Source organism: Accipiter gentilis, chromosome 17 (genome assembly GCF_929443795.1).
Source record: "Accipiter gentilis chromosome 17, bAccGen1.1, whole genome shotgun sequence".
Classification (NCBI taxonomy): Eukaryota; Metazoa; Chordata; class Aves; order Accipitriformes; family Accipitridae; genus Astur; species Astur gentilis.
Genome location: NC_064896.1, coordinates 23951827 through 24240184, shown reverse-complemented (window position 1 = coordinate 24240184; position 288358 = coordinate 23951827). Strand labels below are relative to the sequence as shown.

At 39.0% G+C, this 288358-nt stretch overlaps 3 protein-coding genes across 3 annotated transcripts; 1 reads left to right on the top strand and 2 right to left on the bottom strand.

The window, feature by feature from the left end:
* The first annotated feature begins 48262 nt into the window (after positions 1-48262).
* On the top strand, positions 48263-195740 carry ANO3 (anoctamin 3). The gene is made up of 27 exons (XM_049820662.1): positions 48263-48337; positions 99411-99623; positions 100622-100693; positions 113211-113347; positions 128469-128621; positions 130406-130506; positions 134951-134995; positions 140424-140555; positions 141941-142047; positions 143527-143582; positions 145920-146041; positions 147261-147395; positions 153269-153365; positions 158566-158626; positions 174622-174704; positions 175643-175783; positions 176139-176303; positions 177644-177680; positions 179769-179880; positions 181131-181188; positions 182666-182763; positions 184201-184346; positions 184453-184605; positions 185291-185438; positions 187322-187402; positions 188285-188390; positions 189172-195740. The coding sequence occupies exons 1-27, from the start codon at positions 48292-48294 to the stop codon at positions 189352-189354; spliced, it is 2988 nt and encodes a 995-aa protein (XP_049676619.1). The 5' UTR covers positions 48263-48291; the 3' UTR covers positions 189355-195740.
* MUC15 (mucin 15, cell surface associated) lies at positions 161356-164538 on the bottom strand. The gene is made up of 3 exons (XM_049820665.1): positions 163848-164538; positions 162430-162585; positions 161356-161516 (listed from the first exon to the last, which is right to left on the bottom strand). Exons 1-3 carry the CDS (start codon positions 164536-164538, stop codon positions 161356-161358), a joined length of 1008 nt encoding a protein of 335 aa, XP_049676622.1.
* Positions 195741-198382: 2642 nt separating the features above from the next.
* SLC5A12 (solute carrier family 5 member 12) lies at positions 198383-214188 on the bottom strand. Its single transcript, XM_049820663.1, has 15 exons — positions 213832-214188; positions 211665-211730; positions 210347-210398; positions 208977-209044; positions 207765-207919; positions 205926-206066; positions 204934-205063; positions 204503-204591; positions 203127-203239; positions 201844-201911; positions 201427-201513; positions 200569-200753; positions 200237-200340; positions 199884-200005; positions 198383-198541 (listed from the first exon to the last, which is right to left on the bottom strand). The coding sequence occupies exons 1-15, from the start codon at positions 214186-214188 to the stop codon at positions 198383-198385; spliced, it is 1896 nt and encodes a 631-aa protein (XP_049676620.1).
* Between the last annotated feature and the right edge of the window lie 74170 nt (positions 214189-288358).

Sequence of the window (288358 nt, the reverse complement as noted above, 5' to 3'; positions counted from 1 at the left end):
TCTCTTACTACTTGTATACCCAACTGAAACGAATGAGTCTGAACAAATACAACCACTATGACAGCACTTCATTTTACAATTTTTATCATACATTAGTCCTGTTCCCAGGCTAACGTTTATTTGAAGCATGTACGTCTGTTCTTGACTGCACCGTTGCCTCCAGATATATATGACTACAGGCTGTGAGGGGCTAACGAGAGTCCCTGTATTGAGGAAAATGTGTTTTGTAACGTGTTTTGTCTAGTTCGCTATCAGTGGATCTTGATCATTTGTCCCTGGAGGCCCTTATGGTGGACCGTAAAAACTTTACTGGCAAAGACAAATAAAGTGGTGCCAAGAATTAAGATGCTGGAGGGGCACTGGTCCAAGAAGTGTGGGTTTAAATTTGAATATATTTTATCATATATGCTTGATCATATCATTAATGTAATTTTTTCGTTGACTTCTATTTGGTCTGCAGTTCCTTAAGTCACAGAGACATCTTTCCCACAGAGAATTTTTCTGGCTCCCTTTTGACACCAGAAAGTAATACTTGGCACTGAAGGATCTCCGTCAGCCTTGACTGTGTTGTATTAGTCAATGCTTAATATCTAACACTCTAAATTAAATTGATTAAAATTGATTTTAGTCAAGTTTCAAAAGTTTTTTTTCTAATGGTGCTAAATAATGGCTTCTAGCGTTTTGATATGCACAAATGAGAACTGAAGAAGGGAGCAGTCTTTCATTCTGTGGTGATAAACCCACACTAGTTTTGAAAACCTGAATATTCTTCCTATGGCAACTTGGAATAAAATGTGCAAGCCATTTATCTGAGGGGGGCTGGCGAAGGAACAAAACGAAAGCCCCCAAAACTCCCCAGCTCTTTCTCAGATGAGATTTTTGTTGTTATCTTCTGTTTTGAAGGTGAAGCAGAACAAAAATAGAATTATGATAGTTTTTGGCAGAAAAGGTTGTCCGATTTAGTAACATGTTTCACATTGTTAGTTTTTCTTTTCTGATAAGACATTCTGGGAGAATGTCAGAATACGGTTATATGTTTAAGTCTACTCTAAATGGACCTTTTCTTCACATCACAATAGGATTTTTTTTCTTTTTCCATATGGCTACAAGATTATGCAGTTCTAGACTTTTACCCAAGTGATTGGCTTTCTTCGGTATAGCCCACCCTTGTGTGCTACGGTTCTGGTGTTCCTTGACTAAACAGCAATTTAAGGCAGTGTTAAACTCAACTGTGGTTGATTAACACATGGCAATTTTGCAGAAGATCGGATCACATCTGTAGTGCTCTGCTTGGCTCGCGTTTGTCTGAGATCAAGTGGTTAGGTGTCTAAAGAAGACAAAGGAATGCTTTATCATATCATTTCTGTATTGCGGTGTTTGGTTTCGTGGTTCACATAAACTGATTTTAAAATGCTATCTTTTGTCTTTTACTCTATCTATCATCTTTCAAATGCTATTTTAGTGACAAGAATGGCATTTTAGGATGCCTAGGCATCAAGGCGACTCAGTTTTATTGTTCAGAACAAGTTTTAATTCTAAAACCTGGCCTTTGTTAAAATTTTTAAAGCATTTTCACGTGATTTTTCTGCAGTGTACAGTTCTGTAACTTGTAATATTCTATTTGCTATAAGGAAGTAAATTTCATTAATTGTTTCCGTAACAGCAACCTTCCTCCACAAAAGGGATTTCAAAGCTATAATTTCACTAATATCTTTGTAACTAAATTACGTGTTAGACAAATAGGTCTCACGAAGTAATAAAAAGTGTATTTTCAAAAATTTAAAAGGAATTTGAAAAAGTTTTGTGGTGCAGGACTGATTTTCTGGACTGAAAGCTAGATTTTCTTTGGAAATATTTGGGTTGTCAGAAAAGCAGTTTTCAATATTTTTATTATCACGGATTTCAATTTGGTTACATGGCAGTTAATGAGTATTCTTTTGAACCTATGCCTTTAAATTCTGTATTTCCTGCACATAGTATGAATTATCATTATTTATTGCTGGTTGCTTTTTTTAGTAGCATTCTCTTTTTGAAAGAGGAGTTCATGACTAAGGGACTTAGGCTTGAAGACCGATACTTTAACCGACTACCCTGAGATTGTTCATGTGGCTTTCTCTCTCGTGTTGCTTTGGAAACATGAAAGCAGCATTAAAAAAGATGGAAAGGGTTCAGAAGGCTGGCTGGATGTCACCTCAGCTATTGCAGGACTGACCTGAAGTTTCGTTACTGTCCCTGCTCTTAGTCCTTACCCCAGGAGAGACCTTGACCAGACATCACCGGCCTTTGGCTATTTTCAGGCCCCCGGAGTCAATGTGACAGTAGCCTGAAGGAACAAATGGTGGAACTCGTTAAAAAAACCTGTCGTCCTCAAGTTCTTCCTGACCCAGATGCCAGAATGAAATGACTAAGAATTTCTTGCTAGGGTGTAACTGAACTTGGCTTGATAGATGTCATATTTCAAAAGCCCGAGCCTGTCAACGGTTGATAAAGTGCTGTCTCTGCCTTTAAAATAAACAAACTCTTCTGTGTTTAGTTCTTGAAGGGAAGAATTGAATACAGTTAACAGTTTATGCATTATGTAAACCACACGTTAACCTTTTAAACCTAAGGTTTGCCGACTTTAAACAGTCCAGAAAATTTCTCAATAAAATTATCTGCTTTCTTTCACAGTACGTAGAATGCAGAGAGATAATTTTCTCAAGGGCACTGTTCTTCTTCCCTTGCACGCTTGGAGCCTGAGCTTGCCAAACCGAGCTTTTCTGTGGCTGCAACCACGCAGGACCTCCTTGTCGAAGCCGCCGCCCTGGTACAGCTTGGTGCTCCAGCAGCACCGTGTCCCAGGGACAGAGTCCTCAACTGGGCTGGAGCTCACGCTCCGGGCAAGCGTGTTACCTCTTGGTAGCATCAGGAGGCTTGGGGTTAAAGTATGGTCTGCTACAAACAATGCCCCAGTGAATTCAAAGCCATCAATGGATTTTGGATGAGACCCAACGTACATAAAAGGCAGCCAGCAATGATTGATGATGGGATGGAAAAATTCAAGAAATCCCCTGCCGTCTGGTACTGTTGATAGTTTGCTGGCATGATGTCTTGCAGATTCCTGTACAGGCTGCCTTTGAGAACGGGTGTAAATATTGGTCTTTGCCATTATCGATACAAGATGTAAATACGTTTGGGAGGAAGGGTGTAACAACAAACGGGCCAAGATCAGTAATGTGCAGAGAAAAAGAAAGCAAGCTCTGCTTCAAAGTAACCTGTAGCTATTATCTATTAACAATTACAGCTTCGACAGTTAACTGTTGACAATACTTGGTATGTAGCGCTGGTTACTGCCATTTTCCTAATGGGATTACATGACCTTCAATTTATATCACCACACTTTCAGCAAGTGCTATTCTGAGTTAACGAAAACATTCTGTAATCTCTCTAGCTAATCCGAGCATAACTGTGTATAGCATGGAGCAAGCAAGGGTAAGAGATTGAGTTTTATAGGCCACGGTGCAGCTCTTCTGGCTTTGATTGTGTGAGCCTTTATTATGATTTTACTAAGTGATCAAAAAATAAAATAAACCAAAAGATCTCTGAATCGGATGGAAAACTCCTTTCCAAACTCCGATTATATGAAGATTGATTGCTGCTTCGTGCCTAGCTTTTTGCCTCGGTGTTTGCAGCGAAAGACTCACGCACACAGAAGAATTTCAAATCCAGAATAACACGACAGTTTCTGAAGTCAGAATTACTTCATAAATTGAGTGGTTTCATTACTGCCGACAGCAGGCTTAAAATGCTCATTATTGTAGTACAGATGTATGGTGTGGAACAGTTAATGTGACTAATACAATTTGTACCAAACCTACCTGACAAATACCAAGTGCCAAGTTCAGTAGCAAACAACTTTTAATCATTTCACCATGCTACATGCTTTGAAAGTACATATAATTTATGCTGCGGATGTGTCTTCCTCTATGAAGCACTTCTGAGGAGAGGTAAAACGTGTGGTACAGATAGGCCAAGGCAGATGTTTTAACTATACTTTTACCAAAACCACCTGATGAATGATGTGTGTCTGTCATCCATGAATGGTAGTTCTTGCGTTCAGTTTACTCTGCATGTGTAGATGGCAGTGAAATACTTTTAAGGACGCCAATTAAGTTTTGTGAAAACAGATCTATCCAGTGTACCAAAACAGATTGAACATGCTGTCTAGTGCTTCAAGTTCATGAAAGAAAGTTTCCCAGGAAAAAAAAAAAAAAAACACTAGTGTATGCAAAATGAAACAATTGCAACAAAGTAGGCAATGAAATGTTGGAGGTCTGTTTATTTTGCGTTTATTTTGAACTTGGCATTTTTCATTATTCTGTAGGAATGGAAGTTTGCCTTGGTGCTCATATGCATGTATTCACGTACCTGTTTACAGCTTGTTATGCTGTCAGTTATGAATTGGGGGAAAAAATTTAGTCCCCTTCATGGATCTGTACCACAGCTTTAACTTCAACACAGCCACTGGTATTGTCAAGCTGGGTAGAATATAGATTTTCTTTCAGGGGAAAAAAAAATTTCAAAGGACACAGGGTTGCCTTATAATGTTTAGAGCAATAAAAATTGTGTGGGTTTTTTCCTAATTGCAGAAACTTGTAGTTAATATTTTCATAACAGTCATAGTTCATTTTCACTTTGCAAAATTAATTGTGCGCAATTTTTTTACAGAATTGAGTAATTCATTCTAGACGGTATTTCTTTCAGTAACTGATGAACTATAGCATCTCCTAGTATCTGTGTACTTGAATTTTATGGGCAGTAGTAGTAGTGGTGATTTGTGCTCTGAAACATTTTGTGAAGCCTCGGGGTTAATCTGTGTTCAATTATGTCTGTCACCGTGTAAGAAGACTGGAATGCAACTGTACAGGAATATTTGCCTTAATTTTTAGAGTTTGCATGGTCAAAATTTCTGTTCACTTCTCTGAACTGACTTTATGGAACACAGATAAGGGTTCACTTAAACCAAAAACAAAACAACAAACAAAAAAAACCCAAATTCCTTAACAACAAGCTCTTGGTACGTTCAGCTCTTATGACCACTGTGTTCACACAGCTGTACTATCTCCTTATTAGTATGTTTAGGTGAACTCTTGTAGTCTTGGATAGAAAGTCGAGTACTTTGAAACATCAGCTCCAATGATCTAGAGATATGTAGGGAAAATGGTATGATAGCTTCTCCCATAATAATTCACTGGTATTTGTGATTCAACGGATTTATTGGAAACAAAATGAATTTTATGGGAGCTTAAAGTTGGCTATTGCATATAGTACTGTAAAAAAATCTTTCATGATTTTAATTGTGCTTGGAAGCAGCGAAGCCTCTAAACTTGGTATTTCCTCTAAGAATATTATGATCTCAGGATAATGTCACTAGAACTATGCCCATTTCTTTTCAATCCCGTATAAGGGAAACAAAAGAAAACTAAGACCAGTAGTATTATGTAAGCTATCCAGACTAAAATTCATTCCAAATGCTTTTCAATACAGCAAAGCATTCCTTTCATCTACTCAATGACAATTAGAAGTGAAAGCTGTGTAGTTTATTTGAAAGCCATCTAAGCAATGTCCAAAAATGTTATAAGCAGTGATAGAAATGAGATTTTTTATCCCCCCCGCCCCGCTACCAGCTACCCTAGTATTCTGCCTGCTTCATGTTACTCTCTAATTTAGCAACTCAGATATTTCAGGTACATTTACTGTGAAAAGGAGTAGCAACAACACTGTTAAATCCTGCATGTTAGGTTTTATTTTATTATTACTTTTTAGGTGATGTGTGAAAATAAGATACCTCTTTAAGCTATTGCTTTGGAATGAAGACACTGATAAAACAGAAAGATTTCCTCAGATAAGGGGTAATAACACTCTGCATCCTTCATTCAAGCAAAAAGTGCCTGAAGCATCTCAAAAAACATTAGAAATGTTAGCCAAATTGAGTCTTAGACTGTGCCTGGATAATAGTGGTTAACTGAATACAGAGCCTAGGATTTTGTATAACATCACGGAATAAGATGATGATGATAATGACAACTCTACCCTTTTGATTGCCCACTTCATTCAGGTTTAACAGTAGCAGTATTAACAAACATAAAATTAATGAAAGCTCAGTATTCGTTCGTCTGGCAAAATGCCAATGCCTTCATAGAGAAGAGCGACCGCCCTCTATCTCGTTAAACGTTCGGGGCCTGATTTTCCAACATGAAGAATTTAGATTGCCTTTTTATCATTTTAAAATAACATCACTAGAATAATATAGGTAGCACAGTTATGTTTCCCTCTCTTTATAACTTCATTTAGTGCTTTGCAGCGTCCTATCCTTTGGGACTTTCTAGATTGCTGAGTCAAACCGCAGCGCTGTTACGTTTCCGATGCCTGGATGAAGATACTGGGAAACGATGTAGCTTGAGTCAAAGAATATCTCCCAAAACCTAGGAAACGTTTAATGCACTCAGAAATACTGCAGAAAGTATCTGGAATACTTCTAAGACACATAGCAAAGCTACCAGGTAGAAAACTCTTCAACTGAAGCATGTATTTCAAACTTTCCCATTAACTCACACAAAATTTTAATATTAAGAAACATCCTCTTAGCAGAAACGGAATTGACGCAGACTAGGTATTTCCATGGCAAACGGTCTGTGTTCTGTGGTGGGCTGTATGCTGTCTAATGGCTTTTTAAAAATGAAGGTGTATTTAAAACAAACCAAACCAAACCACAAATGGTACCCAGAAGGTACGTTATCTTGAAAATATCTACCACCTTTTTGGTATTTGGAGGGAGTTCAAACCTTCAAGACTGTTACTCTCCTGATATCCGTAAAGACTCATCTCTGCCTTTGAACACAGGAGGGCATGCGCTTACTTTAGCATTCTTTTTCTGTAGCTTCAGAAACAGCTGGCAGGGGAGCTGCCAGGTCCCTCTGCTAGGCTGAGACTTTTTGTACTGATCTGTCACATACTGCTCCCTGAAAATGGGAGATATAGGACTGTGGCGAGGGGGCAACGCCCAGGTCTTTTCATTTGTGCTTATTAAATTCCGACTTCGGATGTATGACACTTTGGCTTTGGGTTTTTTTTTATATTTTTAGCATTTTGGATTTCCTGTCATATTCACGTCTTAATCTGTCACCGTAAGGTACTGTTTCAGGTCACTTGATTTTCTTTTTGCTTAACAAATTCCAATTCTCTTGTCTGAGGTGACACAGGCTCGCTGTCACGGAAGGTCAGCACTGTTCCCAACGCAACTGTTTGCAAGCTGAACGGAAATGGGTAGGTGAGAGATGGCTGCCAGCCTCATTTCCGTGATGAATGTTCAGGCTTTCCTAGGCTACATTAAGTTTTCCAATATTTTTTAAAGAGAACCATGCCTTTTCCTGGGGCTCAATGCTGGTGTGTACGTGAATGTTAGTATCCTTTCTCCGATCTGCTGAGCTACATCGGGTTTATGCACTACACTAACTTAAGACATTAAAGAAAGTAGAGGGTTTGAAATAGGAATTAATGACTCGATTTTTCAGTGTTTTTTGAGCCTTTTCCCCAGCCATGCTTTTGCTTGTTTGAGTAACTCATGTGGTTTCTGCTGTAGCCGAGTTTTCAGAAGCAAACGTAGTGAGAGTTTGTAGCTCCAGCAGTATTTTGGGAAAACACTGATGCGAGAAGTTTGCGCGAGCTTGCTGAACTATAGCTGTGTCGATGGCTTTGAATTTAATGGCACGTTATGAAAGGAAGGCACGTGGCCTAGTGATTAGACCAGGGCATTGGGGTTTCTCAAGTCTCTTTTCAACAGTTCTACAGTCTTGCTCGGGTGGCTTTCAGTAAATCAGTTGAGCTTTCTGAAGCTCAGTTTACTCATTCATAAAACTGCTTTAATACCTGGGATCTAAGGTTGCTGTGGGCCTTCCGCTATTAAAATTAAAAACTTAATTGCTGCATATTTGTGTATTGCTATTATTGTTAATTATCATTGCATTCAAAAACTGAGAGAGGGAATCAAGTTATAAAAATGGACTACTGGCATCAGAAAATAACACAAAATGTAATTACAATTACAGATAATTTTGACGGTGAATGAAGTACAGTACAAACTGCCAGTGCTACATAACTGAAGGTCCAAATCAAGAGAAATTATAGGGCTATCTAGAATAAAAATAGTTAATAGCTATTTATTATAATTTTCTTTGCACCAGTAAAACTGGTGTTGACCTTATAATTTTTTGGATGTTTATTGTCATTCTATGTAAGTATAGGTCAGTCCATTTGAAGGGGTATGGGAGGATTCACTGTCTTGAAATACGTTTGACTTTTATTATTAAAATGAAACGCTATTGACCTTGGAGCTACTCAGCAAAAGTTAAACTGCATCTGAAAAGCCGAGCAAGCCATATACAAAATAATTTTGCTTTTGCAAATATATTTTCTTCCTATATTTTTCTGGCATTACGTGGTATTTTTCTGTTCTCCGATTTAATACATCGGGAACGTGGATTTTACAATGACGTTAAGGTTATAAGGTGACATCCCCATAGGACTTGTGACTTTGTGATTCTGGTGGGTATCACTGAAGTGAGCAGCAGCCCAGTCAGAGCAGAGAGGTTATTCTCGCTCCCCTTCCCTCCTGTTCCCAGCGTTTGCTCCCACATCTCCCATCTGCGTTGAGCCCCTTAGTGAGCTGCTTCACCATGCAAACCCTGCAGATGACCCTTTTTTTTTTTCTTTTCTTTTTTTTTTTTTTTTTTTTTCCCCCCCCCCTGCTGATTTAATATTCTGTTACGTTAGCTAACTGAAATGGCCCAGGGAGGAATCTGATGGATGCCAGAGCAAGAGCAAAGGAACAGGCAGGAGCGTGGAGCTGGAAGAGGGGGGAGCAAGTTTGGTGGGGTGCAGAAGCAAAATGCTTTTGTGACCAGCTGGAATGACTTACTGCTGCCAGAACTGTATATAGCTCGTTCTCTTCCAATCGGCAGTTTCTCATTTTGTGGCAGATGTCAGTGTTGACAGATTTTGGAGTCTCTCTCCTTAAGTTTGCAAAGAACGTTTTTCTTCTTCTTTCTTTCAGTTTGTCTTCCTTATTTTCTTTTTTGTGTCTTTTTATTGTGACCATTAAGTAAAATGATGATGCAGGTATAACAGAGCTTATTTAATAATCCCTTATCTATACACAAAGGCGCTCCTCTACTCCCACTTTCTTCATACCACCCATAATCTCCAGAGAGAACCCTGTGGTACATCATTTCAAGTGGGTGGTCAGCCTGTGCATATTTGAGCCCTCCCAGATTTGCCTGTGGAAGCTGGAATGTCTGCAGTGTGGGCTCTATTGTTCTCCACTTTCTAGAGACTTGTGGATGACTGCATGACACAATATTAAAAATATTCCCGACCATTAAACATTTCTTGTCTTTTTCTACTCTATTGGCTTTTGAGCTATTTCCACTTCTTAAGAATTTTCTACATAAATGGCAGGCTAGATAATCACTTGAGCGCTGGGCTCTGCTTGGCCCCTTTTTGCTGTCTCTTTCCATAAACATGGGTTAATCAGGTGTGACTTGCAAGGATTTGCAGAATCTGAAAGACACAACAGCAGGGATGGAAGTTTCCCCATAGAAATGCTTGAGCTCATGTGACAAAGTAACTGTTTTTATTAGAACTGCACTTAAAAAGAATAATTATTACAAGACACGGATTTATGGGGCAAAATGTAACAGAGCGGTTGGCCACATTTTTCTGTTACGCTTTTATCTTTTTAGATTTTAATGACACTTCAAAACATGTTTTCTTATTACCCTTGTACAAGCCAAGGGTGAATCCAGTACCACGTAAATCCAGTTTGTTGTAAACTGAAGCCGGTACTACGTAAAAGTTTCTTACTCCGTGTTTCTTTGTGTCTCAGCTCATGTTAAAAGTATTTTCTCCCTGAAAGAAGCAGAAAGAGCTGTTACCCCCTGATGCTTTGACCGTTAACAAAACACTCACCATGACTGAGAACTTTTATTGTCAATACATCCAGGCACAGAGACGAAGAATTTCATTAACTTATACGGTACTGTTGACTCTGCGCTGTTTGCAGCTCAATCTAGCGTGTAGGAAAAGTCCTGGTGAAATCTATTTGCTTTGTGCCTCTCTTCCTCACAAACTACCACACTTGCTCTGTATTTTATTGTATTCCTGCTGAATTAGAAAACGTTGAACAATTCAATCTAGGGGAACATCCACTGTCCTTGCAGAATCTTGGATCAGGCAATACGTAAGGATACTCAGTTCTTCAACCTTCAGGTTTTTCAGACTTCTCGAATCTTTCAAAGTGAGTAAAATTGCCAGTTCAGTCACCACTAGAAAGGTATTCTACTTCCAGTTTGCAGTTTTAAAACATGTAAGGATTAGATACGCACCTTTTTATGAAAAAATATTGCTAATATTTTTCTGTCCTTCATTCTGCAGGAGATACGTGCTTTTTGTATGAATATTTGTTCAAATGCTAAACTACCCATTTGTAGAACATTGATATTTTCCTTCAAAGCAAGTTCTCCTCACCAAGCAATGGCAACGTCCATAAAACCTCTTGAGAACTTAGTCCAATTTACGCTGGCAAACTCAGCGTTACGCATCTGCTTCCTGAGAAGACATGGTGCCAGCGACCATTTCTTTTAAATGTGTGCTGACATTAGTCTTAAATCCTTGCCTTTAGGTTGTTTTTCATTGGACTGTCATACATCAATTTTGAATATCTTAATTAAGGACATTATTACGCACATCTGGAGTTTGAGTAATGTGGGCTGGCCGGGCCCTGGGGAGGTCTCCGGCCCAAGACGATGCCGTCAGTGGGGCTGCCTGCCGGGACAGACCTGGCATGTCCTGAAATCCCCCAAGGATGAAAGCCCCCTTTGGGCAACCTGAGCCACCACCCCACTGTCCTCACGGGGAAAACATTTCTCCTTCTACCTAGCCTAAAACTCTGTCGCTTGAAAGTTGTCTTTTGTCCTGCTTCCACGCACCTCCACAAAAAGCCTGGCTCCATCTTCTCCATCTTCTCCCCATAGGTGGCCAGGGCTCTGTGAGGTGCCTCCAAAGCCATCTCTTCTCCAGGCTGAGCAAGCCCAGCTCTCCTGAAGCCCAGCTCCCGGGGCATGTGCTCCAGCCATCTGACATGCTGGTCCAATAAAGTTGCCTCAGTCGGTGTTTTGTTTAGTAAAAGTTTCCTGATTTTTGGTATGTACTTGCCGTGCCCCTACTTCGTAGCTCTTAATTTCTAATAGCGTTTATGAAATGTTGTTGCTGTTCAGTGCAACAGCTGAATGCCAAAAACTATTGGACTACCTAATGGATTACCTCGAACTACTTCAGTTTCTATGGTGATAAATGGTGCCTACCCATACTATGCAATTCCTGTGGAGAAAAGTGCCATCTGTACGATGCTATATTCTCTGTGTGCTTTTGGGGCACACAATTGGCTAAATACTGAAAATACAGAAAGCTCTGTGTGGTACCTTGAAAACATAGTATCCCACGTATTCCTTATGGTATTTTGTAATGATAATTTTTTTAAAGCTTTCATTACTCAATTTCATATCTTAAATTTTTTCAAATTATACTCTGAGATGTGAAGTTTTTGAATTTTTACACTGTAAAGTCTGCATGAATATTTTCCAGGGTATTTTTTTCTTCATTTTACATGAAATCTGAAAGGTAACAGTAATGATTTTGTATTCTACTCTGCCACATGAACAGATTATGGACAACATTTAGGTCTTTGTTAAAAGTATATTAAAGAAAGTGAGAGTCAGCCTGACCGCATTCACCCTAACACAACTGTCGGTTGAACCAAAAAGTTATTGTGTACAAATCAGATTATTCGGTTACTTAAACTTAGTCTTAAAACTATTGTACAACTCCTGCTTGACCAGCTCCATGTGTGGATAATGTTCAAACACGGATAGTTTGGATTTTGTACTGGAGGGACTCCAACCATTGGCATCATTTGACGTGTATTTGTACACGCATTCGTGTTGACCAAGGTATTGTTTTCAGTCTCTTTTATTTGAAATTTATTGACAAAAAATCCCAAGAAAACTGAAGTAATAATCATGTATATATTGAAGTGAAAGAAAATGTAAAACAGCTAAATTTGACCAGTGTTTCAAATTCATGCTCTTTGAAAAATTGAAGGTCAACATAAATATATTATCAGATGCACATTTGTAATGAAAAAAAATGCTTTTATCCCTATCAAAAAAGTAGCTAGCAGTTTGAAGATACATGAGGTTTTATTGTATACATCTAAATCCTTTAAGAGAGCTAATCTATATGCCTTAGATGGTGAGATCTAAAAATATGTTTATTCAACAGCTAGAATATGCTTCTACTGGAAAGAAAAAGGAGTAAGAATTTTGGTTGTTGAAATGCCCTTTTTTTTCTTTAATTCACATAGCTTACCAGACCCTTTCATGTCCTTTTAAAGCCAATGAATGTTCTGGGGAATAATACCTCTTGCTTTGAACTGTCCAGATGAAATATCGGACTTCAGATAAAAAAGCTAAAGTCTGCCAGAAAAGAAATCAATAAAATCCTGCAGCTTTATGGTACAATACATGCATGAGTTGAGGTGGGTTGGAAATAAAGGAAGGCGAGGTGGACTTGAGTATTTCCAGAAATATCACACAATTGATGGTACAAGCTTTACTGTTTTCCTCTATCTCCTATATCTAGCTGTGCGTGCGCCAAACGGTGTTTTTTTCATCGTGTTGTTCCAAGTAAGATGAAGTCGGTTGCACTTTCTGAAGTGACTAATTTACCTGGTGAATAAAGGGCTTTCTGCTGACCAGTACTTCAGTTTACCATGTAAGGAAACCTTTCATCTGGTTTAATGGTGTTTAGTGCAGCTTGGTTATCTTGTGCCTATGACATCATCCACTACACCATATAAGGCTTCCTTGGGTAGAATTACTCATCGACATCGGTGGTTCTGTTACCGCTTTGCAGCGATACTGACTATTTGAAGATTTTAGCTAATTACTTGTCTTCGACTTGAACTGTAAGAAAAATTGTAGTCATTGGGATAAAGAAAAGTTAAGTGTCTTATGACGATGCCGAATTGCTTATCTGACATAGTGAAGACTAAAAATAAGAATTCGGTAATCTAATTATAAAGGATGGTTGAGTTTGCTTTACTATGGATAACTTCAGCTATCATTGTTCTGTCTTGCTTGATAGTTTTCATAAGGAAAGGGGAAGCCCCATTTGTCTGCCAAATTAGCTGTATTTTTTTTGTTCACACCTATCTTTATTTTCTATTCTTCAAAAATTATTTTGGTAACTCCTGCACTCTTTAGGTCCTGTCAGGAGCACAGCAATCGCCTCACATCACAAGTCTTACAGGCTTTAATCCATGCATTAGAAGAGCTCCAAAATCGGTATCTAGTGAACTCCTTCCCAAAACCTCACTTGAGCAAAATACATGAGAGAAGTTCACTTTGTAAGGATAGCACAGTTCTGGCAACCAGTTTTACAGTTTACTTAGGCTTTTTATGAAAATAGTTTTGTTTGGTTTAAACCTATTTTTGAGAACTAGGTAGAGGGAGAAAAATGTTTTCCGTATCGTAATGCATTGTTCGTACCAAATCGGAAATTCAGTGCTGAATTTCACCTCGCATTTTTTTTACCCAGTGACTCAGCACCATGAGATCATTCTGCAGTTCTTCCTTCTTTGCCCTTATAATTCCGTGAATAATTTATTATCAGCAACAAATGCTATTACCTCACTGTTCAGTCTTCTTTTCCTCCTCATGTACAAATATCTTGAGCGGCTTAGGTCCCAGTACGTTATCCACCAATAATTTTTATGCCGTTATGAAATCTATCCATTTCTCATCTTTTGTTCCTATCTTTTAATTAGGTATTAATCTATAAAGAAAAGCTTTGTGTGTTATAGCACCTTAGCTGTTGGGGGGTTTTAAGAAACTTTGGCGAGAGAAAGTGTTGAAAGGTTTTTTGGAAACAAACTTACGCTATACCGGGTGCTTCGTTCTTGGTCATGTGCTTGTCTGCTTCTAGTAGCTTTATGAGACGCGATTTTTATGCTTGAGAGCTATGGGGTTTTCTGTATTTAATTATCTACACATCTACAAAGTCTAGGTTTTGTCTCATTATTGGCAATATATCAGGCTAGGAATTCAAACCTATTGCTTCCAGGGTGTACCAGGCAGATGTGTGTAAATAGCAGTCACCTTTGGTCTCCACACGTGTCGTATGTTGGCCATTTCAAGTGATGGAGTAAATCACTACAAACAATCCTACAGTTTATTTACCTTTCTAGAAAACCAAACTACAGAATACGCTATTCTACTGGTGATATTTTTACAAAACAAATTATCAGCAAGGTATATATTTGGGGGTTTTAAGGTTGCAATTATTTTGATGCTTCAAATGGCTCTCTTCCTGAACACTACTCTTAGCTCTGCTTTGCTGGATGTAGCAAAGGCTTAGAAATATGGGCTTACTTTTGACTATTTTATTTTGTGTTATTAGTCCAATAAAAAATAAGACTGTAAGGCACTATCTCATTTGAAGCATGCAAATAATTCAGATTCAGTGAAATGATGAGCGCCCTTAGAGATACGTTTGTGCGCTTTTTGCATACGAATTTTGACAGATAAGATTGGTACCCTCTCCATCCTTCCAGCGGTCTTATGGCATAAACTGTGCATCGTGAGTTGTCTACCTCCCCAAAATATGAACTACAGATCTGTACAGGACTTAAAGCACTTTGAGACCAAAATCTGCTTAGCATCCCAACTTAGCTGGGGACTTCGGTTTGGTATTTTGTTAAAGGGTACCCTTATGTTGCTCTGAAATTTTTCCTGTGTAGGCTCCTACTACCAATTGGAAAAGAATCTGGTCAAATGAATATTGTTCAAAAAAATCAGACAACTTTCAGAGAATCAAATTTCTAAACAATTCTGGCATGCAGGAGAGAGTTCTGCTTTTTTGCTCAATTGTATTTACACAGAACGGTCACGTACCCCATAAAAACCAGATTGTGTCTTTCTCTTTAGGAGAGAGTGATTTCTCCCTTTTCAAACACATAAATCTTTGAATCTTCCCAATTCCACAAAAACCCCTGTGTACCGCAGTACAATTAGAGCCGTAGGGGAGTTAATTTTGTAAGCAGCAGGCGGACAGCGCGAGCGAATGGCTGTGTGCTCTGTATTCTGCTGTTGTCCTGGCACAATGTTCCTTGCAAACGGCGGATCAAATGTCACTTCAGTTCAGCGAGGACAGTGGAAAGCCATGTTAAAAGAGATTTCAGTCTCGGCTAACCTGATGTTTTACTTGTGGGTCAAAAAAATGTTCATTCAGGTTTGAATCACTGTAAGATAGGAAAGGATGGTCATAAAAAAAAATGCTATTACATTTAAAAAACCCCTTGGGAGGATCATAGAGTGAAGAACCCCCATGAACAAGCCAGGTATGATATTGTAGTCCCATGTGTCTGCTTTGTCCTTTTGTGAGCTCACACGAAGTTAATGGAAGTTTATATGCATATCTCTGGGTTCTCACATTATGTTAAGTTAATAATCAACATGCTCAGATAAACGAAAAATCTCCCCAAACCTTTGGCCGAATACCATAAGCAACAGATTTACAGATTCGGGAAAGAATATGACTTCATTATGGCATGCTGTCTTGGGATTTTTTACAAGTACTTTCCTTACTGTGTTGTGAACTGTATCTGTAGCATTACAAAAACTAAGCTAAATGCGAATACAAATAAGCAGCTCATGGGATCAGGACTTCAAGTATTTATCACTCATTATCTCAAATTATGGAAACATACAGACCACCCAGAACATGTGTTGTCCATATGGGCAATTTCATGCTAAAATTAAAAAGCAATGTCCTCTACCCAGTAACTTTGTAAATTAGATACTAAATTTTGGGTAGGAACAACTAAAATCCTAATTACAAGGCTTAAAAGATGGGGATATTTTGGAAAATCCCCGCAAAAATCAAAAGGTTGGGGTTTTTTTCATAATATGTAATACGTATGTGAACACCTCTGGCACATCTGGAGCAACATACAGATCTGGTGGGTTGTATTTCTATATGGTTAGACCTACCAAGTCAGTTATTTACTAGCAGCTAGCTGGCAGAATCTTGCTTTTATAGTAGATAAATTTGTGAATGACATGAAAATGATAGGACCAATCTTATGCTGTTGTTATTGTGCCAGTGGAACTGTGCCAATTTTTAAATCAGCTGAGGATTATCCTGGTCGTTTTCTGTTGTTCCAGGTTTCTTTCTGATGTAGTTTAGAATTTGCAGGCTCTGAAGAACAAAAGGCTAAATTTTTAAACACGATTCAACAGGAGCAAAAGGATTTGTTGTATCCTTCAGATTAGTCAGATAAATCTCTGAAGCTGTAACTTTGGCTTTATGTCCTAAAATGCCATTATTCATTGTCTTCCCGTATTTACCAAGTGCAGTGAAATCTGGAGGGCTACTTAGGGTGTGGGACATCTCTTACCACTGCTAGGAAAGGTGATCAAAGAAACACGATGACTGAAATGAAAAGAGATTATTACGGTAATGTTTGGTGATATACAAAAGTTTATGTACATGGAAGGTGAAAACACCTAAAGCTAATAAGCTAAAAAATAAGCTAAACTTATTTAAGATATGGAAAAAGAAGTAGCAAAGACTAGACTAAAAGAAATATTCTATTTTAACTAGCTATCTTTTCCGATGTTGATCTCGTCAGCGAGAGTTAAGACTAAAAACTGAGCTGACATATGACTATTACAAAAACAATTTGTGTTTACTAGGTGCTGCACGTTTGAATTAATTTGTAGCTACTGATTTTATTGGTACTATGATTTGAAATTTAACTGTAATTGAGCATCTTTTAAAATGTTGATGGGTACCATGGGACAAAAATGATATCACAGTCTTTCTGGAGCAACCTACAGATGAGTTTGTGCAGTGTGGTGCTAGCAGTCTGAGCGCCTAATGTCTCAAACCAAAGTCATGCCCGGAAAACAGATTGAGAATTTTTGCAGAGAAAAACAATTGAGAACCAAACAGAAAGCATAACAAAGCCATGACGTAAAGCACATTGTGCAGCCTCCTCAGTGTGCTGTGTGGGCCTGGATACCTCGCCCGAAATACAGCACAGCAGAGCTAGGAGTACCTGGGAAAGGGCCGGAATCAGAGAACGGCCTCTGTCCCAGGGAGAAAGCAAATGGCTAGAAGTGGTCGGACTGGGAAAGTGTCCATCAAACTAGGACTAGAAAGAAGATTGCAAGCAGGGGTCCATTATTTACTCTCTTGCATAACCCAGGGATTGGAAGATACTCCGTGACAGGATCAGATGAGCAGAAATAAGGCAAAATGAAACACAAAAGGACACGCTTTGCCTTGCTACTATGTTTTGTGTACAGTTCAAGATTTGAAAGGGGGTTAAAGAACCGTGAAGGGATGTGTCAGGGGCAACAGAAAACCTGGCTCTCATGTTGGAGCTCTCCGGGCCACGCACCTCGGGAAGCCGGCAGGCCTTGCTAGCGGGATAATCAGTCTCCATCCCACCTTTTTCCAGTAACCCCATAATGATATCCTTCAGAAATATGGTATTAGGCTAGACAGGCCTTTCCAAGAGCCAGTATGTCCTGGCTAGCCAGGTGAGGATTGATGCTACGTTAGGTCAGCTTGGCGATGGCTGTTTCTTGAAGTCTCACGTTCCCCAGGATTTTCCTGCCTGCCCCAAACCCTTCGGTGTCACCAGCGGTCATTGGAAGACCTTTGCCTGCCCCATTGCTTCTGTGTGACTGTTTCCCCATACGTTGATCTAGACAAAATGGGGGTCCATGCTATTATCTTCTACGTACGACGGGAGACAGATGATGACAGCACTTATTCAGGTGTCCTGGGTGCTTCGTTTGGAGACATACTATGCTTAAACAAGGAATACTTTTTATCTTAAATCACACTTAGGGCAGGTTAAGGTAAAATGTTAGCAAAGGCAGTCCCTCACGGTGAGGTCAGCTATGCTTGTGGGAGTTTTGCTGTTCAGGTGCAGCACAGCCAGGATCCCACCTTGCTCTGCTGCAGAGGACAGGAAAGCTCGGTCAGCTGTTCCTCACTATGCGGTATTTCTGACAAAAATGGTGCGATGGAGCTCTACGCTTGCATCTCGGGGAATTCACAGCGAGCGAGCAAACATGCCTCGGAAGAGGGGGAGCTCGTACGTGTTAAGCCGCATGCCCTTGTCGACAACATCTTCACCAGGACGGTGTTCTTCAGGGCTGATCCCGAGCAGTTCCACCAGCAGTTTCTGGGTTTTCCTCTCGCTAGCGGGATGAAGGAAAGCGTAGATTCACAATAACAGAGCATGGGTTTTTTCCTTACAAGTGTGACAGATGACTGGACTTAAAGGTCTTGCCCAAAGCTTTCTTGAAATCAATGTAAGAAATGACATGAATTTAAATAAGCTTTAGCTAGAGTCAACGCCTCTGCATCCTAAATTCGCGTGTCATACAGGAGACAGACACCAGCAACTGAGAGTCAAGACAACCCCCCAGACATCTCCCATAAATAAGGAAGGATTCTTTTTCAAAGGCATATTGATATAACTAATAATGCATATAAAAATTAATCGGTCGTATTTCAGAGTTTTTTATACCAGCTTTTTACGCTTTTATTTGATATTACTCTTTTTAGAAGAAATGAGCTTATACAATGCAACTTAAAATCATCTGAGAGTACAACTCTAATAAATCCCCCAGTTCTGGCTTTGACTGTAGAAATGAGATGGAGGCATCTCTGGAGCCGTAAGTTAATTTCAACTGACATCACTGACATTTGCAATTCGAAGGACTGAGAATCTGAATTTCCCATGGGAAAAAATCTTCCTTTGGAGAAGCTAAGCGGGCTTGGCCCGAGTGAGCTTTCTGACTTCTGCTGCTTACCTAATCTTCTGATGTTTATACTTGTCTTACAGAACCACAGGAAGTCCTCCTACACCATGTCTCTTTGTTTTCTGTCTTTTACACATGAGAAGAAGTAAAAAGAGGCTACCCACTTAAATAGTAGTGTATGGTTCTTATCAGGCTAGACTTTATCATAAGGTATGTGTTCATATGAAATCAAGGTAAACACTAAGCACAGATCTTTAACCAGATATGGCAAATCTTGATCCATAATCAAAATAATCAATTGGTAATCAACTGATTTAGTTTGGCTCTATCAATACTTAAGACACTTTGCGTAAATGTTTGTTATATGTCTGTTCCTTTTCTTATGAGTCATGATTCATATTCACTGACAATGGGACTGGAAGAGGTTAAATAATTCGCTTTATTGTGCAGCATGTTCCTTGCAGAACCGGGACAGGACCTCAGACCCCCATCTTCCAGAGTCACTGTAGAATTAGTCTCTGTGTTATCATTCAAATAAAGATTATAAAATTTTTTGTATGAGAAAATAAAATGTAATGTCAAGCACATCTATCAGTTTAATCGTCTACTACATGAGTTTTCACTGTTAGAATGAAGAAACTTCTCTGTGTTTACTGTAAATCATATTTATGCATTCCTTTCTAGCCCCACAAATGCCATAATTGACCTTTAGAGGAACTGAAAGGCTCCTTATTTGTTAAAGCACCAGCTTGCATATCTGGTTTTTGCTGCATCAGCTGACAGTGGTTGTAACGTTAAATGTGTTCACAGCCCTTCATTCTTCACGCTGGTGATGCTGTTTTAAGATACCATTACCACGTTAAACTTCATTTTGTGTTTGTTGAATAAATGAGAGTAGAACTCATCTTTATGAATAAATTTCACTCTGCGTTCATTTTGTTAATTATCTGAGAATTTAAGTAGTTAATATCACTACAGTTCACTGTGTTGGGATAAATTTTCAGTCTTTCCTCCGGGCTGAATAAATTTTGTTTGACCTATAAATCAATATTAAAAAAACCCCAAACAAACCAAACCAAAACAAAGCATAGCAGACATCAGAGTTTTACAACTAATGAAGACAAGTCATACAGCGATCTTGTATTTTCTCATTGCTTGGAGAGGAAAACAGAAGGAAGTCCCCAGTAAAGTTTCTTTGTTTTCATATGAAATTAGCTAACATATTACTATAAATATGATTTCAGATTTGTGACGGGGAGTTTAAAGATGTTCTTCTCCGAGTGCTCAGATATTGGCTTTTTTTCATGCCGAAAAGTTTGATCTTTTCTAGTCTCTCTTTCATTCTGACCACTCTAGTGTTGTAGTACTTAGGCATATTTTATGTCTAGAAATTGCCATCTAGTCTGGATTTAGGTTGATCATTAAAATAACTATTCTTCATGGCAACAGCAAAGCTAGTGTCTCATTGGTTACTGTTGAGGTTTTATTAAAATCAGAATAGCTGTTAGGTTTATTTTTTATATTTAATGCTATTACCTCTAAAATGCTATGAGAACAGCTTAATGTCAAACCCGTATAACAAAAATGTAATGCAGAAATAAAAGTATATTGATTAAAAAATTTTTTTGAATGTAATTATAGAATTAGATGTGTTAAACTTGTTTCCGAAAGACAACAGTGCTGGAAAGGCTGCATCTGGTCTGCTTTGGAACTGTAGGGTCAAAATAATTTCATGATCCATTCCTAGTAATTATCCCATGATAAAAGATTTTACTCTGAAGAATTTCTATTATGATTTGTTGGGGACGAAAATATACATTCCGCTTATCCTAAAGGTAGTGAAGACAAACTTAACTTCAATGAAGACGGCTTTTGTTGTCAAACAAGTGGCTTTGGCACTGCGATGACCAAGGCAGAGCGTCAGTATGTTTTTACATGATTTTATTAAAAATAAAAATTTAAAAGCTTATGTTACAATAATTTTGTAAAATCAAAATGTCCAAAACTTAAAAAATTGTGCTTCTGAAGTTGACGATGAAAAAAAATGTTCTTCTCTGTGAGATGAGCCTTAATTGCATAGAAGGCAATGGGTTTGCCCTACATGAGTGAAAAAGGACATGCTATGTAATTGCAGACTGTATCGTAACAGATGCAGAAGATGCTAATTCAGATTCTACAAGTAGCTCTAAAGTTGCCATTCCCAAGTGTTCAGGTACTTGATTTTCCAATTACCACAAAGTTGTTCAATAAAGGTTTGTGATTTTTTTTTATTTTTTTTTTTTTTAAATTGAAGGTATGTGTCAAATGCAGTACTAATCCTAATTTTTATCAGCTACCTGAAAAGTATTTCAGGATCTCAGCAGTACTGTGAGAAATGCAGGCTGTATAATAAGGACATGCTCTTCTAAATTTTGTGAGACTTTAAATGAAAGCAAACTGCACAGACTGTAAAATTATTCAAGCCGACTAATGCAGGTATATTCCTAAATGCATCAAGGGTTCAGAAGTACCGGAGTATCTGCTGCTTCTTGTGGTACTTCATTTTCAACACTTTTATTCATTCGGGCTGAGAAAATAACTCAGGAACTGATGTACTTTTTATCTTTTTAATCTGAAGTATGGTCAAGGACTACTCTAGAGCTGAATTGGGGTTGTTCTGTCTGTATTTATCTATGCATCTGTCACAGTTGAAATTATTTTTCTTTATTTTTCTGTTTCAGAAATTCCTAGAAGGACTGTAAGCCTTTAGCACTACTGTGTTGAAAGATTCTCTCTTTTCAGTTTTTGAGTTGATGTGACAAATATAAGGGGAACTGTTGGAGCTATGCGGCGAAGTAGGATCATGCTGTCAGAGCCTACCGCTAAGAAACAGAAGGGAAGGAAATGATGAGAAAATGAGCTGTGGGGAAATTTAGCATTTATGGCTTTCACTTTTTTCCTATGTTTTTATCTTTGGCATTCCAGAGGGCCATTGAGTTTCCTGTTAATTTGCTCCACTTTTAGGTGGTCAGATGGTATTGTCGCTAGAGGACATAAAAATAACTGTAGGTCTTATCAGAAGCAAAACCTAAGCTGAAACACAGGTTGAAGTTCGATTTTTAGCTTAATTTACAGGTCTGCTTGAGTACAGCACTGAAAAATTGAAAGTTAGCAGAGCTCATGGCTAGAAAAAAAGAAGAAAGTTGTAACAAATGCACCTGCTGGGTCACTTTGATGTTCTCCAATCCTCAGTTTACAAGTGCTGAAGGACTTAAAACCTTTGTGCTACAGGGGAAAGCAGAACTAGAATTTTTTTAAGGTGGATTTAGTTAGTCAATAGGAAAATGGTTTTCTATAATTACACTTAAAGATATGCAGTTTGAGACATTGAAAACTAATTCTATGAGACAGTATGATACTGTCTACGATGAAATTTGTACGTGAGGTCAAAGGAAAACTGGTCATCTTAACGTTATTTCAGTTTGATCTGGTTGGGGTTTTTTCCCCTGAAGTATCCTAGGGTGTGGATTTTGCAGTTCGGCCACAATCCTGTAGCTATTTGTTAATACATGAGAATAAGAGATTGAGATGCTTGGGGGGGGGGGGGGGGGAGGGGGGGGAAGAAAAAAAAAAAAAAGACCCTTTAATAGGTAAAATGCCTTGTTTCTGAGTCTTCAAAGAGTGGTGCTTAGATGGTATCGCTGGGAAACAGCCACTGTGCCTCACCGTTTCCTCGCTCCCATTCAGCGAGGGCTTCTCCCTGGTTAGCGTGTATGTCTTGTGTGTATGTTTTGTTTTCTGGTTTCAGTCTTTCTTGTGTATATGCATAATGAAAAAAACCCCACAACATAGAAATGAAAGTATGAAAGCCCTAATCACAAATTTCTCTGGTCACATAGGTGGCTGCGTGGGTTCACCTCCTGAAAACGACACACTTAAATTTCTCTTGAAGCCAAGTAACCTGCCCAAGGGTCTAGATTTCAGAAAGGTATTCGGTCAATGCCAACAAGGCTTTCCTAATAGATTGCAAGAATTAGAAATTTCGATTAATTCAGTATCACGTGATGGGGAGCGTGAGCTCTGATTAAATGATAAGTGATCGTTGTACATTCAGTAGCTATTAGGCCATATGATCATTTCTTTTGGGCTCCGTTTCTCAGAGGATACAGTGAAAATCTGCTTTTTGCAGAAATTAGGATGAAGAAGGATAGCGATGGGCAGTTTTTTGACTGATGGACAATTCTTCTACAAATGTGTTCATCATCAATCCTTAATACAAAATTTTGAAGCCTAAACATCTCAAACGTCATTCAGATTAATGAGGTTTATAAAAAAATACATTGATTTCCATAGTTAGAATTACATTACTTCCTTACACCTGAATCTTTCAGCATAGACTCCTGTTGTACCTGCTCTGGGTGATATAAGAAGCAGCAATTTTGTTTTGTTTGGGTTTTTTTTAAATTATTTTTTTTATTTTAAACCTTGGGATTTGTTCAGAGATGCTCCAGCCTTTCACGCTTAGCATCCTCTGCTCAAATGTTCTGCAGGAATCCCCTCTAACCTGTCAGCAGTGCAGCCTGCTCAGGAACTCGAGCAAACCTTGTACTATAACCTGAAGAAGACAAGGTGCAGATTTTTTTCTCTTGGTGTGTTATTCTGGAAAGATGATCCTCAGGCTAGGACCTGCTGTTCAGGCAGCTCTGCCTCATGTTCTCTTTAATTAGCTGTCTGCTCTTATTGCAAACCGCTGCTGCAGTGAGCCTGCAGATGGAAATTTTCTCTAAGACAGCGTTGCGTTGCTCCAGCGATGTTTTCTGGCTAGAGCAGAGCTGCTCTGCCAAAGCCCTGCTTGGGAACTCGGGACCGTACACGGGGATGACGGGACAAGCCGTGCTAAAGCAGCTCAGCTATAGAGTCAGTGTACCACTGAATGACTTTTTTTTTTTTTTTTTTCTCTTTTCTTTCTTGTCTCTCTGCAAATTGAAGACGTATCTCTGACAGAAAGATGGCATTTGGAAAGAAGCAGCAGCTTCCTTAGTTTAGGGAATTTTAGGGTGTCTGAATATCTGTCCCCAGGGAAGCCCTGGAGCTGCTCTGAACACATCAAGGATGAGCTTAAAGCTACATCGGTCGCTCCTTTCTCCTAAATCATGTCTGCTGTAATACTTGTTAGCCAGGGTGTAAGAGAAAAAAGCGTTGTGTAAAAATCATGACAAAGATGTGTTTGGTAGGACTGGGGAACAAGTACTGGTCTTGCACAACTTCCTATTCCATTTTGCAGATGATGCTAGAAAATCTGTGTAGTAGTTGAAATATGAATTCATTGGAATTCAGATTATTTGATTACTTAGCTTTCTGCGTGTATTTAAACTTAAGGGATGTGGTATTAAAAAAAAACCAAAAAACCAAACACAAAAAAACCCCAACCATTAGGAATGATTAAATGAGTAATCCCATCACATACTGTATTTCTGTGAGTCCCTATTAGATTTCTTTGGCAAATCTGGGATACTCTCCCACAGCAACGTTCTGTGTTATGGTGGCTATAAAAGTCATGTCTTCTGGCTGAGGCAGTGTAAAAATGAAATGAGAGGCCTTGTCTCTGAATTATGGGGGAATAAAAAAAAAAAATAAATTACCCAGAGAGGTAGCAAGATTCTTGTAATCTTTCACGACATCCCATGAATACTGGAGTGAATCTGTGGGTTGGTTTGGGTTGGTTTTTTTTTTCATTTGATTTGCTTAGTAAAGTAATGGGATGAAGAGGAAAATATTTAAGCTGTTAAAACTACCAAAACAAATGATGAGATCCCATTACGTGCATTCTTTCCTAGTTATAAATAAACTCGGAGCTCCCTCTAGTGAGAGTTCAAAAGACAATGCTATGGTTTTTTCCTCTGAGGTAGCAAGTTTTTAAAGTAAAATCGAACATTCCATTAGTGCATCAAGCACAAATAATTAAACAAATATGGATAATGAATGTAAATAATTTAGCAGGTGCAAGATTGTGGGAACGTTTCCTCTGCAGTTCCCCGTTTCTCACCCCCCAAAATGTTGTAACTGATTTCCAGTCAGTGTGTCTCACTGTTCCTTTCCTCTTTGACTGCCTTCATGGGCTATTTATAAATGAGTTCCATAGTTCAGGTTCAGCTTGGGAATCATCAGCCATTTTTTTTAATTCTTCTGAAGTACAGTATCTCCATGATTTGAGCCTGTACACTTGCCAGATGTGTTTTCTCATGAGTTTTCCATTATTTCCTGCTCCCAGTCATTAGCGTGTGAAATGCCTTTCCTGTGATATTTTGGTGCTTCAAGGCCTGATTGCAGTAGGAATATGAAGAAGCATTGACAACTGTGAAGATGAAGAATTGTCAAGGAGTCCTTCAATTAGGTTAATTTTGGCTTTGTTTTGAGAAATGGGGGGGAAGAGAAGGCTCAGATTGTCAGTTGATATAAATAAACTCTATTTTAGGCCCAAATCAGATCTGTCCCAAGTCACTTAGGGGGGAGCGGTATCCGGTCTGCCTATATCTAGTCATCTTTTTTCCCTCTGTCAATGCCCAGAGAGCCCAAACAAAATCAGACGCTCGCTATAATAGGAAAGGCTCGTACACATTGTATGAGAAATCACCAGTGCTCCAAAGTCCTCGTGAGCTAAATATAACATAGATAAGACCTAGGAGAAAGGAAAGCGGTATTATCCCATTTGATAGGGGGGAAAAAAGTTGGTACCATTTCCATAAAGGAATCAAGGATTTGTCCTCGTTGTTGGGTAGAGGTACATATGGGCTCGCCCTACCTAGCCCTGAGCTTCCTTGCCTGAAATAATAAAACCTGCTGGGAGGAAAGGTATCTCCATCGGCGTACAGTCCTCTGTCAGTGTGTTGAAATCTGCTGGTCCACAGCAGGCTCTTGTTTTGCTGCCTCAGAAACAGATGAATCAAGGTGTTTGTTGGCTGCATCTGCCTTGGACGCCCCTCTCTGTTAATAGGCGTTCTTCGGGTTTTATGCTGCCAACAATTTGTAGCCTTAGCTTAAGGCTGAATCCAGACAAGCTTATTTCTAGCTGTCTTGACTGTAGGCTTTGATCGTGCTGGCATTCTTTAAGCATGCTTCTCCTACTCAAAAACCTCAGTTCAGACTTTCCTAGGAAAGTTCAGAATTTAATTGCAACTAGTAAATGCTATTCATCCCTGAAACTGCATAAGCAAACACCTTCTAGAGTTCACTTTTAAAATGAAATACTGAAAAAGTTTGGATTGACTGAGGGCCTGTGCTGAATTAACTGTTTAAGGGGGACAGGAGTAATCAAGAAGAGGTTCTGGGGTTTTTCTATCTATTTTTTTTTTTAAAAGGAGTACCTTAATTTCTTCTCTACAGGATGTTCTCTCTTAAGTTACCTACCCTTAGTTAGCTTCACGAAGCTAGTCTGCATTCACTGTGTTATGAACTGACGCTTTCAGCGTCATTTCTGCTTGAACTGATTTATACGAATCCCTAATCATATCAGATCTCTGCGGGATAAGCAGAGCAGTGCAGCTCGGCCATGCTGATCTTTGACCCCAGTGTATCTTTATGTCAGAGAAATGGAAATACCATTGCCAGCAGCTGTTTCTGGGAGATATTCCAGAGATTCTGGGAGATATACCAGATTCATTCTTTTAGGGATTTTTTTGTTTGGATATCTGCAGGAAGACTTTGGCACTTCTTTATTTCCTATGTGATCAGGACATACATCTGACTGAATCAACATTATTTAGGCTTCAGCATGTGATTTTTTTTATAGGCGCGCTTTTTTTTTTTTCTTTCATAGTCTGCACATACATTTGGAAGAACATCTGTGAAGTTGATGGGTTTATGATATGTTTTCCTTAGGAAGCATATAGCACTTATAATGAAACTGGCCTTTGACTTACATTCTTTGCCTTAAGTTCATTTTTAAGGTCGTTTCTTGTATGAGAGTTTGAGATGAAATTTTTTTTAGTGGGCATTTCCCAAATGAACTCTATGAAGAACTGGTGCAGACTGCGGAAATAAACAGTTGTATTGGGGACAGCTGTCAGGACCTTGTCCTACTGACTTCTTTCCAAAGGTGCCTTTGAGGACCCTTTCTATAAGGTCATGGCATTTAAACGTTCACAGTTCTGACTACTATTTTGGTGTCCTATCCAAAGAATTTGTAGGAATCATGCTACTGCACACTATCTCTCTAACTTACTCAATAAGGAATAAATAAGCCTGTGTTGTTTAAATAGAAAAATTTAGAGAAATTTTGGAAAGAAGATTTTCAGCAGTTTTCTTTCATGCTATAATGCTATCTCTTGGATAAAGGAACAATAGTGTGTTATTTAAGTAAAAAGATGACAGGTTTGAATGTGGTTTTTTGCAAGCTATTTTAATATATCTAAAATAAAATATCTTTCAATAAACTTCTGCACAAAACCAACTTTCTGGCAGACTTCCCAGGAGAATGGCCTTTGGACTATTTTAGGTGAAATAAGTCAGCTTATGTAACGTTGAAATAATAATTAGAAAATGCACAAAGGTCATGTTTGTTGCTTACATCTGGAGTGATGCTTTCGTACATTTTACAATGACGGTGTTCATCTTTTGACTCCTGAGGATCCAAATTGTAATGGTTGAAATTAAGACTTTTTTCTGTCTACATCTGGTATCACGAGCTAAAATATTGTTGTTACTGAGCCAAATATCCTGCTAACCAGAGGCAGCAATTTTTCCCATGGTAACAAAAAACCGTGAAGAGGAGTTGATGTTTTCCATTAACACCAGTGAGGGTAGAACTGTTAATTTTGTTTGATGTTTTGATCTGCTGCTGTAAATTTTGTGACAGAAAGTTGCTCTAAAATTTCCCTTATGCGCTTATTGGCTAAATGAATCAGAGGCTAGTAAAATTATGATCAGATAATCATGCAATCGAAAAAGAAGACGTACAGAGAACAGAAGATCAACATTTGTCTCGAAGCACAATTGAACTTGTACGTAAAGTAAAATAAAAATATGCTTCTATTTCTGATTAATAAAGTAAGGAGATCATTTAAGTTGATGCTGTTGAAGTGACAGTAAACATGAGAAAAAACACGAGAGCATGCTGAAGAGCCGTTCGTTCCCCCTGAAGCTGGACTCTCACAATTTTCCATCCAGCTGACTGGAGAGCAGTAGAAATCACTTGGTCCTGAGGCAAGATAACTCTCAAATAGTAATAGTTCAGGTGTTCAAGCCAGTTTTGTTCGTTTCTAACGATTACTGGCATGAGTGAGCCAGTTTTAAAACTTGCACTGTTCCCTGGAAATTCATTCTAAAATAACCATTATATTCCCATTTTACTTAAATAATTTTTCTTTTAACAGAATAGTGTTTCATACTTCTTCATTTTCCTACCATTAGTCTACACATTGAGAATAGATTCAATTATCCTTTTGGGTGTCTACATTTAGATTTAAGTTGTAATTGTGGTAATGGATATTATCAATCTTTCCATTAGTTTCAATGCTTCTAAAAAATATCCAAATGAATATATGGGAAGATTTACTGAAAGCTGGAGTGTAATCTGTCCAGATCAAGAATGGTACATATGACAGTAAACAATATCCTTTGCTTTTCTGTTCTTTGACATTATCACTTTTGACCGTATCACCTGGGCACATCCTCAAAACTGCAGATTCACACATAGAAGTTAAACTCGTATGGCTGAAAAGAATCTCATGGAATTCAGCGTATCATAGTTTCTCATTCCACTTTGTGTCACAGGCTTTCCGGTTTGCCAGGTTGTCAGCAGCTCCATTACTACTGCCCTCCCCCAGATAGAATTATTTAAATCTTATGATCTTTATACGAACACTGCAGAAATTATTTTCTTGTTTATATTAATTACAGAACTATCCAAAGGAAACATGCCATTGCCAAAGGAACCACAATTTCTTCCATTGGAGATTTATTATTTGCTCTAATAAAGTATGCTAAGGTAGTATCTTTGACTTTAGCTTTTATCATCCTATAATGATAATGTATGTCATAAATCTCAAACCACGTGAAGGAGTGTGCTTTTAATAAGCCTGACTGCTTCCGCTGGAAGTCTACCTGAGCTTCTACAGTGTTTTCCAAAGTCCTATGTTTGCTGATGTTCTGACCTATGATTTTGATTTACTTATTTAATAGAAGTGAAGTTCTTTGAGAATCCAGATTTTATTCCGATATGTGGGTTTTCAAATTATGAATGCTCTCTGCTAAAAGTGAACAATTAATAATTACAAATGCTGGACACACTTCCGAGATGGTCCTTTTCTAAAATGCTTATCTAAACAGACATTTCTGTTTTGGAGGGGGGAAAGCTGAAGCAAAGAGAGAAGGAAGTGTCATATAAACAGGAGGAATATGAGTTTGAAGGCTGCTGGTAAGCTGCTGTGCGAGGAGGTATCGCTGGCTACGTTCAGAGACCACTTACTGGTACCTGGGGTGGGCTGCCAAGGCGACCGAGACCTCAGGACCGAGCTGTCGAGAGTCTCTGACGCCACGCAGTCAACCTGCATCATTTTCTCCTGTTGGTGCTGCAAAGAAATACGAAGCCTTTAGCTCTGCCACGGGTATTAAAAGGAATCCTAATAACCGGCCTCTGTGTTAGCAGGGGGAAACTCGTTTTTTTCATTTTGTTTTGGGTTTTTTCCCACTAGTGCTGTGATAGCATTATTTCTCATTTCACACTCCGGTGCAAAGTGTGCTTGGTGTATCTACGTGGACCGTGTCGTCCTGCCAGACTAACTCAATGGACACAGATGAATTCTGTAGTTGCCCACGCTAAGGGGCCTGAAAAGAAATTCCGGACTTTAACTCGTCTGCCAAAAATGAGCTTTCAGTTAGGACTGTAGAAGACAGGAAGGTCAAAGCTAGACTGGACTTAGGAATTACGCTTTTGTTATTCATGGGGAAGCTTTGTACGTCACACACAAATTAATTGCTTGGCATTTCTCTCACTGATACAAGGAGAACTTAACGCTGGAGGCCAAGTGGAACAGCTCCAAAGCACATGCCGATCAACACTAGTCAACAGCCTGCCGGTTAGGCTGCCCTTGGGGGGCAGCTGAGGTTGGTGGTCCTTGCTCCACATCACGGTGTGAGGTTTTCCAAATGCCTCCCACTGCTGCACAAACCTGATCTGAGTGCGTAGGGCAAGATGCTTTCCCCCCCCCCAACACACTCAAGATACGCCCTGGTGATCTAGGAATACAGGTGGTCCGTAGTGGTTAAACATAGATGTTGTTGAACAGAAGATCTGCATGGATTCAAGTGAGCTGTTCGACACGCTTCCAGTACTTCCCAAGTCCCAGGGCTAATCATAGAATGATAGGGTGGTTTGGGTTGGAAGGGACCTCTAAAGGTCTAGTCCAACCTATCTGTAGTGAGCAGGGCCGTCTTCAACCAGAGCATGTTGCTCAGAGCCCCGTCCGGCCTGACCTGGAATGTGTCCAGGGATGGGGCATCCACCAACTCTCTGGGCAACCTGCTCCAGCGTTTCACCACCTTCATCGTAAAAAATCTCTTCCTTGCATCTAGTCTGAATCTACTCTCTTTTAGTTTAAAACCATTACTCCTTGTCCTATCGCTACAGGCCCCATTAAGAAGTACCAAATAAAAGACGAGGAAAGCATTACTGCTATACTTTTGATCTATCGTTTGGGGTTTTTTAAAAATGTTTATTGCCCAACCTTGAAAAGAGCTCCTAATGAAGCAACTAGAAGGGACCTTCATGGTGACTTACCCAACATTTTCCAATGTTAGATGTGCAAAAACATGTGCTGTGTGTATAGGTGTACATACATAGACAGTCCTAAAAAGCATCCATTGGTGATATATGGGGATTACTCAGTCTTCTTTCTGACTGTTCCCACTGGCGGTATAAACCATGATATTAGTTTGTCTTGGAGTAAATTATTTCAAAATATCTCTAAAAGACTGTTATTTGAAACACCTTTTCATATAATTTTGTATAAGTGAAATCTTTGGAAAAGGTCAAAAAAAATCTTAAATGCTCTCCAAGTGTCTGTATTTATTACAGATAGCCATCTGCTTTTCCTTTCTCCTTTGAGCTGACTTTTTTGTGGGATCGATCCATGCAGTAAGTCAATCTGTACCCCATGATTACAGGACTGGGAATTTTGTTTCTCCTTTTTAAACAGTTTCGTGTACTCAAGAGTAGGGGAACAAGGAAAAAAAAAATCTCTGTGGAGAATATTTTGTAATTTGATACACTTTTAGAATTTTCTCAAAAAGTAAATACTTCTGAGGTGCTTAATTTGGGGGAGTTCCTGGTAGACACTGAGCTGTTTTTGTATTTCCCAACACTGTCTTCATCCAACTAATGACAGTCTGAAAGAGCCAGTGTTTGGGAGCAGCTGTAGAAATACCCATTTTAGAATGTGTAAAAAATAGGATGGGCAGAAACCAAAAGGGACAATTTAAATGTTCCCTCTTTCTATCATTTTTAGGAACTGGTTCTCTAAATTTCATGACGTTTTAAGGATTTAGAGATGGTACAGTTGCATACCAGAACATATCAGGAAAAGAAATTTCTGGAATTGCTACCTATTAAAAGAATTGTCTGTTATTTCTGGATGAGGGAACCTGGAGCGTAGGAAAGCTACTGTACTGGAAAGTATTTATGCTGTGATAAAAATGAAATATTTAATTTTAGAAACTGGAAAATAGAGTTAGATCTTATATTACTGTTAGGAACTGCATAGAAGGTTGATTTAAACGACTGACTTAGCATCACAGAAGAGTTGTAAGGGAAAAGAGCGGTATTCTCCAGTACCATATGTATTTACACAATTAGGTTTTAGACCCCTACTATCCTTTTTCTTTCTCCCAGCTTCATTACCATTCTTCAGTTTCTGCAATTAAATAAAGGGAAGACAAATCTTTGTTACTGTACAATCCCAGTTCACCTCTAGAGAAGATCAGGCCTAAGAACATGATTCCCATTCTCTGCTACCAGTGACTTTCACTAATTAAATAGTATATAATCCCTTTTCAGTTTAGGTCTGACTTTTTTTTTTTTTTTTTTTTCTCTAGATACTGGCATTGTAGATGCTTGAGTAGTTACATATAACCTCAGTATAAATATCTGCCCCCTACTCCAATTTTTCCTTAGTGTTCTCCTTATAAGTTAGGTTCGAGTTTATGAAACCACAATTTATGAAAACTCCTTTTTCTTTTTTTATTGCTCTAGTCTTTCAGAAGAGTTTAAACTTGATGCGCTCTTCGCAAAGGAAGAGGCTGTTTGCCAATGGCTTTGTTTCAAGAGTCACATTACACCATGTTTTCCAATTATTCAAAATATTAAGAATCATATAGAGGGCAATAAAGTCTATAAAACCTCTTACTTGCCTTTCATTTATATATATATGAATTCTGTTTTCAAATCTATTTTCCCAAGTATTTAGTTTCTTCTTCACACTTTTTCATATTTAATGTCATAGAGTTTCCCCATCTTACCTTTTTTCTTTCCCCTTTTTCAAATTACCACCTGTGTATTTGGAATCTGCCTCAGTTCTACAGACTTACAGGATACCAGGGCTGTGCATGCATTTGCATGTCAGTGAGTGTGTAATCAAGTTTTGCTAGTAATTACAGATGATATTCCTTTTTTTTGCTCTCTAAACGCGTCTTTCTTTTGGTAGATGCTTACAGGAGACATGGTGTTGGAGAGATTTTTGCAAAGATATTGCAGACAACTCAATTGAAAATGGAAGTTAACCGCCTTCCAGACTTTGCTGATCTTCTCAGCACCACCTGTGGCCTGAATCCAGCTGAGTTGCTGCCCCAGTTTCCATTTCTGTGAGCAGACGTACCCCAGTCAATCCCAGTCCTGCCAGTGGGCAGCCCCACGCTTATTTTATTGCTGGAGCCTGGTGCTGTCGGCATGTTTACACAGCCCCTCAGCCAAATGTAACTCACACCCAGCGCAGCTACTCGGGGAACTTTTTTTGATGCTTTTAGCCTGTACGCACCAGCATTCCTGCTTCAGCAAAGCAGCTGGGTAGGTCGTGGGCCGGGAAAAGAAAAATGTAGAAGCTGTCATAGCTGTCTGTGATAGCAGGGGGACAACACCGTGTTCTTAAAAGATTCATTGAGTGCTATGTCTCGGAGCATGTAGTGGAGTGTAAACCTCCCAAATTCCAGGTGCCTTCTATCTACCAGATGTTTCCTTTTGCTCTTACCAAAGCTGTTCTAGGAGGCACTGGTTTGTATAAATTATTAAGTATTTATCATAGCAGCAATTTTCACCCAGCTGAAATCACATGCCATCAAATATCTTCTCCTGTGGCGAGATAAATATTTAATTGGTGTGAAATGGGCTTGGGGAGAGCAGAGATTTGAATTATTTCTTACACTTTGTAGGAGAATATTTATCATGATGCTCGTAGCTGGCTGGTGCTGGTAGATGCAGCTCCATTAATAACCAGGGGAAAGGGGAGGAAAAACTAGGATTGAATGCCCAGCTGTGGGTAGGGCGCAGGCAGATGGGTCCAAGGCAAGGAAGGCATAGAAAAGAAAGATTTTACTTTCTTTGAAAATTACAATATCCTTAATATCTTGTTTGTCCCTCATTCTACTGCTTCTTTAAATAGCGATAACAGCACTGTTGTTCCCTAGAGGACGAAACTCATGGATCATAACAGTATGTGGTTTTTAAGTTGTTCCTTGCAATTATTTGTAACTGGATTATTTTTATCACATCTTGGTTGTGACTTCTGTTTTCAGCAGCTTCTGTTTCAAAAAAAAAAAAAAAAAAAAGCTGAGATTTTCACCTACTGGTATCTCTTTCAAAATACAGAGCTGTGGTTGAAAAACAAGAACCAATAACAGTGGATGGTTCAGTATTTTTTAAACAAGACCAGATAAGGAAACAGAAGCAGGGCTCCTTCATGGAGGGTGGAATAGTTCCTACCAGCCCCTGCCTTCTGCAAGTGATCATCTACTTCCAGCCCACCTAGCAATAGGAAAATCTGCATCCATGCTATTGTCATGCTACCTCTGTGGCATCCGTGTAGTCCTCTCGTTTCAGGCTTGTAAGGGAAGCTACGTCAGTGTACTTCATGTCCTGTGTCTTACCTGGTTTTGAGAATAAATCCATCTGTGTGCATAAAACGCTTTAGGTGCTCGGGGGATAAAGCTGCACCAGGACAGAAGCAGCGTGAGCTATCCCCTGGAAAGGGAGAAGAGCAGTAGCTGTCAGCTGTTCTCCGAGCGGGCTAATTTTTTTATTTTTATCGCTCATGGTTGAGTTGGTTTTCACCAAAGGGAGGACCTCATGGCACAAATAACTCAGACAAATCAGTAATTGATTTATCTGAAATAAATCTAAGGCTCTCCGGGAAGTTACAGCGTGCCTTCTCCTCCTGAGGCCTCTCCCCAAATCTGCATCTCAGACAAAAGCAGTGGCATAAAAATGACAAGTGCCTCATATTGAGACAGCTGTTGCAGGGAGATATCAGCGAGCATTTTCCTCCCACCATACCTGAGCATTGTTTTGCACATTTTATTTCTCCAGTTCTGAAAGGACAGACATGAAAGTCAGAAAAAAAGTTCAACCATCCAAGCCCACATTCCTCGTTTACCTCCCATTCTCGTCTGCTGCTCTTTTCTCTCAACACAGGCTCCTTTTCACAGTGTAAACAGTTTCCCCGTTGCTACTCCTTTCCTGCAGAACAATTCAACAACATCAAAATTAACTGATTTATGTTATTACCATTTTTCCTGCCACACGTCACCAGGGTGGTCCTCCCTTTTAAATCCAGGAAGAGGTCCAGATACACAATGTTTGTAGCAATAGAGATTGTCTTTAAATGTGTACATTCCTAACAGGACAGTTTGCAGAGAGTACGCTGTGATTTCTCTTTGGGGGTAAGGGGGGGGGGGGGGGGGGGGGAAGGATGCCAGAGCCATAATTTTTAAAGGAACAGTGAAAAACTTTAACTCCACTTAACTATTCTTGACAACGTTAGTTGTGAAGCTAGATTAGTTCTCTCAGGCTTATTCAGGTTTTGCAACATTTTACTCGGAACGTGAATACGTCTATATATTGTTTTTATGCTCATTTCCCTTTTTTGCTCCTTTTCCATTGAATTCTTCTATGAGCCATCAGCAAACAGGAAATGGATTTACAATCTTTCTTTTCTCTAAATTTTACTTTTACCTGGTTTCTCACACAGTTTACTTCTGACTTTCTTGCACTGTGGTTATCTTGCAACCTCCTAAGCTTAAGCCATCAGCTGATCTTTAACAGGATGTATTTCCACTGCTCCTCACCCTCCCTACCACAGATACATGATTTGTTCTTGCTGTGGTTTATCGTGTTAGTATTATTATGCTGTTATGATACTGTCATCATCACTGGCTTAAATTTGCCTTCATAAAAAGGGAATCACTTTTTTGCAATATCCAGAGTTTAGTTCAATTCTAAAATGCCAAGAAATTCTACTTTATTATTTTCTTGGTGACTGAATGACAGAAAAGCAGATGTCTTCAGAATAAATAAATATCTGCTCACTGTTACTGATTTTTTTTAATGAAAATTTCTCTTCAGACTAGTTTTGCTTTGCTGCTATGTTCGATTTAGGGTTTTATCATTATTATTATTACTATTATTATTATTATTTTTGTTTTACTTCCTTACGCGAGGAGACCAGGTCTAAATGTAAAATGTGTGGTACTACAGTACCGTATTATCTAATATAGTCCATGTTTCACTGGACATTGAATAGTCAGATTTATTTACTTTAACCCTAAATAAATCTTTTTCGGTATTTAAAGTCCCTATCAGTTTGATAACCAAGTCCTATTCAGCGGAAAATAACCTGGCGCTATTTACATTGGCCAGTGGATGTCACTGTTTCAATGCAAATATAACTAAAAAGTGCCACGGATAACTTTGACTAGTGATACCAATGAACTGGAAAAAAAAAAAAAAAAAAGCTATGTTTCTTAATACGCCGTTATTGCTGTGAATCATTAAAGTTGGGGATAAGAAAAAAATATAGGCTATTAACCTATTGCACCTCTTGGGTGGGATTACTTACTCTGGTGTGCGCATCCTGCTGCTCAGGGCCGTTAGGGATAAGGTGGAAACGGGCTGTGGCTGAGGGAGCACCTCTGGCAATCTTCTCCTTATAGCTCCATCATCCTGATGTGACTTGGAAGGATCTTTGTCATGTGCATCTAGTCACGCGATGGGAACCATCTTTTATTCAGAAGCTACATTTACATTTGAAAAACATGGCATTGGATGCTATTATAAACTCTATTCCATAAATAATGGGCAATAAATTTGTTTGTTAGGGTACAGAATCAACGTGGGGTTCTAGGCTCGCCTATTTTCTTGACATCTTTTTTGCTGCCTTTTGTCAGTCAGCTACCAATCACATAATTTATGGCCTTCAATGTTCATTGCTGTTACAACACCCGTTAGTATAAACAGAATGATCGCTTGGAGTGATGGCAAACCTCTCATACGCACATACACACATTTTTTTAATATATATATATATACACACAGATATGTATATATCAAAAGTATGTTTTTGTCCCAACTACCACTACATGACTCAAAAAGTGGAATGCTTGGAGATGGAGAACTGGCAAAGAGTGATCAGAGAAAAATCTGTGACTTTCAGGGGGCTCTGAGGATTATTTTTCTCCCTTCTCCTTTCCGCACCCCCACCTGCCTTTCCCAGAAGAACCTTGACTTCCCTACACAATGCCCCGCCGCGCTCTATAGCACAGTCTGCCAAAAACTGCTATGTTACTGTCATGCTTTTCCTGGAAGAAGTAGTGAGAAACATGCATATGTACATTTGTACATATATATTTGTGTAAACGGGTGTATACGTGTAGATACAGATACACAGAGCTTGACTTGCTAAAAATTTGCAGAGGCAGCCTGACCTATCCTATCCAAGCCTAGCTGTCGGTTTTCAGAACCCCATGGATTCCTCTAGGTTGTTCTTGGCTATGGGTTTTGCAGCCATAAAGTTTCCCAGGTAAAATTCTCACCTGATGTCAAATTGAGCTTTGTTTGACTTGTAAGACTGTTAACAGCAGAAACGTGGGAAAACATGGGGCTTCTCATTTGGGATAATATTTGTTTAAAGCGAAAACTGCTAAGAATGTGCCCTACTTCTCTTAAAATATTCAATTTGTAGTGATCGTGCTTCCTCTCCATAAGCACCTCTCCATTTGTCATCTGAGGTTCTAGCATGTCTCGCTTCAGTCACACCAGCTACCTGAGGTAGAAACTTAGGTTTTGCCAGTGATCTGGCAAAAAAATTTCCTGAAGTAGTTAAAAATGTGATGCTGCTCCTCTGAAGCTTAAAATAGGTGGCAGAATGGCTGAAACCTACCTACCTACTGGCTTTTCCTATGTGCATGCAGGCTGGGAAAAGTGGTATACTTGCCAGGTTATCCTCTTTTTCTCTACACACGCTGTATTGGGGACCTACCCTTGAGCATTCTGCTATACCCTTTTGGGGAACCGAAGGATCTGGTTCAAGTGACGCAGTGTAGGCTTGCAACTGTGCAACTTACGCAATCTTACCGGAATGTGATTTCTTTACACTTCTAAAGGAAAAAAGGGAAGGAGAATGCTTCAATAATAATTTTACATAAAAGATTTGCCACTGTTCTTAAACCTCTGAGTGCACAGCATAAAGCCATCAAGCTGTTCTGCAGCGCTGACGGTACGTGCTTTTGAGATAAATGGAGGAACAAGGAGTATGTGACAGACTGAGGTGAACTGGCATTTTCATTCTGAGAAACTGCAGTCCTCGCATTTGGAGAACACCACAGAAAAGTACTATATACCTCTTGTTTTCAGTTAGTAGAGGGAAATGATAGCTATTGATTTCAAGTGCAAAGCTTTTGTATGTATTCTAAAAACAAGAAGTTCAAACGAGTACGCGAAAACAATTTGCAGATTTTGCCTTGGGTGCATTGAGACTGACAAATATTTTTCTGCTCTTGACAGCTTACTTAATCTGTATAGGTCTAAATGATGCTGAAATAAGATACAGTGCAGTCAGTCAGTTCACGTTACTTCTGCAGTGGTAATAGTCAGGAACAACAGTCACTTAAAGAGCAGTATAAACCCCTGAACACCACTGAGCAGGCTGTTGAGATGTAGCATTTCAGAGCATGTGAAAACAAAACGCTGTACACAAGCAAGAAGTAGGTACGGGCTGAACTTTTTTTTTTTTCCTATTTTCTTTTTGTGATGATTATGGAAATAGAACCGATTACCCATGTGTCTTCATGCACTACCAAATATATGTTTTTCAATAAATAAAATGCATGCAAATAAATTGAGAGATCAACACTGCTAGTGTCTTACAGATGAGCATTTTTTAAAAGTTTTTCATTTACAAGAATATATTTTCAGAGTAAGTAGCACGGATAACTTACTAAGAACAACGAAGCATTGTGTCATTAATCGGTAAAATTCCATATTAACGTAACAATCGTGAATATTTACAGAACAAAAACATTGCCATTTCTAAAGATTTTGAATGGCTAGAATCCTACCTAATTCAAACAGAACAAGTAGCGTTGGAAAGCTGTGTCTGTGCGTACACTATTATTACCTTAATTTACGACCATCTTATTAGTTAAAATAAGTGCAATTCCATAGCGTGCAATTCCACTTTGAAAATAATCAGCCTTTTTGGGGGTTGTTTAGAATCAGGTATTGAATAGCTATTAAATTTATTTCACATGAAAGCCTTTTAAAAATGGATTTGGAAATAGAGTCCTAAATTGTCCTACCAACTTAAAGGTAAATAACCTGTTATACTTAAATTGAAGATATTTATTATATACAGTGCTTCCAGCTTTCTGTTAATTCAGGCCTGCAAGGTAGCACACATGAGTGTAACCAGTAGGATGAAGCAAGATGGAAAACTTGGCCTGAATTAAAATAGATTATAGATTCAGTTATTCAGTAGCTTTATTTACGTATATAACTCTGTCATTTGTGTTAAATGAAATTAAGATAGTTAACCATTCCTAATGAAGATAAAAGCCTTATGAACTTTTATCCTAATCTTGAACTGCAAACATCTTAGACGTTCTTACGCTTCTCCATCAACGCAATCCCACCTCAAAAGCTAGTAACTATAAAACAATATAGTTAACAAATTTCTCAATAGGTTTAGCAACCCAAACTGTCGCAAGTGGGTTTGGGAAGAAGCATCCATTATCCCTGTTTCTCTCTTGAAGTCAGATGGAATTTGAAAGTCTCTCTTCCCCAGTGTGGGCCCTGGCAGCAAGCTGGTCCGCTTACCGAACCCAGGAGCCTGTGTGGGAATGCCTTTCCTACTTTATGTCCTATGTCCTATATCAAGTCCATAGGCTATACATAGAGAGAGATACACAGATTGTACCTGTACGTATTCCTTCACGTTCTAAATGAAAGTACATCATATTTCTTGCATAGATGCCTTATAGGGAAAAAATGAGAGGAAGGGAGGCAGAACAAATTCTTTGGTTACTATTTGCTTTGTCTAAAGAACATGCTGTTAAAAATGTTTTTTGCCCTTCCATCTGCTGTAAAAGCTAAAAGAAAAAATGCCATTCTTCTCTCAGGAATAAAAAAAAAATATTTTATCCTTTGCACTGATATTTGCACACTTTCACAACTTCTCCGATCTCAGTTGAAAAGGAGAGGCAAAAAGAGAAAGCTAAGCTAGAAATAGCCTCTTCAGAGAAGAAAACCGTTATTTCACTGTAATAGCTTAGAAAATTGCACCTAAATGTATATGAAGCCAACTGCATTTTTGTATTTATTCTGTGGCCACACACAACTCATTTTTTCAATGTATGACGTCTTTTAAATGCAAAAGAGTCAGGATAAGAAAACTAAAGGAATACAACACTGCCTGAAACTGAAAAGAATAATTTAAGTTGGAAAAGGAGGAGGAGGAGAGAAATTAAGAAGAAATCTGTTTGTTCGTTAACCCTGATTTACATTCTGGTTTTGCAGGTGTGTCTGGTGAATAGTCCACAAGTCCCAGCATTTATATTCTTCTTTATTATTCTTTAACAGTATATGCTACATGTCCCAAGATATTTTTTTTTTTTACAGTATTTGGCATGTAATTACTATTTTTTCCAGGATACAAGTAATGTACAAATATCCTGTCTGCAGTGAGTTCATTTGGCTCATGTAAGAGTCATAGAAATAAATATATCTTCTGAGGGTAAGCCATGTTTTTACAGACTAATAGACTATCTGTGTGTGCATAGGAATAAAGTGTAATCTAGAGATTTTTAAAAATAAATCCTTGAGAACATTGACAGCTGATTAGACTGGAGTCCTTTTAGCTCATATGGAGCCTATGGCATTGCCATTAAATGAGTCTGGTGTTTGTAGAGAAGGAAAGTGATCCTCTCCCATCATCCACTTCCTGATGTCTATTTTTTCCTCAGCTATCGTGCACTCCTGCATTACTTTGACTTTCTGGGTTGCAAATCCAACAAGACAGTATTCAAATTCTGAAACATTTGTTCTTCATGACTCTTTAAAACAGAAATATATAAGCTTTTTTTATTATTTGAAATTTCCAGAGACATTGATAAATCATGACCAAATTAATCACAAAGCTTGAAATTCTTCCCCAGCTTTTCCATCAGACTTAGGTATTTTGAAAATCTGCATAAAATACTCAGTTATGGAACAAAGCACTGTACTTTTGTCCTATAATAGAAAGAAAAAAAAAAAGGAAAAAAAGCTGCTTTTTTTTTTTTTTTTTTTAAAGCCCACATCATTGCATTTGGATGTGATGTTAAGCACACTCATAGAGATCAATTTTATAAAAAAGCATCTGCGATATTACTATTGCTTACCTTCTTTTTGTGTAATAGCATAGCTCTTCCCAGGTCAGAATATAGGCTCGCTAGGCCAGATGGCACCATGCTAATTTCTCTGCAAAACATTGTCTACAGCATTAATGCTAGGAGACGTGTGTCTTGTGGGAGTTCACCTGGTGTAGCCAAGCAGGCATGTTCTGTGGCGGTGGAATGCAGAATTCTGTGGGATGGGATAACCCACCTCAGTATGTTTCTTCCCAAACGATGGGGAGGTGATTGATGCATGGTAAATATGCGTGTGGGCTTGCAGCTCACATGTTTAGCATCAATCCGCTCTCAGATGCCGCTGTCAGAGAAAATACATGCCGTACTTCTAGTGGAGAGCTGGAATGAGGACATAGTAGCCGGCATGGGGTTTTGCAGCCATGAAGGAGTCTAGTAATGCAACAGGAAACGAGGCCAAAGCTGCATGTAAGCGTGATGCCGACGAGAGACATTTCTGCGAAGATGCTAATTGAAACACCCTGTTATAATTTCACTGATGCTGCTGTGATGAAGAAATAGTCATCTTTGAAGAAATTCCCAGTAGTTCCTTTGCTTTGGAAGATGGCAGGTTGGCCGACAAGGAATGCAGGCACGCTGTGAGATAAATTTAAAATTACCATATCTGAACTTCAGTGTTTTACATAAGCTGGAAAGAAAAAGTCTGATGTTGCTATGCAGTGACATTACATCACTGTGCTAGCCACTGCCAAGAGGATCTCCTAATTTTTTTGTTGAACTATTTTGTTTGTTTTACTGTAATCCTAGGACCTTCAGCTGTGGACTTGGACTGAGTGCTGTAAAGAAATGTATAGCAGGAAAGACTGTCCCTCCTGAATGACCTGTATCAATTAATTTCACTTCTCCCTCATGTGCAGGTAACACGTCAAGCTCACGTACTGTTGCCATACCGTTTCCATTTTGATGTGCATGGAAACAGCCAAATGACACGCAGGTAGAAGTTTTACATAGTACGTGGCTGGTCATGTTCATAAACAGTGCTTATTCCTCCCATTTCGCCTTTTCTTGCTGCTCTTTTTAATCATTTGTAAGGTCCCTTTTTTGTCTTTTTTTTTTTTTTTTTTTTTTTTTTTTTTTTTTTTTGGTGGGAAAGAGGGGGTAAAAAAAATGTAGTTGGGAAAAAGACCAGGTACATGGCCAAAGAAATCCAACTAGTAAGAACTAAGAGGCTCTAAACAGAACTAGCTTGGAGGTGATGAAAGACTTGGTCGTCAGAAATGCACTGAGCAGTAACAGAGGGTTAATTTCTAAACCAAGGAGTTGATGACCCAGGAAACAATAATAAATCTAGGAACAAATACCTAAATTATAACTTTTATTTTTTTACTGTAAATTTAGACTATACAGCTAAGGACTATGTTAACATCTTGTTTCTAATAGTTCTTACTACTGTCACTCTTGAGGCTCCTGTGCTGAGAACACGGTACTAAAGAAAAGATGCACAGATTTGCAGAATAGGTCTTTACAGTGGAAATATAAATGAGAAGATAGATAATTTCATCATTGAAAGTGATTTTTTTTTTTAGTCTATCTGATTATTTTCTTCTTTACTTGACAAATTAGACTGCTAATCTGTAATAGAATTCTATTGCAGCAGTTTGGTAGCTGGTACTGAAGAGTTGGGTAACAATAATCTTTCTTGCTGTTTTCTTCAGATAAAATGTGATATAAGAAAACTGAGATGTGCAATAGAAAAGAAAAATATGAGCATGTAGAAGGATGCCTACCTGGAAAATTGGGATAGGTGTGTATATTAGATGCTGCTGTTACAATTCTGTTTTTTCCTCTTCACCTGTTTCTTGACATTAGTGCTTTCTTTATAATCTGTTCGCATTATTACAGAAGGATTTTTTAGCACACCGACATTTCACCACCTTTTCACTTCTGTATAGGTCTGTTTCAAGTATTCCAGTGTATACCAGGCACAAGATTGCTGAACTCCGTAGAATTCTAGTTTGGCATTTTGACCTAAGTATTTTAGAACAAAGTTGAGCTGCTTTGCTGAGGGGAATTCAATTTCCCTAAACATATGAACTGTAAGTTTCTTTCTGTTTCTCGTGTGAGCTGGATAAGGCCAAAACTGGAAAAGTAACTCTGTGCAGGGAAATGATTAGGACGTAAACATGAATTTATAAAACACAAGCTTAAAAATAAGCATGCAATTACAGTGAGCTATGGAATCCAGGCCCAAACACTTTATATCAATCAGAAAACACAGGCAATTCCATGAATATAAGGAAAGTCCATCTAGCCAGAAAGAAAAGGTCTTTAAATTACCATAGAAATGAAATATTAAAATATGGAAATCAGTGAGATTTCAAGGGTTAGTGTTTTAGCCACACAAAGTAAAATCTTTATAAAAATGTTCAATTTTTTAATTCACCTACTATACACTTTAGCATGCTCCGTGATCTGCTTTCTAGACCTTCTCCATAGTGACTGACAGCTTTATCCTCGTGCTGATGTCTGTGGCAAAATTCCTATTGTTTTCAGTAACATCAGAACATTTGCAAATAATTTTACTGCAAATATTGAACAAGAAAAATTTTTGTATTGCAGAGCATTAAATAGCACAGAACTGCTCTCCTTGAAAGAGATGGACTCAACAATGCTGTAAACATTAATTTTTCATGCTACTTAAATGTATTACATAAAAATTGATAGAAAATCAATAATTTGGGTTGCTGCTGTAAATGTTTAGTGTCCTCACTCAGACAACATTTTAAACTAAGGAATCACCCTGATCTCAAAAATCTTCTTGCATATTGTTTAGAAATTGTACTTTGGAAGAATTTTAGAAATTGGTATGTTTGAGAAAGGATCTCTCATTCTGAATTTATATTAATGGTCATTTAGTGTCATCTTGCTATTTTGTGCTTTGATGAGTTCTGTAAGCATATATTCAATGAAATCCTTGGTTACAGATACGAAAAAATAACATAACATTATAGTTTGTTTTAATAACAGTTCAAAATATTGCAACTCTACCTCCTAGTTTGAATTAGTCTGGCTCCAACTCCCTTTCATTTGCTTTATATTACATCCTCTATTATAACCATTGATGGTCAGCTAATCCAACCTCCTGTTCTGAAGCTTTACCGTCGCCATCACCAAACTAGGTCAGACATAGCTTGGTCAAGGCAAATTTTGAAAATCTTCAAGGATAGATATTTCACTACTTTGTGGGTAACCTGTCCTGACAGTGCATTACCAATGCTGTAAAAACCTACTCTTAGTGTTCAGTCTGAACCTTGCATACCATCATGTGTGGCTGTTGTCATGAATCAGATCATTTAGCACTAAAAAGAGTTTGGTACCGTCAGCTTTGTAAGTGACTTTCAGGTAGTTGTAGGCTGCTGGAACTCCTTAGTTTATTTTTCCGATTAAATAAACCCAACTTCTTCATCTTCTCACAGTTTATATATTGTAGACCCCTGACCATCTTGGGTAGCCCTTTTATGGACCATCTCCAGTTTTCCAACCCCCTTCCTGAATTGACAGGATGTGAAGCAGGAAAGCTAGACACAAAATTGCAGGTGCAGCTACAGTCATGCCAAGTAAAGGGGATTAATAACCCTTTGATCTGCTGGCTACATTTCTCCTAAGGTTTGCCTTATTTGTGAGGCAAGTGCACAGTTGGCTGGTATTCAAGCTGGTGTTTCCCATAACCTTCAGGTCCTTCCCATCAGAGCTGCTGCTCAGCCTGAATTGATGGATGGGGTTTCTTCAGGTGCGGAATTTTGCACTCGCTGAACCTCACGAGTTTCTTCTGGAGTAAGTTTAGTTTTCTTTCTGGGCAATAGTTAACAGCTGGCTATAATTAACTTTTGAGATGGCTATAATTTTTAAGGAAATAATTGGCATATGTCACTTATCACAGGGTAATTAGGTTTTAATTTAAGGTTCTATTTCATGTGACTTTCTGAAAAGCACTATGGAGGTACAAAATTTAGTTTAAAACATATCTCTCTTATAGCCTATTTTAGTAGCAAAACAGCTTCCTGATAGAATGTAAATCTGGAGACTCCGTCCTCCTGTTCTTACCAGGCAAAATTTTTACAGATCCCAAGTAATACGGATGTGCATAGAGCTACACATATTAGGATGAAGTGAGACCAAAATAGCACATCTTATTTTCTAATCTCTCCTGGCAAAGACTCTATCTCATGAAAAAGGCATGTCTATCTATCAAACAGACTTAATGTCAAAACTGAACACCTCAAACCCGAGCAAAACCTCAGTAAGCAGGTACATCAACTTTAAGCTTTTGAGTCATGATTTTGGTTCTGTTGACTTGTAGAGATACAAGGGTTAAGTCTCTTTCTGTTTGATGCTGATCTCTTCACTAAGTCCAGAGTTTTGATATATTTAGAAAAGGTTTATAAAATGTTACAGAGAGATAATGTGAAACTTAGCTTAATATAACTCATGATTTTCATAAGATAGAGTATTCATTAGACAGTGAGCGTGAGGGTAGATTTTTATTTTAATAAGATTCAGAGCCAATATAGCTTGTGCATATGAAGCTTAAGAATGTATCCATTTTCTGAATATCTTATCTATCAATTTGTAATTGTTCTGTTATCTGCACTCTAAAAATACTGTTAAGCTGGACCAATCTCTCCTTACTTACTGAAGAATTATCTTTCCAGATTCTCATATTATCATATTCTACAATTATCAAGCTTAGTCAGTTGACAGTGTGAAGAATTTAATTTAAAACACCTTTGTAGAGATATTTTTTCCTTCTCTTTGCAGACCTTACCTCCAGCTGTCATATCTGTGGTTTCATGTGTATGTGCTATCTACTGCTAAAAATACAGCTTTATTATTAAGAAACAAGTAGAAAAATAACTCATTTCTGCTCTCAGAATTTAATTCTTCTGCTGGGTTTCCGAGCACTACCTTAGCCTGGCTTTCTCTCCACATCATTCTGTGCACTAATAGGGTCAGATAAATGTTTGAATTCAGGAGTTCTGTAACTCTCTATGGAGGACTGTGCACCAGAAACCAGAGGGCTGTTATTGACGGATGGCCCCGAGCACCAGGCAGCTGACAGCCTCTTTTCCAAGAGTGTGGGAAACAACCTCTTCAGGCTATAATCTGACTTATCAGCACCTTTTCTTCCCCTCTCTATTTTGTAGATCATTATCGTAAGAGAGCAGATAATGGTGCTCTTTTGTTTTCCTCTGGTAAGAAAGGGAGCATCATGTATGCTGCTCTTGTACTTCACCTGCAAGTCAAAGGTGTCAGCCAACGTCTCTCGGAGAAATAGTTCTGGCCTAGAATCTTAGTGGGAGAAAGAACTATACTTGCTGTTTGCAGAGTACATATCGTTATTAACTACTAAGTTTATAGTTTGTATTATACTTATGTTTTTTTCCCTGGTGACTCTCAGCTGCTGGGTATAGATTGGGTTTTAATCCCTACTTATTCATTCTAGTATCTACATCAAAGCTTGAAAGTAAACAACAAGGACTGGATTCTACCTCTTCTTTTGGCTTGCTCCTGCTCTTCAAGCATTTGTTGATCAACAAGAGCCAGTCTGGCTGGTCTCCACTTGCCTTATTCTGCCATGCAACATCTATAGTGCTGTCTCTCAGCAGGAAAGAGCTGTTCCCAGCAGTTTTCCTGAAATTGCAGGAGTGCAGAGGAATGCCTCATCTATTACCTTCAGTGTGCAGAAAGCCACCGGAGACTGACAAATGAGTAGGATAATGTCTTCACAGCACCATAGCTTCTGCATCTTTTCCTAAGCTAACTAACAACAACACTTCTGCAAACGTTCCAAACAAAACTAAAATTCGGTCAGCTATCCTGAGGAGGTAAGGTTATTTTTTTCTCTTACGGTAACAGTTGGATGTGTCAGCTGCGCGTTACATAAGAGCGATGGCTGGTATACTCCTGAAAAAAGTGCTGGAGAATACCTCCCCAGTTAGGGTGCGATGTTTATTTTATCTATCTACCTATAAGAGCCTTTGTATGGATGTATTGGTATATATGACTGTTTAGTAGGTTTTCATAGTGGAAAAACATCCTTATACTTAAAAAAAAAAAAAAAAAAAAAAGGTGTGTATTCATCGTGGTTGTTTAACTAAACTGATATAGACAAAGTAGTACAACTTTATAGTACAGACTGGCCTGTAGTAAGGGGTGGCAATCATGTAATTTTTTAAGCAGATGGTATGCTACAAACCCTCAGTCAACTACAGGAAAGTTCTATCTTTACTGTCGGAGGAAATCTCTGGGGCATCTTCTAGCACACAAATGGAGCCACAGACTTTGAAGGAACGCTACAGATTTTGCCACTAGCTGCACAGGTTATGACAGGTGATTTAATTAACTTCCGTGGAGTAACTACTGTGTGTATCCCTAAATGGAGGAGATAGATACTGCTAGAGGCAGGCTGGAATGTTGGAATGACTGAATTTAGGAGGACCAGAAAAAAAAAAGACTATTATGGTAGAAAAATTAAAACATTCTGTAGAACGCTGAAGGATACTATCGTGGAACTTACTCGGAATCCAGAGAGAATAACACGAGTGGAGGGAGACAGGGAAAGAAATTACAGACTTAAAAAATGTAATCTTTTTTTTTTTCATCTGGAATGAACCTCTTGACATACACTGTGGAGAGAAGGGAAATTATAAGACAAATAGCAAAGAAATGGGCGACATCAGGCCTTGAATGTGGGATTTAGTGCCTTTTTTTGTAAAAAGCTATCTCCAGTAAGATTAAGACTGTGAGTTTTATAACATATATGGGAAAAAGAGTTGGTGACGCAAGGCGGGTTTATGGTGCGACGACAGGGCTGGAGGGGCTGAAATACAAGCTGCACCCACAACGCCTAGATGCAAACGCGCCTATTGCTATGGAAGGGAGGTGCGATTTGTGCCCGGCTTCCCTTCAGCTCCCCGGTCACACACCTGCTGTCTGTCAGGGACAGACAAGGGTGACGGGGGAGGCAATAGCAACAATAAAACCCGCCCGATGACGGATTTTCGGGGCTCGGGCCGGCACTCCCCTCACAGCGGCGGGGGGTGAGGGGGGGCCCCCCACAGACTTTCCCGCCCAAAGGGCGGGCGCCGTCCCCGCTGCTCCCCTCTCCGGGACGGCCGGCGCTCACTCCCTTCCCCTACCCCGGAGGGTGAGGGGAGCCGCCGGCTCCGAGCCCGCCCCTCGCCACGCCGGGCCCCGCGTTACCGCCTCTCCCCGCCAGGCTGCTCGCCGGCGCCATTCCCTCGGCCTCCGCGGCGCGGCGGGCCGGGCCGCTCCGCTCCGCCCGTTGCCTGAGCAACGACGGCGCCGGGGGGCTGCGGGCCGGGCCGGGGCGGGCCGCGCTGGGCCGGGGCGGGCCAGGCCGCGCCGCTGCGTTCCCGCCCCGCCGCCGCCGCTCCGCGGGCTGGCAGCTGGCGGGCTGCCGTCCGCCAAGATGGTTCACCATTCGGGCTCCATCCAGTCCTTTAGGCAGCAGAAAGGTCAGTAGAAACCCCTCCGGCGGTCATCGGGGCGGCCCCCGCGCCGCTGCCCGGGGAGGGAAGGGGACACACACGCCGCCTCCAGCGTCCCCGCTGCGGTTTCGGTGCAAGTGACGCCCCCGGGGGAGGGGGGTGCCAGGTGCATCGTATGTGGATGCCGACACACACGGCCGCGTGTGTGTGTGTGTCCGCATGCGGGCTGACAGCCTGGGTTGTGCTCCGGAGGCGCGTTGATGCTTTCGGCTATTTTACCGGTTTTCAGGTAATAAGGCTGCAGCGCACGGGGAGGATGCCCGGCGGGGCGAGACGACCGACCTCCGGCGCCCCGGCGGGGCCGAGGGGACCCGGCCCCGGTCCCCGGTCCCGGTCCCCGTCCCCGGTCCCCGCCAGCCGCTCCCTCGGCGGGAAAGTTTTTCTCCCTGAGAAACGGTACCGCTTGGTTGTTTTTAGTTGTTGTACAGGTGACTTCGGTGACGTCCTCGCGGGTGATGTGGACAGGTCGTTCACCCTCTGGAGTTTGCTGCTGCTGTTTCTGGTTTTAGTCTTCGTATCGTGCTGTTATCCAAGTATAAATCTGGAGAAGGAAGAATCGCGGTAATGGGGGGGGGGGCGGGAAGGCGGCTCTGGCATTACAAGTGTACTTCGGTTCAATCCTGGTATCTGTTTGTTTGTTTGGGGTTTTTAATTGCAAAGCAAAAGCTTTTGCTGGTCAACAAATACAAAGGTAAATTTTCAGTTGTGATTACCATCGCTATAAAACCTTTATTGTGTTTTTGGTAGAAAAAAGGTAATTCCCACAATGAACTTTATTTTTTTTCTTGATCCTGGAACTGATGCTTTTACTACATTTTTTTCCCCTCTCTCTCTAATGCTACTTTGACAGAAGATGAAATCAAGATTTCTTTCGTTATGAGCATCCCCTTGCACTCTTACTGCTGTTGTAGTTGTTAACAAACTCTTTTTTTTTCTTAGAGTACAGTATGCTATAAATTATGATTTAATATGGCATGCTTCGTACATAAATCATGGGGTCGCTTATTGGATTTTGCCTCATTCAAGTTCTTCTCTTTGAATGGTTAGTGGGAAATAAATAATTCAGAGCACTTATTCCATTCTGGTAATTCCATAATAAATTTAGCTCCTTGCTGTAGAGGTTTTGCATGTAATGCCTGTCTTGTGTGCAGTAATGAGCAGTGCTGTTTCAAATTGTAAAATGTCTAGTTTAGTTTCAAAGTTAATTAAGTAGTATAAAAAAAATCTTTTTTTTCAACTGTCATAGATACATTTATAAAAGCATCAGGTGTCTAGGAGCAACACTGTTAATGCTTAATTTTTCATAAGAAAATATTTCTTACATTACAGTAGTGATTAGCAAGTTCCAGAGTCCTTGTCAAAGCCCTTCAGGAGCTATTCAGCTGTTCTGTAATAATCTTTTTAAGAAAAAAAACCAACACCCAAAAACCTAACTTCATTATATTCAAGTTCAGGGTTGAAATTTAGTTGCTTGAAACCAAGCTACACCATGTGATTTATGAAATTGAATGTTTGTGGTAGTCGTAGAACTTCATAATAATCTAGTAGTTTTTGCCAGTTATCAAGAAGCAGATTGTTGTTCTCTTCTCCTTCTTCCTGAAGAAATCCTGATTAAGGTATCTTGCCAGTCATAAGGCTTTGCAAGAGAGAGGATGCACTTATGGAGCTACGGAGCCTGTACAACAGTGACTAGTATGTGTATCGCTTTCCCTAACGTCTCATGTGCAGTGTGATGTGTGCTAAATCCACCTGAATGAGTTCGGTTTCTGTTTTTCTCAGCCTACAGCTTTTAGGGATGAGGGAGGACAGCATGAAATCTTGGGGAAAAAGCTATAGAGAAGCTAAGCAAGTATAAATAATAAACAAGAAATCATCATCTAATCATGAGGTATTTAAAAGAAGCTGAGAGTCTGGTACACTGAAGTTCATAGGCACTGATCTCTCGGCAGCAGAGAGCATCACATCATTTTGTGTAGTTTTTTCAAATTTGGTGTTTTATATCACTCTCCTACTTTAAGATTTCAGTTACTGTCATTTCTAACTTCCTGTAGCTGAGATTTTGACTAAAACAGTAACCTAAATTCCCTTTTTTACAGAATCAGTGTTAATCCTCATGAAATGGCCAACTGCCCATCACAGCTGTTCCTTGTATGCTTCACTTGCATTGAGACCAAGCTTCATTTCTTTGGGGGGATGGAAAGGGCATTATTTTTATGTGGCTTCTCAATTATACAGGATATAAATCACTAAGGATAATAGTTCATGAAAACAAACAGAAATTAATTTTAACCTTCTTAGAAACAGAGCCAGGTAATTTATTATTGTACTTATTGCCACGTAACATAATATTCGAACTCGCTTGCTGAAGAGAGGTAACTTTTAAGATGGGAGATAGAATGGCCTAGAGAGCATTTTGTTTCCTTACCTACTCTGAGCACTTTGTTCTAGCTGAGGAGACAAGTAGTGGATTTGGTACCAAAGCTGTCTTCACGAGGCTTGAAGGAACAGGACCAAGTTCTCCAGTCTCTTGGGTGTCTAGGAATCTTCAACAGGGAGGAGAAAAGAGGAAAAACCGCATTTATATCCCAAGGATTTGCCTCTGGTTAGAGTTTTGGGGGGGTGTTGGTTTTTTTGTTTTGGGTTTTTTTTTCTTTCTTTCTTTTTTTCCTTCTTGACAGAGTGAGGAGGCGTTCACAGTAGGAGGCTGCCGTTATAATGTGCCACCATGGTTTTGTCTTGCTCTTTGTTCAGATTATGTATGCAGAGTGAAACCCTCAGTTTTCAAAAGCTGCAACAGAGTCAAAAGACAGCGAGAGTTTTGAAAAAACGAATCTCATTCTTCTTCACACCCACAATTTTTGTTGTTCTACTTGTATTTGAAAGTATGCCTATCAAAAAGAGCAGTGTCCTAGAGGTAGACTAATCTGTGTCTTTGCACAGTAGTGTGTTAGATCTGTTGAGCCATCTGTATAGCATTTTGTGGCTATTTTTAACCTCTGCTGTGGCAGAAACTGCTTTTTCTGAAATTAGTTTCCTCAGGAATATTCTCAAAGATAAAAATTTTATTATTAAATATATACCTTTATACTTTTTACCTCTTCAAAAGGTGATGCAACCTATGGCTTCTGAAGAATTATGTCAGAGGAAAAGGGAAGAAAGGTTTCTTTTTTAGCAGTTTTCTTCCAACCATCCTATAGAAAAGAAAAATCTCCATCCTCAGACATTAATACACAGTTTTGCTTAAAACTGCTAAGTAAATAGTACTCAGCAAGGAGAAATAAGAATAAGATAATGCCAAAGAGAACAAAGATCATCTCCGTGCAAAATTTGTAGTTTAATGATTCCAGGGAAAGACAGCTCATTAGGATTTGGTATTTGATCTCAGTCACAATTGTCAGTCTTTTAAATGCAGGACATAAGTATATGGTAGGTAGCCTTACGGTAGACTTTGTGTTTTCTGTAATGGGTACGGGACTGGTGCTAAGCAATTGCTTGTTTTATTAGGGAGCTCTATTGAAAAATTACATCCTTCAGAAGGAAAGGCAACCTAATTTGCAAGAGGTTCTTCTTTTAACAGATACTTGATGGTGAGTGGGTTTGAATGTTTCTGGCCTGACGGAAAGTAAAACCCGCGTTTAGGGTCTAGGTCAAGGCAATTACGATGCTTAAAATTTTGAATATCTAGGATTTTAGTCCTGATACACAGACTGCAATTTCCTGCATACTCTGCTGGGTGCTTTTTGACTATTGTTGTTCTTTTTAATACCCCATCAAAGCTTTTTAATGAAAGAGTTCAAGGCTGGGAAAAAGAAAATATGTTTACGCCTTAAAAGTGAGTTGCTTTTAGCATGGTGTATGAGTTTTAGGAACATGGACTGCAGATTAAAAAACAGTGGCTAACTTGGGATGCTTCTCATGCTTCCTGTTAAAGGTGCGTAATGGGACAGGAAGGAGTTCAGCAACTTCAATATGCATTATGTCTTTGATGAGAGTGCTGATTTAGCTTCTCAAGGGATTTATCTCAAAATTGCGTGACTTCTGAACAAATTAAGTATCTCTACAAAAAGCATATTCCTAGATCTGAACTTCTGATCAGTGCCAAGTATTTTGTTTCATTTTATATATTGGCCATCTGAAGTTGTAAAATGGTGTAGATGGATTGAGGGTTGGGTTTAGAATCTTTAAAAAGCCACAGTCATTCTCCCTTCGTAGGGGCACGCGTTACTTCATTAACTGGTCTTGTTAAGCCGCTTTGAGTTACTTAGAGGACCACTGCTGTTGTAGAGTAGAGCTTTTTTTGTTATTGTTATTTTGCTTTAATTTTAAGATCTTAATGACCTGCATTCTTTATAAAAAAATTTGTGAATTTAATCTGCGTTTAACTTTTGAGTTTAAACAAGGATTTGTAAAGATCACGTTTTTTGTACCGCTCCAGAGTTTTCAGTATTCAGAAACTTGGACTTGTAATTAAGATTCTCGTGGAGAATTCTCCAAGGGTGTTTGATACTTTAGTGGCACCAGAGGACCTAGGAAGCTTAATAACCCAAAGAGACTGCTGAAGTTAGTAGAAGATGCAATTCTGTCATGCAAAAATTTATGAGAGATTGTGACTCTTCGCTGCTGTTCTCCAGATCAGAAAGACCAGGTTTCCCTGTCAGCATGGGTAAAGGAATTTTGAGGGCTCAGCTCTTTCATTTGTATTCCAAAAAGCACTAACATGTACAGAAAATTTCAAAGCTATCCTCATCTTGACGCCGAATGCTGACAGCAATGGAGCTATTAATAAGTACACTCCCTTAAAATGATACTGTATTCAAATAGTGCCATTTCCAATGCTCTTTCAGGGAACTGAAAAGCAAGGCTCAATTTTTAATGAGGTTTATCTGGCTATATTTGCTCTTATTTCTGTTGTGTGGTACAGCTGCACAACTTAAGATACACTTCACCTTTTTCAGTCAGACACCTTAGAAGGGTCCATGATGTCTTTTTATTCTGGATTATACTCTTGTTGTTTGTAACTTCAATAAAATATAGAGCTTCATTGAAAATAATCATTAAATATGACATATTAAACCTTATATTATGCAGGTGCATGAGTGCCGTAGAAATAAGTTAAATGTTGTTTCTTTTTTTTTTTTTTTTTTTTTTTTTTCCCACTGAATGACTATTTTAATTGAGAAAGCTGAGGAAATCAGAAATTTTTGATTTGTCGCATAACTCTGCTATCTGAGTACAGCTGACAATGCTTTGGTAAGATGTCTGGGCATTAGCTTCCTACGTTCTGATTTAAGTATAGCTTGATATAGTAGTATCTGTGGAAAAACCTTGTACCTATTCCAAAGCTTTTCAAAACTTCCTCAGTAAGGACCCGTTAAAATAGGCAACCCCTGCCAACGCTGATTTTCTTTAGAACTCTTATTTTACCATTTATATTTCATTGAGTATCACCACAAAATTGCAAGTTTCAGTTCTGCCTTCATATTTTGGTAGGCTTATTCTGCTTTTTGTCATTTTTGAAATCTGCTAAATGAGGATGATAAATGAAACAACTCTGCCAGTGTAAATTCTGTTGAATATTTGTAATAGTAGCTTCGATATACCAGATTCTGTTAAAAAGTTTTGCAATAAAATTAGCAGTAGTCAACATATTTTGTGATTAAGGTATTTTACAGCTCCAACAACCATGAGAAACTGAAACATTGTCTTAACTAACAGTACCAAGAGCCTTGCATACCAAGCAATGCAGCCAGCTAGGTAGCAACTGGAAAAGTAATGACGTCTTTTTATTTTCCCCCACTGAAAAGTAAGGAAAAAAATAGCCATTCATATTTTAGACCTACTGTGATAGCAGAAATTAACTATTCTAAATTCACAAGCTTGCTGAGCAACATGAAGATCCCTTGTTTTCTGCTTGGGCCTGTCTAAGCTGAAGAGAGGATCTGTGTTGTCTTGAGTCAGACATGCAATGAGGTTTTCAGAAGGCATCATACATGGGATTACGCATGTTACAAATCTTAAGTTCCCTTTACCAAGCTTGTTCGAGAATTAGTTCAGGTCTGTATATCCTAAAGCATATGCTACAGTCGATTATTTATCGGAGACAAGTGTAACTCAAAACTAAGCTACAGTGTACAGCAATATGTTTTAACAACTCTGAGCCTCAATGAATGCAAATTCATCACTGTTTTCTCAGAATGAGATTCTGAGTCTGCCTCAATTTGGGTTATCATCTGGCTTGTGAGGGCTTGAAGCCAGTGCGATTACTTAAGTGAGGGATTGTTCATTTGTCTGACTGGTGAGGTCACAGTTTAATTCACAATCCATTTGACTATTTTCAGTGGGGCTTTGAAGAAGCTGATATCTTAGCTATACTTTTGGGTCATCTCAAATATACGATCATCAGGCAAATAGTAACATTATGATGTAACTGATCTGCTTAAAGGTAGGGTCTCTTGAGGAAAAAAGGAAACCGTGAAAGCATGCTGAATTAGATTCCATCTCTGCAGCTCAGGAAAAGGAAGTGTAGTTTGAAGAGCATCCCCTGTGAAAAGTATCTGCAGAAACCCCTTTTGGACAACAGATTGCGACTGTTGGTATGGTTTTTGTTTGTTCCTTTAGTAACAACCTAGGACAAGAAGACGCATGGGTTTTCTTGCTTCTTGGCTGTGATTCTTACTGGATTTCTGTGTAGTGCTGGTAGCTCAAGAAGGATACACAAACAAAGGAAGCTAGAAAAAATCTGCGTTGAAAAATTCATAAGCACATCACAGTTACTGAAGAGCTGTAGCTAGTCACGTATGCTCCAGATAAATACTGTGATGATGGCAAGCTCTGGAGTTAGAAAATGTTTGAAATGTCATATTCTATTCACTGCTTGTCTGATTCAGTAGAATTACTCTTGCTTAAAAAATTCCTTACTCCTTACTGTTTGTTTGTTTGTTTAGTAACTTCAATAGTATGCCTTTCTAAGCCAGAAGGTCTGCTGTATATAATATTTGCATTCTGTTATCTTTCTGCTTCAGTAAACCAGTGGAGGTAGTACTTTTAATGAATTAATTTTCCTGAACCATTAATCACATATTGGGGGGGGGAGGGGGAAGGGGAGGAAGTCCCTTTTTATATTTGGGCTATTTTGCAGCAGTCCATTAGGTTCCTTTTTTGTGTGGTTATTCTAAAAGTAGCTTAATAGTATGAGAAAATAGTGACAAAAGAGCAAAGGGGATTAAAACAGTGAAAATGCTAGGAGAAGCAGGCAATCCTAAGAATTTTGAAGATTTATGAATGAGTTGAGAGACTACAGGGGAGAATTTTTAGAGCACAAAAAAACCCAAACCCACCAAACATAGAAAAGTGAGTATTGATGCAGAGACACAGAAATGGTAGGTGGGTGGGTAGATGGATAGATAAAACAATACCAGGTAGCAAAAGCAGACTGAGCATATTGGAACAGTCTTCTATGTGTTAGCAGTGCTCCTTAGCTGGTTATGCTGAAGTAGGACTGTACACTGGGGATTTGCAGATAGCTCAACAGAACCCTCTTCACATAAAGCCATGTCAGCAGCACCAGCTTCAGCACTGAGTATTGATTTCAAAGTGACTTGCTAAAAGAAAAGGGGACAAAGTAACTTACGGAGACAGATGATATTCACATTTCAAAGAAGGTGATACCGTGAGTGTGTGGAAAACAATGAATGTAAGCACGTATAGAGCCAAACACTTCAGAGAGAGAAATTCAGGTACCACCTGAATGCAAAATCCGTATGTCTGAATACTCTGCGGAGGCTGGATCTTTCAGCTGAAAGAAAAATGCAAGACCTATGCGTTACCATTTACTCTCACATAAAATGTTTCTGGTTTTGTGTTGGCATCATACCTAAAATTGAAACATGGTAATGCATATTGCTGGATTTTGAACAGACTCAGTGGAGAGGCCTGGGGACCTGAATTCCTCTCAGAAAACTTCCATTTTGCTGATACAGTTAAAGATAGAAGAGAGATGCATATTTATATTTTTATATATTTTTAAAATTTACTTTTTATATGAATTAAGCGTTCAATAAACACTTGTACATCTCTGAAGGCTGATCCTTTGCAGAGGAAGGTTGTCATTTTGAAGCTATTTAGGTGCAATTCCACTGAACACTGTCACAGTTGGGGGGCTCTGAATCACTTGCAATCAGATTTTTTAAAAGATTTTGCACAGACGCAGGCAAGTACTCTGTTCAATTGTGCTTAGATGCATAACAACACAGTAATTGTTAGGAGTTAAGCACCTAACGCTGTTTGCAAGGTATTGGAATTTAATGCATTCCAATACTTTAAAAAGCTTACCCTAAATATCTAAAACTTTTTTTTTTTTTTTTTAAAACAAGTCTGTGTTCACCAGAAAATTTAATTCTTTCTTAAAAATATGAATTTAGACCTGAATAGCGATTGCTGGTTACCTCTTTTATAGATGCGTTCGTTATGGTGCAGTTCAGGCTACACCCAGACTTAGCCCACGATTCTGGCTTAGGCAAGCTGCAAGCATCATCGTAAGTCATCTAAGCCTCCTGAGTACAACTGATAGATAGTGTGTCTAGATCACTGAAGCAACTGCAAACTAAAGAAGGTATAAAAGCCAGGGATCGCTGGCAGAAACTCTCTGCAGCGCATCGCAGGCTGAGTTGTCCCTGCCTGGGGACACGGGAGACATTATGGGATGCAGGGGGAGAGCATTTGAGGACTGTACGAGACTTGTTAGGGGAGGAACCAAATCGGGGAAAAGGGAATCAACATGCTTTAGGATCGACGTTTTACAATCACTACAAAACTTTTTTCTAATCTGCAAAAGAAAGGATTTTTCAGATAAAATGTTTTGCACTGCAGTTTGCTTATATTACAATATTGTAAGCAGGTGCTGCTGTCTATTCAGCAACTACCAATGCATTGCTCTCGCTATTGTGAAGTGCCTTGCCATATATAGGGTTCAGTAAAAAAGAAGGAGAAGGATTTTCAGAAGCACAAATAGTTGGTAGGAATAAATGAATAATGCACAGGAGCTTAACCATGTTGCTATTAATAATTCACACTTTTAAGAAGCGCAGGACTTTGAAGTTGCTCTTTTAGAAATCCAGCATCTAAATAAAATGGAAAAATGGAGTGGAAAAACAGCCTGTCATGAGAAAGCACTTATCATTACTGCAGTCCTTCCTGAAACGTGGTTGGACTCAAAGGTATTTCATGATGATTGATTTGGTAATTATCTTGAGTATACTTGAACATAAATAAAACTTTGTCATAAAGATTTTTATGGATGTAGTCTGCACAGAAGCCCCACGTACTCTCACTGATAACAATGGGATTTCAATGGATGTACCCGAGATTGTGATTGGATTTGATTTTATGGGGTTCAGCTATGAATAAGAAATGATGTGTCCTGTATCTCATTATCAAATGTGAGTAGTGGGTGAAGAGGAATTAAAAAGATTGTATTAGTCATGCTCCAAAATGATAAGGAGAACAGGCTAATGAGGTGAGAACAATACTTCAAATTTTGGCCCCACGTAAATTTCCTCATCTTTATCTTCTGGACTGTCAGAGGTTTTTCCAAGGCTGAGGCATGAAGTAACTACGTTTTAGGATGTTACTCTGAATTAAATATAGTGTGTCGTTAGGGAGCAATCCTAACTTTCTGTTATTTTGTACTGTAGGAAAGGAGCATCTCCAACTTTCTATTATTTTATATTAGAGGAAATCTAGAAATAAACATGAGATTGACTTGTATTCAATCTAAGGAATAAACAAAGTGTTCTGAAATTTGCATTCATAAGTGCTGGTACTTTACTGAAAAGATTTTCTTCAGAAAGAAAAATGATGCTTCGTATCCTAATAACAAGGGTTTAGATCTGTTTGTCAGTCTGGACTGTTTTCCATCTTGGTTCCCACTTGTAGCTTTATGTCCAGTTCTGGCACATTGGTTCTGGAGTAGGTTATCTGAGGGGCCACAGATTTGGTTTCGGAGGTGTTTGCGATTTGATTGTACGGAAGATAAGTCTAGTGCCTAGTATCCAAGAGTAGTAGTACTGTAGTCATTGCGATTATTTAGTGATACGAATAATCTTATACTGTTTTGCCTTTTATTAGACTTAGTGATCAGTTTGGTGAGATTTGGAAAGTAAAACTTCGCTTTAGATCACATGGGACTTCCCTAGAGCTTCCTGATGCTGTTGTGTTTCTCAGAAGTGTTATTAGTTGGTCAGGTAAAAAGCCTCCTTCATGTCTTGCATCGCTTCTGTATTTTTACTAGGAGTGAACTGCAAAGAAGCAAGCTGTGCTTGTTACCTAAGAGTGCCATCATCTAGTTCATATATGATCTCTTAGAAATTATTAATTTCATACCTATGGCCATCCATAGGTATTTGCTGTCAGACTTTTTTGCCTGGGCAGAAGGAATCCAAGTTTCTTGACAGGCTGGAATGAAAACAAGGCAAGGCAAGGAATCAAGAAATTGATTAAACTGGCTATTCAGCAATTTTTTTCCCTTTAACAAGCTAAAAAGCGAAAGCGACAAATGCCTTCAAAAGAAATATTCCTTTAAATTAGAAAAGCTTTTTTACCAGTGCTAAATTCTGTCTGAGGTTAACAATCATCACTCCAATCCTGCAACTGTTTTAAATTTTTTTGAGAGTAACCTTGGGCTGCTCTGAAAGCCTTGTAATATAAGGAAAAAAAGAATAAATGTCTTTGGTAAGGATGGTTAATGAAAACTGCAATTAATAAAAGTATTGGGCATGACTTCTTGACAAAATACTGTGTAAAATTCCAGGAAAAAGTGAGAGATCTGGGAAAAGAGAGAGAAACACTTGGAAACTCGATGTTTTTTAAGGTGAATATTAAAACTGGTTTGTGCTCTTTGCTTACCAGATCTAATATTGTGAATAGATGACAACTGTGTCTCATTAAAATGGGCAGTCGTCTTTATAATACACTGAGCAGTATAGACAATGGTTTTTTTTCAAAACAGTGAATATTTTTTTTATGTGGCTGTTATTTTTTGTTCAGTTCTTTATTATCTTCTAGGCAGGCGTTCCTGTATGCCATATAAGTTTCAAAATTCAACCATAAAAAAAGAGCACTGGGGATGTTTTTCAGAGTCTTTCTTTTTTTAGAATGTAGAACAATTAGTTCAAAAATACCAAAATCATTATGTAAAAAAGATAATAGAAGAAGTAGTAATGTGATGCTTGTCCATGAATTAAAGGAAGGGAAAAAAAAAAAAAAAAAAAAAGATGGATTTCATAGTTTAGAGTACATCAATGGGACATATTCCCCCCTGCCTCCTGAAACTCTGAAGCTGTGGCTTTTTTAAAGCTGCTGTGGAAAAAATTAAGAAGTAATAACACTTTTTTTATTTTCCAACTTTAACCGTGAACACTTTTCTTGTTCACACAGAAGCTCCCAGGAGAAACGAATTTTAAGATGTCAATTTGAAATGCTATGCAGAGGTGGAATAATTAGGGTATCATGATTTTAATTTTCTTTCTGGTTTTTGATAATTATTCACTTGTTTCTACTGCCAGTCACTTTCTTTTTACTGGAATTTTAATAGGCTGTTTTGAAAGCTGTGTTAGTGTGACTAGTTGTAAGAGTTGATCAAATTTCAAGAAAATTCTGGTCCCATGAAAATTTGGACTTGCTGCTGTAGTGTCTCCTTTTTGAGCATTTCTGTCCGGCTCTGTTGGTAGTGTTACCACTTCATGACTAGGCAGCTAAAAAGAGGAAAGTTACAGAAGGGTTGCAAAGCTACCTCACTTGGTGTCTGGTCACCTGGGAAATACTGTGAAAGAAGTACCTTATAAATCGAAGGTTTAAGGTAGATCCTCTCTCTTTTGTTCTCTGAATGCTTAGACAATCTAATCTGGTAATGCTGGAGGTGTTCAGAAAAATACCAGATAGGATATATAGAGAAGAACCAAGAGAAAATTAGTGGTTTTATTCTGTTACCTCTACTGAGGCCTGAAATGGTAGATGTTTGAAGTGATGAAGTGACAGAACACGCTCCACCACTCCACCAGGGACAAGACTTTATTGCTACGTTTCCCTACCATGCAAATATCTGTTTGTGGGGTTTTTGTAATTAGGTCATTCTTTGTGACCACGGTATTTATATAATTTATTCTTTTGTTAGAGATCAAGCTACCACCTTCCTCCCTTCACATCCCAGCTTTCAGGTTTTCCAGTTGACCTTTCAACTTTCCAGTACTTTGTGTAGAAGACTATGCCGTTAGGAAGAGCATATCAGAGGTACCTGTTCCTTTGTGCTTATCAGAGCCCTCTCATAACTTACAGAGAGGTAGGGAGAGAATAAGCAGCTGGAAGGAAGGTTGAAGCTCTGGTAGCTGCCCCTCACTGTTGAATATGTGAAGTTTTTTCTTACTCTGCGCTCATCTGGGGATCCTTGAGTGACACTGGGGCCTTGAAATAGCCCATTTCTACATGGTTATGAGATTTTAGTTCATCTCCAACGTGCTTGTTAAGCTGCCAGATGTACATTTATATTTTATATGTCCGGTATATGTGTCCATACCTCAGAGAAAGGAAGCAGCTATCAGTGAAGAGATGCTAGACTCTTAAACCATCACTCTTACATTAATTATGTGAGCATTAATGCACCATGAGGAAGCAAACGATGGCAGCTGAATTCAAACCGGCAGCAGCTTTGTCCAGAACATTTCATGGCTTTCATCAAGAATATCCTCAAAATGTATACTCTTATGAAAAATACATTTTAGCTTAGAGATTTTAGCCTTTTAGTTTACATTAGCCTATTTTAGCTTCATTAAGGTATTTTCCATTTCTTTTTTTCCTCTCTTCATTTGAAATTCACTGTTTTCAGGAGGTGAAGGGCTGGAGGGGAGAGGGGCAGCACTCCATTTTGTTGTTGCTACTGCTTTCATTCATGTTTTCCTCTTTGTGTTTATTAGATGGTTATTTAATACAGTTTCCACTAGAAGGTGTGTATTAATGTGGTATTGGTTAAGTGCTTTCTTTCCCATGCTGTTTTGCTTTTCATTTCACGTGCTCATTTTTCTTGTAATGATCTATCTTTTGTAAACACAAGGTTTACCTCACTGATTCTGTTGAATTAATTATAAAATTTCGTTTTATACTTGCTAATCATTTGAGTGCTGAAGTCACAGTAAAATACTCTAGCCTAAAAATTGACTATAACTATTGGATGAAGATGTAATTTATGCTACACAGTAATTGTTGAGTTACCAATTTTTTGATTTTTTTTTTTTTTTTTTTCCGCTTAATAATATCTTGGGTAGCAGATACAAATCTGCATTACTATTTTAAGCTTTCTCACAAGTAATTCTAGATGTTGCTGGACACCTGAGCTTCTAAATGTGAGCAGTTCATTATATGTTGCTAATAAGACTTCACTTTTTTTTTTTTTTTTTTTGCCTAAGAACTGGCATCATGGATGGTAATAAGATTATAACTGCATATGAGGTCCTTGCATGCTAACAAGTGAACCAAACTAATACATTTGATGAGAACTACTTCAGCATCTATCAACAGCACAGTAGAGCTCTAGGGTGCTGAGAGCAGACTGCCTGTTGTTTTGCCTGCAAATTGTCTGAGTTTTAAAATACCACAGCACTGATGGTCCAATTCTCTTCAGCTTTGTAAAATATGCTTTTACTTGTCATTTTTCACAAGAAAACGTAGCTAAGAACCTGACCAAAAATTACATATTATTCATTAATAGTGGTCAAAAAAATCTGAAGATCCTGATTAATCTCTCTCTTCCCCCCCTCACCCCCCCCCCTTTTTTTTTTTTTTTTTTTTAAATAATCCAGTAATCTGGGCATCCAGTAGGTAAATAATCTATCACACTGCTTTAAGGAAGCAGACAGAGACTGAAATACTGATGCTTCTCATCCAAGAGGCTGCACTGAGAAAGAGTAAAGGTATGGCGGGAAGAGAGACTTGAGAGACTGGGAAAGGGAGAGAGTCCTAACCCTGCTATGTATATCTGTGGTAATAATTTTTCCCAATGCAGGAAAATACACTAGTCAGAATAGGACGTGAGACTTTTTAATAAATGCCTTATGAGAAGTTATTCTTATAAAGAGATTATCGATTCATTATCATCTTCTCTTCCTATTTTTCTCTCATTAATTTCTCTCAGTTTAATGCAAATCTGCATTGTAAACCTTCTATAAAATCATGCCAGGGGTTAGGTTTTGCATTAATTTTAATTCATGAAGAAGGGGGGCTTGAGGACGGTACCAGGAAATGTGTGACAACTACTTAAGGAATAGTGCTGTTTCACAGTCTCACAATTGTAGGTGCTGAATGAATATATGATGCGAAGTCCATTTTCCACAAATAGTATTTTTTCCAGTGCAGGAAGTCATGCGAAAACTCACTCCGTAATAGTGGGGAAACTGACTGTCCTAAATACAGCATAGTTTCTCTTTCTTGGTAAGCAGATGGTATTTGCACAGAGTTGTCACCTTGCTGTATTTGGAAGTTGTTGTTTCATTGAGAATAGTTGCAGCTGGAGTATTGCATGCTCCTATAACTGCAGAATATAAGCAACTTTGTCCATGGCCAAGTTCTCCAAAACAGACATACATATTTTTAATAAAAAAGTGTAGGAAAAATAGCACTTCTCAATACATCACTTAGGTAAACATAAGATTACAGAGAAAGGACTCAGAATTTCCATTTCTTTGGTTTTACAAAACCTTTACATTTTCAGCAGTACTCTAAAATAAGAAAGTAAACTAAACTACGACGCGGTAAAAACTGCTTACTTACCTTTTGTAGTACTTATGCAAATTTATTTTAAAATCAAGAATGAGATACTTGAGCAGTAAAATATCCCTTACAAACGTTATGAATATAAAAAGAGATGTAGTTCAGTGAGACCATCTGCCATATCAACTCGCAGCTTTATCTTACAGCTACAGAAAGAAAAGCTTTGTATTTTGATAGGTGTACCTTTCAATAACAGCCACCTTGAATTTGCTGAACATCTGACTAGCAAAGGTAGGTTCCTTTCAGGAACTCTTTAAAAGCGGATATGATTGTGTCAAAAGACATCTCTACTGCTTTGCATCTTTTTATTTCCTTTCTCTGTTAGTTTGCAGAACTCGGGAGATTTTTCTTAATCGACTGTTTTTGACTTCTCATTGCCACTTCTGTTACCATATTTTGAACCTTCATCAGTTCCACTTTTTATATATATATATTTTTTTTTAATTATTATTATTATTTTTAAAGAAATCTTTTGTCTTTGTTACTGCTGTAGTTGCTTTACTAGCTTAACTCTTTCTGCAGGCTTCCCCCCCCTGCCCCCACCTTGCTCTGAGGAAAAGCTTCCAGAACTGTATAAGAAATTAGGTCAGAAGGTGTCTCTGGAGGCATCTAGTCTAAAACTCTGCTCTAAGCAGCCTGACTTCAAAGCTAGGTCAAGTTGCTCAGAGCCTTATCCAGTCAGGTTGGAAGATCTCCAGTCCACAGCCCTCTCTGGCCCCGTGCTTCACCACTCTCCCTGGGATGAATTATTTCCTTATGACCATTTGAAATTTTCCACATTGCATCTTGTGACCGTTCTCTCTTGTCTTTTTGCTGGACACCTATGTCTGTCTCGCTTTTCCCTGTAACTCCCTTTTTTAGGTAGTGGAGTTATCTGCAAATAGTGGCTTGGATGTGCACTTAAGTTGTCCCTTAGACTTCTCCAGTGAAGTGTTTCACCAGCTGCTCTTCATGTGCCATGTGCTCCAGCTTTTTAACTGTCTTAATAACCCTCCCTTGGACTGTCTGCAGCATGTTAAGGTCTCCTGTGCAGGGAGGCCCAGAAACTGGGCACTGTTCAAGATGTGGCTGCAGGAGGGTCAACTAGAGAGGAATAATCTCTTCCCTTGATCTCCTGGCTTCACGCTTGTCAAAGCAGCTCAACAAGGTACCAGCCTTCGTTTCTGCAAGAGCTTACTGCTGACTCCACTGGGAGTCAGTGTTTTGAGAGGTGCACTGTCCGTTGTTATAGCCAAATAGCCATCACCATGAATTTCTAAATTAAATTGTGTTGTTGGTTTCAGCTAGTATGAAGGCTTTCACCAACAAAGTGAGCAGGGAACTATTCAAAAGAGGTACGCGTGGCTCTATCATTTCATATGAATGATTTGGCTGCTGGAGTAGCTAATGTTTGCCTTGAGAAGCAGAAGTTTGTGAAGTATTTGAATAGGTAACAGGTCATATATGAAACTTTGATTTCAAGGCTCCAAATACTGAACACCTTCTAATTTGAAGTCCTGGCTGCAGTTGGAAGTTTGCACAGGCATAGATGACTCATGGAACGGCAGGTCACCAACTATAGATGAGCTCTGCTATATTTATTTTTAACCCAATACAGTGAATTAATTGGGCCTCAAAAGCTGCCATCAAAAAAATAACTATAATCAAGTCATGTAGCCTACCAGTAGCAAAACAAAAAGAGCAAAAACCCCTCACCCTCCTCAAACCAACCCTTTGGGGCTTTTTTGTGAGGGGTGAAAAAACCCCCACTAATGGGGGACTTCTTATCAGTTTGTCAGTTTGTCAGAAATAGGACTCTAGCAGTGATTTGAGTACTTAAGAAAACTGGGTTCTTGGGGAAAGTGGTCCACCCTCCTGGAGTGAAATAGAGAAGTGCACAGAGTTTACAGATAGAGCTTTGGAAGAAGTCGAAGGCAATTGAATGCACTAAAGAGAACTAGTCACATCTAACAAAAAAAGGCTGATGAACCTCAAGAGATGCAAGATACGTATCTGTAACCATTGTCATTTACCTTGGTGTGCAAACCAGGATGATTTGGGTGTTTTTGGATGCAAGGCAGAATTATTTGCCACAACTTTCCAGGAAGAAATCTGTTTGGGGTTTGTTTTTGGGGTTTTGTTTTGTTTTGTTTTGTTTTGTTTTTTTCCCCCATTGGGAAAAAAATCTTTTTACTTGCCATGTTTGGCTTTTTAAATTTTATTTTTTAATAATTAATTAAAAGCTTTAAAGCACTAGTAAACCATTCCATTAGTGTCCACTAATCACACCTAGGATTCAAATCACTTATGAAAATATTTACTGGCTAAACCTGAAGTTATAATTTTATCCTTTTATTAACTGTGTTTGGAAGAAAAGGAAAACTTTGCAGTCAGTCTGGTTTTGTTGATTAATGTTAGCACTGACTCTATTGAATAGAGATAGCTTTACTGGAGTTTTACAAGAATTTTAATTTCTTACTTATTTTTCAGTCAGATCAGGATTTCACTTTCACTTGACACAATTTTAATAGATCCAACATTTAATTTATGGAATGACGTTTCAAATCGCCTAAGTAACATCCATTGTTATAACAGTGATTCAGTGAAGGCAGGGAATATTTTACATCTGGTTTGAGGTTCCATTTAATAAGCATTCAAAAGTTGATTTGCTAATCTGAGTTCAGTGACCATTCTGTCCTCCACACCTGATTGAAGATCTCCAAGAAAATTTCGGTTCTTTAACTGTGAGCTTTCTTGGCACTGCTTCTTCCAATCTTGTTTGATAGTTTTAAAAGATAGGGAAGCGCAAGCAATTTTTCATTCTACCGTTTTTTTCTAGGAAAAAAAAAGAAGCTTTGAAGAAATTTAAATTTTAGAGTAGCAGAAGAGTGAAGACTTTTTTCCTGTTTTCATTTTAGAAGTTCTTTAACTTAAAAATATAAACAAAGGGATTTTTTTCTATTTAAATAAAATGTTTTTGAGGCAGAAATGAATGATTTTATCTTTCAAGTGTATCAGAAAAAGAAGACATTAAAATTAATTGAAAGAATTGTATACATTTGGGTTTTTTTCAGGCTAGTTGCTTGTATAACTCCTATGTAACTTCTTTACCATTATGCAGAAGCTAGTTCTGTATGGCATTGTCAGAGCTTTAGAACAGAAAGCTGATCTTTTGCATTTGCCTCACTAAAATGTTGCATGAATATTATAGGAAAGCATGGTGCTTTTAGTTTGTTTTAAGAAGATACTCTTTTAAGTTTTATTTTTCAGATAAAATATGTAATATTTATTTCCATTGTCATCAATATCTCTTTGTGCTTTAGTAACTAGTCCAGCAAGAACATAATCAAAATGAACAGCTACAGTGATGAAGTGTTTCTAATGATAATGTGCAAAGGTTTTCTATCAGCAAAATTTATTTCCCTTAGTATCTGGAAACAACTTTGGAAATCAAAGGCTGAAAGATTGTGGAGGTAGACAGCTGGAATCACTGCAGCAGAAAACATTTAATCTTTTGGCTTCCCTGCAAATACTGAGTAAGATTATTTTTTATTTTATCTGAAATTGAATCTAAGCAGTTGGCTGGATGTGGTATTATGGTATTAATTCAGTAGCACGGCTAAAGATCCATTTGGTAAATTTGGTTCAATTGGGAAACTTCTCATTGGAAGCCAGTTTTAATTTTACAAGTGCTGTCCAAATTTCATATAATAAAGCAAAATAATTGCTCTTATGTAAAAGCAAAAAAATGAGAGGAAGAGTAGAGTTGAGATTCCCCTTTTTCTTTTCTAGAATGTATTCTTATTTCTTTTGCTATTTTACCTGAGGGAATATAAAACATATAATAGTGGGTGCAGCTGCAGAGCTTTCAGCTGAAGCCAAGAAAGAATACAGAAGTTTTACTGGATCAAGGGAATGTTTCTTCTACTGAATTGCTTTACAACAAACATGTTGTAAGTTGATTTTCCCCTTGTTTATGGCAGTTGAACTCCAAAACACTTTTAAAAACAGTGAATACATAGAAGGTATTCCCCAAACTCCTGTCTTCCTTTTCTCTCTCCCTCATATAATAGCATCTCCCCTCCGCCCCTGCTTTTCCCTGTTGTCTTTTAGGCAAGAAAAACTTACCCAAATGTCTTAGGCATGAAAAATAATCATTCTTAAAACCAATTGATGATTGAAATTTACTGGGTTGCCATTTGATTTTGGCTTACTGGTATATAGCTCTCCTTATCCCTTATGATAAGGATTTCCCTTGCATCCTTTGCATCCTTTGCATAAAGTTTTCAGGTCAAAAGAGAAGGATGACAAATTTCTTTACCGAGAGGGTGGTCAAACACTAGAACAAGCTTACTAGAGAGGTGGTTGATGCCCCAAGCATCTTAATATGCCCTTAATAACGTGCTTTAACTTTTGGTCAGCCCTGAAATGGTCAGGCAGGAGGACTAGATGATCATTGCAGGTTCCTTCCAACTTAAGTTATTCTATTGTTCTATTTTATTCTAAAATTTTTTTTTTTCCTGGTGAGACTAGGAAGCTCTTTCCTGCCAGCTTCTCTCTGGTAGTGTCAGCCGTCTGGGTGTTGAAGCTTATAACACGAACCAAGAAGTTTTACGCTCTTTCATAATACCCAAGGCATTTCACTTTCTCCTAATACAGAAGCAGAGTGTGCAAATTAGCTGTCATCTTTAAACTGCTCTTACTTCACTGAAGTCCTGGGCAGCCCCAGGGTTGGAGGTTCCCACGTGGTACTTCAGACAGCCTTGGCAACGCACTAGCTTGTGAAAAGATCTAGCTCTGCAGCCTCCTCCTCATTAGTTTTCTTTTGCCTTGCTCTCCCTGAAAATGCCTCTGTCCCCTGCGAAAAGCCTTGGAAGGATATGGGCTCAGTGTTTTCTGTAATGACTTGACTGGAACAGTCTCTCACTGGTCAGAATGGGACATTTAAGGCTGTTGAAAAGGTAGCCTGCTGCTTCTGTGGGTGGGAGGACAGGAGAAGCAGGAAGGTCCATAGCTAAGTTCTTGGCAGCCTAGCAGGGACTGTGTCATTACAAATAATTAAAAAAAACCTTCCAGGTATGAAAAAAAAAAAATGCAAGGCAACTTTGCCGTTTTATTTGGATGACACTTACTGTCCTACATTTGAAGTGTTGTGTGTGGCTCGTGAAGTGAAAGGAGGCATCTATAAATATAAACTATTAGAAAATAGTTTTCAGGTTTTGTAAATCATGGTTTGTCATTGCTTTGTACACTGATGCTTAGAAATGGTTGTCAGTTGAACATTGTTGCCTTTAGAATTAATTTATCATCAGGCTTTTTGTTGAAGTGTACTTGGAAAAAAGCCTTTGTACATTTTCACTCTTTTTCTGTTTAGGGAAATGTTTCTTTCAAATAGATTATCAGCCCTGGCAATTTATTTAGAAGTTCTGTTCCTGTTTCTCCTGTTTTCTTTATTTTATACTAATCTATTATTTGTGACGGGAAACAAGATTGCACAGAAAAAGAAGGCACTGGGACATTGTCTTTCTACTTATGCTAATTTCATATTAATTACCATTCTTTACGTATCCAACTCTAAACAATATGTTATAACCTCTAGAAGAACAAGAGGTTTTTACATGAACCTCAAATGCCAAGTAAATTTTGCATGTGTGTGTGTATATATAGAAAAAAAAAAAGAATCAATTTCATGTTTTACATATGGTTTTGTGAGAGTACTTCTGACAAAAGATACTTAACTTCAGAGGTGTTCAGCCCCATTATCTTCAACCAAGGTAACTAATTTTTTATGGATGATGTTAGCAAGAGCTATTACATTTAGCCTAGCTGGGGACCTAAGCAATATAAATCCAGAAGAGTGCTATAAAGTTTTGTCATAGCACCAGATAAAATTTTGGACCCATTTTTGTTGTCTTAGCAAGTTGTGATAGAAAGGCAGATTTTGGCAGGCAGTTTGATGTAATGATTTGCCTATACGGTGGGGTGAAGAAAAGAGTGGACAGTGAGAAATGGTTTGGAGTCCTGTTAGCAACTGATCTCATCGTGTCTTCTTCAGCATGACCTGTTATTAGGGATGTCTGTCAGGATGACAGCATGTCGGCTGAGATGGCTAGAAGTATATAGACATAAAGAAGCGTTCTTTACTGGCCATAGTGGCTGAGGATGAGTATTCAGAAAAAACCCCAAACAAAACCACACAGACTTCAGGCTAGCAAATCTCAAGGATTGAAGTATCTTTATTTCTGAAGTCCTGATATGGTTGATCCATCTACGGTGTATTAATACCTTGTTATATTGGTTCATTAGATGTTAGTCTGCTGTTTAATCAACATTTTCCCAAGTCAGTATCATTCTCGCGCCTTTTGATTTTGGTCCCTAGGTCCACACACTGTGCTGGGTGGTTAGAATGGGCTTTTTAGTTAAGTTTCACTCATCTGAACGCTGCTTCAGGCAAACTGGATAGTATTCATTGTTGACTTATGCTAATGCTGATAAATTTGGAAAATTTTGAAGATCGTGTAAGTCATTTCCCCTTTTACAGCAAGAATCCAAACTTTGTGACATGATCCATTGCTTGCATGTATGCCAATGAAATTGCTGGGTTCTTTGTTGGGAGCAGGTACGTGCTTTTCTGGGTAGGCTCGGAATGATTGTTCTTTGTGGGTCGGAGCTACAGGGACAGTACTGTGGTAAACAAATATCATTGCATTGCTTGTTTCTAAATCTGTCTTTAACAAAAGTAGGAAAAATTGAAAAAATAAACTCCAGTAGGTATACGTGTCTTCATGTTGAGAGAAATGAGTTAGTTGCAAAGTGTGAATGAATTTTGCAATCTCACTGATGCCAGCTGTTCGTACTATTATATTCACCTTTTTTCACCTCCTTAAAAATTAAAGCATTTTTCTTTTTTTCCACCCTTTCTTTCCACCAAGACAGGCAGAAGTGGTTTCCAAATCCTAAAATGGAAGCAGTAATTTTAAAAAGGCCCATAATTACCTATAGAAAAGCTTTCCCTGGATTTAACTTAGATGCCGATTTTGTGTTGGATATGATGCCTCTACATTTAATTACACAGAATACAAAACAATATAATTCTAAAGGCAATTCTCTAAGACTGAAAGTGAGGCAAGTTTGGCAGTGATAGAGAAAGTAGATTTTATTAGCTAGTATAATTAGAAATGTTAGACAGACTTCTAAGCATGTAAGAACTTTTTGCAAATCTGAAATAAAAGCTGTAACTTCAAAGGTAAATTAAGAAATTGTTGTGAGATTAATAACATCCATTAAACGCAGTCCGCTATGTCTTCTTGCAGATGATCTAATTGATTTAACTGAATTTTAAATTAATCAGGGTCGTCTTGGTATTTGATAACTGTTATTCCGCTATGGTTAGAAATAGTTACAATTTTGTGCTGTGATATTACAAAGTTATGCACGCACACTTGTTTTGTTATAGGAAAGTTTGATGTTAATGAATACAATTTACACAATATTGAGTACCTCTTGAATGTCTCTTAACTTTAAGCATGAGTAGTCCTCTCAAATAACACATGGGACTACATGTTATTAAATTGAGGCTCTGTGGGTTGCACTGTAGCAGTTGCTGTGATAAGTGCTAACCTAGAAGTTAGGCTGAAACTTTTTCAGGTTGCCCGTCTCCATTTCTAGGTATGAAATCAAACAGTTGTGGATTAATAAAGGTATTGACATACAATTTGAACTGTTTCAAAGTATGTTTCACTTACAGAAAACCTTCCATTAACTTTTATGTAACTCCAACTCCAGTATCTGCTGAGAGCTGCACCTTGAACAGTAGTCAAGCTACTTTTTGATGCATATTTGAATTTAATATCTGTGAATTTTTCTGCCTATCCTATACTCAAGTATGTTCCCCAGAGGCAACTTCTCTTTCTTGTGTTAAACGTGATTTTTTTTTTTTTTTTTCCTTCTCTGCCTTATCATCATCTTCACCTTTTGTAAACTAATGCATTCTCTGTTATTGAATATTCTAAGAGATAAACAGTATATTAGCGTCAACTGTGATTAATTTTTTTCTTTTAATGTTAGATAACTGTATAGCCACAGGAAAAAAAAGAGCATATTTCCTCAGACATTTGATATGGTGTGATGTTCCAGCCATTTTGCTGTGCTCTCATCTTGTTATAAACTAATTCTGTTTGATGTGACAGCAATACACTGCATAAAAATGTGTTTAATTCAAAAATTGCTAAGCAAGGAGAGGAACATAAACTTTTATTTTTAGACTGTACTCCAAATTCTTTCTAGAGTCAAATGTATTTTCTTGGGCTTTCTAATGTCTTCACTATCCACAGGCTTCAGACCATGAAGCTACCCTTATCCTGCACTGTTAAATTATTTTTTGCAGGATGCTAAAAATACAGAACTTTGAAAATATTTTGAGACAAAATTTTGAGTGCTCTCCTGGTCCCTAGTTCCTGTATGATTCTATTAATAAGATGATTAAATGCAATCTGTGATACTGATTCTTGTGAGATCCTGCAATCTACTTTAAAAATACATCTATGATTAACTTGATGGTATTTGTACCTCCAAGTTAAAAAAAATAATTGAAGTCCTCCAGGTATTTCAAGTTAGATGGTAAGACAATTCCTTATTTAAACATTATGTTTAATAAGAGAAACCGTACACTTATTTTAAATTTATACTTTGCAGTGGCCATCATTTTATTTTACGTAATGTAAAAATCAGTGAAGCTAATACTCTTCAGCCTGTAGCAATTCTGGAAAACTTGTTTTATGAGCCATTTTCAGTCATCCTGTCTGTGATAGCTAAGCTTGTGGCAGTAACACGTACTTAACGACAGCCTTGCCTCCCTGTAGACCATAGTGACTACCACCTCTGGCTTTCAAGGTGGTCCTGTAGCTTCTTGCTGTACAGCTTCCTTGCTACCAGGAAGGGTGGAGCTAATTTATGTGAAAGGTTATATGACCTGTGCTAAGTGGGAGGTCAGACTATGGTCTTCTCTAAGAAAGAACGTAAAATCTGTACCTTAATATGTTTGATAGGTTCAGCAGAATGCTTCATTTGCGGTTACAATATAGTGGCAAAGATAAGGTCAGTCTTTGTAGCTGGATCTAGTTACGGTGTGTGTGTTCAATGGAAGGGCATTATCAGGAAAGTTGTTTTGTCACTTTAATTTCTCATATGCGTGCACGTGTGCTAAGACGTGCATCCTGCAGGGTGCACAGTTCTGCAGCATCTCCTGAACCTGTTGCAAATTACATCTTTTTCTACCACAGGCACTGAGTTGGTTGAAAGGATGTTCCAACTCTTTATGAGAGGAGATGCAGTGGCTATTACAAGAAGTGACAAAATAATGGTTAAAATGTATTTGCATTTGGGTTTGAAATAGAGAAATAAAACTTAGGTTTTATATGAGCAATTCTGTAATTTCATAAAGTTATGAAACATTAATAAAAGACATTATTCTTGATCTGTTAAAAGACATTATTCATTAGAAGAAAAAATATCTTTCAGTAATACTGAAGTCTAAATCAGGTGCAAAGATGATTGTAGAAGAGTTGCATAGTTCTGTACATTTTGCTTAATTGTGTTTGTTGAAAGGATATCATTTTCTCTTTAAATCATAGGCTTTGAAAGAGCACTGGTAATTTTTTTCCAGATATTTAACCTTTAGAGTTTTTAAGTGCTTTAGTAATGATCTCGACTTTTCCCCTGTAATTTAGGAAAATTATAAAATTACAGATTTTTAAAATAGCTCTGTACACCTCCACAGCATGTCTCAAGACACATTGAGCTGTCTACGTGGGCCTAATGTTCAGGTAGCTGACTTGAGTTTGGTACAAAGGTTGCGGAAGGAGGCTAAAGAAAGCCATCTAATTAACACGTTTTTCACTGTATCTTGCTCTAAGCAGCCTTTGTCACACGCTAAATCTCCTCAGTCACTGAAAGCTAACAGGGAGCTACACCGCCGCTGGTAGAGAAAAAAATCACTCAGTTCTTCAGCATCGCCAAGTGTGGTGATCTGCAGGCAAATTCAGGCGAGCAATAATTGCACGGTGATGAACTGCCAACACATGATGAATATGGGTTTCATATATGTCCCATGAGCAACAAAATTGCATCTCAGTTTGTTTCAGTGTGTGCAAACAAACGTGTGAGAAGAAAAACTGAATTTCACTTTCATAGGGGCAAACTGGCAGCTGGGGTTAAGGAGAATCTTCTGTTCTTCTAGGTGTCACAACGCGTTGATGCTTCTGGGTCTCATATCAACATACTGTGTGCCTCTTGGTCAGCCTTTGTGGGTTTGTAACCTCAGACATGAAGTCATCAATTTCTGTGTCCTACCCAAAAGCATTTAGGAGAGAAATGTATGTAGCTCTGCTTCTAGTGTTATGTGATTCTGGGGTTTGGCTCTGTAACCAATGTTGACTTTATGTGACAAATGTGTCAGTTACAAAGTTTCCATTTTAAACAGCTCAGGAGTTATCCTAGATTGTCACGTGAAAAGTAGACCTATTTAATAAGAAAATTAAAAAATTATGGTCTTAGAAGGGCTTCTGAGCTTGCTTCATCGTGTAATGTTTAGAACAATCTATATCTTTGTCCAGATGGAGCTACAGTCCATCTAATGGAACGTGAACATAGCGTGTTTAGCAGTATTTAACAGGAACTTCTGTTCCTCATTTCTTCAAAGCAGTTCATACACAACAAGAACACGTTACCCATACTGAATGGAGATATCGACATCTTTGGTTCAGAAAAACAGAAGTCTTGTCTGGCTGAGGTTCCTTAGGAGAACTTGCCTGCGCAGTAAGCATTTCTAACATTCTTATGTACTGCATTTTTCAGTAATGAGATGACTGTCAAAAAGATGTCTTTTTTTAATTACATACATTATTAATTAGGAGAAATAAATGTTTTCATGAGATAGTTAATTGGCATAGCTATTAGTAATGCCAGATGTTAAGGTCCCTTTAGGGCTTCAGATCCTTGCTATTAACCTTACAGGCAGTATTTTTAAAGAAGCAGTAAAATACATGTACTTTTTCCTCAAAAACTTTTTAAGACTCAAGAATATAACCTAAGTGTTTCAGATAACCCTCTGACAGAGAAAAAAAAAAATAAAATAACCATAGCAGCTGAAAAACAAACTGCTGGTATACAGAGTTCTTAAATAAAAAAAATTAAATACGTTAAATTGAATTCCCTCAAGACTAAACTTGGTTATTTATCTACAGTGTAGGTGCTGCATAGATAGTAGTAGTTTCAGCTACCTAACCAGTACATATACTCTGCAATCTGATGGACGTCGTTCTGGGGAATCAGTACTAACTATGCATGTGACTGGGTGTTGCAACACCCAGTTTGGTGCATCTTTTTATTTTTTTAATCAGAAAAATTGGATACTGATAGACGTAACTCAGCAAGTTACTGAAGCAAAATTGTTACTTTTATAATGAAATAAATGGATGAATGGTGTCTTTGACACCATAGGCAATCTGGAGAGAGAGATGATTCAGAACCAGAGGATCTGAAATGTTTAGAAATTAAGCTTCTAAATACTTAAATGGATCACTTATGAGTATATGGCACAGCTCAAGAAATCATTAAAAACAGTTTTGCTTTTATCCTGTCTGCTAGGTGTAGGCAGGAAACGTGCTAGAAGCAGGTAGGAAAGAACCTAAAAATTATTTCCTGTTAATATGGGAAGAAAAACATGACAATTAACTGGAATATATACAATCTGCCAATCCTTTCCCGGTCACATCTTATAGAAGAAATAAGACTTTAAAATAATCTTTATTTCTTAACCAGTAACAGATAAGTATAGTTTTGGGCCTCCTCTTGAGAGTTAAAAGATATCCGTAACATTATCATTCACAAGAAAGACAGTGACTTTGTGCAAACAGAAGATAGCATCCACAAGCTATTAAAACCTTGTAAAACGAGCCATTTAAAGCTTTGAAGTATCTGCAGACTTAATCAACTAAAATATTAAATTTATATTGGCAAGTATTAATAAAAAATGGAATTGGTTGAGGTCATCCTGGTGGTTGTGCATAAAGTCACAATTCCAGTAATGCAGAGGAAATTACGCTGGGTGAAACTCCATCAGAATAAAAGAGAACCATGGGAGCAGCACTGAAACACACACGGACTGCGTTAAAAGGGGAAGCGAAGAGCAATGAAAATAAGATACCTGTGTAAAATGCAAATGGCTAATAAGGCAGCTAATGTAAAACCAATGGTCAATAGGGTTTAAAGGCAGCAAGACAGCATTAAAGAAATCTATTACAAATGAAATAAAGTGAACAAAATGCTGCCACAAGGGAAGGAGCCCTTAATTGTTACAATTGTGAAAGGCTATACAACAACAGTCAAAATAAGAAATATTTCTGTAGTTGGAATGAAGCAGAAATCATACATCCACTTCTGTGATGCTGTGCAAGGAGTAGGAAGTTTAACTTTTGTAACAAAGGATATTGTCAGACAGCTGTTAAAATATTTTTAAATCAGCCAGCTTGGAAAATTTAGACTCGAGACTTAATTTAGGTCAGTTAATTTGGTTAATTTAGACTCGGTAGTTTAGACTCTAGGCAATGGGTGCAGATAGTTGCACATTGGCTTAATCTGTGGTCTAAACCAAAGGGATGCAAACCAGCTCCAGTCTGAAATCCAGACAGATTATGTTATGGCTGTGGTGAGCCTGTGCTTTGCCTTTTGCAGTGCTTCATGTTTTGGGATATGCATAATGCTACCGGAAGAATGGAGTAAGTTTTGCAATAGCGGTCTCCTGTCTGCATCTGGTGGTGTTATTGTAGTCCTGTTTTGCACTGCCAATAGGTGGGGTGCCCCATGCTGTGTGGGGTCTTGTGCTGCCAAGGCTAGGCAAGGCAAGGCAATGCCCGAGTTAGTGTGCTTGGAGAAACAGCATGTTGCATTTGGCACAGTGGTCATGGATCCAGTCGTGGGAAATGCCGTTTGGAGGAGGACTTAGTGAAAATAACTGTCTCAGCTTGAGATCTGTGTTTGGTGGGAAGAAAAAAATAACTAGCGTGACCGAGGGATGGATTTAAATATCCAACTAAATACTGGAATGATTTTTGCTTCTGTAGGTTAGGGAGCTGGGAGGGTATGTTTGGAGTACGTGGCAGTAACTAGTTGCCTCAAGTAGAAATAAGGTGACGTCTAGTCTTGTGCTTTTACCACTACCCCCCAGTATTATGGAAAATGGATTTTCTGTCAGGATACTTGGAAATATTCTAGTTAATGAAGCACTTGTGATGGGTACCACAGGTGCTGACTGGAACACGGTCTCCTTGGCTTGGTGGTATGTATAAGAAGTGTTTTGAGAATGGGCACCTTACTTTGGGGCTCGACCTAAACTAATGGGATGAAATTCAGGAACTTGCATAGTATAGTGGCTTAGATTATGTGATTTCAGTCTTTTGAAATTGTACTTTCATAGTGGGAAAGGCCAGACATAGTAATCACTTCCCTGCCTAATAGCTTTTCTGGATTGGTCTCTGCACAGAGATGCTTGAGTCTCCTTACATTCCAAGTGCTGCTGGCTTTCCCAGTACCCTCTGGATGCACCTCCTTTGCATTCCGGCTTTTGAAGTAACATTGTCTTCTTTTCTATGGTAGTTTTATAGAACAGAAGGTGGGTATTTTAAGTATGTAGACAGCTATTTTGGTATATCGTTCACATGTGGTTTGCTCCATCTTAATGCAACTTTACAGGACTTAAAATAAAAAATAATGCAATTACTTATATTTCAGTATATTTTTATCTGCTTGGCATAACTAAAGTATGTAGGTAATGTTTACCATTGCACTGTACCCTATTGCATCAAAGCCAGACAGACTCAGCCTTAGGAAAGAACTCTCCAGCCAGAATTTGTTATATTTGAACCTTGCTATACCCTGAGTCAGGGGATACCTGTCTGAACAGCAAAGCATGTTTTGTAAAGTCTAAAGACTTGAAGAGCTTTGGCAATATTGTGCTATATGTACTCTGTAGGTAATCCAGGGAAGTACTGTTAAGAAAAAAAGGCAGGCTTCATTTTGTTTTGGATTATTTTTCAGTTTTCGCTGAAAATTTTTCCAAATATATAATTGATATTAATAAAGACCACGGTAACTAAAGTAAAATTGATGAGTGAATGTGGACATAGAATTTAGAAGAAATTTTTCTTGACTGCAGGAATCAAGATACATATTGCCCTTAAGACATGGGAATTGGAGTCAAACTTAATTATTGTCCTGAAATGCCAAAGATTATAACTTCTTTCCAGAATTTGTAAAACTGTTAATGGGTTTGAGCCTTCAGGAATGCCAATGCTATGTAAATATCAGCCATCCAGTGTCCAAACATCGTTTTCTATTAAAAAATAACATTAGTAGTCCAATATCCCTCCGGCTTAAATGCTTGCGAAATCAAATGGTGATGATCCTGTCTTGCAGAAGGGCTGTATTGTGGGTGTTAGTTGCTAGCTCAGAGAAGGGTGCTGTGTAGTGCTGTGTTTGTTTCTCGGTTTATTATTTTATGGTATGGATGATTATCGCAGCTCCCTGCATGCAGAGAGTGAATTTCAAAATGAGAGATGCTATGATAATGCTGCAGAGATCATGGCTATTTTCTGTATGCTGGATGTGAGAGAGTGTGGCTGTTCCTTGCGAACATATGGGCAAGCTTCCGTATTTCTCCACTGCCTCATAGTATTTTGAAGTCACTGCTGCAGTTCTGCAGCTTTTCCTTCTTTCTTGGAGAGTATAACCAGACAGTGATCTTCACATGGGCCTCAGGTTAAAGATCAGACTACTACCTTACGTGGCATGTTTAAAATGATAACAGAAGAGCTGTAGAATTCGAAACTATGAGTGAAAGTGGTAAGCTCTTGTTTGCAGTTGGTTTCTTTCAAGTATTGAGACCTTGACAGGATGCCTAAGCTGTCTGCCTATTTGTATCCCTTGCAACATGCACAGCAAATTCACCACAGCGCCTGATGCAGAGCTCAGGATTGTCTGGCTGGTGCTCTGGTCTCCTGACTTGTCAACAGAAATCCAGCTTATGTTATCGAGTCAGTGTCATAAATGACCGTCAAAAGAGGGATAGTGTCAATAGTTTTTTAATGATTTCACCCCCCTGCCCCAATACAGTACAAAGGGTTTTCTGACTGGTTTAAGAGGAGCTTTTTAAAACAAATTTAAAAGAGGGCTGAGACTTATGCCAGATTCAAAACACTAGGACAGCAATGTGTACATATTGTATAAGACATGAAATGTAGGTTGCAGTCATTCAAATACATTTATTTGAAAATTCTCATTCCAATCTAGATGATGTTTAATGAAATGTTGAAGTACTGTATCCCTTAACCAGATAAAATTAATAGCAATCATTTATAATACCTCATTACACATCTCATCCATGACATATTTTATCCAATTTCTTGCAAAAACAATGTACCAGCAAAGTAGGAAGTGTCGATGATTTAGTACTGAGCACCCTGTAATACTGCATCTGAAACAGATGTATGTTACTTTACTCAGAAGCATGCTTAGCATACAAAGTATTCCCTCCCAGAGATCAGGCAGTAGTCTGTCACTACTTTAAGTCTAAGTACATAAAATAATTACATAGGAGGGCAAGTATAATAATTTGTACAGGTACTAAGGAATCTGAACAGAACTGCTTCACTCTAAGCTATAGGAAAATGCAAGAGGAGAATGAGTTACATAATAGCGGCTAGAAGTCAAGAGTAAAAGAAAAGTCTCCTCCGGGGTGATATTAACGTTTACAAGAGTAAGAACAGACTTTAAAGATAGTCTGGCGGAGTGCCAAACACCAGCTCCCATTGTCTTTCTCAAAAACATGGGCCCTGACCTGTCTTCCAAACAAGAGAACTTGAAAAGTGCATGCATAATTGATTTTAAAAGCCATCCAGAATATATTCCCTTTCCATGTGGAAATGGAGATGTCGGAGAGTAAATGAGACAAAAGGATATATCCAGCCTTTCAAATTTAACACAGGCATTTCTCCTTTCCAAGAATTCCTCTGGGCATACTCTTCCTCCTCATATCACCTCAGCAATAATAAAATAAAAATAGTAGCACTGGAACGCACTGAACCTGGAAATTCATTAATGATAAGAAATGTTTGCTTAAACAACTCCACGTTTGCCTCACTCCTGATTGTGTGTTCTCCTGATGAACACCCCGTTATAATGTAGTCTTCGCCCTCCGTGCTAATATCTAAAGACAGATATATATGCTGAGACTTCCTCAGGTTTTGAATTACTTTTCCCAGTCCTTCTCTGACTGCGCAGTAAAGTATCAATGCTATTGTGCCTTCAGCATGTGTTTGACCGAGCAGAGCGATGGTGGTACTGGACTGCCAATATAACCATTATCTGGCACTTTACTTGACTTGCAGAAATTCTCAGAAAATGAGCAGAAGTCAAACTGAAAGTTCATTGTTTTCTGGAGCATGTAGATATTCAGTTTTGTAAAAAAATTATTTGGAATCTATCTCGATGGTCCACAATGTTGATTAAGTAGTCTTAAGTGGTCCAGATGAATACAGCCAATTTATAATAAGAGATCTTGGTTTTCTGTCTCTACTCAGATTTTGCTGGAATAGCTTGCCTCTGTGTGACAACTTTTTTTTTTTTTTTTTTTTTTTTTGTTAATGCTACATTCTAATGTTATCTTTAGTACTATAGGTCTCAATATTTCTCTCCTTTCACCATCTTGAAAGCTCTGGTACATGTAGAAGTCATGCTCAATGGGCACATGAATTTTGCACATGTAAGTATTTTTCAGAAGACATTTATTGTCTCAATCTGTGCCATCAACTGATTCACAGTGAAAGGGAACAGGAATGCGTCTGAGGGTGACGGCTTATGGACAGTCTTGCTTTGGGAGGGTAACAGTGACTGCTGGAGGTTAAAACCTCAGGAGAGTCAAAAACAGGAGCATATTTGCGTTGTTATGGCTGCTTCATTACACAGCCAAGTGGTTTTGCTGGGGCAGACAATGAAGGTGGGCTAGACAGCAAACACTGGGTTTTGGACTAAACTGGTTTAGTGCTGCTGTGCTTCAGTTTTTGTAGTGGGGTAAGTAGCCCTCAACAGAGAGGCAGGACAGAAAGGTGGGAGTAGAGGCTTTTGATAGTGATGCAGCTCGTTTCCCTTCAGTTTGGAAAGGTGCGCTTATGTATTAAACTATTAGATCTTCTCAGTGCAGGGTGAATTAAGCTTTACATGTACCAATAATCATCCATTTCTAAAATTGCTTTTAATGCAATTAGAAAGGACAACAGAAGTAATAACAATCATGGGGAGATGAAGAGCAAAAAGCCCCAGCAGTTTCCTCTGGGGGTTTTTTTTGGTTTGGGTTTTTTTTTTTCAGATGTGAACCACGTTGCTAGGCGTATGCTCTAGTCATCTTTAACAGGTTTTACCTCTAAATATTTTATAAAGGACATTGCAGATTGCCTTCCTCCTGCACGGCACTTAGATTCTAAATTATCTTATGATAAATGGCTTATTGTGTATCTAGGCTTGAAGATTACTAATTCCAATCAGAACTAAATCCAAACATCATCTGTTAAGATAACAATCATAATTTCTGAAGGGAAAATTGACAACTTTAAGTATATGTGCCTTAAACAACAAAAAAGATGTATTATATGAATGTGGGAGTAGGATTGTAGTATTTCACTAGTGTTTATCAACTCAGATTCTGGCTGGTTTTCAGACAATGAGCTAAGCCCTCCTATACACAGAGCAGAACAGTGTAGGATGACTGAAGGTTTAGTCCTTTCTTTGTTGAGGACACAAATAAATTCACAGTGACCTTTAATTTTCCCCAGTAAATACTTCTTAGTGCATGTAGACTTTGAATCAGTTTTTCATACAGGAGGACTGTAATATTTCTCCATTCATCAGAGATTGTCTATCAGTGACAGATGTGCAAGAAACCTAGTTTTTCTGATCCTGAACCCTTATCTTCACTTATCTGCCCACAAGTAACGGGTAATATAATTTCAGCTTGCATGTTCATTTGAAATATTAAGAGTGATTTCAATATGATTCACTGCTTTTGTTCTCCTTTAACAGATTTGAATTGATTTCCTTTAATTGAGTTTACTCTTCATACACTTGAGAAGTTTTTCTTGCATCATCAAATAAATCATGGTGATTCCTGGTCTCAGCTCTATATACATTTTGTCTACTTTTATTATGTGTTCATTATCATAGCAGTATTTAGAGGCATTTTGAAATGCATATGACTATATAAATACATATTAAAAGTCTGCACAAAGAGCTTTGAAGCCATTAGTAGTGTCACTTCTGTAGATAAGTACTTAGGGATTCTTAAATCCAGGGATTATTTGACTGCTTCACATGTTGAGCCACTAAATCCTCATGTGAAATGTAGTATGAAATTTTTGGTGATTATGGATTAGCTTATCACAGAGTTTAGCAGCAAACTCATTTGTCCTCACTGAAAGTAGAAGAGAACTAGTTAAGTTAAGCAAACAGCAAGACTGTCTGATCCTCCGCTGTGGAAGCACACAAGAAAATGAAGAAAGAACAAACCCCTGCAGACGCTTCATTTCTCTCCTGTCTTACAGTTCTTCTGAAAGGTTGGTCCACAGCTTGCTTCTGAAAGAGTTAAAGCCTCTAGCACAGTTTTGGTTGCTGAGATAAAGCCTGCCAGGCTGTGAATCCTAATGGAACTGTTGTAAAAACTAGGCCATCTGCAGGAGTGACTTTGCTTGTATCAAACCCTTAAAAGCACCATGTGAGCACAACTACAGGGATGGGTTCCTCCGGCTTCTCCAGTCTTTTGTATTTCTCCAAATTGTATCGACTAATGTATTTTTTGTAGTTTTGTGTACCAGAGGCTGGAGAAGAACTTTCCCGAGTCATCTGTTGAAGGCACCTTAAAAAATGATATCATGATTTTAGCTTAACGTGCAAGGTAAAGGGAAACAAGAAGATGTGATCTCAGTGTGTTGAACTGAAACCAAGGAGTTCATGGTATTAACTCAGAAACAGCTCTTAAAAGATTATAAAAGTTGATAGGGAAATTACTAGGAACATAAATAGGAAATAGCTGATATTTCTTTATATTGTAATTAATATAATGCTGTGTTAACTCTTATTTATTCAGTTATTCCTGGAATTCCTTTCATATGTCATTGCTATTATTTTTTGTAGACTGTACAGTGCTACTGAGTTCAGAAATGCCAGAACATAAATGGCTTCGGCAGCCTTAATTGCAGATACTGTATAGCACATCCTGTTGGCATTTAATCAGCTCTCTTGCAATTGGCTGCAGAAGAACCCGCAAACTCAGAGGAGCGTGATGCAAACACTCCTGAAGGATGCTGAAATCTGAGCCACTGCCAGCACGCCTAAGCAGCTAAGCCTCAAGCCTCTTAACAAAACTGCAGTATCTCCTGAGTGTGGCTATCATAGCATAGGGCTGAAAGGGTCCGCTTGACATCACTAGGCCATTCCTCCTCATCCACAAGTTAGGATTACTACGTTATTTGTAACAGATTGGTTTTTAACCAAGAATAAAAGGAGTTTTTTAAAAAAAATGTTATTATGCCCTCTATTTTAGGGCTAGCTAACATCTATTAACAAGTTTTTCCTAGTGTGTAACTCAGTTGGTTTTCTTGTGACTTGAGCTCATTACTGTTTTCCATGACTGCTGTGGACAGGGAGATCAGTTGGCTTCCCTCTCAAATACGTACCAGCTTATGTATTTGAAGGTTATTACCATGTATTTCTTCATTCTTCTTGTTGACTGAACACCCCCAGTTTGTTTAATGCTTCTTCGTCGGACAAGTGTGCTAACTCTAATTCCATCCCATATGCTCCTTTTGTAGACCAAGTGATCCATTTTTCCCTTCTAAAACGAAATGCTAAGTATTTCAATATATTTATCATGTCATACTTTTTCGGTGAAAAAAGGCTATTTTATTAACCTTTGTTTAGAGTAGGGGCCAACTGCTTTTGAATCCATGCTATGACAGTTTTGCATAGTCTCTGAAATCAGAATTCCGTATAAAATATAATCAAAAGCCTTACTAAATTGAGATAGAGGATATATAATATGCTTCTGTCTATCTGTGAGGCCTGTTATTCTATTTTAGAAAGAAATAGGGGTAGTGTAATCAGATTTGTCCCTGGGAAATACATACTGGTATCTGCTTGTCTTTCTGTGTTCCTTCTAGTCGGCAGCATGCAACCAGTCGTCTACAGATCCCAGCCATCTGAAGAGGTTATGACAAATAATTAATGTAAACATGCCATCTCTCAGAGAATTATATTCTCTTTGTGACTGGTGCTTGTATTCACGGTGTTTGTGATATTTCCAGGGTATTTTAATTAGGATTCCTTTTTCACTCCGTTTCATATGAATGCAATCGTATGCCTTTTTCACCCTGCATTCTCCCTGGGTGCCAGCAGCGTGCTTTCAGCTCCTTCCCGCAGAGTTTCCCAGCGCACGTATCGATAAAGCTGGACAAAAGGGCTACCGCATGCCTGAATTAGTAGTGTGCAAGTTTAAAAATGTGGAGAGTGGAGTGGATGAAGCACATGGCTTTGGAACAAATTATCTAACATATACTAGAGATTTTTTTGAGTTTATACTTTGACCAAATGTGGGTGTATTTTTCTGCACATTTAAAAAGCAAGGCTTTTGCAAATTCATATGCCCCATTCTAAAACATGTGGGCAAGATAGCTCTTCAGTGAAAATGTCAGAATTCTTTTTAGCATTAGCAAATATATTTTTTTCCCAATGTTTTTGAAACAGCTAAAGCACTTTTTTTTTTTTTTTTTTAATTGAAACTGGCAAACATTTTAAAAAAGCCTTGGGGCACATGCCTGCTGTCAAAATGGATGGAGTTAGTCAAAATTTTATGAAACTTAAAAATGGAAATTCTTGGCTGTTAAACTATAGGAGGTTTTAGGCATCAATTTATTTTTTATTGGTGTATTTTGTAATTCACCTCTGGTGTTGGAATATTTTGGAGAAATATACAGATATACATACCATTACTGCTATTTACTGCAAGTTATGAGAGGAACAACTACATAGCAGTGCAAGGAAGATGAGAAGATATATATTAGAAGTGATGTTCTCCCTTCTGTGGTACTCAGTAGCACAGCTCTTACCCAGAATTGTCAGTGCTTTCTGCAAGACAGGGCAGAGATGCAAGTGGTGTGAGATCATCTAAACACTTTGTAACCTTCAAGTTCCACTTGCTGTTACAGTAAAGCTTAGGTTTCTTGGAGGGACCTGTAAGGTCCTACTTAGCAAACAATATCAATCTTATTTTCAGTATATGAGTAATGCATTTAAAATCTGGTTGCATTTTGTTGCCTGCTGATGATGTTGGTGACCATCTTTTGATTTATGTAACTAGTTTCTGACCCTGAAGTCTTGACTAAGGAAAGCGCTTGCACCGTAACTACACGCATGATTGTACAGCAAAGAGTATACACTTACTTAGTTCCTACAATTTCAGAATGTTTATAACTGAGTAACGATGTGCTTAAATCGCATGGCTGAGCTCTTTGCAGGATTGTGTTCTGTGAGCAGCGTTCCTGCCATGGTGGCCAGGTTCCTGGACGTGTGAGGAGAGACGGGTAAGGTACAGCACCTTCTCCCTGGTGATTAGTTATTAGTTCAGTGCTCCCTACAGAAAACACATAGACCCTTTCATTTGCCTACACAGTATAGATGACAAATCAGTGAAAAGCTGCTGGTTGAGTTCCTTATCTTCCTTATTAAAAAAAAGTGATTTAGAAAAGTGACAGGGTAATGAATATAAAAGAGCGGAAAAGTGTGAAGCCTCTTTATTGTATTAGTATAATGTTTAAATAACAGATTTTAGTTTCAATGTCTTTGAAAATAACTTGTTATGTCCTTGGTCATGCTCACTAGGTTAGGCTTTTGTTCAAGAACACCTACATGTGTTACCGTCTCGTAGAAATATTTAAACAGTGTGTTTTTTTGGAACTTGATTTGATTTGTAATTAGATTTAATTGAATCTTAGTAATTCTGTTGCCATAGTATGACCACAGGGGCTAAATTGGAAGCAGTAAATGTGTATGGTTTTTTTTTTTTTTTTTTAACTGTAACAAAGATCTGTTGTACTGTAGATATTTATACAATTTCATTGACAGGCACCTATGCTGCAGTAAGCAATCTAGAAAATAAAGAGTGTGTATGTTCTTTCACTACCCTTTGCAAAAATTAAAATTCCCATGATTTTTTTCTTACAATAAGAAATAATTTAGCCTTTCTCCTATTTTCTGACAGAAGAAAAGGGTCAGTAGAAAGAGAAGTTGAAATAGTAATAACCAGTTTATAACAGCGGTAATAGCTATAGGTTAAGTTTAGAATTATTTCTGGAATTAGAAACAGAATTTAAAAAAAGGATGAAGAAAGAATTAAAAGGGTGAGGGTTTGAAGATTTGGCAGGAAAAAGTGACTAATTACGCGATTGTACAGTACCGCTTCCATCAAACCTATGAACTTTGGAATTGGTTATTTATGTTCTCTTTTAACTTGTATTTATACTCTGTGTTACACTTTTTCAGTAAGATGTTGCCATGCTGGCTTGGAGATTTTTTTCAGTCATGGATTTATTCTTTTCTGTGGTTTTGGCTTTTTTTGGTTTTATGTGTTTTGGTGTTTGTGGTTGGTGTTGGTTGGTGGGTTTGGTTTTTTGAACCTGACTGAATTTTTTTGATGAGGACTTCCACTTGGAATGGAGTGGCTGCCTTGGAGAAGGAAGAAAGGTAGATAAAGCTCTTCAAATTATTTCCTAGGTAGTTTATCTTACTGTTGCTAACTTTTTTTTTTCCCCCCCAACTACCTCAATCTAAACAGCATATTAATGCTATTAGATGTTTTCTTCTGACTATTTCATCTTAGTTTGTTTACTTTGATACTGCTCTTTAGGTTGTATGTTTATTTTGGACCATTTCATGCCTCTTTAATGAGAGACCTACATGCATGGAAGTGAGAATGCTTTTTTTCACGTTAATTACAGCGATTATGATATAGTACTATCTTATACCAAATTTCATGTTTCCTTCAGTAAACGTTTATATGTGTTTTACTACTTTCAACCATTGAGGTTGCAGTTATACTTGCATTTAAAAAAGATAGTTTATTTTACACTGCAGTGCTTTATCCTCTGTGGTATTCTGTAACCTGCCTGGTCACAAGAAATGCTACCGTGCTTAGCTTTGAAAGTGCCTTTTACAGGACTCCGCTTTCTGCTAAAGGACCGTCCATTCTGCACAGTGCACAAAAGTCTATCTTTAGCAATATACAGTGCTTTTAACTTCTACTATATTGTCCGTCCATGCAAAACTGTCAATTACTGTCTGCTTTGATCTCTCTTCATCTTAATATTTTTGAAAAATGTAAAATGTTCACAGAGTTTTGTTTTTTTTTTTCCACAAAAAAAATGGTAAATTTGATTATTTTTTTTACTCATTTGTTTCCAAAGTTTATAACATTTTATTTTCCACTATCTCTTTTGTTGCACCAATCCATCTGCCAAGTATGTACTAATCCTCCTCAAAAAGGTTTGGGATTTTCTTTGAGAATCCAAGTTTTATGGTTGTTCTCCAGTACACTCGAGTATAATCCATAGCAGAATATTATCCCCAAACAAATCTCTTCTGGCATGAATTCAGTTTTTTACTCAGTTTCATTGCACCACTTTTCCTACGGGAATACTGTAAGCCTCAGTCATTGTCCTGAGCACCTTCCGCCTAACTAATTCTCAGCTGAAGTTTTGCAGGCATCAGTTTTTCAATTGAATATAATCAACCTATTGGCAGGTTTCCTTTGACTTGGAATCATAGGACTGAGAGCTTGGCATTTCTTATAAACTGCAGCTAGATCTGTCTCTGTAAATAAAATGTGGGGGCGGGTGGGGGGTGGGGGTGTTTTGCCAGATCTGACTGAAAATATATAGAGCAGTATTGGTTATGACTGAAAATACGATGACCAAAATAAGTGATTTCTGGTTTTGTAAGTTGGTAAATGCCTAAGCACTGTTGAGGGCAAGATCTGAAGAACCACCATGCACCTGATGTATATGTAGTTAACCAGCCATTCCTAATTTTGAATCAGTTTCTCCAACTGAAATACAGGTTGAAGTAATCTGCAGGTTGATTTTTTTGTTGTTGTTGTTGTCCAAGTTTACAGAACTAAATTCCAGATAGATTTGCGCCAAAGTCTGAGGAACATTGTGTTATTACTACTCTACTGACTGAGCAGCTCTTTTTAATGCTGATTTGCTCTACATAATGCGTTATCCTTTTTACCAAAGGCAGATCTCGTACAGTTTTTATATATTGTTCCGTGAAGATATATGCAGAAAGCTGAGGAAAACCAGAACTTTGTAATCATATTCCTATTAACTTTTTAGTTAAGTACACAAAATAACATGGCTTGGTAATATAGTATGCCTTTTGTCTTACCTGAACACCTTTATTGTTGCATCAGTTATAATCTGAATTAGGTCATAGGACCCTACTTCTAATTTGTTCATTTCTAATCTGACCAGCCGTGACAGAATACAGAACATGAATAAAGACATTTCGCAATTCCATCTTTCTCATAAAGGAGCTGGTTGCTATCAGACCTTTTGTCTCTTAAGATGAAAAGGGAATGGAGCCACTTGGATATGCAAGTGAGAGAAAGCACAAATATCTTGAGTTTTATGCCGCCTTGGGCTGCTCACTCCAGTTGTTTGGTCTTTAGTTCGGCTAGCAAATAAATATTATAACCTGGCTGAAACCCCTTGATGCCTATTCATTTTATGCTTGGTACGTTTAAGACCTATCTTGCTCTATTAAAAGGCAATAATGCACTTTCTACCTTTTCTGTAACCTCATTACGTTGTTGCTAAATCAAGTCAGTCATACCAGTGCCTGTCTCCTGAGGCTGCTGTGAGAAAACGTTTTCTGAAGAATTTTAAGAATGAGGCCTGGGGAATAGGCTACTTTGATGAGGACATAGAGCCTTCCAGAGATTTACTATGTTATTGGGTTTGGGGGAGAAAATAGAGTATTCTGTTGAATTTCTAATGTTTTCTGGCAGATATGTTTGTAACAACTTTGGAGATCTTCCAGACTAGTCAGCAGCCTTCTGAAGCCTTTTAATTCCCGTGTTCAATTAAACACAAAAATATTTTGCTTTATTTGCCTGCATAGTCATGGCATTAGTCAGGCACCAATTTCATTCTGTTAAAATTCAAATTTAAATTGGGTAAGACCAGATATTCATTGAGATAAACTTTATAAAAGGTATTGCAGGAAGCTTTAGAATGAAAATGCTATTTAAAGCTATTTCCTTTTCTTAACTGTGCTTTTAATGGCAAGTAGACCCCCTTGGCAAAAAAAATCTACTCTGCTTGTCTGAGCTGTTCCTTACTTCAAAACTGTTTCTCCCACCTTTGTCAGGAAAGATCAAATGTATTGGCTGTTACCTGCAAATAAGACACATAAAAGTGCTTAAAGTACATCTCACTAACATGGGTGATGTCAGGAAAGTGTATAATCTTGTTTGTAATAGTAATCATGAGACAGTCTCAAAGTTTTGTACAAAATTAACAGTATGCTGTAACGGGTTAAATTTGGCATGTGTCCTGCCTTACTGATGCACTACTAAACCCAACATTTTGTATTTAACTTGAATACAGGTTTTGTAGACAAAACAAAACAAAAAATCCATTTTTTCTTTCCATTTTGATGTTCTTCAAAATCCATAAACTAAAATATGTTTCATTAAAAGTAATTTCCTTGTGGAGAAGTTGAGAAAATGAACTCTTAAAGCATTCTCAATCAGATATAAAGAAAGAGTAGATTTGGGACCTGTATCAGATAATCAAGAAAATAGGGTGAAGTGGTAAAAGGTGAGGATGTAAAAAGCCTGCTATTTTCAAAAGTTAGCTGAACCATATTGCTTCCAAAGTAGCTTATGTGGTTATACTTAGGTGGGAATGCTAACAGTTTTTATGTGTATACGTGGCAATCCGTACTATACAGGGGCCTAAAAGGCTTTGAGTAAGAGCTCTTGGGGTTGACAGATGGTTGTCTGTAATAGAAACCTTCACTTTTTCCTAATTCTGTGAGCGTAAGGTATAACAGGACTGCTTAGAGATTTCGTGAGATAAATATCTTTATTTCCCCCCAAAACCTCAAAAAAGATTCCTAATCCTGTTTCAATACAGCAACCCTTAATTCTTGGCATCTTATTGGCTTCTTCCGTAAAAGTTGCAATTTGGGACGACTCTTCTACATTTTGTAGATACGTACTTTCAAATCACAAACGAAAATGTCTTTATACTTCCCTTTTTTATTTTATTTCTGTCATCCTGTGAGTTCATTATGTAATTTTTATCAAGGTAAAGCTGTTTAAAGGAACAGACCTCATTTTAATTTTACAGCTGATCATTACAAGAATTATCCTGCTAGGTGCCACGTGGGAGCAAGGCCAACCTCCTGCTATATTTAGAAGGAGAGGTTTGTGCAGCTTGCAAGCAATTCTCTAATTCCGGCAGTTGAATTTCCTGCTGCTTCCACAAGGAAATAGGTCTTTGCTTCACTGGCATGAGTGCAAGAGGTATATAATGGAAGGAACGTAATTTCTCATTCTCTGCGAAAGCGCTGTAGTAGGTCTGTGCTTGGGGTTTTGTTTGGTTGTTGTTTACTCTCCATTTGGCATACTTATGAGACAAACAAGGCCACGACTGTTCGCAAAGAGTTTACAATCAAAGTTGCAGAAACGGGGAATCCTGTTTGCAAACATAACTTAAATGAGAGGAATGTGTTCAATGTTCTTTAAATCCTTTGGTTTTGTTGCACTGTTGGTTTGTTTCTCCTGGCACAAAGGGAAAATGCCTAGGTGAAGGTGATGTCACTAAGGAGTAAAGAGAGTTCCGTATTAATGGGCATATCGCATGCCAACCCAAACACGAATATATAACTTAAGAATATTAATCCCGTTATTCATGAGTTTTCTAGTGGAGTCCTCTAGGGATCATTTTGAACCCTAGCTGGTATTCTTAGTAGTGGCCCAGAAGTATTTTTAAAATCATCACCGCATGAGCGTGTAGAGGCTGTGAGGACTGAATCTCTTCCTAAATTGAGTGCTGGCCAGCGGTAAACATTTCAGTAGAGAAGTTGGAGACTTTTCCTGGGAAACAGTGTCTCAGGGATTTCTATTTTTGCAAGGGGCAGCTATTTACAGAAGAAAGTCACTGTCCATGGAAGGCCTATAGCCAAAAGGGCTAATGTGACTTTTAAGCCTTTGTGTTTGCTGTTGTAACAGTGCTATTGGAAAGCTGAGTGCTGCTCTACTGTCAAGAAAAAAGCTGAAATGTTGATAGGGTGACATTAAGCCTTCCTTATAGTGCTATACTGAAGTAGTTCTTTCTAAATAGCTCATCAGAAAATTAATTTTGATTTATTTTTTGAAAAAGAAAAGGTGATCTGGTATCAAAATCTATGGCTATCTAAATAAGGAAAGTAATCGCTTTCTATTTCTTAATCTAATGGACAAAGTAGTATAAAATAAAAAATTAGAAACTGAAGCTTGCACAAAATGTTGATACTATTTACAAGATCTATGGGGAAAAATTCACCATCTCTGGAAACTGTTATACCAGGATTCAGTGTTTTTCAAATAATCACTAGTTGAATTAACGATATGTTTTTTAAAGTCCTGCTATGTGTGTTTTCTTGGAGAACTTTCAGGTAACCCCACCAATTCCTTTCCCTTTCGTTAGCTATGTTTCTGGATTGACGGTTATTTCTCACATGTCTAACTTGAGAGAAAAAAAAAAGCTACCACAAGTCTAGGCATTTAGAATTTACTTAATTGTTTATGTTCCTCTTCACAATGTTTACAACTGCAAAATGTTGAAGTAAAATCATGGTATTTAATGGAAGCAGTCGTTAAAGGCATGATTAATGATATCATTAAACCTCATATTATTTCATAAACACCTTCATAAATCAATGTTATTTCCGTAGTGGGGTGAAGTTTAAAAATATCACAATGACTTACTGTCATTCAGGATGTATTTATTGGCTAGCCTAGGAGTTATACTCACCCAAGTGGCTACATTTGAAACATTTAATGGGAATAATGTTGGTCTCAATCTCTGGCTGGACTTGATGATCCTAAAGGTCTTTTCCAACTGAAATTATTCTATGATTCTGCAATTCTCTGTTGACCTGTTTGCTTCATAATGGAAAAGGCAATGGAGGTGATCTGAAAAAAGACCTTTAGAAAATTGGGATTCATAAGCTTTCATGATATACTGATAGTATTGAGGAGAAATATGGTTCATCCTTGAAGGCTATTTTGTCCTATGTCTAGTGTGTGTCATCCTTTTTTTTTTTTTTTTTTTTTTTCCTTCGCAAGAAAAGGATTGGTTAATTTTCTCCAGTTTTGATGAGGCTTTTTAGTGTGTTTGTTAATATAATAAGAATACTTGATGCTGGGTATTTTGTGGTTGTTGTGGTTTTTTTTTTTCTTTAAGAATATAAAACAAATTCAGAGGTTATCCAGTTTGCTTCTACCTTTTATATAAAAAAGGAAAGTATGGGTAAATTCCTGACTTACTCAAATATTGGTCTAATATATGAAACTGAATACCCTTTGTATTTGTTGATATATTAGTAATAGATTAGAAAACTTCTGCTGTTACTGAAATAATGTATTATTTCTCTGTTACTAAGTATCTCTTGGTCATGGTTTCTCAGAACTTATTAGAGTAATTATCCTACATAAAGTTTTCTTTTGTAGATTGCAGCTGCCAATCAGAGTAAGCTCATTCTTTAGCAGTAAGTACCTGTTACATCCATTGAGTATTGAAAACTAAATGCTCTTCAAAATTGAGCTGTTTTATACTTGATACTGTAGAAATATGTTTTCACATTAAACGTAAATGTCATGAAAACCATTGCAAGCTTTTCTTCATATTTTATGTGATTAAAGATTCTAATTATGATGATGCCGTTGACAGAAACATTTGAGATTTGTCAGGTTCTCAGTCTGTTTTAATGTCTTTTGTGAATGACATTTCATTTTAATTAGTGATGTACGGTATGTGAAGCCACAGGCTTTACAGAACTTTTTTTTACAATTAAGAAGGTATTTTTATGAAGCAAACTCATGATGATGTGAGTAGTTGGTAAGACCTGCGTGTTGTTGATATTGATTGTGGACATGATTATATAGCATAACTCTATAAAGGTGATGCTATTGATCTGACTTGTATAGTAGCTACTCCTGTTTTATGCTAAGGCTTGTGCTGGATTAAATGGTCAGTAGTTACTGGGCTGTTCTTTTTGAAATTAGCACTGGTCGAGCCTTGCTAAGGGTGCTTCCAGCATTGGGTTAACAAAGCATACTTTTCCTCATCTAAAATTAGGAGCAAATGAAATGCATTTTTTTTTTCTCTTAATGATAAAGAAATCAAAACCAGTACCTGTATTTCACAGAATGAGGCATACGAGAATTCTTCCTGTATGTTTCTAATGGCCAAAACCTGGAGGCATCTAAGAGCTGGCTTCATTTAGAGTCTTTCTAGATTGGCATGATGTTAAGCATGCATTAAATTGTGCATACTGATTTAATGATAAGAAAAGCTCATCATACTCTAGCTCCATCTTTCCTGCCTGCTCTGCCAGGAACCTATGAGATCGTGTAGTACAGCTGGCTGTTCTGGCTTTGAGCCATGTAGGGATTTGCCTACATAACAGGAATCCCCGTCTTCCTCTCGGAAGGAACACTTTCCGAGGCAGAAGTGCTAAAATAAAAGGCAGGATCTGATTAAACCATAAACTTTAACCACCTTTTTCTCCAATGTGAGAAATTTCTATACTTATGGCATACTCACTTCCACACTCATGCTAAGTGCCAGAGGAATATTTTCTAGGGAAAGAGCCAATAAATGCAGTTCAAGTAGAAAAAAAACAAGTTTATTCTTTTTTTGCTAAGTGTTTGTATGTCTTTTATTGCAGATCCAAATATCCCCGAACAAGCAAGGTCTGTGTAGGAAAGTTCTAGTTGGAAAGGTACAGATTCTAGAAAACACCCCTATGGGGAAGAGAGGAAGGAATAAAAGTAATTTCAGTAAACAATTTAGTGACCCAGTTGATGATGTCAACCACAAGCTGTTTGCGCGCCAGAGCTGGGTAAGCATTGGCATGCAACTGCGAATGCCACCAAAACTAGCATATCACAGAACTGGACTCTTGACACACTAGCAGAGAATGAATTAACTTGTTAAATTTGAATCATGAGGGTAGATCATACTATTAGCGTAACAGCAAATGTGCTCTGAGGTTACTTTGCTGTGACTCACTCTTTCCAAGCAGAAGCAGCATGGTATTAAGGAATCTGCTTGAAATGACACAGAGGAATATGCAGTGAGAGAGAGCAAAAGGGAGTAATTTTCTTTTAAATTGAGGCAGTTCCTCATGAAAGAATTATACTCTTTTTTTGTATGTATCACTTAAATTGTTGTTAAAATTGAATGACAGTGTGTGTTATTTGCATTACCGTAAATTTCTGTGGTAATAAAGTGATTCATCTTGCTACACGGAGTGACTCCAATACAGATGCAAGCAACAGTCTTTTTTGTCAACAGTAATAATTATGCTGTAGGGTCCATAATTACTGACAGTGTATCACTGCTTAAGAAATTGATCATTAAAGCCATCCAGAACAATTGCAAAATACATCATTTTATATATTATTCTGTATTACCCATTGCTATGTCTAACTACTGTAGACTTTTGGTCTTATAAACACGTCCGTTCAGGAAGATCTACAAAGAATACTTCTTGGAAACCTTGCAAGTAGCGTAGTGGACATAACGTAGCATTGCTCTGTTCTGAACACGGCATCGTGGGTGCTACAGCCCAGTGCCACTGCCTGCTCTGCTGGCCCAGAGTATCCGTTTCAGAATCATTAAGAAGCGGAGTCCTTTCTGCTCATACCTATTTAAAGACCTATTGCACCTTCTGAGGCGGCAGCAGCTTACCTCCATCTACCTTAACCTCCTATTAAATTAATACTTAATCTGTCTGACCAAGAACAATCATGCTCTGTTGCAGATCTGGAAGAACTGTCCTCGTTGGACTAATGAAGTTCTGCATTTCTTGATAGAGCAACACTTACACTGAAGTGTAAAGCGTGTTCTGGGAGCTTGGGGAAGTTTTTAAATGAAAGGCCCTTTTAAACTTTAGCTGTTATAGTTTAATATCAGGAGTATCCTGCTAATCAAAGGCCCTTCTTTATGGACTCTTATGTTGAGATTTAGGTAAGAGAGAGCTTTGCTGAGTGTGACATTCTTCTTCGATTTTGATGGGGAAAATTCCTTGGAAGTTCGTGGCTCTCCAGGCAGCAGAAACGTTTAGATTACTTGTTTGTTTCTAGCACAGTCAGGGAGAGTTAATTTATATCACTAAGAGACTAAGATTTGTAAGAACATGCTGCAGAGTAAATTGTGCTGTCAAGCAGAGAAATAGTGTAGAAAACCAGACTCCCTGTGCTAATCTTCTGAGGATCTTTGACAGTGTGTACAGCAATCACAGAAGATCTGCTGATCCTGTACAGACAGGAGGCTTTAGCACTCTTCATAGCAAACTCCATGTATTTAATTTTCCTTGGCATTGAAACCATAGATATTTTGTGGCGGGTTTTTTTTCCCCTCCACCTTACATTTCTGGTAGAGTTCAATATTAATGTATAGTTCTTCAATTACGTGAACTATGTTTTTTTTCTTCTGTGGTGTGTTTCCATATAGTTCACTTTGACAGGAAAGGCAGCAGTCTCTCAGAGGTCACGTTGGATTGTTCTTGGTGGAACAACTTGAGGCGTTTAACCAAGAGAGTAGCAAAAATTTCTGGCGTTAACTTCCGAATGTATCTACAGGGTCTGGCCGGGATGGAGATAGTTTTCTTCATAGCAGCCTGTACGGTGCTGGTTTTTGGATCTGCGACTATAAGTGTTGCTAACACCCCAGCGTTTTGGTTATTGCAGCATCACGGCCTTCTCTTTTATCCCTGCTCTGCTTCGCTGCCAGCAGGCTGGGGGTGGGCAAGAGGCTGGCGGGGACACAGCTGGGACAGCCGACCCCAGCTGACCAGAAGGATATCCCATGCCGTAGAGCATTGCACTCAGCAGTAAAATCTGAGGGGCAGAGAGGTTGTCATTGCCCAGAGACTGGCTGGGTGCTGGTCTGCTCGTGGGAGGTGGTGGGTGATTGCCACTGCATCGTCGTTTTTTGGGTTTGGGTTTTTTTCCCCCTTCTTTCCTTCACTTGTTAAACTATCTTTACCTCAGCCAGTGAGTTTTTCTCACTCTTGTGCTTCCCGTTCTCTCTCCCCGTCCCGCCGTGGAGGGTCAGCACGCGGCTGCTGTGATGCTTAGCTGGTGGCCGGGGTCAACCCACCCCAATGTACAATGCATTTGTCTTTGAAAATGCGTTTCTAATTTTGTAAACAGTTTAAAGCTTCATAAAAAATTAAGAATTCCTGTGAATCATGCAAGTAGCTACTGAATTAGGGCAGTATGAGACCTTGGCAAATACGTACAAATACGTTTGCTTTTTTGTAGTTTTATTTTTAAGTTGCCACAAGCAATTGCCCAGTGGCAAAGACCGACTTGCAGAGCTGTCTCTTGTCCTTTGTGAGTTCCTTCTGCTCTACCTGTGGCCTGGCTGCTTGCTCCCTGCTTTACACCGTGGTTCCTAGTCTGCACAAACTGCGTGTCCCCTGATGTGATGTGGCTCTCTTGCTCCCCAGCTTTCATGCACGCTCCATTAATTAGCTGCCTCGTGGGATGGCTCCGTGCTCCAGCATGCTCTTTCTGCCTGACCTGCCGGTGCCTGGGGTACAGTGTGACTGTAAGCAAAAGCAGGAGAAACAAACCCTGTCCATCATGGAGCCGAATACAGTAGATTAGCTCTTTAATAGACTTAGATTTCGCTCAGTGTTTTACTCAATTACTCAATTTTTACAAGGGCGGTGTGCATCGAGGCCCTAGATCAACTCAGAAGGTATATTAATATTGAGTTTCTCTTCCATGTAAACTGAGGAAAGCTACTTAATTTCCTTGTATCTCAGGAACAACTGTAAGAGTTGGGCTTTTTCCGAATCATTGCCCAACTATTTTGTTCTAGCTGACTTTGAAATGTGGAGGGTTTTGCCACCATGTGCTGCTGCAATATTTTTTCACAAAGGTTACCTAATAGGAAAAAGGATTAAGAGCATTACTATAATTCCGTAATGGTGAAGGGGAAATGAATTTTGTAGCTTTGAATGGAAAGTGTAAATATTTTACAGAATGGAATGCTCTTAGGATCTGTATTTTGGCTGCTTTTTTTTTTTTTTTTTTTTTTTTTTTTTTTTTTTTTTTTAAACTAAATTCACACCTTATAGTGTAGAATAGCCTTTCAGGAGTAGATTTACTTTAAGTTTTTGTAGTGCCTGTAAGCGTCCTTTGTGCCAAGTACCAGAATACAGTATGAGGCATACTTATTGCAGTCACAGTTGTAAATTCATATTGTCATTCTATAGTCATTATCAAATACTTATTTATGATCTGCCAAACATGAACATTTAGAAATATATCTAATTGTAATTACTGAAGTGGAATAATGAGCATGTTTATGGATAATGTTAGCTGTATATGGCCTTGTTTTTGCAAATATTTGGCAGATGCAAATTTTGGTTGTCTGACAAATTCCTGAAATTCTGGGAAGAAATATTAAATGGGCATTAAATGGGATAAATATTGGTAAAATTATCATCTTGAAGGGATAGCTGTATTTTTTTGATTGTAAATAATTATCACACTCAGAGACAGCCAGTCATACAGTCAAAATGTGCTAAAATAGTACATACCGCCTTGAAAACTGAATTGTTAACCAGTGTAGCAGGTCAGGTTATTTAATTGTTTAAAAGTCTTATACTACGTTTTTAGCAAGAATGTCATAAAATAGATTCAGTATTATAACTGCTAAGTAATTTTTCACAGTCAGAGTTTCTAATTTCAGTGAAAAAAAAATTTCGTAAAGCCAATTTTACAGGGTTTGGTTCCTTTTCAAATATTAATAGAGAAGTTGTATTGTGTGTTAATGTAGTAATAAGAAACAGTTAACAGAGTCTGAAGGTCAGCAACAGCTAAACACAGGAGTAAACCCATCATTTTTTCTCAGAAAAATCTGACTTTTGATATTAATTTTAATCTTATTAAAATGTGGAGTTATTTATGGTCGGGCTTAGATGTATTGATATTTCTTAATTGGAATTGGGGACTGAAGACCCGTGTAGCTGATAGCCTTATTATGGTTTTGCCTTAGAAGGCATATGTGAGAACAGTGGGAATACTCAAAATAAATGTGGTTTTATGTATAAAAGTGATGTTTTCCAAGGAAGAAACTTGTCTGCCATAGGGAAAAAGAAATACTAGGCTACCTTTCATTAGCCTTTGATCCAGCAGTGATGGATAGTAGAGTGGTAACAAAACAAAATCTGCTTGTTTTCATCACTTGTTCATTTCACAATAACATTTTCAATATTCATGAATTTCTGCGGGTTTACGTGGGGGTCTCATTTTATATTCCTGTTCTTTTATGAAATACCTTGTATTAAGTGAGTGTGCGGATTTGAGTGCCATTCAATTTTCAGGCCCACCTTTTTGTAGCTTAGTGTAATTAAGGTAATATTAATGAGAACACTTTCATAGTGCTGGGGGTAAAAAGGAAAGAATCATGTTCTCATGGCACACTGTAGCACTTTCTAAATCTTAAACAATAAGGGTGATAATGTCAACAAAGTTGATGATAATTATTTGGTGTGCATTGACGAACAATTCTGCACTGGGACTGTGGCTGGGGCATGCACACTGCAGACTGGGCAGCAGGAGGCTGGGAGTTGCATCCTGGCAAAGAGCCTTTCAAGTAAGAGAGACAGAAAATCAGTTCTTTTTTCCCCTTATTTCTTGTCGCTATTACATCATCAGTTGTACTTTCCTAGACAAATGCACTTTGATTATTTAGTGTTTCCTGGTGAATTTTTAGAAACAGTAGAAATTTTAGAAATTATCATTACATTATTACAATTTAGTGATAATGAGGATCACAGTTAACATAAAGGGAATCTTTGTTTCAGGATTCAAAGAGTTAAAAAGAAGTTCCATACATTCAAATGACAGATAATGTTCTTAATGCCTGATACTGTATGTGTAAGTTTAGGACATGTAGCCAGTCTGTTGTTTGTGGACAGGCAATACAAGCAGTTATTACATTAAGTTTGTTCTGTCACCAACAAGGTGATATAATAGAGACCATGCTAAGTATAAAAGATCTATGAGAGATAATTTGGAAACACAGACTTGTAATGTTAAGATGGGAGAAACTCAGAATAGGGAATGATTTTTGCATCATTTTTAAAATGACACACTGAAAACAGGGATCCCTAAATCACATTTTTCATTTAAATTAACAATCCGATTTTTCAAACATTTTCACTGATACCACACAGTTGGCTGGGGCATGCCTGGATGTAGGTACCTGAACCTAAAGCCAGGCAACACATATGAAAACCCAACACTGGCATGTGTCGCAGAAGAAAAACTAGAAACAGCTAATAGATTCATCAGAACTTGCAAACAGCTGCATTTCAAAGGAGAAGGTTTTCATGAATCCTTCAGGAAGCTTGTGAAGATCTTTTGCTCGTATTCAATTTTTTGTTTGTTTGTTTGCTTGTTTGAGGGGTTTTATTCATTTCTACCACTGAATTAAAATGTTGTTTAGCAATCATAATGTGGATGATGCTAGGTCCTGTCATTTGCTTCTGAATGACTGTATGACATATGTACCACAGAATCATCAGATTTAGAATATTGTGAATTTGAGTTGTGGGATGTTGATGGAAGGATAGCTGGAGAATTCCTGGATTTTGTTCCAACTCCGTATTCTTCTTTGAACTTTGAATATTTTAAACATTTTTGTTTAGTTGGAGAGTTGCTTATTAAGTGGATGAATCACCTTGAGCTTTCATAATTAGCCTTCTGTCTTTGTCATTGCCTAATATAGCAGAGCTTATGTTCTTTTCATTTATTTATTTATTTATTTATTTTTCTTTTTTTTGGCTTTTTCAGGCATGAATACAAGCAAGAGTGAGACAGTGAAAGAGCATCCACTGAAACCCTCTAGAAGATCTATGCCATGCCTAGCCCAGAGCCAAACACATCCTCAGAGCCTGAGCAAGCATTCGTCATTTCTGCAGCCAAATCGTGTGCAGCCACAGCCCCGGCCTCAGCCTCTAAGTGCAGGGACGTCTACAGCTACAGTGGATGTAGTGTCAGAACGAGGTAGGAGGTTTTTCTTTCAGGCTTGTTCCAACACTGGGAGTGGAAGGGGTCTATGGGAACATAATTTGAAGTTTTGTGGTGTCTTAGATACAATTTTTTAGCATCTTTCATTAAATTATAGGGGCATCTGATAAGCTTTGATTTGTTTAGATATCTATGGTTTGTTGGAGAGATGTTTTTGCACAAAACAGCTAGAAGAGCCATGGTACCGAGTTTTTGAGTCAATCTCTATAATGTTTGAAGTGAGGCTTACACTAATTTTTATTTTATTTTTCTGAATTACAAGATTATTTCCTTCTCACTGAAAACAAGAAAAGAAAGTGCTCCTGTATGCTGGGGAAGAGCATGAAGGTTTCTGTAGTTCATCCTAGGAGAGAGGGATTAAAAAAAATACTAGGCTTTTGGCAAGAAATGTCTTTAAGTATGAACATGTAGGAGCAGATGCATTCATTCATGAATAGCAGAATCAGGGAAGAGTGGTGTGGAGAAGAGTGGTATGGAGAGAATGAGAGAAAAGGGAGAAAGTCCCTATGAATTTTAGCTTGTGTTGGAAAAAGGAATTACTTTTTTTTTTTAGGATTTCTCTTTTAACGGATAAATATGCCTTAATAGAGAGACTAGTCTAGTTGGAGATCCCAGTCGCTGTGTATGTCACCTGTTGCCAACTATTGCCGTACACTATTGCCAACTGTGTGTGAACCTTTGTAGAACAAATTAACTCTGCTGGCTTCTGCTACTAAATCTTGATAAGTCCTTCCTTTAATGTTCATAGGCACTAATTATTACTCTAGTAAGTTATTTCACCAAGTTAAACTTATCTCAGGAATAGAGTGAAAGTCTTCAGTAAAGTGATCTTGTTCTTTTTTCCACCAATGGAAAGTGCTCTTCAAAATTTCAGCGTAAAGTTTTTTCATTTGAGTCACTGACAGCTTTGAAAAGTGTTTCTTTTACTTAAAAAATACATGTGAACGCTGATATGAATATTGCATTTATTCCAGCTAAAGTGATGGAGACTTTGGAAAACAACTTGCTTAAGCTGTCTAATACAGAATACAGTGATCCATTTTTAGGTAAGTTTGTGTCTGAACTGAAATAATAATAAATTAATGATTCTTTAATTACACTTGCAATATTTAGGTGTGGAAAGGCCATACTTACCCTGAACTGCTACTTTTTTTGAAAGAGGAGACTGAATGTGGGTAAAGAAATACATGCTGACATAATTTCCTGATACTTTCTCGCCTTTTAGACTAACGGTAAATAGGGACTAAAGACAGAGAAGTATTTTTTTCATACATCCAGTGTAAGCTTTTCTCATAACAATCCTTCATAATACAATCACTTGGAAGCATGTGTTTGAAACTGCTTTGAAATAGTTGTTGTTGTTATTATTATTATTCAGTTATTATTATTCCTGTATGGCCATGTTATTTACTATTGTCATGGCTGCAGTTATGTTGTTTTTTTTGCTTTAGATAGTCATGCATATTTGCTTTAGATATTCATGTATGAAAAGTGTTAAAATTAGGGGGGGTAATGCAGAAAAATAGCTATGATTTGGGCATCAAATATGCCTGCATTAATGCCATTTTGATACTTTAAGTCAAAGAAAGTAGGAAAGGAGTTATTCTTAGAATAATCTCATCCTTGCAACTGCAAAATGAGTCTGTATATACACACATGAGCAGTAATTTGCAAGTTCCAAAATTAATTAATTTTGAAATTCCCTGGCTGTGTGTTACCCATCTGAAGTACACACAGATACTGCTGCACCTTGCACAGCTACTGTGAAAGATCTTTTTGCTCGCAGTCAATGTAGCGTCAATGTAGAAATTGTATCTTCATGCTGAAGGAAAGAGATCTGCTTTCAGAAAGCTATTTCTGCTCACTTCTCACACGTTTTAGCATTGATTTTTTTTTTAATGCCCAAAATATATGATAGATAAGAGGCTCTTCAAGGTCTCCTAAAGAGGTAGCTACTGGAAATGTGAGTGAAATTGATACTTCCTCCAAAACAAAATCAAAATGTTCCAGAATCATGGCACAGACCAAAAATGCGGTGTGAAGATTGTATAAGAAAAATAACGTATCTCACTAAGGTTGCAGTTGAAGCTACTGCACTCTTTTGGTGTAATTGGTTTCATTGGATGGGCAAGCACAGGTACTAGATGATTTCACTGTTATAATTTGCTTCAATTTGTTTTTATAGGCTGTTCTATTTTTTACTAATTGCTTACACATACACATGCTGATATTACTGCATATTTATGTATGGCAGCAGTAGTTCTTTCTCATAGTAAGTGATGCACTGGTTTTCATTCACATCACCTAGTTTTAACCTGAAAAGAAACGTGGAGGGCTCAGTGATTGAGGAAAAGATAGATAGAGTCTTATCAGCTCAAAATTGTATTAAACTTTGGTGTGGATATTTCTCCTCTGCTCTTTGAAGAGGCAGAAAAAATATTTAAATGGTAGCCCTTTGCTAACTTGATTAATGAATTTGGCTGTGTTAATTGAGTCAATCCCAAATTAGATCACTGAAATCTGTGAAGTTATTCTGTATTTACAGAAGTGTAACCGATTAGGATGTTCAGCTACAAGCAAGAAAGAAAACAGTATTTTTTAAATAAATCCCAGAAGTCAGTAGTAAGAATTGCCTTAGATAAAAATCAGCATTATCAATTAGTTTCATGAAGAGAAATCAGGGACAGTTAAAGGTGCATTTAAAAAAATGGCCTTTCTGTAGGCCTTCAAAATACAGTTTGTTTGTGCTTAAGGATCGTATTTATGTGGGTAAGAATTTGTCTCCAAGACTAAAATTTTTTATTTTATCCTGAATCTGGGGTGGGGTGGGGTAGAAATTCAATTAGCAATAGTCTTCCCCCCCCCCCCCCCCCCGCCTTGATTGCCAAATAGGTGAAGACAATGCAGGACTGCTGCATGCTTTAGTCGGTACTCTGGCACTTTGATGGAGTTTGCAAAATAGGCTGATTAATGGATATCATCTTCTTAGTGAACCTTTTCAAACTGCTCTCCTGAGAACATAGAAGAATGTTGACTTAAGTGAATGTGGTGAATTTTTAATTAGACAACATCATGGAACTGTACATAAAATAGGCCAAATGGCTTTCTCCTCTTCCAGAATTCTGTCCATCGACAAACGATCTTCTCGTGAGGAGGGGATTAACAGGCATCAGATAAAAGTCTTTGGTGGAAAGTTTCTCTTTTATTTCTGTTGACTACAGATGAGGCCATAAATCTGTTGGACTTGTTTAGTTAGTGACATTGATGGATTTATGAAGTAAGAAGACAATGTATTACACCTTTGTTACTGCTAACACAGACAAATGGGATCAAGGACATTATGGATTTCTGTTCTTTTCTCTGTCAGTTTTAGGTGGTAAGTAGTGTTTTTAGGTTGAGGAATCAGTAAATTCAAGCAAAGTAATAGGCATTGAGCTTCTGTAGCATATAGCATGAACTATGAGGTTTCAGAAGCGCTGGAATGCTCAGTGCTTAGCCAAAGCTTTGTGGAAATTTCCACCCAGTGAAGGTTATGAGCTGGGCTTTCCGAATTTACCTAGGTGGAAATCACCTATTGCTTGGATCTGGACATTCAGTAAAACGTTACGCCTTGCATTTCTCAAAGTGTGGTTGTAGAATTTGGTGTTCAGTCCAGAGCAAAATCATGTTATTGCTTCTACTTACTTGAAAAAGCGGTTTCTTTTCCTATATGTTTGCATTATAGAAGAGTATAAAGTTCTGTTTAAGTGACCTTTGTCACTTGTTGAGACCTGAGTTCACAAGAGATAAAACTAAGTTGTGGGTTCCCAGTTCACTGAAGAACATTAATCCCTCTGGCTCCACTGCAGCTTCTTTAAGATTCTTACTCATCAAATCAGTGAAAGATTCCTGCTTTTTGACTGTTCAGAGAATGCCTTTTTACCTAAGAACTTCTCCAAGAGACCAATATGCCTGCTGACCAACACGATACAGTTAGTGAAAAACTAATTACAGTGAATATATTCTCGACAACAAGACACATTTATTTTTGTCGACTCATTTAGCTGCAAGTAGCTAGTCAAATCCTATAACCACACACGTGGGGGAATTTTCTGAATAAGCTTTTTGATGAGAACATTCCAATTTGTCAAGACTTCTTCAGAAATGTTTATACAAGGTTAGAAGAGGGTAGGATTTCTTGCCGTGAGGGAGAACACTGCCGAGTAACCAGTACCTTGCTGCTGAAGCTGTGTGTCAGGAAAATGGAAGATTGAGGTTCCAGTTACTGAATTGTACAGGAAAGACCAACTTTCGTAACATCAGGTAACAGACTGTCTTGAGGTAATTAATACTTGAAACTTTTCCTGAAAGGTGCCTAAAGTTTTTGGTTTAGTATGAAATATGAAGACTTCAGAGCAACTTTTGTAGAGGCAATAGAAGTATTTACTGCCTAGGTATATAACACAGGAGAGATGCTTATACGAGATGACAGAGGCAGTCAGGCTAAGCCTCAGTGTGGTATTTTAGGTAACAAGAACAAGAACGTTACTTACCTGGACTACTCTCTCATATTGATGCAACAGTCACAAATACCTGAAAGGTATAGATTTAGCAAAACAGGAAAAGACTTTTTCGTACTTCTTTAGAATTGAGTGTCAGGACTTTGTAACAGGTAAATACAAGAAAAAAAAGAAAAATACTTGTATTTGTAGATAAATGTAAATTTGTGTTACACAAGAACCTGGACGTTAAAGCCTGAACTCATTCCTGTAACAGTATAATTCCAGTATAATCCATTTTTTTAATACATTTGAAAGTCACACCAATGACACTCAGACATTTGACATTCATTCTCTCAAAGGGAATTGAACATTATACTTTTTTTTCAAAGTCTTCTGTCTGTGGCTGCTTGCTTAAAAAATGTATTGTATATTTACATTCTATTCTGTTTTTACTGTGCTTTGTTTTTCTTCTGAAAGGCATGCTCAGTAATCACTTTGATTGTGCCAGCTGGATTTAAATGACATCGCTTTAACTTCAATTACTGAATTTCTGGCTTTACTGCAGCTACCAATAATAGCTTTTGGCTCTAGGTGGAGCTGAAAAAAATAAGTGGGGAATAGTTAGTTCCTAGTAGCTATATAGTAACTACATACAGAGAGTCACATTAATAACAATCTGTTTTCCTCTAAATATTTTTAAGTTCTAGAAACATAACAGAATTGCAGACAAGTTAAGGTTAACTAATGAGTTAGTTAATCGAGGAGCCGCTCCCCTGGTGTGGGGGTATGTCTGTGTGCACATGCATGTATAAAGAAACAGTAACTGGTAAATTTTTAAAATTATGCTTTTCTTTTTCCTTAAGGGCCATCATATGCATAAAGGGAATGAACCTTATCTTTGAATGATCACAAATTTGGCTGTCTGTCTTTTCTAAAAGAAATCTGAGTGTAAACAATTTTGATGAAGGTTATTTGCACTAGAAGTTTATCTCCATGAACAGTTGAAAAACCCTGTTCAGTAATCTCTGTTAACATTCTAGGAGGTGGCTACTACTTATCTTTTGGAGTTTTGAGTGTGCTTTTGGAAATCAGTTGACTGAGATTAAGAGAATTTAGCAGTTCTTTATTGTTGAACTGAAAATGAAGTATTCTAGTTAAGCTGAAGGAAATTCACATGATTTGCAGGAGAATTTGTTTTACTTTCTTTCAGTAATAGCTCCTCTTTTCTAAGAGTAACTTTTTTCTTGCCATAACTGTAATAACTGCATGAAAAAACTTTTTTCACTGCTCAATTACAGAAGTGCTTGTAAGTAGATTTTTATAAAGTGATGTTATGATAAACCAAAATGGACAGAATAACCTGTGCAATATATACAAAGTTTATGTGAAAGGAGAGACTGAAATGTCACGGAGGATATGACTCAAGAAAACCAGGTTCAGTTTCTGCTTCAACAGAAATGTGATGTTTCCATTGTGACTTCTAGAATAATTTTTTCAGAAGCTTGCGGTCCTTAGGCAATGCCTGCATAGGTAAGGGCTGTCACATCTATTCTGACTGTGTTGCGAGATGGCTGAAAAACTGCATTAGGACTGCATGAGAAATATTCTGTGTAACGGTTACTACTGTCTGAAAGCTTATGAGAAATTGTACATTAAGAAAAGCCTGTGCTTGTCTGTGATGGTAGGTTTTGATATATAAATACACATACACAGGGGGCTGAAAAATCTTCTATGTTACATACATAATATAGTAGTCCAGGTACACAGCAGAATAAAATAAGCAGACCTAAATCCATCACAATAGCACTTATCCAGGTGTCTAGTGATATCCCTCTCCAGGTTTTTTATTGTTTCTAGGGCTAAAATTGGGACAAAAGAGGATTAATTTCTTGACCAGTAATCCCATTCTTAATAAAGCTTTGCAAGACCCATCCCTAAATCCTCAAAGGATTGACTCGAGTCATCATATCAAAGTTTGTGAAACTTTTTATGTTATGTGAATACTTTTTATGTTAATTTTTCTTTCCATAACTATGCCACATTTTAATTGAAAAACATTTGCTATCCTACACTACCGTTATCTAAAATATATTGGTGGATTGTGTGTTGCAGAGAAATTGGGACAAGTGCTTTTTAACCTCTGTCATAAAATTAAAACGCACTCCTGGCTCTTCAGAAAACTATAGTAGAAAGAAAGGTAGACAAGCAGTTAAGATGACCCAAAAATGAAGATGCAAAGTGTAGGCCCGAAATCAATTTCTACACTAAATGCTTCTGTGTTGTTAGGTAAAAGACTCCCAGTCTCTCCAACATTTTATCCTATACGTAACCTTAGGGCAAACCTTCCTGTCATGCATCAAGCATAGCAAAACTATATGTCAGGAAGTGTAGATAGGTTTTTGTGATGTATGAAAACTGAAGTTACTCATCATGCCTCTGTATTACAAGACAGCAAATGAAAGCAACTACTAGGATGAAGAGATCTGTTATCTGCTTGAATAAGGCTTGAATATTTTATAAATCACTTTATACTTGAGTGGGTATCCAAGGTGATGGTACATATTACTCAGTTACATGTTCAGGTATGCTAACAATTATATGGGTGCATCCACTTTAAGTATGTACCTAATTAAAGATAAGTCCTTGACGACTTATTGAATTGAATAGTGAAATTCCCATTGACTTCATGGAAATATGATTTGGTGTCTGCCTCTAGAATTAGAAGCTGTCACACTTTTCTATGATTTAATATCCTCATCTTTAATTAAAATCTAGCCTTTTTTTTTTTTTTTTTCTAACTTTTGCAGTATTAGGGAAAGCTACACAGTTTAATAGAGAAACCTGCCTTTTCTGACTTGAAGTATATTAATTTTCCTTTCTTTAACAGGTCACTTGGGGCTTAGAAATTGTATATATAACTTTAATGATTTTTTTAAAATAAAACTTTTTCTGTGACAGCAGTTCAGAAAGCTCTCAACTACCACTTAAGTTTTAATTAACATAATTGAATAAGTCAAATATATCAGCAAGATACTGTCCATTGGCTATAAGAATTGTTTAAAAATGCATTATAGTTGCTTTGTACTGTTGTTTACTCAGTTCTGCAAGGACATAGTCTTTTAAATATAAGATTTTGTAGGAATACTATTTAAATCTTTCTCCTGCTTTTAGTAGGTACGCTGAAAACTCTCATAAAGAGGTCGTGTAAAGGGTTATGCACATTCTGTTTGCATTAGCAATAATATTTTACCTGGACAGCTCTATTGGGTTTGCATGGCGAGGTTTTGGTAGCGGGGGGGGCTACAGGGGTGGCTTCTGTGAGAACCTGCTGGAAGCTTCCCCCATGTCAGACTGAGCCAACGCCAGCCGGCTCCAAGATGGACCCACCGCTGGCCAAGGCAGAGCCCATCAGCGACGGTGGTAGTGCCTCTGGAAGAACGTATTTAAGAAGGGGAGGGGGAAAGCTGTGCAACAGCATCTTCAGCTGGAGAGAGGAGCGAGAACATCTGAGAGAAACAGCCCTGCAGACCCCCAGGTCAGTGCAGAAGGAGGGCAGGAGGTGCTTCAGGTGCCGGAGCAGAGATTCCCCTGCAGCCCCTGGGGAAGACCACGGTGAGGCAGGCTGTCCCCCTGCAGCCCAGGGAGGTCCACGGGGGAGCAGATCTCCACCTGCAGCCCGGGAACAGAGGACCCCACGCCGGAGCAGGGGGATGCCCGAAGGAGGCTGTGACCCCGTGGGAAGCCCGCGCTGGAGCAGGCTCCTGGCAGGACCTGCGGCCCCGTGGGGAGAGGAGCCCAGGCTGGAGCAGGTTTTCTGGCAGGACTTGTGACCCCAAGGAAGGGACCCACGCTGGAGCAGGCTGTGCCTGAAGGACTGCAGCCCGGGGAAGGGACCCACGCTGGAGCAGTTAATGAAGAACTGCAGCCTGTGGGAAGGACCCACTTTGGAGAAGTTCATGGAGGACTGTCTCCTGTGGGAGGGACCCCACGGTGGAGCAGGGGAAGAGTGTGAGGAGTCCTGCCCCTGAGGAGGAAGGAGCAGCAGTGACGACATGTGATGAGCTGACCGTAACCCCTATTCCCTTTTCCCCTGTGCCGCCAGCGGGGAGGAGGTAGAGAAAATTGGGAGTGAATTTGAGCCTAGGAAGAAGGGAGGCGTGAGGGAAAGGTGTTTTAAGATTTGGGTTTATTTCTTGTTATCCTACTTTGGTAATAAATTAAACTAATTTGCCCAAGTCAAGTGTGGTTTGCCCATGACGGTAATTGGTGAGTGATCTCTCCCTGTCCTTATCTTGACCCACGAGCCTTTCATTATTTTTTTTCTCCCCTGTCCAGCTGAGGAGGAAAGTGATAGAGTAGCTTTGGTGGGCACCTGGTGTCTAGCCAGGTTCAACCCTTCACAACAGCCGTGAAAAAATAATAAAAAAAATGTGGAAGGACCTTAAAAAAAAAAAAAAAAAAAAAGAGTTGACAAGAATGAAGTCAAATGTCCTTTAGATGTCCTTGTCACTTAGGGGACATGGGCATGAACATACACAAGTCCCATCCTCCCATTTGCAGTCATCCCACTGCAGCAGAATTTATGGGTTTTTTTACAACAATCCACCCTACCACACCCCACCTCCCCCTTTTTCCTTTTTTCTTTACTTCTCTGGAGGTTTTGCAGAGTCTGAAAGTTTTTCAGGTAACTCTAGATCTGCCACGTACTTTAACATTAATGCAGGAGAGCTGGTTTTAGCCAAGAGTCTCCCCTACAGGGCAGAAATTATTTTATGTGTTTTGGTTTGGTTTGGGTTTTTTTTGATCCTGCAGTAAAGGAGAAATGGGAGAATGCTTCATAAACAGTTATTATACTCTTTACCGACTTTGCCATATTTTTACATTGACTAAGGGGTTTTTTTAGGCATTTCTGAAAATTTCTATTCACTCTAGTACCTTACTGAATTAATACCTGCAGTGTAGATTAACTAAAAGCTAAATACACCACATCTATTCAGCTGCTATATTTCAACATACAAGCATTGATCACTGGCTGTTGTAGAGCAGTATTTTAATGATCAGCCCTACTCAGCTGAGAATCTGATCAACTTTTTCTAGCTCTGAAGAGAGGAAAAATAACGAAACCCTCAAACCTAAAAATATTTGATAAAAAAATTGCGAGCACTTGGAAGTCCACTGGTGTATACGAATGGGACACTGCTGGCTCGTGTCTTTCAGATATGCCCAGCAAAGCAGGGGTGGGATGGCTTTTATTAACAGCAGAGGAGAGAACATAGGCTTGGGGAGGGGGAGGCAGGCAGTGGTCTGGGGTCTGTTAAGAAGCCATCTTTCTGTTAATTGGTGTAAAAGCCTGAGCTTCTGGAGCAATATGAATTGGATTTGGTTTTTTTTTTCCTCCTATGGCTTGTTGTCTACACCCTCCCCCTCCCAAAGTCAAGCAGGCTAGTTGTGTTGGTTGGCATTAGAGCCCATCCAAGAACTACAAGAGCAGGGAGAGCTGGCAGTTTTTCTCAACAATAACAACCAAATGAGTTGTCATAGGCCAGGGAAGGCATGATGAGAAATAAAAAATGAAGTAAACAGTAGCTTTCCCACAGTGCAGAGGGAAAGAGCTTGAGGCAGGCAGGCTTTTCTCATGACATTTTGTGGAGCTGCAGCCAAGTAAAAACTCCATGTTTGAATTTAAAGATGGATACTCATAATGCAACTCAAATAGAAAGACTGTTAGTCCATGTCATTGCTTTTGGGGTATGTTATGTTAAAAATATTCGTGGGCAGTTATATTTTCTCTTCCCTGTCCAGCTGAGGAGGGAAGTGATAGAGCGGCTTTGCTGGACACCTGGTGTCTAGCCAGGCTCAAACACTCAAAACAGCCCTGAAAAAATAATAAAAAATTCTGCAACTCTAGCCATGACGTTCAGGGATGCTGTCTTGGTTTTGCTTGTGGCAATCCCAAGTGGCAGTTAAAATGCAAAACAAGTAATAGAGATTGTGGAGGAAAAGATGGAAGAAAATAGTGTTACTTTATAGACAAGCATTGTATAAAAATGTCATGGAAGTTTAGAAACTGCAGTTATTGAGGAACGACTTAGAGTCAAATTACTGTGTATTGTAGTGTGCATTGGTGACACTGGAAACAATCAAGCTCAAGTTAATTTAGGTTGAGTAAGTTTATCTTTAAGGGAATGCAATTTTGGCTTGGTGGGTGGGAATATGACTGAAGAGAGACTTCTCTTTTATTAAAAGTAGTGGATATCTTTTTACAGAAAAAGCACCAGGTCATAGAAAAATACAAAAATATAGTCAATGCTACTAGTGGCAAAGTTTCTTTTTTGTCATCTTCTCTCAAGATCTTTTCCTAAAGCCAACAAATTTCATTCTCTATTCTTTAAAAATTTTAAGACTAATCAAAAGAAATTTACAGAAAGTTCAACTTAAGAAACAGAATGAGCCTCCCAAAACATACACGCTTTGAAAACACACACGCGTTGCAATTGTTCTTTCTAACCTGTTCTGGTATAGAAATATGATGCAATCCACTGAACTTTTTCTTTCAGTATAATTATTTATATTAAAATTTTGTTTTAATATATGCTGCAGAAGAGGTAAATGGGACTAACTAGTCTATTCAAAGTATCTACAAAGCTTTAGGTGTTTTGTTGACATTAAAGTCTAAAACTACGTGAATGTTAAGAAAAGTGCGCACTTTTGAATATACTTTTAAAGTATGGATTGTATGCTACATCTCTCAGCCTGGCATTTTTTCAGACAGGTGTAGCAAATGCTTATTCAAGTGCAATGTTTAAATGATATGTTTTTAATCTTCATTCCTCCCCTTTTTACTGTATTGATACCATTACTTTGTGGGACAGTGCTTTAGGTGCATAAAATAAGTCATAAACTGCTGAAAGATATAATAGCAAGTATCGTTAAATTTTGTATAAGAAATGTACCTTTTAAATTCTAAATTTCTCTATTTTTGTGGGGTTTTTTGTTGCTAAAACCTTTTTTGTCTATATTTCAGGCAAGACTGCAGGTGTCTCTAAATGGAAGGCTTTTTTTTTTTTCCTTTTTTTTTTAACAGAAAAGATACGCTACAATTTAAAAGCTCTGTCCTTGAAAACAAAATGTTTAGCAGGTAAAATTATGTTGAGCACTAAGGGAAAACTTATTTCATAACTTTAAATTGTTTAAATAAGACATTATGTACTTCTGCAAAGGTTTTTTTGCAGTATTAGGTGTACTCATAATGTCTAATCCTGTAAAACTTCCCTCATAAAAACAGACTTTTAATGTAAGTAGAGTCTTTCTTTCAGCTTAAAGGGCTTATCTAGATACAAGAGTTTAGGTTTCATAGTCCTGCCTCTTCATTTTACTGGCTTCTATTACAAGCTCTTCATCTTTAGTAAAGCTAAGAGCTCATCACATCTGGGCATGAGTCAAATCTGCAAAGTTGCTTAAATGTCCTGTTTCCTACTTTGTATACCTACTATTTGAAACCTTCTTCACAGTTTTTTTATTACATTCATTTTTGTTGACCAGAGAGTAACCTATATATTAGGTTAAAACATTGTTTAAAATAAATGAAATCTGAGTTTGGTGCTCTGACAATTAAAACAGGCTATTCTGTACATTAAGAAATCCCTTCACAGATTTACTGAGGTTAATATCAATATCAGAAATTACTAGGCTCATTTTGTGTAATCATTATGTAAGTAGCTAAATTGCAGAAAAAACCAGCTCTTGGTACATGTTCCAGTTTAATATTCCATCTCAGAAATGTTTAGGCTACATGAGATAATTGTGGTTATTTTTTTTTCTGTAGTACTTACTGTGGAGAGTTTAACTGAACAACTTAATGAAAAATACTTTGTTGTTGCAGATGAGCTTTCATGAATACAAAATTCAGGAAATTCAAGATTGTGGTTCCCACAGCAACCATGACTTGTTTCTTGGCTTCTATTTAGGGTTTAGAATTACTGGGCTAAATGCTGTTCCCATTCCCCCTGACTTTTCCCATGTTGATGTGAAAGCTGAGATGAGAACTTGGCTCAGGATTTGTGGGTAACTTTTGTGTCTGAATATGTTTCTATTTCCAATTTGTCCAAGATATAATTGTGTGGGAATAATTATTCCATCTTCTTCATCTTTAAGATATTTTTTCAAGACTAACAATTTTCCAACATTCATTAAAACTTACATGGTCCAACATTGTACAGACATTACCCCTCATTTTACTCATGCTGGGTATATACAGTAAGTATTGTCATAATTTTTTGATGGAGAATGTGCACAGAAATTAAATGTCTGGAAAAAAGTCACCCTTCTGGCAGAGGACAAAAAAGACTCAGAGACTTGAGTCCTAACGTGCTTGCAGTGGTGATGCAAGAGGAAATTCGGTCTTTGAGAGTGGGTCGTAGAGAGCTTTGAGGAAGGTCCTCAGTCACGTGCATCTGTCTTAGGATACTCAGTTTTTATAAAACCTTCTGTTGAGCGATTAAAACAAATCCAATGCAAACACTTTCTTCATGGTGTCAACTATCTTCTACCACCATCACGTACACCTCTTAAAATGTGTTCTGAAGTGGTCACTGCAACACTTAATATGCAAGTTTTCAAATACCATATCTAATGATGAGCAGCACGTATGTAGGGGAATCAGGCATTTTGATTGCTTGCTTAAATTTAAAACGTGAGATGTTACTCTTGTCTCTGGGATGCACCTGCCTATTTGATAACACGTTTTGAGTCCCGACAATTGTGAGTCAAGCACAAAAACGTTTGAATATTTGCTTTATATCACATTGTGTTTTTTTAAAAATACTGTAAAGAATGTTGTGGGCTTTTTTGGTTTGAATGGTAATAAAAGTGTTTCTATAAGCCTTCTGCCAAAAATAGAACTCACTTCTAGTTTAAAACAAACATAATGACTTTTCAAGTAAAAAACTTCTGCAGAAAACGATAGAATATAAGTTGCTGAAAAGTGGATACTTAAAAGGAATATTCAACTGCGGCTGTAACAATACTGTTAGTTTACCATAACCTGAAATGAGCCCACTGTTTTCTTCTCTTTTTCCTTCAGACATAGGAAAGGACAAAGACACATACACAGATGATTCAGAACATGGAAATTACGATGCTCGTACAGATCAGTCATTGCTTATTCAAAACAAGCTTACCAGACAGAAAACTGAACCTCGGACTAAATCATCTTTAAAGGTAACAGACACAAAAAATTATCGAATTGTATCAATAGTGAGAATGTGCTTAAATATTTTTAAAATATCATTTTTAAGGGATTGGATAAGTTGCAGCTTAAATAGGCATCTCATGATAAGAAATTTAGGTGGCTCCCCTATTATAGTTTGACCTACAGAATCAGTAAATGGAGTTCTCTGTACCAAAAGCAAACAAAATTACATAGAATCAAGGATTCTAATGATTCATATCGACTCATATAAGAGACAGTAGCCTACTTTCAGGAAATATATATTGCACAGAATTCAGGACATAGGATTCCCAGTATGGAGTGAATTCATGTCAGTTGGGAGGCCTCAGGAAATTATGAGAGTTTGGAAGAACTAAGTTCATGTAGCAAATGATCAGTTGAGAGTGATCTGAAGTGTAGGATTGTCCTTCTAAGCAAAATCCAAAGTATAGCTAGACACATTGAATGAACAATAAAATCCACTTATGTGTAGGAGAGTGTAGGAGTATTTTCAGGAACCTCAACTAAAGCACTGGAAAAGCCATCTCACCAGATAAAACTGGCATGTTATCTTGCTGAGTAATAACCTAATCACAGTATTCATCACAATGCGTTTTCTACAGCAGTTCACCCACCATAATGCCAAAGAATTATGATGGATTTTCAGTTCAAAACATGTTTGGTTTTTTGTTGTTGTTCTTGCTGGGACACCCTTAATTGTCCTTTCCATTAAGCATAATTGTTTGTAAATATATGACAAATGACCTAACCTCAAGAAGTTCTGAGTACTTTTCTTCTTCAAGCATTGGAAGTAGTGTATTCTGCAGCACAACTTTTTTTCCAGCAATTCTCTTTTGGTATATAAAGGCATGAATAATCCCATGCTACAAATCTAGAAATGCTTTAAATAGCTTTAAGTTTCTGTGCTTTACATACAGTATACTCTTCAGTAGGCCATTATACAGTTCTGTCATCCATTATGCCTGTGGCAGTTTGTGATTTTAGCATTGAACGCATGTTTCCCGAGAGTCATGTAACTGTTGTAAAGCTTGTTTTCTCAGTCATGCTGATCTTCATTACTACAGGATTCTGGAACATAGGTAGCAGGTTGATGTGATCTCTAAGACTTCATTTCATGGGAGGCTTTTAGAAAAGAACTTTTATAATAATAGCTATCTAATAACTTTTATATAGGTTTACAGTTAATCGTATTTACAGACTGGAAGTCTGTGATGTGAAAATGAAACTTCAGTAACGACAGAGAAGGGTTATATTTTAATCTAAACCATTGCAGTGAGAACTTTTTGTGTTCACAAGTGTTTTGTCTGTTTCTGCAAGGCTAGCTGAATTAAGACAGAAATAATAATAATGGATGTTCTCGTTTGATTTTGTTGATTAGGTAGACAAAACCTTTTATGTTAAATGTGGCCTAAAAGACAGAAAAAATCATGCAGAATTTGCAGAATATAGACTGTGTTATAGAGCATTATATTTTTAATATTTTAAAATATTTTTAATAATGGGTAAGACTGCTACCAAAAAAATCTGGTAACAGATTATCTAGTAACAGGCATTTCATTGTGCTAAAGCAAAATATTTTTTGTATTTTCATGTAAAATATAAAATCACCAGTAGCTGTGTTTTCTCCAAGGCCTGCATTCAGGAATGATGTAAAGTTTATAGGCAGCCAGTATGCTAACTTTCTTTCAAAGTTTAAAGAGGAGCCTTGTATTTGTATTAAGTTTAAACAAAAATGCACTTTTTATGTCTCAATCTTCTTATGTCCTGACCTACTGAACAAAGTGCTTCAGAGTTTAAAAACAGTCTTCTGAAGCCACATCTGGCTTTTAACCTTGACAACTCCTTTTATCACAGCAATTACTTTGGAAACTTCCTTCTGCTTTTATACTGTTCTTGCAAATGAGGCAACCAAGCAGGATTCTCCTGTTTACTGTTCGCCTGCCTCCACAGGAAAAAGGCAGAGGGGATTTAGATTAGTCTTATATTAGAAAAGAAAGTTACTATTTTGCCTTTGGATTATTGTACAAGTCTTTGTGGCAATTAGTAGATGTCCAAGGGAAACTTCTTCCCCAAACGGATATGAAACTAGCAAAAGGAGGCTTCTAATTCTTTTCGAGACTTGTTAAAAGCACAGAAGACTGCTCTACAGCTTTATAGCTGGTAAGTCCTCTCATATATTTGGAAGAGAAACTGATCTATCATGATAAAGAAAGTCTCAGCCTGACCAGAGAATGAAAATGAGAAACACTGCATTGGCAAAAGCATACAAGGAGAAAAGTGTATTCGTCTTTTCTGCTTGTTAATGATTCTAATTTAGACTTGGTTTGGAAGGATTGTTTTATGCCTGAGAGACTCAGGGAAAAATTGCTTAAAAAAATTATTTGCAGTTAATTCGTGGTACTATTATCTGTCTCAATGATGAGCTACTTGAATACTTCTGCGATAACAAACTTGTCTTGCTGACATGATGAAAGCCAATACACCTTTTTTTCAGGAATTGTTTAGTGTTTCAGATCACATATATGATGCATCATCACTTTCCATAAATCTGGTTTGTATTGCTGCAGTTTTAAAGCTTTAGCAATATCAGATATCTTTGATATAGCATCTGGATGCCAACATTCATCTTGATAGTCATCTACTTTTCTCATTTCCTTGATTATGATTTATAAGTCATCATCTCTTTTAGTGTAGGCCGGTATCATTTCAGAATCCACAGATTTCATACTGAAAAATCGTGAGTCGTTCAGACCCATTAAAAAGCTGTCTTCATTACCCATCTCTGCCATCTTTTCATTACCAACTGCTGTTGAGATTGTGTAGAAAGTATGACTACACATATGTGATTCTGCCAAGGGATCTCATGCAGAGGAATGATGCCAACAAGTGGCTGCTGAGCAAAGTATGGAATGAGTAGTATCTGCTTTTGCAAGGGAAATGTAGGAAATGAGAAGGCCCCTGCCTGGAAGGTTGGTATTGGACATGTTCTAGTTTCACTAAGAAGGGAAAGCAGGTTTAAACAGGCTTTATTCACTTGAATGGAAGACAACATTTGTCCAGAGAAGCATTGAAGTCAGGAGCAGTGAATTCTTTTCTGTACCAATTACTATCATGTGTATAGTGGCAAGATACGAATATTTGAGAAATTACTCTTGCATTTCCTTTCGTTCACTACATTACTGTTGCTCTCTTTGATCTGATGAATTTTTTATCTAGGTAGTGTATTTTGCCATCTAGCAAGGTAAAGAAAGGATTTTTAGAACAAAGTTCACATATTATCACTATGGGTTCAGGAACTATAAGGAAATACTGCCTATATAGTAGCCTGCCTAAACTAGTAGCCTAGTTTACTGCTTTTTTCTGGTGTCTACTGATATCCGCTATAATACTGCATGTCCAGACTAGCTTTGTGTTGGATAGGGTCTGAAATGATTTATCTTTCTGTCTCCAGAAATGTTACATAACTTCGAAGGAATTTCAAAGATCTTAAGTAAGCAATTGGCCAAAACATATGGAGAATTGTATCTAATGAGCTGAACATATTGCTGAAAATTCATTATAATTTGAGCAAAACTCAGTATATTCAGTGTAGATTATTACAGTGATTATTAAAAGATAAATCTACCCATGAAAACCTGAAATATATTGTTTAGGCATTTTATTGGATTCTTTGTGATTTTGAACATACCTATTCCTCTCTCTCCTGCAAAACAAATATTCCACTTACAGAATTTCATGGTGGTTTTGAAAAATGGAATAAATTAAATGTAACATCTGCAGAATAAAAATATTCTTCAATCTTAATATTTCATTTTCCACCCTTTTGCAGGAATTTTCAGTTTTCATTTTTTCCTGTTTAGGTCCATGACTTTCAGAGCTGCACAGATTTGTGCTATATGTTCTAATCCTGTCAATTTATCACTAATTTCACATACGCTATTTCACTCATAATCCTGCTCTTGCGTTCAGTGGAAGCCAGGCATGCGTGCTGAAAGAGAAGGTTTAGCAATAAAAATGTTTTAGGGTATAAATGAGAACAAGAAGTCAGCTGACAGCAATGTACTGGAAAGGAGAATAGCAAAGGGAGCCTGATAGATAAGGAGCAATCCACAAATGCAGTCTAATAACATAAAAGTAAATACAGTTTAAAAAGAATGATAACAGATAAAATCATTATCCCAGAATAGAATGACATGCTAAAGTGCAACAAAAGTTAACTTCATGTTTATGCTTCTAGTGCATGGCTCTCATCTGCTGTGAGGTTTTGTTTAAAAAGGAAAAAAAAAAGCTCAGGAAATGCAGGGAAAGTAGCAAGTACTTTTATAATAAAGATGAAAGTTTAAAAAAATAAACATGTAAAGAAAAATTTTCAGTGGTCATGTCAGTATGCTTCTTATTAAGGCCTCCCTGTTAGACTTAAAGAGCAAATAGAATTGGTTAAGTATTAAAAATGGGAAGCCTCCTCCTGCCTCCAAATGTCCTTCATTGCTATTTCCTCATACAGTAACACTGAACAGACTTCCTTTCAAACTTTTGCATAAGATCACCTAAACCTACTCCTTTCCTGAAGCAAAATGTATTTTTCATGTTATATACAAATGTATTTTGCATGCTTACTCTGTAAGTCTGAGCAGAATGAAAATGGAAAAAAATGTTCTCTGTGAAGAAGCTAAAATAATTACTAATACTTTAGTTTCCTCCTAAAAAATTAAACTGCAGTTTTATTGAGAAGGTCAGATATTTCTGGAAGTCTTCCTCTCTGTTCAGAAAACAGCTAGGTTCTGCACAGTACAGTGCAGTATACACAGAAATACATTAGCATGGGTAATTATGGCAGCCTGTCATGTTAACCAGGCTGTGTTGTCTCTGATGCCCAAGATAGTTTGGATATCTTTGCATATGCAAATATGCATATGCATCTTTCCTACATTGTTATGCTCATGGTTATTTGCAAAAGAAAAAAAAAAAACACAAAACAATATACACTTAAAGTCAATCTATATTTTTGGAATTAAGTAATTGAAAAGATGAATATAATAAATCTATTTCTGACATACCCATTCCAAACCCCTTCAAACACAAAAAAATGATTGCTAACTTAGTCATGTGCTTAGAAAATTTCCCATAAAGCACACCTTGGAGTCTTCTTAATCAGAGTATGATTTTTAAAATGTGAAAAATGAGTCCAGTACTATATTTTAAAGTCTTTTAAAGTATTTTCACAGCTAATTCCATGTAACTTAAGAAGTTTGTAACCCTGTTGGTGTCCCAGGTTTGATTTTTAAACATCCTGAAACAAAGCAAGCATTAATTAGGAATCTCACTTTTGTTCATGGAAATAATCCCATTGTAGTTAGCATCAGAAATGTATTTATTTCCAGAAAATACATAAAGGTAAGAGTCATAGGCTCTGAATGTAGACACTAAGCACTGAAATGCTGGCGTCCTTCAGTGTGAATATTACTGAAGGTGTTAATGCAAAGTTAATGGTAGCAGTATTAGGGAAAATTAATAATCAAAATAAATAAGGTGGCTTTCACAAATCAGCCAGTAATCCTTCTACTTCATAGCATCTTATGAAGTTCCAATATAATTTATTATTGTTCTTAGAAGAAAGTTTTCTTTTATGAGAAATAACTAACCATTCTACTCAGAGTTAGAACAGGAAAGCTATTTATGTAGATTTTGCAGGTTTAGGTAGTGACAATGCCCATGAATTTCACACATCAGACTTTATCACTGTCAAAATTCTTGCCCTAGTTCCTCAAATTATTTCCATGGTTACTTCTGTCTTTTTCATGATGTAATACCCCTGAACTCGTCCATTATTATCTCTAAAACTTCTCTTAAAAACCAAGACATAAAGAGACACAGAAAACTGCTTTCCCTTGCCCCACCTCTGATAACCAGTGTGTTTTGCATTGTAAGCTTCGTTCTCCCCCTCTTACTCCTCCATTCCAAGCTGATTTTCCTTGCTAGTGTACAAAGTGATTTTTTTATGAATATGTATATATATCTATATATGATGTTCCCTACAGTCCTGTCTGGGCTGTAAGACTCCATGCCAATAAACTTTGTGGTGGCATTTACAAAAGTTTTATGAGTCAGCAGTAGGTCAGTGAACATGTTGTTGTTTCCATGAGGAAGCAAATACATTTCAAAGTCTGTTTACTTGTCTTTCATCCTTCCTCCAATGTTTTCTGGTTCTACAACTTTTCCCTACATCTTTGTCTGTAAAAAATGCTACTGGCGAGGTGGTGCTATTATGGAGTGGTGATGCTGGGACTCAGTGCTTGGATTCAGTGCTTCCATTTCCAGCAGTAGCATCACTTTTTCTACTGGTGGTTTCTTCCCTTTTCTTCTCTTCTTGTAGTTTCCCTGGGAAAAATCCCAAGACGTTTGAATAAGTCTCTCTGGTATGTTGCTTCATTATTTGTAAGGGTTTATCAAAATGATTTTTCTCTAGCACATTTAGCTGTCAGAATTCACGAGCTGTCTTAGGGAGGAAACGAATTTTGTTCCGAACATCATCACCATGAAATGAAAGATTTGGGGGAGAGAAATTTAGCAAACTTGGGGTGCAAATTGTAAAGAAAGAATCCTGAGGTCCAGCTGCGTGCATCCATCGGTCTTTTTGGATCCCAGATACTAGTATGTTCATATATTTACTTTCCTTTACATAGTTCTACAAATCTAAATCCAAATTACACCACCCACACAGAGGAAAGTTGAACTTCATCCTGTCTGCTGTAGAGGCAAAATAAACATATCATGCTGTGGGGGCTTAATTCTTGTGTACTGTATCAGTCAGCACTTATGTAAGTGAACGCTCCTGTTGTTGATTATGGCTGAGAATTTATGTTCTCTATATGTTCATATAAATGTGAAACTTCCTTATGTTCTTTTTATTAAGGAAATGACAGTCCTTGAAGTTAGAAATTGAAACACAGACTCTCCACTGCCTGAGCTACAGCCCAATGTAAAAGTTGTTTCTCCCTGTGCGGGTACCTTGGGTCGGAATAACCTGCTTCAGGCTGAGTCCAGTGCACTGTGTGTGTGCTGCTAGACTAGCACCTGTGTTGTGCTTTTATTGATGTTTTAACTACTGATTGCAAGGGTAGTGGATGAAACTATTTTTTTAGATATGTTCTAAAGCAATGTACAAAGTGCATCAGCAGCAAACTACTAACGGATGATGTTAAAAGAAATAGTTGTCAGCCTCTGTGTTTACGTGTACATATGTATAAAATAAGTAGAAATCATGGTCATTTTCATTGTCATTGCTGGCAAATTTCAGGAAGCTGTAAGGCAAACCATAAAATATAATTATTAAAGGTCTTGTACCCTGATTTTCATTTGGCATTATAAGTTAGGTAATGGTAATGAAAATCTTATACATGAAATGAACAGGTTAGACAATTTCTTTCATGTCAGACTTGATTTACTGGATGTTGATAGTAAGTTAGAATAAATTAATTCATTAATATAAAGACATGTAGAATCTCATAGCGCAGCTTTTCCTAGGCTAAATTCACACTGAAATACTTTGAATTTTTTCCTTTTAACTATTCCAGCCAGAGTCAATAATAGCATGTATATAAGTAGACATCGAGTTGATGAATCAAATAGGTTGAAGTAAAGCTTCACAAGCTGGGATCTCAGTTTGCTGTACTATTTCATTGTATAAACCAATGCCAACATAATTTAAGAGTCCTCAAGTGGCTTTTTAATTAATGCCCTAGAATAATTAACACAATACAGACTGCTAAGGGCTATTTCCAAAAATTGGTCAGTGGTCAGATGAGTAGTGATTGAAGTTGCAAGCTTAAGATGAGAAAGTGGAACTCCACTGGAGGGGTGGTCCCTTTGTATTGTCAAGGTGAATGTTACAAAGGGTTAGCTTTTTGCCTTGGCTTGAATGCTATTAAGTGTGGTTGAATATTAAAATCTGACTTTCGTTGACAAAATAGTCCATATTTTATATTATTAATATAATAAAAATACTACAATATGCTATTGCAATATATAGCATATGCATAATAACATGTTAATGTATGTATCATCAACATATTAATACTTCCTCTACATTAATATTTTCTATTAATAGGTCATGTCTGACGAGGTAATTGTGAAGTTTAGTAAGGAAGTGTTACGAGAGGAAGGCTGTACATGTTTGGCCAAAAAAGAATAGTGATTGCTTTGAAAATCACTAATTTTTCATTTATATAGCGTACATTAGAGGTACAGTTAATTTTAGGGGGGGATATTTGAGTCAAATAGTTTCAGTAATTGTATTATAGTAATGATAAGGTCCTACAAAGCTTAAGAAACCACATATATTTGTTTGTAGAAATATAGCCATGAAGCATCAAATAAAACTGACTTGACCTGAATTCAAAACAAAGAAGAGCAGGTGGCTCTCCAGATGAGCTGTGGAAAACCTTATCAAAGGTGTTGTGGATTCTAAAAGATTACATGGATTTGGGGGCAGTTGGACAAAGTTATGGAAGAGGAATTCCATGGAAAGTTATCAAATACGTAGAAACCTGAGCTGAAATTGGCTGAACGCTGGGCTGGTGGTAGAGGGAAATAGTACATGCCTTTCCTAGTACATGCTCTCTCCTAGGCAGGTTTCTTTCTGTAGCTTTTATGTAGAAGCAAATTAGACACAACCTTTCCTAGTGGTTTCAATGTACTTGAGGTTTGGCCATAGCACAACTTAAGTTGCAAACATTTGGACAAGTCAATGGGAATTTGCTTACTGATTTCAAAAGTAGCAGAGTTAGGCCCAGCGTGACAAAATTTGGTGAGTATTGTGAGGGGTTGACCCTGGCTAGACACCAGGTGCCCACCAAAGCCGATCTATCACTCCCCCTCCTCAGCTGGACAGGGGAGAGAAAATATAACGAAAGGCTCGTGGGTCGAGATACGGACAGGGAGAGATCACTCACCGATTACCGTCACGGCCAAAACACTCGACTTGGGTAAAATTAGTTTAATTTATTACAAAGCAAATCACCGTGGCATAATGAGAAATAAAAATGAGATCTTAAAACACCTCTCCCCCCACGCCTCCCTTCTTCCTGGGCTCAGCTTCACTCCAGACTTCTCTACCTCCTCCCCTGAGCAGCACAGGGTTGGGGTCAATTCATTATGTGTTGTCACTGCCGCTCCTTCCTCCTCAGGGGCAGGACTCCTCACACTTTTCCCCTGCTCTAGTGTGGGGTCCCTCTCACAGGAGACAGTCCTCCACGAACTGTTCCAGCATGGGTCCTTCCTACGGGCTGCAGTCCTTCAGGCACAGCCTGCTCCAGCGTGGGTCCCCCACAGGGTCACAAGTCCTGCCAGAAAACCTGCTCCAGCCTGGGCTCCTCTCCCCACGGGGCCGCAGGTCCTGCCAGGAGCCTACTCCAGCGCGGGCTTCCCACGGGGTCACAGCCTCCTTCGGGCATCCCCCTGCTCCAGCGTGGCGTCCTCTGTTCCCGGGCTGCAGGTGGAGATCTGCTCCCCCGTGGACCTCCCTGGGCTGCAGGGGGACAGCCTGCCTCACCGTGGTCTTCCCCAGGGGCTGCCGGGGAATCTCTGCTCCGGTGCCTGGAGCATCTCCTCCCCCTCCTTCTGCACTGACCTGGGGGTCTGCAGGGCTGTTTCTCTCAGATGTTCTCGCTCCTCTCTCCAGCTGAAGATGCTGTTGTGCAGTTTTCCCCCTCCCCTTCTTAACTCTGTTCTCCCAGAGGCACTACCACCGTCGCTGATGGGCTCGGCCTTGGCCAGCGGCGGGTCCGTCTTGGAGCCGGCTGGCATTGGCTCTGTCCGACATGGGGGAAGCTTCCAGCAGGTTCTCACAGAAGCCACCCCTGTAGCCCCCCCCGCTACCAAAACCTTGCCACGCGAACCCAATGCAGGTATATATGGAAATGCAAGTTCATGTAGCAGATAAAGCTGCCATATGGAGTAGATGAGCTTGGGAAAGGGACGGAGAGGAAGAATTTGGAGCACCATCCCCATGCAAATCAGAGGACCGAGAACTGTAAGCCGGGAAAAGTGAGAATATCCACAGCCCAGCTAGGCGTTCTCTCTGTGCTTAGATACTCCATGGTCGTGCCTGTGTCTGAGAACAATGCATTCTATAAGTCACACATCCAAGAGGAAATAAATAATCATTTACAAATTATAAAAAATGTGTACAGCTATAGAGATTTAAGCACTTGCTGTTATGTTAGCCTTGTTGAGAGTTGTCAGTGGTTGAGTGAAGGTGAAAGGAATGGTTACAACAGATACATTGTATCTGTATTTAGTTCTAGTTAACCTCTGAATTTACCTATGTAGTGCAAATTATACACTAACTTAAACATTTTACTGGTATGAGATGGAAAAAGAAGAAGGTATGCAGATATATTATATTACAGTGCATACTATGTCATTTACTCTGACATAAATCTAAAATGTGCTTACTATTTTCGGAATGGTTCCAACTCTTCTAGAATATTTGTGTCTATGTATGGCATGAAGAATTGGAAAAAGTTTAATCTACAGAGCAGAACAGTAGACTGAAATCAGAGGAGTTGCAGTAGTTATATTCTGTGAATTGTGCTATTTAAATTAACTGGGGAGGGTAAGAGCCTCTAAAATAGCTGTTCCCACTTTGTAAAGAGGGTATTGCTTATTAATTAGGATCTGAAAAATAGGTTATTGAAAAATCCCTCCGTGTTGGCTAAATCCAATGAAATTCTTGTGCCACATTTGAATGGAAATGTACTCTCTTTATTTTATAACTTTGCCAAGTATTTGTATTATACTTTTCTTTCACTTTTTTTTGCTTGAGCAAAAGCTTTTCTGGGTTAAACTGATCAACTTGTTTTGTCTTGTGTAAACTGTAACCTTCAGTTGAATGATAATGTCAGTATTTTGAATTTTACACTGTTTCAGACTTTGAAGCAGTATGTCACGTTATTTGTTGTAATAATTACAAGCTATGAATCAATGAAAAAAATGTTGACAAATAATAAAGAAAACCAAAGAACTGCAACAGATCCGTAGTGGCAAAGCCTCAGGTAATATTTTACTCTGATGCAAACCAGTGTGTTCCAATTCTGCATTATAAGCCAGTTTACTGTTGAGTGACAAAGCACTTCACAGCCTCGGTACACAAATAGATAAAATTTAAAGTTCTTGTATTTAAAGGCTTGCAAAGAACAAGGTGAGGTTAAAAAACTGAGTTTGCAAGCTGAACTGTACAGCAATACTCTAAAAGGAATTTTTCAAATCAAACTTAAAGAAGTTGTCATATGTGTGTAAATGTAGGAAAGCAGATTAGGTGGATACTGTTTCAGAAAATCGGGAAAACTAAGAGGGTAGAAAGGATGAAGAGGATTGGAGAGAAAAACAAACATTGATCAGTCCTTTTTATACACATTTTTCAGGTGAAACAGGAAATCTTAAAAAAGAATAGAGGAGAGTAAGGGCTTTGCACAAAATATTTCTTCTGATGCTTTTCTCCTCTACTGTGTCGAGAAAAAGGTGAAAGAATGAATCAGAGATTTATTGGTCCAAAACAGCAGATAAATAATAAATATGCTTTGCCTGAATGCCCATTGTACTAACAGACTGATTCACTGTGCTGGGTATAGATAATAGCCAATATGCCTTGACTCACACATTTAATTGAAATTATTGCTCCCTGTTCTCTGTACACATTATGGTCCTCCTTCAGATCAACCGGAAAAAACACCTAAATCACCAGATAAATTCTTCTACTGTTACAGGTATTCCTGCTAATATAGGTGGACAATATTGCTTGAGAATTGCACTAAAGTGAAACTAGCCATGCCAGTAGCATTAAAGTGAATCAGTCTCAAAATCAATCCAATATAGGTCGGGTTCACTGCACGATTGTGGTTCAGGTGGCTTGACTATTGCACATCTCTGCCTGTGGTGGTAGTACTCTGAAGGTGGTCTGAGATGAACAGATGGAAAATTTCTTTCTATTATCAGCGCAACTCATTACTTATTGAACATGGCCCCCAAAGAATTCTTTGTGGTGCAGATGAATCTGAGGGCATATTTGCTTACTGTTAATTTGAGAGAGAAGACGTGTTTTTCCAAGACTGAAGAAAATCCCATGTTTTAGCAATGAGGAGAGAAAGGCTAGAAATAATAATCCAAAGAAAGGTAGAAGTATTACAAAAAGGTAGATCTAATTTGTAGAATGTCTGTATAGAAATTGCATCAGCAGAAATTGTATAAGAGAAGTTCCAGATCTCCATTTTGGGGGAATTATGGCCATTTTTGTATCTGATTTTGCCTGCTTCACATACCAAAAAAGTGGCTCTAGTCTGCTTTTGTGAAACGCTTGTGCTGGATTTCTTCATTGTTGAAGAGCGGATTCATTGCTTGTGTCTTGAACCTGAAAAAAGTTTGGGTATTCAAAAACTTGCATATTCAAACTTGCACTTTCAAACCTTTAAGTCTACTACCTCACCTTCAAACCTCTGCATCTTGTATCTTTAGATCATTACATCTACGACATTTAACAAAAGAATAAAAATTAATGGTTTTATTACTATCCCCATTCAGAATTCTTAGAAGGGGTGACAGACTCTATATTCAGTGCACTAATAATCTTGGTTAATGATCTTGACTACCTTAATTTGGACTTCAGATACTATTTATCTGAATACCTTGAGATAAGTAGAAATAGAAGAATGTATAAAAAATAAATTATTAGAGTATAGGTTATGCTATTCTTCAACAAAGGTTTGCTACGCTTTTTTCTTTATTTTTTTCTGTTATATTTAACATAATTTCATATGGGAATAAAAAAGGAAAATCTGAAGTTAAAAGCCAAGCAAAAGGAAAGGATATTTCCTATTCTTAGCAAACTTCCAAAGTAGTTTAGGACTGGAAAATTATTCTTCCTATGTCTGTCTATTTCTCCTAATTATTTTCTAGTTTACGTATTGTTTCTCTTGGTTACATTAGACATCTTGTCTTCTCTGCCTTTGTTCTTTTCTCTAGATTTAGTAGTTTGGGTTTGTTTGCATATTTTTAGGTTTTAGAATTTTTTTGCACATAGGTGATCTGTATAATTGACTCTAGATATATTCTTAAATTCAGGCTAATAATATTCTGTAATGTATTAGTTACTTTAGTTCATGTTACGTTTTCTGTGATTTGGCCTGTTTCTTGACCCATCTTAAATTAGCATTTCCCCTCAGCTAGGCCAAGGGCAGGTGTTCAGAGGTTTCTGAATTCGACATTATCTGTTATTTTGTGACGGAGGAAAGGCACCAGTGGCCTGGGTGTATATGAGGAGGCAAGTGTGGCAGTGATCAACCAGCACTCATACACCAAAAGCCCCAGTACCTGATCTTTGCGCTGTGCCCAGCGGCCCTGAGTGAGTTACACATCTCGCAGCAAGTTGCACATGAAGCAAATAGAAAATTCTGAAAATTGCAAATGTCAATTCAAAGAAGAAAGAAAAGGATACCACCTTTTTTGCTTAGAAATGAAGACTTTTACCCAGGTACTAGAAGACTCAGGTTAGTTTTGGCTTAGCCTGGAGGGATTTGAATTCATCTCTCCCGTGTTCTAAAGACTGAAGTTGCTTCCACATCTGGATGGTTGCATCTGAGGCAGCGTATGAAAATGACAGCATAACTCTAGGCAAGTGGGACACGGTTGAGATTTCTAACACCCATTCTGTATTTACAGACTTGTTCCTAAAACACATAAGCAGCTGTGTACCTTGGAGCAGGTAATGGAATGTTTTTACAGTTAGTTTTGAAAAGTGTCATGTGGAAAAGACAGACAATTGATGCCATCACCAACTGCTGAGGGGTAAAATAAGCTTAATTGTGCTCTAAATTGAAACTTAATGTACTTAAGTAGTGTACCCAGATGTGTGATGGTGCACTCCTTTGTAACACTAGGTGGTCTGAGAATGACTGTTCCTTGGTTTCTGCTTTGGGAGTTAAAAAAGCAGAGAAAGAGGAAGAATCCTGTTAGAAAACTTTAGGTTTTGCAGACTGAGGAGTTCTCAGAAATACTAAATATGTAGGAAGTTGGCAGTGAGATATGTGGGAGTAAGAAAAACCTTTCACGTAGAAACAAGCGAGCTGGTATCCAGTATTTATATTGCTGATATCATGCACTAACACTTGGTTCTATTTATCAATAGTGTAACTGTTGGATATAACTCTAAGTATTATAAATTTCATATCAAATAAACCCAATAGGATGAATTTCTAAGACTAGCATCCTATTAACTAAAAGATGCAGCATTCATAGACTTCTGGTCCCATACATATAATGCATCTTACTTCAAACTAACATACTTGTTCTGGACAGTTTGTGTTAAAATGTGTGCTGCATTCTCCAGAAGATTATGGTAGTTTCTCAGTTTACCTTTTCAGATTTCGAAGTCTTCATAGTCTGACACCAGTTGATACAGTCAGTGTCTATTCTGAATCATGCAAAAACACAGAATGCAAAAATAGCTTGCAGCAGCGTGTAAAGCTGAGTTTTCCATATCAAGGTCAGAGAATCCCTTGTGTTTGCAAGCATGGTGGGCAGGAACTAGACAAGACTTAAACATTGCTGACATGGCATTGAAAAAGCACTTCAGCTAGAATATCCAGGAAAACATTCCAATCAATAGCGTATCTTTTTTAATTTTTTAGATTTATTTCTTTCTTGGAGAAGATACAGATATGTTTGTTCTATAAAATTTGCCCAGGTACGAAGCTGGGAAACTTGGTTTAATTTACTTGCCTTTAATTTTTTTTAATTCCTGCTGGAAAGTAGGGATTAACAGAAGTTCATATCAATACATACCACACAGTAATCTTAAGGTTTTGCACAGCTGAAAGAAATAGCTAGAATATGGGTTTTGTGCAGCTATTTTATTTTCTTTTGTTTTGTTCTAATTAATTTGAAATCCTGAGCAACTGAGGCAAATGAACTGCCTGTTCCTGTGACTTTACATATTCATCCTGCAGATACGTGGACATTTCAATGCTCTAGGAAATGCTGTGTTACATGCAGTTAGTGATGGGGCTCTTCATCTCTATGGATGCCATATTTAGTGTATTTTTATTTTATCTTTTCTAGACTGATGCCATGGCATCATCAGGACTCTTCTTCAAAGATGGCAAAAAGCGCATTGATTACATCTTGGTCTACAAAAAGTCAAGTCCACAGGTAGAAAAAAGAAGCACTTTTGAGAAGAATTTGAGAGCAGAAGGGTTGATGTTAGAACGAGAGGTAAGACTTTTAGCTTATGTGACGTAAAACCCCCTTTATAATACTATCATACTTTACTGAATTTATAAAAGATTCCTGACATTCTTACAAGCCCTTCCAGTCAGGCTGTTCCCACCATTTGTTTAATACTATTAAATTAATAATAACAATTGTTTCACAATGTGTGTTTAACTCGGTTTGGGGATGCATGCTTGTACACACACACACACACACGTAGCCTCCACATAGGTGTAGTGCAGTACAGATGGAAAACTTCCAGCTCCTTATGCTTGCAGACCAGAAGAAGCTTTAGTAACTCTTGTGGTTGCTTTAATATGTAACCTCTATGCTTTTTGGCAGAATGCAAGAATGCATGGTACTAAATGTCTCTCTGTTTTTCAAAGGTTAAAATTGTCAGTGTCAAGTTAATCTATCCCTAGTAACGACAGTATTAATATAAAAATTTAGGAAAACAGAGCCAGGAAAACAGCCTTGGATTTTTGCATTTTTGTGAATTACTTCTAAAACAGGCATGTATTTAGTCTATCCTGAAGTAAACTCCTCTACTTTATGTGTCTTTCATCTTGAGTTACACTCTTCAACTTAGTAGAAGCACCTTACATGTTCTGTGATTAAAGAATGAGCTTTTAACTGTTTTGAAGTCCTTGAAAGTTCTAGCTGACAATGTTGCATGTTGAATATTCATAAATAAATAACTAACCTGAACAGTGGATTAAAATTGGGGTTTAAGGCTTTTAAAAATTGTTACAGTCCAGTAGGAAAAATATCTAGGTTTGTTCTGATTTCAATAAATATCCCATCTCAGCTGGTGTCAATTCAGAAGTACTGGCACTTCAGGAAAAAAAAAAAATGTTTTTATAAGTTCATAGATCTAGATATCAAGTGTTTTAAGTTGTCTTCCAGTAGTATTTTTTTATTCACATCTTTTGAGAAAAATAAAATCCTAGAAGTAGTATTATTGAACTGTGATATGACTTTATGGAACTGGCAGGTAGAATTATGAACTTTTTAAATTTTATTAGCTTTCAACTGAATTTTCTTGTACCTTTACTTTCCAAACCTTTCATTACTCAAGTTTTTGAGAGGCTTTAATCAGACTCAACTCTATCAAAATATTTACTTATAAAAACTCAAGCAAATACATCTGGGAGAAAGGTGTGAAACTGAAGTGTTCATAAGAAAAGATAAATATAGGAACCTGTAATGCTGAAACCGCTGTTTTATTCACAAATAAATTAATGATGAAAAACATTTGTGTAGAGTATTCCTTGTAATTTTACAAAAAAATCTCAATTCACGCAGAGATCACATTTATTTAAGCATTCCCTGGAATTAACATTTTGGCAGTGGGACCTGCAGCCTTCTCTCAGCTGTTTTTTATGTCTCTAGCAGCTGAGCACTCTTCTCCTTAAATTGGAGACACACAGAATGGTCTTCAAACTGCTCATCTAAGATGACTTTGAGGGGATTTAAAATTAATTCATTTATTCCATGTCAAAAAAAGGCCACATAAAGCCTTTCTTTACTTCTGCTGCGTTTATGAGCAAAGATCTGTCCTATGGATTCCTTTTGACAGTTATTAGTTTACTCATATTACAGGGTTTGGGAGAAAAAAAAATTATTCATTTTCCTTTGTCTAGCTGAGTGTACTTACAGCGGTTTCAGATTTGCATGGCTACTTCAGGCCTAAAAGCAGAATTTGACGCTGAAGAATGATTTTAGAAAGGTGAATGCCATAGAGTTTGAATTATTAATATGTATTTGTTTGTTACCACTCTTTACAGCCAGCTGTTACAAACAGTGATATCATGTTTGTTAAAATTCACTGTCCATGGGAGACATTGTGCAAATATGCAGAAAGAATGAACATCAGGATGCCTTTCAGGTATTGTGGAAACTATTTTAAGAAACTTGTAATTTAGTGCTTAATATTAAAAGTTCATTACTTACCTTAAGGCTAAAATGCAGTCTTTGCTGCATTGTGGCTAGGCATGCTTATATTTAATTTAGTGAGGTGACAGAGAGAGAGGAGAGGAGAAAAAAATAATAGGCGTTGTTCTTTTCACATTTACCTGCGGTACTTATTTTCAAACTTACCTTCCAAGTCAAACGGAGCATATGCCTTTAGAAAATACTGTTAACACTTCACACATTGTTTTGGATGTCCTTGGCAGAGTTTCAGATATTCTCCATCTGAGCTCAAGTATTCTCCATGATTTAGGGTATTTCTGTAGTCTTACCCAAAGGCAAGTGAATGACAGAAATAGCTGGTGTCTTCTGTGTCTCCAATATAACACATATCGTCATACTTTGAATAAAATGAGATACCTTTATTTCTTGGTCCTCCAGCTTTCCTTTGGCAGAATAATGAACTGAACTGAGTTCCTTGTGTATATGCTAAACAAATTCTGTGATTTTTTTTTTGCACTAAATATGTTACTTATTTGTAGGACAACTTAATATCCTGCAATAATACAGCAGTTTTTAAAGGAGAAAATGTCCCTTTTCAAATCAATTAATAATGTCCTTCCAGAGAGAGAAGAACATGTAGTGTGCTATAAACCTCATCAGGAGTTAAAGTGGTAACTAGATGCCAAAACTGTGTGACTCACGGAAAATACCCTTACAGCACTCCTTTCTCACTTGAATTGCCAAGTACTCTATCCTTCATGTCCCTGCTGATTTCAGCTATCGCAGTGTGGCTCTCTCTCTCCTAAGCCAGAAACAGCCATCATGAAGCATCCTTTGCTCAAAACTTGCTTCAAATACCCAGTTCTATACTGCGTTTCCCCATCTTTCCATTAAGCCTTCGAAGTCCTTTCCATAAAAAAAATATTTTCTGTAAGCATCATCTTCCATATGTTTGAGAATGTTATTATAGTGCCATTTGATCTTCTCTAGTTTGAATAATACTTGTCAACATTTTAGATATAGAATTGTTTGCATATGTGTGTACACACACAAACCACCTAAGTTCCAATTAAAAAATAGTTCTTTCTTGCTTTTGATACTTGAAGTCACAAAATTAAGTTAGGATTTAGCAATGGTTTGAATTCTTCATCATTTTAGTAACTTCACAGATCAGTAGCGCTCTTCAAGAAAAAAAAAAGCTTACTTTTACAATGCTACTTTATTTGGAAGGCATTCAAAGTAATTTTTGTTTATTATTAACTGACATGTAAATATATTTTTTTTTCCAAATTGTCTGATTCATATTTCTTTGTTTCTGGGCTGCTGTTGCTTAACTTCTTTTTATCCCACTTAGTTCAGCCCACCAAAAGTAGATAAACTGCTAAATTTTCCTGCTTCACCTTGTTGGCAGTTTTGCTGTAGAACGAAATACATTTATTTCGTAAGAAAAAAGCCCACTGTCCACCTCTACCTCCATAATAGAACTGTGAGAAATAGTAAATTGATCACCATTTCTTTTCTCTTTAAAAAGATTTTAATAGGAATGTAAATGAAATTGCAACCGAAAACTTGTGTGAATATTCCAAACAGGCTATTTCTTTAGTTTCTGTACTTTTTAATAAATAAAATTCAACACAATTTTCTTGTGAACACAAAGTGGACATAGCAGAATAAAACCAAAGTCTGTCTTGTTTTGCCAGCAGCCTGTCTAAAGTGTCCAACACAGAAGCAGAGCAAATCTAGAGCAGTGTTTTGTGATGCCTTCTCTCTTTCCGGAAGGCTGTGGTTCAGAGACTTTCTGAGGCAGAGTTCATGTCTTCATCTTTCTATATATGCCTTCTCTCTTTCCGGAAGGCTGTGGTTCAGAGACTTTCTGAGGCAGAGTTCATGTCTTCATCTTCCTATATATTAGCCCCTGATGGCTTTCCATGGATGCAAAAATAGCCATCTACACTAGTGTAACGACATCCTGTGATGACACATTTTATAATTTGATTACGTGTTCTGTCAAATGCACTTTTGCTTGGTTTAAGTCTTAAGCTTGCTTTTTTAAATCAAACCTTTCTTAACTGGATGGCATATATTGTTTTCCTGAGCTAACCATTTTCTCTATTCAGTTGACAGAGGAAGCTCAAATCATACAATTCTCCCACAATTACAAGAACTAGAGTAGTTGCCTCTCAAGAAGTTTTAGGTAGTCCTGTGAGGAGCAGGGCATTGGACTCAATGATCCTTATGTGTCCCTTCCAACCTGAGATTTTCTGTGATTCTAAGAACAGATTATTTCTCTTCACCTTTATCTGATTTATCAGTGGTTTCTGACTGTCCATTTTAATACATAATCGGAGAAAAGAGCTAACCTTCCTTGCAGTACTTTAACGGAGTACCCCCTTGTTCTCTTGCACAGCGTTGCAAAATTTTGGCTTTTGGTTATGGTCACTAAAATATACCATATGAATAATACATGAAGAATTAAACTCTTGGCTTTCTACGTTCATTTTGCTCAATCCAGGAATCTAAACAAAATCAGCAGAATTATTACACAGGTTAAGAAGTATTCCTCTCTGTTGCTGAAAAGTAAAAATGCTTTTTTCTGGCCCAAGGGACCACCCAGTATCCCAGAACTGTGTTAGTATGGCATTATATCTACATGTGTTGGCAGATATATAGTATACGTCATATATGTAATATAGATGGAATCTCAGTGTTTCAATTACAAAAGGAAATTTTCCTCACATTTCAAAAGACCAGTCTGTGGTAATCACTGTTGTCCTGTATATGGTTTCAAACAGGATTTATGTTAGCACCAAGGTTAGATCATGACTGAATTATGCTTTTTTTTTAACAATTTATAGATATTTTTGTTAAGTATATGGTCTGTCAGTAGAAATAAAACTATTAAATATTTCTGGAACTCAGACAAAAGTTTAATTTTATCTGTGTCTACAAGTACCTCTTGTGACACATAATTATTATTGTGTGTAATGAATAAATCAGTTATATCTGTAGCTTAGCTGGACTCCATCTGTGCAAAACAGCTAAGGGCAATTGAAGGGAATGAAGGAAGGGTTTTGTTACAAAATGTAATGTCTGAAAATCCTTTAATAATTTTTCATTGCTCCATTTACAATTCTGCTAGTAGTACCAAGTATCAGGCTGCCAACAGCCTGCAGATAGTAGATACATAGTTTTTCAATGGCCACGTATTTTCCAGGCAACGTTTCCTTCTCGCTCCTTTTAATGTATTCATTTCATTGTTACTTTAATTTAAGTAATGTACTTTAATCAATCTCAAAAACTGCCCAGATGGGCAGTTGCAGATACCGTTAACTCTGTGTGGTTCTAGGCTAAGAAATGATGGAGAAGTATCCAGAGTGAAAGTACCATTTTTTTGTGTGTTAGAATGGGGGGAGGAAGGAGGGATAAAATATCAGCTGAAAATAATGTTCAGCTTTTATAATATTGTATCCAAATAAGCTTGGTTTTATTCCTCCTAAAATATAAACCTCACAGAAGTAGAAAGGATTTAGGCAAATTTGAAGTAGAAGATGAACTAAGCGAGAAGCAAAGCCCCTGGTGCTGAACTTCACTGTCCCCAGATGAGTGCCATGGTAAAGATAGAGATACCCCGAGGAATCTGCAAGATCGAGGCCTTCTTGCGGTTGAAATGTGGCATGAACTGATAGGAGGAGGCCAGAAAAAAACCCTGAAACCCTCAAACTAGATGCGCAAAATATTACATTGCAGCAAATATGTCTCTCTATGGTTTCAAAATAACTGTTCTCAGAAGACTTTACTAGGAATTTCTGGTCTTGTTTCTCTTGAGTGTCTATGAGCAGTGAAGGGTGGAGAGAAAAGAACTGTTAACCTAAAAGTTGTTTGTTGCAGTTAGTACTCAGATTTTTAGGGCCATGTATTGTTCTTCAGTTGGATGCAAAATGTCAAGAGAAGGTGATGATATACCACTTCAGAGAATGAAGATAGTATCTACTGGCATTAAGTGCTTACGGTATTTAATGCATAAAGCATTTAACAGCATGGAAGCCCTGGTAATTCTTCTAAAATGAGTTCTATGAAATAAAAGCTAAGAAAGATCACATGAAATGAATACTAGCATGGCATCATTGAACCCTGTCTGATGGGTGTCTTATGAATGAATTATTAATTAGCTATTATTATTATTAGCTACAAAAATAAAACTTAATTTTGACTCAGGAACAAATTTCAAACTTGAAAATATGTGAAATTACAGCATTTTAATGGCTTACTCTATTTCAGTTGAGTTTTTAAAGTGTTTTTCACCTTTCTGCCTATGAAAATGCATGTTTTAAAGTGTCCAATGTTCTTTTATAATATATGTGTCCTTTTCAACTGTCTCTTACTTGATTATTCTCAGCTGATTTTTGCTGTTCTTTCAGGAAAAAATGTTATTACACTGACTGGAGGAGCAAAACCATGGGCAGGTTGGTGGGTGATGTGTAGCTTCTAATTTTGTCAGATAGTCACCCTGCTAAAGAAAATCCATTCGCAGTTGTAAATTTATCCAGGAAACTTGGAAAATTAGATTATTTTCCCAAAAACTCAAAATATGGTAGCTCAAAGTGTTAAAATATTCATCTGTAACAAGATGCAGTACTTTAAAGCTTTGCCAGTTCTCATTTTAGAAATGCAAAAATGTTTATGCCAGGAAGAAAAAAGGTCTTATCCTGGCAGCAAAATTTTAATACCGGAGCTATCTCTACAGTTATGTCTGCTGTTACCAAGGAGTATTTCTTTAGCCTGAAAGATACTTTTGAGCATATGTCTCGGATTCTGGTAGTCAGCTATTTCCTTAGACATGGCAACATAACTTCTCTCGTGTGTGTCCTGGTGATCGGGACTAAATCAATGCCACACCGCGAAGGCTGGTTTAAATTTTTATTTGATAGCTGACAGAATAACTTGTACGCTGCAGTGAAAGCTGTTTAATTCTCTGGGAGGCAGACACATGCAAACCCTACCTGTGGCTGCTGCTGCTGTTGCTGCTTCTGTCAGCCAGGAGAAGGGGACAAGAGGCCACAGCAGCGGGCAAAAGGAGCCTGGGGGAGCGAGAACGAGGGACACTGAGCTCTAATCACTCCCCGTTACTCTAGTCAGACATAATGATGTCTTGTAAATCCTAATTAGCTACGGAAGATTGGAAAATTTTTCCTTTTTTAAAAAATATTTTTTCGTTACAGGGAAATCTCCTGAAAGAGTTTTCTGTCATGGGTTTTCCTGAGATGGATCTTGAGATGAGATTACATTTGATTTGGGTTCTCCTGTTGTTACTTGAGATGATGAAGAGCTCTCATTATTTCTCAGGAACAATTTAGGTAGTCTCATGATATCCATTTGCAAGATGATCAGCTAACAAAAATAGAGGAAGCACTGTTGAATGGTAAAGTGAGAAAACTTTGAACACATAAGCAGATAAAATATATTGAAATAAAGCAATCTATAACATAAATTTACAACTGCGTTTTTTCCTCTTCCCAGTCATTCATATGCTTGCTCCATTTTAGTGTGCATTATGAAAAATGTAAGTGATGTGCTTTGTAATGCAAAGGGAAAATCAACAAGCTTTACTGCAAAATTGTCTCATTTCATCTGTGATCCACCTGGTGAGTCGTAGATATTAAATAAATTTATTTTCCTTATTTAGAAGGACAGATGTTTGAAACATGCAGCTGAAGTTGCATAGTACCTGTGAACCAAGTAATAAACACATTTTGTGCCATTGATTTTTTGATTTGAGACAAATGCTTTTACCTGTGATTTACTTTGTGAGAATTTGGGGATTAGTATTTTTCTGAACATTTTTTCTGGCACCTCATATAATCCAGTGCATAAAGGAATAGTGTGAAAAAAGGAAAAAAATAAAAAGAAGCTACATCTAAAAATGAAACCCTGAAATTGCTGACATACACATCTCATCATTTTAACTACTACTGCTGTCATTGTTTTGTTGCATCTTACAACTTTTCAAACTTAACTGCTTCTCTGTAATTTATCAAATCTCTCATTAATATTTCTAAGTTACTAAGTAGTGTTTACAAGAGCTACGATGAAGAACTATATTAAATCCTTGTATATCGAAGGTAAATTTTTAAGGCTATAGAGTTTGTGTAATTTAAGAATATGAGACTCTGCTGTGACATGTACACTTCTCTGAATTTATTGACATGGTTATATGCTAGATGTATGTATCTATAAATGTCCTTTCAAAAGTCTGTAAAAGATTATTAGGAGCATGAACGGACAGAAGATGAATTTAATGCTTACTGGTATGCTATCTTTCTTACATGTGATACCTATGTGGTATTTCTCTCTTTATTTACGTACCTTAAAAAACCCCCTTAACATTGTACTTAATCCTGTGAAGCTTGAATTCTATTCATAGGGCCACACTACAGAAATAATTTTGTCATACTCCTTAAGAGCAGTATTTGGAAAGCCTTCAACAAATCTTTTCAAAGGAAAGAAAGTTGCTAGAAGTGGAATATGCAGGTAAATAATGTAGGTATGAAAAATTGGCTGAACTCTCAGATTTTTAAGATGGCATCATCTAATGAATCAGTCTTACATTTGCTATATGAGGCACAACAATTTCATGCTGGTTAAGAATGACATTGAGGAAAAGAAAATCAAGAGATAGCTGCCTTAGTATGCAGCTTCACTCTGCCCACTGAAATGTTGAAATAATTTTATACTTATAAAGATCGAGAACCAAAAATGACTTTGTTTACCAACTGAGCTGCAATAAGTTCGCTTTCCAAAAGAGCTTTTAAAACCTTTTGGATTTCAGTCTGCACACTGAAGTGAAATTGTTAATATCATTCCATTGAACAAATATAGTATCCTTTTTTTCCTTTTTGGGTGATGATTGTGTCTATATATTGAATCTGTCAACCGTAACACGTTTCAGATTACAAAACATGGAAACATACCATGCCCGTGTAATTTGGCACATGGTTGACAATTCTGGCCAGACTTGAGAGGCGCAAACACCGCGCCAACTACTGGGTGGTGACTGCTGTCAAAAATACTTAACGTGACCAGTGGCAGTTGCTTAATTCTGGTGTCTTGTTCCATGAGCCTGATCAGATAATTCCAAACTCACCTATACTGTGTTTCTTTGCTTTGCAGTCTGCTGAGTAAATGTAATCTGCAAGGATTTTTGAACTAACTCATTCTGCAAAAAAGAACAATCAACCAAATAAAACTGAACAGTACAGTTGAGCATGGAAGTTGCACAAAGCTGAAATTACAGGCATCTTCATAAAATATTACATTTTATACCTAAGAATAGAATGTGTATGTGTTTCAGAGTAATATCCCGTGGTCCAAGGTGCAAAAAGTTGCAGTAGCGCCAGCTGGAGTGATTTCAGTAAGAGCGTACCTGAAGTAGCAGCCCGTATCTTTGCAGCACAGTTCCACTGGGACATTTTTGATCTCATTGCATGAACTCCTGACTTCATGAGTAACTTCACCAGACCAGCTCTGTCTGCTTTTACTCTTATTAAATAGACCACATTGAATAGATTAAGTCAGGAATTCGTTTAAACTGCTACTTTTGACCTAGAAAGTCACTCTGAGTAAAAATCCTAATAGGAAGTCCTATGATTTAGGCAAAATTTTGTCTTAAATTTGTTATCCCTTTGAATGAAAGCTCCATGAAACTTCATTTTCTTCTTCAGCTGTAAAAATAATGTAAGCCAAGAAAAGAGGTCGGTCTTGTTGGATTATTTTTGTACATGGGGGGGATGTACTTTCAGTTGAAATATTCTGTGCTATTTGAAGACACTAAGTTTTGGAGTAATCAGCCGTAAGTGATGTAATGAAAAAGCAATCACACCTTAGATGAATAGCCCTTTTGCCTCAGAAGAGAAATTGCAAATGTAATGTGGTCATCATTTGTAATTTATTCCAATGCTGCTCTTCATTACTTTGCATGTTAAAAGGAGCAGACATGAATTTTAAACAAGAGCTAATTTCTTTTAAGATAATTATTATCTACTAGTTTTTTTAGATTTTTGGAGGGGGGGAAATGATCAAGACTTTTCACATAACCAATTTTAAAAGAATTTTGTAAGAAAAAATCTGAAATCAGATGCATTGTTTTTCTGTTCTTCTTTCTGATGCATCTACATGTTTTTCCCATTAAAGAAAAGCCTGCATTTTGACTCTAAAAAAACCCAGCATGTGTACAACAGAAAAAACATGAAGAAAATTAAGTGAAAACTGTGCTTATATACACTGTGTATCACTTTGTACCAAGAGAACTTCCACTGGAACTAATAAAGATAATCAACTCACACAGTAAGGTATTATTTGAATAAAGGATACAATTAAGGGATGCACCTGCCTGGGAACCGTATTCTGTGTTTCAACTTTATGAACATAGTTATAGTCTTTGGCTCATAACGCTTAGTGTCAAATAGAGAGATGTCCTTCAAGTGCAGTACCAGTTAGAGTGTGCACCAATACCTTGGCAATATATAGCAAGAAGAAAATTTTCAGAATTTGAAATGTAAATGTAAAATTCTGATCCCACATTTGGCTTAGATTTCTGTCTGACACTGCATCAAGTAAGGGTAGAACTTTTTTTTTTGCTGATGTTGATAATAAGAGGTACGTTTTCACAAAGGTTGCTTTGCTGCCCGAGGGCAACATACTGTGTCATCACTTACTACTCTTAAATATGAAATGGGTAGCTCTGCTTCTGCTTAGCACAGACAATTAAGTAGTCACCTCAGATAAAAAAAAAAAGATACTTAGCTTTACACTTTTTTATGGATATGAGATACATATGCTTTATATGTTATGCATGCATATCCACTGAATAAGGCCCAAATCCCGCTGAAAAAAATACTATTTAGGGAATGTTTTTCTAAAATTTAGACTTGTTCTGGATCTCTGCTATGCTTATAGTGTCATAATATAGCACTTGTTTAATATGAGACCTACTCCTTAAATACCCATATTTCATTGCAGTTGAATATGAAAAAAATATAGGTCAGCAAGGAGTGCAAAACTGGAATAGTAAGGAAGTAACTTCTAGCATTTGCTTGAAAATTAACTGCACTTCACTAGATTTACCCCTGTATAAACCATGTCCTGAGACACTATTTAGGCTAGTTGCCAGCAGAAGAAAGCCCTTTATGTTACCAGTATATAATCTAGTAGGGGGTACAAAGATTATGCTCTTTTTCTGGTTTATAGTGTCAATTTTTAGGAAACTGCAGGAAGCCATACCTGGGGGTTTTTGTCGAAATGCCATATAACCATATCTGCGTAATGTATCCTTTACTTTATTTGGTGTTTAGGTATACTGCTTTATAAGGCAATATCAGCCCTCGGATTTTGAGGAAAATTCTTCAGGGGAAGGCTTTATTGAAATCAGAAAACCATAGAAATTTGATCCTGAGCAGTCCTGTATTTACTTTCAAATTTCATGAATTTTAGTGTCCGACTTGCCAGGCAAGGGAGGGAGAAGGAGTTCCACTTGCTTTGTCCATTGGGGCTGAAGGAAGTGATTAGATAAGTTCTTGAATAAAGCATAAGCGTCCACAGTTCTGCCAGATGAACTACCTTGGAAAATTATTTTCCCCAGACTCAATACTGCAGTCCCATCTCAAACCATAATCCCGCTAATTTTAGGATGAGTTGTGCTCAGGTAAAGTGTGCAAGATAGATCACAAATAAATGCTGTTAATTTTGCTCTTTAACTCCTTATTTTCTTTTAGTTACTTAATGTGGACATTTCCTGCTTTCATTTCATTTCTAGTATGATGTCACTAAATACACAGTGTTGGAGATGGAAATAACAAGCAGTTGAGAGCATGTAAATCTGATTTCTTACTGTCTCAGTTTGCAGAGGAATATGAGAGAGCTGAAAAGTTGGTTGCCCAGAAATCCAATGAAGCTTGATAAGGAGGCCCTACCTGATCTGGAAGAAACAGATTGCTACACAGCACCCTTTAGCCGTGCACGCATACACCAGTAAGTGCTAGAACTGGAAAGGCAGCACCAGAGACCACAAGGATTTTTTATTTTCTCACTTCTTCTAAGCAGGTGCCATAGAGGCAGCCGTTAACAGATGGTCACTGGCAAATACCCAGTATCATATTTGATATTTTCTATGGGTTTTCTCTTAAAGACAAAATCTACTGTGTTACTTGCTATGTGATGGTCACTCAGTAGTATAGGCAGAAATTTGACTGAAAAATGAACACTGCCTTTTTGTTTTAGATGTTTTTCTTTCCATTATGTTATGAAATGCAAATACTTGCTGAAGTTTGCTTTGCTTAATTACATATTTTACTTAAGCAAAACCTGAGACAGCTGTTGAAATTGGGAACACCTGGAGGCAAGCTAAAACCAGTGATGATTTTTTCCTCTTGGCAGATCTGCATTTCAAAAATGCTTTTTTTCTCTGAAAGTATAAATACATATACACCAAATAAAAACTGTATGTGTTTAAATCAGCATGTTGATGGTGATGTAGTTAAACTGTGCCATAAATTTTTTCAGGACCCAAGAAGTTAGATTTTAAAATTCTGGGTGTTTCTTCATTTTTAAAGTATTTTGTGATAATCCTTTTAGGAGAGAAAGGTTCATTTAAAGTTGAAGTATTAGCTTAAATAGGATTTTTTTTCTTCTCAGTGAAGAAGCTGTATGCTAGTGGACTGACTTTACCCTGGAAAGACAGAGTAATTGCATTATAATCTCAAATTTTTTTCATTAATTGACTATATTGCATTGGATCAATCACCTGGTTTTGGTGTTATTTCTCAATCAGCTCAGCTGATGTTATCAACTGTAGTAGTGTCACTTTTGGCACAGCTAAGTAGGCAAAAGCTCCTCCTGCATGTCAAATTTCTGGCATCTGGAATCCAGAGCCATCTGGGAAACGATGCTTTATTTGGCTCCATTGTAGGATTCTCTAAGGGAACGTGGTTGTGGAGTTGCTACTCAACTGTCCAGTGCATGGATTTTTTTTTTTATTTTTTTTTTTCTAAAAAGTAGTTCTCGTACTTCCATGACACAGACATCTGCCAACTCATAAGTAGCTTGAGTTTGAGAACAACCACTGCTGTTAAAGATCTTTTTTAATGAATTATATCCAGAACGGAAATGACCTAGATAGTAGGATATTTTAGAATTTAATTTTAGCGGCTCTATTTTCCCAACAATAATCTGTGATGATGATAAATTTATTGGACCTGAGAAGAGGCTCTAGGGATGCAAAATCTACTATCCTGTGCAGTAACCAAGGAGGGTAAAGGTACAATAAATCACTGTAAGAAGAAAAAAACACTTGAGCAGCTATGTTTCAATAACTGTTCATTGTTTTGGGTATTAAAAGACATTCATTATTTTAATAGCTTTACAATAAACAACAAAGACAGCTTCTTCAGCAATTCCACAAGAAGTAGAATCGTGCATCACATGCTACAGAGAACTAAGTATGAAGATGGAAAATCCAAAATGGGTGAGAATGCTGTGGTTTTTTCCTAACCAGAAGCTATAAAAATCGTTTATCTTTACTTGCCTGAAGAAGTATCATTTGAGTAAAGTCAATTAATTTTGCCATTCCTTGAAATCTTTTTATTCACTTAGAAACTGAGTTGAAAGAATGTCACATCAATTATTTTCTTAAATAACTCAGTGAAAATTGGCAACATATTTTTTATCTAATTACTCATTCCTTAAAATAAATTGGAAAGATTATGATAACTTTATGTGATCAAGAGCCACAATAAAGATAACATATACCTCAGAATATTGTCAAGTGTTTTCAAGGACTGGTCCTAGTAGTTTTGCTACTTCCCAGCAGTTCCAGCCCAGCAGAATTAATGTGAGCTACACTTAATTTACTTGAGGTCTCTGTGCAGCTCAGAAACAGTTGACCTGAAGATTAAATTCAGTTTATATCAGCCCTACTATTACAGTGTTATTTTTTAGAAGGTCTAACTATTCATTTTAATTTGCAATGAACAGGGTATGTATGTATGATTTCCTATTTTCTTTGCAGGAATTAAAATAATAATTAAATCATATATAGAGACATATTAAAACCTTATACTTACAAAGATGATAGAAATTACAGAAAATTGTTGCTTGAGTTTCTGAAGAAAAGCAGTAGTAAGAAGAACATAGAAAACAAGGGTTCAAATCTAATGCCTTTGAAGCTAATGGTGGCAAATTTCATTACAAGATTAGCTTAGCATAATTTGTATATTTGAATGGACAAATCTGAAATCTGTCATAAGTGCTTATTTCTTGGGGAAACTCTTGGCTACAGGTGTGCTCTCTTACAGGCTACTGAATCTTTTTATTATAATTATTAATGGTTGGTTTGTGTTGGGTTTTTTTTTTTTTTTTATAATCTGCTTTGATAATACAACAAATCTGTTTTTAGGAAGACTCTAGGAACTGATCCAAAATGCTGTAGCCAGTATGGTGCAGAGCACTGCTCCGGTACAAAGTCCTCCAGCTGGCTTATATTTAAAAATAACAACAACAGGTTCACTTTTAACCCTGCGGGGGTTTTGCTGCCTCAAGGATTGTCTGTCCATACTGCTCTCTGTGTATGTCAGATCATCTGGTCACCCATAAAATCCGTATCATATGCTCTGATGAATACAAAGTGAATATAACGATCTTCTCACACTTCATGTGGCACGAGCACCCGACCCTGAGAGAAAAGTTGCAGATGTTGGCCCTCAGAAAGTTGCTCTAGTTTGACAGAGCCAGAAATCTTGAGGGATCAGCAAGACCTGCAAAGACACAAGATCAGCAAGACACAAACAGTTGGTGGGATTATTTGTTATTGTAATGTTTGGCAACATCCTGAGCATCTAATATTAAGTTACATTCTCAATATGTAACTTGAAAATTCGCACTGCTTGAAATTAGATGTGTATAAAAAAATCGCTATCTCAGCTAATGCTTTTTTTAATTTTTATAGGTATTAATAGATTACTAAATAATGGAACATATGAAGCAGCATTTCCACCACATGAGGTAACCTGTTTAATTTTGTATTTGTATTTATATTTAGATTAAAGCTTGCACTAATGTTTTGAGATCCTACTTTAATTTTGTCCTGCAAACTTTTAATTTTACTATGTAATCTGTTGAGACTTTTTTTTTGTTTATAGCTCTTACTTTATTACTGGCTTTAAAAATTTTTCTTACGTAATGTATTGTAATAATTTCTTGGAGCATTTGCTTGCTGAACTAGAATATTGTAATTCTTTTTTTTATTCTTATGAACTGGACATTGCCTGTGGAGTTCTTAATGAGAATATCAGTTGTTCTGAGTTGTTCCAATTAGTGGTATTAAATAATTTTTGCCTGCCACCAACAAAATGTTCTGTTTTTCTAATAGCTTGTGCGCTTGATCACAGTTAGGGAGATTGGTTAATTATTTCCCATTTAGTCTTTTCTAAATAGTTCTGGATAACTTCTACTTGACAGTATCGTTTTCAGTAGGTTAAAGTCTACTGAAGACTGTAAACCTGTGAGGTAAATGAAAAATGTGTTTGACTTCAGACAAAGACAAGCTTGTTTTAGACAATCTCTGTGTATTGAAAGACAAGAAGCAAGCCACACATCCTCAGTCATTTTAACTGCTGATCAGTAGCATGGTAATTGCAGCTGTGCACTCTGTGGTTACTTGGGCTGAATATTGTGACTTGGTCTCGTGTTTCAGAGGACTGACCTGTGCTTTACAAATTGCTGAGAGTAATTTTTTTTATATGGTATTAATAATTAAATGCTGGGAATATAGAGAAGGAGTATTTTAGATAAATAATTGAACGTCATTGTTAACGCTTCAGCTGTGCATTACTGACTTCAGGGCAAAGCTGCCATACTACCAGAAAAACCTGTGAAGCTTTCTCTGGCTGTCAAAACCATGCTGTCATCCATTTATGTATATGTTCCTTTGTTATGGCATAAGCTGCTCTTTCAAAGTTTCAGTTAAGGTTAATGAAGTCATATTTTTAAGCCACTCTTACCTTAATTGTTACTTCACTGGTGCTAAGCGTTAGCGGTTGAACACTCTCGATTTTTTTCTTTTTTTTTTTTTTTTTTTTTCTTTATCACGCAAGCAAATGAGAGTGAAAATTCAGTCCCAGTGGGAATGCTGAGACTTGAACTCTGTTATGGATAAACAGTGCAGAAAGAAGCGGGGGGGGGGGGGGGAAAGATTTAAAAATATGCAATACTGGGTAATGCTTCATGCATTGCAGTCCTTCATCCAGGTGACTGTGAGAATAAGTTGATTTTCTGTTCCTAGGTGTTCCTAGACATTGCAAAGGTCACACTCTTGTGTTGACATTTTTGGTATGCTGCTTTGCTGACTGTAATGAGAAACGTAGTAGAATTGGACTCTCTGCTATGTTTAGCTTTGGTTTTAACTCACTCTTAAACCAGAGGGTCAGCAGATTACAACAAGTAAATAGTGTTCTTTCAATTGCGGGGAATGCTCAAGATTTCAAATAAATGATAAAAATCTAAATGGCTAAATTACATGGATCTGCTAGGGTCAAGAATCTGTCTGATTGCCAACTCTGAAGTACTGCTCTGGGGAACTTTGGTCTCCTCCCAGGAAATTATTTGGTTCACTTGCAGTTACGTGATGAAAGATTTTCTTTACCATAACTGAGTGATGGGGTCTTTTTTTTTTTGGGGGGGGGGGGGGGGGGGGGGAAGTTAAACTAAAGAAAATGTCTTGCTTCAGATTTGGAGTAAAATTACAAATACAAGAGATTCTGCTTAGGATGGTCCTAGCAAATCTGTGTGTTACCTTTTGACTGCTGAGCCTGAGGCTATTCTTTCAGGCTGTCAGGCAGTCTGTAAATGTCAGGCGTGGCCTGGAAGGACTCCTTTGGGGTCAGACTGATTCTGTGTTTTTCTTTTAATGCCTCTGAGAGTCCTGTGTAACTTCAAAATAATGCCAGTTCTGTTGTTTCCATCACCTTAGAAAATATGTAGTAGGGAAAAACTATGTTTTTCTATACTCTTAAACAGAAGGTAAAGTCAGTCATAGAAAATGTCTAGGAGAGGAGAACCAAGCTGACTTACCAGAAATTTCTAAAATTTTATAGGAGAGAAAAAAAAATACTGCAAACGTGTCATGACAAACTTTGAAAAATTGAAATAGGTAAAAGCATACAAATAAGCATACATCAGTGAAATAGAAACACTGTACTTGAAGCCATATAAAGAGTTGAGTACGTCTTTATATTAAAAATAGTGAACACCTCATTTAAAAGTATATTTAAAAATACATAAGAAATTTATGTATTTTCCAGAGTGCCTAGTAATGTACTTTTATTTCTTTGTGTTTTTTAGGGAAGCCACAAAAGCAGACATCCTATCAAAACACACGGAGCTCAGAATCACAGACACCTCTTATATGAACGTTGGGCACGGTGGGGAATGTGGTACAAATACCAGCCTCTCGATTTAATCAGGTATTAGTACTTTGAAGAGTAGCTTGCTCCTGTGATACGAGCAGCATGGTAACAGTGTGTTAACTGTACTGCTAAATTCCTTGTGCTTTCCTGTAAAATTTAGCTATTCAATATTATCAGATAAGACTGGAATTCTCTAAGTTGATTCTTTTTGGTGGTCTTTTGTGCATGGCTGTTAATTTCAAATGAGGCTGCATAAAAGGCAGGTAGATCCAGCTGCTTGACAATTTGCAGTGTGAAACTTAAAAACCCATGCCATGGTTTGCTGATCAAAGAGACTCGCCCTTCATGAGAGCACCTTTGAGAGCAAAAACTGTTGCCACATGTTGTCCACACGGACAAAGTTACCAGATCCAGTGGAGTGAAAATGCAACTTAATTGTTACGTTTCCATGTGGGTTTAAATAAACTTCTGTTTCTATATCATATAATTAATGTCATAGATTACCAAATGTAAAGCAGAGAAATATATGTAATTGAAGTTAAATAATTGTGATGTCTGGGTTTCATGCTTTCCTCGTCTTTGACATTGAATACCAATAATTCATTTGTCCTTGCTGTCAGTTCTTATTCCTGATCTGACAGTCATAACCAATCATTGTGCCCAGTATTGTTCCACTGAAGGCTGTGGAGCTAATTGTTGTGCCATGGGACAATTCTGTGCTGATCAAATAGTATCCTCCTTGACTGACTTTCTGATCACTGCTAGTTCTTCTTTTCTAGCAACTGATACCCAAGTTTTGAAGAATTAAAGATCAATCTTCAGCTTGTGTTTTCAATCCATTGTTTTCTCTCATAATAGTTTGAAATATTACATGGTTATCTATCATAAATGCTTTTTGTAATGGAATACTTTATCCCTTTCCAGAAATTGTGTGTGTATATATATATCTGCATGTGCAAATAAAATGTCCTACATTTAATAATGTCGAAACTAGAAACTACATCTACTTAGTCATTGCAAGGACATGAAAATTACAGAGCGCTTCAGTTACATCCTTAGTTATATCCTTATAAAATATATGTTCTGTTAAGTCTGCAATTAGTGTCACTAGAATGTTATGCTAGCCTGAAATAAAATGTTTTCGTAAACTGACAGTAATTTTACCATAAACTCGTAATGGTAGTTCCTCACTAGAATTATTCTACTACTGTGAAGCTAGATAGAGGTTGCCATAAGTTTTAACTTTAAACAGTGTATGTGTTTCCTTTTCATGTAGGCGATATTTCGGTGAAAAAATTGGACTGTATTTTGCCTGGCTGGGATGGTATACTGGAATGCTTATTCCTGCTGCCCTAGTTGGGCTCTTTGTTTTCCTCTATGGATTATTTACAATGGATTCCAGCCAAGTAAGGTAAAATCCTATTTAATAACGTATAGTAGCCTCTGGAAAATTAAGAACAGTCTGACACAACTTAAATCATTATACTTTATATCTTTTCCAGATATGGTAGTCATGTAAAAATAACCAAATAGAACACTGGGTTCTTCAGTCAAGTGTATTCACTTTGTATATCTGTTTTGCATCAAGCTGGATGCATACCATTTACAGCAAGTGTTCTTACCACTGCATCTGCAGTGATTCCCATTCTATCTGTAAGGAAAAACAGCAAGTACCGATTCTGCTGTCGTAGGTACTGCAATGGTTGTCATTCTAGTCAAGACTAAAAGATGAAAAAAAACATCAGACGTATTCCCTCTTTACCTCCATCTTGCCTATAACTTCTGGAGTGTAGTAGAGTTGCTAAACTTCAACTTAACTTTTGTCTATGCCTTTTTTTCCCTCCCAGTGTTAACAGTGGCAAACTTTGAGTGTAACAAAATTCTTAACTATGTCCGCGTAAACTGCAGCCAGGAGACCCAGCTTCAGGGAGATTACAATCACATGAGTTTTCAAGTTTCCCACTGTTGTGATTTTGCTCTGAGAGGGGTTTCTGTCAATTTAGAAATAGTGATGAAGGTGCTCAAGTTAAGTGCTGACTGTATTTTAGGAACTGTTTGACTCCTTGTTGTAATGCGGATGCACCCTCATTACAAAGTTTTCCATTAGGTGTCATCAGACACAACAGTATCAAGGCTCTTAAAATTGCAACTGTTGGTCCAAGGAGTTTGGATGCTTAGGCTGCAAGTATACCGGGAGTCAGATTACATAGGAAGTGTTGTTTCTCAGGCTTTGAGTGGGACTATTTTAAGTTTTCTCTATGGAATTATCTTTATCTTCTATTTCACAGTGAGTTATTATATTCTACAGTGCTGTAATTAAAGGCTTTTTTAGGCTTGCTTTTGCACAGCAAACTCCTGAGAGACTTTACAACTTCAAACCAAATTAAATGCAATTAAATGCAATAAATGTATCAGCCAGGAAACTATGCTGTCTTGAAGATATTGTTCTCTGCATTAGGATTGTTTTGTACAATGAATGTCCATAGAATGCAATGGATGTAAAGTAGAGGATCAGCCTGGTCTTAGAGCACAGGCACTAGAGCTGTTGAACTGGGAATCTTGTATTCTTCACATGTACAATGGCACAGTTTCAACAAGGAGGGAACAAGGGGCCATAATCTACTAATATCAGGATATATCTTAGTATTTCAGGCACTCCTCGTGGAAGAGAAAGATGTGGCATTGATGCTCCCCAAGAGAAAGAACAAAATTTCTAAGAGTTTATTATTTTCAAGCTGTAAGCTCTTATGTGCTTGCGTATGTGTGATACGTTTCTCCCGAGAAGACTTGGAGATAGGGCTCCTGCTTAGATCTTTTAATAGAGAGATGCAGTTATCTTGCTTGCTGAAGGTTGCAGGGTATAAATCGCAGGAGCAGAGACATAGGCTAGCTTTCATGTTTTCCTGTCCTAAGTTTCTCCTTGGCTGCTGTTGAGTAACTGCAGACAGAACACGCAGTTTTTAGTTTGCTCCCTGTGGAGGCTGGTTGTGTTGGGTCCCGTTCGGAGGTGCCTCAGTGTCATGCTGTGCTACGCAGAGCACCAAGGTGCCCATCAGGGGCTCTGGACTATTCCAGAAGCAAGAGCCTGAAAGTTAGGTGATCCACCATATAAGCTCAAGATACCTACAAGGGGAGGGGCGTATTTATGTATTTATTGTAGCTAACACTAGCCAGTGTTCATTTCAAAATACTGACAGAGGGTGGGTTAATGCAGAAGCCCTAGCCGTGTGCGCTGTGGCAGCCCCACATCTGTAATCTGGATGTGTTAATTCTGGGCAGAAGGTCCTCTCTGCCTTTGATGGCGTGAATCTGTGCAGTCCCTCTGGTTAGTTGTGACACAATACTGTCATATCAGTGCAGAGACCTGCTGTGAGACGTGGATTCAAGAGCAGAGTTTAACTAACTCAAGCTGATTGATTGTGACTGGCCTGATAAAATGTAGGTAGATGTTTTCCGTATCACCTTGTGTACTTAGGCAATTCTAAAGACCGGTGATAACAGATGCTGCTCCTTGCCATATTTGCTTACTTAGCTTGGAAGGGGTTAGTGAGGATTAGACAGAAACCTCCTGCCTAGAGCAGACAGGAGTCGTCCATTAGCAGGCAGACAGACTGCACAACTTAAATGTTCATATTCTTGCCATATTCTGGGACTGTGAGATTATTTATCTAGTGTTCCTGCAGTCATTTAAAGAAAACTGCTAGATAACCATCTATAACAGTTTTAAAATATATCATTTGATTTTGAGCACTGCAGCTACCGCAGTATGCAAATGCAGCGTTCAGCAGCCGTCAGGAAGAAACGGAGTCGGGTAGGTTATTCTGACAAAATCTAGACACAGGAAACCCAGTGACAATTAGGAATTTAAACCTAGTGCCAGGGCATTATGGCAACGTCATAACTGCCACATTGCCCCAGATTCGGTCTTGTTCGGTGTAATACTACTTGATGTGAAAGAGGTTTCATCCTGCTATTAGGAATCAGTGGATGTTAGTAAGTGTTGATTTGCAGTATGATAAGTTCTGTCAAAAGCCCTATTTTTCATCGGTCTTGTGTACCACAAAATCTGAATTTAGCGACTGATCCAATCAGTTTTGCAGAAGCCTGCTTTCCTCAGTGATGTCCCTTCACCTCTCAGGCTGCGGGAGCTGCCCTGAGCCCCCCTCTAGCGGCTGCAGCCAGAAATCCATCGGTTTCTTCTTTTTCCACTGAGATCCAGGGCAGTTTCAGCAGAGAAGGAAGAAGCAAATACACGAGTGTACCTTGCCGTAGAGCCAAAACGTTGCTTGCGATGCCAGCCATAGGTTTCATGCAGCAATAATTCGAGGGTTATGCAGAATTATGTCCCATCCAGAAACTAGTTTGTCTTGCTGACGATGTGTACAAGTGCCTGCCTCTGGTCTGTGCTCGGAGTCTGTCCTGATACCAGGTGGCTCTTTTTACGTATATATTAAAAATTATATAAATATATATATATATATCTATATCTCCCAGCCTGTGCCGAGACCCCATCTCAGCCCTGCATGAGGCCATTAGTCCCTGCTCCCAGTGTAAAGGAAAGATGCTCTGTGTAGTTCGTCTGTGGCTGCCACAAGCCACTTGGAAATTGAGCACATTTGCTCCCTTTTGGTAGCATCCTTCCTTCCTTCCCAGCGCGGGTGCCCCTCTCACACTGCCTTTTGCCCCTTGTCATAATCTCTCTCTGCTTTCCTCAGTTACAGTTTTAGGGAAACAATAAGCTTTTAGGTCTTATTGAATCATTCAATGACTCAAATGTATTGTACTGGGAGGAGGAAGGTGAAATAAGATGGGAAGACAAAAACCCTGCACGCACACTGTCATTTCAGGAACTAGACACTATTGTAAGGAAATATGCATGTATGTCCCATGTTTAGAAACAGAAGTTTCTCCATTCTACCCAGTTAGGGACATTTTTCTTTCCGATCACAAAGCAAGTGCATAAGATGGGCAGTGTTACTGAAAGCAGGTTGGAATGGAGGATGTTCTTTTTCTTGCATGAGTTTGGAATAAAGCTTGGTAATACTGTGGTTGCCAGGAGCCAGGACTGAGGTCCCCCAGGGTCCTGAGATTATAGTGTCAGCAGCTCGTTGCAGAATTCAGTTGTGAGATGAAGGTAACCAGGAGAAAAATCCAGAGAATCGCTGTGTAAGAAACTCCCCAGTAGCTTCCAGAGTATTTGGATTATTTTCGTAGGGCTCAGACATGCAGAAACAAAAACGCGGAACTTGAATTTGTATTTCTTGTTTCATACAATTCCAAATATATTTCGATCCATTTGCCCTCCCTCAGCTAAACCGGGGGGAATGTTAAGTGGTAGTCAAATGGAAGGGCTTAAATAGTCCTTTAGAAGTGCTTTCATCTGGGTTCTTTTCTTTCAACAAATTACGTGCCGTATCTATTACCTATCTTTATTCTCAAGTTAGATGCCAAGCTATTACATGTTGATTAGTCTATGTAAAAATAAATCTGATGGTTTTGAAGATTTTGGTTCTGATGGGTTTAGACATACCATTAATTATCACTGTTGTAAGTTGTCCCTTTGTTGTCAGTCAAACAGAAAGACCAGGCATGAACGCAGCATAGCTTGAGGTGTCTTTGCACCATGTGCTGTAGTCAGATTTCAGATATATAAGTGAGGACAGTACAAAGAAGCTTATTTTGCTCTGTTATACTGAAGATTTGAGTTGCAGTAACAGTTAACATAGCACCTGTCACAAACACTTGTATAACAAATGTTACTGCCTTTGCAGAGTAGTGCTAAAGCATGCAACCTATCACTGTCAGTATAATTTTGTGAAACTTCATACGTTATTAAAAACAAACCAAGATTTTAACTCATGATACATAATACAGAAAATCTAACGTTTATAATGTTGAATTTAAATTCGAAGTACAGCACAATTTGGCCTTATATTTGACAACAGTCTGCATTACTGCCAAACCATTACAACATATTGTTGAAATATGATTTTCTGTGCTTAATCGTTTGAATGAAAATGCAAGCAAGAAAATTCTCTGATGTGACACACTATAAGATTTCTGTTACGCTGCAACTCTGAAATGACTGGCTGTGCTCATTCTGACTTAAGGGTTACTTAGGACAATTTTGTTGTCAGATCCATGTTAGGTTGTAGGATTTCAGTGAATTAGTGATTCTGATGTTATGTGAAGTATGACTGAAGATTACAAAAGTGGCATCTAGGCAACTGGAATCTTTTATTTCTATTTACTGTTATGTCAGGATTTAATAGATGCGCTCACTTGGAAATAAGCATAATCTTCCATACAGTATTAGCACTGTAAATTCAGCTTTTATGAGTGGGATAGTGAAAGCACAATATTGATTAAAACAAATTAGTAGGGATTTCCTGGCATTTGTTTTATACTGCTACTTTCCTAGTGTGTCATAAGATCATTTCAGGCATGTCAACATTGCTAAAGGATAAGGAAAGGCGATTGCTGATGTTCTTTAGGAAGCTTACTCACTGCATTTAAAATCTGCCTTAAAATTCATTTTTGCTCTTCTGTTAATTCTGTTTTGCCTTTTTCAAGATACTTAATTATGTACTGCTTTTTGAAGTAGTAAAGACAGTGACTTCATCTTCCTAAATCTTAGGATCCTTAAACACCACAACATGGCTTGAAGATATTTTCCTCCAAAACAGGATATTAAAATGGTTTGGGGTTTTTTTATTAGCCTTATATGCAAGTTCTTCTGTAGGAAATAAAAACGCAAAGACTTGAAATACTACTGCCAGAAATCCCTGTCAGTGGGTTTTTACATGTGACCAACTGATCTAAGTGTGCATGCGATCATCCTGTGGAACAGACCTTCAGCTGCTGTAAACTGGGATAAGTTGATTGAAATCAGCATAGTTATACCAGTGATGTCCATCCTCTTAACGTTTGGTATCTTCTACATCACTTAGAAAAATATGCAGTAAATGGGTCGGAAGGTAGTGAATAATGTTTTCTTTTTCTGTTTGTGATATTTGGGAGAGAATGTGATATTCACAAGTGTGAGAAGTGTAGCATAATGCCCAAAAATATTGCATACTACTCTAGGGCCCATAGTTTTCAGGTTACTGATTTGGGATTAGGTTTTTCAAGCCAGACATTCACTTTTAATTTATTTTATTGAGCCAGTTCTTGTGGTGTAGGCATATTGTTAACAAATAGAGACCACAAATGGCATAACCTCAGAAAATCTTAGGAATGCTAAAAGCCTTTTTATAACCTTTATTTTCCTGTCTCCTACTAAAGCAAAGAGATCTGCGAGGCAAATGAAACCATCATGTGCCCTATGTGTGAACGCAATTGCACACTACAAAAACTCAATGAAAGCTGCATATACGCCAAGGTAATTATTGTCTTATCCCTATTGAGATATTTTTTGTCTAAAGATCCACTTTCATTGTGCAATGGCTACCCTTGTTTCAGCAAAGATTCCTGCAAAACATATTGTTTCTCTGCAGAGGGTTTTTTTCAGCCTTTGTAGTTCATGTTTTCTAATAAGGGAATGCTCTGAAATGATCAGAGATAATTTTAAAATTTGTTTTACTTTCTGTGAGCATTTCCTTCCTAAATCCTTACTATTTTCATCAACTTATAAAGTCCTCTGAGTAATAAAACTTTTTTTGGAAGGTTTTTCCAACTTTCCCCTATAATTAACTTCTTACTCTGTTTCTTTTGCTTACTTTGTAATTGAATTTCTGCTCCTCCTAAAGGAGTTCTCTAGCATAATGTGCCTGTGGTGTGCTTTGCTCTGTCAAACGAATGCAAATATTTTACACAACTAAATATTTTGCTACAAGAAGCTATCCTTCAAACTTAAATAAACACAAGAACCTCTGTATACATGCTGTGTTTTCAAGTGAGCAATATATTTTGATGTGTGATATGTTCATAATGCTGGAAAAGCAGCCTTGGCATTTTCCTTGGAATTCTTTAGCCATAAGATAAATCTTGCTCAGAAGCCTGTATTTACAAAATGTGATTGTCTCTGGGCCATGGCATTGCAACAACACTGCAGCAATGTGAAAGAGAATCAATTTTGTGTTAGATTTTGAAATTTCATATAGATGGGACCAATGTTGAGTAAAACTCAACATTTCTAATCTATCTGTAAAGGAAAACTCAAAAAATATTTGACATTTATAAAAATCACTTATATTTAGATTTTACAAATTCAGTTTTCTATTTATAATGCCAAAAATGAAGAAAAAAATGTGACAACAGCAATTAATACCATTGAAAATGTTGTACTTAAGGCAAAACTGGTTTTCATTTTTAAATACTGCTGTAACTCTATAGCAGAAAATGGCTTCTTGAGTTGTGTTTTTTTTTTTGTAACCTTTTTTTACTAATTTCTTTTTTTTTAAGATGTATACTGAAGGTAAGAGCTTTCTTAATTGAAATAACTTTATGCAAACTGTACAGCCAATCCCAGAAATGCCTCTTTTTAGAAGATGACAAGTACCTCTTCAGCAGTCCACTGCATTTTAACAGGAAATTAATACATTTGGCATTGTAGCATTCCTTTAACTTTAGGTCCTGTTATTTTAACATCCCCAGTTAATAAGAAGCAGGTTTTGTGTCTTATATTTACACTGACATCATGTGCTTAAATCATGTAAATTTCACATTTAATGTCACATTGTGAATAATTCATTGCAGCAGAAAAAAAAATGTGGCAGTCCATCCATACTTCCATGTGTTTTCAAACCAGTCCCCTTGAAACAAATTCAGATGACAAGCAGGGAAGACAAGCAGTAACCACTCGTATTTCATCTTCGCAGGCACCCTTTTCTGATGTCTGCAATTATTATGGAAATTCATCTAAGCTCCCAACTTTTCCTGCCAATGCTTTTGCCCTGAAAAACTGATCAAGCTTAGATTGGAACACGGAAAACAACCAAAAATTGTGTCCTTTCAGGATTTGTCTGTTCTGGATCTCCCCCAAGCTGGGGGGAGAGAGAGACTTCTTTTTGGGAAGGAATGGGTTTACCATCTGGCCACTCACTTGGCAAAGAAAAAGGAAAAAATAAAAAAAAAAACCCTCAACGAGGCTTTTTATAACTCCGAGGTCATAACTGTAATGCCTTCACTCACCGTGTTGTCTCTAAAGAAAAGTTCACTGCATCTTCACTTGTTACCCTCTTGCTAGGAAACATCTGGCTTCCAGCAGGGATTGTGATCCTGCTGGTTGCCACTGTGTTGCTCAAGTTGAGTAGCAAATACCCAAACATGTGTCAGCACTTCCACTGTGTTTGTGCCCAAATTGGTGAATGAAAACAATCTGTAATGTTAGAAAACTACAATCTGATTTCAAATCAAATGCTCCTTTGTACTTCATGAAGCACTTAGTAACATAAGTAGGTGGAACGAATATATTTAAAAATAAGGCATCTGGGAAAAGAAAATGGCATTTCCTGCTTGCTTTCTTGTTCCTGAGATGGAGCTCGTCAGCGTTTCCCTCTGGTTTTGTTGTTGTGGGAACATAACTTATTCCTCTGTCTTCCTTCCACACAACCAAAGAGCTGATATGCAAGGGAAGCTATTCTTGATTCATTCCGGGCACCGGCACCCTTATTCTGGAATAAGTATTTTAATCCGTACTCATTCATATAGTTCATTGCATACGAGTACATAAGCATTGAGTTAATTAGGAAGAGTGTGTTCCTTTAAGTGAAGTTTATCTCCCCAAACCTGCTTATGTCATGGGACCTGCCTCATTTATATAAGGCCTTGTGCTCATATTTCATATTATTAAAACTGTTGTCAGGGTTTCTTTCTTAAATATCTGCCAAGTTTCCCTTTAGAGGAGCACTTCGGACAGAACAAACTAATGCCGGAAAAATCATATACTTCAAGTGTTTTTTCTGCCAAGTTTTTTGTAAAGCTGGAGACAAAATACAAAAGATGCCTTTTTCTTTCTTGTTACTGCCCATTTCTTTCATCCCCTCCCTCTTCATTCCATCTCCGTTTAAAAAGGCCACACTGAAGTGTACTTTATAATTTAAGGGAAAGGCAGGTAGTACCTGAGTTGCAATCTGAATTGCTAAATGCCCAGGCTGTCATTCTTGTCCACATTAAATGGACTCTTTGATCTGTGGGTGATCAGGGTGGTGCACCAGGGCTCTTGGGACGGGTCCTGCGCCCAGAACACCTTGCCCTCGGGTCCCAGGGCAGGGTGTTGATTCAGGGTGGAGTCGAAGTGCCTGGAGTCTTGTATGACGATGATGATGATCAGTCAGGTATGCTGACGGACTAGCACCGAGTCCTACAATATTTCACTTCTGCTTAGAGGCCTTTGGTCAACACAGAGTCTCAGACTACATATTTAGCCTTTAAGACAGTAAAATCTTAATTCTAACTGAGTGTAGTGCTGAAAGACTTTCACCCAAACACTTTTTGTAAAGGCAGTGCGAGATTGGGAGCCAGGTACAGATTTTCTACTTTTAGCAACATTAATTCTGCTAGGTTAGGTTTGGTTGGTTGGTTCATTTTGTATTTCGTTGGAAAGATGCACTCTTTACTGAGCAGAATATCCAAAATCACATCCTCAAACGGATCTGCATTCAAAACTGAAAATGTTCATCAGATTTATTGTACTGCTTTTGTTCACCTCTCACGTTTTCAGTTTCATACCCATTAGGTTTGTGTTTTCCTTTGTGGAAGCAAGAGAAAAACAAAGCAAAAGACATATTTCTGTGTACAGCTGATCCCACGGAGTGATTCATGCAGGGAACATATTGGATTTATTGATATCCAATACCACATAGTCAACTCCCATTTCAGAACCTTAAAAAAAAAAGAAAAACAGAACTGACACACAGATAAAATGTATGTGTTTTTAATAAATTTTCACAATATTATAATAATTATACTCAATAAGAAATAAAATAGAGGCAAGCAATACTGTTTCTATTAACTTTTTGCGCTTTCCTGAGTTAGTTTTCTTAATTTGCGAGGCAGAAGCAGTAATGCCAGCCTTTTCTAGAAGAATGAAAATCTGTCAGCAGGATGAGTTCTCTTTGCAGCAAGCAGCCCTCCGAGGAGCAGGTTAGATAACCCGCCCGAGACAGGCTGTCAGCCCCAGCGTCCCGGCACACCTCGTGTATAGAACATTCCTGCTGGCCAGAGTAACTTCAGATGTAAGAGGAGGTCACAGTACAGCAAAATTGAATATGGTTACCTGCACCCTTCAGCTGGCATAAGGACAGGGGTTTTTTCATGCTAAAAGCTTAAAAATTGGTCCTTAAGTCAGCAACCGAGTCAACACCAATGAAAGTAAAGTCTTTTCAAGAATATTCTATTTCAAGACATTCTCTTCTTATTTCAAAGAGTGGGAAATCACCATGAATTTTCTGGGTGGTTTAGGACGATACATTATCAAAGCCATTTGCAACATTTTTCTTTTTCCTCTGTCTTCAGATTCTCTTTCTAACAGAGGTGTGTTGATGAGAAGTTGGTTTGCTCTATTATTTTATGATTTGTGCTTTTTTTCTAATAGGAATTTGAAGCCTGTGCTTTGCTTACTAATGCTCAACAACTTCTTAAACCACCTTTCATTAGAAGAAATGTAGGCCCATTATCCCTGGATAAATTATGGTGCTGTAAATTGGCACCCTTAAATCTGTTGAAGAACGTTGATCTTAATTTCAGCTTCCTAAATACTGTTTCATATTATGGCTTGAATATTAGAAATTCTGGATTTTTGTAATATAAATTGTGGTGTTTTCATAATAAGTGAGATTTCAAATTCACCCACTCAGATACTTAGAGTGATCCATAGTCATGCAAAAACTAATTATTACTTATTTTCTATTGGTAAGCCTTGGACTTTGCAGCAGAATATCTGTTCTGCCTGAGAAATCTTATAACAAAGAGTGAAATAGGGATAAATCCAACAAAAAGGAGAGCATTCATGTGGAGAAATTAAGTGCACAATTTAGAATTATGGGGAGGTTTTCGGGGAGGGGGGTAGTTAGAATTTATTTAATTTTTGTTGGAGTTTAGGGACGCTAGCCTTTTAAGAAGGAGAATATGTCAATAATTTGAGAGGCTGAGATGTCTGGATAAAAAGGAATATATACTATTCTTACCTGCAGAGAAATTGCAATATAGTTTGGGACAAGAAAATGGAATCAATAGAGACATTGGCCAAGTAATATACAGAGGAAGAAAAGTGAAAAGACGGAAGTTATTTAAGGTTATAAAAGCCTTAAAATAGAAAATGTTGAGGTTCAGTTTGACCCAGCCTATGAGATGAACTGTGGAGGAATTTTTAGCCTGTCTTGACATGGACAGAGCAGCTCGTGGTGACGTGAAACAAATAGGCTGAAGATGCATGAAGTGACAGTCTGTAAAACCAGAGTTCAAGTTATACTGAAAGACAGAGTGGGATAAACCTTGGTAGAAGAAACATGCAAGTAGGACTTCTCATTAGAATGCTTAGCTTTTAGTTTCTGCCACCACTTATGTACTCTGGGATTCTTTGGGGTAAAAGATAAGGTGGCAATATTATTTGTTATTGATGATCTTTATTTCCTATTCAGGTTACGCATTTGTTTGATAATGGAGGGACTGTCTTCTTTGCTATTTTCATGGCAATTTGGGGTAAGTACATTTTTATTAGTTTTGTATTTTTAGTTCATCTGACCCTTTTATATGATTACTGGTTAAACAGAGATTATAGCTCTTCATAAAATTTAAAGAAGGATTATGATTTGGTCACACAAACTTTTTTTTGCCCTGTTTTCATCAACTTCAATTTCGATGCTAGTAGTGGGTGAAAATAATACCTGTTATTGTTAATGTAATGACTGTGCTTAGCGTCTTAAAAGTCTTTAAGCCTGAATTTTAGATCATGCATACAGAAGTCTTTTTAGAGGCAAACATGTAGGTTGTAGAGAATTCTTACCAAAAAAAGGAGAATGTTTTTGTGGGACTAATTAGAGGGAAGTATAGGAAAGATTTGATGTCAAGTGCGTACAGCAATTGACGTATTTATATTCAAATTCTCAGTCTGAATATCTCATTAAGTTCACTCTGACATCACACACATCATGTCATGGGCCCCAACGCCGAGCAGGGTGATATCCACAGAGGCCACTGTTGAACTGGAGTTACCAAGAACAGTCTTGCCTCTCTTAGAAGGTCAGTGTAATAGTGCCCTACAAAACAGATGTAATGGTTCCAGCTTGGCGGAATTAGCTTTCACTGAAGCTAATAGTATTTTGCTGCTGGAAAGTAGGGAAGACTGGTATTAGAACAAGAGATAATTAATTTTACCAATTCAAATATTTGTTTAGGTAAACCCTGAGAAAATAACACCAGTTCACATACATATAACTGTCTGAATTCAAGCCGGAGCTTTGTAATTTTAAATAGAGTCAAATGGCACACAACGGCTTTATTTATATAATATGTATGAATAAGCATTAATAACTCTAACTTAGTGAAGGATGAACAAATGTCACAAATTTTGGAGGCTGTCCTGGTAAAAGCAAAAAACAATACACAAACAACAGCAAAACATCAAAGAGGTACATAGACAACACAAACACGTGCACGTACATGCAAAAATTATAATTAGATTGTTAAAAATTAACACAATATAGCTCAAGGGCAGGCTTTAATTGCTTGCCTCACTGATATTTCTTCATTGGCTCCTAATCTTGCTGTCATAGCCTTGGAATTACTAATAATTAGTTTCATATATTCCTAAAATACATTGTACTTGGTTACGTGGTACCGATGTAGACAACGCTGGTAGCTTCTTAGCATCTCTTTATCTCTACCTTTGAGTTCTACTTAGAGACAGCTCTTTCCTTTTTCATCTGAGGCCAAGGTTCAAGTGTAAGGAGGAATTTTGCTTCTATGATACTGCTTTACCATTATCAGGAAAGATGGCATAATACGTGCTAAGGAAGGTGAAAGCCGAACATGACATTTTTCTTAATTTCAAGTAGTAGAGCGATACTCTCACTTAATATAGGTGAATGTGTCTCAGATTTTCACTCTGCTATTCAATGTGCTGGGTACAATGTTAGAAACCAGGTTCTGGTTTTGACAGGAAGTGTGCTGTTTTCATGACTGAACCCTGTAGGAATGGCAACGCTGCCACATATGCACTCAATTCTTTAATCTTTGAAATAAATGCCTGTTTTACTCATCTGCAGTGTGACTGACATTGTTTCTCTCGGGGGGGGGGGGGGGGGGGGGGGGTTGCGCGTGTAATTTTCTCACATATCAGATAAACCCACATTGCAACATTCACAGCCAGTTAGTGAGATAACTCCATCGACATGATCCACAGTCTCCACGCTAAATAAAGCATTTTAACAGAGTTACAGTAACAGGCATGTATCAGATGTGAGTAGTTATTTTCTCTGCATTTTATTTTGTTTATTTTATGCTTTACAGCTATGTCTTTTTCATGTTCTTTCTTTCTTTCCATTTAGACATGTCTAGTAATTGCAAACAGATAAACTGTGCAATTATTTGCATTATACTGCCATGATTTTACTCTTTAGCTGGAGAAAACCAGACCGTGGTTTTTAGGATATCTGTATACATGGCAGAGATAATTCCTTTCCTTTCACGTTAAGATAAGTATTTCTTCTGTCTAACTTGTACCGAAACCTTTTACGTCATTTCTACAGATTCAGCCTGCAATGCAAACAACAGATCAGTCTGATAGAGGAATAGAAGCTTGTCTTCTTTTTTTTCCCTTCGATAGTGATTTTAATTGTGTCATCATAGTCAAAGGTTAAATGTAGTCTGTGTTACTCAGTAGTTTCATTCTCCTCAGCAAACTTCAACCTCTTATTAATCCAAGTAAATCTAATTATTTTTGTCGTATTCACTGAGGAAGGCACAAATGTAGAGTGGGTAAAATAATGTCCCGAGTCATTTATCAGATAGAAATTATATTTGGACAGAATATTTTCACCTCAAGGTAGTTAAATTTGGGATTTTTTTGTATTGATACTATACTATCCTTGCAATCCTAGTCAAATTTTGCTCTATTACAATGTCTCCGTTCTTGACCAAAGTTACACAAGGCAGAATTTTACCTGGGTGCTATGTGTCTATATTATTTCTAAGAAAGCAAGTATAATATCCTTCCAGGAAAACCACAGGTTGATCATTTGATTGCAAATTAGAAGACTGGTGTGTGCTACTGGACCCTAGCTGTAGCCTATCGGTGTATCTTGTGATTTTCCCCTTGCTTTCCAAAACATTGTTTGCACAGTAGTGGTGGTAAGGTAACAGCTGCCATGTTGTTTTGGAAAAAATGAAAGTGTGTAGGTAACAGTTGAGAGTATAATCTGAAGCAAACATTACGGTGAAGGGTGGGGTGGTGTCATGTCAGCCATAGGAATGCCATCGGATGGGCACCCTGCGTTGTCTTCCTCTGCCTTGTCCGCCGTGCTGGTTTTGTCATCTGATGCACATCCAAAACTCGTGTCGTATGGTCCAAGTGAGTTGTCTAAGTGGAGAACTGAAAGGATAATGTAATTATTTTTTATATATTGCTTGAAAGATTCTTATCTGCATACACTGGGTATCTCGCGGTTTAGTTCAGCAGTGCCTCACAGCTAAATCCAGTTAACTTCTTTTTTATGTACGGGTGAGCAAAAGATGAAGGCCCTGATTCATGATCTTCTGAAGATAACACGTGTCCTCCCAGTAATGCCCGTTCAGCACTACATGGGTGGTCGACTTTCAAAGCTAGCTCCTAATCTGATGTTCTGGCAGCTTTCAGCTCTTGCATTTAAGCCAGAAAGGGCGTATTGCCAGAGTTCTATTTTGATTTGATTTTATATGAGAAAAAAGTGTATTTAGCCTCTCAGTGTTTGTTGAAACATTTAAAAATAAAGTCCAGGAACATGATATAAATGTTTGGAGACTGTGTGATTACACTTTAATACAAGTTTATACATATTCATGGAGTAGACAAAAGCAATCTCCTTTTTAAACCTCTTAAAAATATTTTTACTCCTAAAAACAGGTATAGCTTCATCCCTCATTCTGTAATTGAAGTTGGATGAGTAAGGAGTCTAGCCTTTTTCAGTTGATCAAAGTTTAGGAGAGCTTTTGAGCTCTTTTATAGTTTTGAGCTCGTTTATAGTTCTGAATTCACCCGCAATTCTTTGAACAGCTTCACTGATATTAGATACAGTATTTCCTGATATTTCAGACATTAAAGAAATAACTTGTAATGAGGACACATAGAGTTAGGGGGAGTATTGGTTAAGCTAAAATTTAAAAATAATAAAGTACTGTCGATTGAAAACTAGTTTGGCTGGAGTTGTTGATATAATTCCTAATAATTCAGTAAGACCAGACTATTTAAGCAGCTCTGTGTAGAAATAAAAGGTGTTCTTATGCAAAACACTTGTGCTATTCCTTACCTGGGTCATTCCTTGTATCATCATAAAGCCGTCTGTGGGAAAATGACTCAGACCTTTTCTTACCACATATAAAATATCCAATCAGACCAATTAATATAGATCCTAAAATGGCTCCTACAATGACACCAACTATCATTCCTCCTTTGTTGGTCTTGTCTAGGAGAGAAAGAAAGAAAGAAGAGACAGTTGAATGAGAATAATAAATCTGTAAGGTCAAATACTTCACTCTCACTTTGTAGCAGTCGAGGGCTTTGTGGAGTGAGACTTTTCACCAAGGGTCTGAAACACTTTGCAGACTATGACTAAACCAGCCTCTCTGCAGAAAAACGCTCTGCCTCTATAAAAGAAAATAGACATCTCCATCCTTGATTTTCAAGGGAATAACTGGGGTTTAAAAAAAAAAAGAAAGGCGGCTAAATGAGTTTTTAGTCAAATAAAAAGGTTCCAGGTTTAATTACAGATTCAATCACTATCCTTTTATTTAAAAAAATAAGCAGTAATCACTCTTTGAATGCAATTATTTGTAAGTATTTAAGCCCTCAGTTAAATTTGCGGCCTCTGAATTTCAAGTGATTAAGTTTTAGAGTACCAGTTTTTGAGTATGCAAGGTAAGAAATCCAGTAATGCTTTCTGCACCTGTTCAGTTAGCAGAATAACTGCATTCCTTGAAGATTTTCCTCAGATTTCCTAAAACTTTTCTTCAAAGTATTCTGTTTTCTTGGAACTTGCTCTCCCTCCCCTCTTCCTTTTCAGTCATACTATCTAAAAATCAGGTACATTGTAATTATTAGAGCTATGATTGGAAACATGAAAGTCTGATGCTCTTTCAGTTCTTAGTACAAACTGTACTCTACTGGATATGATGGATATGCCTTTCAGTCCCGTGTTAAAAGCTTGAAAGCTAATTAATGGCAAAAAATTACTGTCTCTTTTGATCTTTCCTTTTCTTTTCCTGAAGACCTGATTCAGAACAGCAGGATAGAGAAGTGCCATGACAGTTTTATGCTCCATTGTTTTCCCACGCATACTCAACTTGATAATTAAATGCTTAATGAGTAATTCCTTTGGAAGTATTTATAAGAAGTCATCTTTGGTTACAAAAGTTTCTGAACTCAAATAAGTTGACACGTTACATGTTTTACATGTTATTGCTACACAGCTGCTTTGAAGGTCCACTCCGGTGTGAATGGGCAGTACCTGTCGTTAGGTTCCCCCACTCGTGGAAGTGTTAAACAAACAAGTAAACAGCACATAATTTTAAAAAATATTTTTTATTTTGAGTGAGTTTTAGTTTTAGTCTCTACTAGGTCACTTATTAATTAATACATCCTATAAAGCCTCCTGTTCAATGAAACAAAAAGGTTTTAGTTCAGCATTATGATTTTATTAAACCAGTTGGACTTCAGTTGGATGCTTACCTTCATTGGCATCTTTGGAATTAGATGATGGAGTAGAATTGCTGAAATTATGATTCAGCTCCGTTGTCTGCTGAATGGGGTTGAACTCTGGCGTAGGACTGTCCCGCTTCACCATGGGTGATGTCAGAGTGATACTGGTGGGGGATGATGTGGTGGGGTTGACTGAGGAGTTATCACTGGGGAGTGTCGCAGCTGAAGGGGTACTGTGGGTGACTGTGGAGTTACTTGGTGTCGCTGTGGAAGCAGAAGTAGCTGCAGCACTTCTGGTCACTCCATAAAAGTCACCCATTGTTGTAAATGTCGCAAAAGACGTTGGGATTCTGTTGAAGTTTGTGGCAGAGTTATTTATTCCCTCTTTCGATACCATGGTGACATTTGAAGATAAAGCGGTGCCATCAGTGGACCTCAGGGGTGTGCTGTTTGGCCGACTGCTCATCTCTGTTCTTTTCACCACATTTTCTTTGGCATTGGCAGTTGTTGGTGCAGCATGACTGATGGTAGGAGGGTTTATGGCAACACTCGTAGGCAGAACAAATCTCTGTGAAGCTGGTTGCACTGTAGACCGATTGTTGTCTGTAATTGTGCTATTTCCGTTATTTGTTTCGTTTACTTTTCTGCCCTCAGTATTGCTTTTGTTCCATTGCAGCCTTACAAGCAGAAAAATGAAAATCATTCCACAGGAGGGTTGCATGGTGTTGACTTCAGAGTTTGTTTTGTTATATGCAGAACCTGCAAGAAATTCACTTTTGTCCATTATTTTATTTTGCAAAGCAAAGCTACACGGTCAAGACCCAAATAAGCTGGTAAAAAAGTTAGTGTAATACTGTAGAAATCTCACTAGTTTACCATATGTTGATGCTGAAAACTTTACATCCCTGAGTGTTAATGACCCAAAATGATACTGATGATCAACAAAAGCTTTTTGCACAAAAAAATGCCATGGTTCTGTAAACAGGCCTCATATTCAGAGGGGAATAATTCAAAACCACTTTGCTACAGAATGAGGTAATGATACATATTTGGATGGCATGCTTGAGGCAATGTTTTCTGGGCAGGCAGCAACTCCAAGAGCATGCTAAAGAGTTATGCTCCATTGTGAAGAAATATAATTGTTGCAACTAGCCCTGAAAGTTGATGGATAATGTTTTGTGACCCTGAGCAGTGACCGTCATATGAACGCTGCCAGGAGCAAATTGAAAACTAAATCAGTCCGGGGTTTATGGATGATGCTGAATTTGTGTGGAAACTTCTTTTCCTATAGGAAACTAGAAGCTGTATATTATGTATTAATTTTTCAACTGTTAGATTGAGAAGGATGAGAAAAACTCAACTTGAAGTCACATGATCATAGCAGGTATGCTGTTCAGTATATCCATGGGGTTTTGGCAGGGGGGGCCGTTCCACATATGGGACAGGTTGAGGTCATGCAGTTTTTAACTCCCACACATAACCTCTCATGTGGCAGCACAATAAAAAGTATAATAAGTTACATCTTCAGCACCCTTACTTAATTAGGTGTCCATGTATATAGGTACTTTACCATCTGAAAGGAAGGAGATACACACCTGGAAAAAAGGAACTATTTCTTTCATATTCAGCCTCCCCTCCTACGTCTTATGCTTTTTCCTATGGGTGTTTTGTTTGGGTTTTGTTGTTGGGTGTGGGTTTTTTTTTTTGGGGGGGGGGGGGGGGAGGGGAGGTATGAGAGCTGGTTTTGTTCTTTTGTTTGGTTTTGGGTTGTTGGGGGTTTTTTTTATTTGATTGTGCATTTACCCCAGGTTAGCTTCTTTGTATGTAACACTGTCAGAGCAATGTAAAGTGCACGTACAGTAACAGTAGATAGTAGTCAGCTATGGATAACATTGATATGTTACATCAATGGGTAGACGATAATTAAATATCCTGTCAAGGTATCTCATTTTATCTTTATTCTTATTTCTTTCATGGTTAGAAGATGGTACCATTACTTGAAATGCATGTGTATTTATAAAATGCCATTTAATCTGCTTTTTAACATATATTCTGTTTCTCAACACTGCTTATTTCCCAAGTTAAGGTCAGCTATGTGGTGGGAAGGATCTATGCTTGGAAAATATTTGAAACTTATTTAGCGAAAAATAAAACAGAGAACTTCTGCTTGAGTATCAGTCAAACTCATGATAACCACTTTGACCCCAAACAAGCAAGCCAAAGAAAACTCCTTTGGAGTTCAGTTATCAGCTCCAATTATGTTTACAATTTGAATGATAGGGCTCCACCTGACTATGAAATGCTGTGCAATCTGAATATTAGATTTTGATTTGTTAGTACTAATAACTGCAAAATAGTGAAGAAAAAAACCTGTTGTATTTTACAAAGCTGTCAAACACACACTTTCATTTTAACAGTATTGTTGTTTTAATTCAGTGGCATGGTCTTTCCTTCCTTGTATTAGTAGTCATTAGTGAACAAAGTGGGTTTGATCATATTGCTCATTATGCCTTCACTGTAACTAAACTACATAGGAGAATTACGCTCAATTCACTTTAACTATAATTTTAATTTGCAGAAGAGTGTACAAAGGAGTCAATATCCTTGCTGAACAAATTCTTTGTCATTTTTTCTGATCGGCTTACTTGTGTAACCTTCCTCATAGCGAACCATAGAGAAGAAACCTCCTTGCTTTGAAAGTTGTGTACTCTAGTTCTCAGGCTGTGAGGAACTGCTTCCTGGAAATCCTTTTGTGTGTAATAATGAACTCTTCTTTTTCTAGTGCAACATTAATGTTCATACAGTTTAGAAAAACACCGAAGTTCTTCAAAGATACTCATAGCCTTCAGAGCTTAATATGCAAATAGTGCTATTGCAGTAAAACAGCAGTGCTATAGATTAGCCAAACTTGCAGAAGAGCCCAAACCTGAAATTAGGCGGTCAAGTAAGTGTATAAGGAAGCTATGAACAGATTATTAACGGGAAAAAAAAGGGTCTCGTTTTTTGATTCACTGGTATTCGCATTACTCGGTACTAGCTCAGTGGAAATCAGTGCAGTAGGCATAGCCTGAAGTGAGTAGAAACGACATCAGTGTGGGATTAGGCTGCAGTTCAGTTACCTTGATTAGCTCTACCTTTGTTTTTAGCATAAAAAAAGAGGGGTTTACATAGGATGGTCACCACCATGTTTCTTCGGTGACTTTGCACTTTGCGTTTGGTTCTGTGCTGCTAGAGTCAAATTTCATGAGACCTATGACAGCTGGGTAGAAAATAAAAGCCAACTCCAAAAAGGGGAAGGGTAAAATTTCTCCTTCAGTGTATGGCTTCATGAAGAGATGTAGTGGCCCTTATTCAAGGAATTCACCAAGGTGTGAATGCAGTTTCCCATAAAAATGGCCCTCCGGTGTGAACCTGAGTATGCACTGATTGTGTCTATACTGGAAAAAGTGTAGCCCGGTTGCAAGTGATCCACAGAGGTGCTGAGGGCTTGATACTCACTCTTCACACGTTTCTGGAGGGGGTTTACTCTGAACTTGCCACAATCTCCTCCCTTTGACTGAGGACCCTTTAGAGCTGGCCTGTGTTAGGCTACTCCTGGAGCACATCACTTAGCTTACTGACAGGAGTGCCCAGTGGTGTAAGCCAAAGGGCAACAAGTGGAGTTGATCAGGAGACTTTAAAAGCACACTCTGAATGTGGATTAAAATACTGATGTGGGTACAGCCACCTTGAGGAGTTTGTGATTCTGTATCATACAGACTTCTTTCTTTTAATTGAAGTAAATTGAAAAAAGGCTACAAAACCCCTTGTTATTCTGTTATTAATAAAGATTAAAGTTGCTTTACAGCAGAAAGTATTCAAGATGGAGCTGCTAGTGTACATACATGTAGATCTGCACAGCTACACTCTGGGCGAAGCCCTGATTCCATTCCTATCAACCTCCCCTGGGTCTATGGACTTCACCGTGAAGGTTGCATTGATACTGCATCTGGCTTTGTGTTTTCCTTAAACTGCTCAGTTTTGCGCTGAATATTTCTACAACACAGAAAAAAATGTCCTAATAAATTCTTATATGGTGATTTTCATATAAATGTATATCTAGTGGTATTTTAAGTTTTTAAAAATAGATTTTTGGCATGATAAAGTAACTGCAACATGTATTTCCTGAACACAACCCAGCAGCTGCCAGTGGTAGGTGTAAGGTCTGCAAAATCGTTGCAACTGTCAAGAAAACAATCATTTCAACTTCTTCGTCTGGGTAGATGATACAATCTTCAGAACTACAAATTCAAAGGACCTTCTTTTGCATACCAATAAATTGAACCTTGCACTGTTTCCCTCCATTACAGGAGTAATTAGAAAGTACTTTATGTACTAAACAGTGACATGATAAGCAAATTATTAATGGCACTTCTTTCTTTCTTGTGGTCTGGAGTAACATGTTTGTATTTGCAGAGCTTTCACACTTGCTACCCTTTTTAAGCCACATAAAGCAGATTATTTTTACCTTTACATCAGTGATCCAAAAATAGATGGAACAAATATAAAGCAACATATAGAGAATTACTCTTCTAGAATTCAGAAAGAAATAACAGCAAATGATGGTCCCAGAAACATGTTGGAGTTTTGCTCTTTGGTCTAAACTTTGGATTGCTCTCCAAGGATGAGATACTTCTCAATTTAATGAGCAATGAATATTACATTTTCAAGCTTAAATATATTTTAATTTTTGTACTGAGAAAATAATTTGGAAGTTTGTAGTGAATTATAAGGAGGAATACAAATATGAACTGTATTCTATAATTAAATTAATTTTTCCCCTCCGTTCCTAGCTAGCAGCCTGACAAGTGTAAGTACACTGGCTGAGCTTCCTCAGTGTGTATTTCCTGTTCATTTTGAGTATAACTAAACACAGCAGAAGCAATAACAATGTAGCAATATGTGTCCTTACAGAAATTTGGTATAAAGTAGCATGCACAGAATGCTTCCCTTCACCACCACCACCCCCTGCACTTAAAATGGCTCTGAACTGACTCTGAGAGAAATTCTATACTTGCTTGGTAAGGAGCATAAATAGCCACTAAAGAAAAGTATGAATTTGAGTGAAATACTGCCATTGTTTATGCTTGCTACTTCTCTGCTTTTAATGTTTGAATCACAAAATGGGGGTGGGGGGTGGGGGGGGTGGTGTTCAATTATTTTCTGAGAAATACACTCTAAGCAGAATTTGGCTACAACAGCACCGATTGCCGAACGCTGTATAAAAGAACACTATGATTATTAATCAGATCCACTAATAAACATTAAACCCCCCCCCCGTCAGACTTACCTTTGAGCTCTACAAAACATGCAAGAACCTGTTGAAATCCTGCTATGGCCCAGGGTGCAATTAGTCTGGTGGGAAGAGGGGAGCGCGGGTCCAATAAAGGCGGTGGCGGTGCGGGACACGGGTCAGGAACGTGCTGTACAGGCGAGGCGAGGTGAGCTGGGGCACCCTTCGCCCCACGCACCGGCACGTCTGGGACCAGCCCGACCGACTTCGCTGCTCTCGTGACTGAGCTCTGTCATTAGAGAGCCCGCAGAAATTGCAGTATTTATGGTAAAGTGGGTAGGCAGTGCATATTGCTTAATCCTTTGGAAGTCTTTGAACTGGTATTTCAGAAGGGTGACTGTTTTCTGTAAACTAGAGAAACTATTGTTCCGTGTACTATGCAACTATTAATTTAACAAAAGATAGTTTCTTATTATCACAGACTTTCCTACGGTACACTTCGTGAGATGAAAACAGGAAAAGGCATATATCTTCTACCAACTAAAGCAGCAAAATGAGTTCTGTTAAGAAAAGTGTGCTGCTAGAGATGGGTCTGATCCTATCTCCAAATATGTTCACATTTGCAAGAATTTGAGATAAAAATCTAAATGCAAATTTTCTGAATTTATCAGATGTCATTAATTTTTACTTTGGAATACATAACTAGCTAGGGATCTGAGTGTTACAACTCGTACTCCTCACTTCAGGTTTTATACAAACAATACTGGGTTAAAGTAAGAATGAGGAAGTCAGCCATATCATATATACCTTAATATGCTGATCTCGTCAACCCATGGGGTTTTTTTATTCTTTAATTCTTTATGTATATTTATTCTAGTCTGGTATGTGGTGAAGAGCGACTCAGAAATGTTTCAGTATGGTGTGACTGTTTGAGTGGAATGCCATGATGTTGTTATCTGTTTCCACTTCAAATTTTTAAGGAATCAAGTGCAAATACTCTTTCATAACTTATCCTTGAGCTAAGTGCTGAGGATATGGCATATACAGGAGGTGTTTATATGGGAGCAACTAGTGGTGTTTTCTTGAAAATACTGCAGTGGACAAGTGGAAGGTTTTCTGTGAAGTGGATCAAGTTCTACCCTCTCTAATATCCGTTTCGGGGAAGTAAATTATTTGTGCGGCATGAGGTGGGGTGGTCTGTGAGAGGAGGGAGGACAGAGTCTGATACTGTGGGTTTGGTTTTCTTTGGAATCTAGCATTCTCTGCAGTGTGTATCAACAAGCTTCCAACTCATATTTATTGCTGTGTCTGGGTGGCCATGCATCCAACAGATTGACCATGAGATCTGAAAACAAGCGCCACAAATGTGCGTCCAAATTTGGATCTCATGGAGCATTAACCAAATGACAAGTGATATACTAGGGTCAACAGTATACTTCACACCAGCATGCACACATTATGGTGCTGAGAAGCCTTTCTGATAGTTTTTTTTAAAAAGAAAGGTTATTTGAATAGATATATAATACTTGATAATAGCAAGACCTTAAATATATAGGCTGCAGTCCTCTTAAAATGTATCTATTATCGTGGTATGAAAGTCATACCCCTCTAGTGCTGGCCTTGGCACTGGGCTTGGGAAGGCGTGTGCTCTCACTCTCGCTCTCTATTTGTTAGCAGTTTAATTCATCTGTTAGGAAAAGTAAAAACTGTTTACCTGAGTGACTTGACACCTAATGGAAGATGCTGTTTGTGACTCAATTCTTGGCTAAGTGAGGTACACCTGCAGGGTGCTGGCGCTGAGTGCTGGCCCACTGTTCCTGGAAGGCAAAACCTCCAGCAGCGAGCCTGAGTGTGACCAGATTCAGAGCTGTGGCCATATGGAGACAAGGTGGTTCCGAGTGCTTCAGGAGCGGGAGGTGAGACTAAGCTGTCGTTCAGCTAGAGCCTGTATTTATTAAGCAGCAGCTTCAATTCTGAAGAGTGTGTCTCAGTAGCAGGTGTGGTACCAATTCCGTAGAACTGGTTTTATTGCATAGCTTTGCTGTAAAGGAGTCCGACTGAATAGAACTGAAGAAGTAATTGAGCAGAGTATTCAGAAGGGGCCTGGCTGGCCACGGCCAAACTCTGCAGAGGGGCAGTGGAGACAGTCCCCTAGCTCCTTACTGAAAATCCTCTCGGCCGTAAGTTTTTAGGGAGTAAACGCAGGATTCATTTTGACACAGTGACTCATCTAAATCATTCAGAAGGGATGTGCTCACATAATAGTCTTGGGTTCTCTGGGTTCTTCGTTTTGTTTGGGTTTCTTTCTTTCTCTGCTCTCTTCTTTCCTTCCATAGCATTTAACAGCAGCCGTTCATCATTTCTTCTTCTTGACAATGTCAAACCCCTGTTTTACTTAAGATTAAATCAATGCACAACCAATCTTTCCTGTCTGTCTTAACCATCAAACGTTACCCTACTTGTCTTCTGAATGATTAAGAACCGTGTAAAGCACTTGCCTAGAGATTTTGGTTCTTCATCAGTGCAAGTACTGGCAGCGTAAGGGCAGTAAACATAAAGTAACTTAAATAAGAATTGAAAGAAACTTTTGGAAGTGTACAACGGGCAGAACTGCCGACTATATTGCAGAGCACTGAATAACAAATCCCTAAATCGGCAGGTCTATACCAAAATGCTGGACAAAAAAAGGAAGTACACCATGTATTATGGGATTTTAAATTCAGGGTGGCAATTGGAGCTATAAAGTGGGAAGCAGCGTGTCCGGGGAAAAGCAGGGGAGGCAACAGATAATGTTTTCTGTAGGAAACCGGAGGCTTGTGTGTGACCCTCTAAACCGTAAATTATCCAGAGCTCTTGAGCTGCAGGATTAGGCAGAAAGAAACCCTGCCAGGTCAAAGCAGTGTTAGAACATGAATGTTCTCATCCTGATGTTCAAATGGTTGGCTTAGTCATCTCCTTTATGTCTTGTTTTTCTACAGAAGTAATTGATAAAAGTCAAGGCTTAGCATTTTCAGAGCTGGGAGATCAGGGTAAGAAATGAGTCACTAAGAAGAGCCTAGCAACTAGGACTTGATTGCATGGAGAGCAATCAGGGACAGGTGGCGTTAGCAGTGTGACAGAGTAAAAGAAAGGCAAGCCAGGAAGGATCCAGGCCTTCTGTAGAACTGGACAAATATTTGAATTTCAAAATTCTGATGTTTTTTCACTGTCATTTAAGAGTAGAAGTTTACACCGCAAGAGAAGGTTTGTGAATTATTTTTTTTCCCAACATGCTTTTCTTTATATAGTCCCAGCTTTTGACACTATTTTCTCAGTAGCCTTGTAGCACAGCAAAATTACCATGAATTCTATTCTACTGTGTGAAAGAGAGAATTGCATCACTTTTTAAGAGCTTAGGTGAGGCTGGAAAAGGTGCTTTAGTTGACAGGTATAGTTGGTGATTGGGCCTCACCTCTTCATCTAGATGGATGATTTTCTTGATCTTTGCATTATCAAATGCTTCGTGTACATAAATAACATAAAAGACATAATTTATTATTATTATTCATATTGTACTAGAGCCTATTATTCATGCTATACCAGAGCCTGAAAACCTTAACTGAGAGGCAGATCTTGATTTAAAGAATAAGCAAGTTATCCCAAATCTTAGAGGACAGACGGAACAAAATATATAGCAGTATAAGATTAGTGTATTTTCAACTGAGGACACCGTTTGTCCAGAGTCTAGTATTACTTCTAGACCACAACTGCCTCATTTTATTTCCAAAACTTCAACGGATATTTACACAAGTTAAAATACTTCCCAGTCCAAAAAAGTTGCGTGTACTTCAGTAGTCCACCCTTCCTCATTCTTTTCTTCAGTAATGGTACTGGGGAAAAAAAGTCACTACTTCAATTGGTTGGATTCAGGTATTTTAAGTCAGTAGGATTTAAAATTCATTATTTTATTCCTGCTAACTGGGCCACTTCCTTAACTTCTATTACCTTTGAGTGTAACTCAGTGAATTATTTCACTTGCACAATTACAGAATTACCACTTTTGGCACAGGGCTGGTGGATATCTTGTTGCTTCCGACGGCAGCCGGACACGCAGAGGAACACCCAACACCGTGCTTCGCAGAATGTGTTGTATTTCTCCTGTTTGGTCAGATGAGAAAAGTATTGCTTGTTTTGTGTATAGCATGGCCGTAGGTTACTCCTGAGTCCTCACCTGTCAGGAAGGGATTTCTCTCGCAAGGTGGTGTCTTCTGTAACATTGCTGAGTCTTGCGCTGCACTGGTTGTGATAGCACTTCCAATGACAGTGAGAAAAGGTTGTTTCACCCTTGGATTACTCAAGTGCAAATCCCACTGCTGCTTAAATAGGAGAGCTGTGTGCTGTCCTTGTTAGGAGCATCCGAAACTTAAATGAAATCTGTGATGAAGACAAGATCCGTGCTTGGAAGAATAAAAGAACATACTACCAGAAATAATATTCAGGGACGAGTTCCCTTCATTCAGCCATCCATTATTTATGGGTAGTGGTATGGTGAACTGCTGCTGACTTCTAGTCATTGTGCTTTAATATAGTATATGGATGAATCATATATTTATGTATAAAATGATGATAGCTATATAATATATATATATATAAACCCAGTAAGATGTTAAACATAATACAGAAGTATAGAAAAAGGTAGGAATGTGAGACTATCCTATTCAGTTTGAGTTAGAAATCCTCCTTCTGATCAGTTGGCTTGCCAGAAGGAAGCACATTTTCTCATGCCCTATTTGAAATCACTGTTTTACAGGGAACAATTGGACAATCCCGCATTTTGTCAGGAATCCCACCAAAACAAGGTGTCTTAACCTCAGTGCAAACTACAGTGTTTGGGAAACTTGGAGTCATTTACTGGTTGTAATTATTTGTATACGACCTACTGAAAACACTAAGTATGTGGAGAATCTGATTATGATCTCACACATAGATTAGAAATACTTGTTTAAAGACATATTTTACCAATGAAGCTACTCCAGTATAAAGCTGGTATAGCTGGGAAAGAAGTGAGGTTGTGTTGATTCAAAACAAATAAAATGAGATCATAATTTTGCTCTTTATTAACAGATACCATTGTGTATGCCTATCCTTGTTTCCTCAAGGAAAGATTTTAAACCATATATGTTTTCAATAAAATTATGTGTATGCATATCCTTGTTTCTTCAAGGAGAGATTTTAAATAATCTACGTTTTGAATAAAATTAAAAGCAAGATGATGATCTAAAAGGGATGGCAGTGTCTCATATTGACAGGTACCTATGTCTGTACAGATATAGCAGACAGCAAAAAAAATGATTCTTAGATAAATATTGTAAAACAGTGTTCCAGTTTTAACAGTGATTATCCTGAAGTTACTCATAGTTTTCAGATTCTGTGGGGAAAACAGACAGAAAGTGGCTAATGGCACTTATCATGTTACGTATTGCTGATTTTCTTGAGATCTGCATGGCCTTTTTTCTTTCTTTTCCATAATTAAAATGCAGTTGATTTCCACAGCTACAGTCTTTCTAGAGTTTTGGAAAAGACGGAGAGCTGTATTAACCTATGACTGGGACCTCATAGACTGGGAAGATGAAGAGGTAAGAGTAAACAGAATTAACCTGTAAATCTTACTGTCAGTGTGATTTAAGTGTAAATATGATTACATATTGTATGCCAGTAATCTGAATTTGTCATTCAGATTATATTTGTATTTAGAACACTAGTTGCAAAACAAAGAAGTACCCTTAAGACTATACAAGTCTGCAACTTGCATTATAATTCCAAATATAATTCTACATTTATTGAAAGCACCCTTTGAAAAATTGAGTGGAAATACTCCCCGTACAGAGGACAGGAGCTACTACTGATATCAGCACAGGTGGCTTTCAATTCTGTGGCTTCTTGTACAGAAAATTCCTAATCCTGCCTAAAAACAGGACCAAGACAAGCAAAGGGACAGAAACGAGATTTTGTATCCTTCTGAGAGGCATAACTTATCCTTTAACATTCTGCTATCAGCATCAGCAATAATAAAATTGTTCTATTACTTTACTTCATAAATCATTAGTGAACATAGCTGTAATTGAACTATATCGGTGATTTAACTGCAGTCTAAGTCAATACAGACTTTACCATTACTTGTTTTATAGCTTTCCATAGATGTGTAGATACAAGCTGGTGGCTTTTAAGAAATGGTTTCATATCACAAAAAGCACCATCATAACTAGCATCAATTTCAAGTTTTCTTATCAATTTCTGCAGAGAAACTAGTGTTCAAGTCAGTATTATGACCCATGATCCTCTTAATACCCTCACATAGTGGGGAAGGCTCCTGCGGTTTCTGTTCCTTGTTCGTCCCTGGCACTGTTTCCAAGGATTTTCAAAAGAGCAAATGATTTGGATATCTGAGTTGGAGCATTATAAAAAAGAATTTGTATCAATATAGATTTCCTGCTTTAGACCACATGCATGTCTAGGTTTTGTTACTTCAGTGAAATATGTAGTACAACAAATGAAATCTACCCTGTCATTCCAGGAAGAGCTGCGCCCCCAGTTCGAAGCTAAATATTCCCAAGTGGAAAGAGTAAATCCCATCACAGGAAAACCTGAGCCTTTTCAGCCTTTCCCTGATAAGCTCAGTCGACTGATGGTGTCTGTCTCAGGAATATTCTTCATGGTAATGTTTAATAATATTGGAATTATTGTAGCCTTTAATCTTAATCTGATGTAAATAGTAAAGCAAGTCCTGAGTGCATTAAGATTAGTGGATTTACATAATATAGGCAAAACTGATTGTCTTTCCGCTTGCTTATGGATCTCTTTCTTTTAAAAGACGTAATATAGTTATATTGCAAAAGAACAGTAAAGAAATGTTTTAATTCATCGGTCTAGTATTTTCATTCTCTCAAAGTCGGCTCACCAAAACAAATGGCAATCTTTAAAACACTCGTTAATTTATTAAGTCAGTGGAAATTATTTCAGATATGGTTTATTTTGTTCTAATATCTCTATTCATAAATACTTACCTGTAGATTTCACTGGTCCTCACTGCAGTGTTTGCAGTTGTGGTGTATCGCCTGGTAGCCATGGAACAGTTTGCTTCTTTCAAGTGGTATTTCATCAAGAAGTATTGGCAGTTTGCAACATCTGGAACTGGAGTCTGTATCAATTTTATGATCATCATGTCACTCAATGTTGTAAGTCTTCTTTTAAAGGAGGGATTACTTTAAAAGAGTAATTTTTACAAGGTTACTGAGTTTACTGTATATCAGATATATACATGTTCTTGCTTATTCATATAGCGGTGCCTGAAGCTAGTGTTTCAGGGGGGTTTCCTCTAATACTATGTCAATGTTTTTCTCTAATGCCTACTTTGTCACTACACATCTTTGCTTATATCCCCAAGTCACAGTGGTACAGACTGCTGCTTCCTACATTTGCGGTTTTGTTTTTTACATTACCTTTTACAATGTATCTCTAAATGGAACGACGTTGTTTTCTTGCCTGAGAATTTTCTTTCTGGTTGGTTTTTTTTTTTTTTTTTTTATTGATAACTTTGAATTCTTCCATTTCTTAGTTAAAGTGCAGCTGTGATATCAGTGTTGCACAGTCCTAGGATCACTGCGATACCTGAGTTTGGCTTAAGCTTTTCCTGTCACGTAGCACCACGGGTTTAATCATATGCTACGGTAGCACAATGTACATTGATATAAACTCTATTGCTTCAACTGCAATATAACTTATCATTTTTCTATTCCCGTGCAGGCACAAACAGGTAAAAAAGAATAATAGCACAGCAAACAGTGGCTGTTAATTCTGCTAAGGAGATTGCGCACTCACTACAATAAGAAAACATTCTCCAAAACAGACTGTCATATATTTATTTCTGTTATTATATAGGATAATTCTAAGTCATAAAAAGTACATTCAAGTGAACAAGCACACCAAAGCTATTGAAAATAATTGCTATTAATAGTAAATACTCAAGGAAATACTTTTCAGAGTCGATAGCTACCTTGGGCGAAGTGTTATTTAAAATAAAGACTGGAGATAGTCAATATGTAGGCAGATAAGGAAGTTTTTAGCAGGATGCTGATATCCTCACCAGCATGCACATTCATGCGACGGAAAATTGTATTGTGTAAAGGCTTTTGCCCGCTTTTAAATCACATAGATTTGTTCCTGAAGTTACAGGATAAGCATCTGACTGTTCATTAAGAGAACCGTTGATGTCTGAACACATCTCTTGACTTACTGGCTCTCAGTTTACCTTTATTGTATATTCAATGCATATACTTACATGCATACATACATTTACATGGATAAAGAGAATGGGACTAAAGTAGTTCAGTGAAGTCTTTACAGGAAACTATACATCCACGCATAGCTACGACATCGCCCTCTCTTCTTTGTCCAGATACCTTGATGCTGTAGGGCAACAGAACACCTATGCTTTTGATGCTTGTTTTCATTCTGGATTTGACATCACAACGGACAGGATGTGCTATACTTACACCGTCTCTTATTTCTGTTTTAGGTATATGAAAAGGTTGCCTATCTCCTGACAGACTTAGGTATGTAGGCCTTTACTAGTGGTATGGTTCTTGCTAGCTGTGGCATAAACCTTTATATTTCCATATAATAGGGGTTTGAAAACTTCATGTATGTATAGTACGATTCTGGCACTTCCCTAAGCAAGTGAGAAATGTCAGAGAAATAAATGATATGATTATTTCACTAAGGAACTAATAGAAAGGAATTTATCCTTATACCTCTACTTTTTTTAACATTTAATAGTATAAATAGAAAAAACTATCATAATGGAAGAAAAGTCAAAACATATTCTTTCTTAGAGTGCTAAAACAGATCTTTTCAATTTTTCCCAAATGCTTTGTTATTTCTTTTACAGTTTTTTAATTTGAACTTTTGTATGGAAAAGATGGGCTAAGATAAAATTACATTTTCTGAGATAAAAATGTTAAGTCATAAATTTTAAAGTAGCTCCAATTCTGTCACATTAAAAATTTATACTGAAGCTTCTAGTCGTGAATCAGTCATAAAGGTGAAGCTTTCTAGCTTATAGAAAACAAGAAAGCAAAGACAGCATTTAAGATCTTCTACTAGGTGAATATGTTACCTTTTAGTGTTTCTTCTTACATGTTCTCTTTTAGTCCGCGTCAAAATATGCAATTGATCTTGTCATGGTTTAAAAGCAAGCTCACTGCTTAAATTTAACAGCTCCCTCTTCTGGTTAAAGTATCGAAGAGCAGGCATTAAACGATGCTCAAAACTTGTGTTTCAGACAACAGGCAGCTGAACAGGTTAGAAAGATTCAGAATGTATAGTCAACTTATTCAAATTATTAAAATATTTTAAAATACTTCTTCAGATCACACTGATTTGTATTCCTACTTAACTTTTTAAATATATTCTCTTGTTATAGACCAGGGAATGGGAAAGAAAATAATCATTTAGTTTAAGTATATAAGCTGTTTTTTCCCAAAATATATGAAAGAACTAATTTAATAAGGGTTTTTTAATTATTATTATTATTATTATTATTATTATTTTTTAAGCATAATGGAGCATCAGGTGTTTGAGCTAGTTAGCTCACTCCACTTCCTAACGTGTTTTACGTCAAAGAGAAGGATGACACCTTAACTTCTGGGACCAAGTGTCCATATATAAAGCTAGTATCCTGTACATTTGTATCCTAATTTATTCACCATTAGACCAAAGTAACTAGTACAAATTTTAACTGAAAAATCAAGGCAGTTTAGACTTCCAACTCATATATGTGCTTTAAAACTTTTATCAATGTACTATATTCAAGTTTGACACATCTATCAAAGAAATTTGAAATTTTTACCAAAAAAAAAAAATTAATCATTATCACTGAGTTCTAATTCAGACATAAATAATGTTCTAGAAACCATAAGGAAAATCATACAAGGCAGTGCAGATTCACACAGAATACTTGTAGCCCTGCTACACATTTTTACATTTCTTTCAAACAAAAACCCAAGAAGGACCTCCATCCTTTCCTCATTGAATGATAAACTGTTTAACACTTCACAGGCATTATGAGAGGGAACTCTTGAGGATGAAGTAGTGGTCTTATAAAAGTATTTAGAAGGCAAGGTGCTTGGGTGAGAAACCAACTGGCTGTTGGTTGTCTCTTTTCCCTCTGCTTTCCTTGGCAGCCCCTGTCTATTGCTCTGCTGATGCCAAGTGCTTTTGCTTTTTGTTTGGTTTTTTTTGTTGTTGTGGGTTTTTTTGTCATGTGGTTTTTGTGGGTTTTTTTTAATCAAGATACCTGTAGCCTTAAAATTGATTCACACTGAATTCAGAACTTTTTCATGGAAATGGAACAGGTATCTTCCCATACAGTTGTGACCTATTCTGTACCAAGAGGTTTGTATCTCCTGTTTCCACGTAGCTCCAGCATAGTCTGAGCTGGGGCAATGGTTTTGTGACCTGCAGACTGAACACTTTGGGGGGCGGGGCGGGGGGGGGACCTGGGTGGAATTAATTTCAACCTGGTGGGGCACCATGATTTGAAACAATTGCTTGTTTTGTTAGTGTCGATTGATCTGTGAGCAAAGTTAGGCATAACTTGATTTCATTTTCATTTATATGATGTCTTTTATGTCTCTCCGCAGAGCACCCTAGAACAGAATCTGAATGGGAAAACAGCTTTGCCTTGAAAATGTTCCTCTTCCAGTTTGTCAACTTGAACAGCTCCATCTTTTACATTGCCTTTTTTCTTGGCAGGTAAATTATCTTTGCTAACTGCACTTAAAGGAAAACTTGCACAGAACTCATAATCCTTGCTAATTTTATACATTTGAAGAAAATAAGGGTACAGTTTGAACTGTAAGATTTAGATGCGAGTTAGTTTCAGAGGATAATTCATAACACTAAATTAATATTGTTAACTGTCTGTGAGCATTGGACCCTTGAAATCTTTACTCGTGAAACTAGACAGGAAAAAGTCTACTTTTAAGTGGGTCTATGTACGTGACTTTCCTACTCAATGAGAATTTGGAACCCTTGAAAATACAGCTACTTCCTAAATGTGGGTCTGTATTTAGCCCTGCGCTAATAGGCTTTATTATTTCTTGTTTATTCCCCTTTGGTTACATTTCCCAGGATCCATTTCTATAAATAGTAAATATTCTCTGGCAGGTCTTAGACGAGAGTAGGAGGCAGAAATTCTGGCTCCAATTTTTATATGTATCTTTAGCTGAGAGCATGAGGTACTGGATAGGTCTAACCTTGCTTCATCTTCATTTCAGCTTCGTTATGATCAGACTTATCATTCCTGCAGAACCTACAGAGTACTTCAGATTACCTCCAATAAAGTTTTATAATATAATTTCAGTTCAAGATTGTTTGGAAAAAAAAAACAACCAACAAACTCTCGTAAAGACTGTTGATAATATTGGCTTGTTACATCTGGTGGTGCATTTCCCATACAGTTTCTAAACTTCTTTGTATCTTGCTGTCTCCTGTGTCTAGTAGGACCAGGCATTTTCCCTCTCATTTATAACTTTCACTGAGGTCATTAAGAATTTTGATTCAATTTGTTATACAAGAATCTGTTAGATCTGTAAAAAGCATTTAGTTATGATGGGTTTAGAAGTGATTTTATGCTTGTACGTTTGAGGGTGCAATCCAGTGCACGCTTCACGTGGGCAAGCAGATCCCTGTGCTACAGTAAATTCCTATGTATTGCAATGGCTTATCTTCTTAGAAGTAGATTAGAGAGTCAGAATATCTAACATCTAAAACCTCTGACGCTAGAATTTTTGTCCTGGACATAATAAAAGCTTAGGATCGCTTGCAAAATGATGGTCCGTGTTTGCATTCTGAAACGTCCATATCCTACAGATACCAGATTTAAGCCTGTGTGATTTCATCTGTTTCTATTTCATGAGTTTGCTCAGTGGATGTTGTGAAATAACTACTGATACAGGGTGTTCTTGGAATTTCCGCTGAGAAACAGAAATCTTATTTTCCAGATTTGCAGGCCGCCCAGGAAAGTACAACAAGCTTTTTAACAGATGGAGACTGGAAGAGGTAAGCAATCCTTTTTTGTGTTCCTGTGAAATTTCCATGAGTAAAAAGGAAATGGCTGAAGGACATGAATTATGTCCAGTTTGAAAGATTTATTATTCCATCTAAGTGCAGTTAAGAGTAAACTCTTATTTATAGCAAAGGGTAGGAAACATGAGATGTGTTTTTTCCTTCTGTGTTCTCCACTGTGCTGAGTGACTGTGCCCGAGACACGCAGTTCTTTCTGCCTCTCTCTTTGGGAAAGCAAACAGTGATAGTCCCTTACCTCACAGGCACTGCTAAGTCCTACACGATTGGAATGTCCTGGGTATGTGGAATTTTTGGATGGAGAACATAAATATAATGCCATCAGCTTTTTTATCAGCTTCTTAAGTTTCTGCCAGCACAGGAAAGATGTGGACCTGTTGGAGCACGTCCAGAGGAGGGCCAGAAAAATGATCAGAGGGATGGAACACCTCTCCTATGAAGGAAGGCTGGTAGAATTGGGGTTGTTCAGCCTGGAGAAGAGAAAGCTCCAGGGAGACCTTATTGTGGCCTTTCTATAATTAAAAGGGGCTTATAAGAAAGATCGGGACAAACTTTTTAGTAGGGCCTGTTGTGACAGGACAAGGGGTAATGGTTTTAAACTAAAAGAGGTTAGATTCGGGCTAGATATAAGGAAGAAATGTTTTATGATGAGGGTGGTGAAACACTGACGCAGGTTGCCCAGAGAGATTGTAGATGCCCCATCCCTGGAAGCATTCAAGGTCAGGCTGGACAGGGCTCTGAGCAACCTGATCTGGTTGAAAATGGCCCTGCTTATTGCAGAGGGGTTGGACTAGATGACCTTTAAGGGTCCCTTCCAACCCAAACTGTTTTATGATTGTGTGATTTCAAAGAAGAAAAATAGTATTTTCAGAATTTAGCTTGAAAATGTGTTAGAATTGCACCTCCCTGGATATCACTAGCATGCTGAAGTTCTCTCTTATCTCTGAAAAACAGGTTTCTTTTATTGAACCTTGGTAGCCATAGAGTAAAATACCATAACTTTGTAGTCCATGGTCTAAAAAAGATTCTGTAATTGCTAAACATTTTAATATGGCAGCTTACAAAGTTAAGATACCAGTTTCAGTGATTCAGCTACTAAGTCTCTGTTTGGACTTGGGATATTACAAACGAAATATTGCTCCGTTCTTTTGAAATGAATACGTATGTATTGGTCTAAGTGAAATGGACTATATAATTTATCATACACCTAGCACACATGCCCTTATCTTAGGTAATACCATCTAGTTCTCCAAGAAATAATATGTCTAAAGGGTGTTCAACTAAAGTCTGTGTTAATATTTTTGTTATTGATATTTCTTTCAATACTTCTGTAGCTGGAGGTTAGTGTTTTTTCACCAAAGATATTTGAATATTTTTCATTCACTCTCTGAACAAATAAAAATGAAAGGACTTCTCTGATTTTAGCTATTGATCTTTTTCCATTTCATTTCAGTGTCATCCTAGTGGCTGCTTGATAGATCTATGTTTGCAAATGGGAGTTATTATGGTTTTAAAACAAATGTGGAACAACTTCATGGAACTAGGCTATCCGTAAGTTTAGATGTTAAAATTTGTTTTACAAATAGTGATTACATATTAGTGTGATTCAGTAATAGGGAAAAATGTTTTTATGTTTGAAGAATGTTTTCGCTTTTTGCGTCTCACATACTGTAACTTTATTCCCAAGGGAAGCATTAACTGCTGCTCCAAGATAAAGCTTCTCGGGCTATGTTAACCATCTAAATTGTTTATTGTGATTTCATTTTCCATAATACAAACAGAGCTGTTCAGCTACTGAAGAGAGTAATGGGCTAAAAGTCTTACAGTTCTCTTGAAACTGGAAAAGTGTGTTTTCAGTAAAAGGTTGCTCATCAAATATTAGTTTAATCAAAGTCTCAACCTTGAAAGTATGTCAGAAAGGGTTATGCTCACAATGTGCAATCATTCTGCAAATGAGGGGCACTGTACTGTATTGTTGTGAGATGTGGATTTCTGAATAGAAGAAACCTACTTGAAATATCAAGCTCCCTGTCTTCTCAGCCCGCCAGCATCTGAACTCTGTCTAGAATTTCTTTTAGAACATCCTTATATTGCTTTATGGAAATAAGTGTTTCATTTAGACAAAACCATTGTTTGCAACTGAGGCAACAGTTGCTCTTTCAGTAAGGAAATCAAGAGCTAAACACTAAATTAGCTTAAGAAAAAATAGCAGCCTGTTAATAAAAATAATTACAAGAAAATTATTTCCCACCTTCAGTCTCTTTTCAGTAATATCTAGAAACAAGAGTCTTTAATTGCCACCTGTATCAGTACTGGATAATATTTTTCATTTGCATAAGGCTTTAATTTGTGAGTCTATTACCTACTTAATATTTGTAACTACTTTGTGAAAAGACCTCTGCACAGTTTTGTAAAAAATAGTCTTAAATATTTGCAGCTTCAGCAACACCTTTTTAGACACTTTTTTCCTGCTTCAAGAAAAAACTGTTCTGTAGACCATCTCGATTTTTAGGTTTGTTCAAAAATAGGAGATGTGTTCTACTCTTCGATATATTCTGGTATCACAGAGTTCTTACTGAGCTCCACTTACTTGGTTTGTCTTTGGCAGGGTTAAAAATAAAGCATTATTTACTTTTTTTAATGCTCTTGCTATGCGTGACTTTTTTTCCTGTTCTTTTTTTATTTAGGCATGCAGGTAAAACCTACAAAAAAAGTCTATACAAGCAAATTCCATATTCTGAAAAGCTTATTTGTACAATGCCTTAACGTGCTACATTAAAGACATAATTAAAATCGTAATGCAGAATTTTGAGAACTTTTGGAAGTTCTTTGAATAATATCTTATATGTTATTGTACGTATTTTCAGAAAATACCTGAGTAAACATTCAGGTGTTAGTCAAAATAGGCCCAATTACTTCAAAACAATACCAGCGAGTATCGTAAATTACTGAGCAAGTACAGTCAGTAATGCTCTGTTTATCTAATAGTTTGTTACAGAATTGGTGGTCACGACGCAAAATGAAGAGAGGAGGGCAATTAATGGAGCATAAAATTTCTCTACCTCAGTGGGAAAAGGATTGGAATCTGCAGCCTATGAATCTCCATGGTTTAATGGACGAATATTTAGAGATGGGTGAGCAAATTTAGGGAGGTGTCAGTTTTCTTAAGAAACTGGAACTATGTTGCACGTTAAAACATCTTTTGCATTTCCAATTTCTAACCATAGAATGCCTCTCTAGTTTTACAGTTTGGCTTTACCACCATCTTCGTTGCTGCCTTCCCACTGGCACCTCTCCTGGCATTGCTTAACAATATCATAGAAATAAGGTTAGATGCGTACAAGTTTGTCACTCAGTGGCGAAGACCTATGCCTGCAAGAGCAACAGATATAGGTGAGAGAACCTAATGACTGTCACTGTCAAATGCCATCTCTTTGTGTTTCCTTCTTTAATGCAGCTTAACCCTTGAAATATTTCAGGCGTCAAGAGTGAAATTGCTAATGTAACCTACAGATCTTAATGACAACTCTCCTGTTAAGCAATAAAAGGCTACTCAGTTGCTTAGCTAAGAGGACTTCTCAAATTTGCTTTCTATTTCCAAAAAGGGATCATAATAGTTGCAGTTTTGAAAACAGGCTAAATAGTATTTTAGGCTTCTGATTTGTGGAACTCTAGGACTAAAATGCTATCCAAAATGAATTGAATTTAGAAATTAAATACAAGGACTAAATTCACTTTTGGTTTAAAACTAAATTAAATAAAAATAAGAAATCTCTTTCCAAAAATCTTCTATTTGGCCTTTGTAACCAAAGATTATGGTTATACCTTTGTTGCTTAGCTATTTCTTCTCAGCAGAGCGTGCCCTGCTGTAAGACTTCATTCAGGTGGAGCCAGCGGGAGCAGGGGTTGTGGGGACGTGGCTTAATCTCGACTAGCTTTTCTGACTGAATAATTCTTTCTCACTAAGAAAGGAAAACTGTATCACTAATAATGACTTCAGTATCACTAGTATGACTTTATATGACTTCATATGACTGTAAAAAATTAATGACTTCGTTGTCATTTCTCTTGTTTCTAGGTATCTGGTATGGGATTCTGGAAGGAATTGGAGTTCTGGCTGTCATCACCAATGCCTTTGTTATTGCCATTACTTCCGATTACATTCCACGTTTTGTCTATGCATACAAATACGGTCCCTGTACAGATCAAGGGTACAGACAAGAAAAGTAAATAAGATATTCTTTTTTTATATATATATAGATAGATAGATATATGTATATTTCAGTGGAAGCACACTTTTTGGTGCTGTCTTTCTGTGTTAACATACTTAACATATATCAGTAACGTTTTACCTTTTACAACTGTGCAAACCTTCACAGATGTTAAGTGCAAGTAACTCGGCCATTCCAGAGAGTTTGCAGACTTAACTCCACAGTTATATATGTGGAAAGTCATGTCTTCCCTTCTGAATGCAAACAACAAAGTTCAGTATACATGGTAGCAGTTTTCAGGCTTTCTCTAGATAAGCTTTTCTTCTTTTCTGCAATAGTTCTGGACTGTCTTCTCCCACTACGCTCCCACACACGCATATATGCTCCCGAACCCTCTTTTATCCTAAGCCTCGTTCACCCTCAAACTTCCCTGCCTGTTTCTCTTCAGAAATGCTTGCAGCCAAGCTCCATCAAGGTTGGCCATGACACTATGTAGCCTAACTCCACCTATAGTGTATCTTAGCTTCCAGCAAGGTCTCTTGCCTATCTTTGCACCACCAGGCCGGTTTCCTGCACTTCTCTCCAGGCACTTACCGTTGTCTCTGAACTGTGGGTCCACCGTGCTCTGTCTGCGTTTCCCACTGTCTGTCATGACCTTTTACATGATCTAAACAGATCACAGTACTCATGGGCATCCTCTCTTCCATTTGGAGACCAGTGCCCTACAGGTGGTTTTAGGTGCTGGTTTTGGAGGGGTTTTTTTGGTTTTCTTTTTAATATGGGAATCAGGGTTACCTCAAGACAAGGAAGCATCGCTTTGCTAATAATATAGCACGTCTCACAAGCACAATTTATCTTCTTTATTGCACAGGAGGAAGGATAAGAGTGAAAGCATCAAGGCTTGTTCAGCAAGCCAGTACAGCTGCATTCACAGAATGTGCCTCAGCTCAAACCACAGGGGTCTGTCCTTCCTTCCCTCATTGCTCCATGTCTAGTGATTCAAAATAGAGATTTACTTTTCCTGTGCTGTCACAGGAGAAGAGAATTTAAGGGCAAAAAGAACAAGGCAGGGTAGGATGAAAAGAGGCAATAGCAGAAAAACATTAGGGCTTGATGTGCACTACCCATTTAATAGAGAACTATGTAGTTCTGTTTCTTCTTTTGCCAGCAGTGATTTGAGGTGTCACAGCAAACCTGAAGGTTCAGGCGGTATAATAGGATCCCTGATGCATCTCTTTTTAAATGTTCTTTGCCTTTCAGAAGGCCCTTTGTTAAATTACAGGACAGATTTCCAAGAAGATGGGATGTCTTACGTGTCCGTGGTTTTCCAGGAACAGACAAAAATTTCACTCCTGCAGGCATAATTCAATGTATTTATGTCATTTCTGTCATTAATACTAATAAATTGTTGCCTTTAAGATCGCTGTTTGGTATATATGCACTGCTCATTTTACTGTTGGTGAAAATTCTTCTTTGATTCAACTTGTAAAACCTGATATTTTTTTTGAATGTGCTGCATGACTGGTGGCAGATTCTGCAAGGATGTTAAGTTATCCTCCTCTCTGCCTCTCTAGCCATCTTTCTAAGTTAAGTAATTTTAAGAGACAGTGAAGAACACTAGCAACATTTTTGGGTTTATATCTGCTGGTAGATAAGAAGTGAAACCAGAAAACACGCTGAAAATAGATTTTTAAACAATCCCTGGAACGGATGTTATTTGTTTCTTTCCAATAAAACTTTGCTTCTCTGCTTAAAATTTTAGAATTGCTTTTGCCCTGATAAGCAAATAAAATAGTATGCTTACAATATGTGATAGCAGAATAGGTTTACATACAGGATCTATGCTATATAACCACTTTATGAAGAAAGTCCTGACCCTATGTCTTGTCTTTTTTCAGATGCTTAAAAGGCTATGTCAACAGCAGTTTATCAGTATTTGATTTGAGTGAACTTGGGATGGGATACTCAGGATACTGCCGGTATGTTTCGATGCTCTCCCGTCTTGTAATACAGGCATAGATGTTAGTACAGACATTAAATTGAAAGTCAGTGCTTAAATTACTGGCAGAATAGTTTATTTTTTACCTGTAAAAACATCAGAGTTCAAGTTTGTTCAACATGGAAGTCTCAGGTGGAAACACTGTGTGGTAGGACGCAATACTAACACATTGGAAACCTGTGTTCTGAGTTTTTCCAGGATTCTTGCAAGCCCTGTCTTTCGTGCCTCTATTAATTATTTCATTTCGAAGTTTCCCCAGCTACCAAGAAGGGTAAAAATTCTCATTTCAGTTTTGTTAAGCATTCTGAGGTCTATTAATTAAAATACACATAAAAATTTTTGCTGTGGCTCTAACCCAGGTCAAGATCTCAAATAGTTACGCAAGACAAATACAAGAAATTCAGCATAATAGTTACATACAACATTGCATGAGTGCACTCCTTCTGGTTTCAGATTTAGTTTTACAGTGAGAGTTAGCTTGAATTGACTAAGAAGTTACAGAATCGTGTTACGTTTATGCAGACTTTGTCTAGAGAATCTCAAAGGCTTATAAGCAAGGACAAGAACCAATTCAGAGTCAGCACGCTTGAACTTAACACTCCAAGGTGTCAGCTTTGTAACAACAAAAGAAATTGTTTACTCTGGATTTTTGGAAACGGAAAGTGCCATCTTATAAGCAGTCCTATTTAATTCCCCAGATTGTGGACTATATTCTTCTCCTTTTCTGTTTAATTCCTCTTGAACTATGCTTTCACTTGAGTTTCTCTCCTTTTAGCCAGATCTGGGATAAGCTAGCGAACTCTTCACTGTGCTCAGGGTTTTGAGCACAGGCTAACTCACAGGGTTTTTCTTTGCTTTACAGATATAGAGATTACAGAGCCCCACCATGGAGTTCAACTCCATATGAATTCACTTTGCAGTTCTGGCATGTCCTGGCAGCGCGGCTGGCCTTCATCATAGTGTTTGAGGTTAGTCATGGAAAGGAACAATTCCTTTCTATCTCTTTAAAGCCTGAGTTGATTTTTTACAGTAGTCCCATAAATAAATAGTCAGTATTATCAACTGCTTGTTCATCACAGCAAGGGGGGGGGGGGGGGGGAGGGGGGGGAATTGCCCTCCCAAACTGTTGTCAATCAGCTGCTTTAAACTGAATTGACTGAGCAGGCACAGATTTTAGAGTCCCTCCAAAATCCTATTTCCTTAACCGTCATCGTATACATCTTGTTCGTTCCCAAACAAATCTTTCATGTTTTATTGAAAAAGAAGAAATGCAACTTATGTGTACATTAAGCACAGTTATTACAAGTTAAAATCTGTGTCAGGAAAATGGTACATGATTCCAGCCTAATATAAAAGTAGAAATACGTGTATAACTTTGACGAACGTATCATATACTGTTGAGGAACTTGGTTATTTATTTCGACTACAAGCTCTTAACAAAGACTGTTTGCAGGTAGTGTTGCTGTTTTTGTTCAAACTAGCATATCCTGCAGTCACATCTTCCATTAGGTCACTAGCTATAACCTTAGTTTTACTTTTCAAAAGACTTCAGTATTTTCACGTTTCTGATAGACCACTCATTTACTCCCCTATGTGTGTGTGTATATATAAAAAAACAAAGGGCTTGCTTTTCAGTCATGAATTGAATCTCAGTTCCAGTTTTGCCACAGACTTTTAGGCCCTAAAATGTGGTCCTAGAAATTAATATTTATGCATCTTTGAAGCAACTATTTTTGTTCTTCTTTTCAGCACCTTGTTTTTGGAATAAAGTCTTTCATTGCCTACCTGATTCCAGACATGCCCAAAGACTTGTGCGACAGAATGAGGAGAGAGAAATACTTAGTCCAGGAAATGATGTATGAGGCTGAACTGGAGCATTTGCAGAGAGAAAGGAAAAAGAATGGGAAACAGTATCACCATGAATGGCCTTAGTCACTACCATGCTGCAACAAAAACACTCTTTGGAAATTGAAGAGTGCAGTTACAAAATGAAGTCAGAGTCTGGCATCGGTGTGTGAGATTTGCAGCGTATATATGTTCTTGCTGGGCAGTACAGTTGCAGGCTTTGGTGGGAACTGGAAAATAGATGCTTCCAATGAAGAAAATGAAAAGCCTTACCTGTAAGTGGTCTGTGGTGAGCACCAAGGAGAATTGGCACTCAGGAATGTGCAGACAGATTAAAAATTTGGACACTCTGGTTTAAAAAAAGGCAATGAATTGTCATGCTGTTCATGAAGATACTAACAGCATAATGAAAATAAAAATTTACCTGTGAACTTATACAGTGAGGGCATGACTAAAACCGACTTACATGATATCCACTACTTCTACAGCTTCTGATTGCTCAGCTCCATCTGTAATGCCTCTGAAAAGAGAAATTGTTGCCTTTGTGGCCATAACTTGATATAAATGATCTTTCAGGCTTACTGTTTTGTCAGGTTTGTCCTAGTCTCTCGTTGAGATTGTGGATGTGGTTCTACCCTAAAAAAGGGGGTCTATGGCTGCTTAATATATACTATGCAGTTTAAGATTTGCACATCAGTGTCATTAATTTATCCTTCTAGTTGAAAACCAAAAATTCCAAATTCAAAGAGAAAACAGCAGCACTAAGAGAACGCATCACATTGCCCACAGCTGTATTTGCAGCCCGTTGCAGCTATATTTGAAAATGGCACGGCTGTTGAGTCGTCTTTCCACTTTTGTGTGCAGAAAGGCCGCCTCCACATACTTGCAGGATGGAAGAACTGTCATTTTCATGCTCCGATGTAGCATGCAGATGTCTAAATGTGTTACTGTTCCCTTTGACCTGTCTGGGCAATGATTCCATGACTTCACAGAATGCTAACTTGAAATACTCTCATACAGTGACTTCATCCTGAATATACAATTAACTCTTAATAGTATGCAAGCTTACGCAGATATATATCAGACATACAGTATAACATTGTGACTTGCTTGTTCAGGGAAGGAGAAGCAGAGCACTTTATAACAATGCTCTTCTTACTGTAATAGTAAATGTTCCAGTAATGTGCACTTCTTTTATTGGCCTAAATAAGTCAAAGCATGGGAGTAAGATACAGGCAGATATGTATACAGATTGTATATAAATGCGTACACACACAGTGGTTACTTTTAAATTTTTTATTATTATTTGTATGCCTTCATACAGTTTTGGGGGGCTTTTTGGATAAAATCACTATAAAAGGTAGATGTTCATATAAAGAATCAAATTTCAGTTTTTATGTGCATACAGCATACAGCACTGTTGCTTTGGTTATAGTCACGTTTTGGTGATGAAATTGTCTGTTTCTAACATTTCATAAACTAGGAAAAGATAAGCACTTAATTTAGACAATTTAAACAAGTGTGCAGGGTTCACTTGCAGAGAAGGGAGTGGAGAAAGTTACAATCATTGTGTTTCTCTTGTACAATTCTAAGTAATGCTTCTCTATATTGGATAAGAAAAATCTAAAAAGTGAAGTGTCAACAAAGCACAGTACCTATAAAGGCTGCAAATTTAAACTTTATTTTTAGGGATAAAGCTGCAGCAAAATCACTGCTGACAGATATGAAAAGACCTGAATTATTACTACTTACAATACCCTATTGAACCAAAAGGTGGGGTTCCAGTATTCACTTGCACGTAGTAGCAAATCATTTTATTTTATTATGCCATATAAAATTAATTTTAAGAGTCAAGACCCCTTCAAAGTGGATGAGTATGATCTATTGTATCCAGGGGCCCTAGCATCAGACCTGAAGTTCTTTAGTCGTATCACCATATTCATGAGATTTCTCGGTTAATTCCAGCTCTCTGTGACCAGGCAAGGCAACTGTAGGACTATCTACAGTATTGCACAAAGGAGGAAAGAAACTGGAAGGTATGGTCTAATCAGATGTATTGCCCATTAGTTCTGTCATAAAGGGCTGGTGGAACTCAGCTTTCCCGTATTTTGGAAACGCTGTTTTGTTCCTTCACATGCTGGGTTGTGCGTTAAGTTCTTAAGGGAGTCCTTATCAGAAATAATTCATGCACTCTCCTCAGTGCTTATAGAATCACACAGTTTGATTTAATTTATTGTGACTCTATTTCATTCTGTGCAATATCAAGCATTGTTTGACAGCATTAACCATGTGTCATAGCTTCTGTTTCTGTGCCACGTAGTGATAGTACTTCAGTTGTTCAGAAGGTCACAGATGAGCTCTCTGTTTAATGTTTTCTCTAAAAACATTAAAAAATGCCTTGGCTGGCCCAAGGTATAAAGATACGGGATAAAATTAGGCAAAAATCAGAAATACTGATTGATTATTTTATGCTTTCCTGTTTCTGTTGTGGATATTAGCAGGTGTCAATACATACTTAGGCAAATTCCAGTTGGACTTCAAAAACACATAGGAAAGAAAACCTTTTTGTATTTGAGATTTAAATATATATATAATATTAATGATTTTCAGCACTGGTGTATAGGAGTATATCAAAGGCAAGTATGTAGATCTGACATTGTGCATTTTATGCACTGGAAAAGCACAAGACGTTTTGGAGAAACACTGTGTGTGGTCCTTTATTTTTGGAGGATATCAACAATGTCTAAAGGTTTTGCCACTATCTAGCCACTTGCTTAAGCTGAGAAAACTTTTTGCTAGACTTCGTTTAGTATGCCGTTTGCATTGACTGCACGTTATTTTACTGAAGTATAAGGCACACAATGTCCTCAGGAATAATGTATTTTATGAATGGTGAATGATCTTTTCATATTCTAAATATTGTCTTTCCAAACAAATGACCAGTATGAATAGACTGTGCATGCAAGCTGCGTTTGTGAAATCTGACAAAGCTTTAGAACTTCAATTTGTGCAAAAATGCTTTAGATCATTGCAGATCTAATCTATGACAATTTGCTCTATGCATGCGCCCTTAGAGAGACTGCATGAGCAACTAGGTATTTTTAAATACAAAGGATTAGTCCAAAATGTCTTAATTATTCCTAACCAAATTCCATGTCTTGATTCAGACAAAAGAAATTTCCATTTCAGAAATAGCAAAAAGTCCGCATACATTATACACATCTCATTTCTAATGACTTTTCATTCTGAATTTGTGCCTAACGTGTGAGACCTGAATTCTGGTGACTAAAAAAGGAAAAAAGAGTTCTGCTTCATTAGCCATCCTAATGAGAGGTTCCTTCTTAGAGCTCAAAGTCTGCCTCCATAGAGAGGGATGCATTAAGAGCTCGGTATTCACAACTGAGCGCTGAAAGCGTTGCCTGATGGTTGAGCACAGGCTCTCTGTTACGCTGTAATTCAGTTTCCTTACCGGAAAGACAGCACAGTGATCAGGCATTTGGAAACAAGGCAAACCACATGATATCTATTTTTTTATCCTTTTTTTCCCTATCTCTTTTTGTTAAAGGATTTAGAGAGAAAATTTAGATGAACACTGAAGTTAATATTGATGGTGACGAGGGTAAAATTTCTATAGTGATGGTGGACAATAAGTGGGTTTTTGTTAGATGTTTTTTGGAAGTACGTATCCTCATTACTACAGAACACACATCAGCTGTTGCTAAGCCCTCTTCCAACAGCAGCTTGTCTTAAATTGTGTTCTGAGGATCAGTTAGGCTCGATTGTGTCCTGTGGAAAGCTCAAAAGAAAAGTGTCTGGAGGGCCTAGTGAAAATAGGTTAGTAGGTACATATCTTAATGCATAAATTCATAAAGCTCCTGAGGTTTCCTTCATAAAAAAGTTCTGCAGAAGGAAAAATATCTTGGGAAACGTAGCTTTAGGGTGAGTGTTAATACAGGGAAAGGCAAGAACTTTGGTAATATTTTATTCTTAACGTGCTATTAAGATGATCAGTCTAATCTAAGTAGTGCACATCTGCCGTTTCCTTGCTGCGGCTTCTTCCACTGCAGACTCCAAATGGGAGTGCTGCCAGAGAGAATTTCTGGAGCTGTGGGATCCAGTGGCATTCACCTGCAAAGTCCTACGTGGCATCACGGGACGCATTAATTTTTTGCATTATGTCACAGTTCAATCGGGGGCAGATTAGTACATACATATCTTGAAGCATCGTATCATTTTGATTAACTGAAAGTCATCCGTGTCCATAAATTGAAAAGAAATGGTTCGTACATAGTTAACTTACAAGTGTCACAACTTTTAATTAAAATTATTATAAATGCTGGGCAACGGCCATATCAATAAAACTCATTTTATACAAACAGCTAAATGTGAAGTCAATAAAGTTAATGGAAAATCAAACAATCACATTTTCTATCAAGAGTTACGTAGGAGAAAAGAGACAGAGATAAAAATAGTGTTGTCAACAGTCACTTACAAAGCAGCAGTACTTCCAGAAGCTTTTTTTTTTTTTTTTTTTTTTTTTTATTAATCCTCATAAACTACTGATGTTGCTTATTTGGGGGTAAAGGTTGAAACAAATGTACAGCCAACCTTGCATAATAATGTTTATTTGGTGTTAAGGCTGACTCTAGAATTCAAACAGAATTCCACATTTAGACAGACTTGTTATTTTGTTAGTTCCAATGCATACTTTGTCTGACTGAAATGCATACAGTGACACTTTTTGAAAGTGTTTAAGTGCATTGCAAACCTAAATTCCTGTGGTGGAAAATTTAGCAGCTAGAAAAGATCCCTAAGTCTTTTCATACTCGACCTCATGCTCGCAAAGCCCGTGTTCTACCGGGGCCAAATGCACCGAGCTAGCGTGTGGAGGCTGGGGATGAGCAGAGGAAGCAGGGCCTTCCTCTTCACTTCAGCAAGTTTTTCTCCGGAACTCTGCCAGGTTCTGCAAAACAAGGGTTTGAAGCCGGAGCATGGTGACAGCCCTCCTGCTCCTTTTCTTTTTCTCCTCTGGCTCATTCTTTACTTATCCTCGCTGTTTTATTAAATGATGCCTTCTTGCTGACAGTCCAGTTTCCCGGGCAGTTCTGTAACTGCAGAACTTTTTACAGGCTCTTTTTGGATGTCCCTAACTGAGCAGCCAAAGCAGAAAGTGCACAAATACTAGTTTGTCTGGTGCTTTTTACAAGTTGGTATGCGTTGGACGGAGCGGGGCGAGGAAGCACGGGGTGCATCTACGTGTGCGGTTAGGCCACCCGTTTCTGGATCTGTCCTTTCAGCCACGTTCCCAAGCACTAAATTTGCACTCCTTATGTCCCTCCCTACATGCGCACATGCATCCTAACTACCCTACACAACCCTAGCGTTTTTAAACTTATATAATAGGCTCGTATTGACAATTTTTCTCTCCTATTGACGTTGCAACCACGTTTACCAGAAATTTGTATTGGCGTGATTTTGGCATAATCATGATAGCACAATGTTACCACAGCAGCACAAAGTCCTAACGGCACAACCAGGAACTGCAGAGAAATCGCTCTTCCATGTTGTTATACAGGAACTTTTAAAATCCAGGACTGGGATTGAGTCTTGAAACGTTAATGCTATATTCCCTCTTCGCTGCACTGGAAATTACCTTGTGTTAGTTCTGTTGGCTTATGCTAACTTTTTGCCATAACTTCTATAATGTTTTACGTTCTCCGCAGTTTTCATTCTTATTGCCGTGAGCTAGTTGTTAGGATGCTACTGGGTGAGAAATTAGAATTAAACCCAATGCAGTCTAAAGCTAATGAGATTCTAAACACTGAGAACACGACGATTTTTCTGTTAATAATGAAAAAAAATTCAGATCACCTTTTTATTTTGTGTTCTATTTAGATGACTCAGAGTTTTGTATTAAAAATCTTCCAAACTGTTGGCTCTGATTTTTACCTAGAGTAGTATCACTGAAATTTCAGTTCTTTGAAATAATCTCATGTAAAATCTAACTGAGTAACATAGTTCAGTCATTTTTTACTCTGGTAGTCCTGGCTAACTTGCAATATCATGATCGTAAGAGATTTCTTAAAATGTGTATATATTTGAAATTTATGTAATATTTAAATACAACTCGGTTTCTAAGTAAGGAATAAGAATAAAATTTCAACTATTTTTTCTATTCATAAATCCACGCTTTGTAAGTAGTATTTAAAATAAGATTACCACAGAGTGTTTCAGAGAAATTGACTTTTATGCACTACAAGCTAGAAATTCCTCTGGCATGTCAGCTTTCGGTTTCTTTTGTGTTTTAAGATTACTTTTACAAGCCGATATGTACCCCAGAACTAAAAAAATTCACTGAGGAAAAAGTTGTTGATCTGATTAACTATTGTAAGACACTTTTGGCATAAATTTGTCTTTGAGATGCTGTTTACTTTATCAAGGTTTACATGTACAAATGCAACTACTTAACTGTATCATACACATTTGAATATTGCATTTTTTCAGTAATAAACTTGGATATCTTTGAAAGAGGCTTTGAGCTTCGTTATTCCAAATATTCAAAGTTAATTAAAAAAAAAAATTGTACACTTGGAAAGTGAGTGCTCATGAGCCTTCAAACCATAGTGTTGTAAGGAAGTAATTTAAGGGTTAAACTTGCCTCAGACACTTTTAACTTTTAACAATTAAATACTCACTCACTGTGGTCTCAACGCACATCTAGACTCACTTTTCAAATTTTCAATCATTTACGGCCTATTGCTTTCACTAGTGAATAACAATTTCTTAAATTTAAGGTCTTGTTTTAGAACTTACATGTTCCTAGTTTCTTAATCTCATTTTTTCAAATCAAGTGCACAGGCTAGCTCTTTTCTAGAAGGGTCAACGGCTCAGCATGTAAATGAAACAAGAAGATAAGATGGTAACTGTAAATGACACTGTCCTGAAATTTAATCAGAATGGTAATTCTTCTGAATTCCTGGTTTGCTAGGCCACATCCTTAAACCTTGGTGGAAGACTGAATAATGAACTACTGATTAACCATTTTAGCCATCATACGTAAGTCCACGTGTTGGACTTAGTAAAACCTTGTGGAATGCCTGGCTCCTTTACAAATACAGAAAACACTTGGGCTCGATGAGCAGCTTTAGCTGACACAAAACTAGTCCAGAAGTATGACGTTAAAGAGAAATTCTTCCGGATATTTCTCTAAAGGCATTTTGAGAGAATGCAGTTCTAGCCAACCTAACTCACTTTTTTGGACACTGAATGGACAAATTCAGATTCTCTTTTGTGGCAAAGGACTTGGAAGGATACTGCGTCTGTAGCAAATCCAATGTAAAGGTGTTGCTAAACTTGTGAAAAAAATACTGAAAAATGCACACTGTGCATCTTGCAGCATGCAGAGCATAAGAATACTGCAAAAGTAAGTGTCTCAAGAAATATTCAGAGCAGACTTGGTTGTTTTGACAGTTAGATGTCTCTGAATCAGATATCCTCCAGCTACCAGTAGAGAGGGGGATTTTGTCCAACACCTAACCGCGTAGCTTCACATTGATGTTTTGAACTACTTTCACTCCGGAATTATTTTACATCTTAAGCGTGATAGATAGGCTCTCTTAATATAACCTAAGCAAGAGTGTGTGCGGCCATGCGATATAAATGATACAACAGTATTATTTACGGAGTTTCCATCTCTGCCTTGATTTCCATATCAAGTATGGAAGCATGACCAGAAAGCATGCCACATGGGACAACAGGCTGCCAGCCAGACTCAGCTGTATGCTTTTATGAGATTATATGAGCTTTATGAGATTATAAAAGTGGTGTAAAAGGGATTAACACAAATATTGACTCAACTCTCAGTTTGTTGACCAACTGTCCTGTGCAAGCAAGGCAATGTCTTTTACAGACTGCTATTTCTGTTCTCTGATTGAATATCCTGGGACCGTTCCCAGAGGTAGGGCATGAACACAGGCAGGGGAAGTAACCTCAAGAACCAGGCTGACCAAAATCCACATCACAAAGATGGTCCTGCTAAAGCAAAAGCAACAGCTGGGTTCTTCAGAGCAATATGAGCTAAATATCAGTTGGCTCCGTAACCCACAACTGAGTCATGGTTGGTATTTTCATTCAGTTGGTTTCATTCAGTTGTGAGTTTTGTTTAAAAACAAATACATTCATCCAAAAAACTACATCCGGAAGATTATCAAGGTGAGACGTGGTCTATTGAGTTTGATTTACATCAGGCGAATTTTAGAGGAAATGTGTTTCACTGAATCAGAGCACTTAGTGGACTAGGTACCTTCTTCCAAGACATTTTACCGGACAGATTATTTTTGCCTAGTCGCGTGCCTTTTTCCAAAATTCAGCGTGGATTATCAATTAGGAGGCATCATCATCAAATGTTGTTTTATTTTCTTTATTGCATAAAGGTAGTAGGCGGATCTTTTTGAGCTGAAAGGATGTCTTTCCAAGACTAACACGGATAAAGAGCTATCCTGAATTCAAAGTAAAATTTGTTACTCTCTCCTATAGCTTTTACAATAAGACATTATAAAGAAATCTTAATGCCGCAGAGGAAGCAAACACAATTAACTCAGTCACTAAAAGACCAGTCCGGTCTAGACAACATTCCTGTGAGGAGGCTTTTTGCGATACCAAAGAATGGGCAGAGACTAGCTCAGCCTGACCTCCCCGCTCTCCCTGGGGATTCCTCTATCAGAGGGCCGTTCACAGTCTCAACTTAGTGAGAGACCTCAGAAACCTCTCCGAAGTCGTGCGTTATCTCAAGTTCACCTTGGCACGTTTCCCTTCAGTGACTAGTTACCGAACAGAGTACGTGATAGAGACGTGTCGTGGCTACTTCTGAGCAGGAGCTTCCACGACAAGATTCATGAAACATTTCTTCTGAAAAAGCAGTGCTTCCAAAACCCCCTTCTCCGATGATTTCCCAGGTCTGTCCTGAAATTCATAAATAAAAATCTGGCTTTTATTGCTATAGAGAGCAATCGTTCCCTCTTGGTCATCTACAAGCTGGTAAATGCGATACAGAGAGCTCTTTGTTTCTGAAGCTGGAGAAGTAAAGGTTGATTAAATGTCCCTTGTCCCTCAGCTTCTAGAGATGAGTTTCTCTGCTCATATTAGTATAGGAATTTTCCTCAGGATTGTAATCAGGGAACTGGCGTTTGTTTTCTTTGTTGATATTATTCTTGACGGTGTCATCTGTTCCAGTTTCGTTTGCAATAACTTTATGCAGATTTTTTTCAAAGTCCACCTGAAAAAAAGAAAGAAAATACCCTAGTAGTTTGAAGACTGCTTTTTTCCTTGGCTTAAAGGGTATTTTATTGCATTTTGAAATTTTGACATCCTTTCTTACAAATCTGAGGAGTTACTTCACTACGTGAAATGACTCTCGGACCCACAAACAGCCCCAGGTCAGTGTGCGTCTCCTCCACGCACAACCGCTGATTTTCTCATTCCCCCATGGAAAATCTTTGACAAAGGCAACAAAAACAACTTTTCAAACTCCATTGTCCATGTAAAAATCTTGAAATGTGCCCTCGGTGCATTCCCCATCACTTAAATTTAGTTTTTCATTTGCATATTTATCTGCATTTTAGCCGATTGGTTTTTTGTCTGGCCTACAGCTTGCCTCAGTGGTTTCACACTGCAACTACTTGACTGATGTTGTCGTTCTACATTTTAAGCAAATACGAGGAGATAAATGCATATGTGGGGGGCTTTTTTTCCTGCTTTTGTAGAGATGATTTTTTTTTTTTTCTCTAGACGAGGTCTGTGTTGAGCACCTAAAAGCCAAGTGAAACAGCTGAAGCAAATCCAGAGCCACAGCTGCTCTCCAAATTAGATCGTTAACTCCAAGGTCAAATTTAATGCAAGCTGGGTGGAAGGATAGTTTCTCCATTATTGCCAAATACTGTGAGCCTTGCAGCTGAAAGATTACTTTCAAGCTTTAAAGGTAACTATAGAGTACTCCGAAGGAGCTGAAAACGTACGTATTGCTTTACGTCCCTTTTATAAACCTAGCAGATTCCGCTAAGATGCGGCAATGTTGTTTCTCTGCAAACTGTTAACAACAATGCAAGAAAATGAGGTGCTCGTTCTTTATGGCTTGTTAACGAGCTACGAAGCCCTGAGACACCTGGGGAAAAAGCTGCTCCTCTTTCTGCCGAGGAGGCGGTGGGCAGGAGCAGCCCGGCTGCAGCTCTGCTTGAGGGACCGGCTCTGAAGGCGAGGACGGCAGGAGAGCTTCGTGGATGCGTAAGTGCTAAAGTTTTTCGCTCGGCGAACTCCTCTCTGGGGTGTAAAGTGCGGTTTTGTCCCCGCTCGGCTGCCGGAGCGGGGAGGGCAGGGAGAGGGAGGTCAGTCCGCGTTTCACGGGCTGCCGGCCGTCCCGAGGGCTGGTCGTCTCCGGAGCCCCCAAGTCCCCGTGTGTTGCGCAAACAGGGAAAATGGGTAACTTATTACTGACCAACACGGGTTGGGGTTTGGCTGATCTCGTTTCCAGTCCGTGATGCCTACATAGCATCCCTTGCCCAGCTTTAAAGCGCGATTGCCGAAAGCTCGTCTGCGCTCGGCGTGGTGGTTCGGGAACTCACCTCCGGGCTGTCGTGCCGCACGCCACACCAGAGGAAAACTTTGAGCCTTTCGGACCAAAAGCAAAACAGGTTGCAGACTGGCTTAATTAACACTGGTGGGATGTCTTCTCCTTTCCTCGGGCCTGAAAGGAGAAAATAACGGTATGTAAGTCTATGGAAAGGTAGGCGTGAGCTTTGGGAGCCTCAGCTCGTGAGGTGGGGGGAGCAGGATCAGGGCACCCCACTCTCCCCAAATCTGTGTCTCACGAGCTGCTTGCAGGAATTCTTTAAAACTCTCTTAACAGCTGAGTCAGCTTCTTGTGCAAAAGCATTTATTTGGTTAATATATATGTATATATATGTAGAACACCAACCTGTTATAAAGCTTATCAGCAGCCCTGCGATGGCAGAGACTAGGCAGCCGATGGCACTGAAGTACAGGTAGGACAGGGAGTACCAGGTATCTGCCAGCAAAGGCCTGCGAAGAGGTGACAAAAGCAGCTAGCGATGACCGACGGGTACGTTTAAGCTGTCTCAAACCGTGCCAGCGAAACGCAGCTCGCTGCAGTCGGTGTACGATCCGGCAGCGGTCTGTGCTCCCAGCGCCCTCGGTGGTCACCAAAACGGGGTCACCCCCTCGGTGTGCCAAAACGCTGGCTGAAGCGGTAGCGATAAGGAAAATAATATATATAAGGAAAATAAATACCTGTCGGGAGCCGCCGTCGTCGCCGCCGCCGCCGTCGTCAGCGCCTCGGTGCTGTTAGCCAGCGTGCAGTTGAGAGTCGAGAGTGGCAGAGGAATGGACTTTGTCGGTGGTGCGGGGTAAACGAAAGAGCCGATACCAGCCCAAAAAGCTAGGGTGATCCCAGTTAAGAGGCCTCCGATTGCACCCTTGGCAGGTATAGAGAGAGGCTGTTAAAGGTGATGGGTGGGAAGGGCTTCTCTGCGAACGTGGATTAGGCAGGCGTAGGTGACGACTGGTTACGGGGTCTATCGCTGTAAATCAACTCTGTTCTCTCTCAACCCAAGTATAAAACGGTGATTTATTGCCCTCTGGTAATAAACGTTGAAGCAAAACTGTGATGATCGAAACTGCAATACAGGGTTTAGTTCTACTTCTGGGTAAATGTGATGGGGCCGCTTATAGGGCGATGTGAAATGAGCTCATGTTGTGTTTTGCCTAAGTTATCAGAGGCAGAGCAATTGAAATGGTTCTGTGCGTCCCAAGGTGAACATAGGCTGGGATGAGTATTGAATATTTTTTTTTTTTTCTTTTTAATGAAAGAGAAGAAACTCAGAAATAAAAATAATTAAAAAATAAAAAAAATACTCATGTGGATCTAATCACCAATTATTCCACAATTGGGTAGGGTTAAATTCAAACGGGATAAATTCAGACAGTGAAAAGGGACCTCTAAGCAGATCTTGGACTCCTCAGGCTCTAAATCTGAAAAGCAGCCCAGAGACTAAACCTAAAAAACCCAAACAATTTTCAAGATGAAGTTTTAACCAAACACCACCAAGAGATTTTCTTTTAGGTAAGGTTTGGGGGTTTTTTTCTTACCTTCCAGTTAGCACAAGGGAACACAATTCCCAGGGTAAATAATCCCAGCACGGGGCCCCCACACATCCCATGGATGGAGAGGGAAGCCTGCGGATGCAGAGAAGAGACAGGAGCTTAGTGCAGCAGCTGGAGGGACCGCGCGCCGTTCTGGTGTCGGTCCGTAATTTTAGCAGGAAATGGTGGGGGAGAAGGGACCAACAGTGATTTCAGTGCAAATTAGAGTGAATCACACTCAGTGTTGTTCCCAGCAGTGACCAAATAGTGAAGGAGTTGGGAGATTTCTGATTATTTTTATTTTTTTTTTCCTAGTTGTTCCTCTCAGCAGAGCATCCGTAGGAATTGTTCAGGTAATCTAGCAGTCCCCAGGGCTGTCAGCATTATTTGTTCAGTTCATCGCATTTCTGAAGCAAGAGATACCTGCACAACTCCTCCCAGCAGCGATGCTGCTGCAGCCATCGAAGTGCACAGGGCGCCATATAGTATACCTGGAAAAGATCAGGCAGCGAGGTTGTCAGTGCTCGTTAATAGTGTGGGCGATTTTGAGTTCATTTAGTCTGAAGGGACCGGGCAGGATGGAGGCATTTGCACTCTGGGCTTTGATGCTTAAAGCAGACGGTTAAGCACCCAGCAGCAGCATCTTGCATGAAGTCTTGTTGGGTTTTTGGTTGGTTGGTTTTTCTTATGAAGCAGAACGTAGCAATGAAATTAATTTAGAAGTTATGCCTCATGTAGAAATGTTTCTGTTGCCTTTAAATAACACTTTTAAAATAATCTAATGAATGAATTCAACAATGATAAACAGCACGGCTTTCTTCCTTTGACACCAGTTTGAAGTTTGTGGTAGGCAAAACTCTGTATGTAGTAGTCTTGAGGAAAGCTAACCAAAACTCATCTTCTGTGCTAGCACACCTTGGTTTCAGAGGTAAAAATGATCTTTCTAGGTCCTGAGTGCAGAAATTGAGTAGTAAGTGGAAAAGCAGGAACAGAGAAGGTTGGAGACGGTTACAGAGAAAGTATTGGTTTGGCTCTTCTGCGATCTTTGCCAACATCAACAAATGGTTATGATATTATCACAGTACTTATAAAAGGGTTATGGTATTACTGCAATACTCGTAAAAAATTCAAATCCCTTTGGACACATTTCATATTTCGATGGTCGCTTTTTTGTTTGTCTTTTTTACATTTTTTTCTCTGAAAAACTGAACAACCTGCTTATGTGATACACTAATTTTGAATAGAAGTGTCTTGTCGTACTACTATAAAATAATAATATTTAGTAATACTACTATAGAGTACTGTGGTAATAACTACATTGATGTTCTTTCTGTATTGTAAAGAAGATCCCAGAGTGTTCCCCAGTGTTTTCAGTAGACAAAACTTTTCAAAGGATTTTGGGTAGTGCATTGTATAGTGCACATGCTTAATTTTACTGAAGTGTCATGCTGACATTCATCCTGAGAGTTTTTTATAAAGGGTTATGCTCCTGCGGAGGTTTCCAAAGCACAAGTGTGTTTCTGAAGTAGCGTCCTTAGACAGCGCTCTTCGCTACTCACAGAACTGTTCTCCAGGTCAATTGAGAGTCTGAGATTCTCAAGACTTCAAGTATATAAAATTCTGCCCTGTTTTCTCCTGTAGTAATTGCAGCTGGGGGGATGGACATCTTTGCCTTTAAACAAATGGATCCCACCTGGGGTACCTACATAAGCCTTTGCTGATCCACGTGCTTAACTTCTCGGAGAGGTTTGGGAAACATTTCTTGACCAAGTCTTCAAAGGTAACAGTTGCTAAAGCGTTGATGCTGGCAGCTACCGTGCTGTAGAAATGGAGAAAAATGTTAAATAACCAGGAAACAATGTAATCTGAAAGAAAGTTGTATTTATAGAGAAATGCTGCCTCTTGTTCAGCACTAATACTATAAAATGTACAGCTCTTGAAGAGTATTCTTCACGTAACTGCTGATGCAGGTGAGGTTTCTGTTTCTTCTGCGATTGCTAGGGGCCCTGCTTCATGCTGGCGCAGAACAAGATAGAAACTCATCCTAACTGACCCCTCAGTTTACCAAGCTGCAAGGACCTTCAAAATAGAGACAAGTTCCAGAATAAAGATATTACTCCCTTACAAGTTAAAGGATATGCAGTGACCACTAGGGATACGCTGTTCCTCCCCAAAATGCCTGTTCTGTTTCCTCTCGTAACTGAAAAATACAGAATGGGAACAGTCTGACTCTTAGCTAGGTGAGTTCACCCGTATTTGGTGGATACGATCCCTGTGAATTTGTTGTGGCAGTGTCAATACCTACAGCACAGTATTTGGTACTCGGTGCCCTTAACTGTGTTCTTTTAGTCTCCTGTCAGGAGCAGCCAGTGCCTTTTGTTATGTGGAGGGTTTTGGTGTTTGGTTGTTTGTTTTTTTGTTTTTTTTTTTTGGGGGGGGGGGGGGGGTGTCCTGTTTTGATAGCACTTTCTTGCTTTTTCTATAGATAAGAGTCTTTAGAAAAAGCTTGTTGGAGATTGACTCTATGGCATTTGAATAATGTCACCGTGAACTTAAATCTTCTTTCTTTCTAATGTCCTAGGAAATATTGACGTTTGGCCTGTAGAGGTAGAACCTACAATAACATGCAGCACAGTTTCCGAAACTTCTCTATGCAGACATCTCTTTTCCTAGTCTAACGCCATTTCATGTGCAGATAGTCTTCTTGAGAAGTTTTCTGTCCCGAACTATGGTATTGTGGCTGTCAGGTTGAGTAAAGGCAATTTTACCACGAGCAGCTCCAAAGGTATTTCGGGAAGCGGAACTCTTTTACAAAGAGAACGGGTGTTTCTTCAGCTTTTATACCCTTTTGACTGTGTTCATAATGTTATTCTAAAACGTGTTTGCGTTAAAAACATACAGGAGAAGTAGAGCTAGACTTTGGCATAAATATAATGTAACTCAACAAAGCGGTACTGCTTCTTCCTAGAACGTGCTAAGAAAAACAGCTGGGCTTTTTCTTAGGGTTTCATGTTACAGTGTCATTCTGGGTCCTCAAGAAATCAATGGTACGCAGCTAAAATGTCATTTCAGGTTCACAGACCTTAGCGTTCCACTGAATGCACAGGCAACAAACAGTCCCGGGACTCCTGGCATCGAAGAAAAAATGTCCATAACAAAATACGGCATGAGCTGGGGTAGAAGGAGCACAAGAGCAACACAAGCAATTAGTTAAGGTTTTCCTGGGTAATGGAAGAGAATTAGCTGCTTCGGAGCATGTTGCTAAATTCTGGTTTTGGTCCAGCTGACGAGGGGTGTCAGATTTTGAGCAAAGGGGGTGTCGTTTGGCAGAAGTGGTCAATCGGATTAATACTGCAGGAGTGCCGAATAGGTATACTCTAGCCCTGATTTGGCAACCACCTTAGTGCCTGAGCGCTGAAAGGACCTAAAGCATCCCGCAAAACTTAAACTGTCTCTATAAGTGCTATGTCTGGGCCCCGAGCAGCTCTGAATTATAGTAATGGGTATCTGTACCTGATCAGGTGCTGAAATGAAATCAGCAGTCCAAGGATCACAACTCTTGTAATGAGAGTACATCACCAAACCACAAAATACCGCACACGCCAGAACTGTCCAAAGTCCCAATAAATTCAGGTAAAGTGCCCTAGAACAAAGGAGAGAAACTGTTTAATACAAGATGACTAACTTGTATCAGCTTTTCTATTTTTATTTCTAATTTTGGGGGGAGACACCTTAATCAAAGCTAGCTATACAATTCGTGGATTCTGTCGTGGCTGCAATGTTATTTTTCACTAGTCCGTGCAATGGATGTGGGTGACAGCGTCTGCTGGGGAGGTTGTGTGGCTGCGGTTCAGTGATCCCAGAGTTCGTGAGAGCTGCCGGGTTTTATACACCCTACGTTGTGTTTGGATGTCACCTTACGCAAGGTCTCTTGCTAAGGCCAGTTCAGAGCTGTGCTACTGAGACCCGAAAGTCTTTCAGAACTTGTTACTAGTGACGTTCTCGCTGCTGTGACTTCCAAATGTTTTTCAGAGACTGAATTTTCCACAGGATAAATTCATATAATCTGTCATGACCTTACGAAAAATGAGTGTGATTATTTATTGATTTAATTTCATTTAAATAGTACCTTGTACTATATTGCCCCATTAAATCAATAAGCGCTCTTAATGCAATACAACATAAATATGATTCCAATGAATACATTTTTCCAATAAAGCTGTAGATAGCACAGCTTCTGTGTGGGCATCTTTTCCATACTCTGCTTCTGAGGATAAGTTTGGCAGCCTGACCCGAAATTACTAAACTGCAAGAGATAGATAGCTGCCTGTTTTTCATTCTGCATTTATTTATGTCATTTAGGGCCAGAGGGAGTAAGACCAGCAGAGCAAAATTAGCCTACTACTACCCAATGGGATCCCGATATTTAACATAACTGACAAACTTAGTGTAATTCCACAACAGTATGTTTGATTGCTAGAATAGGTTAATGACAGGTAACTTACAGTTTAGCATGTTTTTCCGATTTGCAAGAAATGCACCTCTGTATTGTGGACTGATTAACTCCATAGATCCCAAGCCACGTAAATGTTCCGCCGACAACAATTGTCCAAAAGGTATGTCGTCTCAAAGGATCGACATCGAAGCTAGAAGAGAGAAAGAAGCAATTCAGTTCACTTATTTAAACACACATTTATTTAGCAAGAGGTAGGTGATTTTTCAGAACTACCTGCTATGTCCTACCCTCTGCATCAGAAGCACTGCATTGGTAATACTGTTTTCCAGCACAGACAACTATTAATGGGTTCAGGTTTGGAAGGGGTTTTTTTACTTTTATATTGGAACACATTTGTATCAAGTCAGGATAAACATATATTATGCAGAGTCAGTCAGAGGAGCAATTAATTGAGGTAAATCACATTTATGAGGCTGCTTATGCTCTGATTTCAGATCTGTGTCATATTGCAGCAACAGACCTGCAAGCCATCCTGCCTGGGACCCTGTCCTCTGCAAGGAACAAAGCCACTTACTAAACTCTAAAAATCCTCCAAGCTCTTAGTTACATCATCATGACGTGTTATTTCCTTTACAAGAAATTGCTTCAGGTGCAGTGGTATCTTTTTCTTTTTTTTTTTTTTTTTTTTCCCAATGAAATTTCATTACTCACTAATTCTAACCAGTACAAGCACATCTTTCTGTCTTGCAATCTCTCATCTTTGCAATTCTGCTAATCTTGATAGGTATAGCAGATACCATTTGACCTTGCTGCTAGATTCTGTCAGTGACTGGCCTTGATCAATGAACTATTCGGTCAATGCCACAAACAGCCAAAGGAAGGCCAGTGTCCTGTCCCAGTGCACTGGTGCACCATTGCTAGCTGCTGTAGTGATTGTACTTAAAACGAAGTCCCAGTTTTATAAACAGAAAAGGAAATATTGACACAGTTGGAAGGAGTAATTGGGCTGAGTTTGTAACTACACCACGAAAAATGGCAAAGCTCCCTTTCGGTTCAGCAGGGCTTTGATTTCTTCCAAGAGGGTGACAGAGAGAGGAGTTAAGCTCTCCTGAAGGTTAACTGCATTCCCAAGAACTGAAGAAATAGGGAGTGGACTTCTCTGACTCACCGAGGTTGTTCACTGGTAGTATAATAACAAGTCTGAGTATTTTTGGCTTATTGAGGGTAGGTTTTTGGCCTGGTTTTAGCTGGGATAGAGTTAATTTTCTTCAGCTAGTAGCTGGTATAGTGCTATGTTTTGGATTTAGGATGAGAAGAATGTTGATAACACACTGATGTTTTCGGTTGCTGCTAAGTAGTGTTTATACCAAGTCAAGGATTTTTCAGCTTCTCTTGCCCAGCCAGCAAAGAAGGCTGGAGGGGCACGAGGAGTTGGGAGGGGACACAGCCAGGGCAGCTGACCCCAACTGGCCAAAGGGGTATTCCATACCGTGGGATGTCAAGTCCAGTATATATACTGGGGGAGTTGGCCGGGAGGGATGGATTCCTGCTTGGAAGCTAACTGGGCATCAGCCAGGGAGTGGTGAACAATTGTATTGTGCATCACTTGGTTTGGATATTCCAATTCTTTTAATAGTTTTATTATTGTCATATTATTATTATCATTATTATTATTATTATTTTCTTCCTTTCTGTCCTGTAAAACTGCCTTTATCTCAACCTACGAGTTTTTACTTTTTTTCTCCCCAGTTCTCTCCCGCATCCCCCTGGGTGGGGGTTAGTGAGTGAGCGGCTGCGTCGTGCTTAGTTGCCAGCTGGGGTTAAACCACAATAGATTTCTAAACATTAAATATACAAAAAGAAAAGGTTTGCACCATTTGTTTCTTACTCAAATATGTCTAGTCGTGATCCTTCATAGGCAACTTCCCAGACCTTGGTCAGTCCACCGTTCAGAGTAGTTCCTCGAATCAAAACCGTCAGGAAGCCAACCAGCATGACAATCATTTGAAATGCATCTGTCCAGACAACAGCTTTTAATCCTCCCTAAAACAAAGAGAAACTGCATGCTCTCATCTTCTTTCCTCTTGTTCAAGTACAGCCAAAGGTAGAAAGACCCCTTATTTGGGGAGCTCGTGAGCTGTATGTATAGCATCTAGCAAATCAGGACTTTGCTTCGTATTCTCCCGTGAAGGTTGTATTTTTGCAGGTCAGAAAATGACACGGACTAAATGGTTTGTCCACAGTCATATGAGAATGTTTGACCTCCGGTTAAATGCTTTTTTTCCTGCCTCCTTTACATGCATTTGAAGGATATATCACGGTGTGGATCAAAAGCTTAGGGAATACAAGCTGGCCTGTTTGTACTTCCCATAGCACTCTGTATAGTTCTCAGAGCCACGGTGTCCACAATTAGCCTAACACAGAAAACTAGCTCCGGAACGTTTGCACTTCGGCTTTCTCCGTAGCTACTTTGATCAAATCTGTACTAGAGCAACATAATAAGTGTTTTCAACGAGGGTGGACTGAAATATTGAAAAAAATTCATTAGTGGTAACCAGAACAGAAATTAGGTTGTGTCCTGCGCCCCAGGGCTCTGCCGGTTCCACTGCGATGTTCAGCTTTTTTGTAATCCGGGGTCTCATGTTGCTTCCACCCAGAAGCAGAGCTCTCTCTGACCTGTTGATTGTCCTTCCTAGCTTTTATCACTCTGCTCTTGATCTGGGCTGACACCAGAGGCACATTTTTCATTACGATGTTTTTTCAGTCTGTGACTTGTAAAAGATAAGAAGAATAGTCTGTTCAAAAGATTTAGCGTGGCAGGGGAAGGTTATCGCCTCTTTATCTGGATGCTGCCTCAAGCTGTCTGGTTTAAACCTTGAAACGTACAGCAGAGGATTTGAGAGGAAATATTTTTTTCTCTCCAAATAGACTTAGTTATACCACAGAGTCTAAAAGAAATTTATCTCTATGTTCTCCTACTTTAAACTTCAGTCACTCGCACTGCATTTAGAAGCCGCCCTTCTGCAATAGCTTGTCATGTATAAAGGCTGGTTGAATTAACAATCTGTGTCCCAGCTGTGCGGTTATGCCTGTTACGTACCAGAGTGCAATAGAAAGTGCAGACAATTCCCGTTGCAACTACAGAGCCCCAGAGATCAAATCCAGTGACTGTGAAACCAAAGAAAACCAAATGGTTAGCAAAATGGAGGTAGGTCATCTGGATGGTAACAGAAAAGCTATGATCCTTTAGCCTTAGAAGGATGGGAGTAACTATCAAAATTAATCTTTTGTGTCTATTAGACACCTTGCTGGATTGTTCAGGTTTCCTAACGCTACTAGATACCACTTCGCGTTGCTGCTTTCTTGCAAAATGTATTTAACTAACTTTGAACGGTGTGCATAACTAATACGTAAGAAGTATAATTGCACAAAACAAAAACGTCATTCCTATGGGACACGGCTTTATAAGCAATGCTTTCCTTCTGTTCTTAGTCCAGAATTTTCTCTTGAGAAATCAAGTTCTTCAGAGATTTCCAAAGAACCCAAAGGAAAAAAAAAAAAAAACAACCCCAAACTAAATTCCATTCCCTGCAACTAGGAACAGTTTAACACTAAAACGTGCTGCATTAAAACAATTTTTCATGTCCATTTCAATTCTTAAAGTTACTTTACACAAGATGTACAAATTCTGGTTTGGCTTATAGTGAAGTCTCTCCCGTCAGGCATAGTCTGTGAAGGCAAAACTATTTGTAACGGTTCTTTTCTTAGCAAAGTTACTATGGCCCAATAACGAACATGAACTGTCACATAAAATTGAGTTGAGCTCCAGAGGAAGGAAGCTCAGCACTGTGCCAGAGGTGGGATTGGGCAAACTGGATGCAACTCCGATGATAAACACGGAAAAGAGCCTCCCACTCTCTTCCTATCGATTTTAGTGAAATGAGGAGTTGGGCCGTGCCTATTCCTTATGCCCTGGGGCAGTGAAATTACTAGTCCCATCTATCATGCTGGATGCTGTATGCAAATCAAAGATTAATTAAAGAAGCATGTGGACAGACAGCAGCACAGCATTCGGCTTCAGCTGAGTGGAGTTATGCCCATGGGAACCTGAACACGGCAGACGGGGAAGGGGGGAATCAAAGTACAGAGTACGGTCTTGGATCGTCAGCTTGTACTGTGAACTTTGTCAGGACGTTGAGAAATTGTTCGTCGCTAATCTCTGCGGGTGGTTACTGAGTGCAAAGGAGAGCAGAACGGCAAAAGCCAGGCTCCTGCTAATGTACTGGAGAGATCTGGGGAGTCAAAAGTGCAGAGCTACGAGGTGCAGGCAAAAATCTTCTTACAGAACTTTTGAGGAATTTTTTTTTTTTTCTTTTTTTAGACTTCATCTATTTTCCTCACTTTATTTACTCTGACAGTCTTGGGGTGTGATTATTTGGGGTAGCCGTGTAGTGCGGCATGGGAACTCACCTTGGTTGAGTGCCAGTGATGGAGCATAAACCACTATTCCTGTGTAAAGGATCTGAAGGAGAAAAAGTTCGTGAAGAAAACACGCATGTGAATGCTCAGTGATAAGGCTTCTATTTAGAGTGGGGCTCAGAGCAAAATAGCAGAACTAGGGGTTTCTTTAGATCAGCTTGTATTGTATATGGCTTTTCTGTTTCAGCCTTTACAAAATAAAAAAAATCTTTGCTTTAATTCTTTTCTGCTGGAAGGACCATTGGCTGTCTCAGTATTACTTATTTCACCCATTGCTAAGATGAGTAGATGACAAAAATATCCTAGTCCAATGGAAAGAGGAGCTCTCGGGAAAACATGAGCCGTGATGTAGAGAGAACTTGGGTTAATCTTGGAAATTCAACTTCCCTTGTTCCATTCAATCCCTTTCAAAGTAGCTGACTCGGTGCCCTTCACGTGTATGTTCTGCCAGAACTGACAGAGAAACAAAGCCTGGAAGTCAATACGCATTCAAATTTGCTGCTAAAGGTTTTGGAATTAATAAAATGGAATTGATGTAGAAAGAAATGTCTGCCAATGTCCCAAGATTTTCCATCAAATACATAACTAACATAGCGTTTTGAGAAACTTGGTGAAGCTTTAAATCAAAGGGCAAGAAAGCTCTTTGATGTCTACAATAATGCTTTGGGTGGCTCCTTAAGTTTGGTTTCTTTTGGTCAAGTTAAGTAGTAGTAGTGAAGTGGTGCTTTGGGGGGTAAGTAAAGCTAGTGTCTGCTCAATCTCTCCACCCGAGAGGCAGGAGCGTTATTTACGCTGCGCACACGGGGCCGTGGACTGGCCGGTCAGGGCGTTATGGTAACACAGAGCAGTACGCAGGTGTGGGGTCTGCACACCCCAGGCAGCGGTTTCTGCCCCGTGGGCTGGGGGGCTCAGTCCCTGGGAGCCGGCGCTGGGACCAGCCCTTGCCACGTGCAGCTGCTTTGCGATGGGATAGTCTCACCCCGGTGTCGTAAACGGGCGACTGGTGAACTAAGTGTACCCAGTACAGCTCCTCTAGCTTCTCGGGAAAGACAGAATCCGCTCATTTGGAAAGAGAGAGGTTTCAAGGGAACCTAAGGAGACCAAGAATCTGAGAAGCATTTGTAATCCTAAACAGGAGCAAGCTAGAAAGTGAGGAAAGCAACCATTCTTTCTTTTTAACATTCACAGTCCAAGAGAAAAAGAGTACTCGTTAAAACATCTCATTATAAAAAAAGCACAGTCTGAGACAAGTCCATCAAAATAAATGTTGAGTGAAATTAGCACAAACAAAGAGTCAGTGTCTTCCTACCGTCTGCAGGATGTAGATCAATGTTGCGGCAAGACGGACAATCTTGTTAAATCTTAACTCCAAATACTAGGAAAAAGAGGAATCTCAGTAAATTGCACATGTAGCATCTGTGACACAGCTATTAACCTTCTGTTCGCCCTGAGTAACAGCTTGCTATGCAAGTAAAATTACTGGCAGCTGGCACTGCTGCTACGAGTAATGAGCAGGAGAGCATGTTTGTTATTACACATAGCAATAATTACATTTAAGAAATATTCCTGTTGGTAGCATGTACTTGAAGTTATGTGTCGGGTTGCAGTGATCAGTATCGGCTTTGTATTGGGAATAACTGGAAGAGCCCAAGGGCTGCAAGGAAAAGAAATTTAAACTTCAAATGGAAGTATATTCCAACTATATGAAGAGGAAACTAGAGGTCATCTCTAGGAGAAAGAGCATGGTTTAACTCCTGGAGTGACAAAAGTGGCGGTAGAGCAGGTGGAAAAGCAGCGACATATTGTTTCACAGCGCTTGAGCTAAGCGGGCTTTCTCACCGGCTCTGTCTCGGTCTAGAGCCAAATCTGCACCTCGGCATTAATGTGCAGAGGCAAGTGGGGTTCTTAGGGACTTCAGGTGGATGGAGAGAGGTGTTCCCAATTACCACCCAACTGCGGGGGTGAGTAGATCTCTAGCCCCAAAAGCCTGGATTTTAAGCCCGAGTCTCTCTGTAGAGTTGACCAAGAAAATTCAATCTGCGTTGCTCACTCCGTGGCTGCCTCCCACGCAGCCTCGGGTGGGCTGGCTCTCTCCTCGGGCCGTGGTCCCCTGCGCTCCCCAGCAGACACCAGGCACAGGCTGTACTAGTCTTCTCTCTTTTACAAGTCTCTAGGCGTAGTACTTCCAAAGCGGCTGCTTTCTTATTAATTTTGTTCATGTTCCTCCTTCTTGTGCCTCTTGCATAATAAGCCCTGCAGTCTGCCATGCAAATAAATAGCTAATTTATGTAACTTGACTTGTTTCTAAAACTTCGTGAAGTCAGCAGAGTCATCTTTCCAGCAAGCTTGAAGGGACTCTCTGGCTGCAATGACACTTTTGGTGGTTCAGATGAGAGAAGTAATTCATTCTCTGACCTTGCATCAAACCCAGTTAGAAAATGCAGTTACTTGTGGCAGTAGGAATCGATGGTCAATTTTACTTTTTTCCAACCTGTAACTGAAATATTTCCAAATACCCAGGCAGAGCTGTTTGACCAAAGCCCCTCCCTGGGTTTAGTCTCATAGAACATGAGCAGCCTTTCTGTTATCACGAAGCTCCTCGCAAACTAACGCAGCTTTCTTCATCCAGTTCTTGCTTAGTTGAAACTGCCCACAAACAGGAGCAACCAAATCTGTGGCAGTTGATTAAAGTGACTGAAAGGCTATTTCCAAATGCTCAGTAACTGCCCTATGGGCGTGCAGATGATAAGGGCTGCACGCTGTGCTCTGAGCAATAACATCATGAGGACTACGGATTATTCTTTTTTTTTTTAACTACTGAACTGTCATGTGAAGAAAATAATGTGTTCCAGGAGAAATGCCAGGCAAAAACCTCCAGAAAATTCAGAGGTTGTTCATTTCATTTCCTAGAAAATCCCTGAATTCATTCTCCAGCCCTGACTTCTTTTTTTTTTTTTTTTTTTTTTTGAGAGAAACCTGCCATCTTCTTCCTCTTTATCCCTTCCTCCCTTCTCAGATTTTAGATATCAAATCGTCCACTTTTATAATCAATTGGACCAAATTGCCTGATCTACACCAAGTTTGAATTGGATACTATTGAATTTTGTTCTTAAAGTCTGTCTTTAATACCTGCTTTCTAAACCAGAGTGGAATAGTTACTTGTAAGATCAGAAGCATTTGGATACACTTTAAGTATTTTCCAGCTGTAACTTAATTTGGTGCTGTTGTGTAAACCTCTATCCTGCCTTTGCCGTTTATGCTTAACGGGTGCTCTGACCCTTAATTTGTGTTTTTAACTTACGCAATATAAATAACAAGTTTGAATAATGCAACCCGTTTCTAAAAATGATAAAGGTATCAATAGACTTGTTCTGTAAAACACTGCAGTAAGTCTTCTGTCAGAGATTTTTCTCTAAAAATATCTAGATGCATGATACTGACTTTTATGTTAGAATAGTGCAATAATTTTTACTTACCTCGTAAGTGCTTGTAATGCCAGATCTGTAAAATACAGGTAGAAAAAGTTCAGCAGTAAAAATGATGACAAGTGCGTACGAAAGAAAGAATAGCACGAAGGAGGCCCCATAGCGATAAACTTCGGAGGGTGTCCCCAGAACGGTTACTGCTGACATGAAACTTGATGTGAGAGAAAAAGCGATTGGTCCACATGTCATCTGCTTACCACCCACCAAAAATTCCTTTGAAGTTTTCTTTTTCCTCTCTTTAACAGCAAAAAAGACTCCAATGCTAGCAGATACTAAAAATAGTGCTGCAAAAACAACATAGTCCCAAGCCACAAATTTTTTGACTTCTGGAGCTACAAAGTTTGACATAGCACCAGTTGGACAATTCTCTGATGGAGGATTCTGGTTTTCTGTAGCTGTTGCTCCGAACAGATTAGCTCAGTTGACAGCAAAGTTGAAGCTTATCTGTAGCTCATCAATGACAAATAATACACTGAAAGACTCTTCAGCTAGGAGAGGTTTTTCAGTTTTGGTTTTTTTTTTAAAATCCAGTTCACTTCTAAGGAGGAAAAAAAAAAAAAAAAAATAGCTAAGGATGAGTTAGGAAGGTGCTGAATGCACTTAGACCCTAGTGCTACTGATGCTTCTGGCAGGCAGGCTGGAGCAGGGGACTTAGCTGCGAGATCTGTAGTACGCTCCCTTTTTATCTGGGAGGTTTCAATTTAAGGTTAAACATTAGCCTGACACATTGACTTGATCTGACTCTTTTCTAACCTCTCAGCATTTTTAAATAATAAAATGAAAGCAATAAAGAAATAAATAAAGGAGAGTGAAGTGAAGGAAAGCTCAGCGTACGGACCTACGACCTCACCGGTGACTTTGTTTTCAGAGGAGCAATTGCCTTGTATGCTTAAAATCTAAACTTGAACATCAGCAATAGGGTTCAGAATTCTCCTTTGACGGTCTAAGTGTGCTCATTGGTAAAGCCTCTGGAAGTTAAGGCTGCCTTCAAGGACCGGAGCCTTTACTGGTTAAAAGTAGCTGCTGTGCTTTCCGCCCCCGCCGTAGCCCAGCCCTGGTGTGTTTGGGAACCCGGGGATCTCCGCGAGAGCAGAAGTGCAAGTTGTGCTACGCTTTTTGAGGATGACATTCTGATTTTTCACTGACCACCGACAGCAATTTTCCTTGGAGCTTATATGGGTTCATGTGAGAGGTGGCTTATTTTATTTATCTATGTACAACTTGGATGGACAAGAGGGCCAAAAAGAAGCAGATTAGACAACAGCAACTGTTTTCTTAACTATGTCTTCGACATAATTTGTTGAATTTAATCAATTAGGTTTTCCTTGTGTTGTGTTTGTGTTGGTTTTTTTTTAAATAAGTGAATGTTCATTTTATCTCTATCTATGCCATGACAATATGTTTTCCAAAGAAGCAGGCAACGACTCGTCATCCCGAAGGATTAACTTGTACAAAGAAGTAATGTGTGTAGTCCTACCCTCCACCCTTCCTTCAAGGGCTGCGTTTTGGAGACCATCGAGAAAGAGATGCGGTGACCTGGGGTGGCCTTTAACAGCAAAAGTCCTTCTCTTCAGCCTTGTCTTGGCTGGGGATGGATCCCTGCTGCTTCTTCTTAAGTCATCAGTAAACAGTTGTACCTCGCAAATTAGTGGGTGTCAGTTGTACCTTGCAAATTGGTGGGTGTCCAGACCTGAAGCCCTGTCTTTTCCCGTCTGTCTGCCGAGGAGAAAGAGGAGCGCGTGTACGGCAACCGTCCTTGCGTAGCGCAGAGTCAAACAAAGTCCAGGAGAGACCACGGCTGGAACCGACGTCTTCTGCCCACGTCTGTGGGAGAGATTGTGCCATTTTTGTGGTTGATTTTGGTGAGACCAAGTGTAAAAGGGGGAGCTGAAAGGCCTATTTCTGCTGCAGAATGTGAAATAAAAAAAATCAAACAAACAAAAAAAACCCCCAAAGTATGCAAAGATACTTTTAAAAGGCACTGCTTCGTTCATAGCTGAAACACTTTTAGTCCCCAGAAGGTGAAAAAGTGTAAAGTGCATGTTTGTGAGGTATGATCCAGCCCCCTGTGATAGCCGGGATATCAAGTAAAGCTGCCATGGCACTTTCTGTGTGCTGTAACCTGCGGGTTGTGCAATGGAGGGACCAGATGAGAGAGCAATAAACCATTCTGCATTACTGTGGATAAATCAAAGTGAGACAGTATAGGCAATAGTCTCTACATTCTCATACAACCGCCTCATAGTAATTTGTTTATCTAAGTCTAGCCCCATTGCTAGTTAATATTTCTCTTTTGTACAGAACAAATGTCTTAAGGTGTGTCCACCCTCAAAAAAGCAGCGACTTTCACTTGCCGGGCATCCATCTGATTTTGGGGGCAGGGGGAGGTTGTCCCCATTTTTTTTTTCTTTTTTTCCTTTTTCTTCTCTCTCCTTATAACTGTTAGAACATGGATGTTTTCTGCAGGTTTTAACTCATACCTACAGAGTCTGATTAATAAATGTCTCGGGCAACGGTAAAAGCCATGCCATTACAATGGTGAGGTTCTAGGGTCAACCATCAACCCAGGCTGGCAGGAGGCTAATTTAAGGGGGTATGAATGCAGCACGTAGGGCTAACCAGGCAAACCACGTGCGCACTGCTTCCCACAAACCACAGGTGATCGCTGGCTCAGTCGCGGTGACGCCAAGCGAATTCACAAAAATCTGCAAAGAAACAAACTTGAGGGTATTTCTTCTTAAACTTAAGCCGCCGAACTGCGCCATGTAAGTAAGACTGCATCAGTCTTACGTTGCTGAGAGGGTGGAGAACTATTTGTGGGGCCTGGGATAAAAATTAAAAATTAAAAAAAAAAATAATAAAAAATCAAGATGATCTGGGTCAGAAGGTCTCTGTACCAGTCATGTTACCAGAGAAAATCTAAGGGGAAGATCCCTGTAACATCCATTCTAGGAAAATAAATGTAGTGTAATATATTATTACAGGCTTGAACACATTTTTAAAATGGTCTGTTTGCCATCAGCAAACGCTGCTAATTAGCAGCTGGGCTAACTGCGCCGTCACACAGTGATGAATAAAGCTGCTTGTCGGCTCACGTGGGCTCGGTGCATAGCAATTTGGGTTGGATTCCAGGAAGCTTTTCCAAACAGCAAAACTCCCATTGGTGTAAATGTAAGCCTGTGGAGATTTTTAAAAATTATTATTATTATTATTATTTTTGAAATTATGAATGGTCTTTCTAGCAGAAAAGTACTTTTGGATGATAGTAATTTACACAAAGTAGAAAAAAGCTAGTGGAATAATAAACTGGAAATCAAGTTAGAAATGTAAATTTGTATATTTATCATGCTATAGTCCTCTGATATGTTTTAAGCATAGCTTCGTGGTGTTGTTCAGAATAGCCATTTTAGCTAAATCTCTCTCATATAGAAAAAGAAATAATATACTTTAGAAATACAATTTCTGAAGAAGAAATATTATTTGAAAATAGTATGAAAACCTTTGTTATTATGTTGTGATGGCATTCCTTAGCTGGGAATAATTGAAATTTTTATTTCCCTGAAATAATAACAGTAGTTTAATATTTTATGTGTGAAAACTCCTGTCAAATAAAGTTTTAGCCAGGGTAACCCAAGGAGGAAGCTTGATTTTTTTTTTTTTTTTTTTTTTTTTTTTTTTTTTTTTTTTTTTTTAAGCTTCAATACCCTTTTCAGTATCTGACTGGGAACCGAGAATCCAACAAGAGATCCAACTTGAGTGTTTGGAGAGATGGTGGGAGTTCAAATGAGTGCGTATCTGTCACTTGCATCTTTGAGATTAGGAATTTGGTAGGGGAAGCAGACTCGTGGCTTCAAGTGTGGTGGGATGATCCCCTCCTCGAGCAGCCTTTCCCACGTACTTGCTGGTATTGGGGAAAGCCACGACAAAACTTTTCTACGGATACCTAGGACCAAACACAAACAGCAAAATGTGGATTGCCCCCCAAGATATTGTCCTAAAGTGACTTTCCCTCTGCCGTAGAGAATTTGCTCACAAGAAAGAATGCAACTTTATTCCTTACACCTATAAAGGGAAGGCAGAGAACCGTATCCTGAGTTTCTGCTGCCTGCTTCTCCCTTATGATGGAGAAATTCAGGGTCCCGCAGATAAATTCTTTTTCTTGTATGATAATCTTGCGCGTAGCATTGAAGAGTCTCAGTCTGGAGGTACGCCAGCTTCTTTCCGAGCAGGAAAAGTTACGGCACGGTGACGCGCAGCGAGTGCTAAAAGGCTTCGTGCGAGGGCAGAGCTCTGCTGGGGCCGCAGGCGCGCGCTGCTGGAAGCAACCACCACCCTCTGCCCCGTCCAGCAGGTAATTCAATAGGCAATTGATGGATACCTAGCAATTCCTTCCCATGTGGTACCAGTCAACTTGTGTCTATTTATTATTGATGATGGAAAAAACGGAAATCTTTTGTGTAAAGTAACGGTGAGCGAGGGGGCTGGGGAAGATGCGTTGTTTATATCCCAGAGACTGAGAGTATTAATAATGGAGAAACTGAAATGCGAGTTCACCAAAGCAACCACGTATCTGAAGAGAACGGGCAGGGAGCTTTTTAACGTTCTCTTTTTCAAACGTGTATATGAACTACTGAATTTGACAAATGCCTTTTATGTATTTTGTGTCTTTTTATACTAAATGATATGTACAGTGCAATTCACGGTCAAGTCGGTGTCTTCCAGTATGTACGCAAGCTGGCGCACACGCACAATCTGCTACTCTAGTATTTGGAGTCTATTTCTCAGTGGTGTTATGAGTCTTTGGTATGATTCTTATTTCTATAGCAGCTCCAAAATTTCTGCTTCTGACAATCAAATATTGGTAGCTGTACTTGCATATTGCACTATTTTGGAAGTAATCATTTTTTATTCTAACTGCACTTTTTTTATTTCTTGATACGAGAGCTTTCCCTTTGGAGTAAAATCCAGTTTCAGATAACAGAAGTCATGCCCTTCTGAGACCAGCCTAGCATCGTGTAGTCTGATGCTTGGACCAGGAATATTTTCACTGGCTTCAGCTCAATTAGTCTGTTGAATATTCTTGTCGTGAGTGACAGATCCAAGACCTGACCCTTGATCACAGACTGCTCATTAGTACTGACAAGAGCTAAAAATGAGGTTTGATTTCCTAAATGGCTTAAAAAAATCTGTAGCTTCTGCACTCACTTTAGTGCTTGAGTTTATATTTGAGTCTGAGATTTGTCCATTATTATAAACATAAGTGTCATTCTGGAATATAATATCAAATCACACATCAAATTGGATATCAATTTGTTGGTGTTGCTCCAAATGCTTAGATTTCTCCATGTAAAATATACCTGATTGAAGTTTCAAAATTAAGGTCTTCTCGTGGGTGCATACTTTGTATAGTATCCATAAAGAGCAACAGCATCTCTTAATAGTATTATAAAAAAATAAATATTGCCTATTTTTCTCTAAGCACTTCTTTTCTAACACTTAAATCAGAAAGCTCCTGTATTTAGTATATGCTGTTTTCACTAAAGAGCATTTAAACTGCAGCTGTCAGGTGCGGTACTGAAGTATTTGAAAAATACTTTTTCCTCCTGGTAATGCAGGTAACAGGATCAAGCCTGGGAATAAACTGTTTGTTTTGCTATGCAGCAGACATGGGTTTTACCGTACGCTTCTACTGAATTATTTTTTAGCTTCCTTCTCAATATTTTTCAATATAAATATATGTGATAAACATGTGAAAAATTCATAGAAATCAGCACCGGAGGATTTAAGTCACATAGTTAACTAGGTGGCTGAAAAAGAAATACTAACTCGTCTATTGAGGAAAAGTAAATTTCTGGAGCACAAAATACACTGAAAGTCAAAGGTGTATCACTCAGAAGTCCCTGTTAAATTTATGGGTTATTACCTTGCCTTGACGGTGGACTTTGTCTTTTCTTAAGAGGCTCTTCTTTAATGATTACTCTTTCCTCAGAAAGACGTGCTCGTTTATACAAAGATCATTATAACCCAGTAGCGTGGGGAACTGGAGGTATTGCTTATAGTGTCAAAACGGATTATTCCCCAGGGACACGGAGTCCTCCCGTGGGATCGCTCTTCCCCGGCAGCGCCAGGTCACGTCAGGGTCCCCGGCAGGGACTGCGGCCGGTGGTGAAGTCTCATCCCATCCGTCTGCTTCCATCTACTTCATTTTGCGTGTCTCGGAATGCAAAGTTTGCGGAGCTACTTGCAAACCCGGTTGCACGCTTCGCGGAGTCCTTGCAAACCTGGTTGCGCGTTTTGTGAACCGTACAGAGGTGGGATTTTATTGCATGCCTGCCTAGGGAGAAAACCGCACGGTTGGCGCCAAGAACTGGGTTTTCTTCTACAAAGAAGGGGAGCTGCGTGAGAAGAAAGTGCTAATCTGAAAGGCTGGGTTTTGAATAATCATATTCTCAAAAAGAAAAAAAAATAATCTTAAAATCATGTGTCAGTGGTTATTTATCCCTCCTAACCCGTAGTGCGGTGGAAGAGGGTCCCTCTCTACTGGGTGGCTGCAGTTTCCCAAGGACCTGAGCCATCCTCGCAGGTCCCCGCTGCCTCTCCCGTGGGTTCCCCCACGGCCCCCGCCAGCCACGCGGCACGGGCAGCAGCCCGGCTTCACTCCTTCAGCTCCCTTGTTTTTGTAGATAGAAAAAATAGCCCATGGGAAAGTAGTTTGCTACTTATCTACCCAGGGTAACGATTCATATTCCAGGAATGGCACCGCTATGATGTAGGAAGATGTTTTTATCCAAATCCCAGTCAAAACAAATGACCAGATACTGCGGCAGAGACCATAAGCTGCGTAGCCCCTGCAGTTGCTCCGTAACAGGTAGCAACTGGGTGGAGGCACTGGGATGGCTGGTGCTGACCTGGTGGCGAGACGGGACGAGTCAGAAGGGCTCCTGTACTCTCAGTGTGGAGAAAATATAACATGTGAAAACATAACTTATTTCTATTTGGCCTGCAAGTAGAACTAGCTTTGCAAACTAAGGTTGCTAAGTCGGGGTTTTCATTTTATTAGCAGAACGAGTTAACAGGTGTTAAAACTTGTGGACTGAGGGAAGGACGTGGCGTCTCGATCCCAGCATATCTCATCAAAAGACAGCAGTCCAGGGCTGAATAAAATAGCAGCATTACATTCTAGTTTTGCTGTACCTTATCCTAACTTTAAAGCAGAGTAAGGCACCTTATATGCTGATCAAAAAGCACTTCCAGAAGTATGTAGCAGCTGGGAAGGAAAGAGGGAGCCGAGATCTCACTGCAGGTGATTTAAGGATACAGAAGCACAGAGTGCGCTTTAAAAGGATGAAAAAGTAACGTGTTCTTCACTACTGTGCCGTTAAAAGCTCCAGAAACCAAAATCATCTGTGTTGGTCTTCAATTGTTAATAAGTAGTAGAAATACTGCCTCAAGCCTGCAAGAAGCATTTGGAAACAGTTTCACAGCAAGCTTAGGGACAGAAAGATGATGTGTACTTAACAGGATCGCCGTTAATGGTCCGCGCAAGAGGTCTGTGCTGTTCATGGACAGCTTTAACGAGCATCCCTACTTACAACAACGCTGAGGATCGAAACCCTTCACTCTACCTGCGTGTTGCCTTACTAAAGGGAAAGGGGACGTTCAGGCACTCCCTGAGGAATAAAGCTGTTTAACGCTAACTTGGCCTGGCGTCTTTCCCCGCATTAGAGGTTTCATGCGCTCCAATGAATTTGTGTTATAAAAAGTACCTTTTTCCACATCATAGAAAACCCAAATCAAAGGAAGACTTTTTTTTTTTTTTAGTAGGACTTGGAGATCAACCATCTTTAATAACTCTTTTTCATTGATTGATTGATTGATTTATTGTATCACTTTTCTTTAATATACTTCAAAGGGAACTCTCCATCCTGTTTTCCCTATATAATTTCCCTTTCATTATGTACTCACATCCTTATCTTGATATGGATTACAGCGCAATATTACTGCACTGCAGAAAGGTTTAATGCACTTTTCTGCAAAGAGAATAGCTTCTCTTTAACTGTTTAACTGCTCACGTATTGCTTGTTATCATTGCGCTCCCCAAACTATTATCCGTTCTTTTTTTTTCTAGCTTAAAATAAATTAAAATAATCAAAGATAAAGAGCTAGTCGTAGTTAAAATAATCCAGCAATAAATTTAAATAAATAAAGAGAATTTTGCCTGTGACTTTACATACCATTTCTCTTGAAAGAACTGGGTGGAAGAGCTGGCCTGCTCCAGTCTTGCCTCTAACGTCTGTGAACGGGCATGACGTGAGGAGGAAAGGAGCTGGGCTGTGGCTTTTCTGTAGGTCTTTGCCCCGAGGGACCTCCTCTCCTGTCTCCTATCTGAGGGGCTAAAGCTCTTACTGCTTCGCTAAAATCTTGCGATTAATTTAAATTCAGGTATACGAGGTTTTGCATGGATCTTTACTTGCGCTGTCTTTAGGGCTGTAGAAAGCTTCTCTTACTCTTCCCCGAAGGCCCAAAAAGCTGAGAAAGGGGGGAAGACTTCTGGAGGGCACCAAAAAATAATATGACATAAAGCTAGCGTTGGGAATTGAAGAAAATGTATTTGGCTTAATGGAGAACAGACTTTGCCCCTAGCCAGTAGATAGTAGGGGAGTTGACATGCGGTGCCACGTTAACCTGTTTTTATGAGAGCCGAGCGTGTGCTCTGCACCTCGTGCGAAGCTGGATGTGTGATGTGCTGCCACAGTAATTGCTTTGAAATCAGGCAAAGGGACATCGTAACAGCGTGAAGAGCTGTAAAAAACCCCTGGAATTTGCTTATGTGAACAGTTACTCCTACATCTGTTCATTCTTTTTGATAACTCGCTCAGCTTTTTATGTGCTGTTGACTCCCGTATGGCAGGGACGCTTTTGTTTTCCTTGTTTTGGGAAACCAGAAGTGTAATTCGGGGATAACTGATGGAAACTTGTGCTCTGCTTGACTGGGACAGAGGGTGCAGACGGGGGAAGCAGATTGCATTTTGGAGGCAGACTCGAGAGAGCATGTCTGAACAGGTATCACAAGGACTCCAGCGGTACCCGGCGATCGTGGTGGGATAAGCTAAAGCAATATCTCAGGGTCACCCCGACTATCGTGAGCCATAGTGAAGGAAATGAAGCCTCAGCTGGAGCCACACATCAACAGCCCTTTTTATTTCCCGTACAAGTACATAAATAACAGCTCCCTGCTCAAAAGCGAGCACCTTCCTGATGCCAAGGAGAAGTTTTTCCAGGGCACCAGGGCTGCGCCCGCTGCCCGTCGGCACTCGCCCAACCTACAGGCACCGGCACGTGGCGTTTGGCTTGGGATCTTCCAAATCCCACCGGTGAGGGTTTGGGCTGGGATCACGTGCTATGGGAGAAATCCTCATTTAAATTAAAGCCAGTTATAGAGAAAATCAGGGCTCTGTTCTGCTGGTAACTTCCCTGCTTGCTGCCTCCTGAAGCTTTTCTATTACAAGTTACGGAAGAAGGAGATCAATCGTTTTGGTGCCTGGGTGGCAGCTTAAATCACAGAAGTTTTGCTTCATCATTTATTGGCAATAAGTTTGTGGTATGCTGGCAAACGTCCCAAATATCATATTGTGTGTGATCATGTCTGTATCTTATTATATAAAATGTGATCGTCTCCTGGCTACCTGGTTCCCCGCCTTCCATTTTGTGTCTCTGTGTGTGTGCACATATATACGTATAAAAAGTACTTATGTACGTCTGTGAATTAGAGGGGCTGTGAAGATTTGATGTGTGTTCTATCTTCCATTCATCGTGTTGGTTTTGGTTTGGATTTTTTTTTTTTTTTTTTTGTACATCGAAATATTTTGGAGTGGTTCTCAGTGTAAGCTGCAGGGAGTCGAATGTTATTTTTATTCAGTCTGAGTCATTTACTTGTCTGAAAACTTGACTGAGTACATATGCTGAACGGTTTTGGAAAGCTAACCCCTGAAGTTAAGCAGGGAAAAGAAAAATATTATGACAGTAGAATTTGGTCTATGAATGGTAGTACATTAGACATTGAAATTAAGGACATTAGAGATAAACCAAGGTTCAGCAATAAATTCTGGATCTAGATGTTTGCTACATATGAAGGCCTATGGCAGAAAAGCTGCTGGTTTAAATGCAGAATAGATTGTTCAGGAGAGGCGAGTTTTCCTCCTCACGTGACACGTGGAGCATTTTAAACACAATCTTTAAGAACAAAAGCTTCTCCTCTACCTTATTTTATCCAACTGAAAACAGGACATTTCTCTGTTGCATCTTTGCTCTATGGTGCCTTGATGGACTGAAAAATTAGAAGTTAAATAAATCTTGCCTGTCTACTGCAGGCTTGAGAATAGATCTATTACTTTACTTTGTTTCTATTCAATGTTCCTCTTGACCGTGTGACAGGGTAACTGAAAAATTGAGGGTAAGTCACTTGCTGTTGGGAGTCTGATAACCTCACTGCCAAAGTATTTTGGACATGGGGACGACAGGAATTTTTTTTCAGCCTTCTGGTTTTTGCAATTCATCTCGCTGCTTCTCCCTCTTTTATGTACTGCACCCAGTACAGAGTAGCAGTACGCAGAAATTTTGGATAATCTGTTTACTACTGTTGTTTGGGGTTTTTTTCTTGCTTGTTTCAAAGTCTGGTAGTTTTGTTTGGGGATTTTTTTGCTCTGTTTTTTTATTAACATTTTTGTTGTTTTATTTTTGTTTTTTTTTTTGCCCTGTAACATCTGTGGAACAGTAACTCTTTATTGCTTTCTATTTGGAGGAGTGAAGGGAAAAACAAAAGCGAGGCAGCTGTCTTTTTCAGTTTTATTTTTCAAGTAGGGTTTGTCTGTGGGTGAAGACTGGGAAACAGGACTTGTGATCCCATGCACCACTGCTGCCGACTGGCTGCATGGCTCCGAATCAGTAATTCAGTCTTTTATCTTCCTTTGCCACAGGAAGGGAAAATAAAAAAGACCAGATGCTTAACTTGAGATGTAGGAAAAGGTGTGACTAATCAGCCTTTTAACGGGTAGCCAAAGGTTACTGCATCTAGTGGCGCTGCACGGGGAAACAGTTTCAGACGGGTCCAGATCCCACTTGCAATGCAAAAATATCTGTGTCGCTGTACCCTTGCTCCTTTCCTCAGCTCCATCAGTGGATTTCGACAGGCGTTCAGAGTTACGACCTGAATACTCTTTACAGGCTGTAAATCTTCGGTTTATAACTGTAGGACAAGCTGTAGGACACTTCGTTCTCAAAATGTTATCTAATCTAGTAATTTAATTATGCTAATACAGATGAGCATTCACAGAAGTGCTGTTCCTCTTGACTCCCACGGTGTGCATTAAACATTTGTGAATTCATTTTACCATTTTTCTCCAGAAGGCTTGGTGACTAGGCACAGCTCCATAGCACAGGGACAGCTGATAACTGACGTCTCTGGAGGAGAAACCAGATAGATAGGAATAATCTGGAAATGATCATGTAGAAATTGCAACAGAGCTGTATTGAAGGCTTGCACTAATACTGGTTTAAAACAAGTGACTGGGAATGAGTCAGCTTTTTCCTGTTGGGACTATGATTGAAATTTGTAAGACAGGGTTTGATCTCCTTTTATATTAATCTGATGGAGACTTAGGCAATGTGATTAAGCATCTTGCTTACAACTGAGTAGTAGTAAAACTATCACTCTTGCACTTTGCTTTCACATTCACATCACAACTTTCTTAGGAGTTGGCTAATTTAGAAGAAATTACATAAGAACTCGATATGAATTATTGAGTAAAGACCTTTACAGTTGGGGTGAAACATCTGTATCAACACCATTTTGCTGTTTCTGTTCCAGTGACTGTGGTTTCTGGGCTTTGTGTGGGTACAGCTCAAAAGCAACGCAGCGTATGAAAAGACTCTGTGCCGCTGAGCAGCGTCTTTGAAAGGCAAGCCATGGTTCATGCGTTGAGCCTTATTTTTGGTGTAAGAGCATGGCTTGATTCTGAAGGTGAGCATCCTACGTTAGCAATGATTTGGTGACATGAATTAGAAGTTTTAATGGCTCTGTCTTCCAGATCAAGTCAAGTAATTATCAGTTGCGTGGAAATAAGAAGCTAATTTTAGGAGTCTCGATGTAATAATGAATGAGTTCATACATGCTCAAGTGCATGTATATGTTTTGATCCTCATTTGTGCTTAATTTACGTGAATGTGAACAGCATTGAGATGTGTAGCCATTGGAAAATATATTCCAAATACTTAAAATTTGCAACTTGCTCTGTCGGTTTGGGGTGGGTTTTTCCCCCCAGTCACATTTCTTCTGAACACTGTTTGATTTTTGGTTTGCTTTACCCAAAGACTTTTATTGAATCTCAGCTACAGTTAAACCTTAGGGAAAAATACATGTATCTGTCGTCTCTAACATTTATGGGCTACAACAGCAGTTTCCTAGGAACAAAGTGTGTAGGGAATATCAGAGACTTTGGAAGGGGCAACTCTGTGTGTGTACATGCATGCTCGGTAAACAGCAGGGTGAATGTTATACATGAGCAAGTGGAGGTGAGGGATCATTTCATCTGTGTGAAATACAAACCTTTATGGAAGGTGACAGGATGGCTGTAAAATGGAGAAGTAAAATCATTGCCTTAAAATAACGGGGCTTCATTCCCATTTCTTCTGTTGACAAAACACAAAACTCATTCCCTTAGTTGCTTAGCACATTCAATTTCTCTGTTTTCAGTAAGCGATGCCTTGACAGGGACTCAGCCCCCAAAAGTCTTAATTTCTTGTCTTATCTGACTGCCACGTAAGTGGAAATGGAGAAAAATGACTGCAGGTAAGGAGAGGGTCACACTTAGGTTAGACCAAATGTAGCCGGCTCAGCTGCCAAGGAGGACTCGGATGGACAGAGAGTCCCTTCTTCCACAAAAGTCTTAAATCAAGGTCAGGCCTCCGCATATACATACGCAAGGATAATGGCATGTCTGGTTTTGTAATTCTCTGGTGCTGTGTTCATCAAGGCCTGGCATTTTATTTCATTTTTTAAACTTGTGCAAAATGCATGAGACATGCATGGTGGGTTGTTCAGTTCACATCCTGGAACGTCAATATTCAATACGTATTTTATTCTTCTTGGAAGTTAATCATTGGGTTACTAAATTCTTCTTACTTAGTTTAAGGAATAAATAAATAAATAGTTTCATGTTTGGAACAATATTAAATGTTAAAATATAACCCCATTGCCACACATTTCACATAGAGGTATTAAAAATGATTTCATAAATAAAAGGGTCAGCTGGGTTTGTATTCCATTTTTCTATGCAACTGATAGACACCTGGGAATCTGCACTGGAACTCTGAAAGAAGAACATATTAAACGCAACAGTAATCACCAAAATTAAATACCTATGAGGTAGTAAATGATATTATTGAGAGTGTTTGTCAGTACTTGTGATATTAGGAACATTACATCCTGAACACCGGTATATCAGAGAAATTCCCAGCTCACAGAGATAAGAGGTAGATAAAGTACCAACCTTCTGATAACATAAAAAGGGCAGAGGTGAGTGGAGCTATACAGACACATGCCAGTCTGGTATCTGGCTCTGCATCAGCATTAGATCAGTTCCCTGATAGCTCAGGAGGCAAGCGCGGCCACGTTTTGTTCAGGCGCTCTCCAAAATAATAACTTAATAGAAAACACTGAACTCAAAAGCATATCAAGTTTTGATATCAATTCCTCTGTTGTTTGGAATAATTCAAGGTAGGGATATGATGCATAACAAAATCAGCAACTTGCCACAGTATTAAGCAGAATCAATCAGTAGTAAGGAAATACCCCTTCCTTATCTTTTTAAGGTTCACAATCTTCTTGACATTTGGTATAATTCTACTGACGTCTGGCGTGCCAGCAACCCAGTACGTTTTATCCTGCCCAGCATCTCAACTCCCTAACCTAGCTTTTACAGGTGTGGCGACTATCTCAGTAGGAACGGTTCTGTGCAAAGAAAGCTGTCACAGACTCGTCGAGATTTTGACTGGAGTTATTTGAATTTAAACATTTAACATACAGAAGCCAAAATTAATTTAGGTTTTGGTAAGCAACAATCAGAATTTTGTCCAAAAACAGCATGTGGGATGCTGTCCTAATATTAAAGTCATTCCTAAGATAACTCTAAGCTAAAACATGCTATTGATGCTCAGTGAAAGATTTTGTGACTATCGCTGTTCTGTATGAAGTTTCTTGGAAGAGGGCAGGCGATGCCCCACACCCTGCCTCTCCATCCCCTCTGTTGGACTGAAGTCAGGATCTGTCAGGAGATTGCTTTCCTCGTAGGGAATCAGCTGCCTGGATTTGCCACGTGATGATGTGAAATGAAAGAAAGATTATTTCCTAAGACAACCTTGGGTAATGCTTGGAGGAAAAAAAATTACATACATTTATTTTCTGTAGCATCTCAGTTTGGAAAAACTGGGAACATATTATCCTCAAGATACCTCAAAATGAGATACTGCTGCCCCGTCTCATAAGCTCTGAATTCTTCACGGTTTTAGTGCAAACTCTGCTTTCATTTAAGCGCTGTGTAAATCAGTAGGAAACATTTTGAAAACAATGCAATTGCTTTTTAATTCCACAGACTGGTGTGCAGACTATTCTACTCAGTGCCACAATAAATGCCACCATACATTATTTTGATTTGTAGTCAATGGTATTTTAATTAATTGCACAGGCTTCTATACATAAGAAACTAAAAATTGAATATTTCTCTCAATTTTTACCACATAAATTGTCAAAAAGCCAGTGGCATTCACCACAGTAGCAAGTTGACAGTGGTGGTTACCATGCTTTGAGGATGATCTTGCAGCTGAAATACATTCATATGAATGCATTTTTTTCTCATGCTCAACTTTAACGTATCACGTCTGCTATTTATTAATTCTTGGTATTTTTCATAGGCTACTGCAGTATGTTTTAATCCTTCAGTGCATGAAACTCCTGGTATTAAATCTCATACTGATGGGGAAAATCCATGCATCAAACCATAATGGAAGACTTGGGGGCATATGAAGTATATCCTATATCTTATGTAGTTGCCTTCATTCTCTTACTGCTTCATCATGTCTCCTGTTTCTCCTACCTGTCTCCACTCATTTTCTTTGCCTTTGTAAAAGTTGTAAATTCTCTGAGGAAAAGGCCTCATATTATTTCTCACAGAGGCAGGGCTTCACTCCTGACTATAATTGTACACTTATATTCAAATACAATGTTAGTTTTGAGTATTTGGGATTAAAAACCAAACAAATAAACAAACAAAAAAAAAACCCCAAAGCCCCACAAAACCAACAACAAAAAAAAACCCAAATCAGTGCCCCCCAAAAGCACCCTTAAAGGTCAGTTTGATGCATTGAATGGAAGTATTTAATAACTAGTGAAAATATCAGAAAACTGCCAATTATTTGGGCCGACAAATATGTCCAGTAAAGAACTACGGCTATATTTGACTCCCGCAACACTTGGCAAGTGCACAGAGCCAACAGGTGGAAGGAAACCAGCACCCGCAGAAATATGAGGAGAACCTACAGCAGAGAGCAAAGGAGGACGTGTCGGAATCGAGAGAAAGTGTCCAAGGGGGCTCAGAAGTGAGTAGAATTCAGGGGTTTTAAGACTGAAAAGTAGGTTGAAAACTGCTGACGAGTTCAGAACTGTTTATGAACATGACTGAAGAGCTCTGGCAGAGCCGATGTGTTGAATGCATTAGAGCTCTACTCAGTTCCGCCGACTTTGCATCTACCGCTTCCGTCTCATTGTTGTTTCTTGTCTGGGTGGTGAAAAACCTGTAAATCCCACTGAAATCTGTTGGAGTCTTTACATGGACACAAGTAGGCCTGAGAAAGAATCAGAAAGCATCCTAAACTTTTAAAGCAAAGCAATCTGCAAGTCTGATTTAATCCACAGTGTAATTGTTCTGTCTATACCTTTCATATCAAGTAATGAAATTAGTGTGTCGTTGGCCGTTTTCAGAAGTAGAGAAGGAAACGAGAGCCCCCAGGGTCCCTTGCTCAGAAGATTTCACACAAAAAAAACCCTTGAAATTCTTTCTCAAGGAACTCAGTAGCATCCCTGATCCTGCAAAACTATTTCCATACGGGTTCCCTTGTGACGGTGAGTGTGCACATGTCATTTTTGTGAATATACATCACTTGCATGAAGCCATTTGTAAGGCAAAACAGAAGGTGGATCCAAGGCAAGAGCAGATCTCTGAGAGGCTGTGATTAAAATCCCGTACGGGGTAGAGCATGGAAAAAAGACTGCTTGGGTGCTTATAAAATTTACAGGGTCTTGGTCTGGGTGTTTTTTCCTTTGGGAGGTTAGTGAGTTTTAGGGCAATGTCACTATAAAAGGAACAGTTGTGACCTATACTTTATGAAACTACTTGCTATACCTTTACGGGGATTATTTTAAATCACTGCTGTTTCTTTAAAACCCCGAGTGTTACAGATGGTGTTATCAGGGTCATCATAAATAACTAGAGCTGGAAAGCACGCGTGAGTGTGTGTGTGAGAATCCCTGCCAGGCAGGTTGCAAAATGTTGCTTGATGAGCCCTTGGTGGTTTACAATTAAAAAGAAAAGGGGGCGGGGGGGCGAGGACAGAGGGAAAAAAATAGAAATACTTTGTTATACACTACTGCAGGCAGTATCTGCTATTAATGTAGCTGTAAAGCTTAATGTCTCCTGAGAAATCTTCAGTGAAAGCTTTTGAAAAATGTTCATATGTGGCTACAGCAAGCCTCAGGATCTATGTTAATACACATCTCTCCAAACTGATTCCAGATATAAAGTCATTGCCCAGGGAAAGCGAACGGGATGAGCTGATTGTGTCAGTCGAGTTTCAAGTGAAGGGAGTGTGTCCATGTGACAGGTCTGTCGTTATCAGCTGGCAGGGACATGGAAAATACAGGGCATTTAATCACAGGCGTGTCCAACGTTATCGCTGGAGGTTGTCGATATGATCTGTGATCTTAATTGCTCTAGAAAAATACAAGATGTAGAAAACACGTTAAGAGAAATTCTGTTGGGCAGATGCCTTTCCCGAGTCATCAGACAGACCTGTGTCAGGTAGATGCAGATACGTAAGATTTCAAAATATTATACTTCCATCAGAGTATCCTTTATTCTGCAGGCCATAGGACATACGTGGCTCTGGGTTTCGTGCTCTTTGAAGGTTGTAGGATGCCAAACTCTGATAGATATGAATGCTCAAATCTGCTATTTTTTAATGCTTTTGGCCAAGGTGCCTAAAACACTGTTAGAAGTTGATCATTTAGATGTCAGAAGTGGATTCCTCACTTGCAGCCCACTCGCTGAAAGTTTCACCATTTTAATTATTAATATCAACTTGGGGCTAAAAGAAAGAGAGGCTGACTCTTTTTACTAGTACCATGTAGATGCACATAATGTAAAAAGATGTCTTCCTGTGCTAGTCTCAACAGTTCAGAATTCTTGCTTTTCCCAACTGCAATCCGAGCTGTAACACTTCTTGCATGTGAACTGCTTGACTGAAAGAAGTCCAAACTTAATTTGTGGGTTGGGCTTTTTTTTCTAATGTAATGTGCAAGGTAATATACTGCAAATGTCTGCTTCAAAATTACAAGAAAGAATGCATTGCTCTTCAGCTTCCAAGGTGTTCATGCAAATCTATTACATAAAATCTTGTAGCAAGAATGGTTGTCGTTGTAAGATCTAATCCAACTCAAACAAGATGCCTTCACACACAGGAAATCTGACTGAGTGCTCATGGCTGTTCATGATGGTCTTGTTTTTTACATATTTATCTTCTTCATTACATTATTTAAGCTGTTTCTGTTATAGCTGTAGCAGGGAATTTGCGAATCTTAGCAAACGTTGCATGCAGCTATTGCTCAACGCTTCCAGTTTCTGCAGCAGAAACTAGAAGTTTCACAAATACATGGAAGATCTTTGGGAACTCGGCAACAGGCTGAAGCCTTTTCTTGACACACACTCAGAAACTGTGCCTCGGAAAATGGGAGCTTTCCCTCCTGCTGTGAAGAAAATGCTCAGCCCCTCGCAGCATCGTGCCATAACGTGCAGAAGTCATTCTTTGTGCTCCAGATGGTCCTGGCTGCATGTGTCGTCTTTAGGTACAGCAACATAAATTCGTTTTTCTGTCCTCTGTTCTAACAACTCCTTGGGCAGACAGAATAACCCAGCAGGAAATAAGACACCATGCTGAAAAATTGTCTGCCTTTTACAGTCCTCTGTCTGGAAAATAAATCAGGTAGAAAGAAAAACAGTAAATCAGGAACAGTGGGGACTTTAAAAAATGAAGTTAATGTTAATTTAGTTAGGAGAGGAGACTACAGAAATGATCTTTCCTTCTCCATTAATTTTTTCTGCGGTCTATTAAATGACTTTTTTTCAACTCCCATCCCTTCACTCCTCATCTGGAAAACAGAAAATCAAAAGAAACAGGAAAAAATATTACCACTGAGCTGGGAGATCTTAGCATAGGGATCGTGTAACCTGTTTTTCCAATTACATGAAACCCTTGTGTATGTGTGCCTTCGGGTTAGAAGCGGATCACTTTTTCAATACTCTGGCCATTTGTGTTACTGTTCTCAATCTGTCCAAGTCCTGCGGATGAGAACTGGAAATAGAGTTTGTTCCTGCACACCAGGGCTTTGATTCTCCTGCCGCAGTAGACAAGTAAATCCTATTAAGGTTCATGGAGATTTATTGACACCTTGTTGGGGGGAAAATTTGTGTTCCTGCTTGCTACCTGGGCCTTAAAGTAGGGCTGAAGAATAGACTTCACCTGCAGGGAGAACTACAGGGATTATTTTATTTTTTCCTTATGTGCAAAAGGTAAACTTCATTGTAGCAGTCCAAATTCTTGTTTGCTCAAAAGCTTGTTGAGCACCCCTCTTGACTGCTGTCACATTAAAGCAGCCTGGGTAAAGCCTTTGTTTTCTTTAAAGGAGAAGATGGAGCAAAGTGCTCTGCGTTCTCCAGAGGGATTGGAAGCATCAGCTCATCAGCTGATGCTTTGGAACGCAGATTTATTTAATCTAAATTATTATTGCAGATTAGAAGCATTGCTGTTGTGGGTTAAAAGCAATATAATGTGTATAAAGAAGGTTCATAACATATTTATAAAACTGGTGCCGTCAAAATAGATCAGCCAGGAGATAATTTTATCTTGTGGGCGCTTCCTATAGCCATATCACTCAACTCATTTATCTTTCTGGTCCAAGTTTTACTAAATCTGAAACAATAAACAGAAATCTTTTCTCCCCCTCCTGAAAAGTCATAATAACTGAGCCTACGAGATGTAATAAGAGTTTGTGCTTTTAATGGCTTCCAAGCCCCTGGTCTCACTTCAGGAGTGATTTTGCTGGCCTTCCCCTGGGGAAGATGGGGGTGCCCACAGACGTGCGCTTCTTGGAAGCACAAAGCACTGCCCCAGCTCGCTGGGGACAGCAGAATCTCAACTTTTCACTGGTTAAGCTGGTTTGAAGTCTCCCAAAGAGCAATGCGCTAAATTCACAGCATTTTAAATCAGTAAATAAAGTTGAGCAGTGGTGGTTTAATTAAAACTTGGGACATTGCCTTTGCTGCAAAAAATGCCTTATGCCACTGGGGAAGCGCTCAGAAAAAAATTAGGGGAGGGACAAATCTCGGATAATCAGCGAGTTTACTAGCATGTTCATCGTGGGTTTTGAAAGGAGATGGAGAAGGAAAGATTTGGAGTTAATGAAAACCAACAAACTTTCCCAATTCATATGAGGTTTCAGGACATTTAGATGGCTATAAATGTGGTACCAATATTTCAATAATTGCTGGGGAGTGGAGGGGCAGTTTAAAACACTTCAAACCATCAATTTAGCATCTGTATCTCATAAAAAGCATGGAAATAATACTTAGGGCAAATCAAAAGAGTACATATGTTGTAGTAATAATGTAGCAGAAGACAAACATTCCTTAGGAAAGAAAAGTTTAGTGCTGTTTTGTTTGAATTGGTACGTGCACTATGATATAAAAGTGTTGTAATTAATATTGCATTTCAAAATGAGTCCAATAAGATTTCAGCGTGAGAGACTTTCTGTAGTGTGAACAGCAGATTAGGGACAGAGTGACACAGAACTAAACCACAGCTGTCTCTTCTTCTAGCCTACATGGTGACATCTTCATTCTCTTGGAAATCCACCCTTTAGTCATTAACAGCAAAATTGCTGTGAATATTAGTTCAGATTAGAAAGCATATTGTAATAAGAATATGCTGTGACCTTTCTGTCCTTTCAATTTTAAAAATTAACTTCTGCACGTATACTCTACTAGCTTGTTTTTAAATAAAAAATAACTGTAGACACAAACATTTGCTTGTAGCTAGTTTAGCATTGTAAGAGTTGTGGTTTGCGCTATCATAACTAATTACATGAACTAAATGGGAAACGTCTGCTTCATCATCCCATGGCCTCCTCCATACATCAAGAAAATGTGAGTTGCTGTGAATATTCTCATGCCACCAGCTTTATCCAAATCCTTTTCCAAACCGCTTCAGCAAAATTAAAAATATGGTATGGCTTAGAAAATAATGACAGCTTGAAGGTTCACGAACAGCCTCTGAATAAATCCACCATACTTTTCAGAGACCGACTCTGAAGTATTGTATTCCTCTACCTTTCGTGAGGGTTATAATGTATTGCAGGGAGAGCTGGACCAGCAATAGTTGTTGCTCTCACAGGAGAGAGGGTTGGCCAAAGCAGCGTCACTGGCGCTGACCCGGAGGGAAGCTGGAGATGTGGTCTCCTTTCCCAGTCCACCTTTTCTCTCTCGTATCCATTTCGATGGTACGTGGAGATCTAGTTTTCACCGTCCTTTGGTGGGTCCTCAACTAAAGAGAGCCTTTATCGTCTCTGAGGTCTTTCAGAATTATTGCCAAACACAACTTGAGTAAGTCACTTTTCTTGCCGTAGCAGACTTGGACGATAGAGCCTCTGTGGCACAAGACTCTAAACATATGCGTAGTACTCCTACAAGCTTGTTCGCAGCTGGTCCGGATTTGGATTCTATGTATAGTGCCTTGGATCTGGAGCAAGGGAATACTGTTGGGGCTTGGGCAACATTTGGTCCTAACTCAAAAATAATTCAAGCTGTATTTAAATGCTTACTTGGAATATCTCACCGCTTGGAGATTTTTATGCTGGCAGTCACATGAGTTATCTAAATTGTAGAATCATGGAAAAAGTGTATTCTTATTGAAAATTGGCTCATTTTATTGTAAACTGGCTAAAACCCAGAATAAACTGGCTATGAGATGAACTTGTTCAAAATGGAAAGATATTTTCAGTTAACTTTTTATGGGTATTCATTTTTAATTTCCAAGATTTTTTTTTTTTTTTTTTTTTTTTTTTTGATTTCTAAAATTGGCTCTGTCCTTCAGCTGTTGTTGTTCACTGCCTGTTTCTTGCTGACCGCAGCTGTTCACAAATATGACTTTAGCTAGCATTTCTTTATGGATCATTACCAGACTACCTCTCTGTTTTGGAGCTGACTTCTGTTCAGGCTGAAATCTCCATTTCTCTCAGATATTTCCCTGGACCAAGGACTTGGTCTAAATTGACTGTGACAAAACATGGACTCTAAAATCTTCCACCCCCAAAACAGTCTGTGCTCCTATATGCTTCTGTCCTTCGCTGTGAACTCCAAGGACTTCAGAAATGTGGTCTGGTCCTCTTTGATGCTTCTACCAAAATATTACTGGAAGGACAGTTTTTTCTGACTCATGCTATATGTTGCTGGTAAGACCACGAGGATGCCGTCAGCCATTTTATACCAACTAGCTGTCTTTACTGCTTCAGGCCCGTCCTGTGTCTCTGTTGTTGACTGCTGCTCTCTTGCCAAAAGGATGGAAAGATGCCGTTTCCTACGTAGGGCTGAAATGTCTCAGAGGAACTTGCAAGGCAACCTTTGGCCATTGGACTCCATGTCCACCAGCCATCTCTGTTGTGACAGTTAAAAAGAGATAAAAAAAAAATCAACCATGGACAGGCAGATGGTGTGTTGTGATCATCGATCGCCTCTGAATTTTCTGACTCTTGCCTTGTGTTCTTCCGTGTGTTCCTTGCCTTTACCCGTTGCCTTGTTCCTAGACAGTAGGAGGTGTGAGATGGGGGACACTATGAATTATTTATGTGCTCAGTGTGCAGCATTATAAGGCTGGAGGCTGTAAGACTTGATAAGACATAATAATGGTAATCTGCTTTGGCTGAACTGAAGGTAAGAGAATACAACATCTTTATAGACCCATAATGAAGAAAGAGGAGTTGTTCTCCATCCAGTGGGAAGAACTACGGAAGCAATATATGTGTTTAGATATGTTAAAGGATATCCAGTAAGCCATATGTCAGAAAGAAAATCAGAAGGAAATCTAAAATGAACTTATTGTGTGTAAGAAAGAATTCGATAAAAATTTGGGGGTTTGATACTGCAGAGATTTGCTCGTCAAAGTTAAACACTTGGCTTTTAAAAGGAAAATTAGCAAGAACAAAAATTTTTAATCTAAAGGTAAAGCGGGCGATCCTGATTTGCAATTCTGTCAAACAGAGTAAGCAAAGTCAAGTACCAAATATGACCATCTATACGTCTATAGATGCACATAGATATACATACATATAATATTATGCCCTACACATTGAAGGTTATATCCTGGGCACCTTAACCAGTTGCCAAATAATAGCACAAGAAATGAATTAATTTCAGCGACTAACTAAAACTGAATGCAGCTGGCAGACTCCTCAAAACAGCAGCAAGCTTTAGCCAGCAGCAAGGAGGAGGCACAAAGTATCCCAGCTAAGTGTTTATTGTAGAAATTACAGTTAGTCTTCTCTTCTCCGATGCAAACTCCTACAGCCTTTGACAGACCTAATGGGAAAACATTTCTCTTGAATGTTGTCAGATGGAGCCCTTTCCAGCGCGTCTGAGCGCTGATTTCCCCAAGGTAAACAAAAAGAACCCAATTTTAGGGTCTGCAACGTTTTAGATTGATGGCGGTGTGTGGAAATGAAGGGGGGAGCGCTGGGGGGTGGTTGTCCCCTGTGCCCTTCCTCCTCCCGCTGCAGTGACAGCTGCTTTGGCAAGGAAAAATCTTGGCATCTTGTTTCCAGGCAAATGAGATGTTGATGACTAAAGTAATCTGGCAGTATACAGAGAGTTTATAATAAGGAATATAGTGAGGAATATATTCATAATGGTGAAGAAACTATCCTAAATTGCCTAATGGTAGAGAATCCATTTCAGTTGGACAGGTTTCTGGCACTTTGCTGGAGTTCCGCAATTAGTCTCGAGAACGCTTTTAAAGCATTTTTTGGAAATACGATCATAACTAGCACAAGCTAGTGAAGGATTTGGTCTGGAGGAGTCTCATTCATGGAAGCAGGTTGCCTTAGTACTTTCACGCTGATGAACTACACGAGAGCTGATTGAAAGGTTCTTGATGCTGGAGCTGACATCTGTATTTCTTGCCATTGGGTCAAGTTAAGAGTAATAGAGAGCTGCCAGGGACAGCAGCCGCGTGCGCTGCGCGTGCCGTGCCGGAGCACCGCGTCTTCCCCTGCGATGGCAGGGATGCAGACGCGGAGATGTCCACCTCCGACCAGGACAATCCGCGGTGGCTGCCCTGGACGCGGAGCTGGACCCGTCCCGCTCCCCTGGGGGTGTGAAGGACACCGCATGTGCGGGAGGAGAGGAGGAGGTCGAAGAGGGAGAAAGCAGCAGCATCGCCCTTTCCTAGCGCTGTCCCTGAGCCCCAGCTTCTGGCTTCAGGAGTTCCCTCCGCGCCCTCCCATCCAGAGATCTCTGTGGCTTTCCCACCCCTGGAGTTGTTTCGTTCATCCTGGAGTCAGGATTCAGGCCCGCTCGAAAGAAAAGAGGGAACGTTTCTTACCTATTTCTTTACTTGCTGTACTGGTTTCTAGATAGATTAGGCTTCTACTCACCTGTTCTGCCAAGTTGGCCTATGTATTTATGATAAACAGCCATAAGCTATCTCTTGTGCTGTAATATGTTCCACTTTCCTGGAAGAAAATGTAAAAATAAAATAAATAAACCCAAACCCCAACCAACCAAAAAACCCCAGCTGGTTCAATAAACTACATAACAGCTCTCAGTCCAGGGAACGGCAGCTCCAAGGTTTGACATGTTTTTTATGTATGGTTATTCACTTCAGAAGCACCAGCTCATGTGAATATTGAACCCGAACAGCCAGGGGTGCTAGGCAAATGCTCGCAGTGCCCCCTCCCTCATTATTCAGCTCACAGGAGATATTTCAGATTCTCATTTGTACTTGGGTTGTGGGAGTTTTTGTTGTCTTTAATCTCATAACCTCTCCGTCTGGTGTTCCTGGCTCAGCGCACCCTGTTCTCGTACTCTTCTTGCAGTCTAGCAAACCAGCAGCCAGCTCTACTATTTTTCATCTGTGAAATGGAATAAACAATTTGATCTGCAGAAATATTTTTCATCTCTAGTTTCAAAGCCACAGATTTTTCCTAAGATGGTAAGAAGATCAGTGGGTTCGACACATGATTAGGGGGTTCTCAAATGCTTCTTTGGGTTCAAAAAGTGGTTGTAGTTCTGCGCTGGGAAGTGAAGACAGCATGTTCTGTGTTCTCTTACTCCATTTCTGCTGTACAAGGGATTTTATAGAATATGTGCTTTTATTTAAGCTCCTTCCCCCTCTAACATCATAATGGCAACCGATGAGTTGATGGTTGAATTCAAGACGGCCTTCTGGCTGCAGTCCTCTGAAGGAGGGAATAGCATTCCTACAGTTCACTGGAGCTGATCCTAAAGCAGAATTTCTTCCCAGGGAGGTCAAAATATGAAAAAAATTTTACAGAAGAAAAAAGTCTAAATATTTTTAAGGCTGATTGTACCTAGGCTGGTTTTGTGGTCGCTGTTTGCTGGGGCGTTTTTTCACTCTTGCAATACCTACTGTCTGCCAGTAGATTTTGCTTGTCTCTGGCCCTTTGGGAGAAGCCCCAGTCGGCCGAGTTGTCCCGGGTAGGTTTCGGTAGGTGTCTCATTCCCTGCCCTCAGGGAGCTTCTGAGCAGTTATCTAGTGACAAACAGATGGATTTATTAGTAAATATGACACAACATTAGAGAGGACGGTCCCAAATGAAAACAAGTAGATAAAAATGTAAACAAACAAAAAACCCCGCTGGCGTTATATGTGTTGTTTTCTAAAGGCAGGCTCCAACATACGGCTCTGTCGGATCTAGCGAGACCGATGACAGTCACCGATCTCTGCGTGTGTCATGGCTGTGTTAATCACTAGGTCACCCTAAGCTACAGCCCTAATTCCTGGCAATTACGCTCAACCTGAGAGAACACCAAATACCTCCAAGTATATGTTTGCAGGTAGGTCAGGAGGGGACTTTATGATCTTGATATGAAGGTAAAGCTCATCTTAATTCTAGTCCAGGCAGTGTTAAACGACTGAATTTGATGGATGACGCTGCTCTCGCAGAGGTGCGTACCTTGCAGAACTGGATCTTGAGTCAAAGCCAAGTTCTGCATGTGCGCACATGTACAGCTTTCGTGGAGTGGAAGTTAAAAATTTTCCAATGTACCTGTTTAAATTATGAGGTGACTTTCCATTTTCAGTTTAATCAGGCCACATATTAATTTTGGTTGACTGCAAATGAGTGGAGTATTAGGTCCTTAACAGCGGAGTCGTTTGAGATGAAACGTCGGTGACACCTACCCTGCGGTCACAGAAACGTAAGTGTACACTTAATTTCCACGTCTCTGAAAGGCCCATAAAGCCTTTTGAAAGATTTGCTAGGCAGCTTCCAGTAAATAACAGCAGATTTTTCTCTCGTAATCTCCAAACTTCTGTCATTTAACTCTATGTACGTAACCGCTAAAATGTATTGTATGTAAACATACACGCTCACATATACTTTGCGGTTTTCTGGCAACATTAGAAATGCTTTGATCTATGTAGCCGGTTTTATTTCTAATTTCTTGAATAATCTTATTTTCCACCGATCCCTCCGAGAGGTTCTATTAAGCCGCTCTTTCCTCAGCTCGTATGATGCGACATCCATATCCTCTCACCAGCAGGGCTGCTTGGACACCAGTTCAGAGCAGCCAAGAAACAGCTGGAAGGGGGCAAGTGGAAGCATGTGATTTTCTCATGTTTATCTTGGCATTTTAGAGCAGTCTGAGCTTTTCCAGACTTGAGTATTCAATAATACCAAAGAGAGGAAATAAGTCATTTATGTTAAAATAAAATAGAGAATGAATGCCGAAATAAATATTTTTGGCTAACTGTAAATTTAGCATAGCCGGGAGACTTGTGTGCGTTGAACAGAAGACCATTGACAGCAGAAAGTAGATAGTGGTTTTGGTTTAGGGGTAACACTGGCTTTAGCGTAAGGGAAACTTCTACACATTGTGCTATCTACCAAGTCTTGGAAAGTGGAACGTAACTAGGATGAAACAGATAACCAGTTACTCCACCTCTTAATTCTTACCCTTTCAGTCTGTTGCTGCCGTTTTATTAGTAAAGGTTTCAAAAAACAAGGGCGCAAAAAAATATTTGCAAAAAAATTAGACCTGCCAATGTTTCCCCCTCCCTCCACCACAGTCCAAGCCGTTTTCCGTTTCTTGCTCATGATCCATCGGTGTGAATGAGCCGTAAGAACGTGTTCAGAAAGCACACGCAGCCTTGAGCATCCCGTGGAAAAAATTTCTTCTGTCATCGTGTCGAGAGGGAAGTGCCTTTGATCCCGAGAGCTGTTACCGAACGGCCCCTTCTCGCTCCGCTCCTCTCTCTTTCTCACGGGGAAGGATGGGGAGTTTGGGACAAGGCGGTTCAACCACAGGCGGGACTGGCCCCTCCAAGGGCTTTTCTCAACTCTGAAGTTCTGAACGGAAAGGTCTGTAATTACTGGTCTCCAGGTGGAAACCCAACCTGTGTGTGACCACCGCGCCTGCCCCATTCAGATCTGGACCCGCGTGTAGAATAAAAATCACAAGTGACCCTCAGCTTCGCGTCGCAGCCCTTCGCCGCACCTCTCTGGTGACTACTTTGTGGCCACTGTTTGCTCGGGCAAAAAAACCACCGCCTACTTTAGGGATGCCAGAGCACGTCCTTGAGGCTATTTATTTTTTAGCTCGGGGAAGCGTGAGATTGCAACACTCCTGAATGTGCCAGCATCTGGGGGATAGCTGCTTGCTGGTGCAAACCAATTACACTGTTTGCTCAAAGATGGTTTAGGATTCGGGAGGTGTTTAACGGTTTGGAGAGAGGAACATAGTCCGGCTGAGCCTCACCAGAGCTTTCAGCCTCTCCCACAGCACGGCAGCTCGGGTTGAGTGAGTTTGGGCGATTTTCTGGCCGACAGTGGGACGGGACTTACACCATTTGTTATTGCTGCCTATGTCAAATTGCTCTGGTCTAGCTGATTGCTCCGTGCAAGTTGTAGCAACTTCTTTCAGTTAAATGTTTGTGAATATTTATTTTTTTAGTTGACACTTTGATGCTGGCTTTATCAATAAATAAAATTAGAGGTCTTTGTTCAAGCAAATACACGCTGGTAGCCGTAAGATAAGTCTCTGAGAAAGGACTGTGTAAACAAAGACCGAAGAGCAGTTTCTAAATCCTCATGTTTAATATTAGTTTCTCTTTTAAATTGTCTGTTATTGTAACAGATTGACTCCTGCAGATTTGTAGTTTACAAGCTAGCTTGGAAATCACTAGTTCATGCTATTGAAACACACTCAGACAATATCGCCTAGTTTTATATGTCTGAAAGACTTGCAATTTCAACAGTCCAAAAATATTTAATTTACTATAATTTAAAAGCAGCTTCAAGTTACTAATAAATACATCCATATGTTTTTGCATGCTAGGCTGGTGAATATATGGGCTAGCAATAACATCTCAGTTGCTGAATACATCAATCCCAAAAAGTTCATCTGGAGACTTTTTTAATGAACAATGATTTCTATTGTTCCTCATTTTATGATTCACATTACTAATATTTTAAACATGTGAGTTGGGGCTCCTAAATCCTAAGATTTTATTAAAAAAAAATATTTTCAAATGTTTTTAGAAACATTTAAATGTTAAAAAACAAAAAATCATCTTTAAGTTGCCACCTCCACAGTCAAGAGCATAGTGAAGCATAAATGGCTCCGGTTTCCAGGGTTTAAGAACACAACATGAGTATGACAGCACTTGTAAAAATGTGTTGGTGCCAACACTGGTTTGGTTTTAAGTTTAAAATGCCTAGTTTAATCGATTACTAAATGTCTGAGAAGAATGGAGGCAGGGGGTAGGTCTTTTCTCTTACCTGTTCCAGCGGTGCCTCAAAGAAGTGGGGGTATAGCTCTGTGTATCCGTGTCCGTGCCCGGGGGCACATTCCAGCCTGGTGGAAGGGGGGGCTTGGGCACTGGTGGCACCCAGCCTCAGCCTTTGGCTTGCTAGAGGCGCTTGGGGCTAGTATTGCAAGGAGTGGGGCATATTTACCTCTAAGTGCAGAATGAATTACATTTCATGCTTATAATACTCATTTCTTCAAGGTTTATATTTAATACAGAGATGTCTTCTGCTCTGAATAGAGATGTGATACCAGGGTGCTACCATGAAACCTCTTCCAGGCAAGATAAATTATAGTATGAAATGCTATTACCATATTAGGCTGAAATTAAACCGTAATTGCCACAATAAGTACAACCAGAGTACAATAAGCTTGATAAAGATCAAAGCTTTCCATTATCTCCCAAGTTATCTTCAGTACATTGTGTCTTTATTGTAGCAGAAAGAGGTCAGTTCATTTCTTATCACTTTCAGAAAATGCCAGTAAACTGGTTGCTCAGCCTATAGCACTAAATATTAAAATGCATGAATCAAAATTTGCTCAAAGATATTCCTCAATAAATTCAATATATCATAAAGTTCTGGATTGTCCCTATTCTAGGTGTAGGAGACAACATGAGGAAACTTCATCTATTTTTTCATATTTAGGTGAAGCTTCCATCAGTCTGATTCATTTAAAATGGGCAGGAAACCATGATCGTGCATTTAGCATCCCTGGAAATATTTAAAAGACGTGTAGATGTGGCACTTAGGGACACGGTTTAGTGGTGGATGTGGCAGGGTTACGTTTACAGTTGGACTCGATGATCTTAAAGGTCTTTTCCAACCTAAATGATTCTATGATCTTCAGTCATTTTCTTATTGGCTTGTGCAAAGCTCCCAGAGGCTCCCTTAATGAAAGGAACTGCGAGATCTCTATCAAGCTTTCTGAAAAGCATCTATTGCTTTTTAGATACCCCAAACAATTGAGTTTACCACTTTTGAACCTTTCTAGAGGCATAACCCAGCCCAGACACTGTGCTGATTCCGATAGTCAAGCCCGTCCCACCACATGACACTGTAGTCATAGGCTTGTTCAGCTAGCTTGGGTTTCTCCATGTGGTAATAATTTGTTGTACTGATTTTTTTAATTCTTCCAAAGAGTTCGAGAAAGAATCTGTTTTCTCCAGAAAACAGTCAAAATTAGCAATTGATGTTCGCTTCCTTGCCACTTTTCCGGTAATTGCTCAGAGCCCAAATGATTGACCGCTTGCTCTTTGATGCCAAGTCCTGTTGAATACTGCTGGGAGTTTAAGCTCTGAAGGACAAAGATGAACATTTGGCGTATGTAATTATGCTTTTAAAAACACATTATAAACCTAAATGGAAATCATCAATCTTTTTTCCTTCAGAAGTAGGTAGTATCCACTGAAAATGGAAATATAAACTTGCCAGAGTTTCCAATCTTGAAAAAATTACGGGTTCCTGTTAAAAACTCTTCCAGTTTGCGTAACACCTTTATTTTTCTACATATTCAGCTTCAGATAAACTTGAAATTACTAAGTCTTGAAAGGGCCTTCCTAAACAAGTGATTCCTACCCATAGTATTATCTGACAACAACATCAGTGGTTAAGTTGGCCAAGTCAATGTTTACCAGATGTTCATTGCGTTGACACTTGCCAAAATATGTCCTGTAATTGAGACTTTTTCCTCAGCTTACAGCTTTTCCTGCTGTTCCCAGATTGCTTCCAACAGTCAAAAGGGGGATGCTACAGAAAAGCCAGCAGGACCATTATTTACGCAGGAGCCTGATAAGCTAGAAAGGCAGTATCAGGGTAGGTTTCCTAACAGGAATAGAGATGTAAATAACATAATTACATTTTTAGCTGCTAGGAAAAAAAAGCAAAAGAAAATGCTAATTTACTTCTGGTTTACTTGTGATCAATTTTTATGTGATTGCTTTCCCACATTTGGAAGAGTTGAGAATCTTGAAGGGTTTGGAAAGTGATGTGAGCTCATCATATGAAAAATATTGTTTGACTTCCACTGAGACCTGGATAGAGATCTGGTATGTTTTCTCTGTGGCTTATTCATCCTCTCTACAATGTTTTCCTCTCTCTTTTAAGAAGAAAGTGAAGACACAAGAGCACACAGTAATGCACAGGCAATAACAGCTGAAGGCAGGCTGGCAGACCAGGGAAACTTATTTTTTAGACAGAATCTGAGCAAAACTGGCTTGATTGAACAAAGAGGCACCAAAGCTGGGCAGAAGAGGGAGATAAAGAAAATCTTTGGGGAAAATAGGCAAGCTGCAGCACGAGCGAGCCCTGCTTTTTGTTAAAAATCACATAACTGGCTCAGTGTGAATTTAGAAACTGAGACTGGCGCTTCGTTAGACTTGCGATGCGGAACCCACTCAGGAGCACCAGCCCACGGAGCTGGGTGTGGGTGCAGTTCTGATTACTGAGGAAGGGACAGCGCAATGCATGTTGAAGCACCTCTGGAAAAGATTATTTCCCCCCCCTTAAATGCCATGTAGATTGTTCCTTAAAAAAAAAACCAACAAAACAAAACAAACCACAAAAAAAACCCAACCAAAAAAACCCTCAACCAAACAAAAAAAAACCCCTTCAACCCTTTTAGTTATACGATACTCCTGTAGCTCTAAATATAAAAATACTTGTGCTAAGAAATTTCCTTGTACTTGTTTTGGAAGGTCATCTGCTGCACAATGCCTTTTTCAAGAGTACGAAGTGTTTTGCGCTCCATCTTTTTGTAAGGAGAGGAAAAAAAAAAAGAATAGTTTTATAACTGCAAGAAAACTAGAATTTATCCTCAGCCTTCATCACAACATGGGATCAGAAATCACTCAAGCACAGATTAGCTGAGAAGGAATAAATTAAAGCTAAATTGCTCCGCATAGACTAATAAATAAAATAAATGGCCATCATTCCAGGTGAAATACTCAGATAAGTATTTTGAAAAGCACATCTACTTGGCATTTGCTGCTGTGCTGCAGCCCCAAAGGAGATTCACTAGGCTGGAATCAATGCTCAGTATCTCTTTAACCTTTTGTTCTCACGATCATGTTCAAAATGCAGATTTTCCAGAGTTGTGTTGGTGTTGTCCCTAGTCAGGAAGAAAAATGGAACCATTGTGGGTTTTTTGTAAAGGGAAAGCTGAAAATTTTGGTTTTGCAAAAGCCTGACTGAGCTTCGTAGTCTTTTCTCAGAGCTGTAATTTAGCTGTGCTTTTGATGTCCATCTCTAGACTGATGTTCAAGACTTTCTGAGCAAACTGCACTTGCTATTGAGCTTGTAAGAGACAATACCTATAGAAAATATTTCCTTCAAGAAGAATATATTCTCATGAAAATCAGTTGGCAAGAGAAAATTCCTGCAGAAATTGCCATTTGAGTAAAAGTAAGTAAACAAATGGGAAGACTACTATTTCTCTCAGCCGTCTGTACAGACCACTATAAATAAGACAGCTACCGATTTGCTACACATAGCAGGCTGTGTGTTAAAATTCACAGGTGTGGGGTTTGGTGAAGTAAATAAGCGATTTTTGTTGTTGTGCCTACAGTCACTTGTGTATGCATTTTTATCTGGCAATCCCATAATAGTCGTAGCTACTGTCGGCACTACTTGTTCCCAAATAAAAGCAAAAGCCCACGAGCTTTTTCCTCGCTCTGAAAGTTTGCGCTGCCTGATGCGAACAGCGTCCACCTCCAGAAGGTGAAAACTCTCTGGGTGTGCTGAAAAGCAGACGAACCGAGATAAGGCGTGCTCCCCTGAAACTTGGTGGAAAAATCTTTTGAAATAAGTAGGGAATAAACCTATAAGCAATAGGGTTAAATTTAGTTCAGTATCTGCTTTCAGTAATTATCAGTGAGCTGTGGGCAAGATTAATGGAGGGTATAGTCTCACAGAATTAGGATGAAAGTACTCAAGTGAAGATACTTATTATTGTTGCTGTTATTATCGAAACTGAAATAAGAATCAGTATTTTATTTGTCAAATATATTCTTTTTGTAGGAAGCCAAACAATTTGTAAAACCTAACCATTTTAAGTGCCTAGACTTAACCATCTCTGATCAGATAAGCTATGAAAAATCCAGAGAGATCAGAAGGAATATAGGTGCTCAACTCCAGGTGATCAGAAGAACTTGTTTCTTAGATGGCCCATCTAAGTACATACTGGCTATTGATATTCTTGGCTACTCTTGTCCCCTCTTTGTTTAGCTGAGTAATATGAAACGTACCCTAAAAGGGTGTGAGTGCCACATGTAGGTGCCTCTCATGCAGGGGCATGTATTTCCAGTGTCAAATATTCTTCTACAAGCAAATTCATTTTTAGAGTAAGCAGATTACAAAGTGCCGATAGAACTATGCATTATCTTAAACCTATGCTGAAGAAATAGAAAATAAAATGAATAGAGACCCAATATGAATACACTACAGAGAAACTCAAGAGTATACTAAACACTTTTTTTTTTTCCTAAATCATTCAAGGAGGTGACGTGAAGGACTTTTGTTTGGTGAGCTTTCTGTACGGGATGTTCTCCATGCACTTCTGACAGTGGTTTCACATCACTGATCTAAAACTGGTTTTCCTCTCCAAGTTCGTGTCCAGTTTAGCTACTGCGCGGTGTGTTGCAATGGCAGGTCACAGTGAAGTTCCCCTGAAAACAATATTCCGCTGCCTAACTTTTCTCCTCCTGAAGTTGTTTATTGGGCCAAATCACTTCTCTTGAAATCTTTTATGCTAGGGATGTCTTTATGGTGTCAAAAGAATTCAAAATTTCCTTTCCTTTCCCAAATCTTCAACTATTTCTCCTTCTTTCTTTTTTTATAGTTTCCATCTATAACTTCAGCTTATTCACTTTCAGATTATAGCAGTGCTCTCCTTTGTGAAGTTATATCATGTCTTAAAGCAGAAATTCCTGGCCTTATTAAAAAAACAAAAAACAAAAAAACAAAAAACAAAACAACCAAAAAAAACACCCACCCCTGCAAACCAAACCAAAAAAGCAAACAAACCACTAACAAAAACTTTCCCCACCCTTTCCTGCTTCTTTGGAGCTGTATTGTAGCCAATGACTGGACATTTTTATTTCTGTTAAGTAACTACTTGATTGCATCACATTGCATCCTCAGAGAAGAAAATAAGGATGTTGGTGAATGTCTCCCTTGAAGCTGTTCCAAGTATGTGATTCTGGCTATTTTAGTTATGTAAGTTCTTTCCACCATCCCTCAGGCAATGTGATGATCAAAGACAAGCCAGAGTATCCCAGGAATTAATTTTGACTATTTTTAATACTGAAGAACAGGAAAATTAAAAGCATGACAGAACAAAATCAATGAACAATGATTGTTTCAGATACATTCTCTCTGGGAACGCCTATGAAAGGTCAGATCTGCCTGCAGTATGTTAACATACCCGTTCCCCAAATGATCTGCAGGTCCTGTTCCACGTATAGACCCAGTATGAAGTTGAGCAAGGGAAATTTTATTTTCTTCTAATTAGCCTTTTGTAATAAGAATAACCTCTGTAAGAATACAAATGGGGGGAAAAAAAAAAAAAAAAAAAAATCTTGTTCATTCCTATATGAGCAAAACCAGTATTTATCAAAGCTGCCCTAGGGGACACAACCATCAAATTAATTCCCTGTGCCTCTCTCTGCTTACTGAATGTTAACTCAAGCGTTATCTCCTGCAACAACCTCGAATTGTTTCAGTATTTCACCAGAGGAACTGCTGATAGTTCTTTATGCGGTGGAATTTCTGTTCCCTAAAACTCACTGCTAGGAGAAGCCGAGTCTAATTTCCCTGGCCACGCTCTGCAACCGGCCGGTCGGGGACGCGGAGGCTTCCGTGTGGTCGCATCTTCTCTCCCCCGTGGATTTTCTCAGCTGGGGGCTGCAGCGGACGGGACGTTCCCTGCCGAAGCGTAGGAGCGGGAGGATGAGGATTACTTGGGTTGAAGATTTCTACATCTGCGCAGAAGGGAAACGTTTTTCCCCTCTGACTGGACTCTAACTTTGTGCCGGTTAACTATTCATTGGTGCAGTTTCATAATAGGCTGGTCTTGGAAATAGCTCGAGGGTTGGTTAAATGTATATTCAGCGTATTTGCACTCTGTTGTTGAGAAAATAACACTATTTTATCTTGAATGTTTTAATGTCTTTAGCATTTTTTTAGTAACCTATTTGCTGAGCTTAACTTCCTAAATTAAAACTATGTTTAAATTAATCCATACAGATTTATATTTTATATGCCTGTATTTCCAACTATAAAGTTAGAATAAGTTTTTAACATTTAATCATTTCAAAGCATCTTTTAAACTTAACAGTAATTCCAGAAGCCATTATAATTTCCCTTTTTTAAAATACTTGGATGGATAACACAGTTTTCTAACTTTGATGATGAGTGTGCTTATAAATTTCCAAAAAGATTTTCAATTAGTGTAAAAAAAATTACACATAGCTGCATAAAGCAATATAAAGGGGAATTATCAGGTATTTTCACCTATTAATTTCACAATGCACAGAACAAAGCATCAGGTTATTGCATACAGTTTTGTATGTAATACTTGCAAATATATATCTCCAAGAGAAACCACCAAAGTTAGTGTGAAAATATGAGTTAAGAAGCAGCAACACAGTTGGTACAATGTTTTCCAGTTGTTAGAGGGTTTTTTCAAGTTTGAATAGTCTACAGTGCTTATAAAAGAATTACATTCTGATAAGACAATTTTTGGATTTGAAGTAGCTGCTTTTGCTTAAAAATGCGATATGAAAAATGTCTGAAGATAGATGTAGTTTACTGACACACAGTTCATGATTCTGATAACGTATCTGAGCTTTTTTGGCACCCCTACTGTATATATGGAAACATATAGATAATGTAGATAATAGATTATTCTTGCATACTTAAGAAGCTGGGACTCTCAACCAACCTCAAGTTTCATTTCGGAGGTGCATATTTCCTCTCCGCCTACCTAGCGTCTTGTTTCAAAGCATCTTATGCTTTGAAGATAGGATGTCAGTGTTGATCAAAACATGATTTTCCCACCTGTGGAAGAACACGTGCTACTTACAGAAGAAGGGGGATTAAAAAAAAAGAACTTTGTGTAAGTCAAGGTTCTAATAGCCAGTTTTAGCACATACACTTCCAAAAATCAAGTAAAAGAGAACAGCAAAGAAAATTGCAGAGAAATAGAAGTAATAAAATCCTGCTTTTGAAAGACGTCACAAGCACAGTAGGAGATTACTGACAACAGTGGTTTATTTGTTCTTTCTTTCTTTTGGATGCTTTAGACTTTTCCTGTGGTGTAAACAAAAAAGGAAAATATTCCTGGAGTATTTTCTATTTGTCTGGACATCTAATTTAATAAAAAAGCAGCACTAAACATAAACAAGTGTAGTTAAATTCTTCAAAGATCAGAAACACAAGCAGTGATCTCTTAAAGCAGTAAGGTATACGAATTTCGTTATTAAACATGTTGTTGTTCTAGCTACTGGGCTCAGGATTGGTTTTGGAACAGAAACCATCCAAGCACATTGACACTTTCTGAAAATTACATACCTCGCATTTGAAATGACACAAAACTATTTATTGCCCGTCACCATGTTAACGTCCTATTCAATAGTATTTTATTCCAGTTGAAAATCATCACATACAATAAATTCTACCAGATTTAAATCTGACCACCACTCTTGAATGACGGCCAAAGAGCTTTTACTCTTATTGCAGAATAGGAGCAGTTAGCCAAGCAGCTAGGGAGCTTGGCTCTGCTCAGACCTAAGGCTCAGGCATGGAGTTTGGTAATTCTGGCTGAAAGGAAGGCAGAGGAATGCGACATTTATTTCATGTCACCTTTCTGTTCCAGTCCACCTTAGGGAGGTAAAGCAGGGAGCAATTTAATGACGTTTTTTTGAAAAATGGCTTGGATAAATACTGTTACATGCAGTGACAGTCGTTTTGTGCGTATATGTAATCAATAATGTTGTTTTTCATGTCATTCAACGGTAGGACTATTCCAAATGGCTCTTTTAGACCCATCCTGTGACGTTACATGTTCATCTACGTGTAGATATGGATGTACGTATTGTGTACTGGATGCATCTGTCTTCTCTTAGCACAGACCTGTGCATGTATTCTTTGTGAGTTTAATAGTTTCTTTTTTTTTCTTTTCTTTTTTTTTTTTTTATTTTTTTTTTGGTCCAGGAACAACTCTTTTAAGACCACATTTTAATCAGATGTGAGTTTTAAAACTCCAATGAATCAGGAACTAAGAAAGGTAGATTTTGGACTGACTTACACCCTAAACAACCAGTTTATGGGTAAGCCAGGGAAGGAATTAGCGTGTGGAAAAGAAAGCCTGGAAATAAAATTTTCTTTGCTCTAAAATGGATGGTACTGAAATATACAAACGTTACCCATACCTGCATCATTCCTTTCGTATCTTATATGTTTTATGCTCATTGAAGAACCAAAGCTTGTGAGGCAAACAAAGCAATAGCTGTATCAGTTATTGGGAAACTCCTTGGTAGAAGCAAAAAGAACTTTGTTTCTTAACCTCGTGCCATGGCGCGCACTTATGCCGTGAGCAAAGCAAAGCATCTTCTGACCTCAAGGAACTTAACTGGCTGTCGGTGTCAGTGTTAACTCAGGGCTGGAGAAAGGTCTTCTGGTTTTGGTTTTTTCATGTAGAAATAGAGTGTTTTCTGAAGCACACCAGGCATAAGAACCTCTCACCTTTGCCACGCAGCACTATGTGTACCCTGCTCTGCAAATCTGAATAAGCTAGGCTAGAATATTGCCGTTGAGCTCATAAATACAGGTAATTGCGTCTAAAACAAAATCTACATGAGGACTTCTGCTTTAGATCTAGTGGAGAAAAATAGGCATTGCCTATGGAGTAAATCATCCCAATGCAGTATGTAAAAAAAAGATCAGAAGCGGAAGATACAGGAGAAGTACCCCAAGCACAAAATATTACTTCAGGTATGCAAAACTTGTTACCCATAACCAGGTAAAATAGGCTTGACTCCTATGTCTTAATAAAGCTACTTTAATAATGATCAGCTCAAGCAGACTGCATAACAGATGTCTTTTTTAATTATTCTTCTTCTTTTTTTTTCTAATTGTTGCACCTTATTTTTATAACTGTTATATACTGCTTGCTTCAGGCTTCTGAAATAGCTTTTCCATTATTGGGATCTGATAAAGCCCTTAAAAAATTGCTCTACTAATGGTTAAGGAGCAGTTCTGTTAGGAGCATTTAAATGAAGGAAAAGACGTGACTTAGTGGAAGAGCTGCCTAAAGAGGAATCTGTCGCTAATATCCACACAGTACTTTATTGTATTTTGTTCATGATTAGGAGATATAATGTGGAATTCAGAGCACTTGGGGACCTCCTCAAGTTACACCACAGCCCTCTGCTATCTTGAGTTTGCATAGCATTCATCTCAGCGTGAAGGTTTAATCACCTGTCCCGTAGGGATGCTACCATATGCGTGTGTCTCTGTAGCGGTTCACGCAGAGTTTGGAAATCTGGAAAATTCATCTTCCGCTTAACTGCATGCTTTAGCAGTCTGGTGTGACAATGAAAATAAGATATTGTGTGTGTGCAGGGAGATGTGAAGTTGGGTTTCAGAATGTGGTTCAGTCTTAGAGATTTTGCTGGCTGAGCAGTGACCAAACTTGCTTTTATTTTTCTAGAGAGAGATTGATTTGGGGCATGTCCCATCAAACAACAAATCAGTACATGGTACAAGCAACTTAACGTGTTAAAAGAGGTTTACCGATTTCTCAAAAAGAGAGGCTAATGTATTTCTGCAAGGGGCTAGGAGGATCATAGCAATGGAAACACAGATGAAATGCAACCCCGTGTATCTGGACATTTATTCGACATTGTTGGTCTAACCATTGTTACTAAGTATCATCTAAGAAAACCCTGTGGGAATGATCCGAAATATTCTGCTATATCATTTATTGCAAAGATGTTTTCCTGGTAACTCTTTGGTAGACATATAGCTCGCACCAAAGGGTATTTGAGATATTTCCTAAGGCGGTGGGATAATATTGAAGAAAAGTGAATGCCAGGAAAAATTAACTCTTCTTGAAATCCTATCTTTGATTGTTCTGTATTCCAGTGTTTAAACCTGCGTTTTCACTTAGCACACTGGAGTTAACTAACCAGACAGCTGAATAGGTGGTTTGTCTTTGGCTTATGTGCGGCTTGAGCATCCAGGCCGGACTGCTAGTTGATGCCAAGTGAAACATTTTTTGCCTTTGACTGTGCCAAGTACTATTTGCACCCACCAGCACGCTGGGACAGTGGCGCACAATTTGCCACTGTAGCAGTGACCTCTGAGAGCTTGGGTTAGGTGGGATTCTGACGAAGGAAGCAATAACGAAACGTGATTTTACTGAAGTGTTACCTGTTTGCTAGTTTGTACCTAAAAATGCTCATAAAGTCAGCGTCAAGTACATGTTCGCCCTACAGACTCTAACTCTTACAAACGTCTTTAGAAGGATTTGAGCGACGTAAAGAATGTCATATATATAAACCCTACACAAGATTCTCATTTTGAGTAATGCAGGGAGGGAAATGCATGTGGCCTTTGTGCCTCCCTGTAAGAACACCGTACCCAGAGACCAGCAGCGAGGGGGCTGCAGGCTGTTGAAAAACAGGCACTGGAAAACACAAATGCAACCGTCACAATTCAGTGCGCACCAAGTATGGGAGAACTTTCTTCTAAGGTATACAGATTTGTAAATATTTTTATAGATTCAAATCCTGATGGGAAAATGAAAGAAATCATGAAACTGGGAGAATTATAGATGTAAGATATTTGTCAGCATGCCCTCCCTTACTTGGAAATGCAGAGGTTAAGAATCCACATTTCTGGTCACTTTTTTGCTGTTCCAATTGGGATTCCTTCTCTGAGTGTCACTGTAATGTCATTTGTTCTGGAAGCTTTGTTATGGTTTCATGAGCCTGCCTATGGGTTTGAGAGGTTCAAAGGACTGTCAAAGTATGTACCAGCATATGCCAACATAACTTTAAAGAAGTTCACGTGCTGCTAAAATGTTCTCTTCTCTTTGGAAGAGCTCTTCAGCATCTGTCAGTTGTTCTTTAGAACCAGATTAATTTCTTACTAATTTTCTGTGCTAAGAGTCCAGTTCCTCTTCGTCTAAGGCAAAGCCACGCAATGCAGTGAAGCTTCCTACTTGATTATCAGTTGAACCCTCCTGCTTTTTGCACTTTTCGTCTTCAAAAACGTTCTGAAGCTCTTCACTACTTTTTTCTTCTTTTTTTTTTTTTTTTTTTTGTGTGTGTGTGTGTAGCTCACATCAAGTGTATCACTGGAAATAATATAGAAAAGATTTATAGAAGATCGACATCTATTCGTTTTTCCTAGTACTCTAAGTTTAGCATTCAGACTCATTTTCTTACAACTCCTTGCATTTTTATTTGGAATACTTCTCATGACTACAGACTTTCTTCTGCAGCTTCACTAGTTTATCTTATAGTTGAATCTGTTACTTGTACTCATGATATGAAAACTGCTTCAGAGACCTGTACGACCGTCCTTTAATTAGTTGTTAGATTATTCATAATTCATTCTGTTTACGCACTTGCATATCAGTGTCTGAGTTTCATAAATACCTCCAAAATTTTAAGAGCTGTAAAAATAATTGGCCCATAGGGAAGCTTTGTGAACGCTTTTTCCTGGCCTATTATTTAGATATGTCAAATCAAACTGGGAACCGAAATCTCGTCACCCAAGTTTGGAAATGGTGCGTATTAAAAATGTTCACGTTGCTGCCGGGGTAGCAGAGGAGCAGATCTGCAGAGTGAGATGACGGGCCCTGAGGACACGATGTCAAAAATGGTATGCGCTTGGCAGGGGGTTTACTCTGGTCCGCTTCTGAGCTCCCCGATGGAGTTTGCCATGCTATCAATTTACTCCTCTAGATAGCTCTCTCGTGACGATCCCCGGGGGCTAATCAGGCGTCAGTGCCGCCGCAGACCAGCGTTACGTGGTGGGGCTGAGGCGCGGGGAGAGGAGGGGATGCCCCATCGCTTGGGGCCAGGGCAGAGGGGCGCGCCTGCCGAGATCCTCTCACCCGGGGCAGCTGGGGGTGGCTGGGGGTCCGGCTCCAGCATCAACCCACGGTGTCCATGGATGGGAGGGCTTTGGTGAAGCTTCAGCTCGTTGCAGAGTTTCTGGGCGGGCATCGTCCCGCGCAGCAACCCGCAGCTGGGGTTATCCCGGCTCTTCCCAAACCCACCCAAACAGGCACGTGGCTGCTTGGGCTCAGCACAACTGTTGGGTGGGAGACAGCTGCACGGCCTCCTAAAAGATTATAGCCTTTTTTTTTTTTTTTTTTTCCTTTTTATTATTTTCTACCCTGCAATAGCTAAATAGTTTCATCTTCTCAGCGCTGTCTTGATAATGAATCACCTACCCTGTTCTTGCCAGGTACGATGCTGCTCTCCTGGCCTCCCACTGCCCTGCACGCACACCCACGTGGGTACCGAAGCGCAATTTTTATCGGAGACTCCCACCAGCCAAAAAGCCTTACAGCCACTATCGTTAAGGAGCGATCACCTTTGGATAGCAGTCGATTTATCCTGATGGGTTATGCTAATTAAAGTCTACATTTTGTTTTTCAGAAGGAAAAACTGAACACATTTTATATTAAAGTTACAAATTAAATGACATGCCAAGTGTTACGTCCTGTCATAAAGTGGAAGTGTGCACATTCAGCAGTTTTCCATGCCTGTATCGGAATGTCTTCACCTAAGGCAAATTGTTTCCACATACATCTATGTCGGTTTTACATTCATTCAGCCAAAGAGGTTTAGGTAATGAATTTTACAATATGTAGGTGAAAGGTAGTACCTAAAATATCTGGAGCAAATTATTTTTTTTAAAGACACACTGATGTGAATCTGGACTTATCTTAATGTCCTAAACATCCGTCTTATAGCAAACATTGTAACTAATTGTATTTATAAGTAGCTGAAATTTACCCTAGCTTTTCCTCTTCTTTTACTTTAAACAGCAGTGTTCATAAATATGGTTAAAATTCCATGGATTAGATTTTTATTTCCCACCCCCCCCCACATACACACCCCCAAGCATGGATTTCCCTTCTTAGTTTTATGAAGAGTTTAGAACCAGATATTTTTCCTTTCAGCTTACCAAGGGATTAATAATATAAAACTTGGCAAGGAAATTGCCGTCTGCGAACTGGAGTGAATATTTCTTGATGTAATCCAGATATAACAGTTCCTTGTGCAAGCTGTACCCTTTGCAGCATAAAGAACATAGGAACGGTTTAGTGGCCTGTGCAAATAGAGAGGAAGCAACTTTAATTTGTAGGCATGAAGGAGGGGGGGGGTTTCCCCTGCTTTGGGCAAGGTATATTTAACGCTGAGAAAATAGGATTTAAAAATAGTTCCAGTTGGGGGAAAAAAAAAGTCCACTTGAAAGAACTTAAAATTTGGGGTTGGGTTTTGTTGGGTTTGGTTTCTTTTTTTTTTTGTTGCCGTTGCCTTCCAAATTTATGTTTGCTCTGGACTGAGATGATTCAAATCTCGGTGGCTGCCATGCCTTTTTGAATGAAAATGAAGTTAGCAGTTTTGGACTATGCCTGCAGTGAAAGCACAGCAGTAGCAGCCGAAATCTAGAGGTAGACGAGATCTAGAAGGACCCACCGGATCCCTTGTTTACAAGTCCTCTTGAGAGGGGACGGGGGGGTAAGCTGTCACCAGGCTTGCTATCAAAATGTTGTCGGCGTGCAGCGTGAGGTCAGAGCACAAGTCCGAGCTTCGTCGCCGTCTGTTTCCCTGGAAATGCAGTCCTAAAACGGAGGCATTGCTCCCTTCCACACCCACACTGCTCAGAAGAAATGTACGTCTGTAGACCCAAACGCTTCCTCAGCTGGGGTATGCAAGAGGGTTGCCTATTACGCTCTTGTTAATCTACTGTCTTTTTAATCTAAACTTTGAAGTTATTTTCCCTATACGTATAAAACCACCTTTCTGAGGCTTTTTTATTATTATTTTTTGCATATACTGAAGTATCTGTGCTTTCCTGTCTATGCAGCAATGATGTACACGATCATTTGATTTTGCTCCAAGGAGACCAAGCCCTGGTTTATATATCATTCATTTGTACAAGCCAATATCTGCAAAACATCTTTCTTCATCCTCAAGGGGGGTAGGGGAACGGATCAGATGCTTAGCTCTGGATAAAGTCTTGGTTTTTACATTTTTCTGGTGCTTAGCATTCGTTAATACGGGTGTATAAATTCATCTCGTCACAGCAAACTGCTTATCTCAGAGTGCTCGAGCAGTGGATACGAACAGCTATGCAACGCAGTCGTGATCTCACCTCCAAAAGGTGACGTGAAATCACTGCCTCCAAAACGGAGATGTGACTCTGCATAAAACCGTTTTGATGCCTTTCTGCGAGCACGTTGCTCCAACGCCTTTGAACAGAAGCTGCCAGCCGTGGCTTTTACTAATAGAAACCAATTGTCTGAAATGCGTTAGCTTGCCTGCCCAGCGAAGGACAATCTCCTTCATTCATGTGCACAATATAAATAAAAAAAGGAGCAGCACAAGGCAGTAAAATCAGCCAGACAAAAAAAAAAAAAAAAAAAAAAAAGGAGGCATGTTCCAGTTCCATCACTTAATAAAGCACAGATATCCAAAAATGAAGAAAAGGGGGGTACAAGGTTTCTTACAGGCTTTGGAGACTTTTGCTGTAATTTGCCAACAGATTTTGTAGGTTTTATGTTCACAAACACTCATCTGTTCGCCGAAACACGTATGTGCTTTGGCAACGGGTACATCACGTGATACGCACCTTCCGCTGAGGGTTTTGGGTGCTGTCTTTAAAAAACATTAACAGCAGCTGCATAGAATGCTGACTGCTGCACTGCCTAAAAATTGTAGACATTATGGTGTGCTGTTATATACTTTAGTTACTTTTTTTCTACAAATAAGTCAAATATATGCTTAATGTTGTAATAAAACAGAAACAAAAATAGTCCTTGATTACACTCTTAGAGAAATAATTGGGAGCATATGATTTTAGATCAAGCCTGTAAATAATAGAACTTCATAGGGATGTCCTTCATTGCTAAATACTAGAAGTTACTTTGAAATTTCTTTAATTCTCAGTGATTATTATATGCTACACATTGCTTGAACTCATAGTACCTAATTTCTTGGTATATTTTCCATTAAATGCTACAATAAAAAACATGCTTCTTTAATTATACTTTCTCTCCTTTCACTGATCTGCTAAAAGGTTAACATGTTTAACAGGATGAAACATAGATTTTTCTTTTTATATATATATATACACATATATATGCACACATATACATAAAAGTAATAGAGTATATCTAGTATAAAAACTATTATAGTATATCTACTATTATATATATAGTACGTATAGTGTGTGTGTGTATATATATATATATTTATAGTTATTCCAAAAACTTTGAGTTTTGGGAGACAATGGGATCTTTTCTGTAGGTGTTTTTAACCATTTGTACAGAAAAAATTTATAGTCTGGAAATCTCTTGAAGAGCACATCAGAAGGAGATATATTTTATTAAATTCTCTAGGCTTTTTCTGGCACTTATTTGAACTATTAGGTTTTGGGGGTTTTTTTTTTGTTTTTTTTTTTTAAGGAAAACCAGTAATGACGATTTGGGGGAAAACTTCCTGCAAATGCTGTGTATAGTTGCAAATTCAGCAAAGTATTTTAGCGCGTGTCCATGCCTATTTCCAATACCGTTTCAACCGGTGTTTCACCTGGACCCCATATATTCCTTATGCCATTGGTACACTCCGACACCAGAGAGTCACACACACTCTTGCATCCATTTTGCCCTAACTATCCCTCTCCAAAAGGGAGTGCTCCACATTGCTGAACTCAGTACTAATTCTTATGGCCACAGCATGAAGAAGGAGGGGAAAAAAACATTCTTAGCAGCATGGGGGCCTAACTTGCCATCTCGGTGTCAGAGGGAGTGCTCTCCTATGTAAAATTAAATATGCGTCTGTCTTTGTAATGTGTTCAAAACGCTGTTGTGTTGGAAGTTTAGTGCTGAGGGGTAATACCCGCAAGGTTAGGCAGAAAGACTTTGTTTATCCGAATGCGTTCTGCAGCCGTTACACCTCGCAATTCTTTCGAGCAGCTGCCTTTCCTCCTAAAGCATTTGCTTCTGTTGGACATTACTGTTTTCTTTCTTTGGCACTTATTCTTAGTACTTGATTCATTCGTCGTTGTTGTTGTTATTTGCAAAAGTAGCCTCTTAAATTTTATCATCATCTTAAGCAAATCAAACCATAGATGTTTCCATAACTTAAAACTGCTGCACTTAATGCTCATTCTTCACTCATCGTTTGTTTAGGGTTTTTTGTTGGTATTTTGCATGTTCAGGGCTTTTTTAGCGAGCGGGATGATAAATGTCCTGTGCACTCGGGACAGTGGCTGGCTGAAAGTAATTCGGCAATAACCACGGAGTTGTGACTCTGGCTTAAAAACCATACAAGTATTCTTTTTCACCCTTCGGTTACGTTTCTTTAAACAATACAGCGCAAATACAGGGACTTGTAGTCAGATCTGGCACGATGGGCAGTTTTTGCTGCAGTTTTAGTGCTGGCACCATTGGAGGCACACCAGCGACCGTGGCTATAATGTGACCCTGAACATGGCAGGCAGAGATGGGTGACGGCTGAAACCCTTGTGTTATTCTGAATCTGTATTTTCAGTTAGTTATTTTTGCTGTAATAAATAGAGGAACTTTTCAGTGGTGGTGAACTTTTCAGGATCAACTGCGCTGAGATCAAAGGTGATGTCTTAAACTCCTCATGCAAAGCTCAGGATCACGTTTTGCCAAGACTGTGAAGCTGTTTGTGTCGTTAGAAAAATTCCAAATGTGTAACCGAAGGAGGATAATTGCACGTATGAATTTACTTATATATGTGAAAATTGGTTTGTGTTCATAGTTATAACCGTTCCTCAGGCATAAAACTCCACGTGCCCTTTCATACTCAAATGGCTTTACAGGCTGAGGATTTTGCCATACTGATGCAAAGTTGGTGAATAATAATTAAAAATATATTAAAAAATCCATTTTATTTTCCTTTAGTCAGTTATCTTCTATTTCCTTTTCATGAGGTTATGTCACTACATGTAGCACAGGGTATTTTTAATGGAATGACAAATGTTAGACTTCATCACACGTTAGCATGAGTAGATAACTAACTGTCTTCCTTCTTGCATCAGGGACATTGAGAGCGATCAGAGCTTTACAGGAATGGGCCAATATGGAACCAAAACCTGCTTTTTTGTGCCTCCTTGTGTCACTTGAAAGAAATTTAGCCGGTGTCAGAGAGGGGAGCACATATTCATTGGATCATATGCATAAAAAATTAGATTTCATTCTCCTGAACTGAAAAACTTGTGTTGGTTAAATCTCTCCTGCCTTCCCTCCTACCCAAACATGTAAAGTCAAGGAAGGACATTGCAGTCCAGTGAATTCCTCTAAGGAGTTTAACGAGCTTTGAATTAGGTCCTGTGGCAATCGTAACGCAAATAGCAGCAGATCTTTTGAGACGCTCGCTGTTTGGTAACAACAATGCAGTTCACTTTACGGTCAAAACACCACACTCTAAACCAGTCTGTAACCTGGTTTGGATAATTTGATAATTTTTCAGACATGTATTTGTTCTAAAACTACACGTGAGGGCATGTGCCTAAGGGATTTATATAAAACAGGCTACGTCTACGTTAGCAAGTGATATGGTGCAATAAATGAGCAGACTGAGGTGGTCAGTGCAAAGGCTCCTAGACCTACACCGTCAGCGATTGTTGTGTCCAGGCTTGTGCTGCTGCTCCTAACTAAAATGCTAATGTGGGTACCATGACAGAATTTTAATTGGATCCTCTTTAGAAACAAATGAAAACATTTTTATTTCCGAAGCGCTTCCACCTTCCTTTTTTATTTGATAGAATGCCCTTCACAAATGCAAGAGGCCAATTAGAATGAATTTTATATTATTTCCAAAGAAACTGAGCATCTTGAGGCTGGGATCAAATTTCTTTCAGGGTGGAAATGGCTAGTATGTCGTGGTCTAACAGGAAACAAATAACAAAAAGTATTGATTATGACGGGAGAAATGTCTCCAGAGCATGTATGCATCATTCTGCTCCCAGAGGTCACTTAGCAGGAACAGAGGTAACAGAAAAAGCAAAACCAGATGTTTTCTAAAACAATTAAAAACCTCTGCTACTCTCCACTTCTTCACGCGTGCTCTCACATTCACATTTCTTCTTAAAATCTCTGACACTAACACTTTTCTGGAGACTGTATTAGCCTTCCTGATCATCGCTTTTTCCTCCTTTGCTTCAATCTGTTTAAAAATTGCCACCAATTACATCTCCCTCCCTGCTACGTACACCGTGCCCCATACCTCTGCAAACTTCTCCTTTATTAATAGGCAAATTTAAACTCCTCATTCTCCCGTCAGTTTAGTAAGACTGGTTTCTCACCTTCAAGACCTTTGGTAGGTTTCTCAGCTGTGCCATTAGGGTAAGCGTGACACAAATGACTCTAAACCACCTCTCGCGTTCCCTGACTTTGGGACAGCAGCGGTTAGTTTTGGACATAGGTGTTTGCTTGGCATAGGGCAGGCACAGCCTTCCTCAGGCTCGTTGCGTGATCGGACGTCAGTGGGATCTTTTGTGGCCTTGTTTCGTAGACTTGTGTTTCCCCGTCTTTAAAATGGAGCACTTTGCTGGAAGATAGGAGGATTAAAGAGACGCTCCAGTGCTGTGTGCGCAGGAGCCAAATCAGTGCACAAGTCCAGGGTAGCCCTTGGCTGCTCCAGGTTGTGTTGAGCATCACTTCTGCACTGGCTGCCTCTCCGGTGTGTCCTGGCTCTCCGGTCTGGAGCAGAAGTGGCCGGGCCAGTAGTATAGAAAGATATTGCACTTACTCTCCAGCGCCCAGCAGAGCTTCAGCTGCTGTTTCACGGCAGATCGGAGCCAAAGAGACGGAGCAGGATCGGGCCACCCCGTCACCTTCTCGTACCACAGCTTGTGCAGAGTGTTACTGCAGTCTCTGGGCACAACACGCTCTAGTCTTATTATTTGTTATTTACAGTCCTTAACAACTTTCATGGGAGAGTAAGGATTCCCCTTTGTCTTCTTTTGAAGGCTTCGCTTTAAAGCATTTTTTGTCCAAGAGCAGCCTCAGACAAAACAGAGGAATGTGAGTTGCCCAACGAGTTGCCACCACACAGCACTAACGAGACTTCAAGTTCAGAAACTCAGAAATGAGTGTTTGCAGTTGCAGAATATTGCAGTCTTGGCACTTGGCCACCAGCCCGTGCTCGGGCTGCTTTCGTTTGTGCTGAATGTCAAAAGAACATGAGGACGTTTCTTCCAGGGTTGGGGTTTTTTTCTGAGTGAGCAAGTCGTGCCGGTGGGGCTGTGCTGAGGTGAAGTACATCTTTAGTTTTTATTCTATAATTAGTGGAGAAGGGATCTGGTAATAAAAGAGAGGAAAGAAGAAAGGACGGAGCAGTGCAGCGTTCACATGGATTAGAGGTTTTCTTTGGCAAAGTGGACGAGCATGACGTGTACTTGCATCACAGGTGTTTTCCCAAAGCATCTCGGCTGCCTAGACAAGAAGTAATGGCAGCAGCTCATCCATGTGCTCCCTCCTGCTGGAGGAGGGCCAACGTTTTGCTTAACCACAAAATAACTCATTCAGAGAAAAAAAAAAAGGAAAAAAAGAAGAAAAAAACCCCAACCAACCCACGCTGCAGTCTCAATTGTTTTCAATTACGAAAGTGATTCTTGGGGCCAGGATTATTCTGATTTAGGCTGTCAGAGTTCATTCTGTCATCACAGAAAACATAATCCTGAAGCTCAAGGCCAAGGCAGAGGGAGAAGATCCAGGGTCTGCTCTGAGCTTTGAGTGAGTCATTTTTATCTTTAGCTTCTCCCTTGCAGCAGGACAGCTGAGCTCCTGCCTCTCGCGTCCTGTTTAGGTCAGATCTGCTGGGAGCGTGTCCTTCTGGGCCAAGGGACATCTTTGACAGAGCCTGCTGTCGGCCAGTGTTCGTACTGTTTGGGTCTCACCGACCACTTCAATAGCAATCATAAATAGAAAGGTGAACAACGTGTAAAACTGAGGACAGTAATGGGAACTGTCGTTGAGGCTCACCATGTTGCTGTAAATGTCTCTAAAACCCTTGAATGCAAATTTGTACGGAAACTTATATTATGCTGGGAATACTCTCTCTGCTCTGTAGAAGAAATACAAATGTGCTGAGATAGTGCAGTGTAGTAAGGTTGCCGTATTTTAGCTGAAACAAGCACTTTTTGATTTGCTTGTGGCTCTGAAAGCTGGAAACAAAGTCAAACACTCTCCTCTGCTGTTGAATGGGACCATTTGTAAATGCCTGACACATTAATGACTGTTTTCTGAATCTATTCCAGAAATGACATCAATCAACAGTACGTGCTGATGCATGAGAGTTTAATTTGATTAGTGCTGGTGAGCTGGTTTAGTGATGATGGCACAGTTTATCAATTATTTGCAACTCATAATCTGATGTTGAAACAATCCTGCATGAGTACCAGCATGGTTATTTTCTGTGAAATTTTCACAGCTCGGTATCTTTAATTAATATGTGTTTACTGCCAAGTGAGAGATGGCTTGGGGCATAACCTTTTATGAAACAATGCAGGAAGTCACAACAGCTGTTAATAACCGAGACTGACAGACAGAAGGTTTTTGTAGAAAGTCAATATTAATATTTTCAAGGATTTGGAATGTTTTTAAATCACCATTATTATTATGCTGCGATCCTCAAAAAGGATACAGAAAATGAAAATGAATTGCTATCACCATTTCTATTGTTTAGTATGTGCTCCTGTGTAATAAACTCATCCAAATCATATAGAGGATTTAGCGGGCATTTAATTTAACACAAGCATTCGTGGCAATTTATACAGAGGGTGAGGGGAAGTTGCAGATACTAGATGAAAGGTTTGATTTGCCCCATAGAAGCTCTGTTGTGGCAGGGTGGCTACACAACGCAAACTCTGCTAGCCGCTGCGTGCCCCATCCTGTAAAGGGTCAAGGAGATCTTCGTTGGGGAGAGCTGCTCTACCCAGGGCTCTCAGCGCAGCAGAGCCGGGATGAATCCTGCCAATACCAGCAGATCTTGACCACGCTCTGGTCTACAAAACCATGCTCTGTGGTCTATACAAAGTCATTGGGAGTTCCCCTCCTCTGTTTATAATGGACTTAAAAATCTGTACAGCTAATTAGGCCCTGAAACTGCAAATATGTGTGAAATTTTACCCTGTGAAGTTGCCCTGCTGGCTTCAGGGGGATGGTTGCATGAGGAAAGATGATAGCAGTGCACATGCTTACGTTATTAGGACCTTCAGCCTTTAATGAATAATGGATGGCGGCCCTGTAGTGATATTAAATTTCATGTCATTACTTGTTCACTTGGAAGTGCTGTTTGTGCAAGATGAGTTTAAAGAAGGGTTCGTTCAAAAGAAAGGGATCTGTAGGGCTGAGGAGGCAGCACAGCTTTGTCTTGAAATTGAGAGATAAAAGAAAAAGAAAGGATGGCACGTAAGCACGTGTTTCACTTTAAAGTGACAATGAGCAGCAACTCTGTACCGGGAAACTGTGATAAATTCTCCCGCAATATTACAGAGTGTCAGTCAAAAGCATCTAGGAGGACAAGGCAGCTGTGGGAGCTCTTCTCGCTAGACATGAAACAACTGAAGAGCTGGCAACGTAAGGTCTATATGTAGTCATCAGCTTAGCTGCTGCTGGGGAAATATCCTCTACGCTTTGGCATCTGGCCCCCGAGGTTGCTGGCCAAGTGTAAGACGATTTACCACCGGAGTGAGGCTGTTTGCCAGATGGATAAGCCCCTCCAAACCGAGCTCAGACTTTCTGACGGCTCCCACTTCTGCCTGTGCTTAGCGAAGAGCTATGGCTGGGACCTTGTTGAAGGACTCGTTAATGGGAAATGGGATATGGAGAGTGCAGGTGGTACCCAGGGAGAAGCACAGAGTGCCCTAGCATCCGCTCGGCCCGACTCCTGCGCAGCCTTGCGACACGGTACGTGCAGTACCTGCGACACCCTCTGTGCTCCGACGTACTTAACCCCGAACTAATTGCTGTCTAATCTGCAAGCGTATTGAAGCAGCAACAATATATGCTCTGTAATATTGGGAATTATACATTATTCTCATGGAGTGTTAATGCAATATCATGCATACGCATATATGTGTATGTACATGTACGTTTATATATGTGATTTGAGGGATTGGTACATGTCTCGCAATTACTTGTTAGGATCCTTTTGCAGAACAAGGAGGAAAGGGAAAATAAAAGCAATCTTCCTTCCTTTTAAAGGAAGTGCTTTGGAATCAGACTCATAATCATACCCTTTACTTTTAAAGCTCTACCTTTTTTGAAAGAAACATGCAATGCCAGCTGCATAATACTCATTTTCTCCTTCCAGAAGGGAGAGTTGACACTCCTGGGATGTCAGCCTGTGGTAAGGCTATTATAGCCCTGAGGCTTAAATCACAAAGCCACCAATATGCTTCAGTCTTCTATGCAGCTTTACCATCCCAATGGATGGCTACCAGTTTGCAACTGAGAATACACGATACGACTTCTTCTGTTATTCCCGTCATTTGGGGGAATGGCTTCTTTTGTTATTCCTGCCGCTTGTTAAAGCAGCAGGTATTGCTCTCCATATCAGGAGCTCGGATTTGGATCTGGGCTCGCATTTTAATTCGAAGCACTCCTAAAAGCTTGCAAAGCATGCTTTTGTAATCCTGCTCATTTTTTAACGTACCTCAAGTGGTACCTCTCTTACATTGTCGTATACTGCAGGCTTGTAACAGAAACATAGCGATGGTTGTTGCTTCTGGTCCCCATCCTTCCCAAGAGAAGGAAAGGCCCGATGTGAGGAGGTGAGCTTTTGGGGAGGAGCAGTTCTCCCCCTCCCCTGGAAACAGCTGGAGAGGGGACAGCCCTGTCCCAGAGTCCAGGGCTGACGTGGCTTCAGCGCCGGCTCACCAGCACGTTTCTTTTTTCTGCCAGATGCTCCTTTTCTGGCACTGATCTGCCCACTGAAGGACCACGGGCTGAGACCAGGAATAAAGCCTCATTTCTTTGCTTCTGGCTGATGGCCAAACTGGGTCGCTGGTGCTCTGAGTGCAATTGAAACAGGTGAACAAGCATTTTGGTACTCAACACTCCCATTTTGCCTTGAGCTGCAAGTTTTCACGGTTCGCGTGTAATTAACTCGCTTCAGAAGAAGAAGTCTCAAGTGAAACGGATTTTAAGGGGACGTAAACTTGCAACGGCCCTTGAGATTTCTGTGCATCCAGGCTCTGAGGTTGTTCCATCGTCATGAGGAATGAATTAAAGGCTAACAGGAAATTTGGGGGTCTGGTGGCATGCTTCTTCTAATATTCAAAACAGAGAGAAGTGCTAGAGCCAGTTTTTAAATTGTACTTGTCCTTGGCTCTAATGGAAAACAAATACCCGTCAACCCGATACCAAAAGCTATAGAACCGAGGGGGGTTGTCAGGGCTTTATACACAAAGCGCTCAATCCGCAACTGCGTGAGAAAACAAGGCATGTATCTGCACTCGTGTTTTTAAGGTTCCAAACCATTCAGTCCTGACATACCTACACGTTATTATTTTGGTTATTTTATAAGGAATTGAGGACCAGGTCCAAGTAAAATTTGAGCAAAGTATTGAATTGGTCTGTACCCTTACCCAACCAGATATGTAAAGAAGGCAACGCACCTCACACCAGGCATTCAAGCCTCTCCAAATACTGCAGAGTTGTGCAACAGAAGGAAACAATCTCTTAAGATTGAAGCCTGATGGAGAGGAACAAAACAAAAAAAATTAAAATTAAAGCTTTTCCATCTGATTTCTTTATAACAAACTGTGAAATATTATTGCTCTCACTGCCAGTCACCGTCTTCTTCTAAAGCTCTTATAGGTTGAGATGAGCTATTTTAGGGAAGAATTTAGATTTGGCAGCTAAACTACAGTTGCATAGACAAGGCATTCAAGCATGTTGGTATTTCACACCTACTTCTGCACCTGACTACCACAACTGACACCTCTTGGAAATGTCAATACAGAGAAGTTTAGCTTCCTAACTATTCTGTGATAAAGGTTAATAACTTTAAAACATAAGTAGAGCTGTTCTTTGGATTTTGGTTTGTTTTTTTGTTTTTTTTTTTTTTTTTTTTTTTTTACATGAGCAAACCAAAGACTATCCAACACATTACCACAGCTAAAGAGAAACATTGCACCAAATTCTGTCTTCTAACCTATGTCAGGACAGCAGTAAGTATGGCAAGGTGAGTGGGATCTGTGAAAACAAATTCAATCTTCCTTGCAGCCACCCAAAAAAACTCTTGAAGGATGATGAAATAAATTAAGAATAAAGAGTATCCTTGGCAACTTTAACTGTAGTGCCAAAAAGTTGTAAGTCACTACTGTTATGACAAAGTTTCTACCCATACAGCTACCATGGCTTTAGATAAGACCCATCACGTAAGCATCAACTGAAGTGCCTATTGCTTAATTTAACCCAAGATATTCAACCACAAATAAAAAGCCTCCGCAGGTCAGACCATGCTGGGACTCCACGGGGTGTTAGCAATGCTGTAGGTCTCGCTGCAAGAGCAGAGTTGACAGGGACAGCCTTTTCCTCAGAGCCTTTGAAGCAAAACACAGCTGCTGTTGCAAAGCGGTGGTGAGAACATAAAAAGTGAGAAATCGGAGAAATTTAGGCCCTGGTGAACGTGTATTATGGGCAGCTTTGTATCATGAGCAATCAATGAAAAGGTCTTTTCCAACCTATATGACTCTATGATTCTATGAAAAGAAGCACAAGCCGTATTTTAGTGCTGGCTGCATTGAGTCGATCGGAAGAGCTCACGCGTTGCCAGCGTAGCGTAGCCTGAGAGGACAGGCGGTCCCTGAGCACCGCTGCCCTCCCCTCGGCCTTCTGTAGAAACTCAGATTTGCTTCTTGGCACGTCGTTTCCATGGGCATCCTTTGGCATCCCAGTGTAGGTGAACCTTACTGCTCAGTATATGCCAGCGATTCTTTATGGTGCGTGGATTTTACATGACCAGTTCTAAATCTATCATCCGTGATTGTTACAGAAGACAGCACCATCTTAAAAATATTCGCTTGCGTTTTCTGTAGAAGAGTTTTTGTTTGTTTTACGTAGGTGGCTCAATCTTACAACTTAGTAGAATAAACAGAAACTTTCTTATTCCTGGAAACTGTCTTCAAATTTGAAGGCAGGCCAAGAAAGGAAGGAACTCCAGTTTCTGTGACAGTCAAAGTTATCTGTAAGTCTGTGTTTATATGCATATCTGATAACTTTAGATAGGTAATTTTCATCTTTTCTACCAAAAAAACTGGTAACTCCAGAATGGTCCTAGATAAGACCCCAGGGAGGACTTAACAATAAGAGAGGAACCCTGGAAAGGAGAAATTTGCTGATAGCATAGACCTTGTGTTCAGCTGGAGCTCCAGCAAGAGAGGAAAAATCTCCCTCTGTCGCTGTGTGCGGGCGGTGGGACGAGCCGTGTGCTAGAGGGGCCACGGGGAAACTGCCTTCACCTTGTGCCGAAGGAATATGTTATCACTGAAACCGAGGAAAATAAAGGACTCTCTTGTTCTGAACTACCCTCGCTGCCCGAGAGGAGGAAGGTTTTATGGCTGGCCTGGAGGGATAAGCTTTCACCCTAAGGGGAAAATTGCCCTGGATCTCTCTAGAGAAGGAGAAGGTGCTGCGGCGGAGAAAGAGCCGCGTGTTCCTGTGTGCCACACATCGGTAGCATGGGGTTTAGGATTTGAAACAGTCTGTAGTATAAGCTTTTGTCTTGAGATTTTGAAAAGCGTTCACACCGATGTAATCACTGTGAACTAATCTGAGTTACATTATCTTGGCCTGTGACTGAATCTGACCCCAGTGTGTTTTGCTTCCAAGTAGGAAAGGCGTAGGAATGATTAAGTACCCAAGAGTTCTTGTGAATTATGTTTAAAATTAAAGATACTGCTTCTACATAATGATTTACGTGCCTTGTTTTGCAGACATATGGCTCATTCTCTGTGTGTTATATCATGAAAAATGTGGCTTGTAACTGTGCTATGAAGCAAGATGTTTGTGATTATAAACACAAATTACTTAATTACACCAGTTTTTATTTTCAAAAAATAAAGTAAATGGGAGCTATCAGAATATCTTCTGGTTAGGGATGGTAACAAGATTATGTTTTACATTATATATATGTGTGTGTGTGTGCACGTGTATATATATATATGTGTATATATGTACGTAGCGTTCTCAGACAGCAGGATGCAGGTGGCTCTTTCTGAATCCCAAGAGCTGGATGTATATCCTGAAGGCAAACAGATTTGACGAGGAGATGATTGGTACATAGGCTCTGTAAGGCTGGAAAACTGCGCCAGCAGTACAATCAGTTAGCAAAAAAATATTCATGAGGAACAGGTTGTCCAAACCACAGCAACAGCTCTGTAGCTTTCTTAGTGACAGGTATGATTTCACAGATTTTCCACGTGTCATTCTGAAGCTCAAACGAGCCCAGAGGGCTGCTAACGAAGCTGATCATGTTCTCTTGGAAAAGCCTGTTTCAGGAGCACTCCGTGCTGCTAACATTGGTGTCAGGAGAATCACGAAGTAGGAAATATTTATATGTAAGCATGACCGAGTTTGGCGTGCTGCAGGAGGGCTGCTTTGGGAGCTGGAAGGGTGGTAGGACATGATCCCTTCTCAGGTTAGCAAAACTGGGCTGGTGGGACCCAGACCTCCTGAGTCTGCAAAAAGACACCAGAAATCCAGCAGGAAAGACATCTGCTGTATCTCATCATCTCGAGTTGCTAGAGGAACCCCAGAGGAGCTTCGGAGATTTGGCAGATCGGTAGAAGGTAGATAAGATGCAGCCAGGCACGTTAGGACTGGAATGCAGTGCTTGGCCCTGGAGATGGGGGAAGGAATCAGAAAGTGGATTTATCATTTCTTCAGATATACCTCACCTCTCTGTCTTTGCGTAATGCCCTCAGTGAGCATTCACTATGCTGGAAATTGTCAGTATCTTGAGGGTTAGTTGCCTTTCTCCTTTATTTGTTGGTAAAACATGCAGTCACAAAGAAAAGGTTGGTTGTTTGGATTGCTCTAATAACACGTGTTACAACCCACATTAATGAACTTCAGCGTGAACCCTTGTTTTCCAAAGAGTCCTAGCTGCATTAGGTACAGGAGGATCCTAAATAAATATGGGCACCAACAGGACTTATATCCTGTTTTCAAGGTTTGAAACCCAGCCAATTAAATGCAATGTGTCCATCTGAATGAACTGCTAAGAAACATGTTAAGACCAAGCCCTAGGACTAAAGCAATTTGATGTCTTTTTCAGCCATATTTTTGAAAAAATCCTTTGTGTATTTTGGTCATGAGGTATTGTCCCCATGCTGCTCAAGTGGGCCCAGGAGACAGAAGTAACCAAGGTGAAATCAAAGCACACAAAGTTGCAGGCTAAAGCAAATCCAGGGTAGTAGTTCTGTTCCTTTCCACAAAGCCAATCAGTTTAATACTGACTAAAGCATTTTCATAGCTTTATGTTTTTTTCCTCCAAATGAGGACAAAATCTACAACTGAGATGACATTAAAGATTAGACTTGCATTATCATCAATATTCCATTTTAAAACAGTTTTTGTAAGTATCTTTTAAGCAGGGTTATTTTTGGCAGTACATTTAAGACCGACTGCGTAGAGATACCTGAACCAAAGATAATGTTCCGTATATACAAGTGTAATCATATTATCTCGACATCCAGGAATCTCTTTGCAAGAAATCTAAAGGAAGTAAACAACTATCAAGAAATGAAACAGATTTGTTCTTCTAACACCAAGAAATAGGTTGGCAATCAAATTACATTTAATTGCAAATTTAAAAATCAAACCAACCCATTTCCTTTACAAAAACAAGAACAAGAAAAAGAAATATCAGATTATTTTGTTATCATTTCAGTGGGCAAAACATTGTCTAGCAAATTTGTGCTTGGTTCTTCTTGTTTTGTAGTATTAAGGGAATCGGTGTTAGAATCATGTCTTGACTGATCAAACAAGAATGACTGGAAAAGTTCTTTGGCAGAGATCAGTCTACACAGGAACTTGGCCTGTATACAGTGAAAATACACTACAGATGTATAAATTGCGCAGGTTGGGACAGTGCTGGTCAAAGCCTTCTATACTGGAATCACGTGGGAAAGAAAGTCTAGACATCATAGATTAACTTACTTCATCTAAAATCAAGCAATCTAGAAATTGCCTAAACCCACATCTGCACAAGTACACATACAGAATTTTGTAACCAGTTATGTTAACTAGATGTTCAAACAGGGAACAAACAAAGCGTTTTAGCCAGTTGGCTCTATTGGTAAAGCTTATGTACAATTTTAGTCATAGTTACAGCTTTTTAAGCAACCAATGAATTAAGCCAACCAGACAGACAGAAACAGTCTGCATTTTATTACAGAAAGTAGCTTGCAATCAAGTGTAAACTGTTACAGTCCTACATTTTCATAGCCGCAAACAATCAAACAAGAATCCAAAATCCTAATTATTGGCACACAAAGCCAAATCAAAATAATTTTATTTATTTAATACTTTTAGCCGAGGACTTAGGCTTTTCTGCTGGGGAGACAAAGTCAGGGTGGGAAAGCAGTAATGCAGGTTTGTTCGGTCACTCTTGGGCAAGATAGAGAAGGAACTGTGTATGGAGCTACAGTCGTTTGTGGAAGGCAGGAAAAATTGGACATCTGATAGTGAGACAAGTTTTATATATTATATGTTACATGTAAATCCCTAACATATTATCTATACGTTTCTAAGAGCTTTGGAGTTAAACTTTCTTAGCTGGGCCTCTTTTGGTGGTTGTGGATAGAGAGTCTGCGAGGTTGTGCAACATCCATGCCCACTGCAGACAGACAGGTCATGATCGCCCCTTTGGACCTACACGCTCAGTCCCAAGCGGAGATTTCAAGGGATCTAAAGACATTGCCAAGGAAAAAACCTGTTCAAGCAACACACAGAGTACAGGGAGAACAGAGTGAGAACTCCCAAATCTGCTCAAAACTCCCACGGGTCTGCCCGTGCTCTGTGTCTGCCCAGGATAAGACTTACCTGGACAGCCCGAAACTGGCTTCCATTTGGACATGGTCAAAGAACCACGTCTGGACGACAAGGCTGAAATGGCTTGCTCGGCCGCCAGCACGAAGGTACTGTAGATGGGAGCTGCGCCGGCATTAGCTGTATTACAAGGCAGCTATTTAGGAAGATTACAAAATTTCCAGGTACCTTCTGGGTCAAGCCATCTCCCCCTGCCCTCAGCGCGCAAGGTCAGGGTCCGGCATGCTCAGCACTGCAGGCGCACTGAAGAATTCACGCGTTATATTCAGACCTCCTTCCTTCGTGGTCTCAGCTCTTGCCACCAAGGGTGATGCTCACCACCGCTGTATCCCGTCTTCTCGAAGCTTCCCTGGTCAATTCCCTCCTTTCCAGGCAGCACGTTTTGGCCGTGCCTCGTGTGCCCTCCCCAGCCGAGCCCCCCCCGCGCTGCCCCTGCCAGCCCCAGAGACGCGCAGTCACCCGCTCAGCTGCAGCATCGTCTAAACCCGAGGGCTGAGATTAATAAAAATAGCCCTAAGTAGTTACCTTAGGAGTATACTAGTAAGTGGTTACCTTCTGCTTGCAGGGCTAATGTTGTCTTTATGTTTTACTTGATGCTCCGGCGGCAGCGTGCGACTCCGGTTGAGGGGGGCCAAGGAGGGGTGTCTGTATTTACCCACGGCGTCTTTCTCAAGATTGCTGGTCAGTTCAGACCAGAAGAGAGCATTGACAGCAATTCTTCCGAATGTTTTTGTCGCTAAATGATTTTGTGCTTTAGGTATCCTATGCTATAACGCCTTTGTAATCGCGGTCCTTACGCCTTTCAATGCTGTCCCCCCAGCACACGCCGAATCTGAGGCACCGGCCGTGGCTTGGATCGAGTTGATGCAGACTATGCCCAGCCCTGGATCAGCTCCTGTTGCACCGCAAACACAAAATCTCTCTCAGGTACATGTTCAACTTTCAAAAAAACCAGCACGCTACCTGAAAAATAATTTCTTTCACCTTAAACTATGATGGGGAAGGTGTTTGCCAGGCTCTTTTTGACCAGTTCCCAGCTAATCTGGCCTCCACAAATACAAATATGAAACTGTTTACATGTCTAGACTAAAGCTACATTTTTAATTGAGAGGTTTTGCTAGCAGTCATAATGGGCGTACCAAATTTTGACCAAACGTCTGGAAGAGAACTACACTAATGCCTGTCTTGAATGGCAAATGAACATAGGAGGAAAAAAAGTAGAAGAGGAAAGGAGATATGTATATAGAAGGGATGGCATGGTCTTTTAGAAGGCAGCAGAGAAACAGATTCCTCCAGTATTTTTCTGTATTTAAAAAAAACCAACAAACCAACAAAAAAAACCAAAGACCAAAACCAAAAAACAGGATTTTCCTGAAAAGAAGTGACTTATCTTACTATACTGATCATGCAAGTAAGAATAACAGGCCATTACTGCCATCAGTTAAATTAGACATTGTATGTTTGTGGTATAGGTACTTCAGGTGTGATGATGTACGCTGAGGCTCAGTACAGTTTCCTGCAAAGTCAGCCTAGGAAAAAATACACTTAAGGATTCAGGGTCTGTTTTACTGGGAAAATACTTCAAATGTTGTAAAGCTTTAACGTTTGGGTTGATGCATCCTTAAATGAAATGCTTGTTCAACTGGAAGTGAAACATTTGTGAGAGGCTTTTTCATAGAAGACGCTGAGTGTTTACAGTTTGATTTAGATTCAGTTGAAGTCTCACAACCCAAGTTACAGAATATCTTGAAGTGCCCAGTGCGAGAAAACTCAGATCTGATTTTTCAAGCGCACGTACGTTCAAGACGAAGTCCCAGTTTTCAAGTCAAGCGGTTGGAAAATACGAAACGCGCAAGTGACAGTCATCATTGTCCGGTTGGTTTTCTGGCCAGCTGTAATTCACCTCCCCTTCCAGGCTCCTCCTGTCCCCCCTGCAGATGCCAGTGTGGCACTATTCCCCCCCCCAAGGGGTATTAGGGCATTCAGCAGCATTAACCACTGCCGTTCATCCCCTGTGCCGTGCTGGTTTCTCCGCGTGCCCTGGGGGCACCCGCTCCTCTGATGAGCGCCCACCGTGAGCCGTCCAGCGTCCTCGGGCTTTTCCTCCCCTCATCAAAATAAGCTGGATGAGCTCAGCAAGAAGCTGGACCGCGCTCCCCGTCAGCTCTCTGGCTCGCAGAACCCAGCTCCGTATTACGAGGGATAACCATGGCATATAATTCTTCTCACCAGTTGCTCAACCTTCGTTTCTGAATTGTTTCAGTGCTTGGCCTGTGGTGTTTTACTGGGAGGACGTTCAAGAGCTTTTCGTCTTTGATGGCTCATTTCCATCCAGTTTATGTCTATTTACTATATTTATGTGTGTACATGTAGTCATTTAGCTTAAATGGCTCTCATATGTTCCTAAGGTTTAGCTCATAGTGTATTTATGGAAAGCGGCTATATAGCTTCTCAGGCTTAATGCAGCTAGTGTCTTCCAGTCTCTGTCATAATACCAATTTTTCTGTTCTTATGCTTTTTTTATTATTATTATTATTTGAAATGATCTTGCTTTAACAGGAAATTTCTGTTAACTCCCTTCAAGATACAACCTAACTAATACTTTAACAATCACACTAACACTTATTTATTTCTGTCCAAAATAGCTTGGCTGCAATACACTAGGCTCCACTCGGATTCCTCCACGGCTGCATTAGAGTGGCTTAGTTATCCTGTGACCAACTAATATCGAAAGCCTTTTCTCCTCTTCTGCCATTTAATTTGCTGAGTTCCAAGCTCAAGGCAGAAATTCTTGGTCTCAGTTCCAGAGTACATGTTTTTGTCCAATTTCGTCCTGTTTCTATTTCTATGTGCAAGTTATAAATTCTTCTTTATCGTCCTCCTATTGATTATGCCTCCTAGTTTTAGGGCACCATCATACTTTGTTAATATCCTCTAGGTCTTTGTGCCAAAATCGCTAATGAAACTATTAAATTATGTTAGTTCCAAGAACAGTTCTAGAAGAACTTGATAAGTTATCTTGTTCAAGTCAGATATTCTTATTTTATTACAAGCACTTGTGGACCTGCTACTGCCCCTTAGCAACAGTTAAGTATTTCTGGAGAGACTTATCTTGAGTTATATAAGGTTTGCTGATGACTTCAGGGGTAAGATTTTACCCCTAAAATCATAAATAAGCATTTCCTTAAAATATTAAATGATAACATCCTAAGAATATGATGTGGGGGTTTTTTTGAGATAGCTGAGACAGGGCGACTACGCTGGAGACATAAACAAACTAAGAAGAACATCAGTCATCAACAAAAATGTTATTTGTAGTTGAAATCTGCCGTCCTTGTAAGTTTGCTTAGATCCTGCTATACTTAATCCTTTCATCATGAATCTCAAAACTTTTCCAGTTTTCCAGCTCTGCTTAGTGCCTGCATGAAGTTTGTCGCACATCATGAAAAATTACAGTCTTTAGATAATTTCACTGGGTTTGGCTTTCAGTTTTCAGGTCAATTGAAACTCTAACTTAGCTTAGAATTTAAGGAGAATGAATTCATGAGAATTTCAGCTGCTTGCCTGACAATGAAAGTGTGCTCTTCTCCTTCCCCTTTTCATTGTGAGCCGAAATGCACAGTAAAAGGAAAGTTTTGACATGTTTTTCTTCACATATTTAATAAGTTAGTGGTCATGCTACCAGCTGCTGAAATGAAGGAGTCACAGCAATGAATTTCACAAAAACTGATCTGCATTATCTTACGAGAGAGAGAGTGGGCTGCCTTATTAGGGGATGAAGCACGTCAGTGATATATCTTTTATCTTTATAGGCAATGAATAAATCCTGAAAAAATAAGAGGTGCTTTAGTTTTTATCAGAAAATCATTACTGTACTTTGGAGTATTAAAGACATATATCAGTCTAGCTAAATGGGTCAATAAAGACCTAGCTCAAATCTGAAATATTATGTCTACCTTCAAAGAACACAGTAATATGTGAGCAACATATTCCATCTATTTCTAAAGGATGAGCTCTCCTTAGCAATCCTTTCCATTCCAATACACTATTTAAATCTTGGTTATGATTTTGTTTTCTGGCAATTTACTATTAGATAAATATTTGCATGAACTGTGTCGTGTCAGTTCGAGGATGTATATACAAACTAGTGTTTTCTGATTTCTGTACATTGCTTTGATGGCAACTGGCAACCATTACTGTAACACATTTGGGATTGTGGAATAGTCATTACTGGCACCAAAAGATGCATCTGTAAACCACAAGATCTTCGTGTTATAGTTTCTCTAACTCATTTTTAGTGTTCTAGATGGCTATTGGAACAGCTGTAATCAAAGAATGAAACATAGTGTAGCAGTTTATCATAGAGATGTCAAAATACTTGACAGTTGAGAAAAATGATCTGGCTGCTGTATTCATCAGTTTAAGGTGGCACTCTGAGTTTGGGGGGGTGGGGGGAGAACTAATTTACTTTTTTTTTTTTTTTACCTGTACTGTATGAAGAAAACTAACAAACAGAATGGCCCAGTCAGAAATTGGAACCATCAGAATGTCAGAAGCAGAATTTTCCAGGCATTCTATCACAAAATAGAATACCACAAAAGCCCTAAAGAAGGCCTAGTTCTCCTCAGGTTAGAAATACTGGAAATGGAAAACCTATGCAACCAAGATGCACGTGGATTTAGTTCCACTTTAATCCTAACACTGTGTTAACTAATGATATCATTGCCTCTAATCCAAAGGCTTTTAAGATTATGTATGGGTATAATCTGATATTCAAGAACCAATTTTTTTTCTATGAATATCGAATTCTTAGGATGAAATTTGCCCTACAAAGAAGACCAGCATAAGTGTTAGGCAAGACTTAAGTGCCGTTTTGGCCTTTGAAATGGAAATGTAATCGGTGCCCAGTTCTCGGGTACCCAGGGAGAGATCTGGGCAGCGGGAGCAGAGCCAGCATGTGGATGTTTTCCTTTAATTCTGGGAACTCACAAAAAAACCCAGGTTGCCTTTGAAGGGTGGTCTTTTAGGAGACCTAGATGGTTTCTTACTACGAGTGATGACTTAATAAAATCTGATCTCCTGTAAAATTGTTCAGAAGACATTTTGAGGTGTCTGTCTTTGATGGCTGTATCCTGCAAAAGAAGGCGTGCAGTCAGGTTATGGAAAGGATTACACACCTCAGCCCCTCCAGCAGCCAAGGACCAGCCTCAGGGATCTGAAATTCCCTTCTGGAGCTCCCTGAGAAGCCAGGTTTCAAGCCTGCAGGAAATTATGTTTTCCTCAAAGTTTAGCTTGAGTTAAATCAAAACAAATCCAATCCTTTTTTCAGCCGAGCAGCTCTTCCAGCTGCTCACTGGAGTAGTCATTCTCATACTATGTTGCTGCTAATGAGTAATGTTTGTTTGCAATGTCTGCATCTCAGCTGGGAATTAATCGCCATCGGACTGGGGAACTGTTCTTCTGGGGAGGCACGAGCCCCTGCCTCGGTTTCAGTGAAAACGGGCAGAAACTGAGGCACTCCAACGAAGCGTGTCAGGCCCAGTCTTTTATTAGATATTTTTGCCTGATTCTGTTCCTGTGTTCACATTTGTGTTTGAATTCCCATCTGAATTACCCTATGGCTAGTATAGCACAATGTTGTTTTGACTAATATTCTTTATTTGAATTCCAGTTGTATCCAGAAGAATCAACTACGTCCGTGAGCTAAGGCAGCACTAGAGATGGTCTCTGTCCCAGCAACTGGACTCCATAAGGTGAGACCCCTGTAGCATCTGATCAAGTTGTATTTCATCCCATAAGGCCTCCTCATGCTGTGATACTTATAATCTGAATTTTTACATTAGGGCATGAGTTCCAAGAGCATGAGATAAACTGTGTTCCTACAAAGACTTGTCCTGTAAGGTGCTAAGAAGCACCCATGAGCTCTCAAAATATAAATAGTACACAAAATTAAGTGGCTCTTACACAGGTATAGAGCAAATCAATGGCAGAGCCAGGTAAATGTTGTTAGGGAAAAGTGAGGGATTCCTAACTTGTGCTGTCTCAACCACTTGCTCTGAGGCGGCAAACAGGCTCTCAAACTGTTCCACCTGCAGACCCCTGTGAGGTCGAGTGAGGAAGACAGCCACTCCATAAATTAAGGGTTACTATAAGTATCAAGGAACATAAAAAACTGATTGTCCTATGCAGTACATTTTCATAGTCCGGGAAAAAGAATAGTCGTTCAGCACCAAAACCAGTACGTATTGGTGAGAGCGCGCACACACAGAGCTACGAGAATGCAAGATTTTCATCCTTGAAATAAGGAAGGCAACCATCTCTTTTCAAGGGGGGGGAAACTAATGCACATGGCTGTAATCTGGGGAAATATTTCACTGTAATCTAATCTAGGGCTAACTTAAAAACAAAACAACAAAAAAAAAAGAGAAAAACTGCATCTGTTGTAGTAGCACTTTTTTTTTTTAAATACAGTCTAACAGCTGTGTACAAGTCTTGCTGTGGCACAGGGATACATGTCTGTGACTGCTCAGGGTGGTAACAGAGATGCTGGCCCCCAGGCCATCCCTGCCCCCCCCGGGCATTGCAGAGCTGCTGCCCCCTCGTCCCAGTGCTCCTGACCTGGGCTCCCAGCAGCAGCACTGGGCGCAGCCTCGTGCCACACCGCAAAGGAGCGCAGTGGCCGGCGTCCCCTCTCTCCTGGGCTCTCGGCCAAGGCAATCAGTCTAGAGTCACCCGAAGTGATTAATCACCTTCTTGTTTCGGAGGAGGAGGCGGCTCAGCAGCGAAACCTTTATGGGTGTGATGCTCAGTGAACCCAGCAGGGAAGGTGGTATGGGTAGAAGAGATAACGTCCTGATTTTCCAATTCTTTTTAACTTGCAGGATCATAAGTGTCTCCCTGAGCAATAGGTATTTAGGCAGAGCTACGCTCAAGCTAAGCACGCACATAAAGGTCAGGAGCTAGGCTGCATGCTTCGCTCAGCATTGAGGTATCTCGATTCCATCATGCCACCTCTACTTTATTTCTCGTCCACTAGCAGTTCACCACAGCAGCGAATGCAAAGATGAAAATGCCACCCCAACTTCGGTTATTAATAGTATATAGCGATTCAGTATAATAATTTAATAAAATCCCGTCAGCTGCTATCTGGCCTTTTGGTGATGTGCAAAATATTCTGGATCAGAGCTAAGGAGAGCGTGACACCGGCACTGCTTTCGCAACCTGAAAGGCTGCCACAAAATCACTCATCTACATTAAACGCCATCGGCATCTTCGAGATAGTGTTTTCTTTCTGTCTCATTTTTCATCAGGCAAAAAGCTTAGCCATGGCACGTTGGAAATATAATGAATGGAATTGAGTTTAGACCCTGTGATTAAACTTAATTCAGTTCAGAAGCTGCTTACACTGGTTAGCTGCCCCACTCCGAAAAGGGAATCAATACCTTCTAGCTGAGGCAAACGAGAGCAAATCTCATGCTCACTCTGAGGAAGAACAGAGAAGTAAGTCAGGAACTTCATCACACCTCAGACGTGATTGCACAAGCATGTATTACTCTCCCATGGTAATTTTTAATGTGCTTTTGTCGAAAATTCAGAAATTAAAAAGGAATTTCTTATTTTGCAAAAGAAACTGATACATTTGTGCAGTACGCCAAACAGCAACAGAAAAAAAAAAAAAAAAAAAAACCAAGAAAAAATAATAGCAACACAGTTACTCTTCATTTCATAATATAAAGAAGTTTGTGCTTAACTTAGAGCGCTTTCTTGGAGTTAAACCCTCAGGTAACCGACTTCCTGAAGGATGGGCCAGATCTGTAAAGAAAGAGATCATTTACAGGCTCCTGAAACTCTATTCCATTAGCAACAGATGGTAAACACAAATATAAAAAAAATAAATATTTTTGCAAGGACATTTGATACTGCCTCTTTAACTTTTTACAGAGCTGCTTCACATGTCAGACTTTCCAAAGGAAAGAGCGAGGCTACATCAGCAAGTTTGCTAGACAGGCCTTCTGCAACTATATAAGGGTTTCCAAAGAAACTTAAGCCACGGGAGGCTCGCGTAGTGATATTTCACAGCTATGAATTAGCAAGAACTAATTGAGCTTCTTTCGGTGAATTACTGCGACCAGAGATTCGAGGCAGAATTGTTTGATTCGAGAGAAAACTGAACTTGACCTGCCCCTTCCCTGCTCTCCCATTTCGGCGTTCCCAGCCCCACCGAAAAGAGACCTGCGTAGGAACAGCAGTTGGTTTGCTGATCAACTCTGCTGAGCACTGAAAATACATTTGAAAAGTAACAGCTCTGAAAGAGATCGGTTGCTTTCTGTAAACGCCGTGGACTGTTTAGACATATAATTAATGTAGTCTTGCACTTATGGAAACTTGGCCTTTCTGCTTGGGATGGTTTTGGCTAAGGGTGTGTTCTTGCTGCTTTTTTTCAAGGAAGGAATGGCTTGTTATTTATTGCTGAGCGAAACGGCAAGCGCTATTAATATTGTAGTGCTGACAGAGAAAGCATTTTCCCAGTTTGCTGTTCTTTTTTCTCTTTCCCTTGAAATGCTTGTTCTCTTTCCATAAACAGATGCAAACAGACCAAACGTTTCCTGCAAAATAAGGCAATGAGTACAAAGTAGCAATAGCAGGGTTATCTTGTTGATGAAAAGACATATTTTATTGTACGTCTGCCCACGTCAAAGCATAAACATTTCACCGAGACGAGAAGTTTCTGGGTAAAGGTGTTCGCCCGCAGCCAATTTCATGCTGCGCTGTATCAAGATGACAGGTATTCAGGCGTGAACTGATGAAGTAGAGAGGTTTTGGAGTCTCATCTCCCCCGATATACCATATAATGCACGGTTTTTGCTCTGAAACTCGCAGCTACAAAGCCCTTTTGTCAAGACCGGTCGCGGTGGTGCTGCCCTGCCCTGCCCAGAGAGCGCGAGCTCTGCGGGAGATGGGGATGCTGTCGGGGGGGCCTGAACAAAATCACTCAGTCTGCACGCACCGAAATTGCTATAATTTGTCAAGCTTAAGGGGGAAGAAAAAAAAAAAAAAAAAAAAGAGAGAGTTTGGGGATATATATCTTTGAAGGCTCTTTTAGCCAAATGTCTGATATTGGGCAGACCCGCCCTACCCCCAGCCTACTGAACAATGCATACCAAATTTCAGGGCAAACTGAGTTCAAGCCCCTGAAACAGCTGACCTTTAAAGCGAAAATGCTTTGCAATCCCTGACTAGTCAAAACTACCACAACTGAGTCAGAGGGACGCGCTGGGAAAACCGAACATGAGTGTTTCTCATTGCTATGAGCAGAATAATACGAGCTCAACCTGATATTTTTCACTCTTTTTTTTTTTTTTTTTTTGTGCTGGGTGTTTACTGAAGCTCTGTCCTTTCTAGCTGATGCTTTAAACACAGGATTATGTTGCCTAGAGGGTTTTTTTCCCCTGACATGAAGACTATGGCAAGTAGCCTAGTCTTTATTCCTTCAGTTTATCCCTGCTTTCTATCGCAAGAGCACTGGAACTCTGAAACTGCTAGCAGCTACCTGGAATTGGACAAATATAGGTATGACAGTAACTGCAAGAAATGACGGAGACTAGGCAGTTACAGGAAAATGCTACCGTTACAGTAAGCTTGTGAGCCTATAGTGAATTATATTGTGCAACCAGAGCTCTACAGCTTTATTTCCTGGTCACATGAGCTTGAAGCCACAGTACAGTAATTCAAAACATCGGTGAGAGGCAAGAAATGGAAGAAAGAATAATTTGAGGAAATATAATATTTTAGACTAAACTGTTAAACAAGATCAAGAAAATAGTAGTTTCCTTAAAAAAAAAAAAAAAAAACAAAAAAAAACACAAAAAAACCCACCAAACCAAAACCCCAAACGCACTAGAAAAAAAAAAAAAAAAACAAAAACAAAAAAAACCCAAACAAACAAACAAAAAAAAGAAGCAGAAAGTTTCTTATTCATTGGAGAAATAAAAGTAGTCTTCACTTTTGGGGCCTGAGAAAAGGAAGTAAAAATGTCTGAAGTCTACCTAAAACAAAGAGCTCTTTTAGAGTTTATCATTTAGTGTGCATGATCTTCTGGGCAGAGATTGCTATTTTTTACTGTTTGTCCAGAACTTATTGCTGCAGGTGGTGAAAAGTCAACAAGAAATGGCATCAGGAGATAGTAAGAATTGTAGCCAACAGCCCAATGGTACATCAGACTGTTTTCTTATATTTTGCATTCCCAGTTCTTCAGTGTACACAGGGCTTAAGCTGGTTTGGACTTCACGCTCTCTTTTGGGCTGGGTAACGGTAAGGCTGCGGTTATGCCAACACAAAATCCACGACGAGAGGGGATTCCACACCCAGTTAGTAAACGGCTGCAATATCAGAAGCTCCGTGGAAAAGACAAGCAGCATAGGTAAAGCAGAAATGGCTAGGTCCTAATAGAAATAAATCCTAGTGAGTTATATTTACGGGTTTCCCAGACACCATTCTTCCCAAATCCAGCAAATCCACTGTGAATGAGTCGCCTTATTCCAAAGCACAGGATTATGTTAAACCGAAGACCTCTTAAACTATTGTATTCGTAATGCTTAATGAGTCTTTTCTCATTTTCTCTACATGCATACTGGTGGAAAGTACCAGAGAAACAATCCTGTTCAGCCTCCTCTGCAGTGCATTGGAAAAAGCACGCGTGCCTGGTTTTAGAAGTGGTCTCAGCCAGTTTGAAGCAGAGAGGTATTTTTTCCGTTGTTACCTGCTAGAGCTGTTGTTAACAATTGCCTTGTTCCTCTCAGGTATTTTATTTTAAAGAGCTTAAAAGCCAAAAGCGCTGGGGTTTTGCCTGAAAAGGGGTTTTGGGGGGTTTCAGGTTTTCAGTAGTGTGATTCTGGCTCAGAGAGTTATACGGGGATTTAAAATTCCTCTGGCTTCCTTGGAAACCTTCTATAAATGGTTTAAATTTACCAGGCTGGTTTCTTTAATCTGCCTGGTTCCTTCGTGTGCGCTCTCTGTAAAGGCTGCCTTGGGTTTTTATCACCTCATCATTGCTCCTGGTTCACTGATAACAGCTGGCGATAAAGGAAATCTCCACGTAGGCTAAAGTTCCCCTGCTCCGGCAGTGCCGCTGTGATACAAACTCTTCCGCTTTTTTTCTTCCAGGGTGGCTGTCATTAAAAAAAATGAACAGATGGAAGACAAAGTGCTTAACCTTGCCCTTGTTATCATCCCCACAGGGTATTTCCAGGGAGGATGCTTTCACCGATTCCAGGCTAGCTTTAGACCTTTTTGCCTTATATTGGGACAGAACTTTGCTTTAAGTTTGACAAGGCGTTTCTAGTCGTATTAATATAAACTTCACTGTGGTAGCTGTAGGAGCTAGCTGTGAACCAGCCAGCTCGGTAGTTATTTGCTAGCGGTGTAGCCTTCGCAGCCCAGAACTCACTGCAAGCTGCAGTGTCATGAGTGAGGTCCAATAAATACTTGGACATCTATCTTGAGCTGAGATCTGGCCACAGAGAGCCGATATCAGTACTCAAGATAACACAAGTCTAGCAGCTGTGCCTGTACACGGCAACCCGGTACGTTCTGGCTGTTGGAAAAGACAGCGGTAATCCCACGGATTTCCCCAGCAAGGAGCCCGAATCTCTGATTCATCGGCTAATGGCTTTCAGTCTCCAAGGTTATCATTCTGATAACTCTCCTGAGGACTAGGATTTACACCTTCAGCGAGTAATGAGGTAGAAGGACACGTCTAGCTGAGCTCTTGATGGGAGGTGGTTTTTTTCTTTAAACTGATGTGTTTCTTCCCTGATGCCTTTCCAGTTCTCAGAAATCACTGGATTCATGCCACTACGTCCATCATTTCAAAATTCAATTTTATGTTTCATTTCAGGCAGAACTTAGGATCACAGAGAAATGTGCCATATTTACAGAATATATAAGCAATTTCAAGACAGCTTCCCACCGCTGTCTAGGAAGAGCAAGTGTCCAAGAAACATACAGCAAGAACAGTACAGCTTGATCTTTGTTAGCTCCTATCTTAGAAGAGTGACATGGTTGATGTGCAGCATGCAGCTGCACTTAAATAATGATGAGATCCATCAAAACGAGGTCCTTTCTTCTTCTAGAGGCGTACGCTAACTGTCCTGGAACAGATACTGTTATTAAGGAGAATCGCGAAATAATCATTTAAGGAAGATAAGCAAGTGGAGTTCCACTCTGAGGCAACATCTGTGCCTCACGTGCTAAATGTAGTGCAGGGAGAAAAGGACCTAGCAATTCAGAGGAGAAAATATAAGATGGTAAAAACAGTGAATCTCACCCCACCCTTGATTGGAAGCCACTGCGGTTTTTTCTTGGATAAATGGAAAGGGGAAAGAACTGTTCAGCTTATTTCTCCGTGGCCTGTAGCAGTAAACCTTGTCTTCACGAGAGCTGACAGCATGCTGGGAAGGATCGGAGCCCTGAACGCTGCCACGGAACAGGCATGAAGGAATGGGCTTTCTGGGCTGCATTTTGATACCTAATGCTTAGTTCTGAAACTGCAAATTTTCAACACCCCTATTTTCTGCCCGTTGCACAGACACTTGTGGAAAGAGTGTTTGCTGGGAACAGAAAAAGCCCCGACTCGTTGGGATCTCTTGCACAGGTGCCACTGGCACTGGGAAATGGATCTCTCGAATGGGATGGCCGGTCGCCGTCTGGATGGTGGTGGGAGTCTCCGCTGCAGGGGTCCTTGCAACAGCATCTTGGCCTCCGCTAAATAAAAGGGTTGGTTTGTTTGCCCAGCGGATGGCAAAGGAAATATTGAAATGGGATACATAACACTTCTCCAAAAGCAAAACATCTTTCTTGGGGAGTGGAAACACAGTAGGAGCCAAAAGGATCCAATCGCACTACCCTCTTGGACTGACCACCTTACCACAGAAAGTCGCTCTGAATTTGGATGTCAGCTTTTCGATCACACCATAGGTCTCCACGTGAAAGACATGCTCATCCAGCGGTTCGCTGGCCACAGCTGGATCGGCTGAGACTCTCCAGGCTGCTGTTCTGCTGCACGCTTAGATCCAGTTGGGCTGTGGTCCCCTGGGACTGCTCTGGCAAACGTGTGAGCTGTCTCTATTGATCATCTTAAACTGCGAACTAAGCATCTCCTGACTATATTAGCTATGTACGAAAGACCGTCCTACGCGAGGAGCTGCCGGAGCAGTTTCTACTGAGTGTTTGTAACTCTCTGTGCGCGGTTTGGTCAGTTCTGCAGGAAGAAAAGGGCTCAGGGCAACTGCTGGGACTGCCAGGTTCTCCACCTGGGCTGTTACCGAATCTACAACCAGTGCCTATGGGGTGGGCTTTGCACAGCGGGCACCGCTCAGGGTCTTCCTAGAGTTCCCCCTGGGGACGTCCCACGGCAAAGAGTGGAGCGCCGTGCTGTGGGGTGACTCCCTGCCCTAAGTCAGCCCAAAAGGTTGTCTGCGCAGACGGATGGAGATCTGGGGAGATCCTGGGCCACCCCAGGAGCTGGTGCCTGAAGTGCGCTGGGCGTACGCACAGGCACTGCCCTGACACCCAGCTACACCCCGGTTGTAGCTATGGGACCAAACTGAACTTCGTCCTCACAGTATAAGGATGGATATTATAACTATGATTGAAATTTCACAGACCTTGCCACAAGCCTTTCACGGAGCGTTGCTGCAACAGTATTCATACTGCTGCTGAGGTTTAGTGGTGTTTGTTTGCATTTTTTTCTAAAATGGACTCTTCCCTGAGTAGCTCTGGAACTGACTGGCTAAGGCTATTCATACCAGCCTCAATTTCTTTTAGTGGGCATGGCTGATGGTTGGACTCTATCTTGAAGGTCTTTTCCAACCTAAATGATTCTATGATTCTTCAGCAAAGCAGTCAACTAAGTGTTGCATCGATATGAACGAAACTGCTCCGCTCTGCGCTGTCTACCTTTAAAGACCCTCTGAGCTCCCACCCTGCTGAAACACATCTCCCGCAGAGTAACTCAGAATGGTTTGCAACCGTTCTCCATGCTCCTCGTCTTGTTTTAAGAGCAGGTTGTGGCTGCTAAGGGTTTGGCTGGTCTACGAAGGCATTTAAGGTTTAGGTCAGTATGGTCTGACCAGCTGCCTGGACCTCAGGCAGATCTGGCCCACTGCCCTTCTCCTGGAGGAGACAAGAACAGCTGCTTGAGCTGAAAATGCAAAAGCGGTTGCAGAAGGCTTCCTCCTGCACTGGCCTGGCCATCACGCAGCCGGAGTGACGGTTTCTGACCGGCACGGGAGCTCCCGGGCAGCACTGCCAGCCCTGCGGCACGGAGGGGGTGGCAGCCGGGCTGGCACACAGGCACGAGAGTCCGCTGGTGGGGAAAAAAAGGCTAAAATAGGAAACCTGGGTGAAATGGAGGCCTGGAGCAGCTACCTACAAGGCACTCGAGTTGTGAGCCTCTGAACTAGCGCTGTAAGCCCGAAACTATATATATATATGTATATATACAGAGGAGATTCTGCTATAGAGTGTTTCTAGCTGCGTGCATGGCTAAGAATTAGTGCAAGGAATGGATTAGTAGTAAGCACTGTCTGAACATTTGCTTGTCCTCAGATACGTTAGCAAAATAAAAGGGATTGTATTCAAACAGCAGGGGAAAGTTGACTTTAAAATAGGGAGAACTGCATGGTTTGAATATTCTGCAGTGATGTCATGGCAGGAAGTTAAGTCCTATTTTTCTTCCGGATTAAACTTAATGGAAAGGGTAAGAAAATATTTCAGCTGTACAGCTACCGCTATGCCTCTAAGTGGTGTGCTGCACGGAGCAGCTGTGCCTCTGCATGTGCTGCAGTACACAGCATGCATCCCCACACACCTTTGGTGCAGAAGTCACAGTTCTCCTGTGGTTATAAGGAATTACACTGCCATGATCCCATTGCTAAATACGGTCCACAAAAGTCAAAGCATACACATGAAAAACCCCACTAACTGATCCTCGCAAAATCCAGTAAGGTAAAACGTGTACTGTTATCTGTGTTCTACAGGGGAACAAGCCAAAAAAGAGAGAACGTGTCAGTGACTACTTCTAAGATACTCTTAAGGCCCCCAAATCTATGAATTGCTACTTCCACTGCTTCCCTGGATGTCATGGTATTTTCTCAAGGAGGTAAGCAGCCTCATACGCACTAAGGGCAAACCGAATTTGTGTGCTAAATATCCCAAACTGCATACCGGATCAGGTTAGGTATTGATGGCAAAATGAAAGATGACTCCAGTGTATAATATATTGCAGGAATCGCACTCGGTCTGACCAAAGAAACTGTTTGAAAACTGGATTTAGACCCAGAGCAAGTGTTCGAGCTCTCTGCAGTGCGACAGGCTGCCACGGCTGCCCCTCTCCCCTACCTCTCTGTGTGCTCAGCAGAGATTGCGGGTGTTGCTTAGCTGAGGGCAAGCACTGCCCGGGCTCTGACACAGCAGCAACGATGAGAAACGGAGAGAAAAGAGGTATTACTATTCCTACTTACACCTACTTTCGACCCCGCGTGTTTTTTAAGCTTTTTATAGTTGGCCCAAGTAGGGCAAGAACAAATCAAGCAAGCAGCTGGACAAAGCCTTGGCATTTGTGACCTATGCCGGCATGGAAGCATCCAAGCTTGCAGCCAAGTGGGCCTTGGGATCCAGCAAAGCTTTCAGGAAAGATTTGACATTCTTTTTCATGTCAGGAGTGGTGCAAGTAGCAGCAACCCTGGATGTTGGTCTGTTAGTAGATTACATTACTGAGAGGCGATGTTTGGATTATATTAAATAGCTGTCAGCCTCAGAAGTTGTTCAACAATTTGAACTGTTGATCTTTTACATGGATTTTTTCCTGAGAAAAAAATATTTAGTTAACACTCACCATTAATCAATGAAAAAAATACACTTTCCCAACATTTATTCCCTTTGATCTTTGCTAATTCGCAAGCATCTCTGTTTATACTTGTCTTCATCATCTTCGTAGTCATTGTGAGAAAATGCTATTTTCACATTTTTTATGGCTTATACTTGTTTATATTTTGTTCTGATACGGTCAGCTTCTAGTACTACATGTGGTTTAAATAGAAAAGACACGGTGGTAAAGCAAAATTTCTATGATTATTTTGCGGGTTACCCTTAAATTGACCGGTTCAGCTTCAAAAGTATAAAGCAATTAGTAGGAAAGGGAGAAAGGGCTGAGATGCCTGCAAGGGACGTATCGTCAACCCATTTTCCAGACCTCCTCTCAGGATATCACCCGTGGTGTTTGAAACCTGCTGGCTCACCTGGGTGACCCATTGGTGGGGACGGCTGTCCAGAAAACATCTGCTTCCACAGATTCTTGTCTTGCGAGGACTCAGCACATGCTTTGCTTTCTGAGTATAACCAGCCTGCCGAGTTTGGTAGGACTGTGTACGGGAACGGAGGTAAGCGCAGACAAGGAGTGTGGCTTTCAGCCTTAATTTGTCCAAAAGCACAGAGGGAAAAGCAGGTCCATTTTTTCTCCTGATGGATCTACAGGAATTATCATATCATAGCATGCTCCCTCACCTCACGGTATGTGGGGATCAACGTGGTTTTAACCAGGCACAAAAAATACACAACCAACAAACGGAAGGCAGCGAGGACAGCTTTAGAAGAGCCCCTTGGGGCTTGGAGTGTGTCCTGAGTCCTGACCATGTGAGTTTGGGACCTGCCGAAAGGTAACTGAAATGGTTCTGTCACGTGGCAACCTGCACAGA

Bases quoted from the DNA above. Each gene is read 5' to 3' on its own strand.
- ANO3 (XM_049820662.1), top strand. From the start codon at position 48,292: ATGGTTCACCATTCGGGCTCCATCCAGTCCTTTAGGCAGCAGAAAG. The intron at 174,705-175,642 runs GTAAGAGTAAAC...CTGTCATTCCAG, and splicing joins TAGACTGGGAAGATGAAGAG to GAAGAGCTGCGCCCCCAGTT. The intron at 182,764-184,200 runs GTAAGTTTAGAT...TTTATCTAATAG, and splicing joins TTCATGGAACTAGGCTATCC to TTTGTTACAGAATTGGTGGT.
- MUC15 (XM_049820665.1), bottom strand. From the start codon at position 164,538: ATGCAACCCTCCTGTGGAATGATTTTCATTTTTCTGCTTGTAAGGCTG. The intron at 162,586-163,847 runs GTAAGCATCCAA...TTTCTCTCCTAG, and splicing joins TTCCAAAGATGCCAATGAAG to ACAAGACCAACAAAGGAGGA. The intron at 161,517-162,429 runs GTAAGGAATAGC...TTATCCTTTCAG, and splicing joins TGATACAAGGAATGACCCAG to TTCTCCACTTAGACAACTCA.
- SLC5A12 (XM_049820663.1), bottom strand. From the start codon at position 214,188: ATGTCAAACTTTGTAGCTCCAGAAGTCAAAAAATTTGTGGCTTGGGAC. The intron at 211,731-213,831 runs GTAAGTAAAAAT...TCTTTTTCCTAG, and splicing joins GCATTACAAGCACTTACGAG to TATTTGGAGTTAAGATTTAA. The intron at 204,592-204,933 runs GTACAGATACCC...CTTCTACCCCAG, and splicing joins TCATTTCAGCACCTGATCAG to CTCATGCCGTATTTTGTTAT.